This window comes from Lissotriton helveticus, chromosome 6, assembly GCF_964261635.1.
Source record: "Lissotriton helveticus chromosome 6, aLisHel1.1, whole genome shotgun sequence".
NCBI classification, from domain to species: Eukaryota; Metazoa; Chordata; class Amphibia; order Caudata; family Salamandridae; genus Lissotriton; species Lissotriton helveticus.
This window is the reverse complement of record NC_136067.1, coordinates 1,054,026,495-1,054,314,852: the sequence shown is the minus strand read 5'-3', so window position 1 is coordinate 1,054,314,852 and position 288,358 is coordinate 1,054,026,495. Positions and strand designations below refer to the sequence as shown.

The 288,358-nt window shown below is 45.5% G+C and overlaps 1 protein-coding gene across 2 annotated transcripts; it reads left to right on the top strand.

The window, feature by feature from the left end:
- The first annotated feature begins 156,824 nt into the window (after positions 1 to 156,824).
- On the top strand, positions 156,825 to 278,291 carry LOC144763254 (uncharacterized). 2 transcript variants are annotated; one of them, XM_078648693.1, is made up of 7 exons: positions 156,825 to 157,820; positions 186,271 to 186,397; positions 201,706 to 201,816; positions 230,878 to 230,982; positions 264,374 to 264,490; positions 265,550 to 265,648; positions 268,646 to 278,291. In XM_078648693.1, exons 1-7 carry the CDS (start codon positions 157,797 to 157,799, stop codon positions 269,440 to 269,442), a joined length of 1,380 nt encoding a protein of 459 aa, XP_078504819.1. In that variant the 5' UTR covers positions 156,825 to 157,796; the 3' UTR covers positions 269,443 to 278,291. The 2 variants fall into 2 exon arrangements, with proteins under 2 accessions (XP_078504819.1, XP_078504818.1); XM_078648692.1 differs by having other exon boundaries at positions 264,371 to 264,490.
- Positions 278,292 to 288,358: the final 10,067 nt, after the last annotated feature.

Sequence of the window (288,358 nt, the reverse complement as noted above, 5' to 3'; positions counted from 1 at the left end):
ACAAATGGAACCGGGTACACAGATAGAGGTTCTGATGGCTGTGGATTCACAAACATGGTATGAAGGCTCCACCGCTGCACATGCAAAACCCATGACGGGGCAGTAGTCCGCTGTCAGCAAAATGAGAGCACAATTGGTGAACCCCTCCAGGTCACATAACAGTTGCAAGACAGGAGTGGGCCATTGCACCTGTTATATAAGCGTAAGCCTAGAGCCAAAATCAAAAACTGGGATATAAGTAAGTCACAGTTAACCACTCAGAACATGGCAACATGACTGCACACCCCGCAGGGAACATCCTCAGTCCAGCAGCATGTTAAGGCAAAAATTATGTTTTTCCCGATTTAATATGACTTATCTTATGGTCTTTTCACTACATATATGTTTACTTGACTCCTATAAATATGCTATTTTGTGGATACTAAACAAGTTCATATTTGTGCCTACATATATATTCATTGATGTAAATATACATTATTTCCGATCATTGTCCATTTCTACACAGTGCCCACATGCAAGACTAGCTGCTTCTCACACTCTAAATGGTGAGTACCTAGGATGTTTTGTTTTCTACTCTTCACAAGAAAGACGAGTTGGTAGCAATTAAAGCTGACTGGAGGCAGTAAAGTCAAAACTCCTTGTGACCTGGTGGCTGCCTTGCTCACGGGAGACCTGCCCTATGTGCTGAAGAACTTAAATACAGGCGGTAGAGCTTGAAATAGCCAAAAACTCTTAACATGGGCAGAAGATTTGAATAGACAGAGCTGGTGCTGGGCCTTCAGACCTGATGAGAGGTCTTAAGGTCACAAACAACAGCTCCGCTAGAAGATTTCAGAGAAAAAAGGGCCGCAAGTCATAATACATGAAGTGGTAGTACCTTAGAACATTGTCTACTGTCACAGAGTCACAGTACATGCCACAGTGACATCTCGGCTGGACTATGCAAATTGCCTTTCCCTGGGATTACCTGACTATCTGATCAAGAGATTGCAGATGGTACAAAATGCCGCTGTGAGATTAATTAGACGAGTACCGTATCAGTACCACAGCTCCATTGCCTACCGGTAACAAAAAGATAGAGTTCAATGCCCTGACCATGGCCTTTTGGGCAATACGAGGCGGAAGTCCTACCTACCTTTAGCATTGGTTATGCCTCTACCAACAAAAACGATCATTAAGCTTCAACTCTCAGCACCTACTCTGTGAACCTCGCTATGCAAAGTCACGCATAGGGGGCAGATCCTTCACGGTGGTGACGGTCAGATTGTGGAATTCCCTGCATACCACATGCGCCTGATCAAATCTGAACTCGAGTTCAAAAAGACATTGAAAACTTGGCTTTTTAGCCAAAGCTAGAATGTTGGTAATCTCTATCTACTGCTTGCCTGCTAAAGCACCAGGACAACTCTGTTTAAGGTAGCTGTTGCGCTCTATAAATTCTGATATTATTATCCTTATTCCATGCCAGTCCAGCTGCAGGTCTTCTCACCAGTGGCCCTTGGTGTTTGGAGGGCAAACCTGTATTACGTCTCACCCACCAATTTCACTCTTCTTGCATCCCTTCCCCCTGCTCAACCACAATTCCAGAAGCTCAATACAGTTTACCAGATAACAAAAAAAAAATGTTTACTGTCACTCACCTTTCATTTTTGATCAAGGATTCATCAATCCTTCTTCAATGTTGCAAATGCCTTTGGGCCAGTAGACTTGCCTCCCAACCCATACTAATGACTAGCTTTGCAGCCAATCCAGTCAGAACAGTCAACAACTCATTGAATATAGGTATTTTCTCAAAGGAACTCTAAATGCCTTGCATAAACCCCCCCACTAAACCAAACATGCTTTGAGCCAATCGATCTTTCTAACCGCTGGCCAATAACAGCCTGTTTTTAGTCAAAATGATAGACGATTGAAAGATCTGCCTTAAAATATATACCTACATTCTAAGAAAATAACCTGCTTTTAGATCACCAAAACAGATTCTAGAATGGCTGAGGCACAGAATCAGCAGTGATTTCCACATGAGATCATGTTAAAGAAGTGGATTAAAACTGGAGTATTGGCACGCCTATTACTTGAACTCTTGCTTGGGGAAACAGCCATTACAACGCGTCACCACACGTGACCGTTACCACAATGCCATTACCACACATATTCCTTTCTCCCGCATGCCTTTAGCCCGCATGCCTTCACCACGAATAAAATGATAAAGACTTATGCATGATAATGGCATTGTGTCTTAGTGTTCAGGGTTGTTTTTAGGTGCTGCGCTTGTGTCTTAGTGTTTAGGTTTGGTTTTTAGGTGTCGAGCATGTGTCTTAGTGTTTAGGGTTGTTTTTTAGTTATCATGCTTGTGTCTTAGTGTTTAGGGTTGTTTTTTCAGGTGCCACGCTTGTGTCTTAGTGTCTTAGTGTTTAGGGTTGTTTTTTAGGTGCCGCGCTTGTGTCTTAGTGTTTAGGATTGGTTTTGTCTTAGTGTTGTTTTTTAGGTGCCACACTCGTGTCTTAGTGTTTAGGGTTGTTTTTTAGGTGCCACGCTCGTGTCTTAGTGTATAGGGTTGGTTTTGTTTTGGTGCGGTCATACAACCGATTTAAAGTCATAGGCTGACATTTACCCAGGGGTTCCCAGAACTACATCCGCAGTGCCCAGAAGGAGAAGCAGTGGAAATGAGTCAAGGTGGCGAGTCCAGGGCAGCGTCACTCTGCTCTTCACTTCCAGTTTGATGCGTGGTTTCTGCTCTGGCTTTCACCCTCAGTTCTCAAACTCTGCACTCTGTTTCCTTTTTGTTCGACATTAACCCATGTCTGTGCTGCAGGAGGCCCATTGGTTACTGTTGTTCAATTAGCTTTCAGCGAGCGAACTCGGCCTTGATGACAGGACGGCCATCATCTTTTACAGTAATTTTTCTTTTTTAATCTCCTCACCAATTAACCCACCCACTGAGATTCAGGTGATTTAGCTTAAGGCTTACCTGCAAAATCTTCACAATGCAAATGCTTTTACCAAACATGCCTTTACAACAACATTTTTGTGGTAAAGGCATGCGTGGTAAAGGCATATGCGTTGTGAAAATATAAGTTGTAAAAGCATGTGTGGTAATGACGCATGCGTAGTATAGATGGCGTGATAATTGCATGCGTGGTTCCATCATAACTGAAGCAGATTGCATCTTTTTCTATCAGACTGACCATCATCTCACTGCTCCCTTCATGTCAGCTCCATTAATTCACAACTAATGTACCAAACATCTTTACCTCATCTTTAACATTTACCCAAGCTCAATATTGCACCCAATCTGCTCCTTTAATTTCAAGTGTCACTGTTGAGCAGATAATAAACAAATCATACTTAAGTATACAAATTCATCTGAATTTGACTCATACTCAATCGGACAATATCTCAAAGCCAAATATTGGAAGATATCTAACCACAGCAAAATAAACATGTCACAAATCCAAATATTCATATGCAGTAAATGTATCAAGCACATTTCATAGATAATGTGGCCTCAGCAAATAGGCCTGCCAACAACAACTTAGCCTAGGTCAGGTGTCTTTGTGTGGCATATACTAAGTGGTATTGCATTGTCTGCTGTTGATGCGGTATTAAACAATAGTTGTGTGGTTAGTATTGCCGAGGGAACTTTGAAGTTTGTATAGTAGAGATTTATTTGGGTACCTTTAGAAAGCGCAGCTGAAGAAGTCCAGAGAATTTTCACTTGATTGAGGGTGGAATAACACTGGTCGATATTCTGCTGGTAGCCAATGAATTCTTCAAGTGGTTGATTCTATTTTTTCCTTTTAGTCGAGCAGACCAGCAGGATTGTTTATATGTTGTTCAAATCTTGTTTATCTTTTCAGAAACCTTAATTTACTGCTGATTATTTTTTGCAAAGGGAGGGTCAGTCGTAGGAGTTATACTGACATCACAGAGAACCGCGCTGGCATTGGTCAGCATGTGTGAATCGTCACAAAATATTGTGGTGTTGTTATTGGTTGGTTGGTGTGAGTCGCGCTGGTATTGGTCAGCGTGAACGAATAGCATTTGTGGAAATACAGAGGAATTTTTCTCTGTTTTGCTTGTTTTTTTTTCTGGCTTTGCAATCAAAACAAAATGAAGTTATTGAAATTGATGAAGATTTTGTTAGGAAGGATGAGCCTATATTGGAGAGGAAATTTATTTTCCACCTGAGGGTACTCCTGCTTCAATTATGTCCTTAAAACGAGGATATCACACGTGTTCACGACTCAAAAATTGGGAGAAATATACTGAAGGATATGGGAATATGACGTTTCCAGACTATGGTGCTTTTAATGTGAGCATTTTAGAAAATTTGAGACATCATATGAATGAGTTGAGAAAGGGAAAAATAGATCTAGGGAATCCATTATTCAAACCCTTCGGGTGTCTTTCTTCTTCCCCATCACTCCAGTCCCACTGAAGCCGCCACAAATGCAAAATAACTGGGAGAGGGTTGGCAGGAGGGGGAGACATCAGGATTCTAACTACAGATTTTCATCTGGCCGACCAGAACCACCTATTTACATCTATAATCGGTTCAATTGTCTGAATGATTTAGAGGGGGTTGATTGACAGATGGACAATGCCCCCCAGGGTCATATGGAAAAGAGTGTCCTGGTGGAGGTGTCGGGAGGGCGGAGCTCTAATGTTCAGCAAACTGTAATGATTGGTGCTGGGAAACCAGGGTGCGTTGAACCCAAGGTTACAGACACAGAATGCACAGGAGGGGGATATGGGCTGGCTATGCAGGGGCCAATACAGGAGATTTTATCAAACCCCCAGGAGGGTTTAGAAGAGAGGGGGGAGGGAATGCGACTAATTTCCTGGAACGTAGCGGGGATAGCGGGTAAATTCACCAATAAGGAATGGGTTGATTTTATTAGGAAATTTCATGTCATATGTCTTCAGGAGACATGGGCCTTGGTGAGCAATTACCATCTACAGGGGTACAAGTGCTTTTTTGTTCCTGCCCAAAAATCCAGATCCGGGAGAGCAATGGGCGGGCTGTCCATTTACATAGATTTAGACCTCCCAGGTACCTGGTCTTCTCCAGATTGGAACTCACATGGGATCCAGGTAGCTCGGTTCCGTGGAAAGGGGCTAAGACTCTCTATTTTTAACATCTATAACACTGAGTCAGCAAACACCCAAATCCAGCCACTAGCTGAATTAGATCAGAGGCTGGACCAAGAAATAACATCCCAAAATAAGGGGCAGTCTTATGGGCTGCTATTAATGGGAGATTTTAACTGCCATCTCTGTCCGGCATTGGTTACGGCATACTCAGATTGGTCACAATGCCCATTGGAAAAGGGTCCGCATTTCTCTCACACACCCACTGGGTCGGCTCTGGGTCTACTTCGGTTGAAGTATGACTTAGAACACACTATTACTATGATTGACCCACAGTTGGATGGCACACTTCCTCCAACTTTTAAGGGCAGGGGCTGCTCATCCATCATAGATTATATTCTGGCCTCAAGATTCCTGATAAACAAAATAGTCGGGGCAGGGATAGAATGGAGCAGTTTTAGCGACCACAACCCTCTCGTTTTGGTGCTCTCATATAGGGTGGGTGCTGGAACTAGACCCCGTGGTATAATTGAGGAGAGGGTCACAGACCAAGGTAGGCGACTGAAATGGTCCAAAATAGATGGGGCAACATTTTTCAAAACCCTGGGTGAAAAGGGCCTACCTGCCATTAACGATTGTCTAGACTTAGAAGTCCAGGGACCAAGGTTATTGGAAGCATTTGAGCAGATTGCTAACCTGATCGATGGCCTACTTAAGTCTAGTGCGCCCCCCCGTAACCTGGCCAACCCGCGGTGGTTTGACAAAGACTGCTCTAAGGCACTAAGGGAGTTGAAATGCTGCCTAAAGCTAAAATTGAGGGACCCCCAAAAAATTAGGGCATGTAGAGAGAAATATAATAAAGAAACTAAAAGGAGGAAACTTGCCCTGCAGGCAGAAGCTTGGGCAGACCTAAGAGAGGCAGGGGAAAGGAAGGATATGGAGGGCTTCTGGAGAATTATTAACAGACCGACTTTTCAAGAAAATGATTCTCCGGATATAGGGGCTAACATCCTTCCGGAACAGTGGACCGCACATTTCAGAGGTTTATATAATTATGAGTCCGGTACCTCTGTAGAGCAACCGGTAGCCTTAAATCAGGCTTTTCCGGTAGTATTTACTCTTAAAGAGATCACTGTAGGGATGGAGGGTCTGACTAAAAATAAAGCTCCGGGTCCGGACGGGATCCCCCCTGACCTATTTCTCAGTAACATAGATTTATGGGCCCCTTTGATGACCAGGGTCATAAATACTGCCATCTCTTGTGACCTGCCACCATCTTGGTCAAAAGCAATTATTGTGCCAATTTTTAAAAAGGGCAACATGGACGACCCTAAGTGCTATCGGCCGATTTCCCTGATTGACGTATCGGCCAAACTTTTGGGTAGGGCAATCCTTAATAGACTGTCCGAGTGGACCGATGAGAATAACATCTTCTCGGACACTCAATACGGGTTTAGGACAGGGAGGTCTACCAGCGACCAATGCCTGAACCTTTATATGCTGACTGCCAAATACACTTTGGCTAGTGATGAACCTATTTATATGGGTTTCATGGATTTGGCAGCAGCATTTGACCACGTCAACAGAGGAAAGCTATGGGACATGATGTCAAGTATGGGGATTGATAGTGGTTTAATCTCCATACTAAGGGAATTACATAGCGATACTACGGCCAGGGTTCGATTTAACAGGGAGGGAGGTTTGTCTGACTCCTTTCCATGTAAGAGCGGAGTCAGACAAGGCTGCATCCTTGCCCCTTTTTTGTTTTCCCTTTATATTAACAACTTGGAGCAGTTTCTTTTGGGATTAAAGGCAGATTCCCCCAGGGTTGGGCAGAGGCACATCCCTGTCTTGCTTTACGCGGACGACGCGGTTCTGCTCGCGCGCACCCCGCGCAGTCTACAAATCCTGATTGATGGGTTCGTTAATTTTATGAGCACCCTGGATTTATCTGTCAACCTGGGTAAATCTTATGTGCTCCTGGCAGGCAAAAAACCCTCCTCTAAATTTATTTATACAATAGGTACCCATATTTTAGAGGAGGTCAAAACTTTCACTTATCTCGGAGTGACTTTTGATGGTGCTTTACAGTTTAACTCCTTGGTGACTGAACGTTGTTGCAAAATGATTGCCTCAAACGGGGCAATAGCAGGATACGGCAGGAGGTTAGGTAGATGGAGCCTGGAACAGGTGGTGAATTTGTATTGCTCCGTATCATGCTCCAAAGTAATTTACGGGGCAGAAGTATGGGGCTTTGTGAACACCACTAGAATCCAACAGGAAGAAAACAAATATCTGAAATCTATCCTGAGGGTACCAACCAGCACCGCTGGATTTATAGCCCACAGGGAGCTAGGGAGGCCATACCTGGATGACTTGTTAAAATTTAGGCCAATTGTGGCCTGGTTAAAAATATGGGCTAATCCAGAGGCGCATCTAAGCAGAGAAATTCTATTGGACTGCTTGGATAGGACCAATTGTATGCGTATCCCTTGGCTCAAATATGTGAAAAATACCCTCGAAGATTTAGGCTTTGGAAACCTCTTCACGAACCCTACAACAATTTTAGCCCAGCATAAGAAACAAGTAGGGGAAATTTTCCTAGAGCGGAAAATCCATTACAGAGCTGAGGCAGAAACACTCAAAAAGACTGTGAGGGCGCATAATCTGGTGAAGAGTGTGGAGGGTATGGAGCCTTATCTGTATCTCATGCACAATGCACAGGATAGATTTCTTATGTGCCGTTTTAGACTGAACCTACTTCCCTTTATGTTGGCTTCCCCAGCAGGTTTTACTACATCAATTGAGCAGAAGGGACCCTGCGGCTGCGACAATAGGTCTCCGCAGGACTCCCTTCATTTTGTTTTGCTCTGTCCCTACTTTTCTATGCCCAGGCGCAGTTTTCTTGTAAATATTTTAAAAAATGCCCATCAGGAACATGCTAGGGATGCGCTAGTGTTTTTGCAAAAAGCCTCCGATCCCCTTACCCTGTGTTGTATCATGAATTTTATTAAGGTTGCGGTCCGATTAAGGATGACCAGGGGTTAGGTATGAAAGACTTTGGATCATCTATTGTATGCTTATGGATTTGTATATTGATATTTTCTTTTTTTATCTATGCTGACTTTGTATAAGGATCTTGATCAATGTTTAATAACTTTTTATTAATGTATATATGTTTGTGCTTTTATGGTGTTTTTTAATCACCGAATAAAGATTCTTAAATGAAAATGAAAAATGAATGAGTTGAGACCAAATCCTATACCTATGCAGTATGACGCGCTTGAAGAATAGGAACACGAGGCTTACAAAAGAGACAGAGACAGATCTGAGTTTAAATAAAGAAATACAGCGAGTAGATACTCAGAGGCAAAATAGGATGCCCAAATGAAGAAGTGGAGTAGAGATGTGATAGCAGTAGGTGCAGGATTATATCCAGTTGTTGTAATAGAGGATCAAGAAGGAAGAACGTGTAAATAGAAAAAGAAAAATGTTATGGAGACAGGTTCAGATCCAAATGAAATTGATGATGAGTTGTTGGATGAATTGTTGCTAAATAGACCTCCACCATATCAAGAAGAACATGAAAGAATTATACCAAGTGCTCCATTGATTCTACATGAGAGAATTGCTAAGGTCGCACAGATGTATGGCGTTGACATAGAAAAATAGAACACCTTACAGAAGACATATAGATTGGATTTTAGTGAAAAACACTTGGAGAGTTTAAATGCTTCAGGAAAACAGTTACAGATCAAAGGGGTGATTAATACATTGAGACAATGGGGTGAATTAGAATGTTGGAAAGGCAGATTGTGAGAAATTAGCCTGGCATATGTTGTCCACTATTCTAGTGGGCACCTTGCACCAGTCTAAACGACCCTTATGGTGATGGTTGTAAAGTCAACCTTATAGACCAGCTATCCAAGTGGTAACATGGACAAGCAGTCTTAGGCTAAAACGTCAGAGAGCATGTGAAGCCAGCTGTTTTACCATATATAATCCCTTGAATACCAAATGAAAGGACACCACACAAGGTATATATCAAATATTTATGTATTTATTACTAACACAACCCCTCTGCACTCTTTATGAGGTCAGAGTTTGCGATACGTTACAAGTTACTCATTAAGCATACTATAAGTCGCACAAATACAATTCTGCCCTAGGGGCCTCACGAACCATATACTAAGTAAGTGGTATAAGAGCCACTTCAGGAAAGGTGAATAGGCCTAGGGCCTAGGGAATCGCTGGGGCTACACTACAGGACCAAAGGTTTGGAAGTAGGAGACCCACGGGAGACGTGTGCAGTGTGGGAACACAGACACAAGTTACCATTGACTTACAATGGAGAACGAAGAAGTCACAAAGTTACTGATTAAGGACACTTCCGGGTGGACTACGGTGAAACCCCTTTAAACTAGGACACTTGGATAGTCAATACCCACTGGAGCACCGGAGTACTCGAGTTACCTCACCCAGGAAAGCCGGGTGCATAGGTGCCTTTTCATGCGGGTTTCGTCGATGCTTTCAATGGAGACCTGCAAAAGAAGTGCTGCAGGCGGCCGAAGGAAGAGTGTCCGGGTGGATCCATGGGTGGATCAAGGAGCTGAAGAACCTGAAAGCAGAGGGGACAGAGTCTGGATCACTAGCCAGTGACCAGGAAGGAACCAGGATGGAACCTGGTGATGTCGCGATGCAAACAGGTGAGGAGGTGAAGCTTGTCTCTGCAGCCACGAGGACCAGGAGGCATCGACGATAACCAGGAGCTGGAGTCGAGCTGTCCCACGAAAGATCTAGCTGCCTGCGCTGTCGGTATCCGGATAGGACCCAACAAGCCTTGGTAACCGCAACCCACACAGGAAATGAAGATTTGCTTCAGGTCAGACCAGCAAGGTCTGAGGCTCTTCTCTTTTGGAAGGAAGCAGGAGCAAGCCCAGAGCAACCAGGCTAGAATTAGAAATTCAAAGGATCATCTTCAGAGGGCTCACTAGCCAATGGGCTAGCAACCGGGAAGGCGCGTCAAGCTGAAATGCAGGAGCGGGCCCCATGCGGCACTCGTGGAGTGTGGAGGGCTGAGCTCTGGTGCAGATGTTGCTCGGGTTGGGGGCTTCTCGTGACCCAATGCACAACTGTGAGTTACCTCAGGAATCAATGCAGTTAGCAATTTGCAGGATGTCCTGGGAGTCTGGTCCCACGTCTCTTGTGTCCACCACGGGTCTCAGCTTTGCTGTGGATGTGGGTCAGAGTCTAAGAAGTCTGGAAGTCCACTCCTGAGTAGCTGAGTTGTCGGGTTCCGCCGGGAGCGTCGACAAAGCAAACCGGCAAGTTACTGGTGGTGCCTGTTTGAACAGGGTGGTCACTCCTTGACCACAAGGGAGATCTTCTTCAGTCTTCTATTTTTTTTGCAAAAACAATTTTTATAGGCATGTTAGGTCAAATCAGTGCAATACAATGAGTAATTTATGCAGTAACATCCGATGATACAGGAGAACAGTACCTTTCTTGACGAGATGCCGTTTATGATAACAGTCCTGTAACCGCCCCCTCCCCGGATCCCACCCCCCTGGTGAGTGCGCCAGCTTCGACTCTCTTATCAGCTAATAAACAACAGTCAGTCACCTCCCCAGCCCAGTCGAGGGGAGGAGGTAGGTAGTGCATATCAACGGGGGACCCGAACCCCCAGGATCTCCGTCGTTACATGTTACAGTGGTGTATTGCACCGGGAACGGGGAACCTCTCAGCAGAGCCACCCTGTGGAGTCGCCATCTCTCCATCCTCCCTCTGGTCATTCTTTGGCAATTGGAGCGCTGTCACCAGGGCCTCCCATGCTCTGGCCGACTCTAACGCCCTGTCGCTATCTAGCCGCCTGGCCTGTTGCAGCCGCAATGCGCTCTCTGCCTTCGCCCACCGCTCCAGAGTGGACCACCATCGCGAGTAACTGGGGCCCCGGCTAGACTTCCAATGCATGGTGATCTCCCGTTTGGCCAGTATCAGGCCCAAGTCACAGAATTTGCTGGTAATGCGAGTGCGGGGGGTATGAGGGAACCACAACAGTAAGCAGACGCCCATATCCGCTTCAATGTGCCGATCCGTGACCGCATTCAGGCAGGCCACCACTGCTTCCCAGTAATCAGTGAGCTTCACACAAGACCATAACATGTGGGCAAAATCCGCGTCCTCTACACCACATCTAGGGCAGAGTGAGGATGCGCCCTCAAAATATCGCGAGATCTTAGCTGGTGTCAAGTATGCTCGGTGAAGGGAGAAAAACTGGACCAGCTGGAACCTGGCATTCCTAGTGCCCTTCCATGCCCGCTGCAAAAGCTGCGGCCACGTCGTCTCAGGGATCGGTCGCCCGATATCCCCCTCCCACTTGGCTCTCAGCCCATCCAGGGGCTGCAACGGTTCAGTCGACAGTCTCCGGTAGAGGCAGGTGATGGCCTTGTGAGTGCCAGCCGCCATGACCACATACTGACAGCACGCAGATGTTGGCGGTTCAGAAAGGCCCTTCTTCCAATGACTCCGGATACCGGCCACCAGCGAGGCGTGCAACAGATAGTCCCCCCTCGGGAGGCCGTAAGCGTCGTGCAGCTCTTGAAACGAGAGCAGCGCTCCCTCTTTGTACAAATCACCGAGCATTTGCAGGCCAAGTTCCTCCCAGGTCGCCAGCGCAGACCAATCTCCCCCATGCGGGAAGGCGGTGCACATCCCTAGTGGGATCTCGGGGGCATATGGGCGAGCGACACCGGACCGCGTATGGCACCGCAGCCAGCAGTTTCTAATCGTCCGCTCCTCCCCTGTAAGCTGGGAAAGGTCCAACTTCTGGCCCAGAATTATAAAAGAAATAACATATCTCGGAAGGATGCCGCCTGCGGCCCCCTCCGGGCCTCGGAATTCCAAAGCCACTGCTTGAGTAAGCCACTGTAGCTGTGCCGCCAAATAGTACCATTCAAAATCGGGGGCTGCTAGTCCCCCGTCTGATCTGGGGCGCATCAACGTGGTCAGCGCCACACGCCTCCTGCCCGCTCCCCAAATGAACTCGGTAATTAAAGAGCGAAGTCTGGTGAAAACCGATGTCGGGATCCAGATCGGCAACGTGCGGAACAGATATAATAGACGGGGTAGTGCCACCATCTTTAATAACGCCACTCGCCCCGCGACCGACAACGGGAGCGTCCGCCAGAATCCCATGCAGCCACGCAGGCTCCGGATCGCTCTTTCAATGTTGCCCTCCAGGAGGTCCAACAGTGATCGGTATATGTGCGTGTCTAGATAAGGGAGGCAATGAAATTCCCATCGCAGCTCACCCTCCGGCTGGGAGTCGTCCGCTCCCGGCACCAACGGAAAGAGGCAGGATTTCCCCCAATTGACCTTCAGTCCCGACAATCGGCCAAAATCCGCCAGCAGACGCCTAGCTCCACACAAGGCAACATCCGTGTCAGCCAAAAACAGTAGGCAGTCGTCGGCATAGAGGGATATGTAGTGGGAGTCGCCTCTCAGCTGAAGGCCCTCATACGCTTGGCCCATACGGGCGTGAGCAGCTAGGGGCTCTATGGCGAGCGCGAACAGGAGGGGGGACAGGGAACATCCCTGCCGGGTCCCCCGCTCCACTCTGTACGGAGCAGAGATGGTAGCCCCTGTCCTGACCCGAGCTGTGGCCGCAGCATAAAGCAGGGTGGTCCACTTCACAAACCGCTCGCCCAACCCGAAGGCCTCCAGCACTCGAAGTAGATACGGCCACTCGACGCTGTCGAACGCTTTCTCAATGTCGGTTGACAGGACAGCGGCACCCGGCAAACCAGCAGCGTTGCCCCCCATAACCCGAAGCAGCCGGCGCACACAGGTGGCGGTAGTGCGTTGGGGAATAAAGCCTGTTTGGTCTGAATGCACCAAAGCGTGCATGTGGGCCAGTAGCCGCGTCGCAAGAACCTTGCTCAGGATCTTATAGTCCGTCGTAACCATGGACAGTGGACGGTAGGCCGAGCATGAGCTAGCTTCGCCGCCCCGCTTCAGTAAGGGGATTACCAAGGCCTCTCGAGCAGTCGCAGGTAGGACCCCGGTTTCCCAGGCCTCCCGGTAAACCGTCAGTAAGCGCGGTATCAATATATCTGCGTAGGCTGCATAAAACTCGATCGGTAGCCCATCTGTGCCAGGGGTCTTACGACGAGCCATGTGTTTAATGGCGACTCGAATTTCTCCCTCAGATATGTCCCCGCCCAAGCGATCCGCATGTGCGGGGTCAAGCCGGGGAAGCCGCGCCGCCTGGAGAAACCCATCCAGCTCCTCCGGCACACACGGCATCTCGCTCCTATAGAGGCGCGCGTAGTATGTCAAAAATTGGCCATTGATCTCCGACTGGGTGTAAACCTCGTTCCCTTCCGGAGTGGTCAGAGCCACAATCGGGGTGCCGCGGGTTCCCTGTGCGGCCAGCCAGGCCAGGAGGGAGCCCACCTTGTCGCGCTCTGCATGAGCCCGAGTCAGGAACTCTTTATAATCGAAGCAGCGCAGCTTCTCCGTCGCCGTCGCCACTTCCTCCCGCGCAGCCGAAACCGCCGCACGAGCGTCAGGGGTGACGTGGTGACGCCGCTCCTCCTCGCGTAAACGATCCTCGCTCCGCGTAACTTCCTGCAGAAGAGTCCTACGGACTCCCGCGGTAGCCGAAATACAGACTCCCCGAACCACTGCCTTAAAGGCGTCCCACTCTAATGCTCTACTGGAGGCAGTGTCCGCGTTAGCATCAAAGTAGCCTTCCACCCCATTGCCTACCTCGGCCTGAAACACCGCATCCTCCAATGCCAGCGGGTTCAACCGCCAGGTCGGGATAGCTTGGCGTTGCCGCAGCCATTGGACCACTACTAGACAAGGGTTATGGTCAGAAATTGTTTTAGCCAAGTATTCACTGTGGCGGACCAAGCTTTGAACATCCGGCGAGCACAGAATGCTGTCAAGGCGAACATGAAGCGCGTGTGGGGGGGGATAGAACGAAAAATCCTTCTCTGTCGGGTGTTGGGTCCGCCATGCATCAACCAGGCCCCAGCCACTCTGCCACTCTCCCCTAATCTTCGCTAGCCTGTGCGCTGCCGCCTGTGCCAAAGGAGGGTGAGACCTATCTAACTCCACATCTAGTACAGAATTAAAGTCCCCCCCCATTAAGACCGTGTTGGCCAGTACTGTTGCCAGTTTCCCCGATAGTCGTGCAAAAAAGGCAGGTTGTTCCACATTTGGGGCGTAGATGCTGCAAAGAGTCACGTCTCTCCCATCCAGGCGGCCCTGTACAGCTACAAACCTCCCCTCGGGATCAAGCAGTGTCTGCAAAGGTTGGAAAGGGACCCCCGCCCGCACCCAGATCAGAACCTCCCTCGCAAAAGCTGAATAGACCGTATAGAACAGCTGTCCCCGCCACCTGCGCTGTAAAGCCCGCCCCTCTGTCTGGTCAATATGCGTTTCCTGCAGAAAGGCTATTTGAATCCCCCTCCGAACAAGATAAGCATGCACCTTGTGGCGTCTCAGCATAGAGGTCAGTCCCCGCACATTCCAGGTCACACACTTTAGTTCAGGTAGGGTCCCCATTCATAGCAACAAATACAGTCTGGAAGAAAGATAAAAGTCTAGGCACACTGACAACATCCCAAAACCAGCACTGGGAAACCGCCCAACAATCCCACGTCCCACCCATCCCCAGAATAGGCCCCAAACAGCAGAGACCCATCCAAAAGTCAATATCCCAAGTATAACAGTCTCCGGTAACTACCAGAGTCCCACAATAGGTGTGAGATAGGGAGGGTGGCCTGTCGCTACGCCCAACAGACCGCGAGCTGCCCGTGTCACCTGGCCGGCCCTCCCCAATGTACCCCAAATGCCCCACATCCCCACCCCTGCAGAGGTAGAAATCACCACCGGCTGAAGGCAGTCCCTCCGCAACAACACATCTCTCCGCTCACCCAAGCCACACGCCTCCGCCCCAAGCCCAGACAGGGGTCTGGCTGCAAATACAATACCAGCACGGCGGGTCCAGAGGATTATTCGTCCAATAAGCCATCAGCTGTCCCAGGCGTGACATGAGGCGGACCGGAACCACCAGCACCCGATTCCTCCGACACCACTTCCTCTGAGCCCTCTCGAGAGCCCGTCTCCACTGCAGATGTTGATGCCACCGCCTTGGAAATAGTGGAGACCGCCCGAAGGGCCTCCTTGCGCTCCAGCTCAGTCTGCGAGACAGATGGCGTCCCAGCCTTCGGCGGTCGCCTCCTGGGTCTCCTGGTCCGCTTGGGCCTCTGCGCCATCCTCCGCTGCTCCTCAGATGCTGTACGACCATCCGCACCAGCCTTGTAAAGCTCCAACCAGTCCCAAACTTCATCCGGGGAATTGTAGAAGGAGGATTTACCATCCATCATGATCCGCAGGCGGGCAGGAAATAAAAGAGAGTAGCGGACCCCCTCCTCTCGTAGAGCTTTCTTGACTGCCAGAAAGGTGGAGCGCTGCCTCTGTACCTCAAACGAGTAATCCGGGTAGATGGAGACCTGAGCGTTGTCCACCCGGTAGGGGCCTAGCGCCCTCGCCCTCCGCAGAATAAGGTCACGGTCCTTGTAGTGCAGCAAGCGCGCCACCACTGGTCGTGGCGGCCGGCCCTCAGCAGGAGGTCGAGCGGGTACTCGGTGAGCGCGTTCCAAAGTGTAGAACGGGGTCAGACCCTCCGGAGCCACCACGTCGCGCAGCCAGTGCTCCAGGTAGCCCAGCATGTCCGCTCCCTCAATTTTTTCGGGCAGGCCAACCACGCGTATATTGTTGCGGCGGTTGCGCCCCTCCGCATCCTCCGCCCTCTGCTCCAGTAGGTACACCCTGTGTCGCAGCTCCCCCAGCGCAGCTTCAGTCGCCTTGGTCGCCGGTTCCAGTGCGTCCACTCGAATCTCCGCTTGCTTGACCCGGTCCGCCAGCTTACCGTGGTCCGCCCGCAGGAGCCCCAGGCTCGTGGACACCTGTCCGATGTCCTGGCGCAATGCTTCCCTGGTATCGGCAATGGCCTGCAAAATCTGTTCCAATTGGCCCTGTGGCAGGCCCGGTGTCGAGCTTATGTCCACTGTAGAGCCCTGGCTGCATGCCGCTCCCTCCTCAACATCCGTCGGGGGCTTTTGGCATCTCCCCATGGTGGTCGCCGGCTGCAGGCGTAGGGTGCCCTCCAAAATTATTTCGTTGAGGGCGCAAGATGCGTTGGCGGGCCCTCAGCTTTAGGGTCGCTTCCTGTGGCGCGCTCGCCACAACGCAGGGGGCTCCGGGCCCAACACCCCACAGCAGGAAGTCCGCCAGCCGGTAATACGTGTGTCCCCTTGACGGCGCGGGTCCCAGTCTCAGCCCGAGGGGGCCAGCGCCACTGCGCGCCAGACCAGCACCAGTCCCAGGGGGCGGGACCTCGCTGCCCAGACAGCAGCCTCCTCAGGGCAGCAGTCCCACGTCGACAGCTCCCCGCGGAGTCCCCCAGGCCCCTAACACCTCGGGGGTCCCCCGCGCCGCCCCCTCGGGGCTCTCACTGCCAAAGTCCGCGGTGGTCACTCAGGGAAGCAGCTGGGCAGCAAGGCGCCTTCCGCCTGTCGTCGTCTCCCAGAGTCTAGCCGGGTGCCCCCGGGCTCGGGTCGAAGAAGCCCCCGCTGTCGCCTGTGCCGGCCTGGCCCCTCAGCTCATGGGCTCCGCTAGCCGTCCATGCCCCAGCGCTCCCGCTGGGCCGCCCGTCCTCCGCCGCCGGGGCTCCGGTCACGATGTCACCGACCCGCCCCTCGCGGTGGTCGGCGGCCGGGCAGCTCGCTCCGCAGGTCGGCCGCCTGTCCAGCCGAGGCCGGGGATGCAGCCGAACACCCAGGCCCCTCAAAATGGCCGGCGCCGCGCCGGAGATCTCGGGCCCAGCGCGTCCCCGCGCTGCCGCTGGGACAGCTTCTCTGCTCCAGGGAGAGCCCGAGAAGTCGCGGGCAGGGATGTGGTCAAGCCCCGGCCAGCAGGGCCAGCGAGGGAGCTAAATTACAGGATAAACGGGAAGGCCGTGACGGAGCCCGGAGCTCACACGTCCATTCCCAGCAGCGGCCAAGCCACGCCCCCTTCTTCAGTCTTCTAGTCAGCATAGAATGTCGAAGTCCAAGAGTTCTGTTTCGTAGTTTCTTTCCAGGGTAATCTGATGTCTCTAGACACAGCTCCTAACTTTATACCAAACTAAGGGGCTGTATTACCTGCTAGGACCCTCCTATGAGTGGACCCTGAGAAGGGGGTGGTTACACCCCTTTCTCTTTGTCCAGTTTCGCGCCAGAGCTGGGGCTGGAGTGCCCCAGCAACTGGTTTGAACCGGGCTATGCATGGAGCACCTTGTGTGCCCCAGGCAGTGTCTCATTTTGCAGCCCTCCCTGCCCCAATACACTAAAAGCCTGTCTGGGGAGGTGCTAGCACCTCCCAAGGCAGGAAACCTATTGTCCAGACCTCCCCTGCCGGAGTTTTGTCCAGCAGCAGGAGGTCAGACTCATGTCTGTGGCAGCAGCATCCATTTTGTGATGCTGAGGCTCTGTTTAACTTTAACCGGGTAAAGCAGTAACTACATGTCTTCTCCCTCTAGAAGGGTGGAATGCTACCCCCGCTGCCAGAACTGGCGGGGGGGGGGTAGTATTCCAAAGTGTTTGACACCTTACACAACATGTTTTGATAAAGCCAAACCAAAGTTAGCATTAACCGCGAGGATTATAATGCACTTAAGAGTATGTGGTATGGCTATAAGGACATGGTTCCGAAAGCTGCAGAGGGGCTCAGCTCATGCTAGGGCACCCTCTCACATAAAACCAAGCACTCTGCCTTCGGGATTGTTAAGGCCTGCCATAGGAGTGACTTATAGGTACATATGTGTCTATATATAAGGGTTGATACAGGTATACTATATCTAAGCAAGGGGTGATTACACCACCTTGCCCAGGCTGAGTGATCAGCCTCTGGTGTGGACGGCCAGCCAGGGGTGGCATAATACATGCTGCAGCCCCTGGTGGGCCTTGGATGCACCTATGCCCTGGGCACCTATGGTACACTATACAAGGGCTCATGAAGGTGACCCAATACCCAATCAGGTTTGTACCTAAAGTACATGGAGTCCATTTAACAGGGAGAGCAGATAGCCTGGGGTCCTGAATAGCAGGATCCCAGGCCAACTAAGTAAAAAACCAGCTAAACACTAGGCAAAGAGTTGGGGTAACCATATAGTCAGATATCCACCTTCCTACACAGATGGGCTAAAAAGAAAGAAGAAATAGTTGCAAATCAAGGGGTTTCATCTATTTTCCCAGTGAAAGAAACAGGGACAGAGACAACAATGAGTGGAATGATCGATCCGATGAGAGAGGTACCAGGAGGTGGGTATGTTCACATTCCTTGGTCAATGGCAGGATATATTTTCTTTTACAAATTAATTTCCCAGATTGAGAGAAGAACCAGTTGAGTGGTACAAACAAGTAGAAAGGTTTGTAAAGGTTTCAAAAGTTTTGTGGAAGGACTTAAATGGTTTGTTTAATATTGTCGTTCCAGCTGATTTATGGGTAGAGTGTAAGAGTGCGGTAGATTGGCCAAAAGAAGAGTATCCCAGAGATGCAAAGACTGGAGCACCAGCAGATGAAGTGATCAAAAAATATAATCAGGTCAAAACGTTTTTGACAGGAAAGATTTCACCAAAAGAAACAGTTTGGGTTAAAAATAGATAGAACAACCCAAGAAACAAAAGAAACAGTGCATGCTTATCATGAAAGGCTTCTAAATGTATTTTTACAGTATAGTGGTTTTGAGAACATAACTGATAAAGATATCGGACATTTGGGGCGTGGCCAAGGAGGGGACCAAGATGGCCGCCTCTTGCTGAAGCTCCGCCGGCTCGGGGAATATAATGCCCGAATAATGCGGTAACCTCCGATCCTAAGCCGCATCCGCACCTACGATCCTGCACACCATCCTACCCAGCTCGGCGGGTGCGCATTTGGCGGCGGAAGAGGCAGCGGATCCGGCGATACGGCGCTCTGCTCAACGGCCGACGGAGACAGGGGAGGAGACGGCGGCGCAGAACGCAAGTAGGGCGGGCTGCGTGTGTGGCGCCTGGGCGGACTGCGGGGCCGGACCGCGATAATACCCGTGACCCAGGGGCTGGGGGCTCGCCTCCACGGCGGCCCTGCTGAGCCTCGGCTCCCTTTGGGCGGCGCCGCGCGCCGGACTCGCTTTCGGGCCTTCGGCCTTGGAGGCGGGCCTAAGCCGGGAGCTCGGCGGGGGCTGCGGCGGGAGGCGTAGGCCCGGCGCTGGGGGGCGGGTTGCTTAGCGGCCGGACTGCGGGGGCCGCCCCGGGTGCCTCCTCTGCTGTTGCTGCCCTGCCCCGTGGCTGCGACGCTGCTGACCCTGGAACACCGGTGCTGGGAGCGAGGCCTGACTTACCGTGTGGGTGCCGGTGGAAAGACTGTTCTGGCTCATCCGGCTCTCACACCGCCCTCCGTCACTCATTGCTGCCCGGAATTCAGCTAGAGCTGCGCCATAACCTGCCCCCAGCGACGGTGTTTGGTCCAGCACTCTCCACGACGAGCCGGCCATCTGGGAACACACTGGTGCGGGAGACCGAACCGACGCACAACGGCCAGGGTCGGGTGGCCCTGCAACGTGGCCGCAATGGTGAAACGGGACGCCAACCAGCGTAAGCTGAACTTTCCGGGTGCATCCCTTCCCAACGCTCACTCCCCTCCAGAGACCCGACTTGAGGCGTCTGGGGGTGAAGAACGAGAGGATGCCACGTCCCTCATGACGGCCATGATGACAGAGATGAGGGCTGGCTTCAAGGCGCTGGATGGGCGCTTCGACAATCTGGAGCGCCAAATGGCGGACATGAGCACCAAGATCCAGGCACACGACCGACGCCTGGACCTGGCAGAATCCAGAGTCTCGGATGTGGAGGACGGCGCGGCGAAATCCTTGAAACGGCTGGAGAGGGTGGAAAGGATCCTCAAAGAAGTGGCAGTCAAGAATGAAGACCTAGAGGCCCGGGGGCGAAGAAACAACGTGCGTATCACGGGCCTGGCGGAGACGACGCAAACTGGCCGGATGGACACATTTATCGAAAAGCTACTCATTGAACTCTTTGGCCGGGACTCCTTCACCCAGGGTTTTGTGGTGGAGCGAGCCCACCGATCACTGGGGCCTAGACCCAGAACGGGTCTCCCGCCGCACCCGATCATAGCCCGCCTCCTGAACTTTAGAGACCGAGACACTGTCCTCCGGGCAGCCCGAGAATGTGGGGAGGTGCAATGGCAGGGAAACGTGCTATCCTTCTTTCCTGATTTCACCTTCACAGTACAGGAGGCGCGGAAAAGGTTTAACGGAGTAAAAGCCACACTACGGAACCTTGGCCTGCGCTACGGAATGCTCTACCCAGCTAGGCTCAAAGTGGACATTGAAGGTAGATCCCGTATCTTTGAGACACCAACGGAAGCTCAGGAATTTTGCCAGCACTATAAGAGACGTGAGGAGGACGTTGCTCGATCTGGAACTCTCCCGCAGTCCTCCCCGATCAGAAACGCTTCCCAAGCCAGCAATGATTTATTTGCCGAGACGGGCAATGGCTGACCATTGCACCTAGACATACATGGCTGATAGCACAACCCTTGTGCTTCTCGGACACCCGACCTGGTTTGGTTACACGCACTTGGATTCTTTTTGATCTAAAATTCCCCCGACCGGCGTGGCGTTGCCACACCCCATGGCGGATGCCACTGTTATCTTAGTACTCTGTTTATTAATGCAACCGAGCTTGATTTCCGAACTGTACATTTCAACCCTGTGCAATGTTTGGCTCGCTGCATGGTTTATGGGGATTTGCCTCCACGGGTTCTTCGGAGGCTGGGTGGGGGGAGGGGGGGGGGAGTTTATTGGTTGGTTTGAAGTTATTATGCATTCAGATTGCAAACACACACCACGGTCCATCGCACGCTACAGCGCACCCTGACACACCTAGGATCAGATATATAGACCTCGACGATCATGGTTGGACGGCCCGGGCAGACTGACTCAACTCTGATTACCCTGATGACATGGAATGTAAGGGGCCTAAATGACACAAGGAAGTGTAGACAAGTCCTCAATTATCTAGGCAGGCACACAGTTGACATAGTGTTTCTCCAAGAAACCCATTTAAACCCAACGGGGTCCCGGCTCCTGGCTAGGAGCTGGGGTTCACACCGCTTTTTTGCAGATTTCAGCAGATACTCCAGGGGGGTGGCCATCTTGGTTCATAAAAGGATACCCTTCATACCACACTCCACAGTAGTTGACCCTGAGGGCCGGTACCTGCTGGTGACGGGCTCCCTCTTGCATCAAACGATCACTCTGGTAAATGTGTACGGCCCCAATGCTGATTCCCCTGCCTTCTTTCAGGAGTTACAGACGAAACTGACCACGACAGTCGCGGGTCACGTACTTGCCGGGGGGGGATTTCAATCTGCTCCTTAACCCCGCACGTGATGGTACCTCGACTGCTACCGACCCCAAGAAACACTCCAGACCAGTCCTGGTGGACATATGCAATGACCACTCCCTCATAGATATAGAGGCCAGAATACATGGGAATTCCCCGGAATACACACACCATTCTGGCTACCATAACACTTGGACACGGCTGGACTACTGGCTACTCTCACCCGGGGTGGCGTCTTGGGTGTCATCCCACACTACCTTCCTGCGTACACTGTCGGACCACTCACCGGTGGCACTACAACTAGCCTTTCCACGGCCTGGCGGTTCTGAACGACAATGGAGATTTCCCGGTAAAGCCCTATCAGATACAGTCTTCACCGAAACAATCCGCACCGCCATTGTTGATTACTTTGAACTAAACACGGGGTCGGTCGACACGCACGCAACCTTGTGGGAGGGATTTAAGGCCACTATCAGGGGAGTATCCATCGCCACGCATGTGGGTGTCCTCCGTTCCATTAGATCCACCCTAACACGCATAGAGAATGATATCCGAACTGCTGAGAATGAACAGCTGCGTAACCCCTCCGAATCGCTTGATGCGCGGCGCCTTGCCCTGCTGCTGGAATTTCGCGAAGAAGCTGACAGGGAGCTACATTTCCTAGCCACGCAATGCTCAGCGCGTCAGTATGGGGAAGGAGACAGACCCGGGAAATTGCTGGCACACCTAATCCGTCCTCCGCGGCGGGCGCACTACATAACAGAAATAACATCACCGGATGGGAGGACACTGCACACAACCCCCGAAATATCCCGCACATTAATGTCCTACTACACTTCCCTCTACTCCTCATCTGCGGCCACTGACCTACAGGCCCAGGGCTCTTACCTCGACGAAATTGCACTGGTTTTTTTAGAACGATATATGCAGGATTTCCTTGCACACCCAATCACTGCTGACTCGGTGGTGGAAGCCATAGACGCTCTACGAGGCTCTGCGGCTCCAGGCCTCGACGGCTTCTCGGCCGATTTTTACAAGGCTTTCAAGGAGGAATTGGTGCCGGAACTCCTAGAAGTCTATTCTGAAGCGTTGGAGACGGGTATCCTGCCCCCCACATTCCGGGAGGCGGTAATCATTTTGCTCCCGAAAAACGGCAAAGACCCAACTCTTTGTGGCTCCTATAGGCCCCTCTCGCTATTGAATACAGACTACAAAATCTTAGCAAAAATAGTGGCCACTCGTCTGGCTCTTTTAATGGAATATATCATATCCCCCGCGCAATCGGGATTCGTTCCCCATCGGTCCACCTCGCTGAATTTACGTACATTATTCGCGATACTCCATCGCGTTGATCCCAACATACCGGCAGCCGCAATACTCCTTGATGCTGAAAAAGCGTTCGACTCCTTAGAATGGCCATTTTTCCTATCGATAATGAGACGTATGGGCATGCCGGAATGTTTCGTCTCTACCGTGGCTTTGCTGTACACCAAGCCCACGGCTCGAATACGCCTGAATGGCACCATCACGAAGGCATTCTCCCTGTCCAGGGGCACGAGACAAGGGTGTCCATTATCCCCCTTACTATTCATATTGGCGATGGACCCCCTAGTACGACACTTCCAAGAAAAGCATAGTTTTCGGGGTCTACAATTTCGCACCGGCCCTTTGCTGGTGTCCCTATATGCGGACGATCTAATCCTCTATGTCCGCACACCTGCCGACAACCTGGCACCGCTTTTAGACGAAATTATGCGATTTGGCACCTACTCTGGGTTGCGCGTGAACTGGCGCAAATCCCTCATTTTTCCATTAACCCCCGCCACCTCCCCTTGGGAATGCGAATACCCTTTGGAATGGTGTGACGACTCGGTGAAATATCTGGGCATACACGTTCACCTTAACACAGTGGACATCATTCGTCTCAACTATGGCAGGGCTCTAGACTTTTTAGAAGATAACATTGATAAATGGCTCCGGCTGCCGCTCTCTATGATGGGGCGCATTGCTATAGTAAAAATGGTGGTGTTACCCCGGTTTCTGTATTTATTTAATAATATCCCAGTACCTCTCACAAAAAATTTTTTTACTCAGCTGCGAACGCTCCTACTGCGGTTGATCTGGGGCAACAAATCACCCCGAGCCGCGTGGAATGTGCTGACCCTGCCCTACGAGAGAGGAGGGCTGGGGGTGCCCGATTTTTATCTGTATTTTTTGGCGGCCCAGTGCTCCTTCGCACACCCATGGTTCCACCCAGATGCGCGCATCCTTTTCCTAAGGCCTGAGGCGGACCTGGTTTTACCCCGCCCACTGGCCACGTTGCTCCCGAAAGGTGTTCCGCGAGACCCCCATGACATCCAAACGGTATCATCCACATGTTGGGCGTGGGAGAAACTCAGGAGATTATGTAAACTAGATATCCTGTACTCCCCACACCTCCCCCTCCCTAACGCACACTGGCTTCCGATCACCGGCGAAATGGTGGTACGCACTACCCTCTCCAAATTCGGCCTCAACACAGTGGGTGACCTGTTCCCTGATGGCCATGCCTTCAGTTTGACGGAGGATCCCCGCCTCCAAGACCGCACTTTTATGGACTCATTTGTGCTGTCTCGGATGCGCTCCCTACTACGAGCAACGTTCCCCACCTTCCCGCTGGCACCAGAGGAGGCCCCCCCTCTAACCTCGGTCATACAACATTCATCTGGGGCGCACATGGTTGCTAAGATCTACAGACTCAGCATAGCTGCCACTCCCGCTGCAGATGCGAAGGTCCGCCTGGCTTGGGAAACAGACCTGGGGAAACAGATCTCAGATGTAGAGTGGGCGCAGTGCTGCACAGTAACCAAGACCGTATCATTAAACACACGACACAAACTCATCCATTTTAAGTTTCTGAGGCGCCTGTACCACACCCCTGCTTTGGCCCACAGGATTGACCCCACGCGCTCCCCTAATTGCCCGAAATGTAAAACTACAGGTGCTGATTTTGCGCATCTCTCCTGGACCTGCCCCAGACTGAGGGACTACTGGCTACAGGTGCACACCACATTTGGTAGAATATTGGGTATCCCGCTGACCCCGACGCCCGAAATTGCTTTGTTGGGCTTCGTAACGAACTTCCCTCTTGCAGTTCGCAGACTTGCCACATTAGGTTTTCTGCTGGCCAAACGGGAGGTAGCCTTGCTTTGGGGTTCCCCGAGGAGCCCGACGGTGAAGTCCTGGTTAAAGAGCTTGGCCTCCTGCAAAGTGAACTGTGAGGAATATTCCTCCACCATCCCTACATCTTCTAGACCTCTGGACATTTGGGGACCATACCGCACATACGTTGCTAAGCTCGCAGCAGAACGTCAGGAGCAATTAGACAATCACCTGTACCCCGAGGGAGTGGGCTGACATATGTGGCTATGGGAAATGCCGCACGGTCCTGGTATGCCGACTACACAGGTTGGATGGGAGGATGTGGAGTCGGGGGCTGGTGGAGGATTAAGTTTGCCAATTGATGGTGTCACCATTCCCCCTTTCCGTTTATATACTTTGAGTTTGCTTATGAGCCGGGAACTGTGAGTCCAAACTGACTTGTACTGTAATTTGGTGTGTTTTATTATCCGCTACTGATGGTTTATGTGTGATACTCCTGAAAATGATAAATAAAGTTTAAAAAAAAAAAAAAAAAAAGATATGGGACATTTTGTGTACAGGTTTGTGTTTGGATTGAAACCATAGATTAGTAATATGATTTAGCAGCATTTGATTTGTTGGCAAAATAAAGGGATAGATGAAATACTGAGGTATGCAAAATAGTGTAGTGTTAAAATTGAATCGAGACATAAGAAGTTGAAAGAGAAATTAATGTGGGCTCAGATGTAAGCATCACAGAAAAGTGGTAATTTTGTAGACTTCTCTCAAACAGGTTTCCAAGGAAAGGGTCAGAATCAGAATATTCTGAATGGTCATATTTCTAACATGGGAGGTGTCATGCTGAATGGTGGTGTTTCTACTCAAGGAAGGAGTAAAGGTAGACGTAATAAAGAAGAGATGAAAAAGAAATGTCTGTGTTATGCGTGCAACAAGTTGGGACGTTCGAAATATGAGTGTAAGGTTTTCTTAGGGAACAATGAAATTAATCAGGATTTTAATCAGCAAATGCAAGTTGAGATGAAGAGAAATCAACCACAACTGCAACAGGTGGTTACACAGGTTCAAATAACTCAAGCCCGTTTGCCAAATGAAAATGTGAATGCTCAGGTACAAAGACGCATTGCGAATGTGGGTTTTCATGCGGGTGAATCAGCTTATAATAATCAAAATGTGCAAATAGTTTCACAATACTGGTTGCAGTGCCAGGAGAGTGATTCAGATACATCTCAATGACGGTGCCTGCGGGGGGAGGAGGAGTGTGTGCTTGGCGCATCTCTGAATATAGATCAGTGTGTTCCCTTTGTGGATGGAGAAGTCGAAGATACTGTAATTACATACCTTGTAGACACAGGTACTATCCATTGCACTGTGAGAACTCTGGAAATCCCTAACCTACCCATCTCAGGAGATACTATCCAAGTCGTAGAAGTTTTAAATCAGTTGATCAGAACTCCAGTGACAAGACCAATAAAGGTACACATTGGAGATTTTCAAGACTTGCATCGTTTTGTGGTGTGTGATACAAGTCCAGTTAACCTACTAGGTAGATATTTGCTCTGAGAAAAGAATTGTACCATCTATTGTACACCAGTTGGTATAGCATTACATACGCAGGATGATTGTGAGGCAAGAGACAGAAGTGAAGGATTTATGTCCTTTATTTACAGCAAAGGATTTGCCTGTTGAAATGAGAGACACAGTGTTGACTGATGTGTGGGATGTTTCAGGGAAAGACTTTGGATTGATGAAAGGAGTTGATCCTAATTAGATTTCAGTCAAACAAGGTGCAGAATTTCCAAAAATGCCCCAATACGAAATGAGTCCTGATACCATTGCAGGAGTAACACCTGAAATTGAATTAATGATTGAACACTGCATTTTGAGAGAAATACTAGGGAGTCCTTGTAATTCACCTATTATGGGAATTAAGAAACTGAGTGGTAAGTACAGAATAGTTCAACATTTGAGGAAGATCAATAAAATAGTGATACCCTGTTGACCAAAAGTGCCAAACCCCTCAGTGATTCTTTAACAGATTCCTTGTGATGCGGAGTGGTTTACTGTGATAGATTTATGCCAAGCATTTTTCTCTTACATCTGAATAGCCAATATTTGTTTGCGTTCTGGTTAAGAGACCGTGTTTTGGCATGGTGCAGAGTTCCTCAAGGGTATACAGAGAGTCCCTCAATCTTCAATCAGATTTTGAAGAAATGCTTAGAGTCACTGGTAATGCCAGAAGACTCAATTTTGGTTCAATACATATGTTGAATCAAGGACAAGAGAAGCATGTGTGACAGATACTATTGCCCTACTGAACCATTTGGCAGTAGGTGGGCATAAAGTATCAACAGCAAAGTTGCAATTCTGTCGAAAATAATTTTATATTTGGGACATAAAATTGAGAAAAGAGTCAGGAATGTATCACAAGATTGAATAACTGTGATCTTGCAAATGAATCCACCCAGAACACTGAAAGCAGTTTGAATATTAAAGGGTATGGTTGGATACTGCAGACAATGGATCAGGCGCTTTTCACTGACAGCCAAGCCATTACAGAGATTGATACATGAAGATGTGACCGATCCAATTGAACTGGATGAAGAATGCATGAGGGCATTTGTGGAGTTGCGAGACAGTCTTTGTCGATCACCTGCATTATAATTGCCAGATTACAGCAAGGATTTTGCTTTGTTTTGCGGCGAGAGAGATGGTTGTTAACTCTCAGTTCTAACGCAAATGCATAGAACGGCATGTCGTCCAGTGGTATATTTTTTTGCAACACTAGATTCACTGGCTGCAGTGATAGCAGGATGTTTGCAAGCAGTTGCTGCTGCTTGTGTGAGTTTGGAACATAGTGAATCAATTGTAATAGGACATTCATTGAGAGTGTATGTGCCACATTCTCTTGAGATCTTGTTGACACAAACTAGAACATAGCATCTTACTAGTAGTCGATTGACAAGATATGAGAGAGTGATTCTGGGAGCAGAGAATGTGACTGTGAAGCGATGCATGAATTTGAATCCAGCTACTTTGTTACCAAGTCCAAGTTGTGAGGAAGTGGTGGACGAAGCTGATCATGTTTGTCTGGATGTGACTGAATTGTGTACAAAACTAAGATCTGATATAAAAGACACAAATGCCTGAATCAGAGGGTGTGATGTTTGTAGATGGATCTTGCTTGAGGAATGATAAAGGTACCTTGCGTGCTTCATATGCAGTCTGTACAGTGGCCATGGTCCTTGAAGCTTCATGCTTGAAAGGAGTAAGTTCTGCCCAAATTTCTGAGCTGGTCACATTGACCAGAGCATGCATAATTGGCAAAAATTGAGAATAACCATATTCACTGATGGTTTTGGAGATGTCCATGACTTTGGAAAATTGAGGTTGCAACGTGGATTTTTTAAGGACTATTGTGCAATAATTGTGATATGGTACTGTACAATTCATGCTTTTATGGGGTTTTTTTGTGCGCAAAATTGAAAAACGAATAAAGCTAAATTTGAATTGAATTGACATTGTCTGTTTCCCCAATTCGGAATAGTAATTATGTTAAGGAATTATTAATTGCACTACAATTGCCCAAATAAATTGGAGTCGTAAAATGTTCAGCACACAAATCAGGAAATGATTATTCAACAAATGTAAAAAAATATGCGGACCTAGTTGCATGATTTTGTGCTCAAAATATAATTTCTATTAACAAAGATACGCAGAAATCTGATACAAATTGTCTTCTGATGTTTTCTTCTGTGGAGACATGGGAAGACATTAGACAATTTCAGGAAGAAGCTAGTGAGGAAGAAAAATAAATTTGGATCAAGGCAGGTTGTTCATGTAGGGCTGAAGATGAAGTGTGGGTTTACACTGATGCAAGACCAATAATGCCAGACAGCCTGTTGTCACAAATGGCAAGAATGTACCATGGTCTAATACATGTAGGAAGAGACACAATGGTTAGATTATTTAAGCAGACATTGTGCAACCCTAAGTTCAGGGTCATTGCATAAAGTCTTTGCCAGAGGTGCATAGCTTGCCAGCAGCAAAATGCAGGGAGGAAAACTGTTGTCAGTTGGGGACAAATTGGAAAAGCAGCAGGTCCATTTACTAGACTACAGGCAGACTTAATAGAACTTACTCCATGTTAATGGATTGAAATATGTGTTGGTAGTGGTCCGTCTGTTCTCTTGTTGGGTGGAAGCTTACCCAACAAGACAAAATGATAGTCTAACTGTTGCTAAATTGCTACTAAGAGAGATAATTCCACGATTTGGATTTCCAGTCTCTTTAGAAACTGAGAGATGTACACACTTTAATAATTAAATAATTTGAATGATTTGTGCAGCATTGCAAATTGAGCAAAAATTACATTGTGCCTATTGACCAGAAGCCTCAGGTGTGGTCGAGCAAACTAATGGTACAATTAAGTCAAGACTTTCAAAGGTGTGTGCATCCACAGCACTAAAATGGCCAGATGCTTTACCTTTAGTTCTGATGAGTCTGAGAAGTATCCCTGATAAAAAGACTATGAAGTAATTATGGGAAGAGCAATGAGTCAGCTAATAATTCCAGGAAATCAACTGAAGAATACAACTGATGATCTAGTGCTCGATTATTGCAAAAGATTGGCTGATGTGGCGCGTTCTGTGTTTCATCAGGTTGGAGAAGTTGCAACCACAACACAGCAAGTACAAGTGCATGACCTGAGTCCAGGCGAGTTGGTCTTAGTGAAGAAACATGTGAGGAAGTTGTGTTTGGAACCACGTTGGCATGGGCCATATCAAGTGATATTGGTGACGACAGTAGGGAAGTGTGGTGGCTTACCAAACTGGATTAATGCAAGTCACACAAGAACACAAGAAGAGTCCCAAATCCACTTGAAAGAACAGGAAAGAATGAAAGTGATCAAAGAAATCTAGATCAGACTGGAAATCGAAGAGAGTCTGAACAGAGTTGAATGCAGTGGGCACCAGCTACTGGGTCTAACGAGACTGTTGTCAATGCCGATGCAGAAGATAGTTTGATTCAAGAGCAAGTGCAAACAAAAAAGGAAGCAAACAAAAGGAATTTCAAATCAAGTGTTGAATCTGGTGACTCTGTGCAAGCCAAAAAGGCAAAAACGGAGACATATGGCCAAAGGGAGTGAAAAGACTGAAATACACTCTGACTGGAAAGGTTCCAAATACAATAATAGAAGTATTGAGCCAAACAGAACAAAGTGTCTCAGAAGAAGATACAGTTAGGTGAACAAAAAGAGCAAGAGTTCCAGACAAGAAGTACACAGCACCTGAATGGACATGTGTAGTTGCTGAAGCATGTTAACCTACAGATCATTGTAAGGAAAAGACTGTTGCAGAATCAAGTTACAAGAAATGTTATGAGCCATCCTAAATAAACTGTGTCAAAAATTGGGGTGCAGAAGATTAGAAACTGTTCTGAAAAATGCAGAAAAATTGAGCTGGAACTCATCTAAAGGCTGTAGAAACTATAAAACAAGCATTTGCAATGCAATTGGTCTCGCATTTGCGAGAGTTTGAGCTATTGGGATTGTAAATGACAATACTTTTATCTATGTGTGTTGAAAATCTGCAAGCGGTGTGTAAACATGCACTGTGTACTTATAGTTGCTGCTTACGAAAAGCAAGGCTAGCAGTAACCGTGACCCTTCTACTGCCAGCCATGCATCTCGTAAGCAAGGACTATAAGTACAGAGTGCGTGTTACGCACCACTTGCAGGTTTTAAAAACACATAAATAAACATTGCAGGTTTTAAAAACACATAAATTAAAGGTATTCTAAATTACTATGCTAATAGCTCAAACTCTTGCAGATGCAAGACCTTTTCCATTGCAAATGTTTGTTTATTTTGACTATATAACCTTACTATTGTTTTTAGGCTACTGATGCATTTTTGTCTGGTGTAGGTTCTAAAAAGATATTAGAATCTGTGCCACCACAAATACTTGGTGAAAAGCAGCCTGAATTGAGCAAAATTAAATTGATCCAGCGCCCATATAGAAAATAGGTCCTAACAACACTACCCTACTCCACAATACTCACCATTAAATATATACACTCACAAGGCCCATAAATTAACAGGACATATTTTGAGCAACTGAATCATGTGACCTAATTAATAAAACATATTCACAATTTATATACATATTTATATACAACTGCGGTATAATGACTTCACTATAGTTCTTGTAAATATTGCATTTAATTAAGCCACTTAGGAAAATGGATCGGCTGATGGTAACTAATATTCATGAAATAACAAGGCCTGCTTGTATTTTCAAAAATCTTATTTATTAACTATTTATTCAAAGAAAAGTGCATTTATTAGAATCTTTTTATTTAAGCAGCATGGTTTGAGGAATTGCAAATTAGTCAGACAGTTTCAAGCAGAATCAAATAGTATGTTTAAAGAAGAATAAATAGTTTTTCCATCACCAAAACCCCATTTCCCTGTCTAAAACTCACTTTGCCTAAAAGAAATAAAGAGTAAAAGTAATTTAGCCCTATTATTCCTTACGTGCTCCAAAGTGTCCGACAGCACGTCACGCCCTTCTGGATTCGGAAAGCGAGAAGCGCCCTCCCTCTAAAGGGGTCAGTTTATATACCTATTTCTCTAACTAATCTAAGTAAAATGAATACTTTTCTCAGCCATCCAAAACTCTGATTGGCTGTCACTTCGTCAGACCACAATATGTCATCACATTTTTGAAGCCCAGTTCCGACTCTCTCTTAGAGTCTATTGTCCCTTATTCTCATGTCACGTAGCTTCCTTCAATTTGCAACATCTGAAATAGTCAGTCCGTGACTTCCTTAACTTGACAATCTCTCTGCCGGTTCCGGACCTTGGCCAATCCGACCAAAAGCACGAATAGTTCATTGTTCAATTAAGTTTGCATTTTTTTTTTTTAACACGGCAGAAACTTTCCACACTGGGCTCTTGCTTTCTCTGAGCAGGATTTTGCCAACTGCGTAATAAAAGACGTGCTAGGCCTCAAGCCTCTTTCTCAGTAACTAGTATATAAACAAACACAAAAGAATAATTAATGCAAGAATCAGAAATCATTCTGTTACCCACCCACCTTAGCTAATTATTAACCCATTAGTCTAAGTTACCTAGCAGAAGCAAATAAAGCAACAAACAGATTTGTGCAACGTTTAAAACGAAAAGGCAAAACATGAGCACACAGAAATAAGCACATGCCACTAATAAAAACAGCCGCATTTAATTCTGACAACACAATAGACAGAATTAGTTTATTATTTTTCACATGCAAGCACTTTGCACACAATTGCACATATATGAGCACACTTATTAGTTTCCCGCGTGTAATGATCTGTAAATTTTAATCTAGATTGGTTAGTAATTTCACTACACACTTTATTAATATTATTATTTATTATGGAAGTTTAACTTTGCGAGCTGAAATAAATATATTTCTAAATCTCGCTCCATCAACTCCCTCATCTGGTGATTTTAAAATCACCAAACCACACCCAAAATTTAGCAAAATTTTATCTCATACATGAACATGTTTGATTTTCACTGTGTTAGTATTTCTAAAGACTTGTCTCATCAGTTTGTCTACAATGCTCATATTGAGTTCTACGAAACTCTTCCAGTTCTATTTCTTTCTCTTGTTCCTTTCTGATTTTGTATATTCTCTTCTTTTCCCTTAGGTATTTCTTTCTCTTGTGTAACATGCAACTAATCTTCAACAACAGTATCACAAAAACTATAACTAATAAAGGTGTCAGTATTTTGCCAAAAATTGAACCACCAATCTCTTGAAACCAAGTTTTGATTGCTTGAAATCTTTTGGACAGACGTTCTGAAAAATCATCCTCTTCTAAGGGAACAATTTCTGATTGCAACTCAGTAATATTTTTGATATACATCTCAATACCCTGACTCTTATCAGGGATATAAGTACAACAGTTTTGGACATGTAAAATGCCACAGACTCCTCCCTCTTTTGCTAGCAGAATGTCCAACGCAAGACGATTCTGCATTACCATAGTCCGAATAGCAATAAGTTCTGTATCCACTAATTGGAAACCACTAGCTGTGTCTGTTGACAATCTGTCAACAATTGTGGACAATTTTCTGATTCTTCCTGCATTCAGGGTTATACCCACTAAAGGTATCACTGCTTCAAAGATGTCTCCCAAAATTTCAGAAAAACTTTCTCTTTTGTATCTGTTCAAATGTTTGCTGATTTCAAATGAACCTTCTGCATTTCTGTCAACATGAAATATTTTTGGAAAAACCAATCCTACAAAACACGTCCCATACCAGTGATCTGGGAGGTTGTAGTAAGTTTTATCTCCACAAACAAAATAAATCCCAGGAAAAATTGGATCCTTGCCACCTTTGAATCCCCAACCCCCCATGATTTGATAAGTGTCCTCACAATGACTCGCACCCACAAAATAATTGTCAAATAAAGTATTGTCTCTCCTAATACAAAATGTTCCACTAATTGGTTTATCTATGTGAATAGCAGTATTTTCAAAAGATTTGCCATTAAGTTTCTCGTCTTCTTTCTGCCAAAACTTTGATTTAGTCTGTTTAAGCATCTCATTACTTTTATAAATTGCTCTTCTCTCCTCAACTAAATTCAGGAAAGACTTTTCCTCAGATCTCAATTTACATGTCAAATTATTTCTGAAAGCATACTCATAGGTAAGTTCATTTGTCACAATAAAGAATTCCCTCATCTGTTTGGCTTGCTTGTGCTTATTTAAGCTTTTCTCAATTTTCAGGTTTGCAAAGATCTCATCATAATTAGAATAATAATACTCTAAACGACCAGTTTGATAAAATAAGCTAACTATCACACTGCAGGTTATGCCATAAGTAAGAGGAAGCATATTATAGGTAACTCCCTCCGAAACAGAAGCAGGCAATTTCACACAGATATAACAATCTTTCACCTCCATGACCTTAACATATTCAGCCAGGAGTCTTGAAAAAGTATTGCTAGAAAAATCACCAACAGATCTATCCTGATGAATCTCAGGATTATGATCAATAACTCTGTTAGTTTTGCCAGTTGCACTATGTTTATCTTGTTTAACTGAAGCTTTGCTCGTCATGTTGACCTTATACATTTCCTTATCTATTCCAAAAGGGAAAACGACAGCTAGAACTAACCATAACAAAATTATTAAAACCACACAAATTAAAGACATCTTACAGCATCTCTTAAGGATGGAGCATCTTGAACTGTTATTTACAAAAACGTAAGGCATTTTTACTCTTGTAACAAAGTAAAACAAAAATCAAAATTTTTAAATTGTCTAAATTTTCTAAATTCTAACACCCCCCTATTTTAGATTTTTTTTCTTCCCAGAAAACCCCACCTTCTAACAGCTTTTCTTCTACCTTATGTCACAATTTGTTTTCCAACTAACACAATTTCTTCGACCTTGTGTCACCTAACACAATTTCTTCAGCCTTAAACCAAAAACGAAAACCTAAAATTTTTAACAGAAAATACTTCAATCATTGTCACTATTGTCATCTATTTCTTCCTGACTACTACTGTTGATCTCCACTACTGATGGAATAATTATATATGTCCATTCAGGTGACTTATATTTTTGGTTTGGTTTCACAATTCTTTTTGCCCTTCTATTAATAACTTCTATTTTCTTTCCTGCCTCACTTTTCTTTTCAGGAACCTTTTGACTTGATATCTCGTTGATTTGCTCTTTTGATCTGTGTACCAACTTGAATTTCAGGCCTTCATTTTCTCCTGGCCAGTTATCACCTTTTCTTGGTAATTTCTTCTTTGGCTCTGTCACATTACACTCTGTTCTCCAAGCTCTTTTTCTGAAATTTCTTATTTGAGAATCTTCATCACTCTCATCAGTTTCACTGTCAGAAATTTGAATTCTAGACTCAGGTACTTCTTTACTCGGCAGCTTCACTCCGTTAGGAACATCATCCTTATAACTGGTACTTGGTAATTCGTCTTCTTCTTCAATTACTTTCAACTTCCCAGTTTCAGAATTCCTGTTCCTGCTTTCAGAGCTTCTTTTCTGCTTTTCAATACTCTCCTGGTCGTAATTCACAACTTGATCAGAATTTTCTTCTACTTCTTTTTCTAGCAGATCTTCATCATTTTCTAAGTCTAATGTCACAATTTCCAAATCTTTTTCATTCAGCGCTTTATTTCCATTCAAACTCTCCAGATGTCGACTTTCTTGTCGATCTTCAAGATCTGGATTTCTTTCAGGTTCTTCTTCAGAATCTGAATCAGCAGTAGTGTCACTCTCTTCGTCAGAATTCTCAGGTATAGGTACATGAATAGTATGGCTTGCGTGAATCCACCTCTTCAAACCCTTGCACTTTACTGCATTTGTTGTGACTAGAATAACTTGTCTTGGTTTCTGCCACCTGGGTACCAGACAATTTCTTCTTCGATGAACTTTTGTCCTCACCCAGTCACCTGGTAACAGATCATGTGCTTGCTCTTTTTCTCTCGTTTGCACTTCAGTTCCCACCTGATTAGACACAGAAGTCACAACGTCAGACAAGTGCCTGCAGTATTCTAAAATGACGCTATCATTAATAGTCATCAACTTTCCTACAGGAATAAATGCCTGTCTCATAACCCTGCCCATGAGAATATCATGTGGACTTGAACCTGTCTTTTTATCAGGTGTACTTCTCAGTGACATCAAAACAAGTGGAAGTGCATCTGTCCACTTCATACCTGTGGCTAGACACATTTTTCCAATTCTGTTTTTAATAGTTCCATTCACTTGCTCCACAACACCTGATGCTTCTGGTCTATATGCACAGTGAAGCTTCTGTTCTATGTTTAAAGCTCCACAAACCAATTGTAACAATCTGTTTTCAAAATGTCTTCCACGATCACTTTCCACAGTGACCGGGAAACCGTACCTTGGTATAATCTCCCTTAAAAGCAATTTTGCAACAGTAATTGAATCATTGTGACGTGTGGGAAATCCTTCAACCCATCTTGAAAACAGGCAGATTATCACAAGAACATAATGTAATTTATTGTGTGGAGGCATTTCAATGAAATCCATTTGCAACCTGGTAAAAGGACCACCCTCTCGTCCTATGGTTCCCATGCTCACAACTGTTTTTCTATTGGGGTTCATTTGTTGGCAAATCAAACACCGTTGACAAAGAGACTATGCAATAATTCTGAACTTTGGATTGAACCAAGTCTCTCTAAAAAGGCTAATCATAGAATCTCTTCCAATATGTGCCTGACCCATGATACATTCTAGCCATGTCAGCAATCATGCTATTTGGTAAAACTGGTCTGCCATCTTTGTATGTCCAAATTCCATCCTCATCTCGCTGTATATATTCTGCTTTCAACCATGTGTTTTTCTCCTCATCACTTGCTTCGTCTTGAAAATCTTTAACTCCCTGCCATGTTTCAACTACTGATGTTAGCATAAGTGAGTTCAAGACATGTTCATCACTCTTTTCCCGATTAATTGCAAAATTGTTTTTCACGCAGTATTTTGCTATTTCGTCTGCGTAGGCATTTCCTTTGGTGATGAAATCCTCACCTTTTTTGTGAGCTGAACATTTCACGACAGCAATCTTTTCTGGTAATTGAATGCCATCAATTAATCTTTTAATCAATTTTGCATTTCTAATGGGAGTACCTGCTGAGGTTAAATAACCTCTTTGAGACCAAAGCTGTCCATAATCATGCACAACTCCATATCCGTACTGGCTGTCAGTTATTATGGTGATTTTCAAATTTATTGCTTTTTCACATGCACGAATCAAAGCAATTAATTCTGCTACTTGAGCTGAACGAACTCCTTCGAGACATGATGCTTCAATCACCGTAGCAACTGTACAGACAGAATATGTTGCCACTTGGTCACTGTGTGTTCACCATCATCACAGAGATTATAGATTGTCACTTACCTGCAGTAACTTCCTTTTTGTCTCCCAATTTAGGCAAAGAGTAGGTGATATACAGGTAGTACAACTTGTGTGCTTTTTCTCAAACTGATACTCCAGTAGGTCATGTTTGTGTAGATAGTAGTTTTTTCATTAATAGGTCCTGAAGAATCGCAGTTAATAACTTGAAGCGAGAAACATGTTGACCACATCTTTCACACCCTAGTACTGTATAGCTTTTGGAAACCTAAGTTCCAGCAATTACAGACTACACTTGATTTTACGTGCGGCATTGGACCACCAGAATAAAATTGCTTTCCGGTACCTTGTGCCTCATTTTAACTTCACCCACACCATCTACTCAGTTCTGGCCCCTCACCCCCACTTCACTCATAGGCAGTTGGATAGAAGATCTCCGACAAAGAGCCCCTCTTTGAGGTGAGCCCGTTGGGCATTGCACCGCCTGCCCAACGAGGAGCAACGCCTATGATGAAGCATGACACTCGCAAGGGTGTGTGAGGCAATTACATCCAACACAATGGATACCCAGGGTTAGCACGACCTTGAACATCACCTCAGTGACTGTATTTTACCTTGTTTACCTTTCCTCCTAGGAACAGCCCAGTTTCCTCCTTGTTGTACTCATTACCTAGGGCTACGACTGTGGCTGGACCTTCCACTCATTTCCTTTTGAGTGGTAATCCTAGCCCTACCGGATCACAACTGATCCTTCTCCCCCCCCCTTGTTGTTATGCTCTCAGAAAACCCTCATCTGTTCTTAGACAAGAGCCATCAACAAAGTAAACAAAATCTGATTCAGGCAAAGGAACATCTTTAATGTCCTGCCTTGGCTTGGTACAATATTCCCAAACATCCAAGCACTCATGATCGACATCATTCTCATTTCTGATCTCTGTTACAGTACCATCAAGCAATAATGTGGAAGGATTTAAATTCACACACCTTGCTATTGAGACATTATCTGATCCCAGAATAATTTTTTCATATTTGGTAAGCCTGTTACTTGTTAGATGCTGCGTTTTACTTCTAGTAAGAAGAATTTCAACTGAATGAGGTACATAAACTTTTACAGGAAATCCCATGATGATTTCCTCACTTTGCTCAAGACTCACACTAGTTGCAGCTACTGCTTTTAAGCAACCTGGTAGTGCTTTTGCAGCTGGATCTAGCACTGCTGAGAAATATGCAATTGGCTTTCTCAATTTTCCATGTCCCTGAATTAACCCAGACAATGCACATCCTTCTCTTTCACTGCAATACAGCTCAAAATTCTTTTCATAATCTGGCATGCCTAAGGCTGGAGCTTCGCACAAACTTCTTTTTAGCTTCTCAAAAGCTTCCATTTCAATTTCTGTAAGTACAATTGGGTCTTTTATATCTGATTTTGTTAGTCTCTGCAGTGGTTTCGCAATTACCGAAAATCCACTAATCCATTGACGACAATAGCCAACCATTCCTAGAAACATTCTGATCTGTTTCTGTGTTTTAGGAGGTTGCATTCCCTGAATCATCTTGATTCTCTCAATTGTCACTTGTCTGATTCCCTTTGCAATTCTGTGACCAAGGTATTTTACCTCTTGTTTACAAAACTGTAATTTTGCAGGTGACACTTTATGTCCCTCATCTGCCAGATCATTCAAAAGAGTAATCTCGCGTTTTTGCTGCTACAAGTAAGTCATCAATGGATTGGACCAATGTCGATTTTCCTGGCAAATCTAGATTCTCCAATGATTTCTTTAACAACTGATTAAAGATAGATGGACTCTCTGTATACCCTTGAGGGATACAACACCATGCTAATGTGCGACCTTAGAACCTGAACGCAAAGATCTGCTGGCTATCTGGATGCAATGGAACAGTAAAGAACGCATTGCAAAGGTCAATGACAGTATACCATTCTGCATCATGCGGAATTTGGTAAAGAATCACTGCTGGATTTGGAACAACTGGACAACATGGAACAACTATCTGGTTAACCCTTCTCAGGTCTTGAACTATCCTGTACGTTCCATTTGGCTTTTTGATCCCCATAATTGGTGAATTACAAGGACTGCTTTCAATTTCTTTTAGAACACCTTGCTTTATGAATTTTTCAATTACATGAATGACACCTTCAATTGTTTCTGCTTTCAGTTTGTATTGAGGAATGTTTGGGAATTCAATTCCTTGTTTCACTGTGACTTTAACAGGATCAACATGTCTCATCAAGCCCATCTCACTTCCTGTCAAATCCCAAATTTCAGTTTTGACTGTCTTTTTCAATTCTTCTGGAAGATTATCTTTGTCAAATACAGGAAACAATTTACTTTCCTCTGCTTCAACCATCAACATTGTTAATTTGTAAAGCCCATCTTCCTCAAACGTCTGTAGCTCAATACCCTCTGGTGAACAATATATGTTACAACTCATCTTACATAGGATGTCTCTTCCCAGCAAGTTTACAGGACTGCTGTTACAAACTACAAACCTGTGTTTGTCTTTGAATTTGCCAATTTCTACCTTTACAGGCTCAGTCAAATCGGTTTTAATTTGCTGATTAGCTACGCCAACTACTTGGATGGTATCACCAGAGAGAGGTAGGTTTTCAATTTCCACTGATCTAACAGTAGAACGGGTAGCACCAGTGTCCACAAGAAAAGTGATTTCTACATCATTCACTTTACCATTTACAAATGGACCAGACTGGTCAACCTCAAGAGTGGCTCCAAGTACACACTCTTCCTCCTCTCTCAGGCACCGTCATAAGTAATCCTCGTAATCACTTCCTCCATTTTCTGTCATCAAAAACTGTCCAGAAACATTCGGCACATTCACTCTTTTTGGTCTGGTTACCTGATCACCTCCGCTGAATCCTGTTTCCGAATTATACCTCTGACCACCTCCACAGTTAGGAAGAGGAGGCTGTGGAATTTGACTCTGCTGGTGCCACTCACTTGCCTTAGCGGATTTCTGTTGCCTGCTGCCGTGGGAAAGACAGAGCAACTCCTTCTTCGTGACCTCTGGCTGCCGCCTCCCTCGAGGACTCGCTGGTGTGAGCGAGACCTGCAGTCGGCAGGCTCAGCCCAGCGCTCCCAGCTGGAGTCCTCAGGGTAAGAGGCAGAGGCGTGGGCGGAATTCTAACAGCAACCCGGGGGACTGCGAGGACCAGCAAGCCCCACGCTAACCAGCTGGTTCCTCTTCCCCCAGGCGACACGCCCACGGACACGCCCACCGCTGATTTCCTTATAAACTTCGTGACACCCGCTTCGTGGGTGCCACTCACTTGCCTTAGCGGATTTCTGTTGCCTGCTGCCGTGGGAAAGACAGAGCAACTCCTTCTTCGTGACCTCTGGCTGCCGCCTCCCTCGAGGACTCGCTGGTGTGAGCGAGACCTGCAGTCGGCAGGCTCAGCCCAGCGCTCCCAGCTGGAGTCCTCAGGGTAAGAGGCAGAGGCGTGGGCGGAATTCTAACAGCAACCCGGGGGACTGCGAGGACCAGCAAGCCCCACGCTAACCAGCTGGTTCCTCTTCCCCCAGGCGACACGCCCACGGACACGCCCACCGCTGATTTCCTTATAAACTTCGTGACACCCGCTTCGCGGGTGCCACTCACTTGCCTTAGCGGATTTCTGTTGCCTGCTGCCGTGGGAAAGACAGAGCAACTCCTTCTTCGTGACCTCTGGCTGCCGCCTCCCTCGAGGACTCGCTGGTGTGAGCGAGACCTGCAGTCGGCAGGCTCAGCCCAGCGCTCCCAGCTGGAGTCCTCAGGGTAAGAGGCAGAGGCGTGGGCGGAATTCTAACAGCAACCCGGGGGACTGCGAGGACCAGCAAGCCCCACGCTAACCAGCTGGTTCCTCTTCCCCCAGGCGACAGGCCCACGGACACGCCCACCGCTGATTTCCTTATAAACTTCGTGACACCCGCTTCGCGGGTGCCACTCACTTGCCTTAGCGGATTTCTGTTGCCTGCTGCCGTGGGAAAGACAGAGCAACTCCTTCTTCGTGACCTCTGGCTGCCGCCTCCCTCGAGGACTCGCTGGTGTGAGCGAGACCTGCAGTCGGCAGGCTCAGCCCAGCGCTCCCAGCTGGAGTCCTCAGGGTAAGAGGCAGAGGCGTGGGCGGAATTCTAACAGCAACCCGGGGGACTGCGAGGACCAGCAAGCCCCACGCTAACCAGCTGGTTCCTCTTCCCCCAGGCGACACGCCCACGGACACGCCCACCGCTGATTTCCTTATAAACTTCGTGACACCCGCTTCGCGGGTGCCACTCACTTGCCTTAGCGGATTTCTGTTGCCTGCTGCCGTGGGAAAGACAGAGCAACTCCTTCTTCGTGACCTCTGGCTGCCGCCTCCCTCGAGGACTCGCTGGTGTGAGCGAGACCTGCAGTCGGCAGGCTCAGCCCAGCGCTCCCAGCTGGAGTCCTCAGGGTAAGAGGCAGAGGCGTGGCCGGAATTCTAACAGCAACCCGGGGGACTGCGAGGACCAGCAAGCCCCACGCTAACCAGCTGGTTCCTCTTCCCCCAGGCGACACGCCCACGGACACGCCCACTGCTGATACGTTCATAAAACACCATCACCCCTACCGCGACGCGGGACGCGCGCGGGGCAGAGCACGGGGCGAAGCCCGGGCCAAGGGCGGGCCCGTTGTTGCCCGTTAGTGACCGGCAGAGACCGGACCGGGCTACCCCCTTTCCATTTCGGAAACTACAACCAGTAGACTACAATTATGCCGCCCAAAACCAGGAGCAATACAAAGACCAAATTTAAGAACGCCCAGGAGGTAGCACAAATAACTGGACCTATTGATCTATTCATTTCACGAACACATGATGTAATCAATTAGAGCATCTCCCTTCTTGAAAAGAGAGTGTCACTGGACCTTATGAACGCGAAAAGATCGTCCCTAGGTACCCTAGCAACCGCCACTTCCCCTATTCACCTTGACTCCCAAAATTGTTCCCTTCCCGTGTCTGTGTCTGCTCCCGACATTAATACAATCCCATCTATAGTAGATCTATCTGTAACGCAGTCCGAGTATGACTTATCATCAACTTCAGACAACTTAGAGGCAACCCCTGATTTGGCAGCTTGTCAAACTCAGGAAGGATCCCAGACCAACATAGATTTACATCTTCGAGGAGAAAGGGAAGGAGCCATTTCAAAATCAGGTAGCACAAAACCCACTGATAACGTAGCACTTATGGCTCTTTGTTCAGGTCATGTTACAGAGCAGCTAAACCCTACAACACAATCCCGGCAACAAAATACACTACTTCCTTCTGTAGTCAACCTCCCTCATTTTACAATCCCAAACGAGGCTACTGATAACCTCTGCAAAACATGTAAAGTTACCTCACAAGTTCTAACTACAATAAAAGACCTTCTGTTTCAGTACCTGAAACCCATTCAACTAAGCATTAGAAACCTGGAAGCTCAACTGGCCATACTCTCCGCAACACTTCTTGATACCAACACACGCACAGATATAAAGGGCCAGCGAAATGTCCCACAGTCTTCCAAAACTTATCCTCAACCACAACTACCGAAAGCGATAAAACGACCAACCCCGACTATTTTACCGTCAAAAAACCAAAAACAAAAAACTTCGAACCAAAGTTTACAAAATACAACGCCACGACCACAGCAGAATAAAAGCACTGTGGTGCCGAACCAACAAAAACCTAACACAGGCTCGGCAACCCTAGTTACTCCAGGACTTGCGACAAACAATCCCAGCAAACCTCACTTTATAAAAAAGCCAACACCTCTCCCATCAAAATCAGCGGTCCCCCAGCCTTCTCCTAAATACATCCCCAAAAAAACACCAGGTATCAGACGCCCAGTTCACTTGCCTCCAGAAGCCACTCATATACAATAGTGCTTACCGGCGTACCAGAACTAACTGACGACACACCTGAAACTGCATGGTCACTTATAAAACAAGGTCATGCAATGGCTAAGCATCAATAGGCCACTAGAATCCCAACACTCGGGAGGGATCTCCACAGTCCGCAGGGTAGTATGGGTAGGTAAAACAGCAAAAACGACCCGCGGAGATTGTATCATAGTAACATGTAGAGATCCCTCCACGGTGGATTATATCTGCGCTTGGCCCTCGCTGGAAAAAAAGGGGGGAATTGATGCTCAGCATCTCTCTTTCTTTTATCCTCCAGCGAGACAACATCACTATACCCCTTCTTGGAACTGGCATCAGCCCCGAAATGAATCATGGAAGCAGCTAGAGTATACCTACGACCACGGAAACAGAAATGCCCAGAGAGATTGGCCAAGGCAATACTGGCAAGATAGACCCCGGCCATCATACGAAGGCTGGCAGGGTCTTTCAACACAAAACCGCTTTGATTGCCTTGAGATGGTCGATTGACCATTTAGGGATGAACCTAAGAGTACAAACACCATTACTACACCACAACAAATAAACTCAATTCAGCAGCATGTACCTTTGGAGCCTATTCTCTGCAATCAAACAAACCCAACTCCGGAAAACATAACTGCTCCCCCTAGTACTTCTAAAAACGTTAACTATACAACCATCACTGACCCTGAGGGAACCACCATTGGCTTAAACCACCAGCAAAACATAACTCTTAAAGATTCTCAAAACTCTTCACAGGTCCAGAAACACCAACTGATAGAAACCCAGACTGTGAATATCCCGTTAGTAACACCAATCCCTCACTCCACCCCCGACCCCACAAATCTGAGTTTCTCCACTGCATACTGGAACATTGCAGGCTTATCTTCAAAAATAATACAGGGGTTATGGCTCGACACAGCCAGGGAACACCAGATATTGTGCCTCCAGGAAACATGGTGCACAACCCCATTACATCTTGCGGGATATAAAACTCTTTTCACCCCAGCAGTGCAGGGAATTATGGGCAGACCAAAGGGGGGACTCACGACCTATGTTGCTAACACTCTCCCCCTCAGAGTTAAATTACTAAAGGAGTCTCCAACATTTCAAATTATGCAGATAATAATTTCCAAAGACAACAACTATATTTTCAGAAACTATTACAATAACTCCGGCACCTCGGAATGCTGGTCAAACCTAGAAGAGATTGCCACATTTCTATCTTCGTTTCAAAATGATAACAATACATCTACAACTCATACAATCTGGGGTGGCGACTTCAATTTCCCACTGTGCCCAAACCATAAAAACGGAAACTGTGGACTCCATAATGAACTTGGTAACCCCATACCCCACTTCGTGCACTCGATATGTGGAAACAAACTAAATGACATCCTATTTTCCCTAGACCTGGACTATGCGAACGAACTGGTTGACCCGCAGCAGGATTTTCTACCTACTTTTCATGGGCGAGGCTGCTCGACAACTATAGATTACATAATAGCCTCCCATTCACTTAAAGGGCAACTAGGGAATTTTGAAACTGGGTCAAATCCAATAAGTGACCACTACCCGCTCAGTATAAAAATCAACATCAAACTGGCAAAAGTCTGCCCTGTAAAGTCGAGCTCCCTCAACCAACAAACACTGTCCATGAACAAACTGAATGGTTACACCGTGAAATGGGCTAAGATCGACCCAGAAGAGGTGACACAGAGGGTTCCTGGGAAAACCGAACATTGGCTATCTAAATGTATGTCTCTGGAGACACCACCCCAAATAATTGTCAGTTGCTTCCAAAGTATCCAGGAAACGATAAGGGATGAACTATTTGTCAACCTAAAAAAACAAGACTAAGTCCCCTACCACGAGATGGTTCGACACTGCCTGTCGGAAGGCACTTTCATCTCTAAAAGAAGCCCTGCATAAACCTATGAGAGACCCCCAGGAAATCTCTAACCTAAGAAAAATATATAACTCTGCCAGGCAAGACCGTAAAAAACAAATTAAACAAGATCTTTGGTTACGATTACATGACAGTGCCCGAAGAAAAGACAGCACCTCATTCTGGCAAGTCATAAGATCTCCCTTCTTGGCCAACAGTACAGAAATCCAACATCTTGATGTGGCAATTACCGAGGAAGACTGGGTTTCCCACTTCGCAAAAATCTTTGGAACACCTTCAGTCTCTGCAGTACATAATGCAACTCACGAGGCCCAGCCAGCGAGAAATAACATCTATCCGATAAAGATATACTTCCATCTCAGTGAAATTATAAAAGCAATCCGGGCTTCCAAAACCGGCAAGGCCCCGGGCCCCGATGGCGTTCCAATGGACTTGTTCCTCCATGATGTAGACTTTTGGTCACAGATAATCACCCGGGTCATGTCAGCAGTAACTTCGGTCGGCCTTTTTCAGTCATGGTCAACATCAATTCTCTTACCCATCTTCAAAAAAGGCGACCGCAACGATCCCGCTTGCTACAGACCAATTTCCCTTCTGGACTCCATGGGCAAGATTGCAGGTCGAGTACTCCTGGACCGATTACAATCTTGGGCCCGGGAGAATAACATCATAACCGACCTGCAATACGGTTTCCAGAAGGGGCTCGGGACCGTGGAACAGGCCCTGAACCTCGTTCTCCTTGCTGGTAAATATGTTCACGCCAAAGGAGGTAACATTTTCCTCGTCTATGTCGACTTAAGTGCGGCATTTGACTGCGTCCAGCATGCGAAACTCTGGCAAATACTAAGCGATCTTGGTGTGGACCCCCCGATAATAACCTTCCTACGAGAACTCTATTCTAACGCAGTAGGCCGAGTAAGATTTGGTACCAGCGGTGAACAGTCTCGTTCATTTCAAATAACGAAGGGAGTAAGGCAGGGATGTGTACTGGCTCCCTTCCTGTTCAACCTTTATACAAACGGGCTTGAACAGGCTATGTTGGAAGGGAGCCAGGACCTACCCCAGATAAACCATCGCCCGATACCCACACTGTTGTATGCTGATGACTCAGTCATCCTAGCACGGACTTTGAACCAACTCCAGATACAAATCAATAAATACGCAGCATTCATGGACTCACTTGGACTTAAAATAAACATTAAGAAAACTTTCACAATGCATATCGGTCCAAGGATCAGAAACCCCAAATCAATAATGGTTGACAACATCAAACTGGAAAAAACTCCCGTTTACCCATACCTGGGAATCCTTGTGGACGATGGAATGAATTGGCGAAAGGCAATCGAAGCCAGGAATCTCCACTTTCGTCGTGCAACATCGGCGCTTACCTCTTTTTCGAGGAAATTGGGGAAACCAGCGCCACCCGAACTCCTGACTATATACTATGCAAAATGCCATAGTGTGGCCACCTATGGAGCTGGAATCTGGGGTCATGGACGTATCGAACAGCTACAGGTCACTGAAAACGCTTTTATAAAATACATTTTAGCTCTCCCTCAAAGCTCCCCGATACTTGCCTCACATCGGGAGCTTGGCATGGAATATATCATTGACACCATTCGATGCCAGCCTATTCTACTGTGGCATCGAATATGGTCTAACCCCGAATGTCACCTAACTCGCTCCCTCATCACTGACTGCTTAGCCCTGACAAAATGGCAAAAAATCCCGTGGCTAACCTATATATGTAACTTCTTTAAAGACCTGGATCGCGAGTCCTATTTTGAAGAACCTCCTTCAGTAGAAGACATTTCCAGGAAACAGCTAAAGTTAATGTGTATGGGTCACTTGAGGGAACTACGGAACCAGGCAGAGATCACAAAACCACTAAATGAAAAAATTTGTGTCCAACAGTCTGGAAAATGCATACAGCCCTATTTGATGTATTTTTTATCTAATTATGAAAAGTTTTTATTAACAAGACTTCGCTTTAACATTTTCTTCCGTTTAGTTTCATTTCCGGAAACTCATAATTGGTCGCGGAACCTGATAAACTGTCCCTGTGACGGAACCTCCCCACAATCTACGCTACATGTTGTTCTATTTTGTAAATATTATAAACTTCCGAGAAAAACATGGATTATCCCGATCCTCCGATCTAGTGGACACAGACAATGCTACCCTGCATTTTTTTATCTGCAATCCTTGAAATCGTTATATGAAGCTAAACTCACAGTGACTTTTCTTAAAGCAGTCTTAACAATACGTAGTAATGTTTCAAGTTAATCCAGAACTATACAGAACTATAAAACCTTATTATTTTCTTACCTAAACTTATTTATAATTCGATCTATTTTATCTCATACATGTGTTTATAATCTCTTTGTATGTACTTTTTATGATTATTCAAACTGGTAATCGAATAAAAGTTGATGAAATGAATGACTCTGCTGATTTACTAACTGTCGCTGTTGCTGCAGATTCAACTCATTTAATTGTTGCTGTAGCTGTTGCTGCAGATTTACATCATTCTGCATCTGTGGATTTAATGATGCATTTTTAACATTTCTGGGCGGATTTTTACACTCACGCTTCCAGTGTCCAATTTCGCCACAATTAAAACAAGGCAACTTTTGTTTAAGCTCTTCAATATTAACATTACATTTTGGTTTATTATAATTGCCCTTAAATTTTCCTTGAACTTGATTCTGATTTTGATTAAAGTTTACATTTTTGTTCTCCAAATTTGCAATCTGCTGTTCAGCTACCTTTACCTGTGCCCACATAGCTTTTTCCTTTAACTTTTTCTGCTTGGCATCTATCTCATCACTGCAGTATTTTGCCTTTCTCAGTATGTCATCAACTGAGAGTGATTGCCATCCGACAATACCATTTCTAATCATTTAACCAATTTCAGGTTTGAAACCATAAACGAATCTGTAAATAAAGTGACTCATGTCCTTTTCACTTAATTTTTCATAGCCACTGTACTGTTTAAAAACCAACAGTAATCTTTCATAGAATGAATTAACTGAGTTTTTTGGCTCCTGATTTGTTCTGTCTATTTTAACCCAATCAACTTCTTTTGGGGGAATCTTATTTTTCAACCAGTAAATCACTTTGTCATACAAACCCATGACTTCTGATGATGGAGCACCTGTTATTGCATCTCGAGCTGGTTCTACTTTTGGCCAACTTACAGCAATTTTACATTCTGTCCAAAGATCCGATGGTACAACAATGTCTAACAATCCATCAAGATCAATCCACAGAACTTTTGACACTTTTATGAACCTGTCCACCTGTCGATACCATTCTACAGGCTTTTCTCTCAACCGAGGAAAATCATTTGTGAACAACAAAATGTCTTGTCTAGACCAAGGAACATGCACATAACCACCACCTGCAATTTCTCTCATTGGGTATTGATTAGCCAACCTTTCTCTTTTTTCTTCCTTTTTTTTCTTGGTCCACTTAACTCTCCATTTACTCAAGTCACCCAATTTCTTAATATACACAATGAAATCTTTTATATGTACAATTCTTCCCATAGTATTAACATTTTCAATGTCTTTTTCAGTGAAATCCAATCTATAATGTTTTCCCAAATTTTTCTGCCTGCTCAAATCAATTTCTAATTCTGCAGCCAATTCTTCTAATTGGTCATATTTGTTTTTCGTTTTACACTGTACACTGTTGCAAATGAATAACAATTCATCATCTTGATAATGCTTCAAACTGTCAGGACCAATTGTACCAATAATTAATTCCTCTAAATCTGCTTTTAGTCTCGCAACATCAAGCTTTGAGGATAAATCTGATTTTTCAATACTCTTTTCTGGGGATTCAATATCTGATTCTGCACCCATTGGTGTTCTGCATGATGAACCTGGATTGAAAGTTAAATCAGGCATCATTGTTTTCTCTCGATGTATTTCAGTTAATTCTGAGTAAAATTTTTCAGCCACTTTCTGAATTTCTGCATTTAATGGAATTGTTAAACCTGGCTGTTTAATTTCTACTTGATCAAAAACAGGCTGAACAGGACCAATCGTTACTGGAACTGTTACAGCTTCCATGCCTTTAGTTAATTGTCTAATTAATTCTTCCTTTGATCGTAAATATTCTGAAGTATTTGGATTTCCACATCTCTTCCAGTGCCCATTAAACTTCTGGAAGGAATCTCATTTCTTGAAACTGGAGTTTCAGGAAAATTTCTACTTTCATCATATGCAGTAGAATTGGTTCTTATTTCTAACCTTTCAGGAGTTTCTATATTATTAGGGTAAAATCTGTGTGTTTCTTCATTTAATGGAGGTGCACTTGGTGTGGTTCCAGTAGAAACCATCGGGGTAGACCATGAACAAGCTGGTTTTAAAGGAGTCTGTTTTTTATTAGTCATATAAATCTCTTCTAAAACTGGATCTTCCAATTCACTTTCTTCAATGTTATTTTTCTTTTGAGTATTCTTTTGACCTGGTATTTCAGTAATCATTACTCTCACTGGGTAAAGACCATCACACATGTCTGCCTGTCTCCATCGTCGCATTCTATCCTCATGAGTTTCTCTTTTAAAATTTGATTTTGGAGGCCTTTTTATAACACAGCTTTCCCGCTGCAATTCAAACATCTCATCCTCCCATTCAACTAAAGCCTCAAATTGTGTAGGTCTAGGCTTCGGCACAAGAGCCATCTTTTTTTCTATCAAGTTTTTCAAAATTCTCATATTAAATGAGCCATCCTCCGGCCAAGCTAAAACACCATCATTTTTGGTATAATCCATCCAAACGTCAAACCAAAGACAAGTATGATAACCATATTCACCTTCCATATAGGCTGCAGGTGTTTTGTACTTATGGAGTAACTTTCCACCTCGCGTCATAATTTTCTTATCAGGTGAAAGTACATTTTTTAATTTCTGAAGCCAAGTAAGCTTCTTTTCCTCTTTTCTGTAATAATAACTCATGTTTTAATCAAATTCGTTTACTTTAGAATGATCGTAAATATTTCCTGGTTGTTCCGCTAATTCAGCCAATCCGTGCGCGAAACACATCAACAAGCCAATCAGGTTAAGCTACGTCACCACCTTGCTCAACCAATAGAATTGCTGCTTTTCAGAAGAACCAATCAGCTAACAGCTCGTCAGAATTACGTGAGCCAATCAATGCGCTAGCTGCGACGTATGTTAGCCAATCACAGCGTGGACCTGTGACGTACACAGCCGCTGCAGCTTCTCGTGTCTCACTCCTAGCGCTCACCCCTCCTTCACAAAAACTTTTCACAGCGCCTTTTTAAAAAACTTTTCAATGAATTTTTATTAATGACAACAGAAAAACAAACCATTTGACTGTTTCGCTAAAATTAAGTGATAGCTTTTACAATAATTCAAGTATTCTTTTGCGTGGAATAGATGACGCTATTCTCACAGAATATACATTCGTTGATAAAGTATGACTACTCTACCCTTCTAACAGGTAATAACGAACTTGTTTCCCTCTGAATGCACATAAAGTAGCAATTCAAAGTTTGACTCGAACAGAATTACAAAATCATTTACACACTTTCAAACGGAAAGTTTCCCTAACCATATGTACATGAAATCCTGGCAGGACTTTAACCATGGTTTTAAAAGAAAGGGAGGTACCCTACGATTCACAATAGGGACTGGGTAAGTAGGTCAACAAAATCTACAATGTCCCAACCTGATGGACACAGATATGTCATAAAAGTTCAAGCACATAACACACCTCCTATGCAAAGGTTAGACCATATACGAGTGTATAGCAGAACAATTTCTTATAAAAAGGAAGAAGGGACTAGTCCTTCTTTATGTCAGTTAACATGAAAATAATACAAACAGGTCCACAGTTGAGTATGTCAAAAAATATTTTTACAATTTATTGCACATGTATTGGTTAAAATACAATTTTCTCATGAATTTCGTAAAAACATGACTCTGCTGATTTACTAACTGTCGCTGTTGCTGCAGATTCAACTCATTTAATTGTTGCTGTAGCTGTTGCTGCAGATTTACATCATTCTGCATCTGTGGATTTAATGATGCATTTTTAACATTTCTGGGCGGATTTTTACACTCACGCTTCCAGTGTCCAATTTCGCCACAATTAAAACAAGGCAACTTTTGTTTAAGCTCTTCAATATTAACATTACATTTTGGTTTATTATAATTGCCCTTAAATTTTCCTTGAACTTGATTCTGATTTTGATTAAAGTTTACATTTTTGTTCTCCAAATTTGCAATCTGCTGTTCAGCTACCTTTACCTGTGCCCACATAGCTTTTTCCTTTAACTTTTTCTGCTTGGCATCTATCTCATCACTGCAGTATTTTGCCTTTCTCAGTATGTCATCAACTGAGAGTGATTGCCATCCGACAATACCATTTCTAATCATTTAACCAATTTCAGGTTTGAAACCATAAACGAATCTGTAAATAAAGTGACTCATGTCCTTTTCACTTAATTTTTCATAGCCACTGTACTGTTTAAAAACCAACAGTAATCTTTCATAGAATGAATTAACTGAGTTTTTTGGCTCCTGATTTGTTCTGTCTATTTTAACCCAATCAACTTCTTTTGGGGGAATCTTATTTTTCAACCAGTAAATCACTTTGTCATACAAACCCATGACTTCTGATGATGGAGCACCTGTTATTGCATCTCGAGCTGGTTCTACTTTTGGCCAACTTACAGCAATTTTACATTCTGTCCAAAGATCCGATGGTACAACAATGTCTAACAATCCATCAAGATCAATCCACAGAACTTTTGACACTTTTATGAACCTGTCCACCTATCGATACCATTCTACAGGCTTTTCTCTCAACCGAGGAAAATCATTTGTGAACAACAAAATGTCTTGTCTAGACCAAGGAACATGCACATAACCACCACCTGCAATTTCTCTCATTGGGTATTGATTAGCCAACCTTTCTCTTTTTTCTTCCTTTTTTTTCTTGGTCCACTTAACTCTCCATTTACTCAAGTCACCCAATTTCTTAATATACACAATGAAATCTTTTATATGTACAATTCTTCCCATAGTATTAAAATTTTCAATGTCTTTTTCAGTGAAATCCAATCTATAATGTTTTCCCAAATTTTTCTGCCTGCTCAAATCAATTTCTAATTCTGCAGCCAATTCTTCTAATTGGTCATATTTGTTTTTCGTTTTACACTGTACACTGTTGCAAATGAATAACAATTCATCATCTTGATAATGCTTCAAACTGTCAGGACCAATTGTACCAATAATTAATTCCTCTAAATCTGCTTTTAGTCTCGCAACATCAAGCTTTGAGGATAAATCTGATTTTTCAATACTCTTTTCTGGGGATTCAATATCTGATTCTGCACCCATTGGTGTTCTGCATGATGAACCTGGATTGAAAGTTAAATCAGGCATCATTGTTTTCTCTCGATGTATTTCAGTTAATTCTGAGTAAAATTTTTCAGCCACTTTCTGAATTTCTGCATTTAATGGAATTGTTAAACCTGGCTGTTTAATTTCTACTTGATCAAAAACAGGCTGAACAGGACCAATCGTTACTGGAACTGTTACAGCTTCCATGCCTTTAGTTAATTGTCTAATTAATTCTTCCTTTGATCGTAAATATTCTGAAGTATTTGGATTTCCACATCTCTTCCAGTGCCCATTAAACTTCTGGAAGGAATCTCATTTCTTGGAACTGGAGTTTCAGGAAAAATTCTACTTTCATCATATGCAGTAGAATTGGTTCTTATTTCTAACCTTTCAGGAGTTTCTATATTATTAGGGTAAAATCTGTGTGTTTCTTCATTTAATGGAGGTGCACTTGGTGTGGTTCCAGTAGAAACCATCGGGGTAGACCATGAACAAGCTGGTTTTAAAGGAGTCTGTTTTTTATTAGTCATATAAATCTCTTCTAAAACTGGATCTTCCAATTCACTTTCTTCAATGTTATTTTTCTTTTGAGTATTCTTTTGACCTGGTATTTCAGTAATCATTACTCTCACTGGGTAAAGACCATCACACATGTCTGCCTGTCTCCATCGTCGCATTCTATCCTCATGAGTTTCTCTTTTAAAATTTGATTTTGGAGGCCTTTTTATAACACAGCTTTCCCGCTGCAATTCAAACATCTCATCCTCCCATTCAACTAAAGCCTCAAATTGTGTAGGTCTAGGCTTCGGCACAAGAGCCATCTTTTTTTCTATCAAGTTTTTCAAAATTCTCATATTAAATGAGCCATCCTCCGGCCAAGCTAAAACACCATCATTTTTGGTATAATCCATCCAAACGTCAAACCAAAGACAAGTATGATAACCATATTCACCTTCCATATAGGCTGCAGGTGTTTTGTACTTATGGAGTAACTTTCCACCTCGCGTCATAATTTTCTTATCAGGTGAAAGTACATTTTTTAATTTCTGAAGCCAAGTAAGCTTCTTTTCCTCTTTTCTGTAATAATAACTCATGTTTTAATCAAATTCGTTTACTTTAGAATGATCGTAAATATTTCCTGGTTGTTCCGCTAATTCAGCCAATCCGTGCGCGAAACACATCAACAAGCCAATCAGGTTAAGCTACGTCACCACCTTGCTCAACCAATAGAATTGCTGCTTTTCAGAAGAACCAATCAGCTAACAGCTCGTCAGAATTACGTGAGCCAATCAATGCGCTAGCTGCGACGTATGTTAGCCAATCACAGCGTGGACCTGTGACGTACACAGCCGCTGCAGCTTCTCGTGTCTCACTCCTAGCGCTCACCCCTCCTTCACAAAAACTTTTCACAGCGCCTTTTTAAAAAACTTTTCAATGAATTTTTATTAATGACAACAGAAAAACAAACCATTTGACTGTTTCGCTAAAATTAAGTGATAGCTTTTACAATAATTCAAGTATTCTTTTGCGTGGAATAGATGACGCTATTCTCACAGAATATACATTCGTTGATAAAGTATGACTACTCTACCCTTCTAACAGGTAATAACGAACTTGTTTCCCTCTGAATGCACATAAAGTAGCAATTCAAAGTTTGACTCGAACAGAATTACAAAATCATTTACACACTTTCAAACGGAAAGTTTCCCTAACCATATGTACATGAAATCCTGGCAGGACTTTAACCATGGTTTTAAAAGAAAGGGAGGTACCCTACGATTCACAATAGGGACTGGGTAAGTAGGTCAACAAAATCTACAATGTCCCAACCTGATGGACACAGATATGTCATAAAAGTTCAAGCACATAACACACCTCCTATGCAAAGGTTAGACCATATACGAGTGTATAGCAGAACAATTTCTTATAAAAAGGAAGAAGGGACTAGTCCTTCTTTATGTCAGTTAACATGAAAATAATACAAACAGGTCCACAGTTGAGTATGTCAAAAAATATTTTTACAATTTATTGCACATGTATTGGTTAAAATACAATTTTCTCATGAATTTCGTAAAAACATAAAAGCATCAATATTTCATACATCACAACACAATTTTTTATAAAAAGAAAACTACAGTCGACGCGGCGTTTCCGTGATATTTCAATGGTGTTCACCTTCTTCAGGACAGTTTTCTAAATAATGGAGAATATTTGTATTATTATCACATCCCTAATACACTCTTCAATGTTACATAAACATACCTTGCAGTATCTCTCTATTTTTCGTAGAGTTACAGCAATGCTTAATTTTTATTATTTACCAATCTTTATTTCGACCATTTGGTCATAAAAGATACACGATACAAAAAGAAAACACATGTAACTTCATCAAAACAAATAAAACATTTGATACATATATAAAAGGCTCCTGTACAGGGTTAAACGCCTTTGGCAAAGATAACATTTCTAAACACTACCCAACATTTTTTAAAATGCGATTACGCGTATACCAGACATTAATAAAAAACTTTGAGAGCGCAAAAACTGTTGGGCCAGTGACATCTGATTTTAAAATCCTGTACATTGGTGCATATTCCCTGCCACCCATATTCCTTATCAACGGAAGGAGCCAATACTTTCTTGCTGCCTTGTAGGCTGGGCAGAAGAAGACCACATGCAGATCATTTTCTTCCTTGTCCGCACATACAGGACAGTACTTTGTGTGGGACGCCGATGACCACAAGTTTGTAAAGGACCTAAAGGGCAATGTGCCGTACCTCCACTGGAGGAATAGCTTTCTGGCAAGTATAGGATAGATAGGATCCAGTGCCTTCTCAAACCTATAGAGATCCTTGCTCTGCATGAACACGGATGATAGAGACCCGTCTGGCTGGGCAGCTTTGGCCAATGCCAATTTGCGTTCATGGTACAAATTCGACAGGGACCTCTTGGAGATGTTAGGTGCTGCCGTCGCCGGCTCAGTCCATAGATCAGGGAGGCCCAATTCCATACAAGTAGCTTGGATATTTTTAACCCAGGGAATACTAAGCGCCTTGGGGTGGTTCAGTAGTTCGGCCAGTTCCGCCCTGTAGTCTGCGAGATCAACACTACTCCACAGCCTGCGCCAAAAGGCTATGGGTCTCAGGCTTATCTCGTCGGCTAATGGTCGTAACCCTAAGTCAAGCCTCAAGGGAAGAAGCGGGGTACTCGGGGAGAGTGCGGCTACCTGTCTTATGAACTTATTTTCTGTTACTGACAGGCTGCGGCAAGGCCTATGACCCCACAGTTCAGCCCCGTACATAATCGCTCCTCTAGCCTGGGCCTTGTAAATCTGGATTAGAGCCCCCAATGGGCGGTACGTCGAGCCAGTCATTATCCGGGCAATACCCCCAGTGGTTTGTATAAGTTTGAGGTTTGCCCTACTCTGATGGGATCCCCAGGTCATAGTTTCATTAAGGGTCACACCTAGGTATTCGAAGGTGGCTACTCGCTCAAGCCGCACTGCCCCCAGTAATGGATTCGGTCGCAGTTTCACGTTCGGGTTCAAAACCATGAATTTGGTTTTTGCGGCATTTATTTCTAGCCCTCTGTCATGGCAGAAGGCCATGAAGGAGTCGAGTATCCTTTGAATGCCCATAGGGGTTTTAGATAGCAACAGGGTATCGTCCGCAAACATGATTGCGGGCACCCTGCTGCCATTTAGTTTGGGGGCGTCCGTGTAATCGGTGGCATTGAGATGGGCGACTACCCCGTTGACAAAAAGGCAAAACAGGGTCGGCGCCAGCACACAGCCCTGTCTTACCCCTCGGCCAACGGGGAATCTATCGGTCAGTTCCCCCGACCTCCCACACCTCACACGTGCATAGTTACTGTAATGCAGCCTCTGTAAGATTGACAGGATGTCTGCGGGGACGTCCATCTCTGCCAAGACGCTCCAGAGTTTCCCCCTGGGGACCAGGTCGAAGGCGGCCCGTAAGTCCACAAAAATTGTGTACAAACTGCCGCCGTCGAACTTTGCTGTCTTCCAATAGATTAGATTTAATCTAAAAACCTGGTCCACTGTGGATACCCCCTTCCTAAACCCCGCCTGATACGGACTGAGGGCTCCCACCTCCTCCATCCAATCCTGAAGCCTGTTCAGCAAAACCCTACCGAACAGCTTCTGCGGCACGTCTATTAGACTAATCGGTCTGTAGTTGGCTGGGAGGAGAGGGGAGCCCTTTTTAAAAATGGGGACCACCTCTGCCCCCAGCCAAGTACTAGGGATTTCCATCCCACCAAGAACACTGTTAAAAAGGGCGGCGAGGTAAGGCGCCCAGACAGTGGGCTCCTGTTTAAACAGGTCCCCCGGTAGACAGTCCAGTCCCGGCGCCTTCCCGGAAGCTAGGCCAGAGATAGCAGCAGTGACCTCGCCCAGCGTTATCGGCTCCCCTTGGTAGCCCAGCGTGTCCACCTCAGTAGCAGCAGGAAGTTCTCCCGGCTCAGAGCTATATAGAGATTGAAAATGAGCCTGCCAGACCCCAGGTGCTATGTTAGGCTCTAGTGCCGAATGTAGATTTCCTGACCCCCCATTCACTATCCTCCAAAACAAACGTTGATTTTGGAGGGCTAAAGCCTTTGTGAGTTCCTCCCACTGGTTTTCCTCCCATTCTACTTTGGCCTGGGCAAGAAGTTTTTTATAGGCTCGCCTGCTTTGTTTGAGACGTTCCCCACCTGTCCCCTCCTTAATTACACCAAGAAGTTTTGTTTTAGCACGTCTACATGCTTGATTATACCACAATACTTTGCCTTGGGGCATCTCCCTTGACTTCCGTGGGCTGCTGGAAAAATGGAGTGCCGCGATTTTTGTAAGGTCCTCATGGGCTTTATACAGTTTAGTCTGGGAGCCTATGTTGTTTACCTCAATGTCAAAGCTCCCCATGGTTTCTAAAATAGGAATAATCTCAGCATAGAGCAAGGGGAGTTTGTCCTTAGATGTAACCAGGTGCTCCCACCTGATTCTTCTCCTGCTGTTATCCAGGAGAAGCGCTGGTTTTTTACCTCCCACTATAGGCACTAGAGCTTGAGGGCCTGGATGAACCAGGTCAAGCTCAAGGGCGTTGTGATCGCTCTCGATCCTTTCCATCACTCTAAAATCCCGAATTGTAGTCCACCTCACCAATTGGGCCAAAACATAGTCCAAACGAGACTCTCTCCCCCTTCTATTGTAAGTGGTTTTGCTCGGTATATCGGATTTCATTCGCCCATTACAGGCTCTGATTCCGAACCTTAGGGTAAGAGCAGTAATTTGTAATGCTAGTGGGGTCCAAGCTTTCGCGGGCGGTGCTTCCACCGCGGGAACTGCCCACCTAGCATCTTCTTCCAATAAAAGCCCTTCCAAAAGGCCGGGTAGTGGCTCAAAGTGAGAGTTAAAGTCCCCACCCACCACATAGTATGAATCATTCGGTAGTTCAGATAAAAAGTTCGAAAGTTCATCAATGGTTGGTGATTCCTTTGCCATTCCCATCGGCCTGGAGTAAATGTTGACCAACACAAGTTTAGCTTTGTTTGGCCAAAGTAATGAGACCACAAGGATATCTTCGGAATTAAACGGCCACCTTGTGGCCACACAGCCCAAATGGGAAGCAACCCATGTCGTGAGCCCCCCTGACGGGCGACCTTTACCTTCCCACCTTGCTGGTATGGAGAAGGATGTATAACCTTGGTGCCCGTAGTCCTCCCTGGCCCAGGTTTCCTGGAACATGCAAACATCACCTGTCTCAATGTAATTTACCCAATCTGGCTCGCCCAGTTTGTTGGCCAGACCCGCAATGTTCCAGCAAATCAGCTTCAGATGTTCAGGAGCTTCGTTTGCCAAACCAACCACTTCCATCGGGAGGCCTGGGGCAGGGGCAGCAATAGGGGCAAATGGCTCAGAGAGACTAGGCAAGCCGTTATCCACAAGCAAAAGGTCCTGGTCACTTCCCTCAGCTGTGTCTGCATTGACAACAGGTAGATAGAAAGGTCCACAAATGCCATTATCAAGAGCCACTAGATCATCCGATAAGCCAGAGATTAAACCAGTAACCACGCTGGAAGATTCAGAAAGTCCGCAGGAGCCATTATCCCGGGTTGCTGGCTTATCCCGTCCAGACCACTCAGACAATTAAAACGATTAAAATGGAAATAAGGTGTGTCCGGCGGTTGGAAATGAGGGCGTTGTATATGGTCCTTATGCCTGCGTCCGCGATCCACCCTTGTCCATTCATCGTGCAATGGGACCTTGTGCATGCGCATGGGGGGGAAGAAGAAGGATACTGGAAGGGTCTGGATAGTGGAGTCCAGTGATCTATTTACTCCTTCACAGATGTGCAGCACGGTGCCCGGATCTTTAAAAGTTACCAGAATACAGTCCCCAATTATGGTTTTTCTGGTCTTCCCTAGCCACGGGACCCTTCTAACCATGATAATCTCGTTGTTAAAATGAGATGGTAAGGGTCGGTTCCAATTGAGCCATTTAATCACCTTTTTCTTGAGGGATGGATAATCTTCATTTTCCCCTGATCTTAGATGGGGGGCACCAGCTAAGACTACTGTAAGGCTATTGGCTTCTGGCGGAAGGTCTGGCCTCCGTGCTCTTGGGGCTGGCCAGACCGGAGAATGTGGAGTGGCTTTACCATTATCCTGGCAGCTTTCCTTAGACTCTACCTGGGATCGTTGAGGGGGGTAGTCTACTAATCGTGGTAGACCATTAATTTGGCTATTGTACTGTGCCTGGGATGAAATAGCCATAAGTGGCTGAGGGAGGGGAACAGATGGCACACTCTGGGCTGGGGCTTTGTTGGCAATTGTTGGAACTCCTGCTTCCAAAGGGACCCCTGCAAAAGGATGGATTCCCACAGGCTTAGTTTGCTTACTAACTATGGTATTCAGGGTAGTAAGAGATGTTTCTAGTAAGGTGAGCCTAATCTCCACTTTTTTCAAACTATCGCTAATGGGCTGCAAGAGGGAGCGGAATAGAATTTCGATGCTCCCTATAGATGTAGGTAGAGGGATTTTAATCGATGCGTTAGCCTCTAGATCCTTGTTAGTGGCAGCTGTAATGGGACTTAGGTCCTTTGGAGGAGGAATAGTGGGGGCGATCTCAACAGCCTTCCCCGGTAAGAGTGGATTCGTATGTTTTTTGCCAAAATCAAGATGAGATAGTTTAGGTTTCCCCCATCCCCCTGCTGATTTCCTGCTACGTTTGCTAGGCGGAGGCCTATGTACCTCAACCACGACATTAGATTTTGACTTACTCTTTTTGGCCAATTGCATAGGGGGGGTTTGGGTTACCAGGTTAACAGATTGTATTGAAAGCGCTGGGTCTGGATGCTTTCCTGGCTCTGTCCCTGAGGTACAGGGGTTTTCCCTCAGCAAGAGGGGAAAATCCTCAAGGGTCGGGGGGTTTGGGCTGATAAGAAGCATACCTTCCTCTTGAGAAATAGGGTAGGGGTTGATCTCAGTCAGAGATCTGTTTTTCATAGATTCTATGGAGCGTCTACGCTCCGCCCTACGTTTTTCTAGTGAGTTTTCTTTACCCCCCTCTCCCTTGGCAGATTTAAAATAGTTATCCAAAGTCCCTGTACCGAGAGCTCCCTCCCTTGATGGGGTTTCACATGGTGATGGTGACGGCATTACTCTGTATGTGTTTGAAACTGGGATAAAGGGAATGGGCCCGGCCCGGCCTCCTTCGGCCCCGGACGGCCACAGATGGTCCCGCCCTTGTCCCGGGCTTCTCCCGGCGCCCTCCAGCGCGCTCCCGCGCTAGTAAATACCCAACTGAAAATATACTGGTGGAGATGGGCGGGGTGGGGCTGGGCGGGGCGGTCAGGGAGAGTGGGCCAGCTGGAATCGGCCTATGCAACCCGGGACTCTTGGGAAACCGAGTCCGGGTTGCTGTGGTGTTAAAGTCCGTATCGAGGTCCGTGGGCAGCAGCAGCAAAGTTCCTGGCGTCCTGAAAGGTCCCAAGGTAGTTTAAAAATCACCGCGCTATTTGAGGCGGGTGGGTCTGGGCGGGGCGGTCAGGGAGAGCGGGCCAGCTGGAATCGGCCTATGCAACCCGGGACTCTTGGGAAACCGAGTCCGGGTTGCTGCTCGCAGCCCTGTCACACACTCACCGCCCAGAACAGTTGCAGCCTCTGAGAGCCCCCTCCTGCGACGCGGGACCCGCGAAGCGGGTTCCGCTAGCTGTGGTGTTAAAGTCCGTATCGAGGTCCGTGGGCAGCAGCAGCAAAGTTCCTGGCGTCCTGAAAGGTCTTTTTTCATCTGTTCGTAGACTCAAACATGGGTGGAGGGTTTTGAGGCAACAGGATGAGAGGACGAAACCAGCAAAACATCCACAGGGGAATTTATGAGGAGCCACATGGTTTAGACGATATTATAGAATGGAGGAAAAGAACAGGAGGGAGACGACACTGATTAGGTGTACTGCATGAGCTCCTCTTTTTAAAAGCTGCCGGGTGACAACGGCTCTGTACGCGTTTGTGTATTAAACTCTATATGCTTAATTACAGTCATACTGTGCAACTTATGACTACTTTTTTAATTTATTTTAAAAAAAGTAGTCATAAGTTGCACAGTATGACTGTAATTAAGTGCTGTTTATTATCTTTAGACTTGTACTGTGAGATATCTCCTCAGACAAGATAGAATTTGATTGTCAAGCATTGCTGTAACTCTACGAAAAATAGAGAGATACTGCAAGGTATGTTTATTTTTTATTTTTTTCGTACATATCTTTTTATTGCAGCAAAATAAGTTGTACAAGCAGGTCACATATGTCATTTCAACCGTTGTCTGTCCTATCTATGAGTCTCTGATACATATGGCACACAGCCATTTAGCTCACACCCCGGAGGTCGAGCGGCGCAGGACAGGAACGGAGAAAGTTATGATCCGATGGAGACAGCATGGTGCAGTGACAGTCAGTAATCCAGAAAATTGCAGGGCTGCTTTTCGGTCCTCTCACCCCCCCCATTTCCGCAATCGTTTAACAACCCAGCTAGTCCCTCCCCTCCCTCTCTAAACAACATCCCCTTATCCGCCCAACTCTCCCAACCCCCCTCCCCTAGTCCTACCCCCTCCGCCCCTCTTCCCCCCCCAGGTGTGCCAGAGTACCACCAGTGCAAGCCTGCATCCACCCCAACCAAACCAGACCTTAATCAGACCAGCAGGAGGAATCCACAAAAATTGTCAGTCATCACGAAGGAAGTAGGGAAACAAGGGAGGGAGGCTAGGCCAGCACCACCCCAGGCGGCGCCGCCGCCGGGTCAGGACTAGGCGCGGGGCTTTCTTCATCATCCAGGTCTAAAAGTGTGAGGTCTAAGACCATTTTTTCCCATGCCCTGGCCCTCTCCAGAGCAGTGTCAGTGCCCGCTCGAAGTGCAGCCTGCAAACGGAGCTCCCCCTCACACCGGACCCATTTTGTAAGTTCATCCTTCCATCTTTCTACAGTGGGGCCCCTACTAGCTTTCCATTGGGATGTTATGGCACGTTTCGCTAAAAGCAGACCCAGGTCCAGAAACTTGCTAGTAATTTTGTTCTTTGATGTGTGTGGGAACCAATGTAGGATGCAGTGTTCCATGGTGAGTTGCAAGTCCCTCTCCGTAACCTCCCTCAGGCAATCCACTACCTCCCGCCAGAAGGGACTTAACTCCGGACAGGACCAGAACATATGTTGGAAATCAGCCAAGTCCGCCGGGTACTGCAAGGTATGTTTATGTAACATTGAAGAGTGTATTAGGGTACAATTCAGTAATGTCAGTAATTTAGGGATGTGATAAGAATACAAATATTCTCCATTATTTAGAAAACTGTCCTGAAGAAGGTGAACACCATTGAAATATCACCGAAACGCCGCGTCGACTGTAGTTTTCTTTTTATAAAAAATTGTGTTGTGATGTATGAAATATTGATGCTTTTATGTTTTTACGAAATTCATGAGAAAATTGTATTTTAACCAATATATGTGCAATAAATTGTAAAAATATTTTTTGACATACTCAACTGTGGACCTGTTTGTATTATTTTCATGTTAACTGACATAAATAAGGACTAGTCCCTTCTTCCTTTTTATAAGAAATTGTTCTGCTATACACTCGTATATGGTCTAACCTTTGCATAGGAGGTGTGTTGTGTGCTTGAACTTTTATAACATATCTGTGTCCATCGGGTTGGGACATTGTAGATTTTGAGGACTTTGACCAGCCATAGAAATCCACATTTGCCAGTAAAATAGACGACGCTATCTTACCCTTCACTCAAGTTTGGATAAAATTCTATTACTCTTTTCACAGTGAGTTTTAAAACAGGCTCTGAGTCCCTATACTCGAAAGCTACGATTTCATAGACAATCCTCACTATACAATTTACCTAGCACACCTAAAATCCCTAAACTTGTGTTGTACGCCCACAACACTAGTGATAACAATACCACTATTTTGAAACAGAACAAATGCACTGTGTAACTTCACTTCTCGTTACACCACTCAAATGCCGCGGCAAGCTAGGAATTTTCACACTGCTGAAACAAAAACCTTTTGACTACATGTATCATGTGAACAAACTCAACATTTGTTAAACATCGATCCTATATAATTACCATGTAACATGTCAGTTACCATAGCAACCATCCTCTGCTACCAGAGAAATTGATCCAGCGCCCATATAGAAAATATGTCCTAACAACACTAACCTGCTCCACAATACTCACCATTAAATATATACACTCACAAGGCCCATAAATTAACAGGACATATTTTGAGCAACTGAATCATGTGACCTAATTAATAAAACATATTCACAATTTGTATACACATTTATATACAACTGTGGTATAATGACTTCACTATAGTTCTTGTAAATATTGCATTTAATTAAGCCACTTAGGCAAATGGATCTGCTGATGGTAACTAATACTCATGAAATAACAAGGCCTGCTTGTATTTTCAAAAATCTTATTTATTAACTATTTATTCAAAGAAAAGTGCATTTATTAGAATCTTTTTATTTAAGCAGCATGGTTTGAGGAATTGCAAATTAGTCAGACAGTTTCAAGCAGAATCAAATAGTATGTTTAAAGAAGAATAAATAGTTTTTCCATCACCAAAACCCTATTTCCCTGTCTAAAACTCACTTTGTCTAAAAGAAATAAAGAGTAAAAGTCATTTAGTCCTATTAATCCTTACGTGCTCCAAAGTGTCCGACAGCACGTCACGCCCTTCTGGATTCGGAAAGCGAGAGGCGCCCTCCCTCTAAAGGGGTCAGTTTATATACCCATTTCTCTAACTAATCTAAGTAAAATGAATACTTTTCTCAGCCATCCAAAACTCTGATTGGCTGTCACTTCGTCAGACCACAATATGTCATCACATTTTTGAAGCGCAGTTCCGACTCTCTCTTAGAGTCTATTGTCCCTTATTCCCATGTCACGTAGCTTCCTCCAATTTGCAACATCTGAAATAGTCAGTCCGTGACTTCCTTAGCTTGACAATCTCTCTGCCGGTTCCTGACCTTGGCCAATCCGACCAAAAGCACGAATAGTTCATTGTTCAATTAAGTTTGCTTACTTTTTTTTTAACACGGCAGAAACTTTCCACACTGGGCTCTTGCTTTCTCTGATCAGGATTTTGCCAACTTCATAATAAAAGACGTGCTAGGCCTCAAGCCTCTTTCTCAGTAACTAGTATATAAACAAACACAAAAGAATAATTAATGCAAGAATCAGAAATCATTCTGTTACCCACCCACCTTAGCTAATTATTAACCCATTAGTCTAAGTTACCTAGCAGAAGCAAATAAAACAACAAACAGATTTGTGCAACGTTTAAAACGAAAAGACAAAACATGAGCACACAGAAATAAGCACATGCCACTAATAAAAACAGCCGCATTTAATTCTGACAACACAATAGACAGAATTAGTTTATTATTTTTCACATGCAAGCACTTTGCACACAATTGCACATATATGAGCACACTTATTAGTTTCCCGCGTGTAATGATCTGTAAATTTTAACCTAGATTGGTTAGTAATTTCACTGCACACTTTATTAATATTATTATTTATTATGGAAGTTTAACTTTGCGAGCTGAAATAAATATATTTCTAAATCTCGCTCCATCAAAAGTAAACTGCGATTAAATGAGTAAACATGTTTTAGCTAAACTGGTAAATAAACACCATCTATCATTACTTTTTACACATCATTTAATGTGTTTCAGTGCATTTCCTTCACATAAATTATCATCAAGGGGGAACAGCACAGCTCTCCGTTCTTTAAACACATTATTTTATTTTCTCTTTTCATTGTAGAGAACCTTCACATCTCCCTAGTTTAGTGACTGCACCTAAAACTATCCCTGACTGTAGACATTTTGCTGTAATCTTAAAGCGCTTTGTAAGCCAGAGGCAATGGAATAGATGCAGGTGTGATCGGTTGCAGGATCACTGTGGGTGACAGTGTTATTAGTTGCAGGATCAGTGCCAGAAGCAAGCGTAAAGGTAACTAATTTTCACGCTGATGTCAACCTTTCTAGTCAGTCTTGCGAATTCTGTTGTCATTGTCCTAAATTGCTCGGAGCTTTGTACAGAGGTGAATAGGGCATCGGGAGTAGAAAAATGTGATCAGACATTCCACCAAAGAACTGTTCACTCGTGGATTTATTATTTTATATTTTTACCAGCACTTGCTCTCGCAGCCACCTACTGCCCTACTTGGTTTTTGGGCACGCCTATCGCATATCATTTGAAATCACCAAGTGGAAAATTTGGGTAGTTAACAAGTGCAATGTTCAATTTATGATTAACCTGAACTGGTGTAAAAACGCTTTGAAAATAATGAATTTTTTTCTAATAAAAGGAAATTAAACCCCTAAAAGAGGTAGTTCACATGCATACATTATCTCCTTTTGTATCATCTTCATTTATTTAAAAGCACTTTTATGTAGGGAGAACTTGACCTGCAGGTATGTCATAGAACTTTACATAAGCACCAGTTGCATTATAGACCGCCGCATTCTTTTTGTAGTCACGGGGAGTCTAAGTGATTTTCCCAGAATCACCGGATGCTTGAGCCGACGCCGAGACTCGAACCAGCTTCCCCAGCTTCAAAGTCGGCAGCTCTGGCACTTAAGCCACATCCTCTGCTTTGCTTAAAGTTGTTTAATGAATAAACAAACAAGGTCCACGGACAGGTTCTTTCTTACTTTAGTCTGAAGAACTTGCGCAATCGCTGGCACAGATATGTATAGTCATGGAGATCCTCTTTTGGAGCAGATTTCTCTCAGAATAGGTCCTGCCTCAGGATGTGTATGGAGGAGCTGGAGTTTGTTATTCTCCTTCAGTAATTAGAGTACTGAGGGTAGTGCTGTGTTGGAGCAGCTGCGCTGAAGCCATTTTTGTAGGCTCGAAACAGGCTGTTATATATCTGCAAATGTGAGCTGTAAACAACATTTACGTTAACTCTCTCTGCCTGGTAGAGAGGAAGGGGCTTCGATGAGCTACAAAATGCACAAATGACTCGGTTGTTTTAAATTATTGGTAAATTTCTTCAAGCTGTTGTATGCCCCAGACACACAGCTGGCACGCCGACTGCAGTGCAGATGTCGATGGCCATTTTATCAGCCTCCTGTGAGTGATGTGTGCGGCGTCCACCACTGCCATTGAGACAAAAAAATAAAAGAGAAAGAAAATGAACAAGAGAAGCGCCTTGTGACAAAAAAATAAAAGGGAAAGTGCGCATGGCGCACAGTCAAGGGCAGCGTTTTGCGAGTGGTGTGTGTGGCGCCCACAGCTGCAATTGTAAACAATTAAAAAAGAAAACTGAAAGTGTGCTGAAAATGACTAGCATTGGCAAGGGACGGCGAAAGTCAAAATAAAACAAGTAATGAAAATGTTTTGTTTTTTTAAAAACGACATCTGACCCAACTTTAATTGCAACAGACTGCTCAACAGAGATGTGTGCCTAAAAGCACTAGTATACCTTAAAAGCGGTGTGGATGACCATCCGCTGGATAGAGGATGTGGGATTTAAAATTTTCCGTGCACGCAGTGCTGCGGAAACATCCAAACATAGTGGTCAGACTTTAGCTATTCTGAGAGCTTCTATTAATGACTTTCTAAACAAGCACAAGCTCGAGCTGCAGCAGGGGGTAGGCCACGGACTGCGAGGGTAAGCTTGTAATCATTATGTTAAAATAAAACGGCGCCAGCGATAATTATACACAGAATGCAGGTTATAAAAGCTCCTCTTTATCCAGGTGGCAGAAAATATCAAATCGCCTTGGTCGAGCCGAAATGTGCCTACGCAGAAATAAAAGCTCTTACGCATTAGCTACCGCCCGACTACGACAAACTGTTCGCAAAAGTAGCTGCCCGTAACAAAACCCCAATCTTAACAGTAGTATTCTGAACCAGATTAGCCCATTTGCAGCGATAATAAGCTCTTATGAGCGCTGTTGCGAGCAGCTGCATTAAAAGGTGGGTCTCAAAGAGTTGCACACTGAACCGGTCCCATCTAGTGCACTGCACAACCACAGGAACTGGGGCTTGCAAGTTGCCGCCATTGGTGCGCGAGGCGTCTGCAAACAATAATAAACAAGCACAAGTTCAAGCCGCAGCAGGGGGAGGCCACGGATGGCAAGCAAAAGCTTGTAATCCATTGTGTTAAAATAAAACGGCGCCAGCGATAATCATACACAGAATGCAGGTTATAAAAGCTCCTCTTTATCCAGGTGGCAGAAAATATCAAATCGCCTGGGTCGAGCCGAAATGTGCGTACGCAGAAATTAAAGGTCTCACGCATTAGCTACCGCCCGGCTACGATGAAATGTTCGTGAAAGTAGCTGCCCGTGACAAAACGCCAATCTTAACAGTGGTATTCTGAACCGGATTAGCCAATTTGCAGCGATAATAAGCTCTAATGAGCGCTGCTGCGAGCAGCTGCATTAAAAGGTGGGTCTCGAAGGGTTCCACGCTGAGCCGGTCCCCTCTAGTGCACTTCACAACCACAGGAACCGGGGCTTGCAAGTTCCCGCCATTGGTGCGTGAGGCGTCTGCAAGCAATAATAAAGCAAAACAAGCACAAGCTCGAGCTCGAGCTGCAGCAGGGGGAGGAGCGTGCGCGGGAGGAAGGGGGGCTGCGCAATTCACTTGCGGGAGCGATAATTGCTACCATATGGTGGCGCTCACTCCCGCAAGAGAATCGCCAAACGTGCACGCGCTGCCATTGAAGGCAATGGAACACGTGCACGTGTTTGGCTGAAAAGCCAAAGCGATCAGAAAAGGTATTTTTGCCTTTGCAGCACATGCGCGCTGCGTAGTCGAGACCTAAAAAAGGAGGAAAAGCAAGAAGGCTTAAAGAAGGTGCTTGCTTGGATACACTACAGATGTTTACACATTTATACACAGTATACATCCTAGTTTTTAGTTTTTTTTATTTTAGTTTAGTTTTTGATTTTTCTAGAAAATGGCAAGGGCAACATTTCAAGAGACTGGATTTAAAAATCAAAGTTTTAAACATAGATGTATTAATGCTTGCTTTACAAGTGACTTACTTATGATGTTTGTTTGGTTAACATTAATTGTTGTTGTGCCTATTTTATGTACTCTGTTAAGAATAATATTACTGATAATTTGGTGAGTGAAAAAATAGATGTGGAAAATCTTAAAGAAGATCCACAGACTAACATTAGGAAATTAACAGATTATAATTTTTTACACCAAGATAATTCCATTAATGATTTTTCGTTAAATGTCTTTACTAAATTATTGTATGAGTATGTGGATACTATGGATGCAAGAGAATGTTATGAGTGCATGCAATTACTGTCGTCTGTGTCTGAGAGGGTGACCTATCATCACCTACCTTTAACATATGGAGTCTCAGGTAGAATGCTAACAAGTCTGTTCTATGGAAAAGGTTTCTTTCTGTATTACTATTCAATTTATGATTTAGTCTTTTCTGAAGTACCTATTTGAAAGAATATGAACATGGTGAGTAGTGTCAAAAACGCGGAATATTTTGGTGAATTTTTCCATACTACTAAAACAATAGATGCTGTGTGTGCACATCATAATAATTTAACCTGTAGTTTGTGTCAGGGGGAGAGTGAATTCATAAATATTGTGGAAGGTAGGAGACAGACTTTATAAAAAAAGGCTGCTGAGGAAAAGTCCCATATACCTCATTGGGCTTTTAGAGAAGGTAATTACAAAAAGGGTGAGACATATGTTGCAATGATTCTGCATTGGCAATATAGGGTAAAGCTTTGCTTACTTAAACAAAAACTGACTATAATAATTATTTCATTGGTTCTAATGAATGTGACCATACTTTCCTGATCACAGGGGGTTGGGGAATAAAAGGTGGTCCAGATACTGTTTTTCCTGGTATATATTATGTGTGTGGTAAGAATGCATATTATAAGTTACCTGCACATTTGTATGGGTTTTGTTATAGGGGTATTGTCTTCCCAAAGGTGTATCATATGGATAAAAGTAATGGAACCAATGAAAAGAAAAGTGGACTAACTCAAAATAAAAGGGGAATTAGTGCTGCGAAAATTGTGGGTGATATTTTTGGAGCATTGATACCTTCAGTTGGATTAATCTTAAATTCACATAAAATGTGAAAAATGTCCACAGTGGTTGATTGTTTATCAACAGACACTGCTGGTGGGTTCTTAATGATTAATACAGAAATGGTGGCTATGAGATCTATGGTTTATTACTGGCAAAAGAGGGCGGGGTCTGTTGCATGTTGAAAATTTGACAGTGTTGCACATATATCCCTGACAAAAGTAAGAACCTAGAGGTATATATTACAAATATGACGCATTTACGGGAAGATTTAACTGCACTGAAGGTTGACGGTGCTTGGGAGAGACTTGGTAAGGGTTTCTCTTCAGTAGGTAACTGGTTTTCTGTTTTTGGTAATAGCTTGCTAGAGAGAATACTATCGCCAATAATTATTGTTGCTACAGGGATATTAATGCCGCTATTAATATATAAGTATTGTAAGTGCAAGAAACAAACACTAGAGACTAAGCGGAGAGAAAGGAAGAGAAAGAGAGAAGGAATAGAGTTGGAAGACAGAAGAGGAAATTACTATGAAATAGTAAAAGACATAGATAGGGTTAGGTTGAAACAGAAGAAAACTACTGCTTTCTAGGTAGAATAACCTGATGACAAACATATTTTTGAGTTTTTATGATGGCTCAAATCCCCATCAAAGGATGGAGAGGGGTTTTGCAAAATAAAACCTGCTCTGATCAAACTTCTCATTGTGTGGATTAATAATAAAATAGTTTGAACATGAACAGTGTAAAACTAAAAAGGGGAGATGAAATTGTGAAAATGCGTGCTGGAAAGAAATCATTATTTTCAGTGCTTTCGAGTAGGCCGCAAATGTGAATTAATGATGCAGAAATAACAACCAAAGAAAATAATAATAGAAGCCATAAGTTTAAAAGAGACATGATATTTCCTTTTCACTAACTGTTTGAAAATAATGTACATAACATGAAGAGAAATGCAAAGCATTTTCAGAAGCATTAATAGTGAAGTTTTTAAAGTGACAACGCTAATCACATGTGTATTTGTTTTTCCTAGAGCACATTTTACTGTTCTGCAGAGAGGGCCTTAAGAGTCTTTTTTAGGTTTAATATGCTTTCTAAAACGTAGGATGCAAAGAAATGTAGTTTGTCCTTCATCAGTTCTTGAATGGGCAAGGCTGTGTGGAGGAAGTAATGAACGTTATTAATGGTATTTCCTTGCCACCCGGAGTATGTGGATACTTGTGCTACAAGTTTGATACATTAGTGAGTTGAAGAAATGTGCAAGCCGCTGAAGAGATTAGATTAGACAAAGGAACTCTTGAAAGTTAGGCACACTGAAAGTGGAGTGACCAGACACCCCCTGGTCTAGTCCAAGGGGATTTGAGGATTTTTTGTGCATTGATACATGGGGGGTTGGATCTTTAGTAAATTAGGGTATAATTCCTGGTGTTAGAATGTATAATTAGGCAGACTTGGGAGGGAGATTTTGACTTGCGAGAGGAGAGAGACATGTTGCTATTTCCTAACTTAATTGGCTGGCTGTTGTTCTCCTGATCCTGATTCCTTGACTTTGCTCCTCACACGTTCTTGAGGGTGCCCCAGCTTACTCTTCCAGCCGGTTCGTATGACATTCTGAATTTTCATTAAATTTATTTTGCAAATGTTCTTTACTCTTTTGTCTATTTGCCTATCCACATGGTTTTGAGATGTTATTATGAATTATTATAATGTTGTTTCCCTTATGTGGTGATCTATGGCTCGAGCTGTATTGTACTTGATGAGCATTCATATTAATATAGATAAAAGTATATTGATAAGTAATCAGGGCTTGTCTTTATTAATGTCATTTGGTTATATTGAATTAATTATTTTTTATTTAGGTCCTCATTGTTAGAATTCTGTTGGTCCTTTGCCAATCCCTGCCAACTGTACAACAATCATCTGAGAAAGAGATGGCCAAAATAGATAATAGAATTTGGTAACATGTTTTAAACTCATGCAGCGTGAAATGGACTGTTAAGTATTCCTTTGGGTCCTGATGGTACAATTTGGTAAAAGCCCCTTTCGCTGCATCATGTGCCTGGCAGTCCAGGACTTCCTGGACAGAAACACAGTGTCCCTCAAGGGTGACACACTCTGGAAGTGTCATGGAGAGATCAGCCTGGTGCAGGTCTCCTGTCTGCTGTCTCTGCTATAGCTCAAGCAGCACCTCCAGGTCAGAAGTGCCTTCACCAGGGTCAGTTTTGGAGTGCTCTCCACTCAGAGCAGGTAACTCACGCTGTGGATATCATCCCCCTTCTGCCCCTTACACTTCATCTGGACCTCTCTACCCTCCATTTAGGGACAGTGCCCCTAGGAATCTGTGAATTCGGGGGAGGGGGGACACCACTCCCAACTCTTTTCTCAATAGTGGGAACTCATTGCCTAGGATGCAGTCAATGGACTTCTGATGACTAACAATGGACTCCTCTGGGCAAGTACCAGCTCTCATTCTGAGGATACCATGACTATAGGACTGACATACTACTGGCCTTTGGCCTGATTTACTCCACAGACCTGTCCTGGCAGTTACTGTTCTGAGGAAACCAGCCTTGCTATTATCATGATCTGGCTGGCACAGGTATCCCACACAGCAGAGATCCCATTCACTGCAACTTCCTAGAAATGTTGCCCACCCCTCTCAGGGATCACCAGCTTACATTCCGGATCCACACCCCAACTAAGGGATACTAAGGCATACTCTACACTCTCCTTCTAGGAATAACCTACCATTATGGCTATATTACCCACCCTGTGAAGTGCCCACCTGTGGGAGTTTCTTCGTACATAGAGTCCCCCTTCTTGTGCCCTGACTGAAGACAGTCATAACACTGGGGTGGCCTGGGCTTCGGGTCATCAAAACTGTTAAGTATCTTGAGGATATATACTAAGACTACTGGTTTAGGCGCCGTAACCCTCTAGCACAAGGACTGAGGTCAATACGCTCTGTGTGAGGAAGATGAGTCTGGTTTACTGAAGGGCTGCCTTCTGTCTCATTTTACGGGGGAAGACATGCTTTGTAGTTAACAAAAGAGTCCCTCTCTCAGGGACACAGTGGTATTCAGGAAACCCACTTTTAGCACTTAGAATGTCACACTCCAGCATCTGTGCTAATAATGACACAAAGAATGTTTAAAAAGATTTATTGTAGTATTCTATTACCTGGTACAAGCACCGTGAGCACAAGACATATGAAACAGATTGCGATTGGAAGGTTTACCTCGAAAGTGAATACTACAAACATTTATATCATCATTTTAAGCACTTAGGTTTCCTAATTCCTTAACTCACTCTTTTCTCCTACTATGAAAGCATACAAAATAAACTAACATTGCCTGCAGGGAAAGTTTTATAATTGTCACTCTGCACACCTGCGCACCGAGTGCCTCTGTTTTCTCAGAACTTCAGCCAGCAGGGGAATGAGGAAAAACCTTAATGGTCAAATCCCACTCAGTGTTTATATAATAAACTGACCACTGCATAATCTAACTGATAGTGCATGACAGTAAGGCAAAGACACTATGGAAAATGCCAGCCAGAACCAGTATGCTTAATAAGCGTCACCTCTATGCACATATTATCGTTATATGTCCTATGTGTACTCGATGACCCTGAGATGCAGATATATAGGCATCTTGGTCAGACTCAGTCTTCTACTCTGTTGATAAACTAACAAGAAACCATTGTTGTTCAAGGTAAATATGCCTTTGTATCATGAACATGTGTAAATATCTCATTTAAAGCTGTCAAAGGGGAATAATGAAAGTCAGGCTAACACTAAGTATGTTTCAAAATGGAGTCTGGTTCAGGAGTCCATATCAAAACCTCCCATCCTGTGCTCTAAAGAGGTCTTGGAATCCAGTAGCGCCTGGTGTGGGGATTGAGCAAAAGGAGAGGGGGGAGTTCTGGGGGGACAGACAGACATAAAATAATTTTTTTTGAACACTTACCTGCCTTGCCCCATCGCGCCCTTCTCTTCTGCTTCTGCTCCCAGAGTGCACTGCGGTCAATCCTGATGCTGCTGTCATGCTGCTGAAAGCAGCGTCAAGATTGGCCTGAGCGCCAATGATTTGTGCTCCCAGTTTGACTGGGAGCCTGTGCCTGCTCTGTCCAACCCGGCAACGCATCTTAGGTTGGAGAGGGCTTTCTCTTCTGTCTGTGGAGAGGAACATGAACCACCCTTCCTGTTTGCACTCCAGGCTATCTTCTTTGATATTCTGGTGTGGTAAACAGCCTTTACTTCGCATGCTAAACAACGCATGCCATAACAACACGGTCGTTACAATGACCGCGTTGTTATTTCACATACCGTTACAACGCAAGTCAGAAAAAAGACTTGCGTTAGGGGGCAGAAAGGGTTGGATTTAAAATCCAACACCATCCCTAGTGTCCCCACAGACTGGAGTTGGAATAGTAAATTATACTATTCCAACATCCAGCGCCCCCTAAAAGCAAGTTGTTGTTCCGACTTGCATTGTAACGGGATGCAAAATAACAACGCGGTCGTTGTAATGACCACGTTGTTATGGCATGCGTTGTTATGGCTTGCGAAAAAGGGGCTATATTCCTCTGGTGCTGATCCCAAGGTCAGCTTCCTTCCCAAGCTCTCTGGGCACAGTGAGCTTGGTGTCTATCAAGTGCTGGCACAACTCAGTAAAACAATTACTTAAAATGAGGTCCCTCATGACCAAATTGTACAGCCTATCATATTTTTCTTTTCTGTCTTTTACCCAACCATCCAGTGCCTTGCTAGGCAAATCCACAAAATGGACCCATGACTGGTGTGACTGCTTCTGGCAATCCCTGAACTTCGGGTGATACTTACGAGGGATTACATCAAATTTACTGATAAGGGCTTACTTCATAGGGGCATATTTTATCTGGTCAGCTACTAGGGTATCCCGCACATCAATGAGCATGTGCTTCCACAGACTGGCCCCCAGTCTACCTCTGGGACTCTATGTATACTTAGGGCCACATCATATGCTGCAAACCACTCATATATCCACTCCAATCCCTCTACTGCCTATTTCAAGAAACAGGCCAAATGGCTTTTCCTGAATGGACATTAACTGCATCATCATGTACTCTTTCTCTAGTCCCCTTGTTGACAGATTTGACATTAATCCCAATGAACTGTTATTTTACTCTAGGGCCCTTACAGAACTATAATAGAAGAATACTTCTTGGGCTGATTACAGATTTGTCATTTACTCTTCTATGCTGTGACGAACCACTAAATGATTGTTTTACTGAATGTTACGGTAAATATTTTGCACTATATGAGAAACTGAACTAGTAGTGCCTTCTACCCGGTATCTGACTTTGATTGTTTACTCCTTGTTGTTTTACAATGTTGACCTCAACTGTTCTGAGTTCATGCATGCTTCTGCCCCTGTGTACAGTGCTCTGATACCCGCAAGGGTTATGTTCGCACTTTATAAAAAACTTTTCAAATAAATAAATATATGTCCTCCCCCACCACAAAAAACTAGCTACAAGGTATTTGGGGTGTGGACTCTGTTACTTGCATCACCATACTCAGATACAATTTGGAGCCTCAAGTCTATCTTGCACTGGCTCTCTCTTAAGGGCCATCAGGACCTTCTTCTCTTCTAAGGCCAAGGTCAACTTTTGCTCCTCTAATGTAAGGGTTGCTTCTGCCTTCTTCTCTTCAGCAGCCAGAGCTGTCTTTTTCCCCCTCAGCATTCAACTTACTCTCCTCAGGGACAAGGGTAGCCAGTTGCCACTTCGTGGCCCTCTCAATCTGTTTTCCCTCCAGCTTTGATGGGAACAAGCTGCAAGAGGACACACTGAAAGCTGCTTTAGACAATGAAGGTGATGCGGCTCCTTGAGACAACACTCCCGACACTGAAGCTTCCTCAATGTCTTCTTCATTTCCTTCTTCAACCTCATCCTCCTTCTCATCTGAAATGAACTGTGGCTGATGGACTTTCCCCTTAGGGACTGAAGGCAAATTGATAACACTCTTTGTTGGACTGCTTGTTCCCATCAGTATACTTCGCTTGCAAATGCTCCTCAGCTCTGCCATACTAAGGCTCTCCACGTTAGCCGTATCCAACCGCATGTTCCCAAAAACCTAAGGTGCAAAAATTGAGGGTCAGGGCAAATTTAGAAAAAAAGTAAACAATGAAACAAATAAAAGTAAAGGCCAATTGAAAATCCCAAAAAGTTAATTTTTGCTGACAATTTAAAAGGAATTTTAAGCTAAACTCAAATCACTGCACAGTACTGCACAAGACTGTCCTGGACCCCATAGGTAAACGCCATTGTAACACTATTGTGGATTATTGTTAAGCATGGGCGGATTTTGCGAATTGGCAATCCGCGAAATTGCGTATTTACAGATTCGCAATCCGCAAAATCCGCGAACTCTCGCGAATTTTGCGGATTCCTTTTTTTTTGTGTTCGCAAGTGTTTCTGCCATTTCGCAAGGGTTTTTTACCAGTTTGCAAATGCGAACTTACTTGTCGGGTAGCAACGGTCGCGACCATGTTGTTTCTAGGTCTGGTTCATCACAGCACCCTCTGTTTCACCACTGCCACCCTCTGTTTCACCACTGCCACCCTCTGGCTCACCCATGCCACCCTCTAGTTCATTACTGTAGATTATGGGGGGAAAAGCACACTTGCCCTGCCTCAACTGACATGAATGAATTAGGGGCTGATTAATGTGTCACTGAATTTGAACTTCCAGGCTGGCACCTGCTTCCTTATCTGTAATTGCTTTCAGTTGCAGTGTAATTTTTTTAACAGGACCTTTGTTGTATACTTGTAGCTATTCTCTGAGCCTGCTGTGAGGGTCAGAGCAGGGTCATAGAATAGTTGCAAGTAGGCAACTGAACTCTGAAGGGGCCCCTCAGGAAGCACAACAGGGAATGGTTACTAATGATAAAATTGAACTTTTGCACCTGCTGAGTGCTTTCAGTTTTGCAAAAATCCAAATATCCAGCAGCATCCACAAAAAGTAATCCTTCCAGGCACTACAGGGAATGGTTAATAATGATAAGATTGAACTTTTGCACCTGCCGAGTGCTTTCAGTTTTGCAAAAATCCAAATATCCAGCAGCATCCACAAAAAGTAATCCTTCCAGGTCAAGATCCAAATCAAAGTGACCAGCACATGAAGAAAGCACTGGGAGGAGCCTGCTGGACAGGAACAGGAAGTTGGAGACTGTGGGGCACTTCCTTCCTCCCCCCCCCCCCCCAAAATGGACTCCTTGCAAAAAAAAGTGCAGGCAAATGTCAACCTGAGGAGTTATTCTGATAAAAATCATAATTTTCAAGGTTTATGCCGCCTGCTGGTGGACTTCTTGTGCGAAATTGCAAATTTTGCAATCTCGCAATTGCGAGATTGTCGCTGCCCGCCGCATCTACGTTTTCGCAAGTGTTTACTCCCGCAAAATTGTATAGCATTCTAGTTGGCAAGTGCGACCAAGCAAAAAATCCGCTTCGCACGGATTTACGAATTTTCGGCAAGTTCGCGAGAGTTCGCGGATTGCGAATTTGCCGAAAATCCGCAAAATCCACGAGCGGAACGGATTTTACGCCCATGCTTAATTATTGTATGGGGTGGGTGATTACCCATTGCTTGGAATAATCACAGCTCCTGTCAAGGTGCACCAACAAAGTAAATAATTTAACCTGAGCTCAATCCCCTGGTAGCTATGGCGGAGAATAGATTGACTTAACTTAGGTCAATGTGTAAAGTTCTTACGCAGAACCACAACAGTTAGAAAGTCAAAATGCAAAACAATAAAAATCCCAACTTGAAATAGAAAAATTGAGTAATAATTAATCAACAAAATTACACCGAAATGACAAAAATACAATAAGATGACCCGGAAGCATGAATTTTTAGATTTAGGAGAAAATAGTGCCAAAAAAGTACAAAGTGCCAATCATAGTCGCTGGTCACAGCAGACCGGGGCCCAGGCGCAATTTGAGACTGACTGCGATGGAGCACAGGTCAGATACACCAGCCAGGTTGGTCCTGGTCAAAGATTTTACCTTCTGACTTCTTTTAAGTCCCAATCCACCACAGGAGTTCACTTCTAAAGCCACTAGGACATCAAGAGAGGCACGTAGAGGCTCACATGGTATCAGGCAGATGCCAGCAGTAAAGCCAGTTCAGCTCTAGTTGCCACTGGTCAACTGGGCACCTCCTGAAAAAGGCCTTTTGTAGCTTGTTGTGTCCTTGTAGCTTGAACAGAAGGTCAGCCTTGTGACCCTTGTAGTCCACATCTTTATCCTGGTTACAAGAAGGACAAGGGTCAGTCCTCAGGGCTCCTCTCTAGTCACAGACAGCAGGCTTAGTCCTCTTCTGATATTCTGCAGTTCCAGGAAGTGTTCTGACGTGGGTGACTGGAGTTGCACTGGCACTAGCTAGGGGGTAAGAATAATTCCTGAGCACACCCTAACCAAAGGGGTAAGAGTTCCCAGGACCAAACCTACCCATTTGGCCATTTTAAAGATGTCATAAGTCTTCAGCTGCACACTCATATTGGCCTTTCACGGCTGGGGGAATGTGTGGGGAGTATACTATAGCAATCCTGGTGCCCTCCCACATCTAACACTAAATTCCAGTTCGTAGCAGGTATTTTATCTACAACAAACCCAGAGACAGTAGTCTGGTAAGACAAATGCAGGGATTCACGAGAATTGTCTCTCATTTTAAGTGTGTCCCAAGGATTATATGTAAACCCAGAGACAGGAGTCAGTAGGACAAAAGGAGAACCCTTCAACAACTAACGGTAGATTCACAAGAATTGCCTTGGCATACTGTTCTCTTCTCTTTCAAGTATGTCCCAAATGTTATTGACGAACCCAGAACACCTGCCAGAGCGTTTGACACTGAACCAGGGTGTGGGGCTGTAGCGTCAGGAAGGATGCCCATGGCTTCCACCCTTCAGTGGAGTTCATAAGGATGCATCTCTTCCCATTCATGTTAGCCTATTTAAGCTCCTGTGAGGTATTTCACACATATTCAAAGCGAATTACAGGCTACGAGAAGCTAGAGAGCCTATGCAAATTAGCCTCCAGGAAGTTCAGGCATAGAAAAGGTAACATTTTAAAAGTTAAAGTTAATGTTCCTTAATATTTATAATTACCATTGAATTGGATATTTAACCCCTTCGATGCTGATGACGGAGCGGTTCCGTCATCAGCATCGGTTGGGCTGTGCTGATGACGGAACCGTTCCGTCATCAGTACAGCCCTGGGGGGGAGCGCTGGCGCTCCCCCCCCCCTGTGCAGCGATCTTGTTTTTTTTTGCAGGGGTGGCAGCGGAAGACTTTCCGCTGCCACCCCCTGGCCCCCCCACGCTTCCTGGTGACGTCAGCGCGCACAGCGCGCGCCGACGTCATCAGGAAGCGCTGGACGCGCTGGAAGCCATTTCTTTCCAGCGCGTCCAGCACAGAGGTGGGTGTTCGGTGCTCCGGTGGGGCGGGGGGGCCGGTTTTCGGTGCCTTAAGGCATCGGGGGGGGAAGAAACTGTGTTTCCTCTCCCCTGATGTCCCAATGCAGGGCATTCCTGGTGCACGATCGCGCACAGCGTCGCGATCGTGCACCAGGAATGCCCCACTAGACACCAGGGATTGCGTTTGTGTGGTTTGTTGTGTGCTGGAAGCGACCCCTTGGGCAAGGGTTGCTTCCATTTTGGGGGCAAATAATTTTTCAGACTTTTCTGCCCCCCCTGAAGCGAGTGAGAAGTAATTTTTCAAATTGTGACAGATCATATTGCAGATAAGGTTGAATGGTTGGAACCAACTGTATTAATAGGCAGTGTTGGACTGTTGGCTTTCCTATTTCATTCAGCATCCGAAGTTGGGATAGATGCGACAGACAAAGAGTTTTTAGTTCTTTTTTTGTTATGTCTATTACTGACAGTGGTTCATCAAAAAATCTTTGGAGACCAATATCTGAAAGAAAAGATTTTACGTAACCCAGCCATCTTATCTTTGCCATGTTCTCTAATTTCATGCAGTCCTGGATTATTGCTCTTGTAAGCTAACACTCGTCCGTAACCCATATTCTGCGCCATAACATGATAGGCTGGATCTTAATGATATCGGAGATATGGTCCACCCCAAGTTCCAGGTGGCATCCAAATGTGGTTGTGCTCTTTGTAACAGCCAGTAGAAATTTTAAAAAAGAATTTTCAACTATCTGTAGTTGGTCGACGTTTGTTGTTCCCCAGACTCCTGCTCCAAAGGTGGCTGTACTAATGCATTTTGCGTTATAAATCTTTATCATCTCCGTGGGGGGTCTTTTACCCAATCGAAGAGAGAAAGCTTTTAGGGCGCCAACTGTTTTTATCAGAGATAACTTTCGAGAAGTGAGTGCTTCTTTCCAGTTAAACGCCTCGTCGATGGTGATGCCTAGATAGGGGTACTTTTTAGTTCTTTCAAGGGGCAGGCTGTCCACATAGATTTTCTTCACTTTTTTCCCCTTGATGCCAGCGTGCATCACGAAGGTTTTCTTTATATTCACTTTTAGGTTTAGATTAGTCATGAAGGTACAGTAATTGTTTAGTGCCCGTTGGAGCTGGATCGGAGTTCGTGCGAGGATTACCGCATCATCGGCGTATAATAATGCTGGGATCTGCCGACGGCCAGCTTCTGGGAGATCTTTTACACCCTGTAACATTGCTGCTTCAAGACCGTTGGTATAAAGCGTGAATAATAAAGGGGCCTGCACGCACCCTTGTCTGACCCCCTTCTGTATTGGAAAGCTGTTTGTTAATTGACCAGCTGTCCCGAATCATACCTTTCCCTTAGCTCCAGAGTATAATTCACGCAGAAAGTCGATTATCGGTGATTCGATCCCCATTTGCAGCATTATTGACCAGAGTTTCGAGTGTTCCACGCAGTCAAATGCTGCTGTGAGATCGACGTAAACCATATGTAGGCAAGATTTTTTTACTGTTACGTATTTGCCAGCCAATAATGTTAAATTTAGAACTTGATCCACGGTGCTCAGGCCAGCCCTGAACCCGTATTGTAAGTCTGATAGTACTCCGCGTTCTTTTGACCACTCCTGGAGTCGGTCAAGCAGTATCCTCCCTGCCATCTTTCCGACCGAGTCCAGGAGGGAGATGGGGCGGTAACAGGAGGGGTTATCTCTGTTACCCTTTTTAAAAATGGGGACTAGAATCGATGTTGACCAGGAATCAGGAAGTTCGGTATCCTTTGCTGCGTTTAATACTTTTGTTAGAAGGGGGGACCATAAATCTTGTAAAAATTTGTAAAGGTCCATGGGAACAGAATCTGGTCCTGGTGCTTTGCCGGTTTTTGCAATCTTTATGGCTTTCTCTGTTTCATTGTTGGTAAACTGTATTTGTATTGGGTATTTCACCGGTGGGAGAGGGACAGGCGAGATTGAATCTCCGGAATTGACCTCTCCGAAGACCCCTGAGAAATGTTGCACCCAGTCCTCCGCATTTATAGCTACGTCCAAAGAAGGACCGTCGTTATTTTCTGTTAAAAAGGGACTCTTGACTATTTTCCAAAAGGGTATGCTGTCTTTCAAGGTGCTGCTGTTTAACAGTTGGGTCCAGAGGTTTGTTTGTAGCTCCTTTTTTCTTTGTTTAATTGCCTGCGTGTAAGATTTCCTTAGTTTAATTACCTCTTCTCTGTTTCTTTCTTTTTTTGCTAGGGATTTCTTTAGATCAGAATAAGCCTTTGTGCAATTAGTGTTGAACCATCCTTTTCTTGGTACATTATTTAGTTTGCTGGGTTTAGTAAGTTTGTTACTTATGGTTTTCACTATTACGTTATAACTGTTCATGATCTCTGTAGGAGTTGACAAAATGTCCAGACATTTATCAATTTCGTTCCTACATGTTTTAATTATTCTTGCAGTGGTAGATTCATGATCTAAGTTGCCCCACTTGAGAGTGTAACCATTTAGTCGGTCTAATGTTAGAGCTTCCTGGTGGAGCAGGCCAGGGTGGGCCTTGGCTGTGTTGTTTCGATGGTCGGGTTCTAGATACGTCAATCTGAGTGGAAAATGATCGCTGAGTGCGTTGTTGTCCACTTCAAAGGACTTTATACATGTGGCTTTGTTGTTAGAGACTAAAATGTAGTCTATTAACGTTTCAGCACCTCTTCCATGAAAGGTTGAAATAAATTGGGTTGTGGGTGTCTTTATCATGTTCGCGAACCCTATATCTAGCTCAAACATAATAGCCTGCATGTTGATACCTTCCACCGTGTGGGCAAAGTGAGTTAGTGAATTATCTTGTTCATCTATAATCCCGCAGGTAGAGGTGTTGCTTCTATTACATATATGAAGGTTGAAGTCTCCTCCCCAGATTAATGAATGTGAGACTTTAGCATATTTTATTTTCAAGTCGTTTACTGCGTCAGAGATTTCACTTAAAACTTTGGACAACTCCGTCGGCGTCATGTTATTGTAGAAGTTGATGATGGTGTAGACCTCTTGATTAGTACCTTTAATGTTAATGATCTGATAGTTCTGATGAAGTAATGCAGGCGTTGTTTCGCGGCACGGCCAAAGATTAGAGATGTATGTGGTTAGGCCACCATTGCTTCTCCCTGAGTTTGTTTTTATTGCTTGGGAAAAGTATGTTCTATATCCCACGAGGTGGATTGAGTCGTTAAGCCATGTCTCTTGAAGACAAATTAGGTCATTTGAATTGACCAGTTCTAAGAAACTTTTTTCAAGATGTTTGGTTGCTAGACCCGCCACATTCCAGAATAACATATTCCTGTCGCGGATATTACTGATATTGACAGGTGGCGTTGACTGGACAATGGTTGCTTCTTCTGATGGTATAAGGGGAAAGTCGAGGTTCGAGGATGGGGCATTTGTTTGCTTGTTTGGAACGGATTGTGACAGACTCGAAGATCTAATATGTTCCTTGGGTCGGTGTTGAGACTCTTGTTCCTGTTTTGCCGTGGTTTTAATTTTTGTTTTTTCTATGAGTACGTATGATCTATGTTTTGGTATACTGGGAGGTTTATTGGACGTCTTGCTCTTAGGGTGATTACCTAGAGAGTTTGAATGGACTCTAGTGTTTAACGGAGAAGTCAAGATGTAATTCCGTGATAATGGTCAGTCTGCCATACCTAGGCAGCTGTAGCTGTTAAAGGTTGGTATTCCAGTCCAAGGTTCCCTGTAGGCGGGTTGATGTGCCCTCCTGCCGTAGTTCTTCCAGTCGCCCTGGTCTCTATAGTCGTGCCCCCATTCTCCTTGATACCAGTTCTTTTGGTTGTTCTCGTAGCCCCAATCTCCCTGGTTCCAGTTATTTGTTCCATGATCTGGTCGATTCCAGGACCAATTTGGGGGCCGATTAGGGTCCTCAAAACGATGGACTTGTCGAGGATAATAGAAGGATAAATGTTTTACGTCCATCCCTGCGCAGTTTCCTGGTGATTCCCATGAACATATATAGTCCACTGCGCTGGGGTTTTCAAGGTTGACTATTATACAATCCCCGGGGATTGTTTTTGGTTGGGGGCCTATCCAAGAGACCCTTCTCACTGTTGTAATTCTGGTGATGTTATTTGGTTGGTTGGGTCTGTTAATGTTCAGCCAGTGGCGGGTTTTGTTTAACAAGGACCAAGTTGGTTCGTCTGTATCATTGCTTAATTCTGGGACTCCTGTTATTATAACTACGAAGGGTGCTGCTTCTGGTGGAAGGTTTACTGGTTTTGGCCGTCTTTTATTTGGTCGTTCTACTTTATTAATTTGTCTCTGTGTCTGATCATAACATGAGTTATTTTGTACAGGTAGTATGAGGGGAGTATTTGTAGATGGAGCTTTTGCTGATAGAGCATTTACTGAAGGTTGATTTTGTGGTACGGGAGCAGTTTTGGTAGTTTCATGGGGTATTTTAGTTTTTAATGAGGGAATTGGGTTGTTTGACTTATTTACTGGATCTCCTGGTTTTGGAGTAGTGGTGTTTATAGTTGCCGTTTTATTACATAGTTGTTGTGGATTGTTTGTGGATTTAACGTTCCCTGGTGTGGCCATTGAACCAGGCATATTTAAAAACTCCTTGTTTCTAGGGTTAGAAGTTATTTTTGAAGTAGCAATTAATGTGGCTACTTGCTTTTCTATGATTTCTAAGCTTTTCTGAATGGGTTGTAAGTGATATTTAACTATTTCCGATATTTCTTTTGACCATGATGATTGTGCTCTATCGTTATTAGCGTTTCTTGTTGCGTGGGAGGCCACAATTTCTTGACGAATCTGCTTAGAATTGGCTCTGTCGTTGCGGTCTTCGACTATGAGTACGTCTGAGTTGATGTTACTATTAGGTTCTACAATTACAATGGATTTGATATTACATTGACTTTGATCGTTATTTGAATCGTAGGGTGTGAAAAATGAGTCAGGGTCTGTATGTGTTTCAGCTGTGTTGGTGGGTTTTTTTGAAGGTATTTCTTTGTATTGCAAAAGCTTCGGAATTGCTCCTTCCCTAGTTCCTCTTAATTCAGCCTGTGTAGGTTCGTTTGGTGTTGGCTGAGGGCTGGCAAAAATGTCAGGCGTCTGCTCAAGATCCTGGGTCAATTGTGAGTCTGACAATTGGGAGGACACTGATAAATCAACCAAGTTTGGTATAGCATGTATATCAGCATTTATTTCCACATTGGTATTATTTTGTGGTCGGGCTTTTGGGGTTTGTGCCTGTGCGATCATTCCCATAGATGAACGTCTGGCTTGATCTAGTTCATATGAGACTCGACGTTCAATCATCAGTACAGTTTGATCAATGGTTTGATTTACTTTTGTAATAAATTGATCGATAGGGCCTACTGCGCTCGTCATGTTTTTTTTTTTTGGGTCTTGCTTCTAGTGCTTCTTGTAGACATTGTGTGTTTTTGGACTAATTGAGTGAGCGAGTATGCTTTACATAGGTTTATTGTTGATCTATTTGATGTTATATCCCTCAGTAGGCAGCTTGCAAGTCCTTGTGCGGGGCTTTACCTTATGATAGTTGTTAGAGGGGTGGGCCCAGCCCAGTCTTCTCCGGTCTGTGACGGGCTAGGACGGGCCCACCCTTGGCCCAGGCTTCGCCCAGCGTCCCGCGAGGGGGAGCAGTGACGCCCTTTATGCGCCTCCTGGCGCGGCGTGCTGGGGGTGTGGCTGGAGACCTCGAGGGCTGCCGGGAGTTGTAGGCAGCCCCTCGCCTCGCTCCGCTCAGCGGCCCCGCTGTCGGATGTAGAAAGACAGCAGGACGGCGGGAGGTAGGCGGCAGTCGGTCTCAACAGCCCGTGAGTAGATTTCTTTGGCAGAGCCTTCCCCTTACGGCGCAATTCAGGTCACAGTGTCAGAAGTCTATGCGGGCAAAACAGCGTGTCACAGCTCCGTGTAGCGGTGACGCCCTTTATGCGCCTCCTGGCGCGGCGTGCTGGGGGTGTGGCTGGAGACCTCGAGGGCTGCCGGGAGTTGTAGGCAGCCCCTCGCCTCGCTCCGCTCAGCGGCCCCGCTGTCGGATGTAGAAAGACAGCAGGACGGCGGGAGGTAGGCGGCAGTCGGTCTCAACAGCCCGTGAGTAGATTTCTTTGGCAGAGCCTTCCCCTTACGGCGCAATTCAGGTCACAGTGTCAGAAGTCTATGCGGGCAAAACAGCGTCCGGCAGTCATGAGTAGTGATAGATATTTGCTTCTGCTGCGGATGATGCATTTTGTTGACAATAGTCTTGCTTTGCCACGAGATCACCCTGATTGTGACCGTCTTTTCAAGATTCGGCCTGTCATTGATCATTTGGTTGATCGATTTTCTGAGATCTTTTATCCTGGGAAAGAAATTGCAGTGGATGAGTCTTTGCTGTTGTTCAAGGGCCGCTTGGTATTTCGGCAATACATTCCTAGTAAGAGGGCACGCTATGGAATCAAACTGTATATGCTGTGTGAAAGTGAGACTGGATATGTCTCTAATTTCAGGGTGTACACTGGTAAGGAATCCAGGATTAACCCCCCTGGTTGTCCGTCGACTTTTGGAGTGACTGAGAAAATTGGGTGGGAACTTGGTCGTGGATTGTTTAACAAAGGCCATCATTTGTATGTCGATAACTTCTACACTGGTGTGCGGTTGTTCAGGGAATTGGCCAAAGTGGACACTGTTGCTTGTGGCACAATCCGCTCAAACCGTAAAGGTTTCCCAAAAGAACTTGTTTGTCGAAAGCTTACTCGGGGACAGTGCAGTGCATTGCGTTGTGAGGAGCTTCTAGCTGTGAAGTTTACAGACAGGAGAGATGTCTACATGTTGACTACAATACATGATGAAAGCACTGAACCGCGGACTGTTTGGGGTCAGGTTGCAGAAGTGCGCAAACCTGTGTGCATACTGGACTACAATAAGTACATGGGTGGTGTTGACAGAGTTGATCAGAGGTTGGAACCGTATGCTGCTCTTCGTAAGGCTTACATTTGGTACAAGAAGTTGGCTATCCATCTTTTCCACTTGGCAACCTTTAATGCTTTTATTGTGTTCCAGAAATCTTGTCCCCAGTCAAAGATGACTTTTGTAAAGTTTCAGGAGTCTGTAATAGGCAGCCTTGTTTTAGTGGAACAGGCAAGTGTTCCTAGAGTTGGAGTGGTGGAGGATGTTGCCAGATTGAAAGATCGCCACTTTCCTGATCATATTCCTCCTACAACCTCAAAAGACTTTCCCAGTCGGAGATGTAGAGTCTTTTGACGAAGAGGTTTGCGGAAGGAGGTTCGCATGTACTGCCCCGACTGCCCTTCAAACCCCGGGCTGTGTGTACCTGCTTGTTTTAGATTGTACCACACGCAAAAGAATTTTTGGGAGTATCAATGAGTGGTAAAGTGAACTGGTTGGTCTTTATTCTGTAAAACTTATTGTTCAGTTTCAAAGTTTGTATTTGTGTAGTCTTTGTAGATTTAGTTGTCGAGTTAGTAGATTTGTATCAATTTGCAATTTATTTTTATTTCTCTTTTATTTAAAAAAAAAAACTAAAGTATGATGTTGGTTTGCGTGTAGTGTCCATTGTCTGACTGTGTGCATGGTTTGGCGCTTGGCTGCCGGTGTCTGTGGACTGGTGCTTGTCTGGCGGTGTCTGCGGACTGGTGCTTGACTGGCGGTGTGCGTGGTCTGGTGTTTGGTTGGCGGTGTGCGTGCTCTTGCGCTTGCCTGGTGTTGTGTTTGGATTTGTCTTTGGCTGGTGGTGTTCGTGGAGTGGTGCTTGGCTGGCGGTGTGTGTGGAGTTGTGCTTGGCTGGTGGTGTGTGTTGAGTGGCGCTTGGCTGGTCGTGTGTGTGGAGTGGTGCTTGGCTGGTGGTGTGCGTGGCGTGGTACTTGGCTGTCTGTGCACGGAGTGTTGCTTGGCTGGTGTTGTGTTTGTGGAGTGGCGCTTGGCTGGTGGTGTGTGTGGAGGGGCGCTTGGCTGGTGGTGTGCATGGAGTGGTACTTGGCTGTCTGTGCACGGAGTGGTGCTTGGCTGGCGGTGTGTGTGGAGTGGTGCTTGGCTGGCGGTGTGTGTGGAGTGGTGTGGTGCTTGGCTGGCGGTGTGTGTGGAGTGGTGCTTGGCTGGTGTTGTGTTTGTGGAGTGGCGCTTGGCTGGTGGTGTGCGTGGAGTGATGCTTGGCTGGTGGTGTGTGTGGAGTGGTACTTGGCTGTCGGTGTGCGCTGAGTGGTGTTTGGCTGGCGGTGTGCATGGTCTGGTGCTTGGATGGTGGTGTGGGTGGACTGGCGCTCGGCAGGCGGTGTGTGAGTAGTTACTTTCTGTTGGTCACTACACACACTGCTAGTTGAGTGACACTCCACACAGTCCATCATTTTGTGTAGTTGCAGTGTCAGAAATGTGGGCGTGTGAAAGTGATGGGCCCTTGAATGGCGCTGTTTGCTGGTGTGAGTGTTGAAATGTGATGGGTCCGCGGCTGGCGGTGTGAATGTTTTGTATGTGTCACGCGTACGAAAGGTGTATGAATGGCCTGTAAAGAGGTTGGTGCCTTGACGTGGCTTTACAGCTCACGAGCTGTGAGTCAGTGGTTCAGTTTATCATACTTTCAATTATACGCAGTGTATTTCATTTTTGATGAAATTACTTGCGTATCCAATTGTATGTACTGAATCATCACTCACCCTCGTGCCAAATCCAACCAGTATGTGTGCTTGCGGATTAGATGGGTGTGCAGTAATAATTGTTTTTTTTCTCTTTCTGCAGTAGGGTGTACCTTGTCCCTTATTGTGATTGTTGTTATGTGTTGCTTTTCCATTCGGATGGTGTCAATGGTCTGGTTTGTATCAGGTATGTGGGTGCGTGAATGGCCTGTAAAACGGTTGGTGCCTTGTCGTGGCTTTACAGCTCACGAGTTGCGAGTCACTGGTTCGGTTTTTATGCATTTATTTATTGACAGAGCATTTCATTTTTTTGAAATATCTTGTTAATAAAATTTTATGTACTGAACCATCACTCGCCCTCGTGCCAAATCCAACCTGTATGTGTGTGTCTTTGAGGAATAGATAGCCGTGCTTGAATGTTTGACTTTTGAGTAACTCTGTTAAGGTGTGGTATCCTTTTACTCGGGAGAAAAAGGGGAACGCAGGGTGGTAGGACTTTTTTGCCGGAACGGCAATCCCACGCCAAAAAGTTTGGAAAAGTGCTATTTTTACCTAATTTTAAGGTTTGCAAGGAGTTCTGGGTAGGAAAACATTGGGGGACCCACGCATGCCATACCTCCCTGGACTCTCCCGGGTGTCTAGTTTTTAGAACTGTTTGGGTTTGCTACTTTCCAAAGAATACCACCCAGCCCCGGGCCAAAAACTCAGGTGCCCCCCCCCCCAAAATCAAAGTTATATTGCTTCAGGGTATTTTAAATTCACCACCGTACGATTTGGACCTTTTCCTGTTGCAGCCACTATGGCTACCCACGCAAGTGAGGTACCGTTTTTATCGGGAGACCTGGGGGAACGCTGGGTGGGAGGTAATTTGTGTGAGCCCAGTGATGCCACGCTTTCCCAGACTACAACGTGTGAAAAAATTGATTTTTTCTGCTAAAATTGAGGTTTGCAAGGGATTCTGGGTAATGGAACGTTGGAGGATCCACGCAAGCTATACCTCCTTGGAAGCCCCCGGGTGTCTACTTTTCAGAAATGTGTGGGTTTGGTAGGTTTCCATAGATGACTGTCTTGCACGGGGCCAGAAACCCAGGTAACCCCTCTTGCAAAAGCTGGTGAATTTAACAATGGTGAAAATGTCAAGTCCACCAGCTTTTGCAAGAGGGGTTACCTGGGTTTTTGGCCCCGTGTGAGACAGCCATCTAGGGAAACCTACCAAACCTACACATTTCTGAAAAGTAGACACCCGGGGGCTTCCAAGGAGGTATGGCTTGCGTGGATCCTCCAACGTTCCTTTACCCAGAATCCCTTGCAAACCTCATTACTTTCTTTGAAAAAATCAGTTTTTTCACACGTTTTAGTGTGGGAAAGCGTGGCATCACTGGGCTCACACAAATTACCTCCCACCCAGCGTTCCCCAAGGTCTCCCGATAAAAATGGTACCTCACTTGCGTGGGTAGGCATAGTGGCTGCTTTAGGAAAAGGCCCAATTCATACTGTGGAGACCAAAAAATTACCTTTAGCCAAATAATCTTATTTTTTGAGGGGGTCACCTGAGCTTTTGGCCCGGGGCTTGGCGGGCATCTTTGGAAACTACCAAACCCAAACAGTTCTGAGAACTAGACACCCGGGGGAGTCCAGGGAGGTATGGCATGCGTGGGTCCCCCAATGTTTTCCTACCCAGAACCCCCTGCAAACCTTAAATTTTGGTCAAAAAACCCACTTTTCTGTACTTTTTTGGGTGGGATCTCGCTGCCGGCACAAATGTCCTACCACCCAGCGTTTCCCTTGTTCTCCCAAGTAAAATGATACCTCACTTGTGTGGGTGGGCCAAAGGCATGTGACTCAGGCTGGGGGGCTTAATTTGTAAAACTTAAATATGACTAAAAACTACTTTTTTCAAAATTCATTTTTGGCGTGTTCTGCTTTGGGGCACCCACACAAGTGAGGTATCCTTTTACTCGGGAGAACAAGGGGAACGCAGGGTGGTAGGACATTTTTGCCGGCACGGCGATCCCACGCCAAAAAGTTTGGAAAAGTGCTATTTTTACCTAATTTTAAGGTTTGCAAGGAGTTCTGGGTAGGAAAACATTGGGGGACCCACGCATGCCATACCTCCCTGGACTCTCCCGGGTGTCTAGTTTTCAGAACTGTTTGGGTTTGCTACTTTCCAAAGAATACCACCCAGCCCCGGGCCAAAAACTCAGGTCCCCCCCCCCCCAAAATCAAAGTTATATTGCTTCAGGGTATTTTAAATTCACCACCGTACGATTTGGACCTTTTCCTGTTGCAGCCACTATGGCTACCCACGCAAGTGAGGTACCGTTTTTATCGGGAGACCTGGGGGAACGCTGGGTGGGAGGTAATTTGTGTGAGCCCAGTGATGCCACGCTTTCCCAGACTACAACGTGTCAAAAAATTTTTTTTTTTCTGCTAAAATTGAGGTTTGAAAGGGATTCTGGGTAAAGGAACGTTGGAGGATCCACGCAAGCCATACCTCCTTGGAAGCCCCCGGGTGTCTACTTTTTAGAAATGTGTGGGTTTGGTAGGTTTCCATAGATGGCTGTCTCGCACGGGGCCAGAAACCCAGGTAACCCCTCTTGCAAAAGCTGGTGAATTTAACAATGGTGAAAATGTCAAGTCCACCAACTTTTGCAAGAGGGGTTACCTGGGTTTTTGGCCCCGTGCGAGACAGCCATCTAGGGAAACCTACCAAACCCACACATTTCTGAAAAGTAGACACCCGGGGGCTTCCAAGGAGGTATGGCTTGCGTGGATCCTCCAACGTTCCTTTACCCAGAATCCCTTGCAAACCTCATGTTTTTTCTTTGAAAAAATCAGTTTTTTCACACGTTTTAGTGTGGGAAAGCGTGGCATCACTGGGCTCACACAAATTACCTCCCACCCAGCGTTCCCCAAGGTCTCCCGATAAAAATGGTACCTCACTTGCGTGGGTAGGCATAGTGGCTGCTTTAGGAAAAGGCCCAATTCATACTGTGGAGACCAAAAAATTACCTTTAGCCAAATAATCTTATTTTTTGAGGGGGTCACCTGAGCTTTTGGCCCGGGGCTTGGCGGGCATCTTTGGAAACTACCAAACCCAAACAGTTCTGAGAACTAGACACCCGGGAGAGTCCAGGGAGGTATGGCATGCGTGGGTCCCCCAATGTTTTCCTACCCAGAAACCCCTGCAAACCTTAAATTTTGGTCAAAAAACTAACTTTTCCGTACTTTTTTGGGTGGGATCTCGCTGCCGGCACAAATGTCCTACCACCCAGCGTTTCCCTTGTTCTCCCGAGTAAAATGATACCTCACTTGTGTGGGTGGGCCAAAGGCATGTGACTCAGGCTGGGGGGCTTAATTTGTAAAACTTAAATATGACTAAAAACTACTTTTTTCAAAATTCATTTTTGGCGTGTTCTGCTTTGGGGCACCCACACAAGTGAGGTATCCTTTTACTCGGGAGAACAAGGGGAACGCAGAGTGGTAGGGCATTTTTGCCGGCACAGCGATCCCACGCCAAAAAGTTTGGAAAAGTGCTATTTTTACCTAATTTTAAGGTTTGCAAGGAGTTCTGGGTAGGAAAACATTGGGGGACCCATGCATGCCATACCTCCCTGGACTCTCCCGGGTGTCTAGTTTTCAGAACTGTTTGGGTTTGCTACTTTCCAAAGAATACCACCCAGCCCCGGGCCAAAAACTCAGGTGCCCCCCCCCAAAATCAAAGTTATATTGCTTCAGGATATTTTAAATTCACCACCGTACCATTTGGACCTTTTCCTGTTGCAGCCACTATGGTTACCCATGCAAGTGAGGTACCATTTTTTTCAGGAGACCTGGGGGCACGCTGGGTGGGTGGAATTTTGTGGATCCACGCAGATTCCAGAACTTTCCACCACAGAAATGTGAGGAAAATGTGTTTTTTTTGTCAAATGTTTATGTTTGCATGGGATTCTGGGTAACAAAACCTGGGGGTAGGCAGACGAGTCACCCCATCCTGAATTCCCCTGGGTGTCTAGTTTTCAAAAATGTATAGGTTTGCTAGGTTTCCCTAGGTGCTGGCAGAGCTACGGCGCAAAAACAAAAGGTAGTCTTTTTGCCCAAAACGTGCTAAATTTCACTGGGAAATTGAGGTGCGACCATGCTGCGTTTTGCGCTGTTTCATGTTGCAGCCACTATGCCTACCCACGCAAGTGAGGTACCATTTTTTTCGGGAGACCTGGGGGCACGCTGGGTGGGTGGAAATGTGTTGATCCACGCAGATTCCAGAACTTTCCACCACAGAAATGTGAGGAAAATGTGTTTTTTTTGGCACATTTTTAGGTTTGCAAGGGATTCTGGGTAACAAAACCTGGGGGTAGGCAGACGAGTCACCCCATCCTGAATTTCCCTGGGTGTCTAGTTTTAAAAAATGTATAGGTTTGCTAGGTTTCCCTAGGTGCTGGCAGAGCTACGGCGCAAAAACAAAAGGTAGTCTTTTTGTCCAAAACGTGTTAAATTTCACTGGGAAATTGAGGTGCGACCATGCAGCGTTTTGCGCTGTTTCATGTTGCAGCCACTATGCCTACCCACGCAAGTGAGGTACCATTTTTTTCGGGAGACCTGGGGGCACGCTGGGTGGGTAGAAATTTGTTGATCCACGCAGATTCCAGAACTTTCCACCACAGAAATGTGAGGAAAAGGTGTTTTTTTGGTCAGATTTTTATGTTTGCAAGGGATTCTGGGTAACAAAACCTGGGGGTAGGTAGACGAGTCACCCCATCCTGAATTCCCCTGGGTGTCTAGTTTTCAAAAATGTATAGGTTTGCTAGGTTTCCCTAGGTGCTGGCAGAGCTACGGCGCAAAAACAAAAGGTAGTCTTTTTGTCCAAAACGTGCTAAATTTCACTGGGAAATTGAGGTGCGACCATGTTGCGTTTTGCGTTGTTTCGTGTCGCAGCCACTATGCCTACCCACGCAAGTGAGGTACCGTTTTTATCGGGAGACCTGGGGGAGCGATGGGTGGGTAGAAATTTGTTGATCCACGCAGATTCCAGAACTTTCCACCACAGAAATGTGAGGAAAATGTTTTTTTGTCAAATTCTTAGCTTTGCAAGGGATTCTGGGTAACAAAAACTGGTGATAGGCAGTCGAGTCACCCCATCCTGAATTCCCCTGGGTGTCTAGTTTTCAAAAATATATAGGTTTGCTAGGTTTCCCTAGGTGCCGGCTGAGCTAGGGCTCAAAAACAAAAGATAGTCTCTTTGTCCAAAGAGCGCAAGATTTCACTGGGAAATTGAGGTGCGACCACGTTGCATTTTGTGCCGTTTCCTGTCGTAGGCACAAGGCCGACCCACACAAGTGAGGTACCGTTTTTATCGGGAGACCTGGGCGAACGCTCGGTGGGTGGAAATTATTTTATCCACGCAGATTCCAGAACTTTCCACCACAGAAATGTGAGGAAAATGTGTTTTTTTTGTCAAAATCTTAGCTTTGCAAGGGATTCTGGTTAACAAACCTGGTGGTAGGCAGTCGAATCACCCCATCCTGAATTCCCCTGGGTGTCTACTTTTAAAAAATGTATAGGTTTGCTAGGTTTCCCTAGGTGCCGGCAGAGCTAGGGTGCAAAAACTACAGGTAGGCACTTTGCCAAAAAAGGGTCAATTTGTAACTGCAAAATTTAGGTGTGACCACGTTGCATTTTGCGCCGTTTCCTGACGCAGGCACAAGGCCGACCCACACAAGTGAGGTACCGTTTTTATCGGGTCACTTAAAGTAATTCAGATTTGTAAATCAACTGTTATTACCAATTGAGCTTTCATGCATTTCTCCCTTTCAATGAAAGACATTGTGTAAAAAAAAAATCTTTATGAAAATGACCAATAATTCTCATGCTAGTATGAGTATTCCCAATTTTGAAAATGTGCAATTATATACTGTTTCTGAACTCTATAATCTGTACCCAATTCAGAAATACATAGGTGTCTTTCATACAGATTATTCCATGTATACATTTTCCAAGACAAAGTGCTCTATACCCAGTAAATGAAAAAATACCATTGCAAGTTGCTGCTCAGTTTTTGGATCTGGGTTCGTCGGGTTCTTAGTGAAACTACAAGTCCTTTATATCCCCACAACCAGGAAGGTCTAACGGATGTAACGGTATATTGCTTTCCAAGAGCTGTCAAAATTAGAAAAAGTTATAGGTGAAAACGTTGAGACAAAAGGCTGTTTTTTTCAACACATTTTCAATTATTCCAATATCTAACTGTTAGTTTCTATAACGAAACCTTCATGGATTTAGACAAATGACCCCTTTCTGAATTCAGAATTTTGTCTACTTTTCGAAAATGTAAAGATTTCCAGGATCCATTATTGCTTTTAAACTCATTTCTACCATTAACTGGAAGGAGGTGGAAAGCTCTAAAAATAGCAAAAATAGGCTATGTCCCAGAAAAATGCCAAAACTGAGTGAAATATTTCGGTTCTCTGACAAAAGACTGTCATTCCCTAAAAGCTGAGAGAATTGAGATTTCAGCCCCACAAACCCTTTTTTGATACCATTTTCAGGGAAAAACCCAGAGGCTTTCATTTGCAGCCCGTTTTTCCCATTTTTCTGAAAAAAACAAAAAAATCACTATATTTTGGTTAATTTCTGGGACCCCTCCAAGGGAATCCACAAACCCTGGGTGCCTTTAGAATCCACATGATGTTGGAAGAAAAGGACGCAAATTTGGCGTGGATACCTTATGTGGTCAAAAAGTTACAAGGGCCTAAGCGCGCACTACTCCAAAACGCAAAAAAAAGCCTTAGCACAGGAGGGGAAAAGGCCTAGCAGCGAAGGGGTTAATAACTATTAAAAATTCCACTGTAAAAGTCGCTTTTTAGTGCTAGTCACTGTAGGGATATGTTAATATTACATTTCCACGTGTCTTACTTTTAAAAGCCATGGCCCCTGACTTGTGGGCTACTAGGGCTGCATAGAGTGACTAATTAATATTGAAAATAACAGTTTTTACCTGTTGAAAAGGGTTTATTTTGACAGGTTGCAGTGCATGTTTTGCACTATTACAGTCAGGCTATAGTGGTAGGCTAGAAGACATGTTTGCACTGTCACTGCAGTTGATGGTACAACAGGTGCTGAAGTCCACTAGTGGCATTTAACTTCCAGGCCCTGGGTACACCTTGTACCATATATAATGGACTTAGAGGTAAATTAAATATACCAATTATGAACAAGCTAATTCAACCATATTTAAAGGAGAAGCACATGCACTTTATTCCTCTTTAGCAGGAGTAAAATGCACTGGTTTCGAAAGCCAGTAAAAGGCAGAAAAGGCAGATCTCTTAAAGATTGTAACTGTTGTTCTTTCAAAGATGGTTTGACAATGTCACTATCAGTCAATGAATTGATGGTTGCTTCCATGCTGAACAGAAATGGAATCTACACACCTTCAACTTGAATGTCCAGCGCTGATTGCTTAATGTCATCATAAAGGCGCTGCTTCTAATGGAGTACATTTTGTATTTATAGAGTTCAGCTTCTCCTGATGATGAGTTATTTGCTAAGCCACCCCGTCATAACTTTCCTCACCTGCTTCTTCGCCTTCATGTGCTGTTTCTGATAATTTGTGTCACATCCAATATGCCTGAGGACAAAAGACTGGGTACCTCCTTGACAGTGACTGACTTGGGCCTTCACATTTTCCAAAAGGGACATTAATCGCCATCCAATGAACTTCCGCTTCAGAGCTGGGTGTTCATTCGTATGAGGAGGATGGTAGCAACAGGTACCAACATCAAGAGTCTGAATTTTGAGAACAGTCTTTTATTGCGATACAGAGCACATTTCACTACATCAGAGCCCCTAGGCCGATCCATCCCCTCCACATAGAGGACAGCAGTGTCAGCAGCAAGTGCCATACTATTTTTTTTAAACTTTCTTGTTTTCTGTAAAACTTTCTTCTGTAAAACAGACAAATCATAGCCCATTGGTCTGAGATTTCAGTGCCACTCTGCAGTCAAAATTGCAGTCCTTTTTTGCGCTTTCAAGCATGTAACTCAAGAGTGAATAGCAGTCACATGGTTCTGACACATTCAATGGGAGACATATCACTTATAGTGTAAGTTTTTCTGAGGCAAGAAATACTTTGTCAGGTTGTATTTCAGGTTGGAATAAGTGTCAGACTGTTCAGAAACAACATCCTGAGTGTTGGCCCCATATGGTATAGCAGAAGGCCCTTCTTGTACTCACTTTCTTCAACCCCATGGCAGCAGTGAAGATCTTGAAGTTCCAAATCCATGTGGCACACAAAGGTCCAAATCGTGGACTCACCAGCATCAAAGTGTAGCAGCAGAACATGTGCCAGGGCATTCGATGGTTTAAGGTCACTTACAGCATCACCATTCAGCAGCTTAATTTTGTTCTGTGGTTACCACTCAGCGACACATTGGGAGAAGGCACAACATGATGACTCAATAAAGTAGCTAGCTGTTGGCTAGCATGCACGGGGGGGGAATATAATGAACTATAAGCTGTTTTATGAACTGCCTCCTCGTTGTCTATAAAGCTCTCACATTCATTATACATGTTTACTTATGAGCTAACAGGAACATCTGTGTAGCAAGATCAGCATTGCCAGCTGGTCTCTGTTGTGACTAGAGGTGAGCAAGCCAACACATTTACAGGGAAACCTGATCCAGAGCCGATCCAAGGTTCCATCTTGGCTCTAAGAGCCCAAGCCCAAGCGGAGGCCTGAAAATATTTGGCATGTAAGTCATGCAACAAAAATCATGTTAAAATATGATGAAGCTGCTTAAATGTTTTTTTTTAATTCATTCTTTAACATGCAGATTTGTTTCAGTGCTTCAGATTATATAACTGCATTAAGTAGTATTTATTAAAAGTTTTTAAACATGAACTTGCCATTAGTGAACTAAGAGGAAAGCCAGCTGTCATGCATACCTTATATAAGAGGTGTAGATTTTTATTGCCGACGGATCAACATTATAGTCTATAGCAAAGAACAAGGAGACAGATGTACAAGCCCCTTCTTACACTTTTGTTCCGCCATTGCATCCCTTTTTGGGACGCAGCAGCGGTGAAACAATGCGCCACGTTGCGGCCCATTTACAACGTGACGCATCCAGGGCGATATATGCAGGGTGGTCGGTCCCGTGCTGGAAAGCCTTGTAGGAGTGACGTAGTGAAATCTAAAATATTCTTCTTCTTCTTCTTCTTCTTCTAGGATGCCACTGCCTCAAAAGCCTAGGCCTGCTTGGAGCAGGCTTAAGAAGTTATTCAGTGTATTAGGAATAGGCCTCCCCATGCATTGTTGGAGTTACGTCGTGCTTGCGACACGACTCAAGCAAGGCGTGACTTTTGCGCTGAGAGATGCATCAGAATTTCTGAGGCATCTGTCAATCCTTGCACCATGGTGTGCTGTATTGTAAATACGGTGCATCCATGTTGGTGCAAAGGTTTCACATGCAGATGCAGGGAAACTGACGCATCGATACAGATGAATCAGTTTCTTGTATATAACACCCAAGAAGTTTTTAGAAAGAATTCATCCTGAAAACATGTTTTAAAGGCTCTCTCAAATGAGATGATGAAAAATCTGTATTGGTGAAATAAAATATTTTGCCTAGAATCAAACAATTACATCAAGCGGGGAAGTCCAAATGCTTATTTTACACTGTGTAATTTGCCACTAGATGGGTATCTGTTTCTCTCTTGTACTATAACCATAAATATGTTGTTAAAGATTTTGCTTTATTTCTTGGAGCTGAGATGACAGCCTCAGTAGCAAGCAGCAGACACTTGAAAGTTCAGCTTGTTTTAGGCTTGAAAAGTCGAGAGTACCTTGAGCTAAGCCACAGCCAAGCCTCTGGCATGAGCGAGCTGAAGCTTTCAGCTTCTCGCAACCTCTAGTTGGGACGCCAACTCTTCCGAGCACATCTGCCCCTACTGCTAACTACATGAGAATCCCTTGGTCCTACCCCTATTGCCTGATACACACATTGCAAATATGTGTAACATGTAAGCTGTAACATCATCAGATCCACTTGCTCATTCATGTTATTCGTGCATGGGGTGCGGCTTACAGGAGCCAAAAAAAAGAGAGGCTGAAGTGCATGAGCTGAGTTTCCAGACCAACATACAGAGTCCTTTTTTGGTTGACGCTGCACCTGCTCTGCATGGCATAAGGCCCTGTGGCAAGCATGTGGGGCTTGTGTGTGTCAGGCATTTGCTACAACACATCCCAATCCCATACATGCCAACAGACCCTATTCAAATGGGAGACTTCGGATTTTTTAAGCAAGATTGGCTGTATTTTAGCTGTATTCCACCTAAAATAGCTTTAGGAGCATGTTAAACTATAGACAACCACATAGAGCCTCCTTCCTATAAAATGCCCTGAAAGTGTGATTGAAAACCATGCTGGGGCCCTCTCCTGGGAGTACGGCTTTGGTGTTTGTTTCTTCCATTAAGCGGGGTACTCGGTGCACACATATTGTCAGATCAGTGGACAGAAGCACAGGGAGGGTAAGATTTGTCCAGCATAAAAAAGTTTGTTAAAGTAGTAGACCTAAGACTGTAGCCCACTGTTACTTGCAGCAAAGTATACATTTATCAACATATTGCATTGTTGTTAATATATTATGAGAATAGGCACTTCACCCCTCTTCCCCAGGTAATATCTAGGCTAATGTTTCAATCACATGCTCACTAGCAGCTTTTACACTGATGGTGATGCCAGTAATCTTTCAGAATGTCTGCCAAGATGGCTGCCGGAGAGGAGCTCCTCTAGGAAGTTCAAGGCTTGGGATAAGCCATCACTCGCAAATCCCTGTTTTAGCCTTGCCATCCACCTCCCTCTCGCTCCAAATCAACTCTGCGACACTCTTACCTTACTCAGGGCTGTACTGCAGAAGGACTCCTCTTCCCGGATCGACGACCCACGGGAGACGGACCTCTCCCTATGAATCTCTCTCTGATCGATGACCCATGGGAGACGGACCTCTCCCTCGTAAACTCCCTCTGATAGATGACCTACGGGAGACGGACTCTCCCTCTGAAACTGTGAAGCACCTTTCTGTCCGTTGGTTGCGCTGTGGTCAAGTTCTTGCACTTTGGGAGAAGGGAACTCTCCCACTGGTGTCTGCAGCACTCATCTCTGGTCGTTGGTTTCGCCTCAGGCTGGTTCTTCCGTGGACTGCGACCCACGGAGATGGTCCTGGTTGCGCTGCAGCTCAGACCCCACGCAGACCCTAGCCAATTGCTTGGAGGACTGGAGGCTCTGGTGGGACCGGGCCGACTCCTGAACGTCCTTCCCCTGGGCCGTGTCTGACTGCTTCCTTGAGTCGCCTCCGCAGCTCCGTTCCGTTCGCTGTGTCTGCCACTGCTTTCGCTGATGCCCCTGTGCCTGTGTCCTCCCGGATTGCCTCTGTCTGCCAGCACTGCCCTTGTTTGCTGGTGGCGGGAGGGTGGTTGGACGTCGGATTGGGCTCACCCGGCATCTCCCAACTCCTACTGGCCGCACAGGTCTGGCGTTTGCCCCCCTGGGCCATGCTTGACGACTGCTTCATTTGTTATTTGGGGGGCAGTTGAACTCCTCCACGGCTCCGTTTTCCACGGTGGTGACCATCGGCTTGCACAGCACCCAATGTCTTCCCTGGGCACCTCTGGCTGTTAACGCCGCCCTAATCTGTCGTGGTTTGGCTGTTGGGTCGGATTCCTGACCAGGCCAGCATCGACGCTGCCCGGCTCCCTCGGGCAGCGCGGGCCTGACTGCTGAGGTGGTTGGTGCTGTTTTTGGCCCCTCTCCTGGGCTCTTGATTAAGTCTTTCCTGGCCCCAGGCTGCTGCTCTGATCGTCACGACATTGGTGAGCGCCACACCTGGTGCCCTCACCATTGCTGACAATCGTTGTTTCTACTTCTCGCTCTGGTGTGCCCCCCCGCACTGAGGCCTTATTGCTTCATATCCAGGGAATCGGGTGGGTGTTTGTGGCTGCCCGCTGGGTTGCCTCCCATGCCTTTTCTGCTGCCTGTGGGCCTCCCACTTTCACAAATAATCCTGCTGGTTTGTGGCTGCCTTTCCTCAACGCCTCTCATCCAGCTCGGGGAGGGTGACCTGCTCTGCTGCGGCTCCCTTGGCCCTCTTCATCCCGCGGATTTTTCCTACCATCTTCCTTGACTCTCCCCCTAACCCTTACCCTTCCCGGGATTTCCCTTGCACTCTTCTCTTTTTTCTAATCCTTTGTCTCCCCCTTCTACTCCTACCATCAATCTCTCCCCTCCCCCTACCACCTTCCCTGACTCTCCCCTTAACTCTCTTGCCCCCTCTGGGGTCACCCTCTGCCCTCTTAGCTATATCTTATTCTCCGATTTCTCCTCTTATCATCAACCAACTCCCTCCTGACCCTTCCATCTTCACAGAGTCTCCCACAAACTCTTTCCCAACTCACTTACCTTCCCCTGAAACTCCCTCTGCACTGTCCTCTAGATCTTATGCCCCTACTCCTACTCTTTCTAGCGACTGATCCCCTCCACCCCCTATTATCCTCCCTTTCTCTCCCTCTAACCCTACTCCTACTCACAGGCCCCCTCCCTGGGATCTCCTACTGTACTCTCCTCTACATCTAATTCCCCTTCTCCTAATAGCATCCTTCCCAATCAATCTGAAGTGGTTGATCCCTGCAATCCTCACTCTCTCTTGCTCTTACCCACCACATCTCCTGATTCTGTTACTGGCACGTCCCACTGTATGCAGAATCCTTTGTACAACAGTCTCAACACTTTTCTGACCCCCTCCCTGGCCTTACTCCCCCTCCTCTCATTGGACTGCCTTCCCCTGTCAACTCCAACCCCACCTCATCCCCTACCTCCTTCTCAGCGGGTTTCCCCCTCAATCTTATAGCACAGACAAAAACAGCATAGAACTCAAACTCTCTTCTACGACTATTGAACTAACATGGCTCAGGGAGTATATCAACACCCTTAACTCCAGGGCTTGCCCAAATCACGCTGACACCTTTCACTCTTGTGCCTATAACTCTTCCCAACACAACCAATGGCTGACTACACCCCTCTGCAGTCGAACACACAGGCCTCACCGTACTGTTAGCTACCTCTCCACTTTTGACCTAATTAACCTAAGTAACTCCTACCTACCTAAGCCTCTGATAATGGATCACCTCCCTCTTACTCCAGCATCCCAGTTATTGTGAACGTTAACAAAGTCCCTTCTACACCCATCTCACCTAGATCTCCAGCACAACTCACCACCATCCACTCTCTTAAGCCTGTTAAGGATAACCCTAATCCCCTTTCTTGCATGCTTGTTAACTGCAGATCGGCAGTCCCACATGCAACTGAAATATCAGAAACCATCCTCAACCAGGCTATTGGCATTGTCTTCCTCACTGAACCCTGGCTCAATGACCACTCGTCGGCTATGCTTGACTTATTCACCCCCTCCTCCCTTTCCCCCTGGCTACGCCATCATTAGGCAGGACAGACCTGACAGAAAAGGGGGTGGACTAGCTATAATCTATAAAAATGAATTTCAACTCTCCCTTTCAAAGAACACGGATCACTTGACGATTGAATACCTTGGCGTTGAACTCACTGTCAAGGGCTTCTCTACGATTAAACTAAATAACATCTACCACCCTCCGGATGAACCTCTCCTCTTCGCCGACGAATTATCTGACCTTCTCACTCACTCCTCACTTTCTGCCTTGAAAAGTCTCCTTTTAGGAGACTTCAACATCCACTTGAAGAATTCAGTGGATCCCACTGCCATGCGCCTCATTAACCTTCTTGAGCTGAATGACTTTATGCAACTATGCCACAATCCAACCCATATCAAAGGGGTCACACTTGACGCTATCATCTCCAACACTTATTTGGCCCCCCTTTCCAACATCATACCCATCGACTGGTCCGACAATCACCTCATTCTGATTAAGATAGAAACCAGTGCCCTACCCCCTCCTGCAGCAAATAACAAACCCATGAAGTGGGCCAGACACCTTAAACAAGTCCCCCCCCCGGCGTACTTGAGTCTAAACTCCAAGCTCAACTTCATCACACCCCTCTCTCCCAAAATGCTAACAAGTTCACTGAACATTTCAATAAGACCATTAGTGATGTCCTGGACCAAGTCGCCCCTCATAAACTTAAACAACAAAGAAAAATCCAATCCAAATCTTGGTTCAATCCTGAACTCAACAACGAAAGACGACAACTTAGACTTTCAGAAAGAACATGGAGACAACACCCCTCACCCTCCCATCTTGCCCTCCTCAGATCTGCTAAATCAACTTATAAGAAGTACATTTTCAATGAAAAGGCATCGTGCTTTGGAGCTCAACTTGATCATGCCAAAAACAGGCCCAGAGAGCTGTTTAACATTGTTAAAAAACAAACATCATCTGCCCCTCCAGAGCTGACGCCTTCAATTGAAAGATGTGAGGAAATTGCCAGCTTCCTCTCGGATAAAATTGCTAAAATTGACCAATCCGTCCCTCAAAGCCTGGACCTGCCCAGTCCCCAATATGACATAGACGTTGCCATAGACTTACCTCCTTGTTCGGCACCGTCCCTACCGCCTAATCCTCCCACTCACCCACCCATTCAAATTTCACCCGATGACATCCTTTCCAACTTACAACTGAAAAATAACGCCTCCTAGTATAACTTCCGTCCTATGACTGGGCTCGAAGTCTTTAATAGCATTGCTACACTAAAGCCGACCTCACACACCAAAGACCCACTCGCTTCTAACCTAGTTCACAATCATAACCACATCATAGCCCCTTGTTGGACTAAAATCATCAACACCTCCCTTGCCACTGGATGTGTCCCTGAATCCCTCCAACTCGGACAAATCACTCCCATTCTTAAAACCCTCACTGCTGACCCCAATGATCCTAACAACCTACGCCCTATCTCTAATCTCCCACTTCTTGCTAAAGCCCTTGTAAAATGTGCATTATCTCAACTGGACAAACACATAGGCAATTTCAACTTAATTTACTCCTTTCAATCCGGTTCAGGAAAGGCTGCAGTACAGAACCGGTCATGCAGAGCTTTGTGGATAACATCCACGGGTTCCCTAGACAAGGAAGAGGCTTGCCTTCTTGTTCTTCTCGACCTCTCTGCAGCTTTCGATACAGTCAACCATTCTTCCTTACTTAATTTGCTTAAAGCTTGCTTTGGCCTTAATGGTTTGGTCCTCAAATGGTTCCCTTCTTTCCTCCAGCACAGAACACAACAAATAAAAATCAACGCCTGCCTCTCCAATACTACCCCAGTCTCCATGGGTGCCCCCCAGGGCTCTATTCTCCCCCTCTCTCTTCAACCTCTTTATGGAACCCTTTACCCTCATTTTGAAGCAAGCTGGAATCAACTTTCACCTCTATGCTGATGACACCCAACTCTACTATAAGATTAAATCCATTCCAATGTACTTCATTTAAACAATACCCTGAGCAAGATCCAATCCTGGTTCTACTCCAACGATCTTAAACTGAACCCTAATAAAACTGAAATTATACTTTTCTCTCCTAAAAACAACCGTCTCCCCATCCTTAATATAATAATCCTCTGAGGATGGATACATATTTGTGTGGCGGCCCCTGGCAGGGATTTGGCGGCCTCCAGCTCTGTTCCACTTCCAAACACCCTGACCCCCCCCCGCTCTTCACTGGCCTCCGCGCTCCACCCCGCCCGGACCCCCTCTTCCGGGGCCCCCTACCTACGCTACCTGCCCAGGGCCACCATGAGCCTAGAGCCGCCCCTGAAGTATGGCGGGTTGCTCCGGGTCTGAGACCCAGTATTAATTAAAAATGAACATTGAAATAGGTCTCTAGTGAGCTCTGTTTGCGTCCTTAACTTTTTTGCTCACAAAAACACTAATCGATTTGTGAACAATTGAATGTAATGAACGTTGAAATAATAAGCCATTTAGTTCCTGTTTATTTTTTACATGCTTTACTTAATTTTGCGCTGCCTAATACTCAGCTATTACCAGGATGTTGGGTTTCTGCATTTTTTTGTGTGCACCTATAACTCTTGTATAGTTCATACTTCGAACAGAGTCACTTCCAAGTGGGCCAAAAAGGTGCTTAAAATATGTGGCCATCCAATCCTTGGCTTCTCTGCAGAGCGTACAGAGCAATGGCCATGTATTCCAGTTGCAATTGTTATTATGTGCAAATGTTTGTGAAGGAGGTACACGGTAGCCAAAACATTGACAACGCAAAAGTAAAGAAAATGCACAGCTTACAGGTGAGTGGGAGTGTTGCGTGTTTGGAGAGTGGTGAAATGAAGAAGATGCGAGGAAGTGCATTCAGGAGAGAGTGAAAAGAGGAAGCTGAAGTGGAAAGAGATGAGATGTTAGATAGCCAATGGATGAGATGTGGAAAGAAAAAGGCTGTACATGTCTAACAGAGTGACTATTACAGGAGTGCCTGACGCACTCTTAACACCACTATTTCTCCACAGGCCTCAGTAATGTTTAATTCACAATTCAGAATTTAAATATTTTCAATATTATTTCAAACGTAGGGGTCGATTACGATGGCGGATGGAAGGACGACCGCCGGCCTGGAGTATACGGAAAATGCTTTTTCCCGTCCGCCAGCCGCGGCTAGTCCGTCCGCCACATTAGGATGGGAAGCACTGTAAAATTTCCGTACGCCGCGGAAGAACATGCACCGCAGCGGAAATACACCCGACCCCGTAGCGGACGCAACCAATCCAGAGACACCGCCGTACACAATGACGTCTCGACCGTCCTAGAAATCAGGATGGCGGAAACGACACGGCAAATCGCAGCGGAAAACAACCAGCCTGAAAACGGCAGATTCACCACAGCGGAGAGGCAAAACATTGCAGAGATAGCCACCGCAGGCAGGCCGTCGCGATGGACCCAGCTCTACACGCATTTCTGATACTCTTCGTGCTCCACCACCAGCAAGTCATGGACCGTCGCTGACGACGACGCAGGTGCGTTAACACACCAACCGCTGTCGGAAGGGGAGTACCTGCCAGGGCTGTGACGTGGGGAGGGGGAGTGGCATGTTGGGGGACAATAATGTATGGCAAACGGATGTATGCAGGTAAGTAAACATAGAAATGAATCCTACGAATTACTTAGCGTCCCCTGCATCACATTTGGGTATGCAGTGCACACCAAGATAATCTAATGAGCAACACATATGCACACTTCCCTGCAAACATCCATCATCCATACGTCACAAACCCCCAATGCCCCTCCCCCTCCCACGTCACCACCCGGGCAGGTACTCCCCTGCCGACCACGGTTGCAACACACACACCACGCACGTGTCGGAGCCCCTGCCTACAACAGAACACCAGCTCTGGAGATGAAAACACAATCATGCACCACCAACAAAACCACCTGGGCACAACAGACCCCACACACCCAGAACAAACACGCACCGCTAACAATCGCCCACACCACGGACAACGCTACGGAGCAGAGCAGATGACGGAAACCATGCCCACAATCAACTAGGCAGGCAGACAGGAATGGCTAGGCCACACAGCTCACAGGCCCACATACACACACCAACACACAAGGCATACCACACATAAGGAGATATGCTGGCCCACCCTCAGTCAAACCCCACACCTATCCCACCAACAGACAGAGGCCCATACACCACACACCACAAAAAACAACACTGCTTCACACACATAAACAACCAACACACACACGATGAGCCCTGACATATACACTGACAAAGTCGACACTGAACAACCTACTGTGTACCCACAAATCATGAGTGTGACACATGCACCAAATGAAAAACATTCACATAACCTGCAGTGCATGGTAAGCCACTGTTGTCCCCAAATGAGACTCTGAGTGCCTCCTTCGCCCTTACAAAGTCCACAGCCACATTGCAATGACTATCACCCAAGACAAAGTAAATGAAACAGTGCTGGGCAATGGTAATGTGAAAGTGGCAGACACAGCATGTACAACAGCAACAATATATCAACAATGCAAGGAGACAACCAGGAATGACACAGAGAAACCACTACACAGGAGTTACTTGCTTTATTGCACATAATAGAGGTTGACTCCAAGAGTAGACAAGAGCATGGCCACTGGATAGAACAGAGCATGTACATCTGAGGCAGCACATGAGAGGGGCTAAGTGCATCAACAGTCCATGGCACAGAACAGGTACATCTGAGGCAGCACATGAGAGGGGCTAAGTGCATCAACAGTCCATGGCACAGAGCAGGTACATCTGAGGCAGCACATGAGAGGGGCTAAGTGCATCAACAGTCCTTGGCACAGGACAGGTACATCTGAGGCAGCACATCAGAGGGCACAATGCAGTATCATAACAGCAACAGGACAGTGTTCATAACTGAACAGGTACATCTGAGGCAGCACATGAGAGGGGCTAAGTGCATCAACAGTCCATGGCACAGAACAGGTACATCTGAGACAGCACATGAGAGGGGCTAAGTGCATCAACAGTCCATGGCACAGAGCAGGTACATCTGAGGCAGCACATGAGAGGGGCTGTGCATCAACAGTCCATGGCACAGAACAGGTACATCCGAGGCAGCACATGAGAGGGCACAATGCAGTATCATAACAGCAACAGGACAGTGTTCATAACTGAACAGGTACATCTGAGGCAGCACATGAGAGGGGCTAAGTGCATCAACAGTCCATGGCACAGAACAGGTACATCTGAGGCAGCACATGAGAGGGACTAAGTGCATCAACAGTCCATGGCACAGAGCAGGTACATCTGAGGCAGCACATGAGAGGGGCTAAGTGCATCAACAGTCCATGGCACAGAACAGGTACATCTGAGGCAGCACATGAGAGGGGCAAAGAGCATCAACAGTCCATGGCACAGAACAGAGCAGGTCCATCTGAGGCAGCACATGAGAGGGCACAATACAGCATCCTAACAGCAACAGGGCAGTGTTCATAACAGGGCAGGTACATCTGAGGCAGCACATGAGAGGGGCAAAGAGCATCAATAGTCCATGGCACAGAACAGAGCAGGTCCATCTGAGGCAGCACATGAGAGGGGCAAAGAAAATCAACAGTCCATGGCACAGAACAGAGCAGGTCCATCTGAGGCAGCACATGAGAGGGGATAAGTGCATCAACAGTCCATGGCACAGAGCAGGTACATCTGATGCAGCCCAATTAGAGGGACTAAGTGCATCAACAGTCCGTGGCACAGAGCAGGTTCATCTGAGGCAGCACATGAGAGGGGCTAAGTGCATCAACAGTCCATGGCACAGAACAGGTACATCTGAGGCAGCACATGAGAGGGCACAATGAAGTATCATAACAGCAACAGGGCAGTGTTCATAACAGAACAGGTACATCTGAGGCAGCACACGAGAGGGGCTAAGTGCATCAACAGTCCATGGCACAGAACAGGTACATCTGATGCAGCACATGAGATGGCACAATGCAGTATCATAACAGCAACAGGGCAGTGTTCATAACAGAACATGTACATCTGAGGCAGCACATGAGAGGGGCAAAGAGCATCAACAGTCCATGGCACAGAACAGAGCAGGTCCATCTGAGGCAGCACATGAGAGGGCACAATACAGCATCCTAACAGCAACAGGGCAGTGTTCATAACAGAGCAGGTACATCTGAGGCAGCACATGAGAGGGGCAAAGAGCATCAATAGTCCATGGCACAGAACAGAGCAGGTCCATCTGAGGCAGCACATGAGAGGAGCTAAGTGCATCAACAGTCCATGGCACAGAGCAGGTACATCTGAGGCAGCACATGAGAGGGGCTGTGCATCAACAGTCCATGGCACAGAACAGGTACATCTGAGGCAGCACATGAGAGGGCACAATGCAGTATCATAACAGCAACAGGGCAGTAAGCATAACAGAACAGGTACATCTGAGGCAGCACATGAGAGGGGCTAAGTGCATCAACAGTCCATGGCACAGAACAGGTACATCTGAGGCAGCACATGGGAGGGACTAAGTGCATCAACAGTCCATGGCACAGAGCAGGTACATCTGAGGCAGCACATGAGAGGGGCTAAGTGCATCAACAGTCCATGGCACAGAACAGGTACATCTGAGGCAGCACATGAAAGGGGCAAAGAGCATCAACAGTCCATGGCACAGAACAGAACAGGTCCATCTGAGGCAGCACATGAGAGGGCACAATACAGCATCCTAACAGCAACAGGGCAGTGTTCATAACAGAGCAGGTACATCTGAGGCAGCACATGAGAGGGGTGTGGTGTCTGCTCCAGAATTAAGTAGACAGGAACATTGTAGATTGAAGAGCAAGCTTTAATTATAACCCCAGCCACAGGTCCAAATCACAACTGACAAAAGGAACTCCAATGTATTTCAGAATCTCACACGAGATCAGAATACACAGAGAAGAATGTTCTAACATGGTAAAGGTACAGTTATAGGGATAAATGCACACTATCACACATCTCCCTTCTAAACAAAAGCATTTAACAATAAACTTAACAGAAAGAAACATATGGGAGAAAAGACTCATAATAAATAATCCCTCAAGTAAACAGCAGATCTGCGTACCCTTTGACTCCTGAGAGAAGATGAAGGTAAATTAGAACCATTAGCAAAACTAAAAGATGAATGAAGTAATTCTTCTCTTCCGCAAGTCAAATCTTGTACAGAAATTCTTGACCAAACCACAACAACTCTACTCCTATTCCATATCCTACCATCCTCGGTTTTAATGGCAATCTTAAAAACTTTCACCACAGCTCTTACATCAGTATACTTCGACCAGGATCTACAGCCAACCGGAGCTTTTATTCTCACAAGATCACCCACAACAATCTTCTGAACATCCACGCATTTCCTTTTATCATAATACTGTTTTCTTTCATCCAGTTTTCTTTCTTCTTTACAACGCCATTCACCAATCCCATTATCCACCAAACCTTTTTTAACTTTCATCCACCCAGGACACAACCAAGTGTTGGGAGCCCTCCCTTTCAACAATTCAAACGGAGATCTCCCAGTTGTTGAATGTGGTGCAAAGCGATAAGCATTAATTCTCTCTTGAAGAATAGACTTCCAGTTCAACCCTGATGATCTAGCTAACTGTATTGCCTCTTTCAGCGTTTTATTGACTCTCTCAACCGCACCATTCGACTCAGGATGATACAACGAACATCGCTTATGTACCACACCACACTTCCTCAAGAACTCCTCAAACACCCTTGAACAAAATTGTGGCCCATTATCCGAAAGAAGACTATTAGGAAAACTTTCCTTCCTAAAAAGTACATCTAGAAACGTAATCACTTCCTCCGAGGTAATTTCCCTAACAGCACTCACCTTAATCCACCTCGAATACAAATCCATTAACACCAAAAGATAAGGTGTATCACTTACACCTGACAACGGACCAACTATATCTATCGCCAATTCATCCCAAGGATGCCTAGGTAGCATTCTCTTCACCATGGGCATCTGCTTCGTCTTTAAGATCTTATCACTAGCACAGCACTCCGGACAATCTCTCACTAATCTCTCAATCTCCAGGTCCATTCCAGGCCACCCAAACCGCATTCTTAGAATCTCCTTTGTTTTAACAATACCAAGATGTCCTGAATGTGCATGAGACAATAATTTCTTTCTAATACCCAAAGGAGGCACCATTCTTGTACCACGAGTCAAAAACCCACCATCCATTGAAAGCTCATCAGCAACTAACAACCAAGGCTTCTCCAACCGTGAATTACTACTCAGTCACAGCATCACTTTTTTAATCTCCTCGTCTTTCTCCAACTCATCTCTCCACTCTTTCTCTTCAATTGCCCCCTCCGTAATCTCACATACACTTATACAATCATCACACTCACCAAAATCATCCTCATCATCAAAATTTTCCTTACCTACCATCCTCGATAAACAATCAGCTGATTTATTTGACACACCTGGAATGTAATCAACAACAAAATCAAACTCCTGTAGAGAAACTACCCATCTCCTAATTCTTGATGAAATTGCATTCAAGCCCTTTTTATCAAAAATCTCCTTCAAAGGTTTATGATCCGAAAAGATAAATACTTTCTCAAAGCCCAGTAGATAGCAAGAGACTCTTTTTCTATAACAGAGTAATTCAATTCTGAACCTCTTAAACACCTTGAAGAACAACAAATCAGGAAGTCTTTACCATTTCTTTTTTGAACCAGGACAGAACCAAGTCCTTTCTCACTCGCATCTGTAAATAACATTGTAGGCAAACCCGGTATAAATGCCTGAAGAGAGGGTGCTTTATTCAACTCACACTTAATACAATCAAATTCCCTTTTACAGTCATCCGTCCATTCAAACTCAACATTCCTAGAAGTCAATCTTCTCAAACACTGAGTTTTGTCTGCAAAATTACAAATAAACTTGCCATAAAACTCTACCATGCCAAGAAAGGATATTAATTCTTCCTTGTTCTCTGGTTCCTTTACCTTGTTAATAGTGTCCACTAACTCCTTTTTGGGATAAATACCTTCCCCAGTTATTTTGTGTCCCAAGTAATTTACTTCTTGCACACCAAACTTACATTTACTTTTCTTGAGAGTCATGCCCGCATCTTCCAAGCGTTTCAGAACCGCACACACACGACCATAATGTTCTTGAACACTGTTCCCATAAATCAGTAAGTCATCCTGATAGCATCTTACTCCAGCCAACCCTCTCAAAATTCTAGTCATTATCCTTTGAAATACGGATGCCGCAGACACAAGCCCAAAAGGCATCCTTTTATACCTAAAAGTGCCCATGGGAGTGATAAAAGCTGTCAGATCCTGCGATGACTCATCCAACTCCACCTGATGATAAGCGGAAGCCAGATCCAAAGTAGTAAAAAACTTAGCCCCCTCCAATGTACTCACCATCTCATCAATATTCGGTAGAGGAAACCTATCAACTACCACTTCTTTATTTAACGATCTCAAGTCAATACAAAGCCTAATCTCACCAGTAGGTTTTTTAACAACAACCACAGGAGCTAACCATTCAGTAGCTTCTACCTGCTCAATCGCTCCATTCTTCAGCAACTTATCTATTTCCTCCTTCACTTTCTCTTGCTCCATCAGAGGTATTCTTCTTACTTTCGCTATGACAGGAACAGCATTACCTTTCAATCTAATGTGATGTTTATTCCCCTTCAAACATCCTAAGCCTTCCCTGAAAACCTTTGGGAATTTTCCCGCTAAATCTCCTCCCAGATCCATTTCACCCTCTTTCATTTCATTTACATCTACCTGTTGAATCTGCACCTGAGGATTAGCATTCGGATTCAAACTCACTCCAAGTTGACCCTGATGCACCCAGCCCAGCAATGTATCACCCTTCTTTGCAACATAAACCTTGCCAACTATTATCCTACTCCCAAGTTCTATCTCAGCCATAAAACATCCAAGCATCTTAATTGGTTTATCTCCATATCCAAGTGGTCTCAATCAGATCTCATCAGTTTTACTTTTCCCACAAAATATGTAAAGTTTATCATTACATTTTCCACTTTTACTAAATGTGTTGGATGATCAGCCACTTCACATTTTATTTCAAAAGTAATCGTTCTAACTTGTGGCTGACTCCATCTCTTCTTATTTATTTCAGGCCTAAACACTTTGGTTCTACAAAATTTTGCATAGTGACCTTTCTTCCCACAGGAGTTACACACAATCTTCAATGCAGGACACATTGATGAATTCGCCAAATGGCCTATTTGACCACATCTAAAACAGGCAAATTTGTTATTTTGCCCTGCATACAGATTCTGACTTGCAAGATTAAATCCGGTATTTTCCTTCTCAAAACTACTTGAAGGCTCATTTTTCTTCACTTGGCAAACCACATCTTCTATTTTTGTTTCTTCTTTTTTTTCATTTAAAGATCCTTTTTCCTTCTCCTTCTTCAACTCACCAACACACTTAGTCATATGTTCTACTTGTTTTGCTATCTCCAACACTTCCTCAAAGGGTGGTTCATCCTTCAACCATAATTCCTTTCTGATGTCATCATGTGCGCACCTCAGTACAAATTGATCTCTAATCCGTTCATCTAGAGTCTGACCAAAATTACATGAAGATGCCAACTTTCTCAATGAGGAGACATATTCCTCAACAGTCTCATCCTTTTTCTGCTCTCGCAATCCAAAATGATAGCGTTCCATAATGGTACTGACCCTTGGCAGATAATGTTTATCAAGTTGTGCGATTGCAATTTCATATTCATTCAAATTTCGTTGCTATCCAGCCGACAAGTCAGGAAGATGTTCCAAAACGTCTTGTCCTTCCCCCCCCAAACAATGAAGGAGGAGAGAATGTTTCCTTTCCGCACTCAAATTAGTTCCACAGACCCTCGCATAGTTTGCAAATATTTTTTTGCATTTTTTCCATTTAATATTCGGTTCTCCTGGACTTGTTAAAAAGAAAGCAGGCTGAGTTACATTCTGCATTTTTCCTCTTTTTTTTTTATATATATATATATATGATTCCTTTTTTTTTATAGGTCTAGAAGGTACTTATTGCATCACAATGTCTCTTGACTTCCTTTCTTTCTTCTTTTGTTATTATTATTTATTTATTTATTTATTTATTTATTTTTTTGACGTCACAATCTTATTCTGTACACACCCGAAGATACTCTTCTTAATTCTCAATTCCAGACATCAACAATAGCGCTCATATGCTTTGTGATGTCATCTCAAGACTTTATCCTTTCCACACGCTTGGAGCGCAGCGTTCTGCTCTGCATTCCAAGTCTGAAACGCAGCGTAACTGACATCTGAAACGCAGACATTGTTTCTCCTACGTCATGCGTCTGGAACGCAGCGTTTGTAACGCGCAGTTCAGCGTTCACAAGTCTTCTTTTCACGAGACCCTGCGCGAGAGATTAACGTCCTCGCTTTAACTTAATTCTTTTTTTTTTTTTATGAACCGCTGATCGGCACTCTTCCAATTCACGCCCCCCCGCCAAACTCCTCACCGCATATTCTTTTCTTTTCCTTTTTCTGCCGCTGGGAAGACTCCGCTTCCTTTTACCGCAAACAGCCGCTGGAGGAGCAGGAGCGTCGTTCTTCTTTCTCGCCTGTGTTGAGGTAGGGTTCACCCGATCGTCGCCAAATAATGTGGTGTCTGCTCCAGAATTAAGTAGACAGGAACATTGTAGATTGAAGAGCAAGCTTTAATTATAACCCCAGCCACAGGTCCAAATCACAACTGACAAAAGGAACTCCAATGTATTCCAGAATCTCACACGAGATCAGAATACACAGAGAAGAATGTTCTAACATGTTAAAGGTACAGTTATAGGGATAAATGCACACTATCACAAGGGGCAAAGAGCATCAATAGTCCATGGCACAGAACAGAGCAGGTCCATCTGAGGCAGCACATGAGAGGGGCTAAGTGCATCAACAGTCCATGGCACAGAGCAGGTACATCTGAGGCAGCACATGAGAGGGGCTGTGCATCAACAGTCCATGGCACAGAACAGGTACATCTGAGGCAGCACATGAGAGGGCACAATGCAGTATCATAACAGCAACAGGGCAGTAAGCATAACAGAACAGGTACATCTGAGGCAGCACATGAGAGGGGCTAAGTGCATCAACAGTCCATGGCACAGAACAGAGCAGGTCCATCTGAGGCAGCACATGAGAGGGCACAATACAGCATCCTAACAGCAACAGGGCAGTGTTCATAACAGAGCAGGTACATCTGAGGCAGCACATGAGAGGGGCAAAGAGCATCAATAGTCCATGGCACAGAACAGAGCAGGTCCATCTGAGGCAGCACATGAGAGGGGCAAAGAGAATCAACAGTCCATGGCACAGAACAGAGCAGGTCCATCTGAGGCAGCACATGAGAGGGGCTAAGTGCATCAACAGTCCATGGCACAGAGCAGGTACATCTGAGGCAGCACATGAGAGGGGCTAAGTGCATCAACAGTCCATGGCACAGAGCAGGTACATCTGAAGCAGCACACGAGAGGGGCTAAGTGCATCAACAGTCTATGGCACAGAACAGGTACATCTGAGGCAGCACATGAGAGGGGCAAAGAGCATCAACAGAGAGGGCACAATGAAGTATCATAACAGCAACAGGGCAGTGTTCATAACAGAACAGGTACATCTGAGGCAGCACATGAGAGGGGCTAAGTGCATCAACAGTCCATGACACAGAACAGGTACATCTGATGCAGCACATGAGAGGGCACAATGCAGTATCATAACAGCAACAGGGCAGTGTTCATAACAGAACAGGTACATCTGAGGCAGCACATGAGAGGGGCTAAGTGCATCAACAGTCCTAGGCACAGAACAGGTACATCTGAGGCAGCACATGAGAGGGCACAATGCAGTATCATAACAGCAACAGGGCAGTGTTCATAACAGAACAGGTACATCTGAGGCAGCACAAGGACGGTTGTCATGCGCACCGTCACATGGACAATAATAATGCAAGGGTGGTTACAATGGACATTCCGGACATCAATTACAATCACATTTCAGTGATGTGAACTGCACCTCACAGCACAGAATCAGGTGGACTGTGTGAGCCCGTAGCTTCGGACACAGTCGCAGGATCTGATAAAGGAATGGGAGATACAGGCCCAGTACTAGTGACTGACACATGAGCTATAGACCCAGACACACTGGCAGCACCAGATACAGGAGTGTGAGACACAGCCACAGATCTACTGACTGATACATGAGCCATAGGCCCAGACACACTGGCAGCACCAGATACAGGAGTGTGAGACACAGCCACAGATCTACTGACTGACACATGAGCCATAGACCCAGACACACTGGCAGCATCAGATACAGGAGTGTGAGACACATGCACAGATCTACTGACTGACACATGAGCCATAGACCCAGACACACTGGCAGCACCAGATACAGGAGGGTGAGACACAGCCACACATCTACTGACTGACACATGAGCCATAGACCCAGACACACTGGCAGCACCAGATACAGGAGTGTGAGACACAGCCACAGATCTAGTGACTGACACATGAGCCATAGACCCAGACACATTGGCAGCACCAGATACAGGAGTGTGAGACACAGCCACAGCTCTAGTGACTGACACATGAGCCATAGACCCAGACACACTGGCAGCACCAGATACAGGAGTGTGAGACACAGCCACAGATCTAGTGACTGACACATGAGCCATATACCCAGACACACTGGCAGCACCAGATACAGGAGTGTGAGACACAGCCACAGATCTAGTGACTGACACATGAGCCATAGACCCAGACACACTGCCAGGACATGTCCCTGTACAGTGACCAACAAAAACCATGCCAGCATCTGAGACATGAGAGTGGCGGACACACACAGTGGCAGTACCCAAAACAGGAGAGGGCACAACTGACACAGTCCCACTATCTGGCCCATGAGAGTGAACTGTAGCTGACCCACTAGGACCACTGAAATGATGAGCCACAGGGCTGTATGGTCCAGGAGGCAGGGTGCTCTGGGAGCTGGGGACAGCTGTACTGGAGCGACATAGGGGTGGTCAGGTGTCACCGGTGTGTGTTTCCGTTTCTTTGGGATATTTAAGGGCACCCTGGACATGACTGGACTGGTAAGTGGTGCGGGCTCATCAGAAACATCACCCATCAAAGGTGGATCATGTGCTGGTGGGGGTGTGCTCTCTGGGGACGTGCTGGACCCTGCTTGACGTTTGCTGTGGCCCTGCCTTCTGCCCTCTGCATCATGTGTAATGGGGGATGCTACAACAGTGTACTCCTTCCTCTGCTTCAGCGGGGTGTGGATGGGAGTAGAGGTATGGGGGGACTCCACCGCTGACACACGTGCTTTACGTTCCTTCACCAACACCAGCTTCAGGGGACGCAAGGGTGATGTATGCCTGTCCTTGGTGGATGTCGTGTCCATGGGAGAACCCTTAGCCCTGGGAGGTGCATGCTCCCTGGGAGGTGCCTTGGCCGTGGGAAACGCCTTGGCCGTAGGAGGTGTCCTGTCTCTGGAATGTGCCTTATCCGTGGGCGGTGCTCTGTCCCTGGGAGTTGGCTTGTCCTTTGTAGTATCCCTGTCCATTTTAGTGTCCCTGTCCTTGGGAGGTGCCCTGTCCTTGGGTGTGTCCCTGTCCTTGGGAGGTGCCCTGTCCTTGGGTGTGTCCCTGTCCTTGGGAGGTGCCCTGTCCTTGGGTGTGTCCCTGTCCTTGGGAGGTGCCGTGTCCTTGGGAGGTGCCCTGTCCTTGGGAGGTGCCCTGTCCTTGGGAGTGTCCCTGTCCTTGGGAGGTGCCCTGTCCTTGGGTGTGTCCCTGTCCTTGGGAGGTGCCTTGTCCTTGGGTGTGTCCCTGTCCTTGGGAGGTGCCCTGTACTTGGAAGTGTCCCTGTCCCTGTCCCTGTCCCTGTCCTTGGGAGGTGCCCTTGCCTTGGGAGGTGCTCTTGCCTTGGGAGTACCTTTTGAGGCGATGCCTGTGTGCCATGTGAATCCCTGTCCCCCAACACCCCTTGAGGATCCTGTGTGTCAACTCCAGGGTAGCTGGTGTCCTGTTCTGTGAAATATTTCCCTCTTCCAGGGGATGGTGTCTGTGGCCTCCGTGCCCTGGCTTGCTGCCTGTGCCTGCTTCTAGTGCAATACCCAGAAAATGAGTCCTGTTCTGAAATGTCACTCTCCCCTGAGAAATCAAGTGGTGTGGATGGGGGAACTGAAGTAGAACCTTGTCTATGCGACTGTTGAATGGCTACAGACACTGTGTTGGTTAATGACTGTACTGTTCTGTGGAGACCTGCAACATCGCCATGCATCCCCTCCATGAATGCCACCACCTGCCCCAACTTCCTATCGTGGTCCAGGAATGCATTAATCATGCTTGTCTGCTCTACACACAGCTGTCGCAGCAGATCAACCGCCTCAGCACTAAGGGCATTTTGTGTCACAGGGGCAGGAGCAGTGATGCCTGCACCGAAGGCCACTCTGCTCCCCATACTCTGGCGAGCACGAGCAGTACTTGTTGCAGTTGGTGGCAGTGTGGGCCCAGTGTGCTGTGTACCTACTGAAGGTGTAGATTGTACACTCCCTGTCTCCACCAACAGTGCAGACTCACCACCACTGTCTGAAGATGAGGACGATGGGCTCTCCACATGTGAGTCCTCAGGGACAGTTCTGTCGCCCTCTCCGGGGCTGCTCTCTTCAGTCTCAGTCTGCATGTGTGTGATCTCTGATCCGGATGCATTGCCACCACTAAGCTCCGTCATTTGTGGGTCTGTGCCCTCGTCCAAAGCTGGAAAAGAGAGAAAAGAGGTATACCTAATCCTTTGTTTTTACTGCCGACCGTTTGTGAGGGTCGAGGACTCTGTTGGACCCCTTATTTTCTGCCACTGCTTGCGGAACCCGCTCCGCGGGTCCCGCTGCGCACCGGAGCCACAGGGGAGCCTGTTTGTGCAGCGTGGGTAGGTCCAGGGCTGCGAGCGTGCGGGGCAGGACTTCGTTGACCAGAAGCCTCTGCTGACCGCGCCTCCCGTCACCTGGCTGCTCTCCCTGGCCACCACGCCCCGCCTGCACTCTTCAAAAGACCGTGAGGACTACACGTCGTTGGAATCCTTTGTTTTTACTGCCGACCGTTTGTGAGGGTCGAGGACTCTGTTGGACCCCTTATTTTCTGCCACTGCTTGCGGAACCCGCTCCGCGGGTCCCGCTGCGCACCGGAGCCACAGGGGAGCCTGTTTGTGCAGCGTGGGTAGGTCCAGGGCTGCGAGCGTGCGAGGCAGGACTTCGTTGACCAGAAGCCTCTGCTGACCGCGCCTCCCGTCACCTGGCTGCTCTCCCTGGCCACCACGCCCCGCCTGCACTCTTCAAAAGACCGTGAGGACTACACGTCGTTGGAATCCTTTGTTTTTACTGCCGACCGTTTGTGAGGGTCGAGGACTCTGTTGGACCCCTTATTTTCTGCCACTGCTTGCGGAACCCGCTCCGCGGGTCCCGCTGCGCACCGGAGCCACAGGGGAGCCTGTTTGTGCAGCGTGGGTAGGTCCAAGGCTGCGAGCGTGCGGGGCAGGACTTCGTTGACCAGAAGCCTCTGCTGACCGCGCCTCCCGTCACCTGGCTGCTCTCCCTGGCCACCACGCCCCGCCTGCACTCTTCAAAAGACCGTGAGGACTACACGTCGTTGGAATCCTTTGTTTTTACTGCCGACCGTTTGTGAGGGTCGAGGACTCTGTTGGACCCCTTATTTTCTGCCACTGCTTGCGGAACACGCTCCGCGGGTCCCGCTGCGCACCGGAGCCACAGGGGAGCCTGTTTGTGCAGCGTGGGTAGGTCCAGGGCTGCGAGCGTGCGGGGCAGGACTTCGTTGACCAGAAGCCTCTGCTGACCGCGCCTCCCGTCACCTGGCTGCTCTCCCTGGCCACCACGCCCCGCCTGCACTCTTCAAAAGACCGTGAGGACTACACGTCGTTGGAATCCTTTGTTTTTACTGCCGACCGTTTGTGAGGGTCGAGGACTCTGTTGGACCCCTTATTTTCTGCCACTGCTTGCGGAACCCGCTCCGCGGATCCCGCTGCGCACCGGAGCCACAGGGGAGCCTGTTTGTGCAGCATGGGTAGGTCCAGGGCTGCGAGCGTGCGGGGCAGGACTTCGTTGACCAGAAGCCTCTGCTGACCGCGCCTCCCGTCACCTGGCTGCTCTCCCTGGCCACCACGCCCCACCTGCAATCCTACAGACAACCCATTTAAGGGAGGGCCATTACCCGCTAAGCGGGAGCGTGTGGGAGCGTCCCGGGAGAAGCCCGGGACAAGGGCGGGACCGTCTGTGGCCGTCAGGGGCCGAAGGAGGCCGGGCTGGGCCAGGTTACTTTCATCTTGTTCTGGCGCTCTGTGTCTCTGATCATTTTATTGTATTCTTTCTTTTTCTTTTTTTTTGTTCCACCAGTAGAATATTAAGCTTGTACTATTGGGTTGTGAAAGTCTAACCGGTCAGATTTAGTCATGAGTCATTCTGCCCCCCCAGGTGTAGGCACCTCTGTGCTTGGTCCTTTAGATACATTTTTCAAAAAATCTACTAAAGAGGTAGATATGGACCTACTCCTAGCAGAGAGAAGAGCAGAGCGTCGACGATCAATTGAGCAGTTTAAGAAAATCTCATTGCCATCACAGACAGTTTTAAATTCTACCCATGATTTGGCTGCTCAAGGGTTGAGCTCTATTGAGGCCGATGCTATTGACACTAACCAAACCCCTAGAATATTTAGGTTCCAATAATCTCCCCGCCCTGTGTCAGTGCTACCAGCGGTGATCACTTAGTTTGCCCGCCGGTTGGTCACTCTAGTTTTGTGGAAACAAACATCCCCTCTATCAATATTATTGATTCGGATCCTTGTCCCATGTTGCCCAACCTTTCATTGGTTTGTATAGATCCAGGCGAGTGTATACCGCCAAAGAGTATATGTAATAGTAGATCTAAGCCTGATGAGGCCAAAAGGGTTGTGCATTCCCCACCGAGGAAAAGAAGGAGGAAGGGTGGGGTAAAAAGGAAAGGTCACAGTGGCCAGCCACCTTCACCAACTCTATCTAAACCAAACACTGAGTCGGTGTTTTCACCCAATGTAGCGTCACTGTTTCCAGATATACAGGTTTTGGTAACCCCTGAGTTAGCTAGCGAAGGGGTCAACGAGGTGTCCTTTGCTAACATAGAGAAGCTTATTAAATCATATATGCTACCTGTGTTGGAGCGTGTTAGGATAATGGGTGAAAAATTGGACCGCCTGTTGGCGATCATTGAGCCTACACACTCCTCTAGCTTGGACAAAGCCAAGGGTCCACCTAACAAACCTTCCGGATTATCCCAGGGTGTTGGCAATATAACCAGTTCTATTAGCAAACAAACTAAAAGTGTAGCCAACACTGACACTGTCACAACAACAATTAAAGCTTTGGCCCTGGCTGCTAAACCCCTTACAGCGGCCAGTATTGCCAAAGCAAATCCTAGGGTGGTAGCCAATAAACCGCCTGCAAAGGGCGTAGTGCCACAGACAAGGAAGGGGATGGGTAAAATCGCTAACTCCACTGGCAAAATCAACAGACCCCTTCCCCATAAGAAAAATGTAGATTTGCCCCCAGATTCTACGAATTATGTTATTGTTATGACGGGTGTGCCACCAGTTCCGGAAGGGGATAGGGAAAATAACGAAAGTTTAAAAAACAAAGTCATCTTTTGGCTGAAAACAAATAGACCCCTTCCCTCTCATCTTAATGGGGATATTGTTACAGTCAGAAGATGTCGGTGGGTAGGGGTTCGTCCCAAGGATATAGAGGGGGATATAGTAATTATTAACTTTAGGGACCATAAAGTAGTATCCCATATTTCTGATTGGTATGTGGGAAGTAATGAGGGAGGGATCTCTACGAGGAATCTCACCTATTTTTACCCCGAGACCCTGATCAATCCATCAGATCAACCTCCTGCTAATAATAATAAAAACACCAAAAGCCTCCTTAAATGGACTAATTTTACTCCTAATTTTTATGGATACCAATTTAATCCTGAGGCGCAGTATTGTTCCTACATTCAATCTAACTACAATTGTCCTGTACAGTCGCTGGGTTGGGCTAAGACTAATTCCAAGCCCAGAGGTCCTCCAGTCATACGGGATCTACCACTCCCCAATAAGTCCCTGTATCCACCGGTTCCTACAACACCTGCCTTTACACAGATACAACAGCCCCCAAGTCTCTTCCCAGCACACCTTTATTCCAATAGGTTTACCCAGCCTAATGAGTTTTGGAATATTCCTCTGAGAAATCTTTATGATCCTCTATCATGGTTGTCGACTAATGATTGACCAGCACTTTTGACAAGGGCTGATGAACCTAACTCTGAGTGCTTGAGGGGGGGAGATGTCGTGGGTATCCTTTCAAATGTTGCCGAAAGTTCGGAAGACCAATTTCATCAAGTTGAGGAGGGCTGTATTGTTTATAGAGGAGAGCCAGATATGCCAGCTTTGGTACCCACCCCTCTGTCTTCCAATGAAGTCATCAGTGTAGGCACAAGCTCTGGGTCAATTACCCAGGCTGGGTCAATGTGTCTGCTAATGGAAGGTCTGGTTACAGATGCATTGGGGCATGTAGTATCCTCTCCTCAGTCTAATGAACCCAACCCAATTGCTGTAACAAAAATGTGTGATCAAGCATGTGAAAAGGGCACCACCATGGGATGTTGGAACGTCGCAGGAATTGACTCTTGTATATGTATTCCTGATTGGGCTGATTTTATTCGACAAGGGGATGTCTGGTCGTTTCAGGAGACCTGGGCGACCCAATCAGTTTATTTTCCAGGTTTCCTGAACTTTAACAAACTAGCAGTTAGAGGCCAAAGAGGTAGGGCCATGGGTGGTCTCACTATTTGGGTTCGCCAGGTTGCAGGTGTTTCTGTTAAGGAAATCTCTATTGACTGCCCCGACATATTGATACTTAGTATGAAAACAAATAGTGGGCTGAACATACTGCTGATCAATGTATATGCAAGAGGTATTGCGGGTGGCAGAGTGTCGCCCACCCTCTCTTGCTTGGATGATTTCCTGGGCTCCACTCAATTAACTGGTCATGTGGTTGTTATGGGTGACTTCAATACCTGTTTTGAACCCTTAGGTAATGAGGATGGGTTATTAACCGAGGCAGAGGATCTGACCTGGGGGATTCCTCAACTCGAGCTACCCCCGATCACTAAGTGGTCTCAAGCAGCCACATTTATTAAAGGTCTCTGCCTAAACTGGGGGCTGCGTGCCCTAAACGGACGTGTAAGCTCTGACAGGATGGATAACTACACTTTTTTCAATGGCAGACATAGCAGTCGCATTGATTATATCCTAGTTGACATTAAAATGTGGCAATTAGTTCTGGACATGATAGTGAAGCCACGACCAGAAAGCGACCATGAACCACTCATAGCGGAATTGAAGGATTATAGCTTTGTAGGGCCGATTGTACGTCAGCCTAATCCTGTACAAGAGGCCGTGGCACTAACAAATGATATGAGAAGGGTGCGCTGGCCAAAGGTTTCTGTAGACGTGGAAGCACGTGTAAAGATCAGAACCCTGGTATCAAACTCCTTAATGGAAATTGATAAGTGTGAAAACCAGGAAATGACGATCTCAAAAATCACAGACATTCACGCTAGTTTGTTTCTATCCCTAAAAACTCTGTTTGTTAAATTTGTTGTTAACAAGGGTAGGGGGAAGGTTAAGAAACCTGCAAACTGGTTCAACGAAGCTTGTCGAGAGTCCCATTCGTCTTTGTTTAAGGCCTTAAAATTAAAGAACTCAGCCCTAATTAAAACTAGTAGGAAGGCGTATAACGTAGCTAAACGTCGGGCTAAAGCTGCATGGGACGACGAGCGCTGGAGCTTATTAGCCGAGGCCTGTGGCTCCAGGAACCTACAACAGTTCTGGCACCTCCTTAGGTGGGGTCAGTCTCAGGACGACCGCCCAAGTCCCGCATCCATTGAACAACAGAAATGGGTGTCTTACTTTGAGGAACAATTTAGCTGTCATGGCATTACGCAAGATTCCATTAGTTGGCCCATAACTACTGATACACTTGTGTTCTCGGCCAAAGAAGTGGAATCAGTCCTGAATGCCATCCCCAGGGGCAAAGCGCCCGGTCCGGACTGTATCCCAGCGGACCTATTTCAACAGGATCAAGATTTATGGGTACCTTACCTAGTGCACTTGGTAAATGCGCTGGTTATGGGCGCCAGGGTTCCTGACTCTTGGGCAGGCGCCGAAATACTTCCTATCTTTAAGAAGGGTGATCGGTCGGTTCCTTCGAACTACCGGCCGATCAGTCTAATTGACGCAGTCCAGAAGATCATAACCCGTCTTGTCCTGTCAAGGGTCCAGGCTTGGATAGAGGAATATAACATTCTTACTCCTCTCCAAGCTGGGTTCAGACCCCTTGTGAGTACCCTGGATCATGCGTTTCGTTTCATGCTCCTGTATTGGAAGTTGGTCACTCTGGGCAAAGGCAACCTATATGCGGCCTTCGTGGACCTTCGGTCTGCGTTCGACCTTGTCCCGAGGGCCGGGCTTTGGAATTGCCTATTAGATATGGGCATGCCTCCCATCTTGGTGCGTCTTATAGCGAACCTTCACGCACAGACATTTGCATTTGTGCGATGGGGTAAACCGGGTGAGGTGACAGAGAATTTTCCAGTGGCCAAAGGTGTCAGGCAAGGTTGTGTTTTGGCACCCACCTTGTTTTCTCTCTGTATTAATAGAGTTACCAAGTACTATGACAACTTTCCCACGGATGCCCCAAGTTTGGCTGGCATGAGAATCCCCCTGCTCATGTTCGCTGATGATACTCTCCTGATCTCACGAACCAGACAGGGTCTGCAGAACGCACTGTCAAGGTTCGAGAGTTTCTGCAGCGATCATGAGCTGGAGGTGAACGTCTCCAAAACCAAATTTATGGTTTTAAGGGGGCGTAAACAAATAAATGCCAGGGTTTCCATGGGGGATACCCCCCTGGAACAAACAAAGCATTTCACCTACCTAGGTGTCACTTTCAGCGACACCTTGAGTTGGACCCACCAGATTGAGCTCATGACCATGAAACATCAACAGCTGGGCGGAGCTCTGATTAAAGAACATAAAGGGTCATTTACGAGGCCAATGTCTCCGCTTATTAAGATCTATGGTGGTAAGGTTCTTTCAGCAATTCTGTATGGTGCGGAACTATGGGGTGGTAGTAATTTGGATCCACTAAAACATGCCCAAAACAAGTTTCTAAGATTGTCCACAGGTCTGCCACAGTCGACTCCAATAACCCCCCTTCTTTACGACCTAGGGTGTCACTCGGTGGTGGACCAAGCAAGACTCCGTCCTCTAACATTCTGGCGCCGTCTGTGGACGACGCCAGAACTCCATCATTATGCAGAAGCATGCTTGGAGGTTAAGAACAGCTCTGGTGCCTCAAATATTGGATGGTTTAGCGACCTTAAGACTAATTTATTAGCTTTGGGTTATGGCGATCTGTGGTCCTCGCCTGAGTCAGCCAATTTCCCCTCCAAAAAGGATCTTAAAAAATGTTATTGGGATAGGGTGACCCACAATATGTATTTGGAAACGAACTCGAACAGTCTTACTGGACTGTTTTTTGTACATAAGGACACACCCAAGTTAGAGGGGTACTGGGACACTATAACTAAACCCTTGGACCGCAAACTATTTTTCCAATTTAGATGCGGTTCACTTCCCATAGGGGAGTTCACTATAAAATGGGGATCAGAAAGGTCGGGTTTTTGTCCTAATTGCCAAGGTATTGGGGAAAGCCTGAACCATTTTTTGTATGTGTGCCCTTTATACTCTGCCCCCAGAGCCAGATGGCTAATACCAGTATGTAGGCAGTTAGGAACTAGATTGGCTATGGAAGCAACTAGATTGCTAAAAACCAACCTGGATCCCCTTATTGTTGTGGGGGTTGCTAAATTCCTCGGGTGGGCCTGGGTGCTTAGAAGCAGGTTCATCAAAAATAACCAAATGGTGACTGCCTAGTTTCCAGTAACCAGTTGATGTATGGTTGTACACGAGTCCCTATGTAAAGTTTTGTATATTTGTACAAGAAGCTGATTAGCTTGTCAATGATTTAATACTTGTTTTAACTTTTTTATATGTACATTGTATTTTATGTCTTTTATGATGAACTAATCGAATAAAGACTTCGTGAACTTGTTATGCGGTATACCTAAGTGCCACACTCACGTACTGCAAATTCAAAACTCAAAACTTCCTTGACTGCTGACCAACATGTAGCACCCATCCTACACACGAACATCCTCATGTCAAAGAGCCGGGGGTGCCTGTGAAACATGTACATCATACAAACAGGGCAAGTGCATGCACACCACCACACATGTGATGCCATGGGACCACAGACACCAATGGCATGTCCGTGGACCCTGCACTACAATGCAACTGGTATGTCCACCTGGCTGACATGGATGCCAACGCTCACTCCGCTAATGGCACCCACATGCAATTGCACCACAACAGATACACCACGGATGTCACTACTGTGTCGGAGCAGCAATACATGCATGCACTCACAGTCACAAACCCATTCAGTGTGCTTACCGCTAGTTTGCTGCTGCTCCCCTCTCAACCGGGCAGACAGGTCAGGATGTGTCACAGCTATGATACGGAGCATTAGAGGTGTCATGGTCTGTCGTGCAAGCCGGGATGATCTTGGAATCAGCCCCAGTGTCATCTCCGCCACATTCTTGCTGAGCCTGGAGATGTCGTCCCACCGCTTGTGGTTGTGTGTGAGTTGCCTATTGCACACCCCCACTGCCCGTACATCACGTGCTATGGTCCTCCACACGGCCTTGCGAAGGTGCAGCTTGACCTACCATGATGGGAGACAAGAGGATGCAAGTCAGTGGACAGTTAGCCATTCACACAGATAGGAGCTGCACGTATCTTTCTGCAGCCATGCACAGTACGACATATGTGAAGGTCCCACAGCACAACACCAAGATTGCAGGGGCCAGGAGTCAGTGACCACCTCATGCACACCAACATGTCCCCCACTGCCCTTACCACCTGTCCGGGGGCACCGTAGAGCCGTTCATAGTGGTGGAGCACACCGTCCACAAGGGCCTCCAGCTCCGCTGCGGTGAAGGGATGAGACCGGACCTCTCCAACTCTCGGCATGGCAAGTTCCAGGACTGTGGCACAACAGCAGCAGTTGGTGGAGTGGGCAGCAGCAGCAGGTAGAGGTGAAGGGTGCAGGCAGCAGTTGGTGGAGTCCTCAGCAGGAGCAGGTAGAGGTGAAGTGTGCAGGCAGCAGTTGGTGGAGTCCTCAGCAGCAGCAGGTAGAGGTGAAGGGTGCAGGCAGCAGTTGGTGGAGTCCTCGGCAGCAGCAGGTAGAGGTGAAGGGTGCAGGCAGCAGTGGCTGGAAGCAGTGGATGTGTGCTGCTCAAATCAACACATTTATAGGGCCCTGAGCTGATGGCACACGTCTGCAGCAATTGGTGTTCACGGGCTGCCTCATTCAAAATGAACCAATGACTGGACCTGCTGTGGCGGTGCACGGCTTCCGCTATTTTTGAAATCGCTTACGCGTCCCGCGTTACCTGTTTCCATTGGCTACATGTGCAAGGACCATCACGGTCACACACCGCCAACCGCATGTGCGCGCTACCGCGATGGTGCATCATTTGAAATTCATCACTCACTGGCGTCGCAATGGCGGAGCACGCATTCCGCGGGGGCGGGGCTGGCTGACACATACATTTGAATGTGCAACTGGATATGGCAGTTGGTACCCCCCTTTCAGTCACATTGCAGCACCCACCGCAGACCGCCGGGAGCGGTCGGTCACCCCCCCGCCGGTGATCGCCCGCACCCGGCGGTGGGTAACCGGCCATGGACATCCATGCCAGGGTGACATCATTACACAGGGTGGTCACCCACCGCCGGGTGCGGGTGGTCACCCACTGCCCGCACCCAGCGGTGGGTAACCGGCCATGGACATCCATGCCAGGGTGACATCATTACGCAGGGCGGTCACCCACCGCCGGGTGCGGCCGGTCACCCACTGCCCACACCCGGCAGGGGGTAACCGGCCAAGGACATCCATGCCATGGTGACATCATTACACAGGGCGGTCACCCACCGCCCGCACCCGGCGGTGGGTAACCGGCCATGGACATCCATGCCTGGGTGACATCATTACACAGGGCAGTCACCCACCGCCTGCACCCAGCGGTGGGTAACTGGCCATGGACATCCATGCCAGGGTGACATCATTACACAGGGCGGTCACCCCCGCCGGGTGCGGGCGGTTACCCACCGCCCCCACCCGGCGGTGGGTAACCGGCCATGGACATCCATGCCAGGGTGACATCATTACACAGGGCGGTCACCCACCGCCGGGTGCGGGCGGTCATCCACCGCCCGCACCCGGCGGGGGTGACCGACCGCTCCCGGCGGTCTGCGGTGGGTGCTGCAATGTGATTGAAAGGGGGGGTACCAACTGCCATTTCCAGTTGCACATTCAAATGTATGTGTGAGCCTGCCCCGCCCACGCGGAATGCGTGCTCCGCCATTGCGATGCCAGTGAGTGATGAATTTCAAATGATGCACCATCGCGGTAGTGTGCGCATGCGGTTGGCGGTGTGTGACCGTGATGGACCTTGACCATGCTGACAATGGTACGCAGAATTCCAGTATCAAGGATCATGTTCTGTGATGGTCGAAGGCGTACCCGGATGCCGTGTGTATACACACTGCATGTCTCCGCACACATGTAATCATTGTAGGTGTACATGTGTGTCAGGCCATGTCCGGAAAACCAAAAATATCAACAAAGGGAGTGAAGAGGTGGTGCAACAGGGCACCGCGGTGGGCTAATCCTCCTCTTATGAACGTTTAAATAATCAACAGAGACCACCTGAAACAAATATACAATACATATTCCGATGGTGTTGGAATACACTCAGTGTGTTAAAATACCCCTCACACACCAAAAGGGCCCTTGGTGTCATGCTTCATCATCGGGGTCTTCCCGCCCCCGCTGCGGGACGGGGCAGTGCTGCGACAAGCGGCTACGCCGGAGCACCTTTTCAATTGTGAGTACTATGTGAGTGATAATGAAGTGAGTGTCAGTGAGGTCTAAAGTGATAAATAGTGAAATAAAATTAAAAAATACCTGGCCTGGTGTTTAGAAAAAATTATTTAATAGGCACTGGCTGGTATCGTTAAAAGGGGTGAGACGGAGTGCAAGATCGGGTTACTAGTCTTGCTCTCCTGTGTGGGTCAACATGTTTCGGGGCGACATGCCCCTTCGTCAGGACCGGGATGTATAGATCCCCCTGTCACTCACTAATGCGCTCCCACAGATAGAGAGTGTTGAGTACGATCAATGTGTATACATAATTTAAATGCACGTGAAAAAGCTCGGTCAGTAATACTGATGATGTAAGCCTGCAAGGATAAGAACACAGGATTTTAGAAAGAGCGCGGATCCCAATGCGCTTTACTAATGAATACCTGTAAGGGATGAAAATACACATAGGGGAAGAAAACACACTTTAGGCTGTTACAAGTCACGCCAGAGATTTCTTGGGAGGACCTGGATAGCCGAATATGAAAAAAACACAATATATAGAACTGTGGAGAAAAGCTTTCATGGGCTTATTGCCTGGCAGGCCAAGGATTTCCTGGAGGGGCCAGGTAACTTCACAGAGTGCAAATGGGAAAGAAAAAACACACATAAAAATATGTACACACACACACACAGAAAATATAAAGCGTCAGAAACTGCTTGTTCAATTTTGATACATACTTATTGAATGATGAGACAATGCCCCATGAGCCAAGCTGGGCGAAGGGTATAGAGGGTCCAACTGTGGGGAGACATGGAGAAATAATGCCAGGACCTAGATTAGCTATGTACACTGAGTGGATTAAGGTAGTATATTCCAGGGCAGGACTGTCGGCTATGCCGTACTTACTCAACCCCCACACCTCAGTGCTTCCTCCTTCGTCAGTGGCTTCCGTGGTAATGGAAAGCCAGGGCAGGGCGGGTCTTATATAGTGAGGCAGAGGCTTGTTAGAGGAGCCTTAATTGACTAACTCGAAACCGATGTGCGTGTTCGGTCGAGTGGTTTTGACGTGTGACCAGAGCGGCCATTGATAAATGTCCGAGGTCGGCTGGGCCGGGATAGAAATTAGCAAGGGTAGGATGCATTTCCCTTCCGGTGGGTAGTAGTCGGCGGAGGGGGTGGATAGATTGTTAGGATACCCCCTTGGTCTGCTCTGATGTAAGTATCCGCGTGTAAGACGACACAAACGCCTGCGCGGTGGAGTGTATAGACTCCGCGCATGCGCAGTGGTGCTGCATACTGGCTCGCTTGTCGCGCATGCGCGGGAGAATAGTGTTCCTCCGCGATGCTCGTCTGAAGCAAGGAGGGAATTTTTCTAATGGACACATGGAGGGACATGAATCATTATAAAAGCGGAACATGTGCTATTTGACGACCGTCCTTGCAGGCAGATATTCTCACATTATGTACCTCTTAATAATAGGTTCGCAAAACAAGAGGCTCATGGTAGTTTACAACTGTTCTGAGCGAATACCTCTTATTTTTGTTCACAGTTTGTAAGAAGGAATAATACAAAAATATTAAAAATTAAAAACTCGAGATCATCATACATATTTACACATCATGTCGGCCAGGACCACCTTGCAGGTTCTGTGATTACTGGTGGGACACGGTGATGTAGGGTTTTATATTGGTACTGTGTTAGGGTCCCGAACCATGATCAGGCGTGGTTTTTATCATGCCCTAAATTGTGACCAAGGAATATCGTCATTTAATCCTGTGAGATGGGTGCCCAAGCGATAGACCCAACGTTGCTCTTTTGCAAGAAGGTCCTTATCACTCCCGTAGGCTTCTATGACTGTCCATTGCAGATCGTCTATGCTATGACCCATAGTGGCATAATGGGTGGCCATTCTTGTGGTAGTTTTTTTGCAACGTACGTTGCTTCGATGTTCGCCCATTCGTATCTTGACCGGTCGTGTGGTCATGCCGATGTACTCTTTCTTACATGGGCAGGTGATCAAATAAACCAAATTCCGGCTGTTGCAGTTGGTAAAGGAACGTTGTTCCCAAGTGGACTTGTTGGAAAAAGTTATATTTTGACTTTTTCTTGTATATTGACACGATGTGCACGAGCCACATGGGTGGTGCCCTCCAATGGTTGAAATAGCAGAGGGTCTCTCGTTCGTGAGTTGTTTAGGTCTTGTGTGGACCAGCAGATCCTTCAGGTTCTTACCACGCCTGTGTGCAAACATTGGTTTTGGGAAATCTAGTTTCCCGCAATTCAAAATTTTCCAGTGTCTGTTCACAATTTTAGTGATCTGGTTCGAATTGGTGTTGTACGTTGTGACACAAATCGGGCGTTGGTCTTGTTCTTTTTCTGCTGTAGTTTCCAAAAGGGCATCTCGGTTGTTGTTCCGTGCTCTCTTAAAACCCTTGTTGACTACCTTGCTAGGATAGTTCCTGTTACTGAGCTTAGTTTTCTGGAGGGGGGATCAAAACTCTGTGGCTCAATTCATGACTTGGCTGAACCAACAAGATCGGTTCCTCAAGTTCACCCACACGGCCTCTAATGAAAACCTAGTTTTTCTTGATTTGAATATCTACCCCTCTAATGGCAAACTAGAGACATGTACTCATTTCAAGCCCACGGCAAAAAACAGTCTGTTGCTATATAGTAGCTTCCATCCACGACATCTACGCGACAATTTACCCTATGGCCAGTTCCTTCGCCTTAGGCGTAATTGCAGCGCTATCCAAGACTTTAAAACCCAAGCAGCTGATTTGAAAACTAAGCTCAGTAACAGGAACTATCCTAGCAAGGTAGTCAACAAGGGTTTTAAGAGAGCACGGAACAACAACCGAGATGCCCTTTTGGAAACTACAGCAGAAAAAGAACAAGACCAACGCCCGATTTGTGTCACAACGTACAACACCAATTCGAACCAGATCACTAAAATTGTGAACAGACACTGGAAAATTTTGAATTGCGGGAAACTAGATTTCCCAAAACCAATGTTTGCACACAGGCGTGGTAAGAACCTGAAGGATCTGCTGGTCCACACAAGACCTAAACAACTCACGAACGAGAGACCCTCTGCTATTTCAACCATTGGAGGGCACCACCCATGTGGCTCGTGCACATCGTGTCAATATACAAGAAAAAGTCAAAATATAACTTTTTCCAACAAGTCCACTTGGGAACAACGTTCCTTTACCAACTGCAACAGCCGGAATTTGGTTTATTTGATCACCTGCCCATGTAAGAAAGAGTACATCGGCATGACCACACGACCGGTCAAGATACGAATGGGCGAACATCGAAGCAACGTACGTTGCAAAAAAACTACCACAAGAATGGCCACCCATTATGCCACTATGGGTCATAGCATAGACGATCTGCAATGGACAGTCATAGAAGCCTACGGGAGTGATAAGGACCTTCTTGCAAAAGAGCAACGTTGGGTCTATCGCTTGGGCACCCATCTCACAGGATTAAATGACGATATTCCTTGGTCACAATTTAGGGCATGATAAAAACCACGCCTGATCATGGTTCGGGACCCTAACACAGTACCAATATAAAACCCTACATCACCGTGTCCCACCAGTAATCACAGAACCTGCAAGGTGGTCCTGGCCGACATGATGTGTAAATATGTATGATGATCTCGAGTTTTTAATTTTTAATATTTTTGTATTATTCCTTCTTACAAACTGTGAACAAAAATAAGAGGTATTCGCTCAGAACAGTTGTAAACTACCATGAGCCTCTTGTTTTGCGAACCTATTATTAAGAGGTACATAATGTGAGAATATCTGCCTGCAAGGACGGTCGTCAAATAGCACATGTTCCGCTTTTATAATGATTCATGTCCCTCCATGTGTCCATTAGAAAAATTCCCTCCTTGCTTCAGACGAGCATCGCGGAGGAACACTATTCTCCCGCGCATGCGCGACAAGCGAGCCAGTATGCAGCACCACTGCGCATGCGCGGAGTCTATACACTCCACCGCGCAGGCGTTTGTGTCGTCTTACACGCGGATACTTACATCAGAGCAGACCAAGGGGGTATCCTAACAATCTATCCACCCCCTCCGCCGACTACTACCCACCGGAAGGGAAATGCATCCTACCCTTGCTAATTTCTATCCCGGCCCAGCCGACCTCGGACATTTATCAATGGCCGCTCTGGTCACACGTCAAAACCACTCGACCGAACACGCACATCGGTTTCGAGTTAGTCAATTAAGGCTCCTCTAACAAGCCTCTGCCTCACTATATAAGACCCGCCCTGCCCTGGCTTTCCATTACCACGGAAGCCACTGACGAAGGAGGAAGCACTGAGGTGTGGGGGTTGAGTAAGTACGGCATAGCCGACAGTCCTGCCCTGGAATATACTACCTTAATCCACTCAGTGTACATAGCTAATCTAGGTCCTGGCATTATTTCTCCATGTCTCCCCACAGTTGGACCCTCTATACCCTTCGCCCAGCTTGGCTCATGGGGCATTGTCTCATCATTCAATAAGTATGTATCAAAATTGAACAAGCAGTTTCTGACGCTTTATATTTTCTGTGTGTGTGTGTGTACATATTTTTATGTGTGTTTTTTCTTTCCCATTTGCACTCTGTGAAGTTACCTGGCCCCTCCAGGAAATCCTTGGCCTGCCAGGCAATAAGCCCATGAAAGCTTTTCTCCACAGTTCTATATATTGTGTTTTTTTCATATTCGGCTATCCAGGTCCTCCCAAGAAATCTCTGGCGTGACTTGTAACAGCCTAAAGTGTGTTTTCTTCCCCTATGTGTATTTTCATCCCTTACAGGTATTCATTAGTAAAGCGCATTGGGATCCGCGCTCTTTCTAAAATCCTGTGTTCTTATCCTTGCAGGCTTACATCATCAGTATTACTGACCGAGCTTTTTCACGTGCATTTAAATTATGTATACACATTGATCGTACTCAACACTCTCTATCTGTGGGAGCGCATTAGTGAGTGACAGGGGGATCTATACATCCCGGTCCTGACGAAGGGGCATGTCGCCCCGAAACATGTTGACCCACACAGGAGAGCAAGACTAGTAACCCGATCTTGCACTCCGTCTCACCCCTTTTAACGATACCAGCCAGTGCCTATTAAATAATTTTTTCTAAACACCAGGCCAGGTATTTTTTAATTTTATTTCACTATTTATCACTTTAGACCTCACTGACACTCACTTCATTATCACTCACATAGTACTCACAATTGAAAAGGTGCTCCGGCGTAGCCGCTTGTCGCAGCACTGCCCCGTCCCGCAGCGGGGGCGGGAAGACCCCGATGATGAAGCATGACACCAAGGGCCCTTTTGGTGTGTGAGGGGTATTTTAACACACTGAGTGTATTCCAACACCATCGGAATATGTATTGTATATTTGTTTCAGGTGGTCTCTGTTGATTATTTACATGTCCGGAAAACGGCAATACTCGTTATGTCATGTAAATGGCTCCTGTCCATGTGTCACATTAATGTCCAATTGTTGCATGTGTGATCATGATAATGACCTTGCCAGTGCTTTACAAAGCAGTGATGTGAGCCCAAGTTGTGTCGGATGTGCATGGCAATGTGGTGACATATTGTTTTTGAGGTCACACGTTTGAAATTATACACATCTACACAGTCCATTAAGACTGTGTACCAACATTTTGAAGCAGTCGTGAGTGTGTGTTTTGTGTGGGCAATTAGCAATGATGGGGTTATACATGCTTTCTGTGTAAGCGTCTGTGTGTCGTCTGTTGCATGGCCATGCCTGTCATGTGAGGATGCACTGCATTGTTGGTGGGGTCATGGGTGCATGAAGACAAGGAGGGTGTGTTCCATGTTCGTGTTGTGAGTGCACATCCATGTGTGTCCGTGGGGATGCATGTCCACACATGGGCCCTCAGTCATGTGATGTTGGCTGTTCTTTCAACATGTGTGCACGTAGCATTGGACAAGTTTGCACACAGGATGTTGTTTCTGGGTGAACAGTGTGTGTGTAGTTATCTATAGTGCCTTATATTTCTGTCACGTCACACATAGAATCAGTGTCTGCAACATGTATAATTTGTATTGTGTTGGTCAAGATGTGATAGTGTGGCACAGCTGTGCGGTGTTGGAAAATTGACATCTGCTACCATCTACTCCCACACATGAGGGCTCCAAATGTGCATCGACCATACACTGTGCTGGAGGACATGGTTGGAGAGGAGGTGATCCGCAACTTCCGGCTTGATCGACCAACATTGCACGAGCTTGTAGCTAAATTGGCACCTCATCTGCAGCCATGCAGGCCATATCCTGGAGCAATTACACCCACAGCAAAGGTAATGGCGGCACTTCACTTCTTTGCGACAGGCACATTCCATTACACAGTTGGTCATGCCGGGGGGATGTCACAATCCATGTTCAGCATGGTACTGCGGGATGTGCTGGAAGCCATGATGCGTTACAAGGATGATTACATCAATTTTCCACGTCCGGCAGAGTTGGCTGCAGTGAAAGGGGACTTCTATGCCCTTGGCCAGATTCCACACATAGTGGGTTCCATCGATGGCACACATATTGGTCTGGTTCCACCCCAGGCACCTGAACCCATCTATCGCAATCCGAAGCACTACCATTCAATAAATGTGCAAGTGGTGTGCCTGGCTGACAAAATCATCTCACATGTGTGTGCCAGATTTCCCGGGTCCGCACATGACTCACACATCCTGCGGAGCAGCATTGTCCCCCTACTGATGGCCAATCTGCGTCACGAACGTGCGTGGCTTGTAGGTGAGTGTTTTGTGATGACTACAGTGTTGTATGTGTGCCATGCTGCTCACACCAGTCCTGGTAATGATGTATGTGTCTGTCATCCACCCACCTAGGTGACTCTGCGTACCCAAACCACCCGTGGCTGCTAAGCCCCCTACAGAATCCTACTACCCCAGGTGAAATGCGCTATAATGAGGCCCATGGGAAGACACGTAGGGTGGTGGAACGTACTTTTGGACTGCTGAAGTCTAGGTTTCGCTGCCTGGATAAAACCGGAGGGGCCCTGCCATACTCACCTGGTAAAGTATGCAAAATCGTGGTTGCCTGCTGCATGCTCCACAACCTGGCCTTGCGCAAGGATATTGAACTGATCATGGACCCTGCTGACCAACAGGTTGTTCCGCCTCCCATCGCAACCAGGTCCAGTGATGAGGATAGTGGGGAGGAAGAAGGTGTGGACCAGAGGCGTCAGCTCATTGATCGGTACTTTACTTGATTGTGAGTAACTACCTCTTGTGCTGCTGTTCACTGCGTGATGTATGTCTGCTGGTGATGGGTGGATGTGGTGTGTGAATGCTGCCTGTTCTGTTATGTTCTGTTTGCACATGTGTGTGGGACATGGTGTACGAACAATGCTCCCTGATGTGTGTCCTGTGATCCGCTTACTTTGTGATGATTGTGGTTTGTGGGATGTTGCAGAACGTTGGTGTGTGATGGGTGTGATTCAGTTTTCTGACCTGTGCTTGTTGTTCTCCGATTGTCCCTAGGTCACTCACACAGAGCCATGATTCCAAACAACATTGATCCCTGCACCTGCTGATATCAACAACTAAGACAAACCTGTGTTTAAACATGGAGATCACACAGCCTTGAGTGTTTCCGTGAGTTTTATTTACAGGGTGTGCATTTGTTAGAGTAGATATTTACAAATGTGTGGTGGAGGGGAAGTGTGAGTTGAAGGTCATGTCAGATGACACCACAGTGGGGACAACACATTGTGTGATGTACACCTAGTCCAACAGACGTGTGCCAATGCTTGGCAATGTGGGGCAAGATAATTTGCAGGGTCAATGCCAGGCTCAAGGAAGGGTGTAGTCAGTGCCGGCCCCTCTTCGTGCGGGTGTCTGGTGCTTTGCCACTGCTCAGTCCTGGATCCAGCCTTGGACGGCCCCTCCGTCTTGGAGCCTGAGTGGGGCCAGCTGTGGGGGCAGGTTGTTCGGGGGACACCTCTCTGTCAGTGGCCTCAGGTGATGTTGGCGGTGGTGGTGGTGTCCTGTCCCGCTGGCCACTTGGGGGAGGTGGAGGTGGTGTGGCGCGGGATAACCACTCCCTCCAAAGAGTTGTTTGCTGCCCCATGAGGTCCACCATTTGGCCCATAACGGTGGTCCATGGACCGCAACATCTGGCGGGTGTCATGAGAGTCTTGGTGCGGCCGATCCGCCTGTGCCTGCGACCACTCGTACGACGCTTGCACACTTGCAATGGCATCCAGGGTCTCGGTCCCAGGATTGTGTGGGTCTGTCCCCGACCTCGCCTGGCACCTGCCCTCGTGTTCGTGAGCTGTGGCCTCACCTGTGTCCTCCCCCGTCCACTCTCCCTGCTAGCTTGTGATGTAGATGGACCTTCATCGTCCGATGGGTCAGGGAGGAAGGCTGTGGCAGGAGAGGTGGTGGTGGTGGTGTTAGCTGCACAGGTCACAATGGCAGTAGTTGCTGTTGTTCCACTGGCTGAGGTGGTGGAGGCAGGGATGTCCGGGGAGCCTGATGGCCCTGGGAGTGTAGTTGGACCGGCATCATCCTCCGCACCCAAGTTGTCCAGGGAATCATCACCGGAGAGTCAAGGCTGTGAGGGGGCGGACTGGTGCTGGCGGTTGATGTCTTCTCCTGTCAAGTGTCGGTCACCTGAGGGACAAGAATTTAAGAATCAATGCTGTGGACATGACAGGTTTGTTGTTGTTACATTTCAATTTTCTAAGGAATGAGGACATGGTTGTTGGTGTCATCAAATTGGTGTGGTACACAGTACTGGGCATTATGGTGGTGTGGAGGTGGGGAGACAATACTTGGATATGTGTGGTCCTGTCCTGCTATTGGATGGTGCCCCTATGAAGATGGCTACCTACATGTAAGTTTGAAGAGTGAGATGCAGTGGTCAGCACATGGTAGGCGGAGTCCATCTTGCTCTGGGATGGGACATAGGGGCCTGTTGGGAGTTGTAGTGCTGGACCCACACCTACCCTCCCTGTAGACATGGGGGGCTGTTGGGAGTTCTAGTGCTGGCCCCACACCCACCCTCACCTCCCTGTAGACATGGAGGCCTGTTGGGAGTTGTAGTGCTGGACCCACACCCCCAGACCCACCCTCCCTGTAGACATGGGGGCCTGTTTGGAGTTGTAGTGCTGGTCCCACACCCACACTCCCTGTAGACATGGGGGCCTGTTGGGTGTTGTAGTGCTGGACCCACACCCCCACACCCACCCTCCCTGTAGACATGGGGGCCTGTTGGGAGTTGTAGTGCTGGACCCACACCCACACTCCCTGTAGACATGGGGGCCTGTTGGGTGTTGTAGTGCTGGACCCACACCCCCACACCCACCCTCCCTGTAGACATGGGGGCCAGTTGAGAGTTGTAGTGTTAGCTGCTTGGCCACATGCAAGCCTGGGAACGTAGGTGGCTACATTTGTGGTTGATCATGGTGGGTGAATTTGAGCCCTGGCCTTCACATTTGGGTGACTGTGTGGTCCACATGCATGGATTGGAGCCTGGGAGATGTGTCTTAGCAGGTGTGCAAGGCAGAACATAACAGTTTGATAGTGGTCATTGGTTTGTACTTACCAGCCTCAACTCCCTCTTCTATTTCTTCCAGACTCTCAGGGTGCAGTATGCCTAGCACCTTCTCCTCCCATTCGGCGTATGGTATTTGCTCCGCGGGACCGCCACCGCCAGTGTCGTGTGCCCGCAGGTGGTTCTTGGACCTGATGCCTTTCACCTTTGCCTTGAGGTCGTGCCACCACCTCTGGATGTCGTGTTTGGTGTGTGGCACGGTCCCTGAAGCATTGACTCTGGTCACTATCCTGTCCCACAAAGTGGTTTTAGTTGCCAAGGTGGTCTGCTGCACTAGGGTACCAAACAAATGTGGTTCGACACGGATGATTTCATCCACCATGACCTTCAACTCACTCTCTGTGAACTTGGGGTTTTTCTTGGGTGCCATGGTGTGTGATGTGCAAGGTGTTGGTGGTGTGGTGTGTGGGTGTGTAGGTGTGTGGTATGTGGGGATGGGGTTTGGGGGGTTTGTGTGGTGGGTGTGTAGGTGTGCAGGTTGTATGTGTGTTTGTGTGTGTCTGTTGTGTGTGATGTTCTGCCTCTTTCTTCCAGCTGTGCTGTGTTGTAAAGGATTGTGGTTATGGGAGGGATTCCTTTTATACTCTGGGTGGTGCTTGTGTCCCAATGGTTGTTAGCAGTCAGGTGTTCTGTGGGTGTGGTGACTTGGGTGCTCTTGTTTGTGCTGGGGGGTCATTGGGGAATGTAGTTGTTGGGGGTGGGTGTTCCAGGTGGGTGTGTGTCAAATTTTTTTGGTTTTCTATTTACTTCCGTCCGCCATTTTTGAATCGGTTTGACGGCAGGGGTGATGTTCGTTTGGTCCTTCCGCAGTCATGCTCCGTTTGTCGATACTTTTTTTCTGCGGTGGTCGAGGACGGTGGTGAGTTCCGTTGGGATGGTGGGGTTATCCTAATCGTGCGCCCGGACCCTCCACAGGTCTGGCACGGTTGGGCCTGTTTTCGCGGTCATTGCGTCCGTGGCGGACGGTGTTTCTGTGGTTCCGTCCACGTGCGGCGGTCTTTGATGTGATCAGTCCGCCGCGGTCGGTGTGTGATGGCAGAAATATCCTAATCGCACCCGCGGTTTATACGCGGTACGGTCGGGAGTTTATTTGCCGCGACCATGGCGGTCGGACCCGTTTCCGTCCGCCATCGTAATCGACGTCTAAATTATTTGTGTTACTCCCTTATCTTGAACAGCTAACACCCATTGGCAAAGTCCCTGGTGGCTTTAGGTGTACATCACTTGTATTTCTGCATGCAGTAACAAAGCTCAGCTGAAACAAAATACAGGCACACTATGGGAATCACAAAAATTGGGGGACATATTTATGAAAAAGTAACGCAGCGCAGCACGTCACCTTGCTGCTCTGCATTACAGGGAAAGGGCAAGGACGCACAGTATTTATTACAATAGAGCACATTCCTATCCTTTTCCCAGCAATGGCGCACAATGGGTTGCCGAGCACCGACACAGGCACCCTTGCATTATGGTGCCTGCATTGCATGCAGGATTGATTTTGTGCAGGAAGGGGCATCTTCCTGGACAACAACAATCTCTTGAGGCATATTCCTCTATCTGTGTGTGCTGCAAAATCTGGGAAGGCGTAGCCTTTTGGCCCATTTCGAGGTCTAGCAGCAATGGTAAATCTGGGAATGCATCAAAATCCATGGGAGTTGCCTGGGACCACCCATGCACTGCTCATCGAACACTTTCCTGAGCAGAGTAATGCAGCACAGCGAATTGCGCTGTGTTACTTATGATTTATCAAGCCACTCAGGGCCACACAAAGTAGCCTTGTGTAGCTTAATAAATCGCATTTTAGAGTTTGCGTCAGGCATACACCACTTTGCTGGTGCAAACCTGACGCAAACCCTTGATAAATATGCCTGAGTTTATATGTTAAGCCACACCCTTAATTACATGAGCCACGCCCTTTCAGAGACACCTCCCACCCTCCTTTCTTTCATCCCACTTAAAGCCCTGCCCTACTCTGACCATGTGGTAATGGGGGCCTTTAACGAGATCATGCATTTCCTCAGTCTGTTACTGCTATGAGCATGATCACATCAAATAGATTTGGTGTAGAGTGTGCTCGAAAGGAAGATACATATTGTTAACAACAAGGGACCCCAATTTAGTCAACAGGGGACCTCGGGGAGCAATTCTTTCAAACAACAGTGGTCCCATGCACATTCCAGTACAACATCAATAAATATAGACGGAATCAATTCTATATTTTAGAATGACATGTCCAGCCGGACAGAGGTCCTTCACGTTTACTTAATAAACAAAATTCCAGAATAAAACAAAGATACCTTCCACAAAACCCTGTGTGGTACACAAGCCTGTGCCCAACACTTGCGGGGTGTTTACAGTTGGCGGTAGATAGGAAAGGTTTTAAGGCAAACAAGCGTTCTTCTGTTTACATGTTCATTACACAGAAATTATCAGGTAGCACCATTACATCAATTTAGCAATCAAATATTCGTATAAGGTGCTTAAGCAAGTCAACGGCGTTTCGGTCCCCCTAAAGGGTCATGGGGACCATCATCAGGACAAACAAATAATTGCCTTTATCGCTAAACCTCAAAATGCCGAGGCAGCGCTTAGATATTGTCTGATCGAATTGATACGCAGAATAGCCCGGACCAGCAGCCCCAGTTAGGACGTAGGTTGCCGTGTTACTAAATCGTAACCGGGCGACGCCAGGGTAAGCCGGTATAGACGGTCATGGAGATATTCCCTGGCGTGCCCTTTCAGAGACACCTCCCACCCTCCTTTCTTTCATCCCACTTAAAGCCCTGCCCTACTCTGACCATGTGGTAATGGGGGCCTTTAACGAGATCATGCATTTCCTCAGTCTGTTACTGCTATGAGCGTGATCACATCAAATAGATTTGGTGTAGAGTGTGCTCGAAAGGAAGATACTGCTCAACAATCAACCCAGGGGCACAACAAGACCCGAACTTCAGGGGGGAGGAGGGGGCTAAAAGAGGTGGCCGGCATGGCTCGCGGGTGGTGTGCTGGTGCTGGCGAGTCACGGGGGTCTCGCGCGGGGGGGACGGTGTCACACCAGGAAAAAAATTAAAACATACATTTCCGGTGGCCGGGTCCCGCGTCTCTCGTCCTGCTCCTGCTTCCGATTTCAGAAACAGGAAGCAGGCAGCCAGGCTCCCTTCTCTAAGCCAATCACAATGATGCAATGCAGCGTTGTGATTGGTCTGAGCACCGTGACATGGCGTTCAGCCAGGGGCTGTAGGGGTGGGCATATTCTCCACGCAGGCTGTAATGCAGCCTCTATGGAGAAGTGGAGAGTGTTTGTGACTGTTTTGGTGGCCCGAGTGGGCCAACCAAACAGTCATTACGTACTTGGGAGTGGGCGTACCACTCCTCCCCTGCCCTGCTCCCTGTGCAGAAAGGCCCGCCCACCCGCAAAGGAAACATAATGTCAGAACTATAAACTTGATATTGGCTCACCAAGGTCTTGCGCAGGAACAGAGATGCTAGAACCCAAATCCCTCTGAGCAATGTCGGTGGGTCAATATTCTGAACCCTCCCTTCATTACCCTAAGGGAAGGGGGTATGGATAAAATAAAAAACAGAGAAGAGAATGGTCCTTCGCTGGTTCCCTCAGGTCTCTGCCCTCAAGTGGCTCGGTCATTTGGGAACCTAAAAAACATTAACACAACATTACATTCCTGCCTTCCTATACCCACTATGTCTACTCTTAACTGCGTGTTTTCTGCTCACCCACCCTTATGCAGCTGGACCTTGCTCCTCTCCTTAATGAATGGTATCAGCTCTGCTCTGCTATTAGTTGTCACTATTATAAACAAATAGATAGCAATATAGGTTAATTCCTTCCTGGTGGTTTTTACTCTATGTTACCCAATTATTATTTTGCAGGGAAGGTGCACTTACTTCACTAATAATAGAGCCTTCTTTTATTATGGGTTTCTGTTAGAATTGTCTTTCCTTGTTCTACGTATTGGAACCTCTGCCTGGTATCTAGCTCTAACTCCTTCTTTTTCTTGCAGGTTAGCTGAGCTCTTCGACCAGCTTTAGCAGTGGACGGTAAGTATTAACATATTATACATTTTGTCTTTCTTTTTTTCCTTTTGGCGTTAACTTGTAAAGTTCTATTTTTCAAAAACAACGATGGCTTTCTATAATTGCAATCCGCATATATATATATATATATTCATATGTTACAGGCGTTTATGCATCGAGTTCACTTAGCTTATGACTTCGGGAACTGGTACTGTAGATTACTTCTCGCTCGGTCTTGCTCCCAGGAACTGAATCTCCGATAGGACCAACAACAGGCTGCTTCTCCGAGAATCCACATGAACTCTCTCAACACCTCAGCGGCTGCCAACGGTCTTTACTATTTTCTTCAGAACGTCCGCAAATACCCTCTGAACTCGCGCTTGACTTTCTGCGCCGAGTCAGAGTTCCGACGTCCTTTACAAATAAAGTCTTTAGACGCTCAACATCAAAACTGGAAAAAATACATGACAGGACTCTTCGTCACTAGGAAAACGAACCACCTCAGCTAGGTTCTTCAGTGAAGTGCGCGTTTTCCAGTATGCTCGCGCTCCACATAGAATTTTCAGCAGCTGGGGTCAGAGAGACTAGAACGTCTGCTGTCTTCTACCCTGGCGACATCGGCGGCCATCTTGAGTCTCCAAGATCGCACCTTGTTAATCCAAGTGTTTGCAGTTCCATTTGATTTGCCTAACTGCACGGTTGGATGGGTAAAAACAGAGCCCACTAATTGGGTTCTGACAGTATCCCCCAACAAGGCAGGTCCTTCTCTTCTTGGCTTAGTAGGGAATCTTTGATGAAAGGATTTAACTAATCTTGGTGCATGAACACCCTCTTCCTGCTCCCAAGTTCCTCTGGGCCATAACCTTTCCAGTCTATCAAATAGTACAATTTCCCTCTGGAGCGCTTGGAATCCAAAATTTCCTTTACTACATACTCAGTTCCGGTTTCCAACTGAATTGGCTTTGGAGGTAATTGGCTCCTCAGACTTGTAGAAGCCTTCTTTAACAGTGATACATGGAAGAGGGATGTATTTTTAACTTGGATGGCAGTTCCAATCGATAAGTGACCTGATTAATTTGTTCCTCTATAGGGTAAGGACCGATAAATCGGGGTTAAAACTTCCTGTTTCCTTTGAGTCTCAAATTTTTGGTACTTAACCAAACCTGATCACCTTTAACCAGAGGAGGCCCTGCTTTTCTCTTCCGGTCGGCATATTCCTTGTATTTTGCTTTAGCCGATCGTAGATTGTTCATGGCCTCTTGTTGAATTTGGAACAAATGTGACATGACTTCTTTTACTGCTGGAACTGCTGTTTCCACTTGTCGAATAGTTGCGTTTGGATGTCTGCCATAGTTCACAAAGAAAGGAGAGAATCCTGTCGAGGTGTTCTTTGCATTATTATGAGCAAATTCTGCTGTCCACAGGTATTCCGACCAATTCCCTTCTTCTTTTAAAAGGAAGAGTCGCAGATATTGTTCAAATTCTTGGTTTACCTTCTCCGTCTGCCCATCTGTCTCGGGGTGGTAACTAGTGGAGAATCTAACTTCTGTCCCCAACCCTTCCATAAAGGCCTTCCAAAAACGGGACACGAATTGGGGACCCCTGTCCGAAATGACTATTTTAGGAATTCCATGTATTTTAACAATCTGGGCGCTAAAGTGAGCAGCTAACTGTCTAGCTGTAGGTACCCCTTTTAAAGCTGTGAAATGGGCCATTTTTGAGAAGGCATCCACCACCACCAGGATGGTGTCGTATCCCTGACTTACAGGCAGGTCTGTTATAAGGTCTAATGTAACTGTGTGCCATGGATGGGGGGGTGTGGGTAGGGGTTGCAATAACCCCTTTGGAGTCTGCCGTTCTGACTTCCCCTGCGCGCAAATCTCACAAGACTTAACATACCTCTCAATATCTGACGCCATTTTAGGCCACCAATAATGTCTCTTGACTAATTCCTCTGTCTTAGCTTCTCCCTTGTGGCCAGCTAATTTGTCATCATGACACTCTTGCATTACTTGCTGTCGTATCTCAGTTGTTGGTAGATACAAGGCATTTTGATGATAGGGCATTTGTTGAATTATTCTTCTGTTGGTGTCTTCCTCCACCCATCTCTGCATGGCCTCTTCACTCATGGCATCTGCAATTGACTCTTGTAGTTGAATGGTGGTTATGGCTCCGATGATCTTATCACTGGGAATGATTGGCTGAATGTCTTTAGAGGTTTTCTGAAACTCAGTACCTATTCTGGATAGCGCGTCTGCTTTTCCATTTTGGGCCCCAGGACGAAAGGTGATTACAAAATCGTAATCTGCAAAATACAGAGACCACCTCAGCTGACGGGGAGTAAGTGTTCTGGCCGTTTTCAAGAATTTCAAATTACGATGATCTGTAAACACCGTTACTTGATGTCGGGCCCCCATCAAATAGTGTCGCCACTCCTTAAAGGCGTCCTTGATAGCTAATAGCTCCTTCTCCATGATGGTATAGTTTACTTCAGCGGGAGATAGCTTTCTGGATCTATAGGCGACCGGATGCAGTTGGCCAGTGGTCTTGTGTCGTTGTGATAGCACTCCTCCCACAGCTTGGTCTGATGCATCAGTTTCTACGTAAAATGGCTCTGAGGGGTCTGCATGTAACAAAACTGGTGCTGTGGTGAAATTTTTTTTTAAAGATTGAAAGGCCTCTTCTGCTTCTTCAGACCACTCAAACTTGGATCCTTTTCTCAGTAACTTGGTAAGAGGGAGGATCTTCCTGGAGAACTCACTAATAAACCTCCGATAAAAGTTAGCAAATCCTATGAAGCCCTGAACTTCCTTCACACTTCTCGGGGATTCCCAGTTTGTCACTGCTTCCACCTTGCGTTGGTCCATCAAAATCCCAGAAGGTGACAATACGAAGCCCAAGAATTCCACCTTCGTCACATCGAAGGCGCATTTTTCTAACTTCACGAACAATTTGTTCTCCTGTAGTTTCTGCAACACTCCTCTCACTTGCTCGTGATGTCTTGCCACATCGGAAGAATAAATTAGGATATCGTCTATGTACACAATTGCGCACTGATCAATAAACTCTTTCAAGACGTCGTTGATGAAGTGCTGAAAGGCTGCCGGGGCATTGCACAATCCATAGGGCATCACTTGATATTCGAAGAGCCCAAATCTTGTCCGAAAGGCCGTCTTCCACTCGTCTCCTTCTCGCATCCGGACTAGATGATAGGCCCCTCTCAGATCGAGCTTCGTATAAATTCGAGCCCCTTTCACTTGGTCTAGGAGCACTGAGATTAGTGGTAGAGGATATCGGTTTTTCTTGGTTATCTTATAGATGGCTCTGTAGTCGATGCACGTCCGCAATTCCCCTTCTTTCTTAGGCACAAAAAATAGAGGAGACGAAACAGGCGATTGGGATGGTCGAATGAAGCCATTGGCAAGGTACTTGTCCAAGTACTCCTTTAAATGTTGATGTTCCTTCTCGGTCAAGGCGTAGACACGGCTGCATGGCAAATTTGACCCGGGTTCTAATTCTATCTTGCAGTCGTAAACTCGATGGGGCGGTAAAAGTTCTGCTTCCACTTCATTGAATACTTCTGCGAATTCTTTGTATTCTTCAGGAATTTCTTGAGCATTTATCACGCACAGGTAATGCTCGATGGTACACAAGGACTGCGCTGGGTTGTTCTTTACAAGTTGATTCTCTGAATTGAAACAATTTTCACAGCAATAACTCGAATCCATCACTATAGTTCTGGAACTCCAATTAATTGTAGGATTATGCTCTGTAAGCCAGGGGAGGCCAAGAATCAATTGGAATTGAGGGGCATCTATCAAATTAAACTGAATTTTCTCCTGATGTCCCTCTCTGGTTGTCAACTGGATAACCTCTGTGTGACTCACGATGGGTCCAGAGGAAAGATTCGTCCCATCCACAGCACGTACTAGTTCACTCTTTGCCTTCCGAATTGCCTGGATTCCAACCTTCGTGGCAAACTTTAAGTCACAAAAATTCCCTGTGGCGCCTGAGTCAATCATCACCGACACTTCAGTCAAGGTAGTCTGTCTGAATTTCACTTCCATTGTCAAAACCAGATGCGGAACCGCTGACTGTAACGTGTTCGCGACCTGGTGTTCATGTGGAGTTATTCCTTGAGTCACACTCACCTGTTCAACTCCTCCCACAGATGGTGCCATTAGTTTTCCTTCGGCTTGAATGGACCCTTTGGTTTCTTCGGACACTCTCGGACGAAATGGCTTCCGGACCCACAATACATACATTGATTGTTCGCTCTTCTTCTTTCCTTCTCTTCTTTAGTCAAAGGGCCCCTTATTGTCCCAATTTGCATCGGCTCAATTCCTGTATGATTTTCAGAGGTTTTAGTGCCATCTGACCGAGCCCGGTCAAATCTCGGAGGTATTACCTTAAAATCTTTCTTCTTCTCTCCACGCCGTTCTCCTTGACGGAAATCTATCTCTAACACTAAATCTATCAGTGCTGAAATTTCGGTAGGCCGATTAGGGATTTGAGCCAAGGTGTCTTTTAGTTCATCTCTCAGCCCGCGATAAAATACTGCAGCTCTCTTGCCTTCTGGCCAATTAGTCTCGACAACCAACTTATTGAATTGAGCCAGGTATGCGATTAAGTCTCGATTCCCCTGTCGTAAATCTAATAATTCATTATCCACCACCTGAGAAATCCTCCGTCGGTCGAATATCCTTAAAAACTCTTGTTTGAAATCCTCAAAATTCCGTAGCAAGGGGTCATCTCTTGTGACTAGGGGCATGGACCACAAAGCTGCATCTCCACTTAGATATGAAAGTATGAAAGCCGCTCTAGACTGCGCGTCGGGGAAGATCGAAGGGCGACAAATAAAATGTAATGAGCACTGTGATAGAAATATCTGTGCCTTCTGAGGATCCCCATTAAATCTCTCTGGAGCTGCTAGTGGAATGACCGGAGAGAGAGAATGTATTACCTGTGTAGTGGACCTATTAGTTGTCTCTATGACTGGGTTCATGGCTTCTCTCTCCAAACTACTTGGTTGGCGTAATCTTAACGCCAATTCAGCAGTTTCTTTCCTAGCACTAATCACTTCTTGCCTCAAGTTTTGATTCTCCTCCCTCACCGCTCCCAATTCTTTCTGTATAGCATCTAGGATTGCACCTAAGGACTGGACATCAATCCCCTCTGCCATCTCTGTTCGGTGCAAAGGCTACTTGGGCACTTCACTCTGTCAGAACTATAAACTTGATATTGGCTCACCAAGGTCTTGCGCAGGAACAGAGATGCTAGAACCCAAATCCCTCTGAGCAATGTCGGTGGGTCAATATTCGGAACCCTCCCTTCATTACCCTAAGGGAAGGGGGTATGGATAAAATAAAAAACAGAGAAGAGAATGGTCCTTCGCTGGTTCCCTCAGGTCTCTGCCCTCAAGTGGCTCGGTCATTTGGGAACCTAAAAAACATTAACACAACATTACATTCCTGCCTTCCTATACCCACTATGTCTACTCTTAACTGCGTGTTTTCTGCTCACCCACCCTTATGCAGCTGGACCTTGCTCCTCTCCTTAATGAATGGTATCAGCTCTGCTCTGCTATTAGTTGTCACTATTATAAACAAATAGATAGCAATATAGGTTAATTCCTTCCTGGTGGTTTTTACTCTATGTTACCCAATTATTATTTTGCAGGGAAGGTGCACTTACTTCACTAATAATAGAGCCTTCTTTTATTATGGGTTTCTGTTAGAATTGTCTTTCCTTGTTCTACGTATTGGAACCTCTGCCTGGTATCTAGCTCTAACTCCTTCTTTTTCTTGCAGGTTAGCTGAGCTCTTCGACCAGCTTTAGCAGTGGACGGTAAGTATTAACATATTATACATTTTGTCTTTCTTTTTTTTCCTTTTGGCGTTAACTTGTAAAGTTCTATTTTTCAAAAACAACGATGGCTTTCTATAATTGCAATCCGCATATATATATATATTCATATGTTACAGGCGTTTATGCATCGAGTTCACTTAGCTTATGACTTCGGGAACTGGTACTGTAGATTACTTCTCGCTCGGTCTTGCTCCCAGGAACTGAATCTCCGATAGGACCAACAACAGGCTGCTTCTCCGAGAATCCACTGAACTCTCTCAACACCTCAGCGGCTGCCAACGGTCTTTACTATTTTCTTCAGAACGTCCGCAAATACCCTCTGAACTCTCGCTTGACTTTCTGCGCCGAGTCAGAGTTCCGACGTCTTTTACAAATAAAGTCTTTAGACGCTCAACATCAAAACTGGAAAATATACATGACAGGAATCTTCGTCACTAGGAAAGCGAACCACCTCAGCTAGGTTCTTCAGTGAAGTGCGCGTTTTCCAGTATGCTCGCGCTCCACATAGAATTTTCAGCAGCTGGGGTCAGAGAGACTAGAACGTCTGCTGTCTTCTACCCTGGCGAGATCGCGGCCATCTTGAGTCTCCAAGATCGCACCTTGTTAATCCAAGTGTTTGCAGTTCCATTTGATTTGCCTAACTGCACGGTTGGATGGGTAAAAACAGAGCCCACTGATTGGGTTCTGACACATAAAATGATAATAACTTAAAGTTATTATCATTTTATATTTCCTTTCCACTGCTCGAAAGCAGTGGGGCGACGCTCCTCTGTCATAGCGGAGGAGCAGCCACTGGGGACTAACACTCCCAGCCAGTGCTGGCCCTAGCACTGGTTGCACATGGTGCAACAGTCTTTTTGGTGACCTTCCCCCATTTCCTCCTACCACTCACCAACAATGCATCTCATTTCCCTTTAGCACCTTTGTGACATCATTTAATTTTTTTTATAGTGCTACTCATAGTTTACTCACACTCAGTTATGTGATCTGCATAGTACACGTTCTTTGTAGCAGGCACATTAACCGTCTGCGCGGTGGCAGGAGTGCCCATATGAGTGCACAGTGAGTAATGCGTCAGTGTGAGAGTAAGGTAAGAGGAATGACTGCAGGGTGAGTGAGGTGACCATATGAATTTGGGTGCGGTGTAAGTGCAGAGTGGGACGGATTCATGCATGGTTAGTGATGGGCTTGTTTGAGTGAGATTGCAGAGTGAGCAGTGAGGGGGACAGGTGTGTGAAGTGTTACAAGTGCAGAGTGAATAGTGTACTTGTGTGACTGCAGGGTGAGGTACAGGGTGAGCAGCGCAAGTGCATTGTCAGTGCAGAGTGATCACTGTGAGTTCAGGGTGAGCGGGTGAATGGTGTGAGTGCATGGTGATCATTGTGAGGGCATGGTGATCGCTGTGAGTGCAGAATGAGCGTGAATGTGAAGGGTGAGAATGAGTAGTTTGTCTAAGAATGCACCTTGCATTGAGACAACACTTGAAGTAATTCAGCATGTTAATAACTGCCGCATAGGGTTTAAGATACAAGTTCAACTATTGCTATTATGGGATTAATCGGGGATGGAGGGTGGAGGAAATAAATGATGTGCTGATCCTGCAACAAACTACCAGTCTTATGATCAAGGTTGCCAGCTGGTACGAAAATAAACAGTCACCTAAAGCTGTATTTCCAGCACTTATCTGTGCATACTTCAAACAGCAAATATAAATAAAAATCACTTTTAATTATGTTCTAGCTGCCTGAATACGGCTGCCCGCGGCCCCCGCAGGGGGCCACCTCGGAGGGCTGCTACCCCTTTGTGGCATTTAGGCGCCTCCCCGCTCGCTTCTGCGGGACTCCAGGAGGAGTCCCCTTACAGGGCGTGCTGGACACGTCATGTCCGGCGTGCCGGGGGATGGGGAGGGGTATTTAGGCCCCCCCCGCCATTGCTGGGCCTCTTTGCTGCCCGACACGCCGTCTGGAGGGTTGTGCTCTGCCCATCGTCTCGTCGTCGTTGCTCCTCAGGCCCGACACGCCGTTGTTTGCGCTCATTAGCGTCATCCTTTGGGTGAGTGTAACTCAGCAAGCCCTGTCCCCCCCCCCGCCCCATCCCTGGGCAGTACTAGGTTGTACAGGGGCCATGGCATGGTCTGCCATGGGGGGGCACGAGCTCATGTGAGGCATCGCGGCCCGAGGAAAGAGTAGGCCCCCAGGGGGTGTTGAGCGGGGCAGGCACACACGTGGCCATGGGACTGCTGGCTAGGCACCAGCGGCGCGAACACACGGGAAGCAGGCAGTCGCAGGCTCACTTCAGCGTTACAGGTGCCAGCTGTTGTATAGTGTCCTAACCTCCCACCCAGACCTAACGTTGTGGGCGCCGTATGCGCTGTTTTGTACGGTAGTAGGTTCCGTGCCACATTAAGGGCAGTTGGAGGTATACACAGGGGGGGGGGAACGCAAGCACGGCCAACCACCCCCCCCTTATTTTCTCAGAGGGCGAAGGTCCTAGTTCTTGACGCGGGGCCATGCTGGAGCCCGCGATCTGAGGCGGTGTGCCCTCTGTGTCCGTGGCTAACTCAGGGGGACGCGGTCGTTGATTCTACCCCCCGCCCACCCTCACCATTTTTCGGGAGCGGGGCATGTTAACACGATGGCAGGGGATGGCTCAGATGCGGCATCATGGTTGCCTCGGGGGGAGACGCTGACCAGCCGCTTATGACTTGGGTGCTGGAAACCAAGGTTCTAGCCTCGGGGTCGCGTCCATATACTTTGCCTGAATGTGTCCGTGTGTAACGTAAAGGTGCTCAGGTAAAGTGCTGCAATACATTTGGGTCGAGTATGCGCTGTATAAATATGCATGGAGAGCATGTGGTCTGATGGCTAGACTGCCTCAATGCGGGGCTGCCCTTCTTCGGCGACCGTTGGCCGACTGTGAGGCGGCGAATAATGGCCGCGCGTGGCATACAGAGGGCACGGAGGGGCGCAGCCTTGCCCCTGTTTTTTTTTAATGACTGGGCATTCGGGGTCCTGATGCTGTTCCCCCCTCTCAACACGAAGCACTTTTCGAAAACACGGGGCCCACTGGCTTGGGCTTCGTGCTTCCCAATGCTGCCGTGGTGCGTTTGCCGGCAGCCGGGAGCATTTGTGATCCATTGGGCTTGTGCCGCTCTCCCAACCCCCCCTCCCTGGTGAGCAGCTGCATGTCTGCCCCGTCCCCCCCACCTCCATCAGCTGCGGGGGGAGCGGTGTGTGGGGGAAGAATTAGAGGGGAAATGGTCTGGCGGTCCCTGTGGGGGTCGGGGGCGGGCGTCCGCTGCGTTGGCACAGCCGCCTTTGCCCCTGCTGTGGAGGGGGAGCCGCCGTTGCCACGAGGGCATGGAGTTGGCCAGCTGTATCTGCCAGTTTGTTGTTTCTGCGGGCAACCAGGGTTCGTGCCTTGGGGTCGCGTTCACAGGTTTTTGAACGCTGGTCACTGAGTGCCCCGCCCTCCCCCTCCGGCCGGAAGTGTGGCAACCGGTGCTCAGGTGGGGGGCTCCATGAACTTTGGTCGAGATTGCGCCATACAGTAATAGGGAAAGCAAATTGGAGTCCCGGGGTGGCTCAGTGCGGAGGGCGATAGACTGGGGAGCTGGAGGTTCCTGGTTCGATGCTGGGTAACGGCAGAGGCCGTTTGGGGACTGGGCGGTCATCCTTGACACGTTTGGAAGGCGTGAGGGATGAAACAATATACACTTTCCCCCGTGCCTGAATGTTTGGGCAACCGGCGTTCATGTAGAGCGCACCAGGGACTTCCGGTCGAGTTCACAATGTATATAAATATGCAACGAATTGAGGGCGACTGGGCAACTGGCGCTATTTAGTTGTACAATGGGTGGAATGCACGCACACACAATGCGGGCACCTGGGGTGGGGGCATCTCGCGCGCCAGCCGCTCCTCGCGGGGTCAGGGATCCAGGCACCAATGCGGGGAGGCTAGGGGGGTTGACATCTTCCTGCCTTCACCAGCTTGCCCATAACACCCCCCCATGCGACTATCTCGGGCCCCGTGTTGGCTATCACCCTATAGGTCTAGGGGGACGTCGCAGAGATAAGACGCGCCAATCCTTTTGGATCGAGATCGCGCTGTATAATTTAGTTGCTGCTAAAAAAAAAAAAATACTGAAGGATGCCCTTGGTATGGCAGGCACTGCAAAGGAGATATTAGTCATGGGCGGTTGAGGATGTAGGTTGTGTAGCCAGTGCTCCCTCACCACCCCCCCACCTCCTGCCCACCGCAACCCTGGGTGTGGGGCTCAGCGCACTACTGAGGTTTTATGCACATCGCCCCCCCACCCCCATTCACGTCTGACTTTGTTACTGTGGTGATGCCTTGTGGTCTGATGCTGTTGATGTCCAGGGTACTGCTAATGTTTAACAACGTATACTGTCTTTTCCCACCCTCAGAATTTCCATAGAGACAGCAAGAGCAGGCACTCAACCGAAGGCAAAGCAAGTAGCTGGACAGGGCAGCAGATTCGCAGAGGTATTCAAGGGGTACAAACATCGGGGGTGCACGTTTGTTAGAAGGGGACCGGTGAGCATGGGCTGACCTACATCAAGGGTGCGCTACATTGGGGACTCATTTCAGACAACAGCTCGTAAGGGTTGTAACCATTGTCTTTCTATTACCACGTTATACAGATATAGTCGCAGAGACCCGAGCGGCAGGAGCGACGGAGGCCACTGGCCCGCGCAATCTTCTGAAGCAGTGAGTATTGTTGAGGGGCCCAGCCGCCGCTGTGTGGGGGAAAGGTGGGGTGCCTGCGTGATACCAGGCCGCCGTTATATGTGCCGTTCTAATCTTTCTTCTTTCAAGCAGGGGAATAGCTGCTAGGTGGACAGTCGTGCAGTGCAGAAAATGGGCACGGCGGATCCTTGAAGGTAAAGAGAAAGCACCCCCCCCTCATCACGCTGTCCACAAGCCCTCTCTATTTCCCTTAGTGAGGGTCCTCCCAGGGGGCTATTAACACATAGCTGTTGTTGCACACACTATCCCTGCCCCCTGTCTCCAGGCAGGGATGCCTTGAGTTGCTGACTTAGAGCCAACCTAATGTTTCTCAATTTTCTCACCAAGGTTCACCGACGGTTCAAGCATCACCGCCAGGAGGTCGATCAGGAACATGGTAACGCCAGAAGCAGTGAGTTGTTGAGGCGGTGCTCGGCAGCGGCGGTGGAGGCGGGGAAGGGGTGATAATCAGCAGCTTTGTAGGTTCGCACTAATCATTGTTCTTTTAAGAAAGGAATCAGATATCGCTAGGCGGTCGACCGAGCCAGGAGCAAGCCATAGGGGAAGCGTTTGAGGTAAACACCTCCACCCCTGCACCACCCCCTCCCCCCCCCCGTTTTTCTTCTTCTCAGACCTCCATGCCCCTCCCCCCTCTCAATTGCATTACCTCCTGGGACTGACCGGTAGGACAGATAAGTGCTTAATCTTTGTTTTGTTTGCAGCATAGAGAAGCCACCCCCCCCTTTCTTCACACAGGGGGATATCACGGATATCGCTCACCCCCCTTTTCACCGGGTCAACCATATACAGACGTCCGAAGCCAGCATTAAACGCTTGTCCTGCTAGGGCGAGTCAGGAAACAAAGTTTTGAAGACCCGAGTGAGGTTGCTGCACGCAACCCAGAGGCATGGATAGCCATGGATCCCCTCCCCTTCTGTTTTCCCAACTCACCACCGTGGATGAGTCACAGCCCAGCACGTCGCAGGAAGCAATCTGGGCAGATTTTTGGGACATGGCAAAGGCTAGAGGAGTCTCCTGGGCCAAAGAGATGCTTGATGCCCGGGAACAGGCAGACTCTGGCGTAGTGGAGGATTTGCCTGCGGTGGCTACAGCAGTGCCAGTGGAGGCCGCTCACGGGAAGTCGAAGTGTGCTCGCCGGCCGACTAACAAGGAGTTTCCGCCAGGGTGATTTTTCCCCCACGAGCAGCAGTGCCTGCGGTCACCCCGGCTGGCCCGTCACCACCAAGTCACACTTAGCGACACGACCTCTGAGAAATTTGGTAAGATGATGGACTCCATGTTGAGCATCTTGGATGACTTTAAATCACAATTTGTAGATACAGTACGTACTCCCACGCCTGTGGCCGAGGCTACTAGAGGGGGGAGTGCACCATCCATTGTGTCCCACAATTACTGGGCTCAGCAGCCGATGGTGCAGCAGCAAGGTCTCTGCAGGGGTGCACAGTGCAGTTAGCTAGCAGAGCGGGATCGTATGGAGGTCCAAGCCGGTAGCGGAAACACAACCACAAGCGTGCTATTAGTGCCTGCACCCACTGCACAGCGATCAGCAACCCCTCCCTCCCCCAGTCACCAGTCCGTCTGGCGTAACTGCCCCGCTGTCAGGTAAATTCTTAGATGCTCCCAAGCCGGCGGCACCGGCAGAGGCAGGCAAGGTAGACACAGGATCAACAGTGCCGCTCGTCACAGTAGCAGCACTCAAATCGGGTCGCTGCTCTCTTGCCTGGGAGGTACCGCTAGCGACTAAGGAAGGTATTTGGAGGCGGGAATTTGTGGACATCTTTACCCTGCTCATGCATGGGGTAGAGGGTCAGGGCACAAGGAGAATGGGGGGGGAGGACAAAGACAAGAAGGTCAAATTCTAGACTTGGCCAGAGAAAACAATTAAGAACTGGGGGGATGCCGTCGCGATATTAGCAGCAGTGGTGTCTGAGAAATTTCCAGAGCGGGCCCCCGCCATGTGGCAGTACTCTCGCGTAATCCATGAAGAGGCTGAAACAACAGGGGGCATTGGGTGGTACAACTACGATCATGAATTCCGAAAGAGAATGGCAATGTGTCCAGATTTGAGCAGGGACCAAATGGAAATCCAGCTCTGGGTGGAGCACATGGGGAAGTTTACAGCAGACGTCAAGGGCGCCACAAAAAATAGAAGGGGGCAAGGAAGTGTCAAGGAACAGAAATATAGGGCGAAGAGTCCTTTTCGACAGTACAAGCCATCAATGGGCAGACAGCCAAATGCCCTCTGGTGCTGTGTCTGTTGAGGGAGCTGGTCCGGATCTGCTTGCACTGTAATGTTGAATTTAGGGCAAGACACATCGAGGGGGTCAAGAATGTAGCAGCTGACGCTCTCTCTCGATTTCAGTGGCTCCGTTTCCGAGAGGCCTGGCCGCGAGTGAGAGCAACGATGACCCCCTTCCCGGCGCAGCTCTGGCGTCTGCTACAATGGAACAAGAACAAAGAGCGATGGGCAAACTTTCTCTCGCACCTGGGACCAAGAAAAGATACAGGAATCAGCCACTTTCTAGAAGATTTCACTGACTCTAGGCCAAGCAGAGCATCCTTTAGAGCAACGGGTGCAGGGCTTTGTACTATGGGCTAAAAAACAGACAAAGAGTATATCATGGGTGCTGGGTCATTTGTCAGCACTAACCCATGACGCTAAGTTGCGAGGAGATCAGGACCCCACTAATTCTTTTTTGATCAGGGCAGCGTTAAAAGGGTGGGCCAGAGAAGAAGTCAGAGGCCCAGATACCAGGGCACCCATTGAGTTTCACATACTCCAAGCCATGCTGGACGTTGTGGAACAGGTTACCCTCTCGCAATTTGAGGCTAGACTCTTTGCGGCAGCTTTCTGCCTCGCATTCTTCGGGGCATTCAGAATTAGCGAACTGGTGGCTAGGGCAAAAACTGACCAGTCGGGAGACGCATTATGCATCCACGATGTGGAAGTGTCACAGAAACTGGTGATTCACCTCAGAAGGTCTAAAACGGACCAAGCTGGGAAGGGGATGGACATAGTCCTAATGCCACTGGGGGACCAAAGATACTGCCCCATCGCCAGGGTCAAAGAATGCTTGGCGGTCCACCCCAATGTCCCGGGTTACTTCCTCATACATGTGGATCAGGATCTCTAAATCTCAAATAGACAAGGTCATGGGTGCTTGCCTCAGGCGGGCTGGCGTTGCCCGCATAGACAAGAAGTATTCAAGTCACTCATTTAGGATTGGTGCGGCCACTGCATCATTTAAGGTAGGCATGGGGCAGGAAGGCATCAAGAAAGTGGGACACTGGGAATCCGGCTGTTTTAAGCGCTACATTCGTCCTTGAGTGGGATGATTAATACGTGTTGAACTGGCACTCCGCCCCGGCTATAAGGGGCAATTGTAAATAATTTATGTGCAGTGTAATGCAGTTACTTTTACATGCAGCATGTGTATAATAAGTGTGCAGTGAAGCTGATCAGCATAACTTGTGGTGTAATTTTCAAGCACAAAAGATTATTAAAGTTTTCAGTGTGTGAAAATGGCATCCGTTTATTTTACCAGGATTCCAATTGGGGGTGATCGGCCACTCGTTCGTCGCCAGACTGGCCCAGTGGTCCGCACACAGGTAGTGGATGCAAAAGTTCCCACACACCAAGTTTGCGTGGTGGGGTTTCCCCAGCATGAGGTGGGCCAGCCTATTTAACAGACTAGGGGCCAGATGTAGGTAGCCAAATACCGGTCGGTAACGGCCGAATTCGGCCGTTACCGACCGGTATTTGGCTACCGAGATGTAGGAGCACAGAAACTGGGCAAATCGGTAATTTTACCGATTCTGTAAATATACCGGTCGGTAAATTTACCGACCGGTATTTTTACAGAATCGGTAAAATTGATATGTAGGTGGGACTCTTATGAGTCCCACAAGGCCTAAGAAATCGGTATTTTACCATCAAATTCAATTTGATGGTGAAATACCGATTGAGGTGTGCATGCACATGTGTGCATGCACACCTGTGCCATATGACAGGCAGACCTGCCCTTAGGGCAGGTATGCCTGCCACATGGCCCCCGTACCTTTTTTGGGGGTGCTAGAGGGTGTCAAAGTGACACCCCCTGCACCCTTGTCAAAATCGGTATTTACCGATTCGGTAAATACCGACCGGTAATGCCCCATTCATTCAGCCCATAGGAATGAATGGAGCATTACCGGTCGGTATTTACCGAATCGGTAAATACCGACTTTTAAAGATTCGGTAAATCCACATCTGGATTTACCTACATCTCGGTACTTCTATTTTACCGATTCATAAATACCGAATCGGTAAAATTCGGTATTTATGAGTCGGTAAAATAGAATTACCTACATCTGGCCCTAGAACAGGACATGGCTGGGCGGGAAGGTTTCCCCAACGTTTTGATCATCCACTTGGGAGGCAACGATCTCACTACAATGGGCAGGGGCGCTCTCCTACAGGCGATGAAGACTGACTTGGGGATGATCAGCAAAGGCATTGGCCAATGTGAGCTTTTTTGGTCGGAAATAGTACCATGCTTGTCTTGGCACAGGGCCAAGTCTAATGAAGCAGTGAAGCATTCACGCAATAAGGTTAACAGGGCAATGCGCAAGTTCACAGATCAAAGAGGTTTTGGGTTTATCAGACATGAGCTGATACAAATTAAGGTGAGAGGCTATTTCGATGCCGATAAGGTTCACTTGTCACAGGTTGGAATGGACCTGATCCTCTTGGACATGCATGAGACACTGGAAGGAGCCGGTTGCAAGTGAGTTAAGTGCTGTTTGGTTGGTGGGGCGCTCAGTAGGGGACGGGGGCCGCCTCCAGAGCTGTGGCGGAGTTAGAGGGCGATCTGGAAGCACTTTGGGTACAGAAGGATACCTCTGCAAGAGCACAATAAGGGTGCCGGAGCCAAATCCCAGAAACGTCAGGAGAGGGTCCTGGAACAATGACGTCAGCGCCCCGTTAGTCCTTCGGGCGGTTGTGGGCCTGAACAACCGGGGGCTTGCCTTGCTATGCTCCGCCCTGAAAGGGGCGTGAGTAATAAGGGATCAATGTGTCACGTGATCCAGTAAGGGGATCACCCCTATAAGGGTAGCGCTGATTGGGTTTCCATAGTGCTTGGCTCATCAGGCGGGTAGGGTAGCATAGGTTAGTACGGCTACCTGCCCTTGGATTGCCCTTAAGATAACCCACGATCATTTGCATACTGTTGTATGGAATACACCTGCAGCCATATTTTCTCCAAACAAAAAAGTTGTGTTGTGTATTTATTTATGCATTCCTTTTTCACTTGGGTGCAAGTGGGGATCATCTTGCGCCGATAATGGAACTATCCGGCTGCCCGTGGCCCCCGCAAAGGACCTCCTCGGAGGGCGGCCACCCCTTAGTGGCATTTAGGCACCTCCCCACTCGCTTCTGCGGGACTCCAGGAGGCGTCCCCTTACAGGGCGTGCTGGACACATCATGTCCGGCGCGCCGGGGGATGGGGAGGAGTATTTAGGCCTCTCCCCGCCATTGCTGGGCCTCTTTGCTGCCCGACACGCCGTCTGGAGGGTTGTGCTCTGCCCATTGTCTCGTCGTGGCTGCTCCTCCGGTCCGACACGCTGTCTCCCACCCTACCGCGTACCGGGCATGGGGCAGGCAAGGGAATTTTGAGGCTGTTGTAATGTTTTCTTTGTCGTTGCAGGCGGAGTTACAGGGCGATCTGGAAGCAGTTTGGGTACAGAAGGATACCTCTGCAAGAGCACAATAAGGGTGACAGAGCCAAATCCCAGGAGCCTCAGGAGAGGGTACTGAAACAATGACGTTGGCGCCCCGTTAGTCCTTCGGGCGGTTGTGGGCCTGAACAACCGGGTGCTTGCCTTGCTACGCTCCGCCCTGAAAGGGGCGTGAGTAATAAGGGACCAATGTGTCACGTGATCCAGTAAGGGGATCACCCCTATAAGGGTAGCGTTGATTGGGTTTCCACAGTGCTTGGCTCATCAGGCGGGCAGGGTAGCATAGGTTAGTACGGCTACCTGCCCTTGGATCGCCCGTAAGATAACCCACCATAATTTGCATACTGTTGTATGGAATAAACCTGCAGCCATATTTTCTCCAAACAAAAAAGTTGTGTTGTGTATTTATTTATGCATGCCTTTTCCCCTTGGGTGCAGGTGGGGATCATCTTGCGCCGATAATGGAACTATAATCCATGACTGATAATTAAAGGGAACAAATACAGAAAAATCACATTACAAATGAATGCATACTTTTTTATTTAAAACCCTATTTATCAAGACCAGATCTTTGCAGGCTCTTTAACCCATTGGCTGCTCTGAACGTTCCGCGCCAGTGTGGAACGTTCTATTGAGCGGGCGAGGCCGCTTCGGCCAACGGACGTGCGCAGCACTACCGAGGTAGTGCACGCGACGGCCGTTGGCCGACAGCAGCAGCCAACGGGAACTGTACTTTGTATTCCTTTTCAAGAAATGCATCCTCACACTACAGCAAAGGAATAGGCAGAGTGGGGGGCCAGGGGTACTGGAACCAGAAAGAAAAAGCCTCAGTAACCAGTTTACAAAGGTATGTAAACATGCAAATGGTTTTAAACACCTGCGGAAAAACTCGGGCGTGCTGGAGACAAGCCTCCAGACACTGCCCAGCCGAGCCCCCAGGCTGACAGACACGACGGGATGGGTTTCGGTTTCGAGCTCTGGTACATGGCAAACGATGGACAATCCGAGAAATACATCAGTTCATTCTATATTTTCCTACTCACTCGATTTAATTTCTGAGCAGCGCGTTCAATCTTTTTGTGAAAATCTACCCTTTGCAGCTGTTTATACGGCGGTGCAGCGGAGAGGATGCACCTTTACGGCCAAACCTCCCACTTTGGAACTGGATAACCGTAAAATCAACATCCGGACAAATCACGTAATCATACTCCAAAAGATAATAATAATAAGACATTGAGAAACGTGACTGGTGCAAACGTTGAGCTCCCTGGTATCCTTCAACTAAGTTCACACAAAAACAATTGAAGAACACATTTTATATAAATCCTTCTTTACTGAGCATGCGCAAACATTTACATCCAGGGTCTCATACTGAGCATGCACCAGTAAGTGTCCCTTCCCGAGGGCATGCTCGCTCATGGCCGAATAATCTTGAAGCTCTCATCACTAGAGCGATTCTATGCCCTACGACCGGAGCTCCATTGAGAAGTATTCCTGGGGCGGAAGCCGTGCTTGCGTCTGACCTCCTTTGCTCTGTGTCTACGAGTCTCCTGGGATCTACTCGGGCTGTGCACGTATTATTTAATTTTATTCACCAGGAGGAAGCTGCGTGTTACAGGAAAGTTCTATCATTCTCTGTCTAACTGCGCTCAGACACCGAACGCTATCTGGAACAAATACAACGAAGAAAACAATGTCACAGCGGGATCCAAATAAGGTTGGTTATGCTGGGTAAATAACTCATCATCGCACAGGATATAAGCAGAGAACAGTTTGTCATAAGCCACTTACTAATACATATTTCCGGGGCACTTATGAGTGTTTTCAGCAACATCTTGTTTACTTTTCCCCAAAAAATTTGATGTGATTCAGCTCAGTGGATTCCTAGCTGGTGATACTAGTACACATTGCTATTAAGCAGGGTCACTGGAATAAAGCAGTAGGGGAGGGCCAGGTCAAATTATGCGACTGGGTTAATTTTATTATGCAGCAAGGAACAAAATGCAAATTATGCTGCATAGTGCGGCATATGTTGGGATAGTATTAATTATTACAATTTTTAACGTTAACACTGTCCCAGTGAAGGTATCGCCTCATTAGTACCAGTTTGACATCCAAATCTAGCAATATGCTACAGAAAGGTGGTCAGTCAACCTTTGCAAAGGGTATTCAACTGCACGGCAAAACATGTTGTGACTTTTCTTTAGTGGCTTTCAATCCATTTCAGCTAGATGCAATTTTTTGGGGTAACACTGCAGAATATTGGATAGATGATGGATTATGTGGCAACTGTTGTAAATCTATAATTATGTGGAAAGCACAGCAGCTGCAGAATGACTTAATTGCATTTTTTCAGGAACAGGACTAAAAGAGAGGTTACATTCGTTAAGGAAGGTGGGAAATAGTCGGAGAAACATAGCTAATGTGAGACTGAGTTTTTTTGCATTGCATACATGGATGCCACTTCATCTTTTCCTCCTGGCATCTGATAGTGAGTAGTATCCTGGGGATATGATTCTGGAAAGTCTTACTGTAAATTTGTACATATGACAGCTGGTTTCACTGGGTGGGACTAGTTCATTATGGATGATGCGTAGAAGTCTGACGTGAATATTGACACACATGGGGGGGCAGTATAGTTATTTTAAGATAAGGTCATGGGGATTTCTTAGTGGGCTCTGGCAATGAGTATTTCAGAGGCGTGCATGCATGGCACTTTAAAGATGCTTATTGTTGATTTAGGGCATATTGTTACTAGGTTGAATGAAACTTTAGCCATGATATGTGCAGTCATATTGAATACTGTGAGAGATAATGTCCATAACTCTTGGAGAAGGATAGTTGAACTTGTTTACAGTTTAGTTCACAGGATTGAACACGTTCAGGGTGCTAAGATGAACTGCAAGAATTTGGTGTGGTCCATGAACAGATCTTTGGCAGGTCTGTTGTGTTTTCTTTGATTGCTTATGTTCTTAGGGTGTGTGTGTGTGTGTGTGTGTGTATGTGGGTACATGTGGGTGTGTCAACCTACATGAGTGTCTGTCTCCTCCTGTGGAGGGGGTGACACCTTCTAAGTGACCAAAGACCCCAGAAGTGCCATCTGTAGCATCCTCCCCAGCCCAGGAGCATGCAAATGAATATGCCACACACGGAGCTCTGTAACAGATGTCTTTATTCCCCAGAATACAATCACAAACTGCACTCTCAGTACGTCATAACCATTCATCACCACATATCTCAGCACGTTACGTAATTCCTCTGTTGGGTCCACCCAGAACCACAAGTGTCCTAGCGGGCAGTCTACACGACACTACATCCTCCCGTTAAGTAAAAAGTACAAACAACAGTCACATTACATTTCCTCAATAAGTCATCGAGGCGCTCGCCCTAGTCGGCCAGATCGAGTGGTATGAGACTCTCATTGTGCACTGGTGGCACAGGTTCTGGTGCTTGATCTGTACTGTTAGGCGGGATCGAATCCTTCATGATTGCAGGAGCTGACGAACGTCGAGGTAGGCGCTCAAAGTGTGACAAGTCCGTGCAATGGACTTTCTGGGATGATGTACCATCACCATGCATCCATTGCATCTCATAACCCTCAGACGATCGACTGCAAATGGAGTGTTTGTTTTCCACTTTAGTTTCTTCTCGACCAGGACTCAGTCACCTTCAACGAAGACTGTTTCCGGAGCTCGTCAACACAGATTGACATATGTTTCATCTTGCACTTTTGAGAAGTGTCTGTAACACAAACCTTTGCGGCACTCAAGGATCAGTCTACTGTCCTTTGTGGCAGTTTGGTTCTGATGGCTTTCTCAAATAGCACTGTGGTAGAACTCTCATCAGTTGTGGAGTGAGGAGTTGAAGGATAAGCACAGAGGGATTGACACAGGACCTGGTTTAACTCGATCCCCTCCATTGATGCTCACTAAATTACCCTTTTGAGTATACCCATGACTCATTCCACAGCACCATTGGGTTGGAGACACAGAAGTGTGCTATTTTGATGCTTGAAATTTAGTCTGACTAGAAACTCCTTGAATTCTTTGCTATTGAATGGTGGACCATTGTCAGATTTGAGACTGGTGCGGATACCCCACGTTGCAAAGATGTAATCCAGCCCCTTGATAACCTTGATATGGGTTGTTGATGATAACTCCTCTACTAAAGGCAAGCGTGACTACTCATCAGTTACTGTCATGAGATGATGTCAGTTTCTTAAGGGCTTAAAGAAATCAACTGCAACTCTTCCCCAAACATGTGCCGGAAAGTCAGACATTGTCAATGGATGCTGCATCACTTTGAGGGAAAGCAGTTGCAAATATGGCACTCTTTCAGTTCCCTCTCCAACCACTCATCTAGGCATGGGAACTACACTTGGTCTCTTAGGGCTCTCTTGTTTGCTACAATGCTACAATGTTCTTCATGGGCTAGTTCAATGACTTGCTGTCTTAGGCTCTCAGGTTTGATGATTCTGGAGCCTCTCAATACAACACTGTCCTTGGTAACGGACAGTTCATCCTGTTCATTTTTTAATTATTTGAAATTCGACATCGTCAGCAAAAGGTTGAGCATTCTTCTTTCATGCTTGAGTTGAAATGATGTATTTGAGGATAAGCAGGTTCTTATCAGCATTAACAGTAGCAATAATCTGTTCATTGGATAGGGCTGCTGCATGCTGGACCTCATAATAAAGTTAATGTACTCCTCAGCCATTTTGGATGTCGAACTGTGACGATGTAGCGGTACTCGTGAAAAGTAATCAGCAGGGTTCTGATCTTTATCCGACTAGTCTACAATTGCATATTCATACTCTTGCAGTCGCAACCCCCGCCTCTCAATGCGAGGGGACATCTTGGCTTTCAGGTTCCCAAAAATAGCGAGCAGCGCTTGGTGGCCTGTAATGATAGTGAAATGTTTCCCGTATTGAAACACATAAAAATGTTCGCAGGCCCACACTACAGCCAGACTCCTTCTCCAGCTGAGAACAGGCACGTTCTGTGTCAGACAGGCTTCGACTAGCATCTGCCACAATGTGTCTCTGAGCATTCAAATGACCATAATGTTGAGCAAGGATTGCCTCCAGCCCCACCGGGCTCTTATCTACTGGGATCTCAGTATTTAACTTGGGGTCAAAATAGGCCCTCTCGGTTGCATTCTCAATCGCATGTGTTATTCTTCTAAAGCTTTGATCACATTCAGCAGACCACTGGAAAGTGACATTTCTATTTGTCAAGTCTCTTAATGGGCCATTCACAGTAGAAAAATCACATATGTACCTTGAGAAATAACTGGTTATGCCTAAGAAGGATCACAGCATGGTGACATCTTGTGGGGGGCAAGTAGGTGAAAGTGCTTGCAATTTAACTGGATCAGGAGTAATTTTCCCATTAGAGAATATGTGCCTAAATAGCTTAAGTTTGGTCTTGTGAAACTCGCACTTTGCTGCATACAAAGTGAGACCTGCATCAGCAAGTAACTGGCACACTTGTGTCAGACCCTTGCCATGCTCCGTTTGCGTTGCCCCAAATACCAGTATGTCATTACTGTAATTAAAAGGATGCTTGACAGGTTGAATTATTTGACGTAGAACATCCTGAAATATTTCTGCAGCTAACAACACTCCAAAACCCAACCTTTTAAATTTCGACAAACCAACATAAGTCAAAAAGTAGTGACGTACCCTCAGTTCTCTTCCAACTCAAGTTGATGGTATCTCTTGTTCAAGTCAAGACGGGAGAAGATTTTGGCACCTTTCATATCCTCTATGTGTGGACCAGGATGTCTTTCTCTTCCGATCTTTGTTTGCTTGGCGCATATCAACACAGATTCGTACTGCACCTCCACTGTCTTTTTTTGGCACCACCACTATAGACGAGACCCATGGCATAGGACCGGTGGAGTGCTCAATGATGTCATGCTTCAACAATGTTTCTAGTTCTTCTCAGTGACTTCTTACAAGTGAAAAGCGATTCTGCAGTGCCCCTGGGCAACAGCGCAAATGCCATCATTATTATGAAGTTGCCCTTTTACTATCTTAAGCCTTCCTAGGCCATGAAACAACAGGAACTGATTCACACTTTCAGATTGAATGTGGAAGTTGTAATTGAGAGGTATGAGCCCTGTGTCAGCAGCCGTAGCAAAGCTGAGTAGGCATGCCCTGGATAGAGTTCCTTAAAGAACGTGGATTGGCTCTTGCACTGATACTGTACTGTATTGCATTGACACTGTAAACAACCTTTGACTCTGTGAAACTTTAGAAGCAGTCCATATGTATACCTTGTGTTTGACAGGTTAAGGCATGGCACAGGAGACAGGCTAATAGACTTTTTGACTGGCTTGATGTTAATTGACGCTCCACTGTCTATAATAAAGGTTATGGTGCAATAGTTTAATTTTATTGTAGTCTTGAGACAGTGTCCAAATTAATTTAGTTGTTTCGTTCTGTGGTTTGCCTTTGTGTTTTGCTCTTCCTTGCAAGCAGCCAAACCTACATGTGTGTGCCCGTCGTTCCTAGGTCAATACCATAATCGCATATCCATCATCTTTACTGTCCCTTGCTGATGATGTTGAAGAGCCTTTATAGGATGAACGTGACGAAGATCAACTTTGTCTGGTTTCTACTTGTCATAACTGATGTTGCTGTTTGACCTTGTGGGCGTGGCGAGAATGCTTCTGGAACCTGACACAATTTTTTTCTCCTCGCTGTGACGCATTTGGTTTCTCTTTTGCTTTGCAAACCATTACATAGTGGGGGGTTTTCCCACAGCCGTTGGATGTCAGTCCCATGGCTGGACACTTACCTTTATGGGAAATAAAAACCCACACGAAAAACATAACATTTTCTTCTGGTCACCAAAGTTAGAAAGTTAGGGGTGATTTTTGACAGCAAACTGTCATTCATGCATCATGCTAACGCGGTGGTCTCCTCCGCATTATTTACAATAAGAATGATCAGGAAACTCATCCCCTATCTTCCCACAAGCACGATAAAAACCTTAATCAGCACTCTGGTGATGTCACGCATTGACTATTGTAACGGACTCCTCGTCAATGCCCAAGAAAAGTAATGAACAGACTGCAGCTGGTGCAGAACGCAGCCGCCAGACTGATTACAGGGACACCCACGTTTAAATCAATCTCTAAAACAATCCGACAGCTTCACTGGCTACCGGTAAGACTCAGAGTTAAATTCAAAGCCTTATGTATAGCTTTTAAAACTATCCATGCATCAGGACCTGCTTTTCTGAAACAATCCCTATGTCCCTACAGACCGGCACGTGTATTACGGTCCTCCACAGCCAGCCTCCTAGAGGTTCCAAAAACAAAGAAAGTATCCTGGGGTGACAGATCTTTCCCAATCACAATGGCCAAACTTTGGAACATCCTGCCGCACCAAATTAAAATCACTACATCTTTAATAATCTTCCGTAAACAGCTAAAAACCTCTATTTTCAATCAATAAACACCTACCATACAATCACTCTATCCTAAGCGCCGAGACACCTATGGGTATTAGCGTGCTCCACAAATCTTATAAATAAATAAATAATATAAATAAATTCTCTCTGTAGATGTCGACTTGCGTACATCAACCTTGTGGCTTCTTTTCATGATTAACACTGATTGACCATGCGCTATTCAAGCTTCCATATCATCAGCAACTTGTCGATCTGCATGTTCTTCTGACCTCATGACCATTAGCTCTTTCTCTAAACTAAGTGTCTCTCTCAACATGTGTCTTCTGAAAGACAACCATAAATGACTCTAAGGCGCAAGGCTTCTTCATCATTGAATTCACTGAACTTGTAGTGTTTGATAAGAACGTCATGTCTCTCAACAAACTCATTCATCATTTCACCAGCTTGTTGTCACGCTTGATTAAAAATGTACACTTCATAGTCGACATTCGGCATCAGATTCAACTTGGCTTCCTTGATTTGACGGTATGATACTGCATCAGCTTGTGATATTTTCTTTACCACTTCTTTCACTCCATCACCAGCAAGGTTCATTAAGTACTTATGATTTATTGATTGCCTGTTTCTTCTTGTGCGTCCATTAAATCATCAAACGCCTCGATCCATACAGTCATGTAACCCCGATATTGTGCGTCTTGGTGTTGTTAAATTGCGGTGGTGGTTTTAGGAATGCGCCTCCCGCGTATTTTGAGTTCCTTTCTGCTGCCATTGAGAGCATGTGCTGTTCTGACAGCTTTTGAGGTGCACCTTCATCTACACCTTATTCAAGCACCGACCTTGTGCTTGGGCTGCATGCTTGCTTGGAGGTCGTAAAGGCACCATCTTCTTTCTTGACGGTGAGGAACTGTTTTGTCTGTCGCACTTGGGCATCGCTTCCTTTAGCTTTTTGCATTGTACCTGTTTGTGGCTGTCCTTAACGTTTCTTTAGGTCTTGGTCTGACGTGAGCAGACCATATTTTACATTTGTTATTTTGTAAGTTACACGCGCAGTCCACTTTCATTTTCGGGACTGCAACCACTATGTTTTGCATGTGCGGTCCGCTTTCATTTTCGGGACTGCGACCACTATATATATTTTTTTAAGCAATGCCTACAACGTACTTCGGCGCATTACTGACCCCCACTCCCCTTACTAACTCCATATGCCAGGGCGAATCACTTCATTAACCCAGCAGTGCACAGTATCTTTGTGTTTGTTTATGCTACTTGTGTTTGGCAGCTGCTTGGAACCGTAGGCACAAGGAAATCATGCGATGTGCCTCAGATCACATAAACTGTCCCAGTGGGGAGCAGACAACACGTCTCGCTGGGGCACAGCGGGGTGCAGATCTTGCTCTTGCGTCCAATACAATACAGCAAGATCTCTCTGGCCGCCGGCGCCTATAGGTGCGCAGCTCTCCCCGTGATCTGATGCAAGGCAGTCTGCAGATCTCTTACTTGCTCCCAGCAGTGCACAGTAACTTTGTGTTTGTTTACGAAACTTGTGCTTGGCAGTTGTTTGAGACCGTAGGCACAAGGAAATCATGCGATGTGCCTCATATCACATAAACTGTCCAAGTGGGGAGCCGAGAACACATCTCACTGGGGCACAACGGGGTGCAGATCTTGCTATTGCGTCCAATGCAATACAGCAAGATCTCTCGGGTCGCCGGCGCCTATAGGTGCGCAGCTCTCCCCGTGATCTGATGCAAGGCAGTCTGCAGATCTCTCAATTGCTCCCAGCAGTGCGCAGTATCTTTGTGTTTGTTTACGCTACTTGTGTTTGGCAGCTGTTTGAGACCATAGGCACAAGGAAATCATGCGATGTGTCTCAGATCACATAAAGTGTCCCAGTGGGGAGCCTAGAACACGTCTCTTGCTTCTACAGGTAACATTTTATCAACTTGACTCCAACCACTCCTATTAAAATAATCAAAACAAATCTAGAGAGCGGCCATTGTTTCTAGACTATGTAACCATGCTAAATCCCAGACAATACCAGCATTGTAAGCGCAGTGAGTGGGGCTCCTTCTAATATCTTCTACAGTGGTTAGCAGCATTATTAGTCACACAACAAGCTGACTTGCCTTTTGTAGCCTAATAATAGGTGTTACCACAAGACTGTGTATCATTTTTGTTATGGCACTTAAATCTCGAGGAAACCCCTTGCATTGATTCACTCAGACTTAGATTAATTTCCTGAACTTTTTATGCTTGCGCTGACTGCATAACTTTGTCACGCACAAAACGTGTTTCAAGCAGAAATATCTCCAAGGAAATATTTCCTACGGCTGCCTGTGTTGCACAGTCATCATTCACTGTGGAAACCTGATGGACAGTGGTATCTTGCGAGCCTTTTGTACACGTGTGTATACCTTATATGTGTTTGCCTCATCCCTGGCTGGACAGTAGACAGCCGTGCCCGTGACGGTAAAAATACCTGACGTCATTTTTACTCAAGAGCAGAGGATGAAAATGGGGAATTTGCTATAACAAGCATTGAAAATGCAATAGGTCTCGCTTTTGATTAAGTTAAAGCCATTTGCTTTGCTAATGCTATTGTATAGCAAAGCAAATGGCTTTAACTTAATAAAAGGCGAGACATATTGCATTTTCAATGCTTGTTTTGTATTGAAGATGCTCTATGCGCAGTTCAATATTTCTTCTTTCAGCCTTACCAGCAGATTCTGGCGGGCCTTTTGAATGTGCTCCTCTGTAGGGCCTTCAACTTCATCAACATCCGTGTCTGGGCTTGAGCGGGGCTTCGACTCTACATACACCAACTTCATACTGCTTTGCTTCAACTTTGTGTACACAAAAATATACCTGGTATCCTTGTCACTTACACTTTTTTTATTTTACAAAAAACCACGCTATATTCCTTTCGTGATTGGGTTATTTAATCACCCTGGTTTTTTTTTATCATCATTTTTTATAGAAGGAATCTGGCCTTCACACAGTTACACAACCAGTTTGAAAACATATACCACATACATTTATATGTTACACAATTTACATTTATACATACAACCAAAACAAATTCTGACCAATGAAAAAGACTTTTACAATACAACCACAAAAAACAATACCAATGTGGAACAAAGATTCAACTCTTTTTTTGTTACACGAAAGATGAGTGAAAGTTCTTTTTTAAAATTTTTGAACGCTGTTGTGAATTTATAAGGTATCAATTCTATTCCTTTATTTGAACCAGCTAAATTAATCGCTGCACCGACGCGTTTCGAGCCTCACTGTTGTCTCTGTGGGCTCTCATCAGGGCCTAACTGCCGTTTGGCTCAAAGAAAAAGTCCCTAATAGAGGACACATTTATTTACACACTTGCGCGGGAGCAATACTCACTACAACTTAAACATGCACACTATCGAAAAAATAATAGGCCCACCATGCACGGAGCTGGAGGATATAGAACTACATATCCCAGCAGTACACGGACGCCTTTTTCATGCGCAAGCTTAGCGCGCCACTCATTGCGGAAACGAGGCAGAATTGGTTTGGAACTAACAGCGAGCAGGGAAGAACGCGCACGTAGGTAAGCAGGGAGCCCCATTAGCTAAAAAACGGTAAACAGTAAACGTTTTAGATGATGGATACCTGATGTACGGTTCCTGTTATTATTAGAGTGAAGAAAGACAATCCATGAGAGCGGGCTTTGGCGGAGAACAAATAAAAAACGCCAAAAGGTACGTGCTTTAAATGCCCTCCTTTATTAAATAAAACGACATATAACGAACATTTTGCACTCATTAGGCGTGTGCCTCTCTCTTTTTCATTTGAAACAGAATGCTCCAAATTCAGAGCTTGTAAATTCCAATCGAACAATCACGAGTGCAGGTATGTGGAACTGACATGACATTTAGGTTGTTTGAACTAACAGTATCATATATAGGGGTCCATTTAAAACAGAACTTTATTGATTACAGGTCCACCAATAAAATAGAGTGTGCTTGCTGCTCGAGAGTGTAAAGAAAGAGTCCAAAGATAGAGACAAGATTGTTACCATATTGGCAGGTATGTGCCCAATCCCCATAAGGTAACAGTAAAGACTGAAAAGAATAGTGCAAAACAGTGACAGGTGTTTCAATTTTTGTGTTTATAGATGAGTCCAATGTGGGAAAGTAAGATGCCCTGTTGAGAGCCCACAGAGACAACAGTGAGGCTCGAAACGCGTTGGTGCAGCGATTAATTTAGCTGGTTCAAATAAAGGATCATGATAAAGGAATAGAATAGATACCTTATAAATTCACAACAGCGTTCAAAAATTTTAAAAAAAGAACTTTCCCTCATCTTTTGTGACTCACTGTTTTCAAACTGGTTGTGTAACTGTGTGAAGGCTAGATTCCTTCTATAAAAAATGATGATTAAAAAAACAGGGTGATTAAATAACCCAATCACGAAAGGAATATAGCGTGTTTTTTTGTAAATTAAAAAAAGTGTAAGTGACAAGGATACCAGGTATCTTTTTGTGTACACTATATATGAAGGCCCTACCTGGTTCTGGTCTGCTGGGCCCCCCCTTTTATAATTGCTTCAACTTTGGGCACACGTGGCACGTACAAGCAGTTTGCTGTACCATTGCAAACTCTCAGGGAAAGCAGTCTTGTTTCTCTGGAGCGCGTATCCCGTACTCATTGCCTGATGTAGCGTCCTCCACAGCCCGGGAGCATGCCAATGAATATCAATCAATCAAGGTTTGTAGAGAGCACTACTCACCTGTGAGGGTCTCAAGGCACTGGGAGAGGGGGTATTAGCAGCTCTATTGGTCACTCGAAAAGCCAGGTCTTGAGGTCCTTTCTGAACTGGTGCAGTGCATGGCTTCGTCGGATGTGAAGGGGGGGTTAGTCCCAGGCCGTGGCTGCGAGGTAGGAGAAAGATCTGCCTTGGCCCTGTGGAAGTGAGGGATGGTGGCTAGGCCGAGTTCGGCAGAGCGGAGGTTTCTCTTGGGTGTGTGGAAGAAGATTAGTTCTTTGAGGTACTGGGGTCTGGTGTTGTGGAAGGCTTTGTAGGGGCGTGTGAGCAGTTTGATGGTTATTTTTCTTTCAACGGGAGCCAGTGGAGGTCACGGAGGTGTTGGATGATGTGATCATGATGTGGGATGTACACGTGTGCCACACATGGAGCTATGTAACAGACGTCTTTATTCCTCAGCACACGATCACACACTGCACTCTCATTACGTCATAACAGTTAATAACCACACTATAACACCTCCCAGCAAGTAATGTAATTCTTCTATTGAGTCCGGCCAGAACCGCAAGGGTCCTAGTGCACAGTCTCATGACACTACATCATCCACACTCTGGGTGACAGTCATAGAGAGGAAAACGCCATGGTGGATTAGAGTTTGGAATCTGGGGTGCAGAAATAAGGTGTCTCTGGGAAATTAGAGGAGAGGGAGCCCCACATTATAGTGTTACACGTGGGCAGGTGTGGCTCACCCACTGGCCATAGACAACACTGAGAAGGGGGTAGGTGAGCAGAACAGTCGGGCAGACCTGTTGCCTGGAAATCTGCAACAAGGAAGACTGCTAAGCCATGTGCCCTGGTCAATACAGAACCACAAGCAATTATGTAAACCATTGCTGTAACCCCAACTTCTGAAAATTAATTCTCATAGCATAGAATATGAAAACACAAAAATGTCTTACTCTGCCTACTAGGGGTCAAAACAAGTTTATATATATATCTATATGCGCTTGTTGGTTGTTTGGGTCAGTACTCACAAACCGGCTGAAGCTAAATGGATGATGTTGATGTTTGCCTCAAGAGTGAAGTAATGATGGTTGTTGCTGTACCATGAGTGACCATACAGTAGAATGGATGTCACCAGATGGAGACAAGGCTGACCATTCAACATCTGCACACATTGGAAAGTCTGCAGTGGTTAAAGGACAATTTGAGCAGGGAGTCCACTCCCCACCACAATGATAAGGAAGGCTTTGAGCTGACAAGATGTCCTGATGTTATGTGATCTTGGCGCATAACCCCACCACAGTGGATCATTAACCATGGCAGAAACTCCCTGGGAAACTGTGTTTTCCCAGAGGCAAATTGCAGTGATAGTGATGATCTGCATAGACAACTTCTCAAAAATTGTCTATATGAGTAGCTCAAAGAAGGTCCTGAAACTTTCAATGGGTCCCAAATTACGTATAGAATATACCCCCAGCAAAGGTCTCCCCTCCCATGCTCTCCTCAGTCCGAAGCCAACATTGATCTTTTTAGGATTTTTAGGCAATTTCTTGAAAACTGTATAGGGAGGCAGAATGTTTGGTGGCTTTCCAACTGAAGTGGTGTGCACTGACAGGTTCCACTATCCAGGGAGAGAAAGACCTATCCCTTTGCAGGTGCAAACATTCTTCCCTGCCCTCGCTCGCGGGCCAGGAAGAAAAGGAAATATTGGCTTCCGCCTGGCGGAAGCAATACTGCTAGCGCCAGAGGTGGTAGCCCCAGGCGATGGTTCATGGGGCCGTACTAGGGTTAGGGCAGCGGGGCTATATTTCCCCTCCCTATTTAAATATGCAATCAGCCCCAGGCATCAGGTCCCAGGGCCTTCATAAAGCTTTATGAGGGGGATTCAATACACGCCCCCCCACTCCATAAATATATTAAGAAAAAACAAACCAGCAACACATCCTGGAGGGCTCAAGTCTTCAATCCGGAGGAAGGGATCCTGAGGTCAATAGCTATTCAGGTCGGGGAGTTCCACGCACGCCCCTCCCCAAAAATAAAAAAAAATAATGTACCATCAACTCCCATGGACCTTGTCCACCACTTTGAACTTAAAAAGGAAAACTGCTGCAGGCCGCCTATTAAAAAAATAAATTGTAAGAGAATTCTTCTCGAATCTAGGATTCCAATTAAAAACAATAGTTTTTGGCCCCATACCATACCTAGAGGGAAGGATATTGCTAACTTGCCCTCTTTTTATGTACTTTTTCATTCTTTTTGGAGGACAAATCACCAACCCGAGTCCTAAAATGTCTGCAGCAACATCTTTGTTGATGTGGTGGCAGCCAATCAGATTTTATCATTAGATTTGTTGGATATGTGGCTCCTCCATGCCTGTACATATATTTTTAAACCTTAATTTCTCAAAATCTACTGAACCGATTGACACCAAATCACAAAAAGCACACTTCTGGGTAAAAGATCTAGCTTTCTGCCAATTTTGGTGTAATTCCGTTCTGCCATTCTGGTTGTAGCTGGGTCTGTTTTTTCCTGTGGGAAATTGCTTGGGGAAAACTAGTTACATTACAGGAAGGAGCTGAGGTGGATGAATCTTTTTTGGGGGAATGTTTTGTGAAGTTCGTCAAATGGCTCTAAAGTTATAAGGAAACAAAACAAAATCTGTTTCCTTTGGAAACGCGGTCTTAACTATAACTACCCAGCAGCTCTGGGATATATATACATATATATGTCATCCTTGCCTTGCCCCTCTTCCTATGCAGATTTTTTGAGTAAGACACTTGCTTCCTTTTACTGCTGTGATAAAGTTTTGGCAAAATCATAGTCTTTCGATCACCCTCCTCAAGTAGAGACAATTAACGCATTTGAATATTTTCTATGCATTAATCATGTGATTAGCTAGAGCGGTGTTTTGTTGTGGCTATGTGTATTATGGGAAACATAGCCATTGTTAGTTAACTATGGAACCTGCCTTTAATGAATCCTTTTTGATTTTGATGTGTCACTGTTCGAGTGACTGTCAGATTGACTTTCTGTAATCTTTTAACTAAAATACCAGTGAACAACTTGTGATCAGTTTGTAGAGCTCTCACAAACCGTTGTTTTTTTTACCAGATTTAAAAACTGGACAGTTGCAGCTTCTGACAAAAAACAAGAATTCCTACTGTTTTGCCAAATATTTTTAAATAAGGTAGTTATGGTGTTGAAATGTAAAATCTGATTCTCGCGTTTTTTGATTAGGCTTTGCCTCATCCATTTTCACCCCTGCCCTGCTTTCATCCTGGCTCCCTCCTTGACACCGCACCTGCATAAACATTGGTAAAGAATCTAGATTGGGGCATTGTAGGCTGTGTATACATGCAGACTCGGCGCAAAAGAACAGCTGGCGTTTGCGCTGGTTTTTTTAAACAATGGTAAAGCCTTAGATAAAGTTTACACAGATAGCCTATCTTTTTGTGCAGCTCCAGGCTTTGACAGTTACAAAAGGCACCAAGGCTGTTTATTCTTACTGATTGTTTCATTTGTGTGTTCTTCCAAAAGCTCTGTTTACCTCTGAGCGTCCCTTGCTTGTGATCTTTGATATAAAAACACATGTAACCATCGTTCCGTGTGCTCTCTCCTTGAGTATCTCTATGGTGCTTGACGGACGAGGCCCCATTCATGAATGCTAATAAATGACCTATGGTTTGTACTTTGCTCCAGTGTCAATTCCTCCTTACTTGTTAAGAACCCCTGGACGAAGTGGTGACCCTGCACCAGTGGATTATTAATAATCCGCTCCACAATGGTTGAATGAATGAATTTATGATTTATATCGCGCTCGAATGCCCTAGGGCGTCTGGGCGCTACAGCGGAGAGAACTACCAAGAGAGAAATCAGTGCAAGAAAAGCCAAGTTTTGATTGCCTTCCTGAAAGAGAGGAGAGTTGTGCTGTTCTTTATTGATAACGGTAATCTATTCCAAAGTTTGACAGTGTGGAAAAAGAAACTACTTCCTCCCCAGCGTACCCTTCTGATTTTTGATACCTGAAGAAGTTTTTTTGTGGCAGAACGAAGTGTTCTGTTTGGGTGATACCATAGAAGATGTTGTTTCAAATATTCAGGTCCTATCCCCTGTAGTGCTTTGAAGGTCAGACACAGGGCCCTAAATTCAGCTCTTTTTTTCACCGGCAACCAGTGAAGATGTTTAAGGCCCTGGGACACTGACTGAAACTTAGGGATGTTCAGCAGCATCCTGACCGTGGAATTTTGAACCTGTTGGAGTTTGGCAAGATGTTGTTTTTAAAGACCCAAATACAGGGCATTGCCATAGTCCAATCTAGATAAGGCCAAAGATGTTACCAATGTCTTAACAGTGGATGGCGGGATATAAGGTTTCACCTTCTGAATCAGTTTTAGAGTTAGATGTACCTGAGAAGCAACTTGTTAACTTGAGGTCGAAATGTAAGACCGTCATAAAAAATAACTCCCAATTTTTTAGCCTTTTTTACTGGGATAGGAGGAATTCCCATCGACTGAGGCCACCATTTCACGGACCATAAGGAGGGGTCTGAGCCCAAGAGAAGCACCTCCGTTTTACCTCCATTCAGCCTTAAGCAGTTTGTATTCATCCAGTGGTCTACAGATGTCATACATTGATTGAAACGAGCAGCTGTTTCATCTGGGTTGCCAGTGAAAGAAACCACAATCTGTGTATCGTCAGCATAAGATACTAACGAGAAACCAAACTGCCAGATGACATCTGCTAAAGGGGTAACATATAGATTAAATAATGTAGGGCTCAAAGATGAGCCCTGCGTAACCCCACACGGAAGTTGGAATTGCTTAGAGCAGTGATCGTCCAGCTGAACAAACTGGCGTCTATTATTAAGATAACATCTAAGCAAGCTTAATGCCAAACCTGAGACTCCCAACCCACCTAGCCTCGAGATGAGAATGTCATGGCTCACGGTGTCGAAGGCCGCCGAGAGGTCTAACAGAATCAAAGCGGCCTTCGCACCTGAGTCCAACGATGATCGAAGCTCCTCCCCTGCCATGACCAAAGCTGTCTCCGTGCCATGCCCCTCCCGGAAGCCATATTGTGTGGGATCCAGCGAGTTCTGTAAGGCAACAAAGGACGTGAGCTGGTGATTCATAATCTTCTACAGCAATTTTGCTGGGAACGGGATCCTGGCTATAGGTCGATAATTACTAAGAACACCAGGATCCAGACCAGGTTTCTTTTACAAGGGAAGGATAGATGTCCTCTTCCATGTCTCGGGGAAGATGCCAGAATCAAAAATCTCTTTAAAAACAGAATAGAGTAGTTCGCTATCTCCTCTGCAGCATAGTGGAATACTTTTGGGGGGCAAGGATCAAAAGGAGCTCCTGATTTCACCTGTCTAACTGTTTGCAGAATCGGTTCTATATTTGGAGGAGCAAAGACAACTAAATCATAGTCAAACTATTTCGAAGAAGAAAAAGATTCACTCACTATAGTGTTACTATTATTTTCACAAAATGTCTCATAAATCGAGAGCACTTTATCCTTAAAGAAATCTGCCAATTGATTGCAAAATGCAGCATCACTGTTCGATAGGGGTGCAGTAGGAAGTGACACTAACTCCTTTAGCACTGAGAACAGTGTTTTACTTGATGTGCCTGCCTGCACAATTTTATTAGAGAAATAGCTACATTTTTTATCTAAGATCGTTTTTTTATAGACAGTCAATGACGGAGTGTAGGCTGCTTTTTCCACATCTCCATAAGATTTCCTCCAATGTCTCTCAGCCCGTCTACATTTTTGCTTCTGAAGACGCAGTGCATCATCGAACCAAGGTTCATATTTCTTTAGCCGTTTATTAGTGAATATTTTTACAGGGGCCAAGATATCTACTGCTGATTTTATCCAATTATTGAAGGTGTTAGTAGCTATATTAACTTCAGACCTCAATATTGGTCTGGAGGCAGCTAGAGTCGACTGCAGTAGCAAGGGGCTAATTTCCTTCCAATTCCTCCCTGTGAAGGACCTAGAGGCAGAATGAGGACGAGCAAGATGATGGGATGAGGTGAGTGAGAACTGAATAGCTTTATGATCTAACCAGGGAATTTGCAAAGTCCCCTGCATTTCCAGATGAGGGTTAGATGTAAATATACCATCTAAGATGTGTCCAGCCTCATGAGTAGGATGTGTAATGATTTGTGTCAACGAGGCGGTGGCCATCAGCTCCAAAAGTAAATTTGTATATGTATCATCAGCGTTTTCTAGATGATAATTAAAGTCACCCAAAATAGAGAACTCCTGATGTTCAACACTAGCTTCAATAATGTGGCTGATTATTTCTAAAAATTTACTCTTAGATCCCGGTGGCCTATAAAGTAATACACCATTAAATATGTAATTTTTACTAATAGTGATTCCAAATGAAAGAAGTTCACACTCAGGACTGCTTCCTAGGGTTGAGCTTTTTATTGTTAGATTATCCTTAACAATAATGGCTATGTCCCCTCCCCTCTTCTCCTGTCTATCATTCCTAATTAATAGATATCCTTTGGGAATGGCCAGTGAGAGCTCTATATCAGATGTATCATCTGCCCAGGTTTCTGTAACAAATGCCATATCTATATCATGAGCCTCCAATAGTTCAGCAAACGCTGTGTTATGTTTGATTAAAGAGCGAGTATTTAAAAGTAAGCCTCGCAAACGTTTTTGTGCCACTGTGTAAGAATTCGAAGTCTGTTGTACCTCAGAACAGCATATAGTATTCGTAAAGAGGAACTTTAGATTGCACCACGGGCACATCACAGGCTCTTTAGTGAGATCCAAAAATCGGGCATAATTCCTTTGACTGGACGTTAAGATTCAAGAGGGTATTTCTTGAGTATGTAATAATTGAATCTAGATTTGGCAATGAACAGGTAAGGGGGGTGGCCCCGGTCCAGGCGCGGACGGGCGCAGACGGGCTTGACTTTGGCGCGCCTTTGGCGCGCGTCCGCTGCACGTCCGCCCCGACATGCTCTTTAAATAACTGTGGGTCGGGCGACCCGCGCCTTTGAACTACTGACTGACCCGGAAGTGAAACGAAGTGTGTCTGGACCCTTGGCCCTCCGCAGCAAATGGTACACGCCGCGGTGGAACAAGGCTGGGGCGGAGTCTACAGCAGCGAAATACACAGTAGGTTAAGTTGAATTTTATAAAAAACGAACAAGTAAAAGCGCCACTAATACACAGAGCAATTTATTTAAAACTGTCCCCGATCTCCCAACATATCGCTATCAGCACGATTAAAATGTTTCAGTACAAGGTAAAACTCCTACCACTATTGTCTGCGCGTCCGCCCCGACATGCTCTTTAAATAACGATGGGTCGGGCGTCCCTCGCTCCCTGAACTACTGCCTGACCCGGAAGTGAAACGAAGTGTGTCCGGACCCTTGGCCCTCCGCAGCAAACGGCACACGCCGCGGCGGAACGAGGCTGGGGCGGAGTCTACAGCAGCGAAATACACAGTAGGTTAAGTTGAATTTTATAAAAAAACGAACAAGTAAAAGCGCCACTAATACGCAGGGCAATTTATTTAAAACTGTCCCCAATCTCCCAACATATCGCTATCAGCACAATTAAAATGTTTCAGTCCAAGGTAAAACTCCTACCACTATTGTCTTGGGACTAAGCTTTCCTTTACTAGTTTATATAATTCCATAGATCCTCAACTGTGCCTTTCCAGCCTAGTAGAGCTCTTCCCATTTCTCCATATAAATTTTTTAGGGCTCAGCCTACGTCCCACGAAGTGGGCGTGGCTTAAGAATCCTTTTCTGCGAGCTTCGAAAATCTAACCTATCGAATTCCAGAAAGCTTGTGATTTTTGCTTGTTATTTTTGGCAGCTGCATGGCAATTGGGCCTCGCATGGCTGTGTTTTTAAAAGAGAGCACGCAATAGGCCAAAGGCGTGAGAGTTGCTCCGCCTTTTGCTTATTCCGTGCTGACACGCGCAACAGAAGGGCATATTTCTTCAATTACCAGCTGTCAGGGCCTGCGGTAATTGAAGACAGATACCGGGTGCGCCTGCACCATTCTTTGCTGTGTGCTCTTGTGGCCAGGCCCCCTCGCAGCGTAGACGTGCCTCCACGAACCGTCCCGCTCTTTATTAATGGGGCAATAAATCAAGCTTTGAGGCGCCCGGCTCATTTTTATCAAAGATTGCATGAAATATGCTTCTGCCTGAGTCTTCAAGCAATTCTAATCGGTTCCTGCTGATGACCCTGAGCGCACACCATCGCTTTTTGTCTGCACCGCGGCCAGGAACAATCTTTACTCAATAACAAAAGCTTGACAAGTCTTGTGAAAGGAACATTCCGTCTTCATCGACTACAAAGATGACGCGGTGGTTGTTCTGATTGTGCAGAGCGGGTTTACAAACGAGTATCCATGCTATGTCTGACATTACACCGTACGGAGATCACGGGTAACACGTGTACTTTAATGTAGCACATGGTAAGGTCTCAAATGCTTCCAGCCGCTTGGGCTTCATCTGTGAATGTTATGTAATACAATTTGTAAAGCGCAAGTCTTACAAGAACAAAGCTGCACAGAACGACCTAACAACATGAAGATCATATGGGCAGCGGCGGTGCAGCAAGTGCAGTGGCACCAGAGCCCTAGAAGGGGGGGGGGCAATGAACCGTGATTATTTCTGTATTTTACAGTTGAAACAGCGGTCAGGATCCTTTTCCTTGCTTGCACTAGAGTTCATTACACGCTGGCCACGCTACAGCCCCCACGTTCCTCCCAGGTCATTTAGCATCTTCTGGAAAATACCCATGTGCCCAAAGCTCGTCCGTATGACCGTATCTGTCATTTAGGGGTCACAAGCATCTTCTGGAAAATACCCATGTGCCCAAAGCTCGTCCGTATGACCGTATCTGTCATTTAGGGGTCACAAGCATCTTCTGGAAAATACCCATGTGCCCAAAGCTCGTCCGTATGACCGTATCTGTTCACGTGCCCGCAGCTCCGTTCTGACACCGGGCACATGCCCAAAGCATTCTGGTGTCTGTTCACGTGCCTGCAACATTGGCTACTTTAGGTGAATAATCAGGTGTACATCGAACTGCTGTTTTCAGTGTAGTGTAGTATTACTACAGCACCCTTTAGGGCAGTGCTCCGAACATGCTCCCAGCGTGCCAGAATATGTAACAAATTAGCTTTTAGGGAGCTCAAATGCACTTTCTAACACCAACTACTTTCAATGTGTGTGTCTTCATTGCTTGGGCAACCGGACACTCACACTAACCATGGAAACACCGGAGCAAGCTGGGGCAACCCTGAAGTTTGGGCAACTTAAAAAACTAATTAATTGAAACTTTCGACGTCACTCTGGTGACCACCTGCCATGACAGAATCAAGGCAGACGCTGGCCTGTTATGTTATGATTATTTGTGGAGCGCACATCTTACCTGGCAGGGTGTCCTCCAAGCGCAAGATAAGAAGGGAACGGAGCGGGCAGAGTATGACATCTGGGTACAGAGCCATGTATTCTGTCCGTTTTTGCAATTCAATGACTGAGTAGGCGGATTTCAAGTGTTTGGGGGTAAGGAGAGGGGATATGGAGGTCATTGCAGGCTTTGGGCACGAAGTACGAGTAGGTGATGTCACCACCTGTGGCTCAGTGGATGGGGGGGTTGGGAAGTCACCTCCTTGAAATCTACAAATCCACACCACACCACACAATTCCACAACTAACTAATCAAATCCAACACACATAATTCCACAACACCACATACATACACTTCATTACCCATAACTAAAATACATTGCCTATAGCTCCAACAAATATAAAACGTATTACATACGTAAAAAAAACATTGCAGTTTACAATGCCAATAGCTCCAACTCCAACAAAGGCGAGACCTATTGCATTTCCAATGCTTGTTTTAATTACTGGCCTCCCATTTTTAAGTATGACCTTAACCAGCATGGCTATACGTTTTTTATTATTATTATTTACTATTTTTCATGTAGCTTTTAAGTCTGAGCTATTCAGAACTGAGTTTTTGTGTTCCCTAGCTGGATTTTCTATTTCCCTTTTGCACTTGTCTATCTGATTTTGATGAGTACGATTATGTTGACTAAGAATAGAGGCTACACACCCACTAGGAATAGCTTTATCTGTATCCCACCCAATTCTCAATGTTGATATTCCCAAATTACTCTCCATAAATTCTTTTGTAAGTCTCTTAGCATACTTTCTTTGACATTTGGTTCTGATAAAAGGGTTTCTATTGAAAGTCCATTGTTTAATAATACTGTCCTCCTTTATTAGATTTAGCTTCAACTCACCCATAGCATGATCTGAAAGGTGGATCAGGTAATGTTTTAACCTATTCATCTCCCAAGCCAAACTATTGTGAATAAGAAAATGATCTAATCTATTGAAATGTTCATAACTGCCAGAAGAAAGTATATCCTCTACTTTTTGGGCCCTCTTTGACTGCAGAATCCCCTTAATTCCAAGTCTCAAAATAATTTCTTTGAAAACGGTGTGGATTTTATCATTGTATTATAAGGTCTGTGGTTTGAGAAATGTAACTCCATATCCCCCACTACAATAAAATCTCCTGCCGGTAAATAAGGAGGAGAATACCTTGGCATTATTAATACGTTTCCCATAATAGCTTGGCTTGTGTAGGTTCACTCCATAACCCAATATTATTATCAAGAGTATTCAAAGCAGGGAGGAAAGCACGAGCAGCCATTGCCCCTGTAGGTTGGCTTGTTTGTTAAGCAGTGTGAAACTCTGATCTTTTCAAAGTAAAACTGCTCTAACTCCTTATGCAGGGGAAAGAGCTATGTTTACCCATCTGGGAGGTAACTATTTCTTTATGTGCCTCATCTTTGCGAAGTGGGTTTCCTGTAAGCCAATCACATCTCTTCCTTTCCGAAAAATATATTGGAGGAGCTTCTCTTGCCCCACACTCCTGTGCTGTGAACCTCCACCCCATGCTGTATGGTGAGGCGGGGGGATGTAAGGGTCAACCACAATATGGCACTGGGGCATGGGATGTGGGTTTCTCTATTGTCAGAAACGCAGAACTGTGAAGTCGAAATGTAAAAGTAAATAAAGGGCAATTAAAAAAAAAGAGAAGCCTCTCTCACTTTGGTTTGTATCTCAAGCTATTTCTTTTCCGAGTCAAGAACCTTGGATTGGAGCCAATTCCAACTAATTCTCAATACAGTGAAACCAGCATTGTGTGCATTTTTTGTGCCTCCATCTTCCCAATCATGCTCTCACAGCCCCATGACTTTCTTGGAGAACCTTGGACAAATTTCCTGGTGGAGACCAGCCAGCCGTCCCCACTTTTTGCAACAGCAAGTCAAACCTGAAAATAAATAATAAAAGAGCATCCTCAATAGTATTTAGGCCCGGTATCAATGATTCAACCTCTAGCTCTCTCATGTCGTTAGTATTGGCCGGATATATGAACAAGCTGAGAAGACCATCCATTGTCCTGGGGACAATCCTTTGCAGGAGTGATGCTATCCATGTACCAACAAGCTAAATATAAACAGAATAAACTCCGGCTTTTGAAACTTTATAGGCGCTATGGCTTTGGAACCCTGACGCAGTACCCTGAACCCAACAAAGTCCCACTCACTGAGTTAACCCCCATCTATTTAAAGTAGAAATGTAAAGGAAAGAGGGAACTGTGCCCATGGTGATTGTGGATGGGTATGGAGGTCCCCAGTTCACACGTTGACAAATATTTTGACACCACTTTCTCCTATTGTCAAATATGTAACTGACCCACATTTTCTATGACTTATCTGTTTCAACAAGGTTAGCTGTCAACCCGAACCTCACCAGAAGGCAATAATGAAAGAAGAAACGTGTTCAATGTGTTGGACTGAACCAAAACTCTATTCCTTACCACATTTCAGGGTATGAAGTGCGGAAGGAAGAGTTGTATGGAAGAGTATCAGTATATATTAGCATGGAGAGCCGCGTTGAAGGCACAAACATATACACAACGGCAACAGACATTTCATCATTCTCGGGCAAGTTAGTGTAAATGCAAGGATGTTGGTGACAATAATTTCTAGGAATAAAACAATTACTCATTCATTCCAACCCATTACTTCCTTATCCACTACTACAAGATGTAGCCGGTCTCTCGCTTCCCATGGACTACTAGCCTTAGATCAGGCAAATCCTTGTGAATTGAATTTCAAGTGCTGAAAACGCATAGGCGGGTTTCTCTGAGCCCAGAACCTTAGACTTCTCAATGCTTCTAATTCATTTTAAGACACCAGCTCTTCTGAAACCCAAAGTATTTAAACAAGCCTTTGTATGCTACTTCAACTCGAATATGCATCAGCCATGTAATTATAGAGGTGGGAATCTCTCTCTTTTTATGGGTGGGCTCACAGTGCCCAAACACCACAGAGCTTAAAACAGTTCTTAGCTGCCTCATGTTTTCCAAAAAATTATATTTTGTAAAGATATATTTATTGAATTTTCCTTATTATTCCGAACAAAGGGGCACATGGATCTTTGTAAATTGCATTCGCAAATGGTGCGAATCGCAAAATTCGGCCGTTTGCGAATGCAATTTAAATTTTTGGGATGCATCACCATTTTTGTACCTTTCGCAATTTAAGAAATCGCAAAATTGCAATTTCTTAAATTGCGATTGCATTTAAGGAATCTCAAATTGAGATTCCTTAAATGCAACGCATCAAACTTTACAAATTTGCGAATTCGCAAATAAGGGGAGCAAATTACCATGAAGTTGACCTTCATGGTAATTTGCAAAAAATGCTCTAAAGTGCATTTTTCAAAGTTCCATTTTACACACACACATGCCTTTGGGGCATGTGTGTGTGCAAAATATACTTTTAGGCAGATTTCAGGGGTGCAACAGGGTGTCCTTTGGACACCCCTGCACCCTTGAAATTGCATTCTCAATTTGCGATTCTCTAATGGAGAATCGCAAATTAAGAATGTCTTCCCATTCATTCCTATGGGCCTCTAGGCCCATAGGAATAGATGGAGAAGTATTCCTTAATTGCGATTCTCAATTAGAGAATCGCAATTAAGGAATTTTAAGAAATCGCTATTTATTTAGCAATTTCTTGATGCATTGCAATTTGGAATTCCTTAATTGCGATTCCTTATTTTTCTCAATTAAGGAATCGCAAAAAGCAATATTGATGCATGTGCCCCAAATTCTTAACAAAAATACATACAAATGTACATAACATCCATTGGTCTGTTCAAGTGCCATTCACATTCTGCTTCCGTCCACAAAGCATTCAGCATGGGGCACTGGGACAGCCTACTTCAGCCATTGGCTCTCTTCACTGTACCTGTCGGCATTTCGCTGGTGCACTTCTGCACATCTGCTACTTTGTTGCTAGTGTATCATTTCCACTTCCATTTCGTGTGTTTTTTTACCGGTGTGTCTTTTTTGTGTTATTTAAAAAAAAAACATTCAGGCCACTTTTAGATGGCAGCATTTTTATATGTTATTGCTATTACACCTTCAATGACTACTGCATACGTTTGCAAAAAGAAAGAAATGAAATAAAACATTGCAGGCTTGCCAAATTCCGAGAAATAGGCTTTGCCACTGCTTGTTTTTTTATTGGTCCTTACCACCTCACTGTTATTTATAATGGCTATCACAAAAGCATGTCATATAAAAAATACAGGCTTCTATTTTCAGGACTCCTACTTGAAAATCCGGTACTTGCCTCTAGTCTTAGACCTGTGATCTGCATAAACTTCCAAAGTCCTCAGGTAGGTCTCAAAGAATTCCATGAGTATTAATGAGAAGCTGCAACATTTGCTCATACTATCCTGCATAAACAATTCCGCAAGTGAAATCCATGTATTTTCACATGCTTTAATGTCTCACCAAAGTATTTTTGCACTTACTTTTGTATTTAGTTTTTCCACATGGAAAATATTGTTTCTTTTTAGAGAACCCCTTTTCCCTATACCTGCACCAGGTTTGGGAAGATTCACTCTGTAATCCAGCCCTGGCATTGACCGGAGTAAATCTGTACTCGATTATTAATTGTTGACTGGGTCATACACATTTTTGTTTACTCATCTACATGTTACGTCATACACATTTTGGATAGTTGTTTAGTCTCGCTCCCCCTATGTAGTTAATAGGGCTAAGGCATCTGAGATCTAAGGCACAACAGAGGCTGATCACAACACAATTTTGCCTTGCACAGCAAAAGACACTCTCTTTGCGTTACAGGGTGTGCTTCAGTGCACTCGCACCACAAAGCGTATTTTTTGGGATATAGTTGTAATATGTCCCTCATGAATATTTATAAGGCAGGAATCGCATTGTAACCCCTTGCAAAAACTAGTAGGTGCTGGGTTGGAGACCTGCATGGGACAGATGACCTGCATCGGGGCATTTTCATTCACAATGCCAAAAACAGTGGCATATTGTGAATGAAACCTAATACTAATAGCTTAAACTCTCACAAATGCTAGACCTATTGCATTGCAATAAAGGGAATTCTGGACCGCTTGTTAGGTTGTAAATATCAGAGGAAGAGACCGGCCTGTGACGTTTTCAAATTAGTGATAAATAGTACAGTGAAGAATATGTGTAAGTGTTGTAAATTACTCACACACAAAGTATGAAGTGAGAGTTACATATATTCCGAGCTATAAACACTAACAAAGCGCTCTGTGATTACACTGTCATAGCTCAGAAGGAAGAGCGGGGGTGGGGAGCTATTTCCAGTCTTCTCCGTGATTTGAGTGTGCAGCGTGGCATAGCGGTATGTCATTGCTATCTTTAGCCTAATAAAAACACTCCAGCTGTAGTAAGGCCCTGGCTTCACCTCCTGGTGCAGGGCGGACTGTGCTCTATGGCAGGCATGGAGGGAGGGAGGGATGGTCTCGGCTGAAGCTTCGAAGCTCCGGTCTTGTACAGTGCCCCTGCTATTACTAGGAAGCGAGAGGCACAGAGGTGGTGGTATTGGGATTGATGGTGGTGGTGGTACTGCTGGTGGTGGTATTGGTGGTGCTGGTATTGGTGGTGGTGTTATTGGTGGTGGTCATGGTGGTATTAGTGGTGGTGGTGGCATTGGTGGTGGTGGTATTGGTGGTATTTGTGACGGTATTGGTGGTGGTATTTATGGTATTGGTGGTGGTATTGGTGGTATTAGTGGTGGCATTGGTGATGGTGGTATTGGTGATGGTGGTATTGGTGGTTGTGGTATTGGTGGTAGCGGTGGTATTGGTGGTTGTGGTATTGGTGTTGGTGGTGGTATTGGTGGTGGTGGTATTGTTGGTGATGTGGTATTGGCGGTGGTGGTACTGATGGTGATGGTATTGGTGATGGTATTGGTGCTGGTGGTGATGGTATTGGTTCTGGTGATGGTATTGGTAGTGATAATATTGGTGGCGGTGGTATTTGTGGTTGTATTGTTGGTGATGGTATTGGCAGTGGTGGTGGTGGTATTGGTACTGGTGGTGGGTGGTGGTATTGGCGGTGGTGCGTGGTGGTATTGGTGGTGATATTGATGGTATTGGTGGTGGTACTGATGTGGTATTGGTGGTGTTGGTATTGTGATGGTGTGGTGGTGGTGTTGGTGGCATTGGTGGTGGTATTGGTGCTATTAGTGATGGTGGTATTGGTGGTGGTAGTATTGGTATTGGTGGTGGTGGTATTGTTAGTGATGATGGTACTGGTGGTGGTGGTGGTATTGGTTGTGGTGTTATTGCTGTTGGTGGTATTGGTGGTGATGGTATTGGTTTTGGTGATGGTGGTATTGGTGGTGGTGTTGGTAATGATGGTATTGGTGTGGTATTGGTGGTGGTGGTATTGGTATTGGCAGTGGTGGTATTGGTATTGGTGGTGGTGGTATTGTGGTGGTGGGAGTAGTGGTGGTGGTATTAGTAATGGCGCTGGTATTTGTGGTTATGGTGATGGGGGTATTGGTGGTGATAATGGTGGTATTAGGGGTGGTATTGGTGGTGGTGGTGGTATTGGTGGTGATGGTATTGGTGGTGGTGGTATTGGTGGTGGTCATGGTGGTATTAGTGGTGGTGGTGGCATTGGTGGTGGTGGTATTGGTGGTATTTGTGACGGTATTGGTGGTGGTATTGATGGTATTGGTGGTGGTATTGGGGGTATTAGTGGTGGCATTGGTGGTATTGGTGGTAGCGGTGGTATTGGTGGTTGTGGTATTGGTGTTGGTGGTGGTATTGGTGGTGGAGGTATTGGCAGCGGCATTGGTATTGGTGATGGTATTGGTGGTGGTGGTATTGGTGGTGGTATTGTTGGTGATGTGGTATTGGCGGTGGTGGTACTGATGGTGATGGTATTGGTGATGGTATTGGTGCTGGTGGTGATGGTATTGGTTCTGGTGATGGTATTGGTGGTGATGATATTGGTGGCGGTGGTATTTGTGGTTGTATTGTTGGTGATGGTATTGGCAGTGGTGGTGGTGGTATTGGTACTGGTGGTGGGTGGTGGTATTGGCGGTGGTGGGTGGTGGTATTGGTGGTGATATTGATGGTATTGGTGGTGGTACTGATGTGGTATTGGTGGTGTTGGTATTGTGATGGTGTGGTGGTGGTGTTGGTGGCATTGGTGGTGGTATTGGTGCTATTAGTGATGGTGGTATTGGTGGTGGTAGTATTGGTATTGGTGGTGGTGGTATTGTTGGTGATGATGGTACTGGTGGTGGTGGTGGTATTGGTGGTGGTGGTATTGGTTGTGGTGTTATTGCTGGTGGTGGTATTGGTGGTGATGGTATTGGTTTTGGTGATGGTGGTATTAGTGGTGGTGTTGGTAATGATGGTATTGGTGTGGTATTGGTGGTGGTGGTGGTATTGGTATTGGCAGTGGTGGTATTGGTATTGGTGGTGGTGGTATTGTGGTGGTGGGAGTAGTGGTGGTGGTATTAGTATTGGCGCTGGTACTTGTGGTTATGGTGCTGGGGGTATTGGTGGTGATAATGGTGGTATTAGGGGTGGTATTGGTGGTGGTGGTGGTATTGGTGGTGATGGTATTGGTGGTGGTGGTATTGGTGGTGGTGGAGGTATTGGTGGTGGTGTATGTGGTAGCATTGTTGGTGGTGGTGGTGATGTTAATAAAACAGGCTTTTGAAAACAACCCATCAGGTGGCTTTAGTACAGATGACATGTAGCACAGATATGCAGTTGTCCACTTCAGCCCATTAGCACAGGATTATGTGCTACCTGGAATTCACATGACTTAATTAGCTTATAATTTCTAAATCCATTTTACTTCGGTGGGGGGGTTTAAACAGACAAGATAATGCGGGGTTAAAGTGATTGAAAGCAGGCACGGGGGGGCCGTGCTGCATAAAAAAACACAAGTGGTTTCAGCTGAAGCAGCGCATTTCCGGCCAGCAGTAAGAGCAACTCAATAAAGTAAATAGTGCTTACAAACTAAATAACAGGTCCCATGTAACAACCGAAGTTAAAGGGCCAGTCGCCATAAGAGGGTACAAATGAAGACAAGGCCATACTAAGGAGGGACTAACAAGTCTATTAAGAAATCTGAAGGCAGTATTTACGAAATACAATGACACAACCCAATGAAAAATACGGGTGGAGAGTAGACGCAGCTTCTCTCCCATACTCTACTACAGCAGTCTTGCAGAGTGAGCAGTACATGCACGCTGCCGCTAGGCTCGACTTAAAAATGACAGTAGGGTGTACAATGCACATACACAAAGTTGGTTTGACTGGCTTTGCAAATGCAGTCTTTTGTGCATCTGACCCCTAATTACACATTCTGATAATATCTTAGTAGCAGCAGAAATCGCCATGCTGTTTTATATAGAGTAATTCAAAGTTGGTCCTGCAGATATAAAACGCCTTATCTTGTATCATATCTGTTGGTGTTTGGGTGGTATTTGCTTTTCCCTGAGTGTTGTTAATGAACAGTTTAACATGACAATTTGTGTTTGTGTAGACTAATTGATCAGAGTGCCTAAGGCCTGGATTACCTCTTTCAGACCCTGCTTACATTTCACGACGTTGCTGCCTGTTTCTCTGTGGACGAGTGGAGGCTGTTACACGAGTGGCAAAAGGAACTGTATAGGAATGTGATGAATGAAATTCACCAGGCCTTGATTTCACTGGGTAAGTCGCTGTACTACTTTCTAGACATTTCCCTCCTCTATCCCGCCTTGGATCACCCTAAACCTCTTTCCAATTCTATGATCTCCCAAACAACCCATCTAAATTCCTCCTTCACCTAACCTTCCTTTGACTCATTCTAAAACTCATTTTAGTACTATGATCTCCCGAATCCATTTCTAGAGATTCTTCCTTCCTCCATCTCTCCTTAATCTCACCCCAAACCTCATTTTACTGCTATGATCTCCCAATAAACACTTCCTAGACTCTTCCCTCTTCTATTCTCCCATTATCCTTTTCAATCCAACTAACAGACTCGCATGTCCACTGCTCAAATTTCTCAATACTAATCCCTTTTGGGTTTCAGAGTAGCGTGCCACTCGATGAAAAGTGCTTTAACACCTCGTCAGGGGTAGTAAGTGCTATATAAATACAATTACAAATTACAAATATAGAATAATGCATGATTAGCATTTTAGCATTCTGATTATGTCTTGTCTCAGTTGCTTGGTCCATCTTGAAAAATTTGTTCATTTATTGTGTATTTTTCTATCAGTGGTGCCTTACTTAGAGTCCATGGACCGTTAACGAGGAACATGGTAGCATAAACTTTCATTGCATAACGTGTGTATTTGGAAAGCAGATGTTCTCTCATTGGGATATCTTGCCGCTGAATGATGCATGTGTATTTTTACCCAACTCAATGGTATTTATTTTATCGACCTCAGAAACATTAACGGCTGAATGGAACCAATTCGGATTTGCACTAGTGACCACGAGGTCAAACAGAATCCTGGAGTGGATGCTTTAGTCCACTGAGCCACCAAACCTGACTCTCAGCTTGTCTGCTTTGTGAAACTTCCCTAATAGAAGAATCCTCTTCCAACTTGAACTTTCTTTTAAAATGCATTGGAGTGACTGAATGGCTGCATAGTAAGGAAGTGGTCATGTTTCAGCTACAAAGGTATCTCACATGAGATTGGACCATAGTCCATTGTCATTGAAATGTGTTGCATTATTGCTTCCTTCCCTCCCAAGGGAGTATTACCTGCACATGGACAAGAGGCGATAGTGGCACTGACTCCAACAGAGCCTGCTGATGCTACCTCATTCCTAGCTCTGGCCAGTATTATGCCTGGGAAACAATGGAGCAGGCAGCACTACTGGCCAGTGGACTAGTGGAGAAGTGTGGCTCACTGGTTAGAGCAGGCAGACCCTGAAGCAGAGGTCAGACCCGGGACCAGGGTTCAATTCCCGACGCGGCAGGGTCTCAAGCTCAAATGTCCACGGACTCGATAATTCTCGCTTCGGTGCCTGACCTAATCATGGGTTCACACTCTGCAACTCTGGGCATTAAGCTTGCTTAATCTCCACAACGGCCCCCCGCGGCGGGATGCCTGGCTTTCACCTTGGGGATGCCCTGTAGGGGCTATCTCACAGGGAAAAGCCAGGACGGGTTCCCAAGGCCAAGCGCTTAGAGACCCCTGGGTTATAAGCGCTATATAAATCCAAACATACATACATACATACATACATACATACATACATACTACTGGGAGTATAGGACAGAGCGCAGTAAAGGAGGGTTCATGTCAGGAAGCAGCTACCAGAACAAGAAAAGCGGATGAAGAGAACAGCATAGAGGAAGAGATTAAAATTAAGAGAAGAAAACCACGAGAGATTGAAAGAGAATGGGCACTAGTATGGTGGAGTGTGGAGCAGAGGAGTGAGGAGAAGGTAGGTGAGGGGAGTGGGAGTGAAAAATAGAACATAGGGATGAATGGGAGAGAGCAGGCATAATGTGGTAAAAGGGAAGAAGAGGAGCAGGGGGGACAGACAAGATAGAGTGAGAACACAAGAAAGGGGAGTTAGAAGAATAATGTCAGCGACTGGAGAGCGAGGCAATCAAGAGAACAGGGATATGGGTAATCGCAAACGCTAGAGGGATAAAGGTAGAGTGGGGTAGCAGGAAAGGAGTGATGAACAGAGAAAGGAGGACAATAATGATAGAGCAGGATACAGAAACCAGAGAAGGAGACTAGAAAGGGAGGAGAAAAAGCAGAAGATAAGAAAGAAAAGTGGATGAAAGAAATGAGAGATAAAGAAATAAAGGAAAGGGTTAAGACAGCACCGACCATATAAAGATACCAGCAGTAAATGCCAATAAGCTGACTGAGAAATAATTAGGAAAAATAGAACAGACGAGATCAAGGGCACCCTAGCATTGCTCCTGTCATTTCTATTTTTAATCTCATGTTTGCTGTATATTTGGTGATAGACCATCAGAGCTCGCTAATTACATACTAACATTTAGAACTATTCAAACCTGCTGAAGCCCTATGCTTGCCTAGTTTTGCCTAATCTTTGTGTAACATACAACCATTCACAGCTGGAGGATGCCCTGCCTCTCTGCTGGCCACAAAGGAATGTAACATTTTATTCCAAAAAACTGAAACAGACTGATGAACAAATCACTGTAATAGGAGAGCTCTCAAAACCTTTTGTCATTAGGTCCGGGTTTTGCTAGAGTAGCTGTCAAACTGACCAGTGGCTAACAATATAGACAAAGTGGGTTTGAGGTCTGCATCCTTCAAACATTGGCTTTCTTCCTCCAGCCTCTTTCAGCTATTGGCTCCAGACTTTGTCAATCATGTCTTGGTTAAGCCCCATGGAGTAATGATCTCTCACCTAATGCTGTTGGCTGTTTGGGTTCCATTCAAAGGCTTACATTGAGCTGATGTGCAGAGAGAATATCGAGTTGGAAATGTTGATCTACAGAAATGTTGAGTCCTAAATATCGTGAGTCAGAAATATCGACAGCAAGAATATTTTAAGGTATGAAATATCATTTTTTTAAATATAGAAGTCATTAATATCATTTGCAAAAATATAGTTGTTTAAAATATCGATTTTTTAATTAGTGTTATGTAACTTAGTATATATTTTAAATGTATGGGATGTATTTTTTTGTATACGAATTATGTTTTATATATGTGTTAAAATTTGAGTAGTTATCAATTTTATTTCAATTAAATTATGCGTATTTTTGTTCCGTAGCGGGTTGTGGGTTTATAGGGGAATAGGTTGGGAAGTAATTTAATTATAATAAATGTATGATTATTTTTATTTATTTAATTGAGATTTTATAGTGTTACTTGTGGAAGTAATTTATTAATAATGGATTATGAATTGGTTGTTAATCAATATTAATGAATTGCTAATAAATTATGGTAATTGTGTAATTTTTTTAGGTGCGGGTTGTGGGGTTTATAGGGGTAAACGGTGGGAAGTAATTTATGTTTAATTAATAATTAGTTGTTAATAAATATTAATTAATTGTAAATTAATTATCGGAATTGTGTAATTATTTTAGGTGAGTGTTGTGGGGCTTATAGGGGTAAAGGGCGGGAAGTCATTTATGTCTCATTAATTAATAATTACTTGATCATTAATATTAATTAATGGATATTTAATTAGGATAATTGTTTATATCTTTTTGTGTGTGGGCTTTACTTTTATAGTCGTAAAGGGTGGGTACTATTCGTTTTTTAATTGAAAATAAGTTTTAATTGTGTTATTTATTTTTTTACAGTTTAATTTTAGCTGTGGTTTTTGGGGGTTAGAGGGGTAAAGTGTGGGAAGTTTATTAAATGTGATGAGTTTTAATTAGTTTTTTAATTAATAATATTTCTGGTAATTATGTGAGTAAATATTTTTTTAATTTAGATGTGGATTGTGAATTGTGTGGTGTTATAGTGCAAGAAATAAAAAAGTAAATGTATGTAATAATTAATGTTTTGTTTCTAAATAATTTCTAATAAAAATAATTATTTGTTTGAAAATTATTTCTTATTTTATTTAGTATAATATTTGTAAGTATGTGTCATATGCGTTTACCATTATATGTTGTGTTTTAAAATTTGTGTTATTAAATATATTTGTATTTTAATTTTTAACATTTATATAATTGTTTATTTATTTACCTTTTTAAATATTTTTGTTGTTAATATTTTGTTTGTTTTTAATTTTAAACTGACTGGAGTGAGAATATTAATTGGTACCCCTCCTCAATCCAACACTTTCCCTACTGTTGCACTCACTAGAGTTGGAATAGTAATTTGTACCCCTCCGCTATCCAACACTTTCCCAACTGTTGCAGTCATTGGAGTGGGAATAGTAATTTTTACACCTCGGCTATCCAACACTTTCCCTACTGTTACAATTATTGGAGTGGAAATAGTAAATATTATCTCTCTGCAATCCAATAATTTCTCTACTGTTGCACTCACTGGAGTGGAATAGTAATTTTTACCCCTCCGCTATCCAACACTTTCCCTATTGTTGCACTCACTGGAGTGGGAATAGTAATTTTCACCCCTCCACTATCTAACACTTTCCCTACTGCTGCACTGGCTGGAGTGGAAATAGTACATTTTACCCCTCTGCTATCTAACACTTTCCCTACTGTTGCACTGACTGGAGTGGGAATAGTAAATTTTATTCCTCCGCTATCCAATACTTTTCTTACTGTTGTACTCATTGGAGTGCGAATTGTAAGTTTTACCCCGACACTATCCCACACTTTCCCTACTGTTACATTTACTGGAGTGGGAATAGTAATTTTTACCCCTCCGCTATCCAAACATTTCCCTATTGTTGCACTCACTGGAGTGGGAATAGTCATTTTTACCCCTCCACTATACAACACTTTCCATACTGTTGCACTGACTGTAGTGGTAAATTTAAGTGTAAAGATTTCTAAATAGTTTAATGTTTTAATTTATAATAGAATTTTTTTAATATATTTTATGTTATTGGTTTGTATATATATATATATATATATATATAATAGTTTAATAATTGTTTTATAGTAAATATATATATTTATTATTATGTATTGTGTGTTTAACATTTATTTGTTATTTGTTAAAATGTCATTTAAATCTAATTTATTTAAACAAAATTTATTATTAAATATATTTAATATTTATTTTATTATAAATATATTTTTACATCGATATTTTGTACAACTATATTTTTAACATCGATATTTTTTTCTCAATATTTTTGTACTTACCTGTTTAAGTATAGGGAGTTGATATTTTTGCATTCTATATTTTTTCATCTCTATTTTTTACATCTATATTTTTTACATGAATATTTTGTCAGAGAACCCATTGAACTGCATGAGGAAATACTTTACAACTGTAGTCCTCTATAGGCTCTTGCTGGCTGCCTCTCAATTGTCTTGCAGCTCTAATATGCTAGCTCTGCATGCCATAGCACATTAAACCCTTACCTATTGGCTTTGCCAATACATGTCTTAAATTCATCTGCTCAACCTAGTTGTAGGATTTCAGCTATATTTTGTTGTCTGTCTTAGTGCCAAGAGACTGAACATATCAGTCCAAAAAATACACTATGTGACAAATATTAAACATTCCTCATGTGTATACATTTAGGACCTTGTTACGATTAGGGTGGTCCTAAGATCACCGTCCCAGCCGGGATCAAGGATCCCACTGCAGCGGTGGTCTTCAAAGGGCGTGAATATGCTGGTGGTGCCGGCTCTGCCGAGCATATCACAATCTCCATTTTCACCACCGATTCTATGGTGGGGACCCTGTGGAAATGCAGGTAAGTGGGCCCTAGCAGCCCCCAGCGAAATCTGGCCATGGGGGTGCTTTGGGTTGGGCCACCTGTTGTTCCCCCCCCTGGAATTGCACCTTCATTCCTGCACGGTGTGGCATGCATTACATGGTGCATGCCACACCGCGCAGGAACATGCTGCAGTCTCTCTCGGCGGCAGTCTGATTGCTAGGCTGTCCTATGAGCCTAGCATACCACTGCCGCAGCACTGTCCGCCCTGGATTGAACTAGTAATCCACCGCGCAGGTGCACCATGGGCTTGGCGGTCTTCCTGGGACCGCGGTGGTCCCAGCCAAAGACCGCCAAACTCGTAATAAGGCCCTTAATGTAGATGTTATTTCTTAAGGAACTGAGAGGCTCATTATGATGGCGGGTCTGCCCACCATCACCGCGGTGCTGGGACCGCCCGCCAGACGTGCGGCGGTCCCACCAGTCCTATTAAGATGCGCCTTCCATACTGGCGGGCGCATCCTGGCCTTTTAACATTGCGGACAGCACCGTTTGCAATGCCAAAATGCCTCAATGTGCATTTCCATGCACAACGTGGCAGGCACCACACGGTCCTTCTGCCATCATAATGAGCCCCTGAGTCACTGGAAGAGTTATGAATTAGTTATATCCCCCTTCTCACAGCAGCAGCTCAGTGTATTGTCCACACTGTTTAGGTTTCAATATTTACGTTTTTAGAACTAGGAGCTCTTATTTGTAAAATGTACATTACCATGTGTTTTAGCACTTAGAATTTCAGTAAATGGTAAAAGGGATTTTTTCAATTTCAAGAAAATGTATATGTTAGATTAGTTAATGGCCACATATGGACATTTGTATTTAATCTGCATTTGCGTAGTAACAGTCCTAGAGAATTTCATGTGTTCTAAATAAACACGTACACATTTGTAAGGGAAATAACTGCAGGGGACGTCAAAAGAAGACACGTGCAAAAGAACAGCAAGACTGCGAGAGATGAGGACGTTTTTAGTGGAAACTAAAAGACCATTACTTTCTCCTCACAATACATCACAGTGCTATGCTGGAACAAAGGTATAGAACTCAGATACCATGCCAGGACGTTGGCATAATTTAGGGCAACCTTATAAAGTTTTTTTCAAATGTTTTCTATTTTGAATTCACATAGGCAGTTTGTATGTTAGGGAATAATGATCAAGTATGCAGTCAGTATTTTTCCTGAAAGATTATTTCGGGTACAAGAACGTACCTGAGCAAAGCATTTTATTTTAGGTCTAGCTGTAGACTGCTGTAGGTTTTTGGTAACCTCTTGTCACCAGTTTCACAAAAAGTAGAATAAGAAGTAGAGAGAGACAGAGGGTGGGGTTTAGGTCAGCCCCATATGTCTATTGTCTTTCATCTGTTTCATAGTTTGCCATTGCTAAGATGGGCTGTCCATCAAGCCCATGCATTTCATAGTTTCTTGTGCATTAACACAGCGAAACAATACACGCAAAATGTATCTGCTGTGTTTTTGCACACTGTAGCTGTTAAGCATTACGTGATTGTAGAGTTGCACTTTGCCAGTTTTTGATTCGTTTTGCACAGATGTCTAAACTAAAAGGAAGAAGTAAATCTCTACACTATGGGGTTGATCCCGATCCGGTAAAATGCGCTCCGAATCGTCGTACGGAGCGTTTTTTCCCCGTACGAATCGTACCCGTAGACGTCCCGTACGTACGACGAAGTACGATCCGTACCAGGTGCCGAACTCCGTACGAGTCGTACAGGACTCCGTACGACTCAAATCTCCGTACGAGTCTCACTCGGAACCCGCTGTACGCGACGTCACAACGGTTCGCGGCTGGTTTTTACGACCCAGCAAGTACGATTCGTGTCGGGTACGCACCGTACGACCCTTTTCCTACGGGAGCTGAAAACAGTCGTAAACGCAGAGTTCGCGCCGAAACAGGTACGGAACGCCCCCCCCGGGTACGGCACGTACCCCCCATGATCGCAGGGGTACGGCGCGTACCCCTGCGATCATGGGGGGTACGTGCCGTACACCCAGCGTACATGGGGTACGGTGCGTACCCCATGAACGGTGGGTGTATGGGACGTACCCCATGTACGCTGGGTGTACGGCACATACCCCCCATGATCGCAGGGGTACGCGCCGTACCCCTGCGATCATGGGGGGTACGTGCCGTACGGTGTGTATGTGATTGTGCGTTTTTCCGTACGAATCGCCCTTACCTGACGTGGACCGTACGAATAGCGTCCCGATCACCCGGTCTGGATCGTACTCACCGAGTCGTACGGTGTGTGTACGAGTCGTACAGAAACGGCTCCGGATACGAATCGTACGGACGGGGATTTTACCGGATCGGAATCGACCCCTATGTGGTGAGTTTCTCTATTGATAGATCATTAGCATAGGCCTCTGTACAATGGAAAAACGCAGGGCAGCTAGCCAATCTGCTACCTGTCAGTAAGACTCCTCATTGACTGGCATGATTTGCTGGTAACGGCCGCCTGTGTGAGCATTATTTGTACAGGTGAACAAGCACAGTTTTCTTGAGTTTATGGCTGTTATATGTTCTTGTTAGACCACCTCCACTTTCAATACTTTTAATTTACTTCGTCTCAACTTTACTTTACCTGCCTATCCTTATTAATGCAATCACCTTTTGTTTGTCCACTTTAATTCCTTCAAATTTTTTCTTTATTGTCTTTCCCGAAACTTCACCATAATGTTATGTATTTTCCTAAATTTCTTTGAAATGTTATTTAATCAGCTTATATTTCAATTAACGCTACCTGGGCTTTTTGTTGATGTTTGTTTTTGTCTGCATAATGGCAAAATGCTAACTTTGATTTGATTTGATTTTGATTTGCAATTTGTAAAGCGTGGCAATTACTCATGGGCGTCAAGGTGCTGTAGTGAGCTGTCCAGATAACCAATCTTAGCCTATAAAATTCAAGAGCGAAGTCTGTAGCGTGTACAACCAGGTCTTAAGTGCTTTCCTGGATGTTGACAGCTGGGGGATAACCCCCTAGCTTTGCGGCAGGGAATTCCAAAGCCTGCTTGCAGCCGTTGAGAATGCTGTGTTTCCCCCATTTCTTCTTTTTAGTTCTAGGTACCATGAGCTGATTTTGACGCAAAAAATATTTTATCGAAAACAAAACCATTAAAACGTGTTGTTACTCTTAGCAGACATTAAATTACAATGGGGCATATTATCAAGACTCGGCGAAAAAATTATCGCCGCTTTATCAGCAGGAAACTGCCGATAAAGTGGCGATAATGGGCTTGATAATATGCTCTATGGAATTCCAATCGACGCTCATGTTAGATGTGAAAGACATTTAACATGAGCTTGGATTGGAATTCCATAGACCATATTATCAAGCCCATTATCGCCACTTTATCGGCAGTTTCCTGCCGATAAAGCGGCGATAATTTTATCACCGAGGTTTGATAATATGCCCCAATATTTTCAGATAATTAAAGCAATAAGTAAACACACACTCTGACCCTTAATACTAATTCTAACCTTGTTTTTTATTACATCAAAAAATGATATCCTTGACCTAATCTTGATGCTAACTTTATAATTTGGCAAATGTAACTAATTAAATTAACGGGTTGTATTAAAGGAATTCGTAGCTTAACTTCAAATTATTTCTTTATAAACATTATTATATGCATACTGCAATGCTTAACCTTATGTTATTAATCAGGGTCGAAAAACTGCTCCATATGGCGAGGCCAGATTTATTCAGGACAAGCTATTTTTAGGTCCTACTTGCCCTTTCTGGCGAGTAGGTAGACAAACTGACGTATGACCTCTGTCTCTGAAAGCAGAGCAAATGTGACAAGAAAACAAGCTTTAAAGGCATTTTTTTGCTCACAAAGTGAATGAGCAATAAAGATTCACATTTGCTCAGCTTTTGGAGACATAAGTCAAGTACATTACAGTTTGGTCAAGCTGGAGATTTTTAATGTTACTAGTTAGTAACATATTTTTTTGATTTTTCGAGCCCTGTTAATGTATCTATTTTCTTATTAAAAAAAATTGAGTTTTGCACAGTTGATACACCAGACATACCATAGAGGATCGCGAGTAACAGAAAAATGATTAATAGAGGCCACAATAGTATATTAAAAATTGGTAGAAGTAAGCCTAGGAACAAAACAAGATCCACTTCTGCCCCCCCCCCCTTCCAGTCCAGCCAGTGGATGATGCCATCCCACCTCTTTCTGTCTCCCTAACCCTTGTGACGCTGCTTCAGCCCCAGCGTTCATCGGAAAGTATCTATTTTTAATTTAATTATATTTCAACTATTTTAATACTGACTCTGAAAAGTATTGGTTTATAGTCTATCAAATATAATGCATATCATAAGTAATGTTATTTTAACACTAACTAACTCATTTTACTTAAAATAATTCCAATTAATTATGGTAATACTAACTTTAAACTTAAATAAAATAAAAATACATTAATATAAATCATTCTCGAATAGTTTCGTTTTTAAACCATATTGGTAAATTACACTTATTATAAAAGTTGTTTTTCTAATCCTATGAGCAAGGTGCTGGTATATGTGGATGAAGCTATGTGTAGTCAGTGTAATGGCAGGGTGGTGAATCTCAGACATTGTAGAGGGGTCAAAGTAAATTTTGGACACTGATTACAGGAATGATGCCCTCAATTTCTTGTGACAGTCATATGTGCTCTGCAATGAAAAGCAGAAAGGCCTTAAGTTTAGCCAGGAGGCCTGTAAAAGTGCCCACAAGAACCTTCACCAGGACATGAAACACCCTTGCCTTGGACCTATGTCGCAGTAAGGCCCTGATAACTAACACCAAGTGAAGTGCACCAAGGAAGCACAATCTGTTGTGCCCTACTACAGCACGGGGTGATGTGCACCAGAGGCGCACAGACGAATGTGTATTTGGGGAGTACCGGGCGATTTGTATCAGGAGACACAAGTTGAAGTGCATCATCAGAACATAGGGTGAGGTGACGGAGGAGAGCACCTGTTGATACGACTCCCAGGACCACTGAATAATGTCTTGCAGGGAAGTACTGTGTCTCGTGCATTAGGGGAATACTGGGTTCTCTGCAAGAGTGGACCACGGGTTGATGTGCACTAAGGGAAACGGGTAATGTGCTACAAAATGCACAGGGTAATGCACAATGGGGAAACAAGATCATGTGTAGCCTGGGTGTATTTTCTACGTGAAAGCATAAAGGAAACCTTCAACTCGGGTATTTTTACTGTTGATTGTGGTTCCGGTTTGTGAGTTTTAGGATTGATCAGGTTTGTTTTTACACAAAGCATACATGCGATTGTTACATTGTTGACAATTGCCCTTATTCCATTTTCCTTTTTTTAAAGGAATAGCACGTTTGCTCACATCATATAGTGTAGATGAAAAAGCAAACTTTTTAGTCAAATCTTCACTGTGTTTGCCTTTCAAGCTTAATTTTGCTATGTTTCCATTTGCCCGCAGACATAGAAGCTTCCATGAAATAAATAGTTCTAATATTTCATTCAGGAAAATAGGAGTGGCCTTCTGAACCATCTTGAAATTGATGACTTGTTATAGTCAAGCAGTACAGAGATACTGATAAACATATAGCCAATTGCAGCAAATGCATGAGAGAAATGGTTTCTGTGATGGCCGGCTTCATTTTGGTCAGCGGTAACAATAAAGCCAGCTAATCTTTATTCCTGAAACAGGAGGCTTACATACCTCTCTCACTCAGCCAGTCACAAAGCCATCAATTCCCTTTGGGATACACTACTGTCTTACTGTTTAATCTCCAAATGATGTGCAACAAACAAATTGAAGTCATCTTGTAGAAATCATAAAATCAATTGCCACGTAAACCATTTAAAAAATTGAAGTGGTCGCCTCACCCTTCACGAAAATCTGTTTATTACCAAGTAGTCATAGGTTCCAATAGTTTCAGGGCTGATTAAGCCATTCATCAACGGAATAGTTTGAGTAAAGTTGTATTTATTAAGAATGATGCCTAGTAGTTACAAGCATATGAAATAGTAAAAAGTCCAAATGCAAGACATAAATAAAAGCATAAATAATTGATATATTTCTATTTCCTGTGAAAATTCTGCAAGCGTTCATTCGATTATACATGGTGTGATGATTAATGTATAAGTTATCCACAAGACTAGAGTTTGAATTCCATCTTTTATACCCAGCTACACTGTCTAATCTTAGGTACATCACTTTATCACCATGTCTCTCAAGCCCGCTTTCAGACAATCTTTGGAGTGCTTTAAATACCCTGATTGATGCAGTGCTATTTATAGTTTTATTTGTATCCATGTTATTTGTATAGACCTAGCCACAGGGCAGCAGAGCGTCACATATATATAACATCCACGGGGTGGTATAAAATATATTAATAAAAACGGTATAAAAGAGAACAGTAGTTTTTAGTCAGTGAAGTATTGTTTGAAGAGGTGAGTTCTTAGATCTTTTCTGGGGGCTAATTGCACCAGGCCATATCAGAAATGCAATTCAAAAGTCTCGGGGCACGAGACGGCGTGTTTGGATGTTTTTATTTTTTTAGATTTGAGGATCACTCTGGCAATATTCTTTGTATTTCGTTGTCCACTGCATAAGATAATGGTCATTAACATTTCATTTAAAAAAAACACCAGCTAGAAGAGAGGGAAAGAAGTTGCTTCAATAAACCTAAACAAACTTAGAAAATGTGATGTGATATGTAATTTTCATTTGATGAGATGATCTGATCGAATACAACTCAATTTAGCGCCCTTCGTTTCAGTTCCCTATCTGCCAACATTAGAAGGGCATAGGTAAGGCAGAGGTTTATTGATTAAGTGTACTATAAATAACTTGACTTTTTATTTACATTTCAGTAGTAATACAGAAATGGCAAAGAAGTTGGTCCGTCGATGCACATAGTCCTGTCAGTTTATGTGTGTAGTACTCCAACCCGCCTGTGGACTATCCGCAGTCATAAACTTACTATTTACTTGTACTTTGTGAATACTGAAAAAAAGAGTAAACTTACACAAAAGTTTATTTGTGTATCAGGCCCAAAGTGTGGTTCGTATTCCCTCTGCTTAGTGCCTGTCAACCATTCCTGCCACTGCTAGCGCTGTGATAAAATGAAATACATGTGACTGAGGGGCTCTGGAGAAATGAGAGGCACTGTTGAAGGGTGATAATTAGGGAATCATTGAAGAACCACAACAAAGATTGCTGTATCCTGGTGCATAGTAAGGTCATCATTTAATATTCTTTAAAAGCTAATACAATTCAATATATAATGATACATGTGTTGTAGAATGCACCATTGTTTCCTAAATGTTCTTTGGGGGAGAGCCTCCCAAAGCCCCCTTTGTATGGGGACTGGTCTGTAAACATTTGCCAGGGCTGCTTTAGGTCTCCACTCTGACCCTGGCAGGAGCAGAAGCCTTGTACTGTGAAATAAAACTAACCATTCAGAAGTTAGTCACGGAGATGCCGCGCCAACCTTCCCATTAAAACTTTTCGTTTTTTGCAAATTCTTTCAATATAGAATACTAAAATCCTTATCGATTTGAGCACTTGTTTTTTGTGCACACGTGTGAAATTTTTTCGAATTACTCTTTTAATGTTTGAAATTTAAATCATACAAATTGCTGGGGGTCCCCGACTTCCAGTCTTGAGTCAATAGGGGTCCTCAGGAGTCAAACGTTTGGGAACCACTGTCCTAGTATATTACCTAAAAAATGTTGCTAGATGTTTTTCATAAATAGGCCCTTTGGCTACTAACTTCAATCCCTAGTTGCGATACTTGACCAAGTAAAGTATGAAATCACTGTACAAATCTGTCCAATATTTAACACTGACTGTTGAGCACTACTTCTTCCTTGTGACTAAAGGCCTCATTTAAAAACTGTAGGGTCATCTGCAAAAAGTTGCAGATGTCACGTCTGTCCTCTCTCATCCACAACCACATATTTGGTGGGCAGTGGTCTGTGTTCCTGATGGCGTAGTCCTCACCGGATTCCTTTTCCTGAGCAGACCTAAGCCGATGGAGATGGTGTCACAGGGGCTGCCCAATCATGGGAGGCCATCCGGGGTCCTTTCCTTCTGTACCCTCCTGTGTCTCTTCTGTATGGGACGGTTAACACTTTTCCTACCTATGTCAAATATAATGCTTTCCTGATGGACCTGGAGCAGTGTTAACTCCCTCAATGGTGATGTTGCTTCTCAAAATTATAATGCAAAGAACAATGTAAATAGTTAAGCACGTTAGACTTTACCATGAGGACGAAACACATATTAAAATAGAACCACAGAGGTTTATTAAAGGATTCAGATCATTATAGAAAACAAAATGAAATAGTCAAAGTCAGTCAGGTAATCAATTATCATATAATAGAATGGTGCTCAGAATAAAATGCAGGAAATGGACAAGCAGAAGCAAGTATAGTTCAGCTCTAAAGAATAAATCAAAGTTAAAAATCATAGGTCATGCCGACATAGTGTAGCCTCCTTAAGATCAGAGGAGAGCGAGCAGACAACCCTCAGGAATGGACTTTCTTTTAATTTGCAGAATACGATGAAGACTTACATGAATACAGTTGTTTAAGGGAGGGTCTCGCGATTTGGACTATTGAGGTCAAAGAAAAAACAATACAGTTTCTAAAATCTCATTATTACGCGTTATCTATCAAATTCACGTAATGCAGTTCCCATCCCTGATGCCTTTCAGACACAGAAATCGTTTGTATACATGTTGCTATTTGTGATACAAGCACAGGTTCTCATGAGAAACCATTGTGGTCACAATAGGAAAGGCCTTGAAACAGTTAACTCTCAGTGGAATACCTTGCAAACGAACTCTAAAGAAAGAAACATACTATATATGGGAAAGTGACATTACATCTTAAAGCAGCATGTACAGTGTTACTTATATACGAATAGTCTGTGTGCAGAGTGAAAAAAAAACAGAGGACCACATACAGAAAAGATGGCTGCAAGCAGCACCATCCATTGTGAAATCGAGGCCTACATTATCCAGTGTTAAAATAAATGCAATCGAGTTCACAAACATGTTAATTAATGTTATGTTAATTAATGTCATGGTAATGCTACTATACATACAAACGTTTCCCCAAACCATAATGGACTCCGACAATTCCCAGTGCATTAGGGAAATGTGTTATGGGTGTCTTGGAAATGGACCCCCCATTTTTACAGTTTATTTTCAGGACTCACATATGTGATGACGGTACTACGTTGCGGACGTGTAACTGTGCTTTTTGCTCTCAAAGCTCCTCTTGCACTACGTGCAGGAGCAATTTATGGTATAAATATCTGGTGCAACGGTGGGCATCCTTAAATGCGGCTGTCCTGTGGTCTGGAAGTTGTTGCAGTGTGAACAAGCATCGTGCCTTAGGTTTTTCTCATTACCGAATTTGAATGTTCAGAGTTACACATTAGTGGTGGGTATTGGTGTAATATTTGCACTTTACCACATATGATAAAGTGTGCCCTTGGGTTATAGTCATTACACTTCTCAGTACAAAGAATGAGTTCCATATGTTTTTTTGCAGAGTATTACTTATGGTTCCTTTCATCATGAAATAATCTGGATGTCATTTTATTTCTGCAATCCTATATGTAACTTATCTTGATACTTTTACTCTTAATACAGGTCCTCTGATTGCAAGTTCTGTCTTTTCATTAAGAGCTAAAGAAAGTCAAGATCTTTACACACCAAACCTTCAGGATTCTCAGGAGAGACCGCATAATAATCAACCTACAAGTGAGTGTGGAGTGCTGAAGCACACTAATTATATCAGTGCTGTAATGTTTTTGAAAGCCAAGACCAGAGTTATTTTTCTTCTATGTTCAATGAAGTAGTTCAGGCGCTCATCCATTATTTCAAGGCAGGTTATTTATATGAGTTTTTGTACATTCTGAGAGCCTCCCCTTCCTTCTTGCACATCAACATTTGTAGGTGTGATGCAGCAAGACTGAAGTCTCGTCTTGGTTCCTCCTCACCCCTTTATCATTTATATCAGTTACTTTAGAAATTCAGATGCCATGTGTAGAGAAGTCAAGACCAGTAAATAACACAGTAACAAGAAAAATGTTTGTAGGAGAGAAGGTTTAATGCGGCTTCGCAAGTCAGAGCAAAACAGTTAATGAATAACATTCTCCCTGTGATCCAACTCCCCTATGCAAAACATAACAATTCTTAAAGAGAACACTATCTTCCACGAGCACAGTGTGCACGTGGAAGATAGATGCCTAACAATATATATGCAACACATCTCCCCCCCCCCTTTTTTTTTTTACTTCTCTATAGTCATAACAAAATCTTTGAACCTATCCGGCACATGATGTTCCCTTTTCTCCCTTTGGTTTTCCACATTTTCTTTAGAACAACTTGGAATAGACTTGGGAGAAGCACAAGATCGTAAATTTTTCCCCAACTCGGACTCTTTTGCAGTTTTGACAGAACGATCAAATCCTTTATACAATGAAATCCTATTAAAATTCCACACACTTCCAACTTCTATTTTGACAGCATTATTAAAGACCTCAATAACCTCCTTAGGATCCGACCAACATTGAGATCCTTTAGATACATTGATGTTTCTTTTGACTCGAACAAAATCACCAATGACCACCTTTTGCTTGCTCAAATAACCTCTTTTGTTGTCCATGTTCACTTTCATTTTACCTTTGTACCTCTCAACTCTTTCCTTTACCACACCATAATCAATATTATTCCATTTACTACTTGAGACTTTCCCTTTTAACCACCATGGAACCAAAGTAGTACTAGGCTTCCTCCCCCTCAAAAGTTCAAACGGGCTGACTAAAGTAACCGAATTAGGAGAAGTCCTGTAAGACAGAAGCATGGAACCTAAAGCATTCTTCCAATTCAGACCACTCTTAACAGAAAGCTGAATAGCCTCTTTCACCACCCGATTAAAGCGTTCCACCTGTCCATTTGCTTCAGGATGGAAAACACCAATCCTCTTGTGAGTTATTCCACACTTATTGAAAAAAAACTCCATGTCCTTACTAATAAATTGCGGACCATTGTCCGTGACGATTACTTGAGGAATACCCTCTCTGCAAAAGACGCTATCTAAAAACTCAATAATTCTCTGAGATGTGACCTCTTTTACCATTTTTATTTCAGGCCATTTAGAAAAGTAATCGATCAAAACAATACCAAAACTCTCTTCCTTAGGCAACACATGAAAAGGCCCAACAATATCAATGCCCTACTTCCTCCATGGCCCATCTGGAAATTCCACAGGAATAGATTCAGCATGCAAAGGAAAAGCAGACTTGTCACTGTTTGCACAACTACCACAAAGTCGTACAAATTGTTCAATAGAAGAATCAATCCCCGGCCACCAAAACATTTCCTTAATACGCCTTCGCGTTAAAGAGTTACCCAAATGTCCCTCGTGGCCAATCTCCATGATGGTGCGCCTCAGATTAAAAGGAGGAATTATTTTATCTTCCCTTAGACCAATGCCATTTTCAATAGCTAATTCACCATTAACCTTAGCGAAGCTCATTAACTCCCCAGACAATTTCCTCGTCTCAGGCCAACCCTGAACAATAAACATCTTTACTTCACTTATCACAATATCTTTCTCCATTTCAGAAATCCATATTTCTTCCCTCAAGACCTGCTTATCACTACCAATCAAGTTCACATCCCGAGCAGTAAACGCTACCTCACAATCATCCTACTGAAACACACCTTCATCAACAATGGGCAACCTGGACATGCAATCAGCGTGGATATTGGCCTTACCCTGGACATACTCTATACTGAATCGAAAGGATTGTAATCTTGAGGAAAGTCTTGCCAACCGCGCCGACATAGACCTACCTCCACCCGGGGACATCAGAAACACAAGGGGCTTATGGTCCATTTTAATTACGAACTCAGTCCCCCAAAGGAAACTTCTAAAGTGCTCTGTAAAAGAACTCCACCCAGTCCTAAATTGCTTGCATCCACCATCACAATACATTTCTTCCCAGGGATGAAAGGTTTTAGGCACGGAGCATTGACAATAAACTCCTTCAGTACATTAAATGCAACCGACATCTCTCCAGACCATTTAAAAACAGCATTCTTCTTAAGTAGGCATCTGAAAGGATCAACCTTGACTGAGTAGTTAGGAATGAATTTAGCATAAAACTCAGTTAGGCCCAAAAACACCACTAATTGTTCCTTAGAAGATGGAAAGGGTGCATTCACAATGCTTTTAATATGCTTCCCTTTAGGCCTAATACCATCCCCACTGATAGTATGACCCAGGTACTCAACTTCCTTCGCCTTGATGTTAAATTTATCTAACCTGAGAGTGAGACCCTTTTTGGCTAACGCAGCAATAACACGGTATAAATTGCGATCATGATCCTCGTCACATTTCCCATATACCAAGATGTCATCTTGGAAAGTGACGGCCCCATCCTAACCGTCTAAGGTATCCTTCATTAATCTCTGAAAGACAGAGGCTGCACTCGCAAGACCAAAAGACATGCGGCAATACCTGTAGAGACCCTCAGGAGTAATAAAAGAAGTCATATTTTTAGATTCTTCCGACAATACCACTTGGTGGTACGCACTAGTCAAGTCAATGCACGAAAAAACTTTCGCATCCGCTAAAGTGGAAACCATCTCATGTAAATTAGGTAAGGGATGGGCATCCACTCAAATAGAGCGATTCACACTGCGTAAATCAACACACAATCTGAGCTCACCAGAAGGTTTGACCGAAATCACAATCGGAGAAACCCACGGTGAGGATTCAATAGGTTCTATTATGCCATCATTACATAGATTTTTCAACAAATCTTTTAATTTACCACGAAAAGAAATTGGGACATTTCTTACTCTGTCGTATGGGAACAGAATTTTCGTGTAGCTTGATAGTGTGCTCAAACCCAAGATACTTGGCCAATTTCCCACTAAATACTTCAGGAAATTCTCCTCTTAGCATCTCAACCAAAACATCACTATTTTACGTAGATGGTTCAACAGCAAATACAGGCGGATTTGCCCTAGGGTCAAGCTTAACTCCTAAATCAAATTGTTGTGGCCATCCAAGTAGTGACTTCCCACTTTTTGTCACATAAACTTTGCTTGCTGCATGGTTTTTGCCAAAGTCCAACTCAGCTGAGAAATATCCCACTAAATCAATTTTATGGCCCGTATACCCACCAGGAGATACATCCGGTGATATTAAACACCTCCCAGGCCAATTGTCCTCAAAGATCTTGCGGGGAAATAATAGTAAACCAAGCACAGGAATCAACAAAGAAGTCTAGCTCGATACCATCTACTTTGACGATACAAGATGGGACTTTGGAAACGCCATCAACCCAAAATACATTAATAACAGTGTTGATGTCATTCTCGTCATTACCCATACGGAAATCATCGTGACTTGAATAATGCATGTAATTAACTTTCTTTGGTGGTGATTTACAGAATTTAGTAAAATGCCCTTTTCTATTACATTTAGCACAAACTTTATCAATGCCAGGACAATTCTTGTAATTGGCTAAGTGCGAATTACTACCGCATCTAAAACACAACAGTGTATGACCCCGTTTCTCATTATACTGATTCGTACTTTTATGACTAGTATCATATTTGTTGGAGGTGTAACTCCTTTGACTGGAAGTCAACCTTGGCTTATTCTGTTCTTTCAGTTCCTTATTTACATTAAAAACATCACTCTTATCCTTACCCCTAATCTCATTAACAAACTTTTCTGAATGCTCAATTGACTTAGCAATATCAATCGCGGCATTCAAGGATAAGTCAGGAGTAGACCATAGTTTCTCTTGAACCTTTTTACTATTCGTACGCATCAAGATCTGGGGCCAGATGTAGGTAGGCTTTTACCGGTCGGTAACGGCCGAATTCGGCCGTTACCGACCGGTAAATGGAATTTGAGATGTAGGGGGCATATGTTTACAGAATCGGTAAATTTACCGATCGGTAAATTTACTGATTCTGTAAAATACCGAATCAGTATTTTTATTCGGTAAATGCACATCTGGATTTACCTACATCTCAGTACTTCTATTTTACCGATTCATAAATACCGAATCGGTAAAATTCGGTATTTATGAGTCGGTAAAATAGATTTACCTACATCTGGCCCCTGGTCTCTTAACACCTGGTCATAAGAGATATGTTCAAATGCGCAAGAAGCTGCGAGTGATCTTAGAGAAGATACATAATCTTCTTGATCTGATAACTTCGCTGTGCCAGCGCTTGGCAGTGAATTAAGACTGCTGCAAGCGTTTTAATTGTTTTGCTATTTGTTTTAAAAACTGTGTTCTTAAATTACCTGTAGCTTTGTTTGCCCACTCCCCGGTCCACCGCAGCAACCAGTGCTGTTTGTAGTGGAGGGAGGTAAAAGCGGCACTACTTCCTGGTTGTTCCACATTCGGCGGCCATCTTGGGAGGGTGACGCGCTAGCCTCCCCCTTCGCCTAATCTATATCTGCTCTCTTCGTCCCGCGCAGCGGTAGCGCCATAGACGCGCCGAAGAGGCGCCAAAGAGAAGCCAGTCTGCGCCAGTCCGCGTCCATACGCTTCCTGCTCGCTCTGGGACAGAATTGTCATCATGGTAGGGGCTCTACTATCTTATAACTCCTCTTCGCTCCTCGCCCTACGACCCCTTGCCAATGTGTCATGTTGTCACTCGAATCTCCCCACTAACACAGAGTACCATTGTAAAGACTGTGACTGGAGTCTACCTTCCTTATACATCAGTCATTCGCCCCCTGTACAGAAATGGAGAATGTTTCTCCTTAATTGTCGGTCTTTATTGAAACATTATACTGAACTATACATGCTGATTGAAGAGCTCAACCCTGAGGCTCTTTTTTTAACAGAAACCTGGATCCAGTCAGACAATGATCCGACTACAGTGTGGGTCACTCCTCAAGGATATACGCTCAAACGACTGGACCGCCAGACTGGGAGAGGTGGCGGTTTGGCTATTATATACAGAGACAGCTATAGATGCCGTATTATTCCAACCACCACGCCAACTTGCGAGAGTCTTCACTTCTCGTTAGAACTCTCCCCTACCATCACCTTCTCTGGCATTTTAGCCTACCGCCCTCCCGGGGCCCTTAACAATTTTATCACTAAGATAACAGACCTCGCTGCAAGTGTCGCGTTGACCTCGCCTAATCTCACTTTGCTTGGGGACCTCAACTTACATCTAGATGACCCCCACGACACATCAGCCAATAACCTCCGCTCCAACTTGCAAGCCATTGACCTATGTCAAAAGGGCTTTCATGCAACGCATAATAAGGGACATCTCTTGGATCACATCTACAGTAATATAGATAATCTCACGGTGGAGACCCCTAGACCACTACCCTGGAACGACCATTTTTTAATACCTTTCACCTGGCGCACCAACCCCCCCCTCCTCCTCTCCAAATTCCGCAAAGCACCTGGGAAGGAAATGGCCCTCACTTTCCCTCCCTGACTGGGAAGCCGCCCTGGCCAGAGATCCTCCTAGGAAGGCAACTAATTCCAATACGGCCACTAGTAACTTTGATAATTGGATCTCTAGCACCCTTGACCAGGTTCTTCCTAAACACTTTTGTAAATCAATAAGAAGACCTAAAGTTGCCCCTTGGTATACACCGGCCCTTAGACTCATGAAATTAGCCTGCCTTAAACTCGAGAGAGCCTGGAGGCAGGACCACTCTCAACTTAGAAAGGCCGAGTACAGGTCCGCTATAAAGCTCTATAAAATGTAGATAAAGGTGGCACAAGTTCTCTTTTATGAAGGGAAAATTAACGCGGCTGCAAATGCCCCAAAGGAAATTTTTAAAATAGCTAAATCCCTCATTTCACCTCTCACCGAGCGTCCCTCTGGTGAAGGCGCCCAAAACCGCTGTAACGATCTGGCCGTCTATTTCTCCCAAAAAATCCAGACCATATACTCCTCATTCAGTAACACTAAGGATGATATGGAATCCTCCTTCCCTACAACCACTGACCTTTTTGTCCCCTGTATGCTCGACAAAATTCCACTTCTTGATGTCTTTGGACTAGACAGACTGATCCCTAAGATTACTTCTGGTTCTCCCAACGACCCAGCACCCCCTCAGACCCTCATCAAGGTCATGGACGTCGTTCGTCCGGTCATCTTAGACGTTCTTAACACATCTATCACCTCTAAATCTGTTCCACCTCCATGGAAGTGTGCGATGGTGAAGGCCTTGCTGAAGAAGCCCAACCTTGACCAGAGTAACTTGGCAAACTACCAGCCCATTTCTTTACTTCCGTGGCTGAGCAAACTGCTGGAGAGGCACGTTAATAACACCCTAGTGAACTATTTGGAGTCCAATAGCTTGCTGCGTGCCTCTCAGACAGGGTTTCGTCCTCAGCACGGAACTGAAACCGCCCTCCTAGCGGTAACGGAAGAAGCCAGAGCCGTGCTGGACCAGGGAGGAAAAGTCGCCATTATTTTATTGGACCTCAGCGCCGCGTTCGACACGGTTAACCATGCCACGCTATTACAACGTCTGGCGGGCATGGGCGTGTCGGGCGCGGCCCTGGAATGGCTGACATCCTTCCTGGATGAACGATTCTTTCAGGTCTTTGAGGGTGAGGTGGCCTCTCCCAAACATCCACTTAGGTGCGGGGTCCCCCAGGGCTCCTCCCTAAGCCCCACCCTTTTTAATGCCTACATGGAACCTCTAGACAGGATAGTCCATCCCTTTGGTGTGCGTATTGTCACCTACGCAGACGATACCCAACTGGTGGTCTCTTTAGACCACCCCGAGGGGTCGTCCTCCACCTTAGGCCCCTGCCTAGAGGCTGTCGCCAGGTGGATGCAATCTTCCTATTTGAAACTCAATGGGGAGAAGACAGACATCATCTTATTGGGCAACCCCTCCCCTTCTGCCCTTGCTTCCATCTGGCCACCATGTTTGGGCTTGCCCCCCATCCCCAAGTCCCAGATAAAGAGCCTCGGGATCTGGCTCGACAAAGCACTCGACTTCTCGGTCCAAGCTACCAAGACTGCCGCCACCTGCTTTGGGCTAATGAGGATGTTGCGAAAGGTGCTCCCTCTGCTCCCATGCCAGGCGAGGAGGGTCATGGTCCAGGCCCTGATACTCTCCCGCCTGGATTATGGGAATGCTCTTTATATGGGAGTCCCGATTTCCGTTACTCAGAAGCTCCAAGTTACACAAAACAGTGCCGCTCGCCTACTTTATAATCTACCCCGCTGGCAGTCAGCGAAGAACGCCTTGAAGGAACTTCACTGGCTCCCAGTGGCGGCAAGAGTACAATTCAAGGCCATGTGCATCTTACACAAATCTTTTCACCGAGTAGGTCCCGCAATTCTACATCCTATGGTCACGCCTTATGTTCCATCTCGCCCCCTTCGCTCTTGTACCCTTCAGCTGGCAACTCCCATTAAAGTCAATAAAGCCCGCTGGGGAGGCCGCTCCTTTGCCCATACTGCGCCTAGACTTTGGAATTCCCTCCCTCTTTCTCTTCGAGAAAACAGCAACTATATGTCTTTTAGGAAAGCTCTGAAAACGCACTTGTTTGCCAAAACCTGCTGAACGACCCTGAGCCCACGCTAAGCAATCAGTCACAAGCGCTGCGAGGCCTCCGGGTAGTTACGCGCTATACAAGTGCAATTTTCATTTCATTTCATTTCAATAGATTCCTCATCACGCTGTTTGCGAGAATAGAAAATAAACCTTTCCATCACAACATTTTTCTTTTTTCCAAAACAAATGTTAAGTTGGGTAGATGCATACTGATATACATTAATTCTACCCAGGTTAATTAAAGCAGGAAGGGATTTAAATTCTTTAGTCCAAAACCACCCAAACAGTGTTTCAAAAGTGAAAGTTTCCTCTCTGCTTCACAATCCTCACCTTCCATGACTTCTATATATGCTAAAAACATGGGTTCCCAAACTTCCCAAGACATGGGAGGTTCACCTGAAACTGTCAAGAATGAAGGAGGGGGTAATATACCAGACATTTTACCAAGAAAGAAAAAAAAATAATAATGAGAAAAAAAATAGAAATGTAAAAGAATAACTTAATAACTCATTGACTGTGTGTAAATTCGAATCACCAGTATTATTGTTGCAAATGTGGCAGAAACAATGCCAAAACCCCTTTCATGTGTGCCATAAAACGAGCATAACAGTAACTTAACAGGTAAACGATGACGCGTTACCAAGGAAACCAAGAACAAAAAAAACCAAAAAATAATTGCCGACGTGCTTAGCGTGATGATGTGGGACCACAATGGATCGCCTTCCCACAATCCTTAGCGTGTCAATCCAGGACACAGAGAAGACGCAGCTAAGCAACTACGTGAACGTTCGTAAAGAAGAATCTCAAAGAATCCGTTGATCCGTGTCTGCCATGCTCCAGAAATGTAAGTTCAATTATACACAACAGCATTCAGAGGATGTCGTGAAGAAAAAAAAAAAAAAAAAAATGAATCAATCCCTAGATACACGAAATCAGCCGCAGGTGCTATAAAATGCACAACTATAAAGCGAAACTGTAGACTGCTGCAGGAGCGATCAGAGCTCAAGTAAAATAAATTGTAATCCCACTTCGGAAATAAAATACGAAGTGCAATAGAACAACACAGTTGTAAGAAAATAAAGCAATACGCCACCGCTCGATTTACGCGGTCGAATAAATTCCCAATAGTGTAGCACCACCGCTCGATATCTGCGGTCGAGAACAAAATGGAATAAATAGTCTCACATGAATATACTCATTATGCAGGATTCGTACCCCTCGTCGCCATTGTAGGGAAGTCAAGATCCGTAAATAACACAGTAACAAGAAATGTGTTTGTAGGAGAGAAGGTTTAATGCGGCTTCTCAAGTCAGAGCAAAACAGTTAATGAATAACATTCTCCCTGTGATCCAAATCCCCCATGCAAAACATAACAATTCTTAAAGAGAACACTATCTTCCACGAGCACAGTGTGCACGTGGAAGATAGATGCATAACAATATATATGCAACACCATGGCCACATATTACTTCCCTCCACATTTCCCTCTCCATCCAACCTGTGCAACAGTTTGTTTCCTTCTGCCTGGCTCCTATCTGCACCTTGTGTCTCTGCCCTTCTCCATCCCCTCTGAGTGACTTTGTCTCTCTTCTTCACTGGGCTTGAGTACATCTGAACCCATTCACCCCAATCTCTCACTATCTCTGTGACTTCAACTTGGCATCTTTTTTCCTCCTACTTCCAACATGATGTCTGCCTGTCTTCCAAGTCATTACCCTCCAAGCCCATTCTTTTCTGCCGTTTAGGCATACCCTTTCCTCTTCACTTGGTTTGCATCTCTGTCGCATGATATCCCTAGTGTCCCGGCTTGCCCACGGGGTTCTCTTCACAATATGATTGGACAACCAATGTTTATATTTTACAAATGGATATAGTGCCTCGAGAATGATCCAAAGTAATTCATATCAGGATTGTTATTGCTTTGCAAGTGTATAAATGTATACACCCAGTCTCAAGGTTTGTAGATACAGTTTGATCATCTTTAGAGATTTGAGCAACAGTTTGCAATGTGTTGATCAAGTAACTGTGAACCATATAATCAGATTGGCATTCCTGCAGATACGTATCCAATCAAGCTGTATCAAGATAAAACATTATCCATATTATATGACTGATGTGTAAAATGTAGCAACATATCTAGGTACGGTACACTTGTTCATGATTGCAGCAGATGATTGAACGATGTCAGCCAATTATGGGTGACAAACGCAAATGCAGAGACATAGTGCATGTATTGATAACCCAATATAGAAAGCAAAAACAGATCAAACCTATAGTTAACACTGCAACCAACACCTCATTCTAACAGATACAGCAAATGAAGTAGCAACTACTCGACCAACAGGTACTTTGGGCCACCACCAGGGCATAGAAAAGCACTATAGAAGTGCTACAATATAATGGAATACGGTACAATACAATGAAGTATCAATTGCACTACAGTAAGATATCAGGTGAAATGATAAATGCATGGCAGCTGAGGAAATATAACAAATAAAAGGCATATTGCCATATAATCTCCATTTATAAATGGCAGCATTGCATGTATGTCTCAGAGGATTATAATCAATATAAAGAACACTGCCACCACGGTCAGGCAGGTAGGTGGCAACCCATTATACATTTTCTTTGCACATCCTATTATAAGCTCTTCCTTTTTGTCAGTATCTTTACTTAAGATGCACCCAATCTGTCTCAATCACTGTTGGAGGCAACACTTTTGGACTTTATTTTGTTGGGCGTTTTTTATAGCCCAACTAGACCCGAAGGTCTAGTTACAAATTCTTGTAACATAACATAACAGGCCTTCCATTCATCAGTGGATTGAGCTTATCATCCAAGATATAATGGGATGCTTTTGTGAAACACTGTATGGAGAAGCTGAACTTCAGTGTCTGAATATGGTAGTGTCTGTTGAGGTAGCCTGTGAGTTTATGACTATAGTTTTCTTAACTACTTTTTGTACAGTGCGGAGGTAATTTATGGGACTGTAGTTAAGTACAGGTTAGCTAAAGGAAAGTTTCTTGATCTGTTGGGTGATGATGGCTTGATTGAGGGCAGCTGTAGCAGTTCCTTCTTTGAAGTGTTGATTTACAAGACAACATTTGCTAAAGATGTCTGCCTTAAGACTTTGTTGAGTAAGTTATTACTAGAAGACGAATGGTTGCATAGACGTCTGATGTTTTTGGAGTTGATTAAGAGGATTGGCGTGAAAATGTAAGTGGCTTTTTTTTTGCTTCATTGTTAGTGACCTGTTCTTTCATGGCACGCTGACTACCGGGACTAAATAATTCTGTTCAAAAGTGATCATTTAAAATCACCCACCTTCTGATGGCAATCTTGAGGTGCTATCTAGGTCATGACCATTAGAATCTCAAAGGTGCAGAACTCTAAAGAGTTGCACACGTACAAATATTTCCTCCCTAAGGTGACAAAGAAGGGCATCCCTGTACGTGAAAACATCCTTGATGCTTTTAGAAGACTTCGGAAGGTCGTCAAATCATTCTGTCTATGTGTCAGCATTTCTTTGTCCCTCAAACACTCCTCCAAACCCCTGTTCACCTGTGGTGCTGCAGCAGGTTCTGCCTATGCTGGCTCTGAAGCAGATCAGCTTGACTAGCTGGGCAAGGAGAAAGTGATACTTTTCCAGAAAGTGCTGTGAGTAACGAGGTAGAATCTCTGGTCTATCAGGTATACCCTAGTGGTCATAATCTATGGGAAATGTTACCCAATTAAGTTAATAACATCAGAGGAATTCATGTAATGCATTGATTATTTTCATTTGGTACCTACACTGACATCCTCTGGAATCCGATATTTAAGTGTGCTCCATCTCTCTGTACAGGCCTTACAATGTATCTAATGGTTAATACAAAAATATATAAATAATGTCAAGATGAGCTGTAGTGTAGTTCCTATCATCCCAATAGGCTCTGCGCATTGGAATAATACCTTCAATAGTATAGGCCTAGACCAGACGTTAACTAGGTCTACTACTGTCAATATTAGACTTAAAGTTTTGGGTTTGCCAGCTTAGCTCAGAGTTCACTAGAAACTTTCTCGAATGTTCAGGAAAGAATTAACTCCCCTGATTAGACAAGAAGGGATTTAGTTTCTGACAACCATAGAACATGACAACTTTGCTCTCCCCTAATCAAGAGTGTATCTCGAGAGTCGTGTGAACAAAAGGCAATTTATTTTACTCAGTCAGTACGTGCATTCTTAGTCTCATCAGATTGTAGAGAAAAGGAAGAGACGGGCGTGTTCAATAAAAGATGTTATTTATTGATCAGTCTCTTTTCTCATACAAGAGAAATGGATCGATATTATTGCAATACTTATAGTTAAGTAAAGTGCATACATTAAAAGCAGAAGTATAAAATATTACTGTAAAAACATTGATATGGTTTCTAAGCCATATGAAGGTTTAAAATGATTAAATTAGATTACATACATATATACATTTGACTAAACGTACTCAACTGGTGTTTCTAAATACGCCTACCCCGTGTACCTGACCTAAGTCTAATGCGTGGGCGGGAATAGAAAGTTACAGTTTAAGTTAAGTTTGTTTTTGCCAAGTGACTGACTAAAGAATTCTCTGCGAGGGGTTATTCAGTTCTGTACCTGGAAGTTTAGGATGAATGAGGGATGGTATCTCTCTCTCTGGTCTCGATATTCCAAGCTGCCTGCGAGGGCTACCCGGAAGCGCCGGTGCTGGATCTCTCGGCAGGAGAAAGCAGCGCGTCTCGTTCTCAGCGCGTCAGGAAGGCGGGGCTGCGCCAGCGGGGTCTGCTCTGCTCTGGGCTTCGGCAAGTATGGCTGCTCCGTCTCGTCACCACCGCGTGTGTTTGCATAGGGCATTATCGGTAATATTTATACCTTTAAGGTGCCGAGATTGACGTAAGGATGGACATAGATACGTCAATAAGGATGTCATACGACTTGGTCGTTAGCACATTCTTTTGCTGAAGTTCTCGGTGAAATCAAAACAATGGCCGCAGGGTTTTTCCCAGGTTGTCATAGGTTTGATTTGTTATGAGAACTCCGTATGCCTTATCAGGGGCTGGAGGAATATCGCTTGTCTAATTAGATCGCAAGCGTTATGACCTAATCAGATAACACGTTCCTGTGCCGTAGTGTGGCTTTGTCAGATAACGGTATCTGCATCATGGGGGTTTGCTGCCTCATGGGCTGACTGCTAGTTAACTTGTTGGTTTGTTAACCAGAATAGGGTCAGGAATAGGGGGATCGATTCAGAACCTATAGGGATACATCACACCCACTCCACGCTAACTATGGACATATTTACTAATCTAGGCATAGTAAAACATAGTACAACATACTATAGGGTATTGTGTATACCTTACCACCCCAAAATACATAAATGCATTTTGAAATTATCAAATATACGGAAAAAAGCAGTCACATGTATTGTATGCACTCAAGCTGTAGAATAATGCTAAAGTAATTACGCATTTGTATACATTATTGCTATTTGGTATATGAGAATTTACACATGAAATGGCTCTTAATACAGAAAAAAGGTTTGAGACCATTCCATCACAGAATAAAATATTTATGAACATACCAGCGGGCAGCTAATATCTATAAGCTATCTAAAAATAGAAATCTTAGTTCTTTAAGAATAGTTTCTTACTTTAAGCAGAAGATAAGTGTCCCGAAAAAATATGTAAAAATATTTTGGGGCTGCTGAAAAATTGCTGTCCATGAACTGGAGCGAAAATTGTTCATGTGACTCTATTATTAAAGTTGAAGGCCAAATTCAGGGAACGCCGTGTACGAGCTTGCTCAAAAGTCTCTATTTCTGCTCTGGTGAGAACATCATATCATTTAGGCTTTCGAAAAAGCTGTCAACAGCTTCCTGGGAAAGTTCCACTAACTCGGAAAAAGGTGTAACCATGCATTCGGTCGCATGATTGTCTCCATTGACGTTCTGATTTGGATTGCTGACAGAAGGTCGTACCTGATCGATGCTGCTTTCATCTTGAACTTCACTACCCCTTAATCGTAGTGGTGAAGCTTCCACGAATGCCGTCATCAGGATTGGTAGCCGTTGAGGGCAACACAAAGCATGAGCCTTTGTTGGACTCAACAATGTTTCTGCATCCATTGGCGCATCCGATTGTAGCGTCAGACAGGTGTCTAACACGCATTCTTCTCCGCATAGCAGGCACCTTAATACAGGTAAAACACATCTTTGCCACATAGGTCGAAATGATAGAAACCAAGTCATGTTCAGGTCTCTAAGCCGGGATAGTCCCAGGATTTTTGTTATCCGGTCCCGGTATCCAATGGCTAGGATTGTTTCTAGCCTTGTCGCAGGTGTTTTTGTCTGTGACATGGTTTGCCATAACGAAAAATAAGGACTAGGAATAGGATTCCTGCAATCAGTCCTAAAATGAGGGGAAGTCCGCCAAAAATCGAATGGACGAAATCTGGAAAAATACCCAGTATGGCTTTGAATGGTGTTAATGCCATCGAAAATACTGTCTTAAATACCTTTGAGACCCCAGTGGTATCAGAAATATTTAAGATTTCGTTTAGGATTTCTGCGAAATGTATGGGGGAATTAGTTGATAACAAAGAATGTATCTCTGCAGTCGTCCTTGCGACTTGTAGATCATACGTTTCTTTTGATGACGTGAGCCTGGTAGGCGTCTGAAGAAGCACTGTTTTCATTCTGCTTAAAGTGTCTATTCGAATAGAAGTAATTTTCAATTTGGGCCATGCCCTTGCCTCCCTGTCTGGAAAGGAGCTGGGGAACAATAAGCGTCCACAGCACTTGACCTTCGCAGTCGTAGTTACGAGATAAGGAGTCCCGGGCATAAGACTACAACATCTGCGGTCTACAATTAGAATGTAACTCCCATTATAGAGTCTTTGAAAGAATGGTTCTATCTCTGTTGCAGGTGCGCCTAGCTGGTGACATGAAAGGTTATTTGAGTTCCCTTCACAGGCTCCGTGCAAACTAATTCCGTTACACAGAAGTGTGCCGCTTAGTGACATCGCACAATTATTGCCACTAAGAAACACTTTCTGTCCTTTATTACTGACACATGCATGTGAATAGGGCAGGTTCCATGTTGTTTTAATGTACCCCTTTCCCAATTTTTCGTACATGCCAGCCTGTATATATTTTTGGCAGTATTGAAACCTGAAGGTTGAAATTGGAATATTAATTATCCCATGTATTATCCATTCACTGACAGGTCGTTCTGACATTGTCACTGGTAATCTCTCAAGTTTCTCAATGCTCAGGATTGTATAATCAGCACCCTTTTGTGCCATACTGATTTGTCTATCAGTAAGGTTAAAGATTTGGAATAGTGACGTTGTGTTGATTAAACGCCAAGGCACATAGCCTGAACGCAGATTTTGTAACGTCCAGCCAAGCTGTACAATAGAACGCAATTGAGACTGACCGTGTTGTAACAACAGTAAGTCCTGCGATAATATGTCGATTGCTGAAGACACAATGCTGTCCAAAGAAAAAATTCTGGAGGACAGAGTCATTAACCCATTGTCCACTACAGAAAGTGATTTTTCCAAATTAATACGGTCAATTTCCCGTATTCTCTCTGCTGTTTCAATTTGAGTAACCTTCCAGGCCTCATTGTATGCTGCATATACAGAGGCTGCTATGAAACGCTTTTGACGCTGTTTGCGTGGTCCCATAGTGAAATCACGCAAGTCAGCACCATCAGTAAGTAAAGTTAGGTGTTGCTTAATTTCTGCCAGTGTGGAAGTTTGTAGCCATTGAAGGCATAATTTGCCCACACTGTAGGTGGTTATTATCCCCGGGTGTTGTCTTTGAGGATATCTAGGGTCTGGCCTGGTCATTTTGAACCCCTGTGATTTGTTCAGGAATCTGTCTTGACAGTTATTAGTATCTGTGGGCCAGATCAACCACTGTTTCCAATCTGGATGTGTTCTGGTTTGGTTTAATACATAGTTTACGTCTATCTCTTCATCTGTAGAGCTATTGCTGTTCATTGTTGGTTTTGGAATAGACGGTTTATTTAAGTCTTTGATTTTGGCTAAGCCAAGACAGGTGGTTTGTTGAACAGTGTCATTTAAAAATATAATTTGTTCTGGGATCATGCAGGCTCTAAACAAAGATTCTATACCCTGTACTTGCCATTCTTTTGTACCCCAAACACTTTTCAATTCAACATTTTTGTCCCAATAATCAAAACCAAAAGTATTCATTTGTTCGAAGAATGAGTCTGAATATATCAATTTTGTGTTTGTTATCATGGTCTTTGTCCCTGTCTTATTTGACAATTTGAAATAAAATGTTTCAGCATTACTTGTGTTAAAACCTGAAAAATATGAATATTTGTCGTAAACGGTTCTTGAGCTTCCTTTTGGAGGGGTTGCACAATGTTCCCATTGATTATAATTTAAAACATTTCTAGGTTGTGCAGATTTATGTAAAAAATGGTTACCATAGTGGTTGTAGCAATACATACTATCATAATTTGTAGAACCCTGCAAATAATCATGTTTGGTAAATTTAGCAGACATTACTAAGTCAGACATCATATTATTAATGCTTTCGAAGTCCCAATCATCAGCAAATGAGTTTGGTTTTACAAAGTCACTCAAAGAGATCTTAATTTGGTGTGGATATTTCAGGATTTCAACCGGACCGCAGATTTCGTAGTCAGTGTTGTCCCATGCTACCCCACCCGGTATAGGATTGGCTGTGAAGTTGACTGAAGAAAGTTCTCTTTTCTCGACGTGTGAAGATGTGTGTGGCTTGAGGATCAAGTTGATTTTCTGACTTGCTGTGTCCATTTTAGCACATTTTCCCTCAATGAAGCGTCCCAAAGTTAGTATCATGATGAGCCAAAGTATGAGGATAAATGCACCAAAACCCACCCAAAATTCAATCCATGGAGAAATCAGATATGTTTCTTTCAGTTGTTTCAAAAGTTCTTTAGCTTTATCTTTAAAGGTTTTTGATGATGGCTGTGTCTTTGATTCACTGAAACCTTCAGAGGAATCATCGAAGTTTATGAAGTAGCCGGATGCAGTTCTGTCAATTGTTCCAATTGGTTCAGGATTACTGTTTCTTGCATTTTCGCTTGGTACTTCATTGTAGATGGTGTGTCTCTGCTAAAAGTTTTTATTTGGGTTTTCAGAGGTCTAAGTTCCATTGCATAGTTGCATAGTCCTTGTTGTTCTTCTGTAGGCGTTTCGAATGTGATGAGCCTCTTAGTTAGGACCTCTGTACTGGTAGCAAACCTTGGTGTTCTGCTACTTATCGGGAGTCCACTTGGCCTACTGTTTGTTATCGGCCACATGATTGTGGTTTTACCAGGTCGATGGATACAACTCGGTTCTCCTTTTTACCAGCAAGCGGCGGTAGTACAACTGATCTTGTCCCGTTGATAGACAAGACAGGAACTGCTTTTCTGTAAGAAGGCCCAAATTCCTTCTTTACCGCGATCTTTTCTCTGACTAGATCCCCGACTTTTGGAATCCAGACAGGTCTTGCTGGGACAGGTGGTGGTTCTTCAGTGGTTGTTGGCTGCTGTTCCAACTTTATGTTGCTCAGGTCTTTTCTTGTAGTGTTTAAGTCCTGCAAAATAGCCAAACGGTCTTTGATATCAAAGCTTTTTTCTTTCACCACTGAAGTGTCTGACTATCAAGGTCAGAGATCAACATCCTAGTTCCAAATAATAATTCGTACGGACTGAATCCCTTCAGAGAATTTCTTGGCAAGTTATTTAGACTACGTTGGACACTTATTAGATGTTTGACCCACCCAGCTCCCGAACCTAATATCCTTTCCGTTATAGATTGCTTTATGCCTTGGTTTTTTCTTTACACCATCCCGTATCCCTCAGGAAGGAAGTGAGAAGATTCCCGCTGTGCTATGCTCATTTGGCCATGTTTCCCCTCAGGCTGGAGGGCTAGAGTGAAAACAGTGGTCAAACGTAGCATGCTCTTAGCGTATATGCCATTTAGACTCGCAAATCTTTGTATAACAGTCCAGACGTCAGCAGAGTGCTGGTGATCTACATTATAAGTGGAAACTAGCCCGTATATGTTAATCGCAAGCCTTGCTTTTTACTCCTGATTTTTCCTGGAGTGAAACAACGAGGTATTACACTGTTTCTCTCCCCACTGCGGTTTCTGTTGCAGTTTGGGCAGTTTTTTACAAACATGGTGTGGTGCAGGCTCATGCCTGGCCACCAGTACCTTGATTGTAATTCTTCCAGAGAATCTTTTAGTTTGAGGTGTCTGAGGCCCCTGCCCATATGTGCGTCTGCGATTAACAAGTTTCTCCTGTCCATGTTTGGAATCACTCTATCCCCCACTCCAGGGATTCGAGCAAAAGGGACGGAGTTTGCATCGATTATGTATGTATAATTGAGTGGATAGTTGATCGGTAGCGCTGAGCAGTCGGCTTTTGATGACGTTTTCACCGCCAGCACTGTTTCACCGTCAATGTATTTTAATGTACGCTTTTCTCGAACTACGGGAGCCGATTTAGTGGCTGCCGCTGTGGCTGTTTCAGCCAATGAATTCCCTGCAACGTGAACGCCATCACGTTGATGACTCAGTGAATGTGTCACGTGAGTCTTTGGTAGTTCTTTTTGTAAAAGAGCTATTTGTTCCCAGACCAATTTCTGCTTTATTGGTGCATCATTGTCATCTTTGTAACCGTTTTGAATCCATGTCTGCAAATCCTTGTTGTATGATTTGACGCAGTAATATGAATCAGACACTATAAGTGTCGGGAATTCGCGATCCGCATTATCTAGCGCCATTTTCAATGCTATTATTTCAGTCTGTTGTTCTGAATTAGTTTCTACTGAGTGTGTTTTTGTTAATAGAGATCTTAGTTTACCTCCGCGCCACACTTCTTTTGTAATCCCACATGTGGGGTTGTATGCTTGTTCTCCCCAAACGGGGGTTTGAGCATGTCCGTCTGTATAAATTACACAGGCGTAATGTCGTAAAGGCAGAATGTCGATTGGCAGAGGGAATATTCTTTCAATTCTAGATTTTTCAACTCTTCTAGTTCTGGATCAAGGTAATAGTATACTTTGTCCGTTGTGATTGAATTCACCCATTGTATCCACTTTGGATTCAATGCTGTTGTTGGCAAATTACATGGTGTTGTTAATGCCTCAAAGGCTGGTTCTGCTGTTCTGACTATGATATGTCTACCGTCAGCTTTATCTTTTTCTCTAGCTATTGCGGTTTGAACTGCATGAACAATTTTTTCTGTACTGCTGAACTTCTTTTCAGCTTCTGTGTACAAGTGTGATTTAAATGCAATTGGTACCTTTTCTCCCTCATTAGAGGTCAGGTATGTGAATCCGCATCTCCCTGGGATGACTCGAATCACAAGATTGCGTGTGTTATCACGTGTTTCTAATTTTGTTTTAATTAGCATGTCTGTTTGTAAGGATCTCAGAATTTCTGTGTGTATTTGAGTCCAATTGGTTCTTTTGAAATCTGGTTTAATTAGATCATAAAGGGGTTTGACCCTTTCTGCGTAATTTGCAATGTATGTTCTTCCGAAATTTAGGAAGCCTAGAATTGACTGTAGGTTTTTTAGTGTTCTAGGTGCTTGGAGTACGGCACATTTCTCTAGGAAATTGTCAGCCAGGCTTTTGCCTTCACTTGATAATTCATATCCTAGGAACAGGACTGTCAGATGGGCAATTCTGGATTTTTTAAAGTTGAATTTGTAACCCTCTGCTGCGAACCCAAGTATTATGGTGTTCACTCTTTTCAAGTGAGTATCCAAGTCATCATCTGTTAAATAAATGTCATCGACATAAGATAATGCTTCATCATCATATATTTGTAGTAATTCTGTTACTCTCGCTGAGAATACTCCCGGGCTGTTCTTGTACCCCTGGGCTAACCGACAGAATTGTTTTTGAGTGCCATTTATTGAGAACGCAGACAAATATCTGCTCTCTGGTGCTATATTTTGACAAAAGAATCCATTAGAAATGTCTAATGTTGTTTTGTATTTTTTGCGTACTATGTTATTCATTAGTGCAGCACTATGCGAATTTTGCACTGCAAAAGTTTTGCAACATGAGTTAAGGTGTCGGTAATCCAAAACTAGACGGTATGAATTCTCTGGTTTGGAGACCGGAAACAAAGGGTTGTTCATTTGTGAGGTGCAAGTTTCAATCACCCCCTGGTATTCTAGCTGATCTAGGATTTCTTTTACCTGTTTTTTAGCTTCTTGCTTAATTGGGTACTGCCTTTGTGCAGTAGGTTGTGATTTTAACTGGATTTTGTGAGGAGGAGAGTCCTCATCCCATCCTACGTGATTTTTATATAAAGCAGGAGCTTGAGCTACTGCCCACTTTCTAGCAAGTGTGTATTTTTCATGAATTGGGATATGATTTGAGAAGGCAGGCATAATTATTTCTTCGCCATGAGGGCAGTCCCTGACAAACTCTGGTGGCCAGTCTTTTTCAGCTAGAAGCATGTCATAACCCTTGGAGAGATTGTCCCAAAATAGTCCCCTTATTTTTCTAGTCTTATCCCCCTCTATACGTGATGTTATTTCGTATATTTTGTGAGGTTTACTAACTCTGGTGTCTGCAGTTTCCACTTGAAGATATTCATTCGTGTCCACTGTCTCCAGATGATTCATAAGGACTTTGCGAGCTATGCTCACTTCTGCTGCGCTGTCTAGCATTGTCTGAGCCCATTCTCCGTTTTTCAGTTGTGTCCTCAGTATTCTCGGCATTGTTAACTACCTTGATACTGGCTACCTTCTTTTTTGGAAATTGTAATTTCTTTTTTAGATGAGCAGGTTCCTTGTCTTTGGACTTGGCGTGCTCTTCTCTTTGTTCTGATCGTCCTCTTCTTTCCGATTTCTGCGAGGAAGTCTGAAAAGATTGAGAGGGACGTGTATCAATGTCTTGATATCTATCAGGCTTCTTTATATTATCCCTATTTCTAAGGTTATATCTTTTCCCAGAGGGGTCACTCTGAGGTGACCTGTGTCTTTGGTTCGGAGATTTTTCTCTTCGCCTGGGAGACCTTCCTCTGGACTGGAATATCTTTTCTTTAGGATTGGATTGTTTGTTTCCATCCCAGTTCTTTTTTGGTGATGTTGAATTATTATTAAAAAATATTTTTTCAGGACTTTCAATCAGTTTTGGTTTTACTGGTATTCCACCTAAACTATCCCTACCTAGTTCCTCATAGGATTTTTCTATGATTCTGGCAATTTCAGCTGGTTGGTCTGCTATATCCGTTTCTTTTAACCTCTGGCGGATCGCCACATTTGCTGCTTCTCCCTTTATGTTGGCTAATAATATAGCCGAGACCTGCTTGAAGTCTTTCAGTAATTTCATACCAAGAGTTAAAGCGGGTTCCGGACCATATTCGTCTTGAATTTGTTTTAGCACATCTGGTATTACCGAAATGGATGGAACACCGTGCGTTTTTGTGTAAATGGAAGCAAAGACTGTACCCCAAGTGTCACAGTCCTCAATGTGTGGTGCGATTCCCATTGGAAGGCAGATAGTCAGAATCCTGTGTTTTTCTAACGGGGTGGTGTCTGGAAACACCGCCTCTATTTGGGTGATTTTCTGTGCCAACCAGAATGGTATTTGTTCCCGTTTAGCCGGTACTTTACCTAGGCAGGACTGTATGTTCTGTGGTGTAATTTTGTTTGTGTTCCCCTGGTGAGGGGTCAGCTGTGGAATTTTAATTGCTGGTTGAATTGTCGAAGTCCGCATCACATACTGGACTAATTGTCTATGTACTTTTATTAGTTGTTTTAGCTGTGTTAAAAGCTCTGCTGCAGACATCCCGTCGATGTCTGGATGTGGTGTGTATCCGGCTAGGACCGGCCACGTTGCTCCTGGTCTACCTAAAGGACCGAGCCTGGTGATGTGATTATTATGTTTTAGGGCGCCATCAAATAAGAGCAAATGCTCTTGAAATTTGAGTGGTACTTCCACCTCCTCGAAAGGAGTGTAAATATCAGGAGGTTCCTCTATCTTGTAATAGTGGAAGTACTTTGTTACAGCATTTGCTGCTGGAAAATTTATCCATGAATAGTATACCTCTGTCTGCCGATATTCGTGTGCCTCAATTACGAATATGACTGTGCCACCTCTAGGTGTCAGTCCATTTTCTATAAGTTTTAAGGTTATAGATTTTCTTTTGATGACCGGGATGAGTATTATATCCGGGTCTGCTTCCTGCATAGTAGCATCAGCTGCTGCGAGTTCAGTTGCTATTCTAACTGCCTCTCTTTCATCATCACTGTCCATTTTACCGACAGGAAGGTTATTTTGTTTGTTTGCAGATCAGGTTTCTTATGGAAACAAAGATTAGATGCACAATATTTTTGGAACGGTGTATCCTTCAACGTTGACTAAACCAAGAACCATACATAGGAGTTCCCTCCTGCGAGGTTTTGGAGGATATTACCTTTCACCCACTCCAGACGTCTTTGGAGTATAATGGGAAAAAGGGGTCTGAGTGAGAAAGCACGACTGAGTTACTCTAAATGTCTTACGTTAGTTTTATCGCCCTTTCCAAACACGTTAGGCGCCATGTAGTGTAGTTCTTATCATCCCAATAGGCTCTGCGCATTGGAATAATACCTTCAATAGTATAGGCCTAGACCAGACGTTAACTAGGTCTACTACTGTCAATATTAGACTTAAAGTTTTGGGTTTGCCAGCTTAGCTCAGAGTTCACTAGAAACTTTCTCGAATGTTCAGGAAAGAATTAACTCCCCTGATTAGACAAGAAGGGATTTAGTTTCTGACAACCATAGAACATGACAACTTTGCTCTCCCCTAATCAAGAGTGTATCTCGAGAGTCGTGTGAACAAAAGGCAATTTATTTTACTCAGTCAGTACGTGCATTCTTAGTCTCATCAGATTGTAGAGAAAAGGAAGAGACGGGCGTGTTCAATAAAAGATGTTATTTATTGATCAGTCTCTTTTCTCATACAAGAGAAATGGATCGATATTATTGCAATACTTATAGTTAAGTAAAGTGCATACATTAAAAGCAGAAGTATAAAATAATACTGTAAAAACATTGATATGGTTTCTAAGCCATATGAAGGTTTAAAATGATTAAATTAGATTACATACATATATACATTTGACTAAACGTACTCAACTGGTGTTTCTAAATACGCCTACCCCGTGTACCTGACCTAAGTCTAATGCGTGGGCGGGAATAGAAAGTTACAGTTTAAGTTAAGTTTGTTTTTGCCAAGTGACTGACTAAAGAATTCTCTGCGAGGGGTTATTCAGTTCTGTACCTGGAAGTTTAGGATGAATGAGGGATGGTATCTCTCTCTCTGGTCTCGATATTCCAGGCTGCCTGCGAGGGCTACCCGGAAGCGCCGGTGCTGGATCTCTCGGCAGGAGAAAGCAGCGCGTCTCGTTCTCAGCGCGTCAGGAAGGCGGGGCTGCGCCAGCGGGGTCTGCTCTGCTCTGGGCTTCGGCAAGTATGGCTGCTCTGTCTCGTCACCACCGCGTGTGTTTGCATAGGGCAATATCGGTAATATTTATACCTTTAAGGTGCCGAGATTGACGTAAGGATGGACATAGATACGTCAATAAGGATGTCATACGACTTGGTCGTTAGCACATTCTTTTGCTGAAGTTCTCGGTGAAATCAAAACAATGGCCGCAGGGTTTTTCCCAGGTTGTCATAGGTTTGATTTGTTATGAGAACTCCGTATGCCTTATCAGGGGCTGGAGGAATATCGCTTGTCTAATTAGATCGCAAGCGTTATGACCTAATCAGATAACACGTTCCTGTGCCGTAGTGTGGCTTTGTCAGATAACGGTATCTGCATCATGGGGGTTTGCTGCCTCATGGGCTGACTGCTAGTTAACTTGTTGGTTTGTTAACCAGAATAGGGTCAGGAATAGGGGGATCGATTCAGAACCTATAGGAATACATCACAGAGCTTTTTAATAAATGATGACCTTCAAGACTAGTTCAGCGTTTTCTGAAATTAGGTTATCTAATACCTTCTCGTTTAGGACCCAGCAGGCAATGTTCTCTTCAACAATTGCTGCTTCGGTTGTTGTATTTTTTTAAAGGTAGGGGGTAGAGATCAGTCGTGGTTGGTGCTGGGTGTGATATCTAGCTGGACAAGCAGCAGCTTTCAGCAATGTGATGTCACTTAGAAAATAGAATACAGAATGAGAATACGATTCAAGTGCCAGTGCGACAGTTGCTGCTGGTGGTTGATGGATGAGGTGCGCCAATGAAGTTTCTCTTACCTTTTACCTTAAATTGATGTTTGGCGATGATTTAACCATGTTACACTGGGTAGTGACATTGACACTTTCTTGTGTCATATAAATACCATTTGAAACTAATGGCCACATGTACAAATCATTTTTACAGTGCAAGTTCTCCAATTCTGAGTTTGTGATTCGGAATTTGTACTAGCCCATTTTAGGAATCTGTAAACTACTACTGACTTCTAATATGCGATTACTACCTCATATCGATTTTGTATTTTCAAAGGGATGTGTTGTAAGCATCCCTTCCAAATGCTGATTCAGTGTGCAATGTATCTGTTTTGGGATTGAAATCAGGTCGCAAATATTGAAAAGTGATAGAATCCCAAGTAGGTGTGTCAATCTATTTGCAAAAGGGAAAGAAGCCCCTTAGAACGCCCTCCCCTTTGTGAATTTTAAAATAAGTTTGCCGGGTAGTTTCAGGGGTCGGGGAGACCACTGGCAACTCTCAAACTGGAAAAAAAGTAAATCCTTTTTTTTGTTATTATTTTTTTTTTTTTAATTGCACTATAGTTTCTTTTTTTTTAAATCACTGATATGGTGGTCTGCTGACCATAGCACGCCACCTCCCTGTGATGTCCCCTAATCAGAGTGAGTCACAATTTGCGACCTACCTCATTTAAATTAATGCGGTAGTTCAGATTACAAGCCACTCGACATTGTAATTTTACAAACTAACTTTTTAATACCAAGACGGTTTATAAAATTCTTTACGTCGGAAATTGTGACCGGTAAATAGTACTCAGGCTCTAAGTGCAAAATGATTTGGAAACTAAAGATTAGTCTTTATGGTTGTAGGCTTTGTGTTTTAGAAAATAAAGTAAATTATTTCTCTGTTTGATATTTATATTCCTTTGGTTAATATGAGCAAGACATTTTACTAAATTTGACGTTTCTTGACCACGTCCAAGATCAACCCGACCCCAGTGATCAAAAACTGCATATGATCACCAGCAGCGGTGCGTCCATTGGGGCATGGGGGCATAGCCCCACTAAGCCTGTTGGACGCACCGGCTGCGGCTGCAGAGAGAGTGCGCAGGGGGTGGGGCTGGGGCTGGGTTACAATTACCATCAGTGTCAGTGACTCTGCTGCGCATCATAATGTCGGGCGGAAACTTGCCCGCGCATGCGCGTTAGCAGCCAAGTTGAGTGAGAGGACCGAAGGGGCCAGGGGGTGTGTCGCTGGCTGGGCCCCGTCGTTGAGAAGGCGCCAGGGCGAGTAGTGTGTGTGACCCCCTAGCCAATCCTGGCGCTTATGCAGCGCCAGGATTGGCTGGACTGGGCAGGCTCAGCACTCTTACCAGTCATGGCCAATCACTGTGACTTCAGCATATGAAGCCATTCAGTGATTGGCCATGCAATGACGTGCGCGCCGTGACGTTTCCCCGATGCAGGCCAGGCAGCAGACCGTCACTTCACTTGACTCACTCTGTTCGTCGTTGTTGGACCGTCACGTAAGTAAAGTTAGTACTCTCAGTCAGTCTCACTGTCATCATTCACTGAATCACTCATCACGTGGGGAGGGCGGTGATTGTTTGTCAGTGTGTCGCCGCGTGTAGCCGCCAGTGCCCAGGGCCTGCCTGAGTGAGGCCTACAGGCCCTGGCTAAACTTGCTGCCTACACTCCGTTTCTCCTCCTCGGCCCTTCCTCCTGTAATCATGCCCATCACCCTGGCCGGACCCGTGGACTAGATCGGGAGTGTTAAAAGCGGTAGTGTGCTGTGCAGAGTTGTACCTGTTGTTTGCCGAGACCCGAATTTGTTTTGTGCTTCATTCATTTTACATCGATCTGATTTGTGCATGGTGTTCACACAAGAGCACGCACTAAAGTCTTGTTTGTGAATTATTTTGCCCTTAAAGGGGCGGATTGCCGGTCCTGAATTAAACCTGCTGTAGAGTGTTTGTTTGAATGCACGTGGTATTACGATATGCTTTAAAACATGCAAGAGATCTAAAATGCAGTTGCGGTGCCTGTACTAAACTTCCTTCACAACTAAACTGACTTTTTATCCATCTATGAGGAGTAAATCCCTGATCGTTTTAATAGTTGGTGAAGTCCCTGCAGCTTTCGGCCAAATGCCTGGCTCCCCCTCAATGTTTACCTCATAAAACTGTGGAGTGCTATCAAAGCCAAGTCTGACGTACTGGCGACAGCACCCCTCTCTCCAATACAACCACCCTCTCCATAGTAGTTTTGAAAAGAAAAATACATTCAGCAGCTTAATTGTCCTCCACAGAACTGTAGTTTACAAGCAGATAACGTAAGCGGGGGTGCAGCTGCCCTGCGCGTGACACTGACAGGAAGCACAATATGACATTTGGGATCCCCTTGCTCTTGTCAATTGATCTTATTACATTTACTGGTTTGCTGAGCTTCCCCTGAGGTAGTTGTTCTAAGTCCGGTATGTTATTTGTAAAGTTGATGTGACTTGTGAAGCCAGCCACTTCCACACCCAGGGCAAGGCAGCTCCCCTCTCTCCGCAGTCAGACACTGCCTGCCTGGGTTTGTTCATCTTAGCTGGAGAGCTACTGAAAACTTTGCTTTTACCGTAAACAGCTCTGGGCGTTTATCACTGCAGTGCCAACGTCATAGTGGCTCACCAGCCGCCGATAGTAAGATAGTGCCTGTGTAAGACGAGACTACCAAGCAGCATAAAATCATGGCACAGGAAGCGCATAACGTGGCCTTGTCGCTCTGCGGTCTGCACTAACTGTGGCTTGTTACACAGGAAATGGTAACAGTCTCCTGCCAGTCAGTTGATTATAACAACGTGTTAGTAGTTGTCTGTGCTGTTTACATCTTTGATGAACACTTTGAGGAAGTAGGGGCGTTGAACGTGTTTCTTTGGCTCGGTGCGTTTTTTTTTAGCGTGCTTGAAAGTGAAGCTTTCAGTGCCAGATGCCGCCGTTCCTGGGGGGACCCTGCTTTTAATATTCCAGCGAGCTTTCTGGTATCTTCTCCACAGGGAAGTTCAGCTGACCGCGGTAAAACTGTAGAGTGACTGTGTTTTTCCCACGTTCATACTGTCTACCTGTGTTTTTCCTTCATTCATTCATGGCACACATTGAGGTGATTAGTCACGACCGACGAACTAGCTCTATTAATTAACCAATTCAAACGTATCTGTTCTCCAAGCTGTTATGTTAGCAAAATTTGAAATCTGTATTTTTTTGCACTTGCACTGTGAAGAATCGAAACACATTGAATGTACCCTAAGAGCCCACGCTACACCCCCGGTTTTGGTGGTGTTAATCAAGTGGAATTTGAAGGGTGTTCAGATTCTGAGCTTATTACAAAACCTCATCTTTTTAACATACATCCTGTCATTCAGGTTGTCGGAAATTAAACAGTGTGATATTGATTTATTACGTCTATTTGCTAGAAATTGCAGAGCTGTGTGTTATCGTCGCAGGGGGCGCAGGTTCGGACGACGGTGCTTTGTGGTGTATGTGCGCGCAGCACCTGTCTGTGCCCCCTATGTAGGAAGAGAGTTCCCCCTGATGCAACCTGTGCAGTTGAGCTTCCGCACTGAGGGCCCCTTGTGTAGCTGCTGGTATCTCTTTATTTTGTATGAAAGGTATGCCCTTGTTTTCAGTTTTCAGGCAAGATATTTGCCTTGTGCATTTTGCATGAATAACATTCGTTTCTCCGTTTTCTTTGTGGAGAATTTAGGAGAGAAGAATTTGACCAAACACAAATGTAGATGTGCCACTTGGCGCTCGGATCTCACACATGCGCTGTGGACTCCATTAGACTCGTTCTAAAGACGAGAGTGCTGACTTGCTTGATCACACCGCATTACCAACCTAAGGCAGCGAAGGTTGTTTGACAAGTGCCTTCAAATTTGTCTTTTGTGGAAGTTCTGTAGGTGATGGATAATCGTGACATGGGTTGTCCCTGGTTTACTGGTTTCTAGGAGTTCCAAAAGAGATTCTGGCGCTGTCTGTCTTCTGGGATTGTCCTATGAACTCTACTCCCATATGCATTGTTTTTCTACAACAGCGGCTCGGGTGGGGTTCTCATGATTGGCGAGCTTGGCAGTAAACATCACTGGTTTTGGTTACCACCTGACTTTATACATGCCTGCAATTCTGCTCAGGCAAGAGTTTTGTGCTTCCACTGACAGTGTGCATTTATTCAACTTTTTGCCTTGCGGGAAGCTTATTTGCACTACAACAGCTATGGTGTCAAGCTAATGTTCAAGGTTAATGGGTTGATATGTTTATTATGAAAAATCACGGTAGAGACAGTAGGCCCTGCATTTATTGTGAGAAGCATGCTAGTTGGTATGGGGCTCTGTCTGTGTGGCTAGCTTTTTTTGTAGGTGGCTGTGTGTGGGTGGCTCTGTGTGTGGGTGGCGCTGTGTGTGGGTGGTGCTGTGTGTGGGTGGCGCTGTGTGTGGGTGGCGCTGTGTGTGGGTGGCGCTGTGTGTGGGTGGCTCTGTGTGTGGGTGGCTCTGTGTGTGGGTGGCTCGGTGTGTGGGTGGCTCTGTGTGTGGGTGCAACCATTACACTGCTGTGCAACTTCTTCTACTCTTAGAGCTGATATTTCCATGAAAGTCTTATAGTCTGAATTCAGCACCTGAGCATAATAGGACGGAATGTATGAAGCTCTGTGGTTATACTGAATAAGCAGCTACCTATGTTATGCCATCCATTAATGTAATAACTGCACTTTCACAATTGCTTTATTAACCTTCCTGCTTTCTCAAATTTGCTTGAAAATGCACGATTTTTCTTCTTTTTCTTCAAAATCTTCTTGGGGGGGTTACCCCACAAACCCCCCTTTTGGGGTTCAGGCTCGCTCGCTTCGCGCGCTCGCTACGATGCAGTATGCAAATCACTTTCCGGCCCACCACTTTAAAATCTCACCCACCGCCCCTGATGATCACCCTCTAATTAAACTTGTTTCTTTCATTGCAGAGCATGGCGCTGACGAGACAGTTATTTCATTCAGTATCAAAGAAGAGGTTGAGGACTATCGCATGGAGCAGCCCAAAAGTGAACAAAAGATTAATGTTTCTGCTGGTGAGTAAATAATAATTTTCTGCTGTGCATAAAAAAACGAGGCGCTTGTAAACTCCAGCAGATCGTCACCAACACACTGAACATATTTTTAAACGGTGTTAGTGCACTGCAGCCTGATCATGCACTTTTCACTATTTCTTTTTACTAAAGGGGTCGGGTGTACGATTTACTGGTGGCAAAATATTGATCCAAATTTGCTGACATTTTTAGAAACTGACCTAGGTGCTAGCTGACTTGTTTTTAGAGCCTGGTATTCATTTTGTGTTTTGGTGATGCATGGGTATTGTTCATATTTATGTGGATGTCAGTGGTAAATAAGTTGTAGATGGCTATTTTTTTCTGGGGGAATGGACCTTGATGTTGAAAAGAACTAGTAACAGGAATGACCAGGAATGTTAAAGGAAGGAATCCCGTCTGTCTGAGTCATTGCGAATTAAGGACAAGCACAAGCGGAGGATGAGGTCTATGGTTGAGAGTCTTTAGAGTTTAGGGCATGTATCTTTTTGTCAACAGTGTTGAAGGCCACACAGAGGTCTAGAAGTACTAGTAGGTTTGTCTTCCCTTCATCAGTAGGATTGCGATTAACATCCCAGATTTTGTGGGATGTTTTTGTGAAACACTGTGTGGAGAAGCTGAACTTCAGTGAGTGAAGATGGTTGTTATTATCGAGGTGGCCCTGGACTTTAATAGTAGTTTTCTTACTTACTTTTGATACAGTGCAGAGGCCATTTATGGGACTGTAGTTGTTAAGTACAGTGTGGCTAAGGGAAAGTTTCTTGAGCAGTGGTGTGATGATGGCTTGGGCGAGGGCAGCTGGAACAGTTCTTTCTTTGAAGTGTTGATTTACAAGTTAAGAGTTGCCTAAGATGTCTGCTTCAGACTTTGGTGAATTAGTTATTACTAGAAGAGAAGAATGGTTGTGTAGACTTCTGTTGTTTTTGGAGGTGATTAGGAGGCTTGGTGTGAAAAAGAAAGTGACTTGTGTTTGTTTTTTTCTCAGTGTCTGTGGCCTCTTTGTTCATGGACAACTCTCCACCGGGTCAAAAAGAATTCTGATAAAAAGTAAGCATTTAAAATCACCCAACGTCTGAGGGTGATCTTCAGGTGCTACCTAGACAATGACAATGAGCATCTCAAAGGTGCATAACATTAAAGAGGTGCAACCCTACATATATTCACTCCCTAAGGCCAAGGTCTTCAAACTAGGGGGTGTGCCCCCCTGGGGGTCCGTGGCAGCATTCCGGGGGGGAGGGGGGCAGCCGCGGTCGGTAGCAGGGTGGGGGGTAGTAATGTATGGATTATGGAGTTTAACAGGTAAGTAAACATATAAATAAATAAAACGAATTTCGTAGCGTGCACTGCATCACCAAATGCGATGCAGTGCGCACTACGAAATTCGTTTTATTTATTTATATGTTTACTTACCTCTTAAACTCCATAATCCATACATTACTACCCACCACCCTGCCCCTCCCCCTACCCACGTCACCGCCCTGCAGGAACTCCTACTACCGACCGCGGCTGGACGGGGCGCAAATGCCTCTGTAAGTTAAAGAAGATGGCCTGGAAGCGCAACTGTATTTATTGTTCGCATTTCCAGGCCGTCTTCATTTTCATGAAGGTTAAAGTGCATATAAAAGTAAGGCAACTGTGATCCTAAGCCATTGGTGGCATAGACATGGCTAAAAACAGAGAATATTCTTTAAGTATTTTGTTGTTGTATTTTCAGGTTCACAGCAATTGTATTTAAAATAATGCACAAACCTTAAGTGTAAAATAAATGCAAATTAAACGAATTGGCGGGAAATGCACTTTTTCACATTATGAAACGTCAATTGGTTCATGTGATCTGTATGTGAGACCACAGAGACACAAAATTAAATCCTGGTTGGTGCAGTGCAGGATAGTGACTTTTGTATTTATAGTGTTATGAGGACACAGCATGTTAACCCCTTCGAGGCGGATGACGAGCTCAGTTCGTCATGAGTTACGCCTCTCGTACGCTCATGACGAGCTGAGCTCGTCATGCATCGCTGGTTTTTTAAAAATGCAGCGCAGCGCGGAAATATGCACCGCATGCATGCGGTTAAAGAAAGCACTGTGAATATGTAAAGCGGTATTCTAAAATTGTATTACACGCAGTACAAGATAGGATGCCACACCATCATTTTGTGTATATACGATCAGGGATACTGCAATTATGCTGTAGGGGAGCACCAACGTATATATTAAAAACTAAATTATTTGGCAAGAAAAGGCTAATTATGCCGTATAATGGGGCGCATTTTTTGCTAGTATTACTTCATTATTTTAGTAATTTTTCACATGATAGTTCTGTCTGGGCAAAGATTTCACCTCATTAGTACCAATTTAACAACCAAATACAGTAATAAGCGACAGGAAAGATTACCAGTTAACCTTTGCGAAGTGCTTTTCACTGTTTGCACACCCATCACCACGTTTTAGTAACCTTTAATCCATTTGAAGTAGAAAGAACATTTTTTAAGTTAAAATGTCGCTTATGCAGCAGGTGGTGGCTTATGCGGCAAATGCAGCAAACCCATAATTACGCATCATTCCAGTGGCCATGTATATGATGAAACATGTGCTTTCAAAGAATACATATTAGTAATAGCGAACCAGACTGGTCCTAGTTTGTTTTTATAAGTCAATTAACAAGACCCTTTCCAAAAATCAGCACCTTTTCATTGCCTCTCAGGAATAATAAAGGGCTGATTTAGATCTCGGCTGGACTACCATCGTCCTGCCACAACGGCGGTTCCAAGTACTCAGACGAGCTGATGGAATCCCGCCTGCTGTAGTGAAATGTGGCATCAACAAACTGTGGTCCGCTGCAGGGCCGGACTGGGAACCAAAACCGGCCCTGCAAAGTGCTCGGCTGCCCCCCCCCCCCCCCCCCCGGGGGGGGTTGGGGGTGCGACTGCGCTCTTTGCTAGGGCCGGTTTTCGGCCAATTTTGTTATAGGGCCGATTTTGCAGCTATGCTGCAAAAACGGCCCTGTAACAAAAACGGCCCCCAGGTGCCCAAAACCGACCCCCACCCATGCGGCCCACCGGGGGTTTGCCCGGTGCCCGCAACGGCCAGTCCGGACCTGGTCCGCTGTGCCGGCAGTCTTCTCAGCTGGCTGACAGTACTTCCTCGGGCCAGCGGGATTGTGCGGAGCTAATTTAGATATTCCTGTTGTGCTGGCGGTGTCCTGGTGCTGGAAACCTGACGGAGTGAGGCCATGGGGGTGTGACGACAGGTTTGTACTACTTATCAAGATCGCACTGCACATATATGTTGTGGATCTGTCAATATGTACATGCAGGCAATGTGTAATGCACTTTTTTTCAACATATAACATTACACAACAACAACATATACTCACACTGTTGAATGTACACCCGCAGAGTTCAGCGACAACGGGGTGACTCAGTGTTCTGGCCAAGCAGTAGCAGCACAGAGAGGACCTTTATAATGGTGTTCAAGATGGAAACTGAAGTGGGAACCTGAAAAGGGGACATCATCACGGTATATTCCAACTCAGTCTATGTTACAACTACCTTGCATTCCAGTATTAGTAGATGGACCAACTAACTCGAGTATGGATAGGTTCCAGCCACAGTTGCCTCAATGGAAAGGCACATCGTAATGGGTTTGGTGGTCTTCTTGGCGGGACTCCCTCCCACTTTTGCCTCTGATGCCTATGCGGGAGGACGATTCTGTCGGAGTCGACGGGTCTCGGGCGGTCTTTTGGCCATAGACCCGACAACATCTAGATACAGCGAGCAGAACTCGAAGTGGGCGGAGGGAAGACTGTTGAAAAAGCGTCAGCGGGACCCGATTCACCAAGATCTAAATTGGCCCTAAATCTTTTTCATCCTGATGCTTCAAGTGGTTTCAAGTGGCTCCTTAAAATTAAAGCACGTTAGACACCCTTCCTTTTACTTTCTCACAAAGGTACCTCCAGGTCCCCATTAACAATTTAAGGATGGTTGTTTTTAGCAAAAAGTATGGGAACTGTTTTGTAAAATGAAAAACACATGGGCACCTTAGTCCTCATACACCCTGCCATCTATGAACTCTGTTTACATGCAGATGTCCTTTCAGATGAGTTGAGAGGGTTGAAGGGCGGAGGCCAAAAATTTCATCTTCAGAGTCCTGATCATCTGGACTCCTGGGGCCTCTGGGTAATGACCCAGTAGAAAAAGGAAAGGAATGAAATCCATGGATAGAGTCAAAGTGATGGTCCAGAGCAGGGGACGCTATGTGGGATCTAATTTTATTTTCTATACAAATGACACATATCCTCTCCAAGGCCATCACTACCATTAGTGCAGCAGGTGCACTGGCATTAGGCGAATGGTGTGAGGGGCCACTGAACCCTAATAATGGATGTGTTACTAGCACAAAGGGACGGGGGGCTGGAAAGCCATTTTCCTTGTTAGCAATGGGGCTCAGATCACAAGCAATGGGAGAAAGTGGGGGACATATTGGTATTTTTCCTCTTTTGGCGAAACAAACGGGCAGGCAGTCTGCTTTGGGCCTAAGGCCTAGAAATACTGGCCCAGTGGAATGGGCAGAGGAGTAGATATCATTGGTTGCTTCAGTTGCAGTGGAACCAGGGTCCGGGGTGCGAGTGAGGCCCAAACTAAATCCCTATTATGGCTGTTTTACTTATTCCTTTCTCGCATTAGGGCTCAGTGCGTCCTTGCTGTGCCAGTGTTGTTTTTAGCATCAAACCAATGGCCCAAGAGAGTGGAAAATAGGAGCAGAAGTGACACCTTACACGGGGCAGAGGAGAATTCCTGCTTCTCAAGGCAGTAGCTTTCATTAGTGAAGCAGGGAAATTTGCACTAAGACCCGGGAATCTTAAGGGCCCACTGCATCGCAATTATGACTGCCTTGATTTACAATAGAGACATGGAGAGAGCATTTGGGATGAGGGCACCCATGCTGAAATGAGGTGGGCAACACATGGGAGTTTATTGTTTTTGTTAGAGGCAGACATCTGTTTCAAGATTGGAGTGATTGCCAGATGTGATGTGGAAAGAGTGAAAGAGGCAGAGGGGACAGTCTGATATTCAAGAACCCAGCAATCATTAGTGCAGTAGGCACATTTGCATTGGGACCCAAGATTGTGAGGGGCTCACAAGACCTCAATTGACAAGAGTGGTGTTTTTGTCTAGTTCAGTTTTTTTTAAATGTATTTGCTCTTTTATATGTCTTGCGTTTATTGTGGAATATGGGCTACTGAAAAAGTGCCCCTAAAATGATCTCATAAGCCTCACCCCCTGAGCTCAACCCTTCAGCTCGTGGAAGTCTTTTCATAACATTTTGGAGGGGGGCCCGACTTCATAATATTTTGGGTAGGGGGGCTCAGAGCAAAAAAAGTTTGAAGACCTCTGCCCTAAGGTAAAAAGGATGCCCCCCAAGAAATCCTCAGGTGAGCCATAAGAGAAATCCATCCTGTGCACATGTGACTGATTCAGCACTAAGAAATCTTTCTGTCAATTCTTCGGCATTCCTTTGTTCCACATTCCGTTCTCCATACCCTGTGGTGCTGCAGCTGGTTCTGCTCCTGCTGACTCTTAAGCCGATCAGCTTCACGTACTGGGCAAGGAGAAAGTGATCATGTTTCAGAAAGTGCTGTGAGCAGTGAGGTAGAATCTCTTGTCTATCAAAGATATCCCATATGACAATTAAGGTAAACGCATCAGAGTAATTGATGTAATGCTTTGATAATTATCGCTTGGTACCCATACTGAAATGTTACATGTTGGTATCCTTCTTGCGTCTGATTTTCAAGCGTGTCCCATCTCTATGTATAGAGTTTGCAATGTATTAATGTCAAGATGAACTTTTTAAAAAAGAAATTGAACTTCAACACTGGTTCAGCGTTTGCTGAAATTAATGCTGCTTTGGTTGTTATTTTAAAAGTTAGGAGAAAGTGTTGATCTTTGATGTGTTGGGTAGTTATATTGTCCCTCACTTGTTTCATATGAATAGAATCTAAAGGGAAGGACCAGATGCAAAAAGCAATTTTACAGTCGCAAATACTCCAATTTGGAGTTTGTGATTTGGAATTTGTACTAATCTCATTTTAGCAATCTATACACTTTTGCCAACTCCTAATATGAGATTGAAACCGCATACGAATTTGGTATTTGTAAGGAGTTGTTATAGGCTCCCTTTCCAAATACTGATTTATTATGCATTGAATGACCAAAACATTTAAAACGTACCTACTCCTAAGTAAGAGTGGTACCCATTCCGGAAAGGGAAGAGGATCCCTTGGGACTCCTTCCCCTTTGTCAAAGTTAAAAAAAGTTTGTTGGGCAGTTTCAGTCGTGCCAGAGACCCCTAGCAACTCGCAAGCTAACGTAAAAAAGAAAGTAGAGTGTTTTTAGACAAGCAGCATTGTTTTCCTTGAGGAAATTGATTTGCTTAAAAAGAAAATTATAATTCTTAATTGGAAAGCGATTAGAGATATGGTGTTCTGCTGACCCTAGCAGGACGAAATTCTGTGATGTCCTTTAGTCAGAGTGAGTCGCAATTTGGAACCTACCTCATTAAAATTCATAAGGTGGGTCATATTACAACCCACTCCGTACTAGAGTTTTAAGGTCCAACCTTTTAGCAGATAAGTCAGTTCATAACATTCTTTACTGGTTGCAAACTGTAACCAGTAAATAGTATATCAGGCCTACATGCATTATGGTTAGGAAACTAAAGAATAGTCTATATGGCTGAATGCTTTGTGTTTTACAAAAATATATATATATAGATATATAAATATATATATGTATATTTATATATGTGTGTGTATCTAAATATAATTTGGTTCTGAATCTGATGATCAATTTTGACTCTAATCTTCGCAATCTCTGGGTTCGATTCCCCCCCTCTCACTGATTGGTATTGTCGCCAGTCCAAAGTAACTTATGTCCTTCCACGTTTTTCCTCCATGAGTTAACATGTGTTTTGACATGGCATATGTTAGATCCTTGTTCTGGATAACAACATAAAGGATGCGAAGGCATAAATGAAAAGTTAAAGGCGTTGATAGGCACTGAACCAAATTCCCAACAGGATTGAATGGGGATGAAGAAATGTACGTACATCTTTAAAACAGTGATGAGAAGACAAGACATGGCCAGAGATAGTGCACCATAATAAGAATCTGACTGGAAACAACAAAAAGCAATCAACATAAAGGATGAGAAGGCCTAAATGAAAAGTTAAAGGCGTTGATAGGCACTGAGCCTAAAAACATGCGGCGGTTAAAACATAATTATAACATCCTGTTACCAATCGCTGGTTTCAGGTAGTTGTTAATAATGCTGCTAAGGAACTTTTGTGTGACAGCCTATTAGTGTCATTCAGACACTTTATAATGTAAGAAAGAAAAAAGTAGTTCCTTCAATATATTGATTGATTCACTCATGATTTGTGTGCTCCTTTGTTTTTGTTGTTGTTTTGTTTTCTCTTTGCTTGATTTAAGAACAATACAATTGTATGAATAAGCCGTTCCATACACAGATATATGGTTCTTTTATTAGGTCGAGCTGGTGTAAGCAGCGAGAAGTGCTGCTGTCCAGCGAAGCCTCTATTGTTAGCGACTTGCTCTGGAAGTGGGACAGGGGATGGGCACGCGCAGGGCCGTCGGCGATTTCAGCATGTGTGCGCGCACGTACAGCCACATGCCGTGCACATCTTCTGTCCCGCTTCTAAGGCAAGTCAGCCTCCTGCAATCTCTCAGCCTCCTGCAAACTCTCTCGCTTGTGCGTGCACACACACACACACACACACACACACACAACCCCCCCTTACCTCACCGAGCTCTTGTCGCTGCGCTGGTGTCATCTCTGCATCACCTGCACACGCGGGTCTTCCTTCGCTCATGCGAGCCCCACACTTGCATCGGCGGCCCTCCTTACGTCTGCAGCCACCGCGGGGCTCTCTTTCAGGCATGGGAGCCCCGCGTCACCACTGCTCCTCTCTGCCATGGGCTCTGGCTTCCCGCAGAAGGCGGAAGTCCTGCTCCACAACAGGCGTGACGCCGCCGAACTTCCACTTTTCGGGCCGGCTCTTGTTTTAATCTGTGTGGGAAAATCAGATTCCCCCCTTACACCTCCGCCCCCTCCCCTCATTGCGATTAAGTCAGCAGAGCCTGTGCATTCATGGCCCGGCTGTGATGAGGAAGGGACAGCGCGTGAAGAGGCGGGCGGGAGGGGAATTCCTATTAAAAAGGTTTATTCTACATGATCCTGGACTCCAGCCGGTGCTGCAGAACATGCCCCGGCCTTGATAATTATCCCTCGCTGCAAATCAAAGGAGCGTTTAAAGGGAACCACAAATGGAAAAAAATTAAGCCCAGCTCCAATTAGCGCGGGCCACTGAAGGGGGGCGTGCTGCGGGCATACAATATTGATGGCTTATCACCGAGAGTTACAGTACCCGGCGTCAGCGCCACTAGAGGGGGGCTGGGAACAAAGCACCCAACAGGCCTGAGGAGACAGGAGGACGGGTGGACGGGGGTGGGGCTAGGGAGGCGGGGCTTACCCCTAAAGTCTGCGCCTCTCAGAAGCTGGGAGGGCTGGGGTAAAGTCTGTCAAATGGCATGCTGGTGCCTCATAAATACAGTGCCTCTAAAAGCCAGCTGTGATGCTGAAACGTCAGTCATGTTAGTTTTTGCCTTGGAGAAGTCGACAGGGCTTGGGGATGGTCAGTAATAATGGTTGTCCTCTAGCTCCCCCTATTTCCCTTTGGTTCCCCTTGGAACTACTCTTGTACCCTGTGGTGCCAGGGGTCATGGAGGCAAGGCCAGCGACAGCGAAAAACACAGGGCTCCAAACAGCTGTTCAATGTTTACTAACTGTCATTTCTTCTCATTTCTGTGCCCTTCAAAAGGCTGATGTGAGGCTATGGTTCTGACCAGAGGTCAAAGAAATTGGAGAAGTGACTTCATGCATTGGGGATCAGTGTGTGCATGATGTCACTTCCGCTACCCTCATCCATGCTTAGCTGTAGGTAAACGTTTTACCTCCCAGCCTCTGTGGACGCATAGGCTGCCAGGCAACATGTCCCTTGCTCATTGCACCATCAGGATTCAAGCAAGCCGGGCCGAAGACGCCTGAAATGTCAGAAACCGGTCCCCGGAAGCTTGTTTCCTTCCCAGTGTAAGAATTGGCTTTTGTAGTCTGGTCTGCCCTGTTCCCATGATGCACTGGGCCAGGGACAGACTAATTTGCATACAGCCAGGTTCTGAAACTGGGATGGTGCAATGAGCTAAAAAACGGTGTTGGATCTAGCCCTGATCTCTTGACTGGGTGAGAGTACTCTGCTTAATTCAGAGACTCTGTCCATCACCACCCCTTGTTGTAAATAATTTTGTCCACCCTAAGCGTGGAAGGGTATACTCAGATGTGAGTCCCTTGCTCATTGCACCATCAGGATTCAAGCAAGCCGGGCCGAAGACGCCTGAAATGGCAGAAACCGGTCCCCGGAAGCTTGTTTCCTTCCCAGTGTAAGAATTGGCTTTTGTAGTCTGGTCTGCCCTGTTCCCATGATGCACTGGGCCAGGGACAGACTAATTTGCATACAGCCAGGTTCTGAAACTGGGATGGTGCAATGAGCTAAAAAACGGTGTTGGATCTAGCCCTGATCTCTTGACTGGGTGAGAGTACTCTGCTTAATTCAGAGACTCTGTCCATCACCACCCCTTGTTGTAAATAAGGCAACATGTAGCTGTCATCAATTTAAACATTTGGCAAAACAACCGAATATGGCAGTGATATTAGTAAAAAAATATATCACGTGGGTCCAGGTCATGCCCCTTTATCCAGCTTTGGTTTTTAAGCCAGCAGCATTTCTCTTTTCCTCATTGTATGTATGGGTTTACAAGGCTCACAACGCGAGGTTTTTGTTGGTTCAAATGCCAGGACTAACGAGGAGAACCACATGCGAGAGGCTATTTGGCAGCTAGTATATATGCTTTGGGTTCCTTCTTGTTATATTTACGTTCGGTTTTAATGGCTGCTAGGGTTGCTTTGGGTGCACACTGAAGAGCTCAGTGCTGGCATGAAGTGGTAAGGTCAGTCAGTCATCTGCTAGGGTAAGTTTGGCCAAAGACTATCTCAGGCTGTTAGAGCTGGGAAGAGCCAGTGACGTCAGGCTTGTGCTCCTTTTCGTGTTCATCACCACCTATTTCTCTGGCAGTCAGCCCCCACCCGAGCCTTGTCCACATCTGGTATTCTTTGTTACTGCTAACTCTTTCACATGCACGCACACATACATTCACAGCAAGATTTTTCTGCGTTTTAAACGCTCGCTGCTGACAAAAAAAATGACGCACTCTCAGATTTTGGCACACCTTCCTGGCTGTGCTAGAGTGCTATCCAATATTTATTAATGTTATTGATTCTGAATGATATCTTTCAGCACCCCCTTTAAGGCAATTCATGAAAGTATATATTTCACAAATGTTAACAATAAATATAATTGAACGGCCACGTATACTGCTGATAGCACCAACAATGCAAGGAACAATGGACCCTCGTGAGCCCTTGCTGCGCCTAATTCAGGCATTAATTGCTTGATAGACGTCACATGTCGCGCGGTATTTGAAACACGTGACAAAATGCACTGAGGGTGACGCGGACAACAGGGCTTTTATAACCTTCGTCAATGACAGCCTGATTTAGAGAGTTGGCGGGCGGACGGAAAATCACAGGTATTCCTCAACTATACGTCGACCTATTGAAAGCCTACTTTAAGAATCAGTCATTTGTTCGCCCTCTCACAGGCGTGCTATTTAGTGCTGATTCGTTCACACACACGCACAGCAAGATTTTTCTGTGTTTTTTTTTTTTTAAACACTTTTTATTGAAGTTTTCAGCTTACAATACAATCACAAGTTTACTTTCAGGGCAATTGATCATCAATTAACATTCCTCCCGAAATATACCACAAAAGTTCCCGACGTTCATCAAGAAAATTGTACTATCGTTGCCCGAGCGTGCAAAGTCTGATGTCTATCTAACATCATTTCTACCTGTACTTTTAATCATCGGTGCCCTCGCCTACTATTGTAAGCACCACAACGATCATCAATAAAACAATGGTAACCATTAAAACAGTAAAAGAGTCATCCACCTTAGGTAATTCTGCAACACTTACATTCGTTTACAGTGATTCCACATTTCCACGCCACATCTCAGTAAAGTCAGCTGTAGAGCTGTATGAAGGCCACTAGGGCCAATACTAAACCTCCCCCCGCCCCCTATTCCTCCTCCCCCTCAGACTCTAGGTCTTCGTCCTCCGGTAAAGGTTCACAAAGGTCACCTCTATAAGTGTTCCATGCCGTCCAGACCTTATTCCACTTACGAGGGCAGGCCCTCATCACGTATACTGCTCTTTCGGTAATCATTAGTTTATCCATGTTGTTACCCCACCTAAATTCTGTAGGCGTATCTGGCGCTCCCCATTTCTGCGCAATATCTCGCTTGGCTACCATCATGGCCAGGGTGGCCCATATCTGTCCATGTCTATTCAGGTCATTAGGGTCCCAAATGTTCAATAGGCATGTTCTAGGTTCAGGTAAAATAGAAACCCCAAGTGTTTGCGAGATGGTACGCATAACCTGTCTCCAGAATTCACGTATTTGTGGGCATTCCCAGATTGTATGGTAAAGCGACCCCTCCTCCCCACACCCCCGTAGACAGTAGGGATGTGACGCTCGATGTATTCTGTGAAGTAGTGTCCTAGTGTAATAAATACGGTGCAAGATTTTCAGCTGCACTAATCTGAATTTTGCTGAAATGCCGACCTCTCGTGGGGACGCCATTGCCTCGTTCCACTCTGAGTCAGTAACCTCTCCTACATCTCCCACCCATCTATCTCTCAGTTTTCCTGTTGGGTCTCTTAGGTTGTTGATCAGTTTTTTATATGTGAGTGATGTGGCGCTTTGCGGCATGAATTCAGTTAAGAGTCTGGCCTCTAGTGGCGAAGACTCTGGTAGGTCCGTTCCCGCTGGGATTGCTCTTAGTAATGCATGCCGTATCTGTACATAGCGAAATGTCTCAGTCGGGCCCAGGTCGTATTGTTGTTGTAATTGTGGAAACCCTATCACCGTACCTTTGTCCCAGAGGTCTCCGACAGTGGATAGTCCTATACGGTCCCACTGCGTGAATCCCTTGCAGGAGCGGAGGGCCCCCAACGCTTTTACGTCCCAGAGCGGTGTCAGTTTGGTGAGTCTACCCTGCCAACCCAGTCGCTTTTGTGCAATGTGCCATATGGTTGCAGTGTGGTGTGTTGGGCCCCATAGTTTCCGCACCTGTGGCTTGTCATACAGTACCGCAAGCATGCCATCTGCACCTAGTTGCGCCCAGTCAGCTTTGTACGCTGGGTCGGACCGTGGGGCATATATCCACTGGTTGATGGTTTTTAGATGCGCCGCCCAGTAATACAGCTGAATGTTAGGCAAGGCTACGCCTCCATCATACCAGCTCCTTGTCAGTTTGTCATATGCTATACGTGCCGGGCCGTTGTTCCAAAGCAGGTTTGAAACCAACGCCGCAATTTGCTTGAAGTATCTCGGTTCCACTAGATAAGGAGTATTCTCCAGCACATAAAGGAACCTGGGAAGAGCCATCATTTTGTAGAGCGCAGCGCGCCCTAGGAGAGTCAACGGCAAGGCCGCCCAATGTTTAACATCCGCCCGAAGGCGTTCCATGGGTGGCTGCAAGTTTCTGTTGAAGAAGGTTGTCGCGTTCTTAGCAACGACAATGCCCAGGTACTTAAAGGAGTCAGTAGATAACTGTAAAGGGCAGTTCTCCTGCAGCTCCGGGTCTGAACCATGTAGTGTGTACACCACCGATTTAGTCCAGTTCAGAGTGTACCCCGATGCTTTGCCATGCGTGTCACATAAGTCTAGCAATGCTGGGATGCCGCTTTCGGGCTCCGCCATATAGATCAGCATGTCGTCCGCATAAAGGGACACCCTGTCTTCCCATCCATCCTCCCACGTGATTCCCTTTATCAATGGTGTAGTTCTGAGCAGGATTGCCAGCGGCTCGATCACCAGGGCGAAGAGTAAGGGTGACAGCGGGCAACCTTGCCTAGTCCCTCTGCCCAGTGGGAATGTCTGTGAGATGTGGCCATTCGCCACGACCTGCGCCACCGGCTGTGTGTACAGTAATCTCACCCAGGCTATGAATTTCGGTCCAAAGTCCATCCTTCCCAGCACCGCAAACAGATACTCCCATTCCACTAGATCAAATGCCATTTTAGCATCGAGGGAAAGAATAACCGCTCTCTCGGGGAGAAGGTGCGCTCGTGCAATCACCCCATGGAGCCGTCTGAGATTCAGAGACGTACTTCTGTGAGGCATGAAGCCTGATTGGTCAGGGTGTATCAGCGATTGCAGGTGTTGTATCAGGCGAGTGGCCAGCAGTTTCGCCAGTATTTTGGCCTCTGCATTGATCAGTGAAATGGGTCGGTACGGCGAGCACCGAGACGGAGGTTTGTCCGGTTTTGGTATAACCACTATCGTGGCTGTGCGTTGGTCCAGTGGTAAGATCCCTCTTTCCAGACTTTCCATATACATTGTTCGCAGAGGCTTACTTAATGTGTCAGCCCGCGATTTATACCATTCCAAAGGTATTCCAATAGGACCCACCGCTTTACCTGAGTGCAGTGCCTGAATTGCCAGCTGAATTTCGTCTTCCGTCGGGTCTAATTCTAGGTCCTGTATTGCCTCTGGTGCAAGCTTGGGGATATCAATGTGTGTAAGTGCGAGTGACGCCTCTTGGGCAGTAACCTCTCGCTTAGGGGTGTATATTTCTCGGAAGTGGTCCGCCAATGTACATACTATGTCTTCCGGGTGTGTCTGTATTCGGTCGTCATGTGAGTATAACTGCTGAATACCTTTACCATTCCCCTTCCCCTTCTTATCCAGCCAAGCCAGCATTTTCCCGGCCTTGTCTCCTACGTCGTATACTCTGTTGGTTGTGTCTGTGATGTGATTTCGGACTATCATCGTAAGATGGGCCCGGTGTTGCTGTTGTCTCAAATGTAGTGCGTGCGCTGTTTCTGGGGAGGGGTCTGCCATGTGAGCATTGTTGGCGGCGTGAAGTGCCAGCTCTATCTCTGTAAGGACCCTCCTGCACTCCCTCTTATGCCCCGTTATCGCTGCCATAGCTCCCCCTCTCAGGACCGTTTTATAAGCTTCCCAAAGGACCGAGGGGGAGGACACTGAGCCCGTATTCTCCTCAAAGTATCGTGTGGTCACTAACTGGAGTTCTTTCCTGATCTTCGGGATTGTGAGGTAGTTCGGGTATATTGGGTAAATCCTCGTACGTCTCTTTTCCATCGTGGTGAGTGACAGGGACACCGGAGAATGATCGGAGATCCCCCTGGGTAGGATGTCAATTTTGTCCACCTTCTCCATTCCTGCCCCAATAAACAGAAAGTAATCAATGCGTGTTAAGCTATTATGTACTGCAGAGTAGTATGTGTATTGCGTCTCTGTGGGGTGTAAGTGACGCCAAACGTCCGTAATGCCCATTGCCTCTAGGAATCCCGGGAGAAGCGGAGTCTCCCTCTGTGGCGGTCTCTAGTGGGAAATGTGTCTAGGGTTGGGTCCATAATTGCATTAAAATCCCCCCCTATGATTGTGTCCCCTTCCGGAAGGTCTAAAAGGAAGCCGCCCAGTGCAGGCAGAGCCACAGAGTGGAGTGCCGGGGGGATGTAAACCGACACTACGTTGAGGGGTCTTCCCTCCCACTGCCCATGTACTGCCGCAAAACGACCCTGGTCGTCCGTTTTGCAGTGTGCCACCATGAAGGGCGACGTCTTTTTCTTAAGTATCCCAACCCCTCGGGAGCCAGACGTGAATTCCGCATGCGCCGCCATGACATAGCCACGCCTGTCAAGTGCCCTGCATGCTGGTCCCGTGAGGTGCGTTTCTTGCAGTAGAATCAGATCAGAGCCATGACGTTTGAGTGCCTGTAACACTAATCCCCGCTTTATTTTGTCTCCCAATCCCCTGACGTTCCACGTAATTATTCGCAGGGGGGGCACCTCAAGGTTCCCACCCTCCCCCTCAGCGGGCGTAGTATGTAAGTGTCGGGCCATGGGATCGTCTGAGTGGCACCCCGCGCGTCACAGGGCTGGTCTTGGTGTGTATGTAGTTCCCAATCTTAAGGTGTAGAGGTAGCATATAGCCCATAGCACCCACGCATCGCGGCATGCCATGGACAGTCGCCAGGCTCACCAGTCCCTGCGGGGGTTCACTGTAAGCGCAACATTTCGTGGCAGAGCTAGAGAAGCTTACAATGTAGTGTGCATCCGAGTACCCTGTGGTGTGTGTGATGACTACTAACCATAACAATAACCGTGTAACTCCCCTCCCATCCCCCCTCCCTGCTCCCCTGCGCCACGGACAAACCCCCGCCTGTTCCCCCAACTGTGCAGAGTGCTCTTTCCCATCCCAAACTATCTTACTTGCTTGTGGGGTTGGTGAATCCCCTACAGGCACCGGCTCTGCCCACCTTACTTCGCGGCACCAGGCCCAGGTCCTTTTCTCACATCCTGCCCCCCTCTCCTAAGGTTAAATCTCAGATGGGTCCCGGCTGGCCAGAGTCCATTGGAGTCTGCTCCGTTTCAGATTCCGCCCTCACTGGGGCCTCCCGCTGTTTCGGACGGTCGGTCTGCCTTCCTGCTTGGTCGCCGTTCCGTTGGTTATGCCGATCTCTGTGGGGCCGTCGAGGTTGGCCCACCTGTCTACAGCTATCAAGCCAGTCTTGTGCCACTTCCGGCTTGTCGAAGAACCACGTCTTCCCGTCGGCCACCACTCGTAACTTTGCAGGGAATAACATTGAGTACTGCAGCTCTTTGTCCCGCAATGCCTTTTTCACCTCTGTAAACGATTTCCGGCGTCTGGCTACTTCCGCTGTGTAGTCAGGAAAAAATGCCAAGATGGAGTTGTGGAGTTTGACTGGTGGTGAGACTCTCGCCGCCTGTAAAATCGCATCTCTGTCTCTAAAGTTGAACAAACGTGCCAGCACCGGCCTCGGTGCTGCACCCGGTTTGGGTTCGCCTCCCGGCACCCTGTGCGCCCTCTCCACGGAGAAAAAGTGTGACAGTCCTTTAGGTTGGAGTTTGTTCTTGATGAGGTCCTCTATGTAGAGGTCCATTGCTCTCTTCCCCTCCGTCTCCGGAAGACCAAGGATGCGTACATTATTTCTCCGGGAACGCCCTTCCTGGTCGTCCAGCCTGTCCTGCAGTTGTCGAGTGAACTTGTCCATTCGCTCCATAGCTATTTGCAACTCTGAAGTGTCCTCCACAAGAGATTTCGTGACCACTTCTACCTGTGACACTCGTTCTGTCATTTTCTGGAAGTCGGCACGCAGTAGAGTGACCTCGGAGGAGATAGAGCCCACTGTAGTCCGCACTTCGGAGAGAGTTTTCATAATGTCTTCCAGCGTGACTTTCTTTGTACCTTCTACTTCTGAAGTGGCGCCTGTTGAGGTTCTTCCAGGCCCTGACGATTGACCCTGTGAGCCATAAGCAAATTTGTCCAGTTTAGCTTGCGTGGAGCCACCCCTGGGACCCCTGCCCGCCATGATGCGCAGCTGTCGGTGAAATGATGCGGATCAGGGGTTCGATATGGCCACTAATTCAGTCCTCTAGTTTCCTCGCTCGCCCGTGGAGGGCCGGTCGGCCACAGGTCGAGATGAAAGCTGTGCGTGCTGCTTGCAGGGGCCTCTGGCCCTCCGTGGTCCGGTGGTCGCCGTGGGAGGTGGTACGCTGCGTTAGTCTCGCTGGCCGTCGTTCTATCACCAACCACACAGAGCGCTCATGGCGCAGTCGGTCGTGACTGCGCACTGTGCTGTGCCGCTCTGTGACAGGGCACGCTTAGGCGGCGTATGTCCCGGTATGTGGCCACAGCTCTGCTCGCTGCACCGGTGGTCTCGGTCACTCACGTGTGTGCCCTGCCCCTCGTAGTTGGCGCTGTTCGATGTAGGCCACGCGGTAAATCGGTATCTCAGCGAGGCTACCCTCGCCCGGGAAGCATCTCGCTATTGCCTGTCCAGGCTGGCCCACCACTGCTCCCGCTATCACCTCCTCCACTCCCGGCCACTCCTATGCGCACTTTGCCGACTTCGCCCCAAGCGGGACCCCAGGGGGACTCGCCGGCGGCCCCGGTGTCTGGCTCCACGTGTGTCCGAGTACAGGTCAACCGACCGCGACGGCGATGGGGTGCCGCCCGGTCAGTAGCCGCACTGCCTCCTAGTAGATCTCACCTCCCCCGGGGGCTCTCCGCTTCCGCAGGGCCCACCGTCCGTTCGTTCGTCCTGCTTCTGCGCTCACCGCGACTCTCCGGTGACGCCTCCAGGCGTTGACGGGCTTTTTCGCTCGGCCACCCGCCAGCGGTAGTGCAGGATCTATGGCGTGGAGCCGTGTCACCCCTCTCGGCGCTCCAGGCGGGGGGGGCGGGGACACCTCCGGGTCCGATCCGACCAGCCCTCACTTCCGCCGGGGTCGGGGAGGCACTCGAGGTCGGGGTCTCACTCCAGCCGCAGGCCTCGAAACTCCGGGGCACAAAAGTCCAGTTGTCGGCCTCGTAGAGGTGCCGGGGCAGGACCGGAAGATGCCTCTATCTTACCGGACCCGGTTACCGCTCCTTCTGGTGGGGGATTTTAAGGATAAATAGGACGGATTTCACATAAGGCCGTGCTGCCTCAGGGAGCTCACGCTTCACGCGTCCGCCATTCCCGGCTGCTAGCCACGCCCCCCTTTTTCTGTGTTTTAAACGCTCGCTGCTTACATCTGCAGTTATGTAATAAAGGTCATCAGTTCACATCCTGGCAGGAACAACTCACACACGTGCTATTTAGTGCTAATTCTTTCACACACATGCACGCACACACACATACATTCATAGCAAGATTTTCCTGTGTTTTAAACGCTCGCTGCAGACATCTGCAGTTATGTAATAAAGGTCATCAATTCACATCCTGGCAGAACCAACTCACACTTCCAGCTTCTAAGGTGGATGAATTGAGTACCGTTACATTGGGTAATAGTAGTTCATTTTCATTGTGTTGTGAGTGCGCCTGCTGGCCAAAATAGACTGCCACGTTAACGCATGCATGCAACACATAGAGCCAGTGGTTCATCGGCTACGGCCAAGGGGATACATTTATCACTTTGTGTGCAGACTAATTACTGAGATTCATGCGCATCAGCAAAAATGGAGGCCTGCGGGTTGGCAATTCTCATCACATTCTCTACCTCTCTTGTCATCCCGTCACTGTAAATTGCCTGAAATGCGGCTCGCACAAAGCCTCCCTTTACCTGGGGAATGCTTCTGAGGAGCACGCTGCCCACAGCAGAAAATCATTAACTCACTCTATCTGTCTATCGCACTCACTCTATCGCCAACACTCTATCTATCTATCTATCGCCCCGCTCTATCTATCTATCTATCTATCTATCGCCCTCTATCTATCTATCTATCACCCTCACTCTTTCTGTCTATCTATCTATCGCACTCACTCTATCTATCGCCATCACTCTATCTGTCTAGCTATCTATCACCCTTACTCTATCTATCTATCTATCCGTCGCCCTCACTCTATCTATCTATCTATCTACCTATCGCCCTCACTCTATCAATCACCCTCCCTCTATCTATCTATCGCACTCCCTCCCTCTATCTATCGCCCTCACTCTATCTATCGCCCTCACTCTATCTATCTATCGCCCTCACTCTGTCTATCGCATCACCACAGCATCACTCAGCACCACCAAAGCATCACTCAGGGGCACCACCACATCATTATGCGCTACCACAGCATCACTGAAAGCCACAGCATCACTCGTCGCAACCACATCATCACTCAGCGCCACCACAGCATCAATCTGTGCAACCATTCAACAACAACTGGTTCAAATATGTTCTCTCAATGTTTCAAGCTTTATTACAAATGTCACAAAAAGATGTTAATATTTCACTTCTGTTCTTGGATTTTCGTCACAATACACTGAACATAATTAATCGACTTCACAAAAGTTATTTACCAAAGTTTAAGCTATTGACATTATAAATTACAATAACTTTTATATAAGTATTAATTATTAAAAATAAATAAAAGCCATTGTTATTTGTAATATTAATACATCTAAGTCACGTAAATACAACACATATTGCATTACAAATGCTATAGGTGTCACATTTGCGAAAGTTAAAACTATTGGCATTGTAAATGACAAAGCTATTCATTTCGCAATTTTCAAAACCAACACATAAATAACAAATTTGTCATTTACAATACCAATAGCTCAAACTTTCCTAATGCGAGACCTATTGCATTGCAAATGCTTGTTCAGTAAAGCTAGAAAGTAATTCTGTTCCCGACAGCACCAACTTTATCTCTAAACTTAACACCCAGGTTCTGAGGGGCACTGGGTCACCCCATTATACTAGACGTAAGGAACTTGAAGTACATTTTGAGGTGGATTAAAAATCGGCCCAATTAAAAAGTCAGGAGTGCATTATAATCACCAAATAATTTTTTTTTTAAAGTTTGGGGTAATTTTGTAGTTTCCTTCCTGGTAGAAGAATGCAATTTTTCATTTTATCCGTTTTGAAAACAGGCATTCAAGTGGTTTAAAATTTATGCTCAAAATTGTCTAAATGTGCAACTAGAGATTGTCAGTTTTGCTTCTGCTCAATACAGGATGCAATGCATGTGTTGTTTTTTCTGTTCTGGGTTGGCATCTGCTCGACAGTATTATTTAATGTCGATTTTATATTGTATCATATTGCCACATAGACTGAAGCTATTCAGCGTTTTACACATCTGACTCTGTTAATATTTATTATCGAGTTTTTAATTTTTAAATAAATGTTTATGACCTTGTACTGTATTTTCTGTTGAATATACAATAAAAATTCAATTCAAATGAAAGGTCCGCTGGTGCATTAGAGGGAGTACCAGCTTTTATAAATTTAATGAGTTTAGTGAGAGAAGTTGTTACAAAATGGGAGAGTGTAGATAAGCGGGATTCAAGTGTTCTGGGGTTGTATCGTGGGCTGGGGGAGGGGTTGGTGGAGCAGTCATAAATGAAGCAAGCAGGACTATTATGGTGACTGGAAAAGTAGGTAGCACAGTTCTTAGCTACTAGAGATGAGTCATTGAGTGAGTAGAGAGAGTAGGTTGCTGGTAGTGTTCTGTGCGTCTAAATACGCAAGTCTAAAGTGGGGTGCTGAATTTTCGAAAGTATGAGTATTTTGCACTCTTGATAGCACACGTTAATGTTCCCACGGCTTGTTGGTATTCCTCTAAGTTGTGGTCTTATTTTAGCACCTTTTACACAGAAGTGCTCTCACTTTGCTTTTGAAATTTCGAATAGTAGGGGACGTCCTGGTTTATTGTGCAAGGCAGTGAGTGAAGAGGGTATACGTGGATATGATGAACTAAAGGGTTTTTCACACTATTGTTGAAGGGATTGACGTAACGGGTAGGAAAGGAGTGAGATCATCACGTACTTAGTTTGAAAAAGCTAGGAGTCAGGGAATGGCCTATTACGTATGGTAATCTTCATTACTCCGGGTCCCGTAGTCCTCGACACCTTCGTCAACAAGTGAGATGTACTATCTCTCTGACAGAAAAAAAGAAAGAAGGAATGCTGGACTTACCCCCACCCCCCCTCCCGCCGGGAGTACAAAAGGGTACATGTCCCAGCATTCCCTCCGAAATACCAAGCCCAAGATGAAGGCCGGCACACAAAGGGAGGGAGGGAGGGAGGGAGGGAAGTCACGAAGGCGTCGAGGACTACGGGACCCGGAGTAATGAAGATTACCATACGTAATAGGACATTACCCCCAGGTCCCTCCGTCCTCGACACCTTTGTCAACAAGTGAGACATACCAAGCAGCAACCCGGCATTCATTGACAAGAAAAAAACACAACAAACCACCAGGACAGCACAGAAACCCAGAGATTTATTGGAAACACAGAAATCAAGGGCGAGCACAACCCAACACCCCTAAAGCAAAACCGCCCTCCACACCCAGCAAATTGGGAAGGCGATAACGCTGGATGAAAGTATAGTGGCCGCCCTACAAATCTCAGAGAGAGGAACACCCCGGACCTCAGCCCAAGACGCCGCCACCCCTCTAGTAGAACGACCCTGGACACCCACCGGAGGAGGGGAACCACAAAGAGAGTAGGCCAAAGAAATGACCTGCTTCAGCCATCTACCAATCGAGACAGAGGAAGCCTTGCGGCCACGGGAAGCAGCCCCAAACGAGACAAAAAGGGAATCCGAAACACGAAAGGCAGAAGTGCGCTCCAGATATACACGCAGAGCCCTGCACACATCCAGCAAGGACCAACAAGGACCCCCCGGGGAATCAAAATCAGGGCCCAAAGCAGGCAAGACCAACTCCTAGGCCCGGTGAAACTGAGAAGCGACCTTAGGCACAAAAGCAGAATCAAGGCGAAGAACCACCCCACCCTCCGAAAAGGACAAGAAAGGTTCACGCGCCATCAAGGCCCCCAACTCACCAAGGCGTCGAGCAGAGGTGATGGCCACCAGAAACACCACCTTCAAGGTAACAAACTTCAAATCCACGTCCGACAAGGGCTCAAAAGGAGGATCCAGCAAAGCCCGAAGGACCAAAGGCAAATCCCACAAGGGAAAGGAAGGCCTGGACACAGGACGAGAAAGGAAAAACCCACGGAGAAGACGAGAAACCAAGTCCTCATCATCCGACAGGGTCCCCCACGGGGAACGAAATGCCCTCACAGCCGCCCACTGAGCGTGCAAAGTGGACACAGCCCAACCCCTCTCGAAACCTTCCCACAAAAATTGAAGCACAGTCTGCAAGGAACACAGCAAAGGGGAAAAGCCCAACCCCGCACACCAACGACTGAAATTACTCCAATGACGATCATAAGATCGGAGGGTAGAAGGTCTACGGGAACCCTGAAGAGCCACAGCTAAATGCTCAGGGAAGCCACGTCACCGCCACCCCTGCCTCTCTACCTCCACACCGACAGCCGCAACCGGAGAAGAGACAGGGACGGGGACGAACGCAGGGGAGACGGGGACAGGGGGAGAAACCAAGGGCCCCGGATCGCCAACAGACGAACCGTCGGAAACCAAAACCTCCGAGGCCAAAAGGGCAGGACCACAACCACATCCCGAGACTCCAGACACAAGCGCGCAAGAAACCGAGGAATCAGCGCCAGGGGAGGAAAGGCATAAAGCAGGCGCGGAGGCCAAGGAACCGACAGGGCATCCACCCCCCAACAACCTTCCTGCAGGAATCGGGAGCAGAAGCGAGACAGCTGCGCATTCTGCCGGGAGGCAAAGAGGTCCAGAAAGGGATGCCCAAACCTCACGGACACAAGCCGAAACGCAACCTGGGTGAGAGACAACTCCAACGACCCCGGAAAGCAACGACTCAGGGCATCCGCCACAAAGTTGTCCACTCCCCGAATGTGAATCGCCGTCAGAGACAGAAGGTGACCCTCCGCCCAACAGAACAGGGGAACAACCACAGTGTTCAGAGAGGCTGAACGGACCCCCCTTGATGGTTCAGATACGCCACAGTCACCATATTGTCGGAACGCACCAGAACGTTCCGACTCAGGAGCAGGGCACAAAGGGAAACATCCTTTACAACGCAACTTTTACCACACAGTGCCTTTACGATGCAACTTTTACAACGCAAACCATTACAACGCATTGCGCTGGGGGCGCTCTAGGATAGGGAATAGGTTTAATTTACTATCCAACACCTTCCCTACTATCCACGGGGACTGGAGTTGGAATAGTAAATTAAACTATTCACTATCCAGCGCCCCAAAGCACTATGCGTTGTAATGGTATGCGATGTAAAAACCGCGTTGTAAGAGCATGCGATGTAAAAGTATGCGTTGTAACGTCATACATCAGGGCACGAAACCCCATCACAGCCCGATAAACCGCCGTCAGTTCCCGCCAGTTGGAGGAACGGCGAAACTCCAGGACGGACCAGCGACCCTGAAGGGACCGAGACCCCAAGGTCGCCCCCCACCCCAGGGAGCTCGCATCCCTAGTCAAAACCAGAGACGGGGAAGGCTGCAGAGGGAGACCCTGAGACAGATGCAACCTGGTCGACCACCAAAGAAGAGTCGGGAGGACCACAGGAGACACAGGCAGAAGGAACTCCAAACAAGCTGCCAACACTGGGTGCAGTGCGAAAAAGACCAATGACATCGGGACCCCTGGGCTACAGCAGCGAGGACCCGGCGCTGTTCGAAAAACTGTGGTCCCGGCCTCAGCTCAGAAGGGGAGGAGAGCAGAGAGTCGCTCAAAGGCAGCTACCGCGGCAAACGCGGCAAGGGCAGATCAGCGCAAGCAGGATTTGGATCAGCTCACCGCGGTGGATCCATCGGGTGCGGAGGGGCAGAAATGCGGTCCAAGCTGAGACAGCCTACCCTGTTGGAATCCTTTAGTCCCAGGTCAAACATCCAGCCAGGCGAGGTGCAGGCTGTGCACAGGAACGTCCTCGAGGACGCAACGGTAGACGCTCCTGACGCGGAGTCAACGGTCGCTAGGCAACCCCAGGATCCGGCCACGGCAGCTAACAGCGGCGATAATGGAGCGAGCACCATAACTAGAGGATCTCTGGTGTCGGTCTCCAACAGCAGTATGGAGAAGGGACACGAAGACCCCGAAAAAGGCCCTGAGAGGAATGAGACTCACACACCCATAACCAGCGGTACTGCAGGAAGTGCGGATATGCTGGAGGCACTTATGCAGGTGGAGGGTGAAATGGGTAAGAAGAAAAAAGCTGGAAACAGTTGGGGCAGTAATGTCAGTCTAGCAGCAAAAGGTATACACCTTGTTGCTGGCAAGCAGACCGTGCCTGAGAGGAGGGAGGGTGGCTCTATGGAAGGAGACCTTTTTTATTCGGTTGACGAGGATACTGACACTACCCAGACAAGCGAGGGTGATTCAGAGGGGGGTGAGGAGGAGGATGGTGATTTGGGCTCTGGATCAAGTACATCTAGGAAAGAGAGCACGCAGAAAAAGAGACGACTTAAGGGGAAAGGCGCGGTATGGACATAGGTTTGCCCTCAGCGGGGGGAGAAATATTAGCATGGGACTATTCTGCCACCTCGCAGACTTACTTGGAGGATATCAAATCCCCCGCGGAAGCTAATACCCCTACCCCTTCGCAGAATCAGGCCCCCTTTGACATGATCTTTAACACTCTCAAGCAAATGCAAGGGGAAGCTAGAACAGAAAGCCGCAGGGCAAGGCAAACATAAAAAAAAATTCAGAACTCCCTCAGGAAAATCAATAAACTCTATGATGGCATCGCTGAGAGGGTTACGGAGGTGGAGGAGAGAACTGGGAAGCTGGAGGATGAGGTCGGGGCATGGCAGGACTTTAAGGTCGAGCAGGAAAAGTTGGCGAGTGATCTACAGTGGAAGATGGAGGACTTCGAAAATCGTCAGAGGAGGAATAACATTCGCATTTTGGGTTTGGCAGAAGGGTCAGAGGGGGAGGACATTATGCGATTTGTGATTAATTTGTTAAGAGGAGCCTTCCCGGAGTCTGAGTGGGAGTGGGAAAAGGAGATCCAACGGGCCCATAGATTCCCTTTTCCTATCAGGAAAGACCGGGGCGGCGGGGGCCAGACAGGTCAACCAGCGTTACCTAGGGCTATTTTGATATATGTTGGAAATTACCTACTCAGAGAGGAAATAATGGATAAGGCCAGACCGGACAGAAAAAGATCATTTGAGGGGACCACCTTCTTTGCTAGGCCCGACTTTTGCCACGTGACTGTGGAGAGAAGATGGCGGCTCAGGCAGCTTATTAAGCCATTTCAGGCTTTAGGCTCAGAGGCATTTTTGCTATTCCCTGCTAGGCTGAAGGTGGTAACAAGGGGGAGAACAAGTATCCTCTTGTCCGAGATTAAGGCTCAACAGTTCTTGGAGGAGATCAAGACGCAGAAAGGTGGCTGAGATATTTAGTGCAGCCTATACTCTGTGAGCATGGGAAGATGCGGGGTTTTTTACCGCAAGGAATAGGATGTATAACTGGTTTTTGTTTAGCGCTGTAACCCTAGTAAGATAGGTAAGATATGTAATTAGGTGGTGGGGGACAAGGGGACATGGAGGGGGTATAGGGGGTACACGAGATATAGGTAAATTGGGTGGAGGGGGAGCGATCACCACAAGCCGGAGCGGCTACACATAGGTCTCATTGACCTATTTGCCAGTAATGGGGGAGAGGGGGGGGGGGAGACTTGTGACAGGATGGGTGGGAAGGGTGGTTTTAGGGGGTAAAAGGGGGAAAAAGGTTAAAAAGAGGTAAGGACACAGGGTATGCGAGGCAGCACAGGGTGGCTCACAGCAGCGCACAAGGAGTTCAATCAGCACAGTATGCAGAGATACGTTGGTGGTCATTTGATCAACCCCAGATCCACAAACAGTACAACGGGATGGGTTGGGTAAGGTATGCAGGGTCGGGCAAACCCTTTCAGGTATTTTAATGAGCTGTAGAATTGCTACTATTAATGTCTGTGGCCTTAATGATGCTGGTAAGAGGCTAAGAGTTGCAGCATTACTTAGGACGCTACGTTTGGATTTGGTTTGCCTCCAGGAAACACATGTAGAAGCCTCCAAGGGGTTTCTCCTGGATCAATTAGGGTTTGCTGTTTTGGCAAAATCCAAACAAGCTACTAAGCATAGGGGAGTGGCAGTATTAGGGAGATTAAGGGATGTAAAGGTGATAAAAAAAGTAGAATCAATGGGGTAGGTGGGTAATTTTAGAAATAAAATTTAAAGGGGAGAAATGTACTGTAGTGTCTGTGTATGGCTCCACAGAGGACGACCCGGAGATATTTCAATATCTAGATACAGAACTGGCGCTGTGGTCCGAGCCAATTATATGCTGTGGGGATTTTAATATTCATGACCCCAGCAGCTCGTTTCTACAGAGAGGAGGGCAGTATCTAGGGAGGAAGAGAAGAGTACATAGGGCACTGGCCGATATGGTGCTACACAATTCCTTAGTGGATCCGTGGGTTAAGCTGAAACGAGGCATGGACGGTAGCACATTCTATTCAGCGCCTCATAAGGTATTGGTTACGCTGGATTATTTCTTGATTTCTACCCCCTTGATGGCAGGGGCACAAATTGAAAAACATCCTCGAATTGTGTCAGATCATAGCCCGTTGATTTTAACCATCAGAATAGGTCAGGTACAGCGGAAGGATACACAATGGACATTCGATAGGGCTCTGTTGAAGGATGAGGCATATAGGGATCATATGACAGATTGGATTAAGATGTTTTGGGACATTAATAGAGGTACAGCCCCCTTAGGAGTAGTATGGGATGCTTTTAAGGCCGGGGTTAGGGGGGAGACAATGAGTTACGTACTCTCCACCCAGAAATAGATAAGAGTTAAAATTAATGAAGTATACCAAAGCTTGATGAACGTAGAGGATGAACTGGCGATGGATTTGCGGTCGAATGCACCAATTGAAGAGCACCTCCTTAAAATCATTGCTCTTAGATCTGAAGCTGCGGAAAATATCTCTAAAAAAGCAGCGGAGAATTACTTAATCAAGAGGGAAGCCGGGTACGAATTAAGCGAGAAGGTAGGCCATTTATTAGCTGTCCTCACTAGACAGAGATTAGCAGCCTCAGACATCTCAGAGATTAGGGATGGGAACGGGGCCTTGGTCTCTGAAACAGTTAAAATAAGGGAGGTCTATAGACAGTTTTATGCAGAGTTGTATGCTGGGGGTAGGACAGGAACCCTAAGAGAGGTAGAAAGTTATCTTAGAGATATTACCCCTTCGACTATAACTATGGAGGAAAAGGAGAGGTTGGACTCGCCCTTTAGCTTAGAGGAATTTCTCATGGCGCTGAAGCTATTACCATCAGGCAAAGCAGCTGGCCCAGATCAAATGCCGATTGAGTTTTACAAAGTGTTTCACCAAGTGATCGGTGGAGATATGTTTAACGTCATGCTGAATGCACAGAAAGGGGAAATTATACCCGAATCTTGGGGGGAAGCGGACATTATTGTTATTCTAAAAAAAGGTAAAATACCATCACTGCCAGGGTCATATAGACCCATTACATTGATGAACGCGGACACAAAACTGTACTCTAAGATACTGGCGAGAAGACTAGCAGTAGTGATAGAGGATTTAGTAAGTCATACTCAGCATGGGTTTATTCCAGGCAAAAGTACCACACAACACACTAGGCAGGTAGTTACAATGTTTGATGCGGCGGGAATCCTGGGGGACCCTATGGCGGCGCTTTTTTTGGATGCTGAGAAGGCGTTCGATAGGGTCTCCTGGGAATATCTCTGGCATACGTTAAAGTGGAGTGGAATGGGAAACGGTTTTATAACAGCGATGCAGACTCTTTATAAAAATCCGTCAGGGAGGATCAGAGTCAATAGGGGATACTCGACACCAGTTAGCATTAGGAGTGGGACTAGACAGGGATGTCCGTCATCCCCACTCCTTTTTGCACTTTACTTAGATCCACTGATACGCAAGCTAGAGGGCAATCACAAGATCCCATCAATTAGGTCGAACTGCTGCGAGGTAAAGACGCTAGCCTATGCAGACGATGTGGCCATTTTGACATCTAACCCTACCAAAGCAATAAGGGAAATTGAGACTGAGGCACAAAAATTTGGTCAGGTTGCGGGGTATAGCTTAATAGCTCTAAAACTCAAATAGTGTGTAATCAGTATGTCGTTTGTAATGACCATAGGGAGGTGAATTCAGCTGTATACTTAGGGGTGGCAATCACAGCTGATCTAGATTCAGTGGTGCAGAATAATCTTGCGCCCCTGATGATTAGGGTGAAAACTGACCTAGAACGGATGAACAATTTGCATCTATCACTAGTGGGATGTACTAATGTTATAAAGATGCTGGTATTGCCCACATTCTTGTATTTTTTCAGGGCAATACCTTTATTCTTTGAGGCAAAGTGGTTTAAGGAATTGGAGAATATTCTGAATAGGTTTATCTGGGCTCATGGCAAGACACGCAGGGCCTACAGATATATGTCACTACCGAGAGAAAGAGGAGGGTGGGGGGCGCCCGATTATAAGCTATACTATTGGGCATCTGTACTGCAGTATATGAGGGGATTAATTGGAGGGGGCGATCTAGATCTAAGAACCACCAATGATTCGTCTAGGATATATTCTGTGGTTTTGGGGCCAGAGGCGGAGAACTGCTTCCTCAACTGTATTGACTTTGGATATTTTAAAAGGACAAGGTTCAAAACAGTTCAAGCCGCGGTCAAGATCTAGAATGCTGTCATGAAGAAAGTTGGCTTGGGCCGATATAATTGGTATACTAGGATGTACAAAAATGTTTCATTTCGTCACAGATTTTTGGGGATACGATAATGGCGGGATGTGAGGAATACGGAGGGAGTGTTACAATTTTCAGATTTAATGAGCAGATATGGTTTAGATAGGAGGGATTTTTTTAAATTTCTGCAACTAAGAAGCTTTCTTGGGTGTAAGCAGGGGGGAATGGTGGGTTTTAGTAAGGTAGAAATTATGGAGAAGATAAGATTAGGCGGAGATTGCTCTATTCGAAGCTTCTATGCAAGCCTTACTGCAGCGAAACCAGATGATATGGTCAAACATAGCTCTAAGTAGGCAGAGAAATTGGGTGGGGAGGTTGGTTGGTTCCAAGAGTCATTGGATCTGGGTCGTACACTATTATGTTCAGCACCGCTGCAGTCGCAACAGTATAAAACTCTGTACTCGCTGTATTTTACACCAGCGAAGAGAGCAAAGTGGGGGGGGGGCAGTACAGGTATCACATGCCCAAGGTGCAGCTCTTTTTAGGCTGATTTGACACATATATTTGCTGCATGTCCGCAGTTGCACACACTACTGAAAGAGATTGAGAATTTCTTGGATTCCTCCTTAGGCATTCAAATCACTTTAAACCCTCCCCAAATACTATTAGGGATAGTCACAGATAGCAACACTATCCACAGAGAATTTATTTTTGTTGCTATGGCAGTTTATAGACTCTGTATTGCCAGGGCTTGGTTAGAAAAGAACCCTCCGGCAATGCATGTATGGCTGGCTAATTTAATGGCGACTTATAATTTGGAAAAGAACATATATGCTCGAAAAGGCAGGAAAGGGAGGCGTTTAGGCTTAAGAATATGGGACCCTCTTAGAAGATGGCGAGAGGGCTTGGGGTTGCTACGAATAAGTTGGAATAAGTTGAAGTAGTCTTTGACGAACTCTGCATATGATTTCAAAAGAAATGTATTCTATTAGGTTAATGAAGTTCATATGATGAAGTAGTCTATGATGAATTACCTATATGAGTTGGTATAATGTGAAAGGAAATGTACTGTTATGATTTAAGGAAATTAGTTTATTTGATGAAGTGCTCTGTAATGTGCTAATTGTGCAATAGTAAAAATAAAAATATTTAAAAAAAAGGAACTCCAAATTCCCAGACACAGGATCCCAGTGGGACAGAAGATAACTCAACAGGGGGCGCAGGTGGAACCGAGCCCAAGCCACCGTAAAGACCGTCGCCGCCATCAGACCCATAAGCCGCAACCAGAGGCGCACCGGAAAACAACCCCCTGCCCGAAACAGCCGAGCCAGGGAAACCAGGGTCAGAATACGAGAGACAGGCAGGAACACACGGTTGAGGTTCGTACGAAACCGGGCCCCAATGAACATCAAGTCCTGAGACGGGGACAACTGACACTTCGGGAAGTTGATCAGGAACCCGTGCCGACACAACGCAGAGCAAACCACCTCCCTGGCCTCCAACAACAGGACCCGAGACGGAGCATGGATCAGCCAGTCGTCTAAGTAGGGATACACCATCACCCCCTGAAGATGAAGCCAGGCGACCAAGGGAGCCACCACCTTCGTAAAGACCCTTGGGGCAGACCTCAGACCGAAGGGCAACACCCGGAACTGGAAGTGACGCCCCTGAACACAAAACCTCAGGAAGCGACGGGACCAAGGATGCACCGGGACGTGGTAGTAGGCATCCTGAAGATCCAGGGTACACATGAAGTGACCCGGAAGCACCAAAGGAATCACCCTCTGCAAAGTCTCCATGCGAAAGGGAATCCGCAGAACCCACTTGTTCATAACCCTTAAATCCAGAACCAGGCGGTAACCCCCCGTGACCTTGGGCACAAGAAAAATCAGGGAATAAAAGCCCGACCCAACCTCCGCAGGAGGGACCTCCTGAATGGCCCCCTTCAGAAGAAGATCCTCCACCCCTTGAGAGAGATGAGACCTCCTGGATCGACAAGCAGGCCAAGGAGTTGGGCAGACACCGTAGTCCGGGGGGGGACAGAGAACTCCACCACATAACCCTCGTGCCAACACCCAAGCGTCGGAACAGGACTGAGCCGAGGCGTCCAGGAAGAAGCGCAGCCGCCCTCCTACCAACAACCCAGGAACCACAGCCATGGAGTCAGGAATGAGGCTTAGCAGGAGGAGGGGACCTAGCCTTACGATCCCGACCCCGACCAGAAGAAAACCTCCCCTGGCCCTTCCGAAACTGCCTACGAGAGGAAGGGCAGAAGAAAGGCCTCGGCTTAAAGGGAGCAGGGGCAGCAGGAGAAGCCTTAAAAGAAGAAGAGTGCTTCTTTTCCTTAAACAGCTTGTGCAACTTGTCTTCCAACTCCCCCCCCAAACAGCATAGAACCCTGGAAGGGCAAACACAAAGCACAAGCTTTCTGCGCAGATTCAGTTTTCTAGTCTTTCAGCACAAGACTGTGAGGAGCCGCCACACAAGCACCACCTGAGAGGGCAGCCGCCCGCACCACGTCAAAAGAGACATCAGAAAGCAGCTCCACCTGACGCTCGATGTGTCCAAGAAGAGTGGAACAGTCCGTGGCATCATCCATAGACTGATAGAGGGACTTAATGTCAGACAGCAGAGACTGCGACACGTAAGTACCATAGACACCAGCCCTCAAGGCCAGATGGGAGCCAGAATACACCTTCCGGAGAGCAACGTCGGCCTTCTTGTCCACAGGATCCTTCAGCACAGCATCCTCCGACAAGGAAGTGCGACCCACCAAACTCGCCACAAAGGAGTCAATGGGGATCGAATCCGGGAGTTCCGTAGCCATATCCTGCAGGGGGTAAAGGCGGGCCATAAAACGCGGAACCAGAATACGGTCCGGATCAGCCCACTCCCGCTTCAGAACATCCTTAATAAAGGGGTGCACCGGGACATCCACCGTGGCAGAACTCTGGAATTGCCACAGTAAAGAACCACCAGAAGTACTGGGAGCAGCCACATCCGCGAAGCCCATGTTCTCCTTCACATGACGCAAAATCTCAGGCAGGGCGTCCTTGTCAACATACTTCCCCTTGAGGTCAGAGTCTCCTGCAACCGCAGACTCATCCCCAGAGGACTCCGAAGAAACAGGAGCAGAAGCCGCCCCCTTGCTGCGAGCCCTGCCAGCACCCATCTCCGCAATGGTCTCCTTTATCAAGCTCTTCAAGCGCGCATCATCACACCCAACAGGGCGCCTGGACTTGGCCCTAGGAGAAGGAGAACGAGAAGAACTGGAGGAAGAGGAAGACGACCTCTCCCTATGGCGTCTCTTCCTCGAACACTTGCCCATCCTCCAAGCTGAGAAAGGAAGCACAGTACAACAAACACCCCGCAGCAAGAAGCAGAAATCGCCAAAAACCGCTACGCGGTACTCACCACTGCCCCGCATTTAAATCCACCAAACAAATGCCGGGACAGGAGCGCCTGACTCCCCTCAGGACGGAAGTCAGGCCGCGGAAACCGGAAGGAGACACCACGCCACAGCCAATCCGGAACCGCACAGGAGGCCACGCCCCCCGGTAAGCCAGGCAGACCAGGAGGGGCGGCCATCGGGCGAGCGCTGAGCCCACGCGGAGCAGCATCCACGCGCGGCCGACACCAGTGCGAAACAGCCCCCACGCCACTCCCCCCAAGCCCGGCAGGGAGGGAGAGGCAGAGCGATCCAGAAGAAAAATCGTCAAAGTAAGTCCAGCGCGGGAGCGTCTTCAAGCTCCTCGCGCTCCAAACACATCCGTCAGAATGACAGAAAAAAAGAACAGAGGGAATGCTGGGACATGTACCCTTTTGTACTCCCGGCGGGAGGGGGGTGAGGGTAAGTCCAGCATTCCTTCTTTCTTTTTTTCTGTCAGAGAGATAGTACATCTCACTTGTTGACGAAGGTGTCGAGGACGGAGGGACCTGGGGGTAATGTTTCCTTCTGGAAGCAGGGGCATTGATTTGTGAAAGAATGGTAACTATTGTGTATGTTGTCTTGAACAGATGGGAATGGGCCAATAGTAGGCGTGGCGTTGAGTAGCATAGCGTGTTGGTTACAAGTATGAGGTCCAGGGACTTCACCAGGCTAGTAAAATGTGGCAGTTTTTTATTTTCATTTATTGGTTAGGGAGATTAAAATTGTAGGCACTGTGTGTTTACTGAACCTACACGTGAGTATACCATACCACAATCTACGGTTTGGTTCTGATTACTGCATGACAAATTTAATTTACTATAAAGCGCCTCGGTGTATGCCTTTATTCTACAGCTACGCAAACTAAGCAAAAGAATAATGGTTTTAACCCAGATCCCTAGACTAGGGTGAATGTTTGATTCATTCTGTATTCTATCTATCATTTGTTGCCGCTGCATCTTTTGTCCTAAGTGGGATGGGCATGCCCAGACATGGGTCCCTTGCTCGCTGTGCCACTGGATTCAAGCTAGCCTGACTGATGAGGGGTGGTACTGATGAGGGGTGGTACCCCGAAACTAGTCCCAGTATGCTTGTTTCCGATCCAGGGAGGACCCTGCTTGGCAGTTCGGGCTGGACTGTTCCCATGAGGAGCAGGGTCAAAACGGATTTTCATATGGCTGGGTCCAAACTGGGGTGGGGCAGTGAGCAAAAGAACGATGGATTTAAACCAGATCTCTTGACTGGTGTTGAATGTTTGATTCACTCAGCATTCTGTCCATCATTTGTTGCTGCAGCATATTCTACAGCTGGCAGAGGGTTGCAGTTTTTGGGCCCGTTGAAACAGTTAAACTAAGGAGAATTCCAATTTCTTTTCAGCGAACCAGCTCAGGTTTTAATTGTCGGTTTGTGGTGCTAAAACTAAGGGCTATACTGCCCATTAGATGATCGGTTGCATATCTGCAAACCATTTAAGCATGTGTTTATTCATGTTCATTAATCGCATTTTCCTCGAGAAACGCTAATCACCAAAATAACTTACAAGTGAGATAAAATGATTCAACAATTGGCATGTTTTCGTTCAGCAGAGCAAAATGTTACCCGACCTATTGTTTCCTTCATCATTAAAGACGAGGAAGAGGTAGAGGGCCGCTTCGTCGACCATCAGAACTCTGGAAGCAAAGACATCAACATTAATTCAACCTGTAAGTAAACACAGCTTTTGAAGGCACACATGTCCCCCATCAAAATAAACTTTTGCTCTAATGGCTCATAGTTATTGCATCTTTTCGTTGTATCAAGGTTTACCGAATGATCTGTCAAAGGTAAAGTACCTTCCGTTGGCCCAGGCCACACATCCTTGCATCCTAGCGAATATGCCCAGAAGGTATCCTGTACCAAATGCTGAGGTGCCTGGACATACGTAACTGAAGAAAGTCTGCCTCCTCTGCACCTCTTCAGATCAACACACCTGACTTACAGGCTGTTCCATAGGCGGATGTATGACGTTACAACGCATGCTTTTACCACGCATACCATTACAACGCATAGCGCTTTGGGGTGCTGGATAGTGAATAGTTTAATTTACTATTCCAACTCCAGTCCCCGTGGACACTAGGGAAGGTGTTGGATAGTAAATTAAATCTATTCCCTATCCTAGAGCGCCCCCCAGCGCAATGCCTTGTAATGGTTTTCGTTGTAAAACCTGCGTTGTAATAGCACTGCGTGGTAAAAGTTGTGTTGTAAAGGATGTTTCCCTCCATAGACACACTCAGTGTTTCTATCTTGAGTCAAGACTATAATTCTAACAAAGGTTCAAGTACAACATTACATAAACCATAAATTTAACTAATAAAAAAGAATCCAAACGTTGTTCTACAGCCTTCCCTAGAATATATGTAAGTTATCCTAAATCTCCTACATCACCCGGCCCCTGAGGCCTCTACTTAAAAACAGAAGAATTCTCTTTGATAGGAACAACATTAGTCGCTGACAGATTAGAAACAGGAAATGAGGTGTTTTAGAAACCGGAAATGAGATGTGTTTCTTATCCCTATAAATTCAGTGAAAGAAGGAGCCGATTACAGAGAGTACTAAACAAAGAGAAACGCCCTTCTCAGTTCTTACTAGAACTCACAAGTAGTGTAATGGGGAAGAGAAATAGTGGGTAATACGCATAATAACAGAATAAGCAGCAGTTCTCATTGTCAATATATTGAATTAGTTTTCCAAAGGACCATTTATTTCTGCTTTCTCTTCATCAGGTGAACCAGTTGTCATCAAGCCTGTTCTATCACCAATTCATATACAGAAGGAAAAAACACAGTTTATGGATAAGCAGACTCCTAAGGGAACACCACCTGGTAAGTATGAAGAAGGGCCACTGTCTACAGAATCAAATACATGAGCACATTTGTGAATGTCTTAAAAAGCAGAATTTAATATAAATGCAAAATCCTTTATAAAAGAAAAAGCACTGTGGGCTGTTAGGTAACTGATGCATGTGTTTTAGATATTGATTTACCTCCTCTGTAAGGCCAACATTCTAGTGGTGGCTGGTGACATTTGAAAGTGGTGAGGCGTAAAAGTTGCGTACGGTACACTGTGGTGAGCGAACATAGCGTGCGAGCCCGAACATATCGAGGACATTTTGGAAAAAGAGCAGCCAAATCGTGCATTTTCAAGGATGTTTTAGAAAGCAAGAATGTTATCCCCCTCTCTAGTATATCTCTTACTCTGCCAACAACGCTGTCTACTCCCTACCTATATCTCTTTCTATAGCTCACGTATCCCTTGTTTTATCGTCTTAGTCTCATTACATTGATCACCCTCCTTACATTGCACACCTTCTCGACCTCGCTGCAGCTTACTCTTACCACCTGCTGTCTTCCACTGGTTCCGCTCTACCTTTCCCCTCTCTTTCTGCCTCACCTTTCTCTACTTCACCTCGTTCTGCCTTAATACTGTATTACATTTTTCTCTACCTAACAAATTAGTAAATCATCTTTCGATCTACCAGACATCAGTGTGAAAGCGAGGTACAAGGCCTGACAGAGCAAATCAAGAAGCCGTGGATGACGGTATTGGGCAGATTAGGACAATAACGAGTAGTGCTTGGCGGCGATGCTCCCGGTAGATGGAATGTAAAGCAGTGGTTATCAGTGACTGAAGTGAGAGTCTGTTGGCACTCTGTTAATGCCCTTGAGAATCCCAGATCTCCTGCTCACTCTCTGTTCACACACACACATGTGCACACAGACGCACACACACACACGCAACAGTCGAAGATTATTCGGGGGAATTGCGGAAGGGACAGAGAAAGAGACACGCAGGTGCCACTCGTCTGCTTCTCGGATCTCTGAGGACAGACAGGCTAGCAGGTAATTCAGACTTCAGGAGGAGGCATTGCACAAACGAGAAGCAAGGGAAATCTAACCTTAACTATTGGGTCAAACATAGAACTCCCATCAGGCAAAATACATGGCTCGATAAATACAGCAGATCTTCTCCCACAGTTGCACTAGCTCAACCCAAATCCTGTATTCTAAATCAAGTGATACCACTATTGTGGGGTATTACATAGTTGAGGCTTTATTGTAATTTAACAGGATTAATTGATGTTCAGGCTGGCAGCACCGAGAAAATTAAATAACATGCATGTAACTGCTCTCCTTCAAATTCATCCTTAGTCAACTAACGAACAAACTCTTAACTAACTATAGACGGGGACCTAGTCTCATTGTGATCCTGAGTTTGCTCAATGGTCCAGCACCAATAGTGTGTTAGTCATTAGGCTAGTAACCTTGGAACTTTGGCTTTTGTCATTTTAGCTACTCACTCATTTGTTTATAAGTTTATTTCCTCTCTTTATTTTGGCTAATCACGCTCTTTTTTCTCCATTCATATATTTATCGTATTTTTCTTTTGTTTTCTTTGACTATTCGTTTGTTCTTTAGGTGTCTTTGACTGTCTTTCCAGTTGCTGTTATCGTATAAAAATTCCATGAAAGTGTTGTATCACTTCATTATGTTTGTACAGCGATTTGATTTAAAGCACTTTCAAAAAAATTCAATAATTAACTAAAGCTTGCACATACCAGGTTAAGCAAACTTTGATGGCATTGTAAAATTACTTTGTACCAACGGGCACCATAAAAATACCATTCTTCTAGACATCCATTAAACTTTAACAGCCCTGCTAAGCATTTAAATAAATGGATTCGACCAGCCCAACCATTTTTGCCAAATCAGATGACTTTGATTACTATGAAAATATTTTTGACAGTCTGGATAAGGAAAGTGTTTGTCCAGAGGAGTCGAAACCACATGATGTGAAGAACCATAAGCATGCTGACAAAATTCCTTTTCACATATAAGTAGATGGGAAGGATATTTAAAAACGTGGTCCAAGATTTTATTAAATCGAGGTTGGAATATGCTAAGAACCTGCAGTGCAGGCTGGCACCAAATCTGGAAATTATATTCTACGTAGCACACAGCTCTAGGAATTGTAGTGGGCATTAGTAAATTTCAAGCATAGTACATCATAAATGACTGCCCTTTGCTAACCAACAATATATAATTTTAAGGCACTGCCTTTGTTTTCATAGCTGTAAAGTGCATATGAGCTACACAATTCAGTCTCAAACAACATCTCTTCAAGTTAGTTTTGCACTGAATGTCACATCCAGCTTTCTTATACTTACTATTTCATGCCAAGAATATTCAACGGTTTCTTAAAACGCTTAAGATGACCCCTTCAGTGAGGAGTTTCTATTATTGCAAAATAGATTGATTATAGTGAAACACTGGACTCAGTTCACAAAGATTTTTCTATGAGTAGTTGAATCTCATTCCTATCTAAAATGTGATTTACACCTGAATTTACAGTCCTAATATGCAAAGCATTTTTCCATGAGTGAGCATGCATATTCCTAAAATCTCAAAGATAAATCACACTTAAGCCTGAGTAAGGCACAGGTAGTACCAGAAAGTGTTTGTGGATCAGGCCTGAATATTGAGGGTATTTCATCTAAGACAGGAGGAAGAGAGACCAGCTTATAGACTACGCTCTATGAATAAGGTTGGCAGGGCTCATACCTTCTGCAGTACTTAAGGCATACACTTCTTCACAATGAATAGCTGAACATTGTTGGGAAATCGACTTCCTGCCTCACTAACCAAACTTTTTCTTACATGGGATTTTAGTAAAATATTGATAACATGGCTTGCAAAACATAATTCACTAAATAACTTTCTTCAAAGACCGGTCTATCTAATATTTGCTTGTTTTCTTAATCCTAGGTTTCAAGTATACAGTGAGTGTTCACTTATCTCTGTCCCTTTCTCTCTTTATCTCAGCTGCCAGTACATCAGTAAACCCCATTGAGCAATATCAAGCAAACCATATGAAGAGAAAATACACCACCACTGAAAGAAAGAATGTTGGTAGCGACGAGTCAGATCATTTTAGGCATTACAGAGTGTTTTCAGGAGAGAGTGCATCTGCTTGCGACACATATAGCAGCGCTTATAGTCAGAGGCTAAAAGTTCCTGTACATCAAGAAACCAACGCAAGGCCAAAACCGTACACCCAGCCTGAATTTGGAAAGATCTTAAGTGAACCCCCAGCTATAAACCCACATCAGAACATGCACACTGGGTTTAAACTGTCTACATGCATCCAGTGTGGAAAGTATTACAGCCAGTCTGCAAATGAAACAACACTTCCGCAAGTACAAAATCGAGAACTGCTGAATAAATGCAGTGACTGCAAGAAGAATGCCAGTGAGTTGGAAAATCAGAACAAACTGGTTGGTGGTCGAAAATACAAGAACGGCCTCAGACAGTCAAAGTCTAGAATCATGCACTGGAAATTACACACGGGAGAAAGGCCTTATAGCTGCAATGAATGTGGAAAGAGCTTCAAACAGTCCCAGACTCTAACAACACATCAGAGAATTCACACTGGAGAGAAGCCGTACATTTGTAGTGAATGTGGGAGGTGCTTTAGCGATGTCGCAAATTTAATTCAGCATCAGCGAATACACACAGATGAGAGACCTTATCATTGTCCTGAATGTCCCAGTAGATTTCGTCGGCGTGGTCATCTTATTAGGCATAAAAGGACACATGCAACTGGTTTATCTTCCAACTAAAAATCCACATTAGTAATAGAGAAATGATTAGCATTCAGTGATATGATGATACCGCCACCAAAAGCCAAACACTGGGGCACTTCAAAAAGTTTGTTGTTTATTAGTATCATCATTGCCCATTTGTTGATGCATGCAGTCACTGTAGCTTAGAGCACTATTTTTCTTCAAAATAAGAATAAATAACGGTTTTTGTATAGGCCTAGTAGTACAAAGAGACAGCTCAGTAATAGCACTACAAATTTATTATGCAACATGGTATGGTTCAAAGTGATAGAGTCATGTATTCTTCACCAGCCCCCAAGATGTACTAGTCAGTATTACAAAAAAAGTGATACATTAACAGGCACATGCATCGAGGTAGAATTTTGCCTGTCCTTAATTGCGATAATTAAGGAATTGCAATTAAGGACTCGCAAAAGCCTATGCATGTAGGAATGGCTGTAAAAATAGTGATTCCTACACATTCCTTATTTGCGACTCGCAAATTGTGAGTCGCAAATAAGGAATGGCTTCCCATTCAGTCCTATGGGCCTACAGGCCCGTAGGAATGAATGGGAAATTGCATGCACAATTGGCGAGTACCAACAGGTCCTCGCAAATTGCGCATGCTATTTCAGGGTGCAAGGGTGTCAAAAAGACACCCTGTTGCATCCCCTGAAATTGATTTGTGCACATATGTTGCACACACACATGCCCTAAGTTTTTGCAAATTACCATGAAGTTCAACTTCATGGTTGTTTGCACCCCCTATTAGCGAAATCGCAATCTTTTTTACTTTAATGCATTGCATTTAAGGAATCACAATTTGCGATTCCTTAAATGCAATCGCAATTTAAGTAATCGCAATTTAGAAATTACTTAAATTGCGATTTTTGCATTTGGGATGATGCATCCCAAATGCAAAAATACTGGTTGCAAAGGGGCAGATTCTGAGAATCTGCCTGTTTACAACCGGTTTTCCTTTTGATGCATTTGCCTGTAAATGCTTATATTAATCTGAGCCAGTTGTAATAACTCAGAACTGCAATCCAGCTCATTTATTTCTGTTTTTTGTCTACAATGCCACTTTGTACGGTTTCCACTTTCGAATAGGAACATATTGGCCAACATAAACGTTGGGATGGTGTTAGACTAATTCTATGCACCCCCTCATAATATGGTGTCCTAAATGCCAGCTAGCTCACAGTGCCACCATTAGTCACTTTAACCTAGACTGGTGACGAATGGTTTGGGCAACCTCAGAACATGACAACTCTGATCCCTCTCAGGAATCGTGGTAACAGATCTAGAACCTTTTCGCTCATTCCCTTGTGCACTCTTGTAGAGACATACAAGACATACACAAAGGGGCGTTTTCAATATTTATTGAACCATCGTAATTTTTGTATAAAATAAATGTGCTGCAATGATCAATAGACGAAAGCAGCTAAAAGGGATTAGAAGTATGAGGACGATGCAGAGACTGAACAGTTTCACCATTGTGCTAAAAAAGTGTATGCTCGCATAAAAGTATTGAGAATGGTGTACTCCTACTTTGGATTACCTAACCTAATTGTCTAGGGTGTGTGTGCTCTGCCAAGAATCCCCAATAGGATGATCTAACTCCCCATTACCTGGAGGCAGGGTAAGTAGGTCCCCATCTTGGTCACAGGTTGGAGATCACTCCTCGCAGAGGGATCAACAAGAACCAGCTAAGCTGAAATGCCAACACAGCGATGACCCCGCGAGTGACAGCTGAGTGCTCCTCTAATTTGAGCATGGAAGTGCGTGTGAATTTACAACAATGACTTATATGCTTCTGTGTTGATGCTTCTCTTAGCTGACATTTTTTATTGTCTCTTTGTTAGCAACGTCACCTCATGAGTGAAATACCTAATAACAACATTTGCAAAATGTATTTTGTGGCCGTGTACGAAATGTTGGAGGTGTCGTGATAGTGTTCTTGAAAAGAGGATTTGCAAGCAAAGTGGTTTCGGAGAAACTAATCCTGCACTGTTGCACAAGCAAATGTATGTCAAAAGTCATCATGTGAAAGAGAAGGCAACTTAAGAAACATGGGCATTTTAGAATGCAGTGTTTCTTACCAGGCATAACTGAGCCACCTTACACAACCATATACACAGCCTGTGGCATACTCCAGTAGGAATAGTCCATACCAAACTGACAAGCCAGGTTTCGTATAGATGGAAACACAGGAAAACATTCTGGCATTGGCCTTGGTGGGTCTCTTTAATGAAGTGTACCTTGAGTCTAATGGCACAGTGAACACAAGCCCTATTTCTCAGAACACCCATCATAATCAGAGCTTATGGGTTTGAAAAACAAAATAGTGGTAAGTGGAATGCTTGAATAAATCTCAGCAATTAGTAATTACTCTGAACTTCATTCCACAACATAATTTCTGACTGGATTGTTCTTAATAGAGAAGGACCAAGTCTGATTTAAATGTTTGGTCTCTGTCTTCAGTGGAACATAGTGTGCAAAAATTATGAACTAGAATGTAACCCTGAGTAATAACAGGAGACTGCTATTAATTCAAACATTCCATCATTCACTTTTTTTTCTCATTATTACATAAAGGCATTAGGCGTCACGTAATGTACACCAGATTTTGCCAGTTGTGCTCATGAAGTGTTTGCACAAAAGAGTACTTCACATTAACACAGACACAAATATTGCGTCATCAGAAAATTGCACTGCATTAGAAATTGCTTCAATTTTCATGAGCAGTTTTGCTCTAAAATGATATCAAATGAGAGACATTGTGATTTTCATTTCAGAAATATGAACCTACTGATGCTTTTTCATATAATGCTATAGAAACATATAACAGTATCAACATAAGGGAAATCCTACCTGCCTCTACTACCGTAGAACCAAATACACTGGGGCCTGCAGGGTAAAGTCAAAAATTTCTTTGACCGGTGCAAAATATGTATTGCAGCACTGCAAGGGTCAGTATTTTCCCACTCTTGATTGTGTTTCTGATTCTTCTCTATCACACACATTCCATAATTATGACATCAGGATGCTGATGTTCCACGCTGTGGTACTTCTGATTCAGACAGCTGATTTGTGATAGTAAATTATATTCAAAGAACAGACATATTTTGTGAATCTGTAACATAAGGAATTAGCACAGTAAAGATTGCAAAATCAGTGGAAAATGGGCACCACTTTTAGATGGCCTTATATTAGGGAACTAAAGACACAGGACATGATTTATGGCTCGACAGATGGTACGTCATCTGTCAAAATGCTCTGCCATCCTGGTGGAAAACCGTTCTTCAAATTTAGAGGTGACCGCTGGCCCAGTGGTTTCTCTGTACCTTGAAGGGAAGCACCAACCCAGCGGTACCCTGTAACGTACTAAATATCTGGTGGACAAAGCCCCAAATTAGGAGTTTGTTTCTGGAAAACAAAAAAAACAATGCCCCCTGTGTCATGACCCTGTACATTATTAAACTATTCGCAATAATTAAAAACAATCAATGGCTAAGCACTACAGCCCAGTGGTATAATCGCTTAATGGGGGAACAAATGAGGAATGAATGTGTATTCACACACCTGGTTCAGGACTTATGTTCCAGCATCCCCAAAAACAGCTGGGAATGCACTCGCTTCTGTATTCCCTGACAGACATGATGGTTACCGGGGTTTTAAAAAATATTCCTCCTGACATGCACACTGCTTGACATTCGAACAACAAGCTAGGAGGACAGTCCTGCTTCTAGTCGTTTCCGCATCCCATATCTACACTCTTGTCGGACAATTCAGTATTGTGCCGGCATTATGTCCTTTCTCCAAACCATAGCTGGTGTTGAAAGGGATATACTCAATTGCCGCTTGCTACCACCAGTGTTTGAAGTCTATTATCTTGCCGGTGGGAGCCCTGGTACTCTTTCTCGGCCAGCAATTCACTGAAGTCGGCCGAGTCTTGTCGCGGACTCTTACTACACTCAAAAGAGTGCCACACACTAATGGAAGTGCGCATTCCCATTCTGCTTTCTGACATTATTTACCGCGCTCTGTGGCTATTTCGACTGTTACAAATTCCCTGCCAGTGAAAGCTTGTTCACAGATGGAGTTGTGCTATATAGTAAAGACTCCTTATGTACATGTGCATATGGCAGCTTCAATCGAGGCATATTGAGGGCCCATATTGTTTCAGATTCAGAGAGAGGATATCTCTGGAGTACTTGCCTATTTGGTTGGCTATTTGGACTATGTTCCTTTTGAGATGTCCATATACTAAGGATTAATCCGCCCTGTAAAAACTAGTAGCATCGAGGAGGATACTCACTCAGTGTACCCAACTCCTGTTTCTGTATCTACAGCTTATCTGCCTATGTGTGCATGATTGCTGTAGTATTGTAGGTGGTATAGTTATTGAATGGGGGTAGTGGGTAGAAGGAGGACGGAATATTAATACCTCTTCGGTCCTCTTCCCCTTGCCTGCAGGTTGCACCATTTAGGGTTGGCCTCGTATGTAAGATGGAAACTACATAAGGTGAAGTTGCAGCAAGAAAGACCGCCCCGTATTCTAAGGCTGTTCATTTTTCCACTTCTCTTTTTCCCTATGTGTTCGACTTGGGTGGGCAGTTCTAATTTGTCCCTCAGAGAGAACATGAAGGGGAGTAGCCGGAATATCTTCTCTCCTTCGCCCCACTCACCGGATTACTCAGGTTAGTGGTTATGATCCAACAGATAGGAAACCATCACCCTGACCGCTTTCAGCTTTGCTGTGGGATTCATTAGATCTTTTGTCACTTGTGACTGACAGGAAAAAAAAGACATTACATTATCCACCCTAAATCGAAGGGGTGATGTAATGTCCTTTCTCAGACAGCCGGCGGGGGCTTCATCAGCAGAAAACTTAAGGTCTGCTTATCTTCAAACGAGGAAGATGGACCTTGGGTTTGATGGACCCAGTACTCTGTCACCTTTGCAACGGAGTATCCTGTCTGCCAAACTCTAAATCATCCCCACATCATTTAATGTTCTAGCATGAGAGTCATGAACACCATTAATAGGCTGTCCATCCGTGCGGATGGATATTGAGCACTTTAGTCACTATGGCAGGGTATCTAAGCTTAAGGATATGTATTTCCAATATCAGGAACACTTCAGAGATTGGAAGTATAAGCAAGGCTAGTTGTCAGATGACTACTCAACCGTTTTTTGACAGCATAAACACTTCATTGTGTCTCAGGGGTCACATGCATTAACAATAAGAAGGCAAGGGACTTAGCCGTATGGTGTGAGAAATAAGTATATTGATGGTTCTAGTTTAGCCAGGCTGTTCATCATTGATCAGATTGATGAGTTTATTCCTGTTGTAGGCCCAAACGCATGGCTTTGTTAGGTCCTGACAAGCTATGTCCAGGTGTCGTCATCACTACACCTTGTAACCACTGCGAGCAACCAATCAACTTTTGCTTTGGCAGGTTCAGTTTGCAACGTGCGTAGTTAGATATTTCTCCTATTTTTGGATGCGGTTTCACACACACACACCCTACCCCAGGAAAGTTACAGTGAAGGGAAACCCCAAGACAGACACCTTCATTTTGTAACCCCTGCTTCTCTGAGCTCTAAGCTGCCCAGTGAGCAAAGACAAATAAGGTGGTAAGAACACAGACTTTGTGCTATGTATTCTGACACTTTAAAAATGCCATTTATTTGTACCTCTGACTTTAAACTTATCTCTTGGTTTCTGTGCAATTTGTACTTTTAAAACTGCTGTTGTTATCTTCCTGTGACTGTTAAAATGTATTTCCTGGTTTCCCCTAAACTGTGCTATGGCCTCTTTTTTTACAAGCTAAAAGGGGGCAAATACACCCCAGAGTCTAACCAGTGTGTTTAAGAGACTGCTTACTGTGCTTTAATTTGTGTTTGAATATGTATGTAGCACTTGTTTTTGGCTAGAAAAAGTGTTTTATTTAAGTCGGGAAAAAGCAGGATTTTTAGTGGCTTTAGAATTGGGCCACACCTGCAGGGCTGAACAGGAACAGCAAAGTGTGGACTGAGCCTGTCTGTATCTAAGAAGATTCCGACTTCAGGGGCACCTCCCAGTCCCCCTCCACACCAGCCTGTGCTGTACTGATTGTCCCTCAAGCTGCCAAGCAGCAGCCCTCAAACTTCCCCTTACACCTGCACAGTCCATTAGGTTTGTGGAGTGAACCCCAAAACAGACACCTTCATTTTTTATAGATCCAGCCCCTCTGAGCCCTAAACTGCCCAGTGAGCAAAGACAAAGAAGGTAGTAAGAACACAGACTTTGTGCAGTGTATTTTGAAACTTTAAAACTGCTCTTTTCCTCTACATGTGACTGTTAAATTTAACTCTTGGTTTTTGTGCAGTTTGCACTTTTAAAAGTTGTTTTTTCTACCTGTGACTGGCACTACCTGTGAAAAAGGCACATACATTCCAGAGTCTAACCAGTGTGTTTATGAGACTGCTTAATCTGCTTTGTGGTTTAAATTGTGTTTGGAAAGTGTATGTAGAACTCAGTTGTTTTTGGCTAGAAAGAGTGGTTTGTATAAGTGTTGAAAAAGAGGATTTTTCGTAGCTTTAGAATTGGACTTTAGCTGCAAGGTTGAACAGGAACTACAAAGTGTGTATTGAACCTGTCTGTATCCAAGGAGATTCTGACTCAGGAGCACCTCCCTACACACCAGCCTGTGTTTAAGGTCACTTGTTGCATCTGTATTATGATTGACTCCTATGGTTAGGGTTTCTACTGGACCTAGGGCTTAGGGTTTAAGTTCTGATTGGCTGATATGGCTAGGGTTCTGATTGGTTCCTTGGGCTAGGGTTTTTATTCGACTTAGGGCTTAGAGTTTGGGTTCTGTCTGGTCAATTGGCTAGAGTTCCGATTGTTTCCTAGGGCTAGGGCTTCTATTCAACTTGGAGCTTATGGTTTGAGTTCTGATTGGCTAATAGGGCTAGGGCTGTAATTGGTTGATAGGGCCAGGTCTTCCATTGGCTCTAGGGTTTAGGGCTAGGGTTCTGATTAGCCAACCGTCACCTGACCTAGGTCTATTTGACCTTAGAGTGTCTCAGCCCGGGTATCGAGGCTAAGGGCAGAGAGGTCAACTTCAGTTGCCTGTTTGGATCAGGTCGGACCTAGGGTCTGAGATATTGCCCTTTTGTCCATTTATCAGTAACCACCATAAGCCATCCACAACTACAAACATATTAACACAATCTCAGCGAATGCACACTACTCGCTTACAACAACCAAACCCTATCCACACTTCAGTGTCTAAACAACCACTACAAAAATCTGTCAAGCCACAGCTATACACCCAACTGCCACAAAATGACATCTTCACTCTCGCATAGAACTCCACTCTATCCTATACCACTATCAAATTCACCAACACAACACAAACCCACATTAAACATAACCCTAATCCCTTCAAACACACACCTCCTGTTCATACAAAACACCAGATCTACCCTCTATTTACTCTTAACAGACTCCTTTCCATCACCACCAACTCTATACTAACCTTCCCTCATATCAACCAACACCTCTTTCTACCATAAACACACCACCAAACAATCCTTGCACTCCACTCCACCATACATATTAGCACTTCCTACTGCCAGATCTAACACAATCATAACCCCTGTCCATCCTCTTTCACACACTACATACACTCTCCTCCAGCGCACATCATCACCCCCTTTATAACTCAACTTCCATTCACCAGCAGTACTTTACATTCAGACCATTCACAGCAACTCACTACATCAATATCTCATCTCACTATTCCACAAAAACAAAACATAACACACACACACCAGCATATCAAAATCTCTCACACACACACACAGACAACTTCAGACTATATTCCGTCACAAAAACAGAGAACTCATCTCACCCTCATGACTACACAAATAATACAGACCCTAAATCATCTTTACTCCCAAATCTTCTCTTCACCAACACTCACCGCTAATAATTCAACACATCAACTCTCAGTCACCCGCCTCTCATCCATTGCACAATTTATTCTTAAAACATAATCCACCACCATCCCTAACCCATACATTCTCCACCCTAAATAGACGCAAAGAAAATAATTACATGCCATTGGATTTATATCCAAGAGGGTTATATCAATAACCAGTCACTGGCAAATAGATTTTTAGATATTAAACCATTTCCTCGTTTCGAGGAATGTTTAGACTTTGTTGCCTCTTCTTTAGTGCAAAATCTTTATATCCGCTTTCGATCGGGCACCTTACCTATAAGGTCCTTCACTAATAAATGGAATAAGGACTTAGCTTCCAGTATTTGCTCGTCGTGTGGCTTGGAAAACAAAGAAGAGACACATATATTATTTGTTTGCCCTGGTTACCTAGGCCCTTGCCGGAAATGGATCATTCCTCTATGTCGTGACCTGGAGGTGACCAGATACTGAGCGGCTTTCAGAATGTTAAAGAGTGATACTACTCCCCAAATTGTTATTGCTACTAGTACATTTTTAGAGGCGGTCTGGTTCAAACGTGGTAGATTACATGCTGTGATTGCCAGGGATTAAGATATCTTTTAATTATCACTTAATTTCAATTATATATATATATTTTTTTTTTTTAACTCTCTGGACTTTCTATGCAGCTCTCTGCTCATTTTGAACATAGCCCTTGCTTAACTCTTGCACTTCGTCTTGTATACAGTAATGATTGTAGGAATGAATTCCTAGTAGCATCTTCTTTTCACCATAAGCCTGAGCAACGTGATGTTTCAAAAATGTATTCTGATGTTATTTATTGTATTATTTTGAGTATGTACACTCTGATGGTACTTGGAAACCGAATAAAGTATTTTACTACTAGTAGTAATTACATGCCATTCTTCACAACTCCGCATCTCCATGTCTATTACACAACAAGGCTACTCTACAAAACCAACACAGCTCATTAACTTACTCTCAACCACCATCTCCACCACCTGCACAAGCAGACCCAAATAAATGCCTGCTAAACCTTCTGGATGAGGATTACAATATAAACAAACAACATGATGGATAGCTTTATACAGTTAATACCAGCACTAATAATACACCTGCTACAAGTTCAAAGAGTCTTACTCCTCTAGCAAAGTCACACCATAACCAAAACACAATCTCTAGACTGCCTACTAATAAATGCTCTATCACTCTCTAAAAGCAAGCACAACATCTACTCCCTATTCACTGACACACAACCTGACTAACTCTTCATAACTGAATCTTGGTTAGGAGATGACATGGCTTCAATGTTGCATGAAGCCGTTCCTCCAGGCTATCAAACTATCACGCAAAATTGCATAGGCAAAAGAAGAGGTGGAATAGTTGTTATATTCACGAAAATAATACACTCAACAAAGCTGATGACATTTCCATACAAGGTTGTGAGGCCCTCATGACCAGATGAAATCCTACACCATCTACCTCCTAATAATGCCTCCTTCTTTACAGAACACCACCTAGCAATGCAACATTCCCAGAAATGTTTCTAGACGCAGTTTCAAACCTTATGACACAACACTCCAACCTATGTATCCTTGGTGACCTAAATATATGGTTTGAGAAACTCAATATGCCCTATCTCAGAACTGTCATCACTGGCATAGACACATTCAACCTACATCAGATCCGTCACCTCTGGGCCGGTCACCCCCACGCACCGCGCACACTCCTCGTGAGTGAGCCCAGGCTGCCCCCCGTTCCCGCCAAGTGCCGCCGCTGCCCGCAGCTGTGACCCTGGTCCACCGCTGTTACTGCTCTTGCCCCGCCTGCGCTGCGTTTGTATTTTCGATTCCGATTGTATTTCCCCTGTGTTATTGCTCCTTGTTTAATTTCTGTTTCTCTCCCTGTGCCCCGTGTTGTTTTATTTTGTGATTGTTTTCCTCTCGTCGCACCCAGCCCCTGCCGCGCTTCCCGCCACCTCCCCGCCGCTGCCCCCTGCGGCCCCGCCCCCTCCCTCTGCAGCCCTTCCCATTCGCCGCCCCGCTCCCGCCTCCCAGCTGCTCCTCCCTCCCACTGGGACATATATGACAAAGTGCTCACGGTGGTGAGCAGTGACCTCTGTCCCTCTGGGCCGGTCACCCCCACGCACCGCGCACACTCCTCGTGAGTGAGCCCAGGCTGCCCCCCGTTCCCGCCAAGTGCCGCCGCTGCCCGCAGCTGTGACCCTGGTCCACCGCTGTTACTGCTCTTGCCCCGCCTGCGCTGCGTTTGTATTTTCGATTCCGATTGTATTTCCCCTGTGTTATTGCTCCTTGTTTAATTTCTGTTTCTCTCCCTGTGCCCCGTGTTGTTTTATTTTGTGATTGTTTTCCTCTCGTCGCACCCAGCCCCTGCCGCGCTTCCCGCCACCTCCCCGCCGCTGCCCCCTGCGGCCCGCCCCCTTCCCTCTGCAGCCCTTCCCATTCGCCGCTCCGCTCCCGCCTCCCAGCTGCTCCTCCCTCGCTCCGCCCCCCCACTCTCCACATATGGCAGAGTGGCAAACGCGCAGCGTTGACGTGCAGCGGGCGCGCCCTAAGCGCGCCGAAGGCGTGCCAAAGGTAAGCCCGTCTGCGCCCGTCCGCGCCTGGACCGCGCCCAGCGCCAGAACCCCTGGCCCCCGCAGACACCAGCCCTACCGCCGGACGTACGACGCCACCGAACTCAACGCACTCAACGCCGACCGGATCCCGGGATGCTACCGAGCCACCCCGAGACCTACCCACGGACCCTTCAGCTGCCACTCTTGCAAGTTCACCTGCATCCGGACCTGCACTGCAACCGCACCCACCAGGCCGAGCACCAGCAGCAACCACCTGAAGTGCATCCTACTCAACACCCGCTCCGTCCACAAACCCGCCGTTGAGCTCTGGAACCTGCTCGATACAACATCACCAGACGTCGCCTTCCTCACGGAAACCTGGATGAACGCCTCCTCACGCCAGACATCGCCATCGCCATCCCGGATGGATACAAGATCACCCGGAGGGACCGCGGTAACCAGACCGGAGGAGGCATCGCCATCATCCACAGGAACACCATCCGCATCACAACCAACACCGACGACACTCTCACAACCGCCGAAACACCTGCACTTCCAGATACTCACCGACCCCAGGACCACCCTCAGAGGCACCCTCATCTACAGACCCCCGGGACCACGCACACAATTCAGCGAAGACATCGCCGACTTCATCAGCCCGCTCGCCCTCCCCTCCGCTGACTACATCCTCCTCGGGGACTTCAACTTCCACCTGGAGAACAACAACGACCGCAACACCACCACCCTGCTGGACAACCTCGCCAACCTCGGTCTCAAGCAGCTGGTGACCACCCCCACCCACTACGCCGGACACACGCTCGACCCCGTCTTCTCATCCAGCAAGGACATCGCCTTTAGCCACGCCACGCCACCGGACTCCACTGGACGGACCACAGCTGCATCCACTTCAGCTTCAGAAAGAACACGACCCACCACCACCAGCAACAGGTTGCACGCAGAAGCTGGAACAAGATCACAGCCGACCAGCTCGCTGCATCCCTGAGCCAGGACCCCCCCGCCAGCTCAGCGAACCCCAGCCAGGCCGCAAACAACCTCACGAAGTGGATCAGCAACTGCGCAGACAACCTCGCCCCTCTGAGGACCCCGCCCAGCAGACCCGGCAGCAAGAAAGCCTCATGGTTCACCGACGAACTCAAGACCTCCAAGAAGAACTGCCGAGCCCTCGAGAAAGCCTGGCGCAGAAACCCAACACCAGACAACATGACCACCCTCAAGCTCGCCACCCGAAAACACCACCAACTGATCCACACCACCAAGAAAACAGCATTCAAGGAACGACTGGACAACAACGCACACAACAGCAAGGAACTCTTCAACATCGTCAAAGAGCTCTCCAACCACAACGCCGGAATCAACGACATCACCCCATCATAAGACCTCTGCAACTCCCTCGCCGCCTACTTCCACAACAAGATTGCAGACATACACAACAGCTTCAAGACACAACCGACACACCCCACGGACGCACCAACGCCCCCCACCACCACCCTCCGCGCCTGGACCCCGATCAACACCGAGGAGACCATACGCACGATGTACTCCATCCACTCCGGATCTCCAACCGACCCCTGCCCCCACCACGTCTCCAACAAGGCCGACGCTGTCATCGCACCCCATCTATGGGACATCATCAACACCTCCTTCGACACCGCTACCTTCCCGGAGAGCTGGAAGCACGCCGAACTCAGCGCTCTGCTGAAGAAACCATCAGCGGACCCCACCGAACTCAAAAACTACCGCCCCATCTCGCTCCTCCCGTTTCCGGCCAAAGTCATCGAGAAGACCGTCAACAAGCAGCTGGCCGCCTTCCTCGAGACGAACGGATCCCTCGACCTCTCGCAGTCTGGCTTCCGGGCCAACTACAGCACCGAGACCGCCCTCATCGCAGCCACCGATGACATCCGAGCCCTGCTCGACAACGGAGAAACAGCGGCCCTCATCCTCCTGGACCTCTCCGCAGCATTCGACACAGTCTGCCACCGCACCCTAGTGCAGCGCCTCAGCAATGTCGGAATCCAGGAGAAGGCACTAGAATGGATCATCTCCTTCCTCGCCGGAAGGACACAGAGAGTCCGCCTCCCCCCGTTCAGATCAGAAGCCACCGAAGTAATCTGCGGCGTTCATCGAGGCTCCTCGCTCAGCCCCACCCTCTTCAATGTCTACATGAGCCCCCTTGCGGCCATCGCACGCCAACACAACCTCAACATCATCTCCTACGCCGACGACACCCAGCTGATCCTCTCCCTCACCAACGACCCCGCCACCGCCAGAACCAACCTACACGAAGGGATGAAAGATGTAGCCGAGTGGATGATGACCAGCCGCCTGAAACTGAACTCAGATAAGACGGAAGTCCTCATCCTGGGATCATCGCCCTCCGCCTGGGACGACTCCTGGTGGCCCCCCGCCCTGGGCAGCGCACCCAAACCAGCAGACCACGCGCGCAACCTGCGCTTCGTCCTGGACTCCTCCCTCTCCATGACCAGACAAGTCAACGCCGTCTCCTCGTCGTGCTTCAACATCCTACGCATGCTACGTAAGATCTTCCGGTGGATCCCCACCGAGACCAGGAAGACGGTCAACCAGGCCCTCGTCACCAGCCGACTGGACTACGGCAATGCCCTCTACGCCGGAACCACCGCCAAGCTCCAGAAGAGACTCCAGCGGATCCAGAACACCTCAGCAAGACTCATCCTCGACATCCCCCGACACAGCCACATCTCTGGACACCTGAGAGACCTGCACTGGCTCCCGGTCAACAAGAGAATCACCTTCCGTCTCCTCACCCACGCACACAAAGCCTTACACAACCAAGGCCCAAGATACCTCAACAGCCGCCTCAACTTCTACACTCCCACACGCCAGCTTCGATCGACCAGCCACGCCCTCGCCGCCATTCCCCGCATCCGAAGAGCCACCACAGGAGGAAGGTCCTTCTCCTACCTGGCCGCCAAGACTTGGAACTCCCTCCCGACCCACCTCCGCCTGACCCAAGACCACCTCGCCTTCAGGAAGCAGCTCAAGACCTGGCTATTCGAGCAGTAGCGGATCCCCCCCCCCCAGCGCCTTGAGACCCTCCGGGTGAGTAGTGCGCTATATAAATGCAGTGATTGATTGATTGATTGACAAACCTACACACATTCATGATGTTGTTCTTGGGAATTCAGAACTAGTTAATTTTCAAAGGATTATTCTAATCACATGGTCAGACCACCATCTGATAGCTTTCCAACTCAAAACACTGCAAATCAACACACCTAAGGCCATAATACATGCATCCATCTATCAACAGTGGAACAAACTCAATTTTGAATACTTAAAAAAACACTAAGTTCCAACACCGATATATACACAACAAATTCCGTTCAAAACATTTGAGTGGCTCCAGGAAGCATTTGATATTCTAATACTACTAAGAACAACATAACATGACAAAAGAAAACAATCACTTTGGACTAATGCAGAACTCAAAAAGATAAAAGAACAAATTGCAAAGGTGCAACATACCTGGATTACAACAAACAGTAATGAAGACAGAAGTCACCTACACAAACTTAACAGAATATAGAAGTAAGCAATCAAAAAAGGTACTATTCAGACAGAATAAAAATGCTAACTGTGCAAATAAAGAATTTTATGAAATTCTTACAGAATTTCGTAAACCTAAATGCACAGAAGGAACTCATCTCATGACTGCAGAACTTACTAAAAATCATTACACAACGAAAGCAGACATGTTGGACTCCTACTTAAAACAAAGGAACCCACTTCCAAATATCCCCTCTAAGGGTCGGCTACCCCAGCCTCTGCATCCCTTCAAACAACAGTTACAAAGTGAGTTTATAGATCTGGTCAAATCTGGCCCGCTTCCCTTCTGACCCTTGTCCACCACAAATCTTTAAAGAACATTCTTTTAACTGCCTCTGCTCACACACCAGTAAGAGGAATCATCATTAAATCTTTAACTACAGGAATCTTTACAGAAGACTTAAAAAGGTAAACATGCACCTATCATTAAAGAAAACAACCCACATGAGACACAACTACAGACCGATTACAAATGGACCTTTCCTGGGCAAACTGATTGAAAGAGCAGCCTCCGTCCAGATGTAAAAATTCATTGAAGATAACTCCATACTTTCCAACTTCCAAACAGGATTCCGTTCAGGAAGAGGCATAGAATCTGCCCTCATTGCCATAAGGCAAGACCTTAAAAACACAGTAAACTGGAACGGGGTTGCTGCACTACTTCTCTTGGACCTTTCCTCTGCCTTCGACACAGTAGACCACGGCACTCTAAACCAAAGACTGTATGAAGCCGGCAGAGAGGGGACTGCTCTTGACTGGATCACACCCTACCTTTAAAACAGGACAAATGTCATCCATACTCTCCCTTCCGCATCCAAACGCACTTCACAAAAGCAGGGGTCCCACAAGGCTCTATCATCTCAACAAATGCTTTTCGTCCTCTACATGAAGTCTTAATGGCAATGATCAAGAATTTCAGCTCACATGCTATAAGTGTGCCAATAACACACCACCAAAGTATCTAAGGAAGTAAGAAACCTTGGAATTACCATGGACTCCAAATGCTCAATGAATACATAAGCAGACAAGTTAGTAAGAGCAAGCATCATTAATATGAAAATTCTGCAAAGAATCTTCGCCCACCTAGGATTTGCACACAAGGTCCAAGCTACTATCTCTCCTGTACTGTCTACATTTTACTACACCAATGTCCTATACCACGGATCATCTTTATCAACTATGAAAAAAACTACAACAAATTCAGAACTCTGCTACCAGACTACTTCAACATGTAAAACCACAATCCCACATCTCCCCTGCCTTGAAGGCCTTACATTGATTACCGGTTGCCAGAAGATCCACTTTCAAGCTGCTTTGGATCACCCACAAAACAATACATATTACAGGACCACTTTTTATCAGGAATAAAATCACCAAATACATACAACAAAGTAACCTCTGCTCAAGATTGACACCGCAACTCAAAACCCCAGCATACAACAAAAAAACAATGGGTGGTAAATCTGTTCAAGCAGGCAAACTATGGAGCTCATTACTCCCAAACATAAGAGCTTCGAATAACTATCTTTCCATCAGAAGATTACAAAAGAGTTGGCTCTTTTCTACATGATCACCACATTCAAACACAAGTAAACAGCATATGCCTGTGCATGTAAATATGTATAATTGGATTATTTGTAACTATTTAGAAATGTGCATTTCTTTGCACAAATATACACTACTTATGATTTAGAAAGATACACATATTCTTTAGGTCTGCGTAACAAATGTATACATTACTTATGGATATACAGATATATATATATATATATATATACACACACGTATATGCATTATTTTATGCTTAAAATGTATATAGGTCACTACATGGTTTTCATATAAGTTATTTGATTAGATTCTTATGGGTCTCTGTTTATTCTATTTATCAGTTGCAATATGTAAATATGATCAAAAAAATTGTATCTATAAATGCTTCACTATTAAAATATTGAGGAAAACATTTGAAAAAGAACTTCATGAAAATACACAAATAAATTAGCTTTTGCGTACACCTTCATCTGAAAGTCCGAATTTCTAACTAGCCATACTTGCACATATGGAACTTTATGCAAACAATTTTATACATCTCTTTATTATTATCCTTATGCACGTATACCCTTTCTATGTAGTTATGTATCTATATATTTATCACTTTCCTCTAACTGAAAGAAAAAAAGCCTTCAACTCTCTCCAATGCACTACTCTGTGTTCATATTAGTCCTATTTCAATATATCCTCTCCCACCACTCTCTGACTCATCCCAAAACTTATTCTACTACTATGATCTCCCTAAGATCCTTTCTTGACTCCTCCCTCCTCTGACCCGCCTTGACTCACTCCAAACCTCATGCTACTGTTCTGATCTCCTATATTAACCATTTCTAGACTCTTCCCTCCTCTATTCCTCCTTAACTCACCCCAAACCTCATTTTACTAATATGATCTCCAAAATAACACTTCCTTGACTCTTCCCCCCTGTATCCCTCCTGAGTCATCACAAACCTCACCCTTGCCTACAGACCACCAGGACTGCACCCTAGCTGCTGCAGCGCCATCCCAGAACTCATCGCCCTGCTCGCAATCGAATCCGAACACAACCTCTTACATGGGGACCTCAACTTCCACCTAGGCAACCCCAGCAACTCCAGGACCTCCTGGAAAGCATGAGCAACATCAGCCTCAAGCAGCTCGTCACCAACCCTTCGCTTATGAAAGGGCACATGCTTGACCCCATCTTCACCTTCAGCGACAGAGTCAGAAACATCCACACCACTCACCCGGTTTGACCACCACAGTGTATGCTTTTCCATCTCGGGTCACACCTACCCCGGCACCATGACCCAAGATCAAAACGAAGAGACTGGAAAAAGATATCAGAAGACCAGTGGAACAACACTCCCTGCTCCCACCTCCCAGACTCTACACACGACCCTGAAAAAGCAACAAAGAGCTTCTCCCAGTAGATCACAGAATGCCGCAACGCCATCATCCCCATCAAGACAGCCTAGTTCAAAGAATTAAGAAAAAAGTAAGCTGGTTCACTGAGGAAGTGGCGCATCAGCCTTCAGGCCTGCTCTCAAACAATAACACTGTCTCCTGACACCAAAAAGAACGCCCTAGCAGACTGCGCAAACCACAGCAAAGAACTCTTTGCCATCGAGAAGAAGTTCACCAATCCCGCAGCCACCGAGAACGACATCACTTCCTCCCACGAACTGTGCAACAATCTCACGCACTTCTTCCACAATAAAATCTCAGCCATCTACGAAAACTTTGAATGCCAACCCTCCGACACGGACATCATCAACCAGCTCACACCCACAATCACAAACCCTGAACACCTCCCCACGCAAGACACTGTCTCCATCATGAACTCTGTGCACTTGGGAGCTCCCATGGACCCATGCCCCCACCACATCATCAACCTTGGCAGCAAGACAATTGGCGATGAGCTCAGGAAAGTCTGAACACCTCTACCACCGCAGCCTCCTTCCCTGAGGACTGGAAACACGCTGAAATGAGGCCAATTCTAAAAAAAAACACCTAGCAGCCCAGTCTAATTTAAGAACTACCGGACCATCTCTCTGCTCCCCTATTTAGCAAAAGTCTTCGAGAAAAAGATCAACCAGTAATTCACCCAACACCTAGAAGACCACAACCTCCTAGACCCCTCCCAATCCAGAATTCGAGCTAACCACAGCATCAAGACAGCCCTGATCACAGCCACAGATGACATCAGAGTCCCTCTGGACATCGGGGAAACAGCAGCCCTCATCCTCCTGGACCTGTCCGCCGTTTTTGACCACGTCTCCTACCACATCCTGATCAACAGACTCCACCACATCGGGATTCAAGGAAACGGCCTTGAATGGATTGCATTGTACCTCACCGCAGAACCCAAAGGACCCGCCTACTACCGTTCACCTCTGAGCCAAAGAAGATCATCCGTGGAGTCCCCCAAAGATTGTCCCTCAGCCCGACCCTCTTCAACACCTACCTAGCCATGACCCCCCTGGCCATTACCATCAGATCACAGGGATTCAATATCATCTTCTACGCCGACAACACACAGCTCATCCTCTCACTGTCCGGAAGATCCCTCAATCACAAAAGCCACAGATGAATAATGAACGTCGCAGACTGGATGAAGGACAACTGTTTTAAACTTAAGCAAAAAATGTAAGTCCTCATCTTTGGGAATGATACTTGGTGGCCGGCGGAGCTCGGCACCTCTCCCGTCTCACAAGACCACGCCCGCAACCTCAGCATCATGCGTTGACTCGTTTCTTCATGGATAATTCGCTATCCAGCAAGTTGTCCATGAAGAAACAAGTCAACGCAGTCTTATCTGACTGCTTCCACACGCTTCTCATGTTTTGCAAGATCTTCAGGTGGCTCCCGGCAAACACCAGAATGACCATCACACAGACCCTCATCAACAGCAGACTGGATTATGGAAACACACTCTACATAGGAATCACTGCAGAACTAAGTTGCAAGACTCATACTTGACCACCCCAGAAGGACCCATATCACACCCCATCTCAAGAAACTACACTTGCTCCCTATTCAGAAGAGATGCCAGTTCAAGATGCTGACCCATGCCTGCAAGGCCCTACACAACAAAGGACCACCTGACCTTCCATCAATCGACCAGATACCTTTGATCCACTTCCCTCTCCCTCGCAGACAACCCACAGAGCCGCCGAGCCAACAGTGGAGGACACTCCTTTTCACACCTGGTGTTGCAGGGAGTCTGCCCAGGAAC

What these genes read in the sequence shown, in the direction of transcription:
- LOC144763254 (XM_078648692.1), top strand. Translation starts at nt 157,797, where the DNA reads ATGTCACAGCGGGATCCAAATAAG. An exon ending in GCATAATAATCAACCTACAA is followed by an intron (nt 201,817 to 230,877) that starts GTGAGTGTGGAG and finishes CTTTCATTGCAG; the next exon opens with AGCATGGCGCTGACGAGACA. An exon ending in CATCAACATTAATTCAACCT is followed by an intron (nt 264,491 to 265,549) that starts GTAAGTAAACAC and finishes TCTCTTCATCAG; the next exon opens with GTGAACCAGTTGTCATCAAG.